We start from the raw sequence: 288358 nt of genomic DNA, 5'->3' as shown, positions 1-288358 counted from the left end.
TAACAGAATGGCGATTAGAAATGCTGGATAATCAAGGGTGTCGCATTCATACATTGTGTTCCTCCCTTCATGAAGTTTATGTTCTCTATTAACAAATGGCCATTACATTAGCTGATTTGTTGTTTTGATTTTCAGGTTGTGGTTGTAGCATGGTGTATCTGGCAAACAATGTCAACGTTACCTTGGCGTTCCGTGACCCTAGGGCCAAGGCCTTTGCATTAGCATTAATGACGTCATCAGGTGGTCTTGGGTCCATGATCTTCCCCACCATCTTGCAGGAACTCAAGCGGGAGTTTGGCTGGAGAGGAGCACTGCTTATAATGAGCGGTATTTACCTAAATGTTGCTCTATCAGGTCTCCTAGTTACGTCATCACTTGGTGTATCGCCTACATCTCGGTTGAAAAACAATACAAATATCGAGGCCACATCTAAATTTCGTCGACTGTTGAATCCCTTATATGGTGCTTACTTGTTGTGTGGCTTAATAGGATTTGGTTCCATCACAGCGACTGTCTTGACTGCAGTTGACTTTGGTGTCTCAAAGGGTCTGTCTGCAGAAACGGGAATAATGATTATGCTGTTAATAAATGGGACAAGCACTGGAATGCGTCTTATGGCGGGTTTCATACAGATGATCCCAGGAGTGAAGACCTACCATGTGTTCTGTACATCAGTGTTGGTGTCCAGTACCGCTCTGATAGTGATATCGTGGGCGGATTCCTATGGCATGATAATGGCCTGCTTCTCAGTTTACGGATTGGCTGCAGGCGGGATGGTGTCCACCTTTGCTATTGGTGAGTTATAAAGATGCGGGGTTTATAGTGCAAGCCAATATATCCTCATAATGCTGAGTGCCATGCAGGGTAGCAACAAGTACCATCTTTCAACATATTTGGGTATGACCAGACAAGAATCGAACCACCGACCTTCCGCTCTCAAGTCAGACACTCTATCCTCTAGACCAAGGATGTTATTTCAATGTTGATGTCCGCAGGTGGAGGTTGTGACCTGTTCTATTTAATTTGCACAAATATTAAACGCACATTGTATTAGGATCTAATGTGACACGGGAAGCTAGAAAGTCTACTTCTGATTAAGCCTATACTAATCTAACCCAAATGTTTCCTTGCAGTTGTCTTCCAAGTGGTGGGGGAAGACATGTATGCTGTGTCCATGGGATTAGGCGGGGCAGTCACTGGAGCCTCAAACACAACGCTGGGGATACTAATGGGTAATAGACGACCATTTGATTTTCTGATTTTTAATGTTTAGGAGCTCCATTATTTTCAATCCATTATTTTCAACACATAGCAATTGAACTTTATTCTTTAAACAAGCATGCCTTTGTTTGTTAGCAAGTTCCTCTCACCTCTCGTAGTCCAGTGACCTCAAGTGCTGTTTGCAGATGTATTTTAAGGCGAACTTGTTAACAGGACACGATTCAGTGTTGTTCTGTCCGCAATGTGACGGACATGGTCGAGGCAGTGAAGTCGGTGCTGTTGGTGAAGGTCATTCCAGCTAATTCTGAGGATGCGCTCAGACTGCGCGTATGGAAGGCGTTGAGTTTCTGTTCTTGTCTAGAAGAGACGTTTCAAGACTCACTTCCATGCAGCAATGAGCTGAAGATGCAGAATTTGTCGACAACAACCATGTAGCATGGTGATATCCACTTGCAGTCTTCCGAGTTCACATTGTTGATAACAGCAGTCATGCGTACATCATTCATCTCCCAGAGGTCGGCTGACGGTCAGGTCGTCAGGGTGCAGACATTCCAGCATCAAAACTCTTCTTGAGTTTCTTTCTTTCTTCTTTGCTTGTCTTATCTGGGGCAAAGTTTACAGTCTGCATGCAAGGCTGGTCAGAGCACAATGCATTGATCCTTCCCACCATCTGAAGCAACTTCTGATGCTACATTCTATGCCAGTCAAGCTAAGCTTTCCACTGGTAGACTCCTGCTTCCCCGGTTGTCCTGTCACTGTGAGGTGATGCTGGAGTTACCTCTGTCCTAGGCAGCTTGATCTGGAGTGCCAACTAAAGCACCTGCATGAGTTCCCGCCTCTCCACGTCTCACTGATAGATACAAGGGTGGTAAAAATAATAACTACAGATTTATATAGCGCTGGTATCCAGTTCGAAGAACTGCTCAAACGCGCTTCATTTGAGTCTACACAAAGAAGAGACATTACACAGCTAGGAAAACACAAAGCCTCAATACTCTAAGAAAGATTTTGTGAAATGATTTTTGAGTCTTGATCGGAACAAAGTAGGACTGTCAATGTTCCTGATATCCAATGGCAGCCTATTCCATAGCTCAGGGGCAACTTTGGCGAAACTCCGACCTCCAAAAGTCGCCGTTCTAACACTGGGCACAGAGAGTAGGGACTGGCAGCTTGATCTGAGAGATCTCCCAGGCACGTACTCTTCAAGAAGCTCGATGATATAAGTTGGTTTTTGATTGTGTCTCGCATTGAACACAATCAGCATCACTTTATACTGGATTCTCTCATAGTAAGGCAAAATCCAATACTGTTTGGTATCAGCGACAGGGCAAGAGGTGACTGAGGGGTTTTGAATATAAAGGCATACTGCCTTAGGGCCTCTTACTCTGGATTTCGCTCAGCTATTCCCATGGATTGGTACAGCCACAAGGCAGCAGTGGTTTGGAATGAAGGTTTACCTTCACCTAGAAGAGCAACCAGCCATGGCTGACGAGATCATTTGTCCGAAGCATCTGGTTTTGAGGTGTCCGAAGCATCTGGTTTTGAGGAGTCCGAAGCATCTGGTTTAGAGGTGTCCGACTTCTCAATATCTAAATACACACTGTCTGCAAGAAAAATGTACATTATTTTTTTCCTACAGTACGAGGCATATGTAAGTTATTTCAGTAAACCAAAGTATATTTTCAGAAAAAATCCCGACCCTGTGAACTCACGTATCCATGGTAAAATTGTTCTTTCATCACTGTCAAAATGGCACATCCACAGCAAATATTGATTTGTGTAATTGAATGGTATTACCTGGGAAAATGTATGGCAAAAATGATGTCAAACATCCACCTTTTATAACAGAAAACACATCACCTCAGCACCACAATTCACTTGGGGAATCTTTTGAGTCATTAAACTGAAACAAATATTATATACTCTTAAAAAAAAAGAAACTTGACACTGACTTTCAAAATGTAATATAATGCGATTGTTTCAAAATAGGACACAGAAACCATAATTGAAACACTGTTTGAAGATCAATGTACACAATGTTCAAAACATTAATCGTGTCACCTAGACAGACACACGTACACGATACAGTTAATGTCAAAGGGCACAGAAAATGTCAGTATCGGTTGTGCCCACCACGTGCATCAATCACCGCTTGACACCGACGACCCATAGATGCAATCAAGTTGTCAATAACACGCTGTTGGATGTGCTGCCATTCATGTTGAAGTGCATCAAGAAGCGCCGGAAGTGTTTGGGGCGGTGGATTCCTTCTGCGAACGCGTCTATCCAACTCGTCCCACAGATGCTCAATCGGGGACAAATCTGGTGACCGGGCTGGCCAAGGTAATGTCTGGATGTTGTTGTGATGTAAGAAGTCCTGACAAACACGTGCAATATGCGGTCGAGCGTTGTCCTGCTGGAACTGTCCGCCATGAACGTTGACGTGAGGAAGAACGTAAGGCTGTAGGAGCAAGTCTCTGTAACGCACACCTGCACGAGAGGCGTCCTACCACCATGATGAATTCCGGCCCATACCATGAAACTCCCGCCGCCAAATGGGACAACCTGCTGCACACAGTTGGGGGCGTAACGTTCACCCCGACGTCTGTAGACACGTGCGCGCCCATCAGCACGTGTGAGTAGGAAACGGGACTCGTCAGTAAACAGTACATTTCTCCACCTTGCACGTGCCCATCTAACCCTCTGTTGGCACCAAAGCAGACGGTCCGCCAGATGACGTGGGGTCAATACATGACGTCGAACAGGTCTTCGTGCAAAAAGTCCAGCCTCCCTCAGTCTGTTGCGTACCGTTTGATCTGATATTCTGCGTACCCCAGGGATCTGTGTGGTTGTAGACGTGGTTGTGGCAGTGCGGTCTCGGAGGTGTCGCAGCCGGATGTATCGATCTTGTGCTTGGGTTGTCATCCTTGGTCTTCCTGACCTTGGTCTGTCGTCAACTCTGTTGGTGTTGTTGTAATGGGTCCACAGTGAGGAGATCGTCTGTCTGGATACGCCAAAGTGCCTGGCAACTTCTTGCTGAGTTGCTCCAGCTTGTAATCTCCCAATGGCGTTGTTTCGTTGAGCTGCATTCAGTCTTGGCATTCTGTCACCGCCTCTACTACCGTTATAAGGACTGTATGAACAGCCGTTGATGCGGATTTTTATACCCATTCAGCAGGGGGGCCTGTAAGCCTAAATGCAGGATCCTGTGCTGCACGTTTTTTACAGGCGGTTGCGTTTGGATGAAGCTGTAAAATTGATCCCCAAACGCTACGTTTATGTGCTTTGCATGTGTTTTCGCGAATTATAGAACAATCATCTTTCTGTTTGACTTATTTGGTTCTCATTTAACGTAATTATTTTAGATATTTGGCAGAAAGTGGTTTAACATCTATGTCAAGTTTCGTTTTTTGAAGAGTATATAATTATTACATTATAACATAAATATAAATCCTTCTTTTTGCTGCTTGAGATTATGAACAATGACACACTAAACGGATAATAAAATGTGACTGAGATAAACTATGAACTACCAATTTCAGTTGTGTTTTATTATGTTCAAAATGTACTTTCCCTTAAGGTAAGAACGATGCAGACAATTAGGTGGAAGTGCCCTTTAGTTAGCCCTATATTCGAGAGTTTACGGCACTGCGTATTACATGTTTCTTTTTAAACCCCTCTAAAATGTAGCGTTAGTCTCTAACCCATGTGTTATGCAAGAACTATAATAACGTCAAGCAGTCGGAGGCAAGGGTCCTCGTGCTTTAACTATATTAGTACAGGGCAAAACTGTTCTATATTACACAACACATGTGGGGTAGATCAAACTTTATTTCTCAAGCATATGGCCTTGGCAACTGAAGCTAATTTGTTGTTTACCGGTTTTCGGTTTGTGGTAATCATATTTGGTAACGTATGTTTCTTCTTCAATTACAGGGAAACTGTATGACTTGACTGGGTCGTATGATCTGCCTTTCCTGATATTCGGCAGTATGGGTGTGAGTGTCGCCTTTTTGCCAGTGATCATTCAGTGTCTGAAATCCATTGGCACTCACAAATCTGTCACTATTTCACACCAGTGAGGTTCCATATTCATTGATGTCAAAGTTACAAACAGCAAACAGCGGAATACCCAGCTAGTTCCTGTGAAAAGATTTGGGACACATTTAATGTTAATTCATAAACTGTTTTTGCTGCAAAAAATAAGATTAAAAGCAAGGTATCAACATGTAATAATCACTATCTGCACAAACGGAGGACAAGCAACCCCTACCCAGTATGCCGAGTATCACACCAATGAGGTTCCACATTCATTAAAGGCAAGGTCACAAAGAGCCAAGAGCGAAATACCCAGCTAGTTCTTGTGGAAAGAATGTGACTCAAGGACATATTTAAGTTACAACTATTACAGTTTGTTAAAACGAAACTAAAATTACAGAAAAGGAAACCAGTTCATTAAAAGGAGAAAGAGCAAAACCTACTCAGTATACCCGCAGTACACATGCTGCAGAGACTCGTTCCATTCAGAAATCATTTTTACAAAGTTTTACAATTTTGTCTACCAACATTTCAATTAAATTTATCACTCGTTGCGTGAAAGCTGAACAAACATTGCGGGGTTGGGTAATTGGAAGTTTTGTCATGAAATTCAATCTAAACTGCCGACATCAAGCCAATTTCACACTAAAGATGTTAGCCAAGGGATTGTGATCGGTTGCTGGTCAGAGTAACCACATTTCGATGTTTGTTGCTTTTAGGAGATGCGTCTTGAAGGTCATCATGTAACGGGTGCAAAAATATACATTAAGATTTACGTCAATGGCCCGTACTTAATTGAGCACATGCGAATTGTTCCCACAATTGCACATACAGGGGCATATGTACAGTACTGTAGGAAGGCATGCCTCGAAGCGGATGTAGCAGATGCATTTGTAAACTGACAGTGCAAATTCGCTTCTGAAATCTGAAACATTCGAACGAGAACACACAATCACTGTGTCGGATTTCCTCTCTACGGTTCAGGCTTCCATTACAGTATTGCCCTTGATGAATGATTAATAGCACGTCTTATACATGTACAGGTGGGATAGACAACACAGTTCAGTTGAATCCATGTAAAATTGGATTGGTTGAGCAGGGTCTGCATATTTCACGGACATGCTGAAACGCTTAATTTGTAATTGGACGGCTGGGGATATCAAAAGTACAATAGCAACCTTTCACACGACAGGCACTGTTCCCACTTCAGAGTATTACGGTATATTTGAATAGCCCCGGTGACCCCGTGATATCTCAATATAACTGTAACTATACAAGGTCCATTTCAGAATTATTCGTTCAAATATGCATGTACTGTGCTCTGAGTCATTGTGCAGAGTGAGAACAGTTTTTGATTTTTGCAGAATTGTTCAGATGGGAATAAATGTTTGCAACCACTTGGATGACTTGTTCTGTTGTTCAAAATGAGAAAATATCGTTACAAAACAGACCCAAGCAACTCACTCGTTGATGACAAGATACGTCATTGACTGTTTTGTAATACTTTGACTGGGTTTTTATTTATTTTGCCTCTCGAAGAAGAGGGCATAACACGCTCACTGGGGGTGGCCCAGTCGTCTGAGGCGCAGCAATTCGTCGTGCAGGCTTTTGTCCCTACGGGGCCCCAAAAACCTATGATCGTTGGTTTTAATCCCGCTTCACCCTAATCATGTTTCTTGGTTTGTCAGTACCGTGGGTTTCACCAAAGTGGTAAACGTCTGAGTCCTGCATCACTCTGGGCTTCGTCCCACATTAAGCTGAAACGCCGTGATATAACTGGAATATTCTAAAAGCGGCGTTAAACCCAACTTACTCACTCACCCATTGCTTCAAGGCAAACAAGGAGCCGAAATATTTTAGTCTTTTTATTATTGTTTCATTTGTGTTTTTCCTTTACAGGGGTTGGTCCTTTAGAATTATTAAATGCCCCAGGTTTAAATCCAAACCTCCTAAATCAGTTACAGCGACATTTGGGGCTTCCGGGAATAAAAGATTCCCATCTTTGTCGTAGACAAATGGGTATCGGGTAGTTATAGTGTGTGACCTGACACTGTTGTTAGTGATTGTGGTTAGAGCAGATTAAAATGGTGAACCTGACTTTTGTGGGTATCAGTTACCAAGAAGTTGATCATGCTATCAACCACTGTTTTGCCTGGTCCAGAATCGGTTATTTAGAGGCAACCGTTTTATGACTGGAATATTGTTGACTGCGGTTTAAAACAACAGTGTTCTGGTGCCCTAGATCGTTGCTGATGCCGTCAATCACTGATTTCTGCTGGCCAACATTATTAACAGACTAGCGTGATATTGTTTGGATGGTGCTTGCAATGGCGTGACAAATATTTACTCACTCACTCAATGGAGGGATAGTGGGCCCAGTGGTTAAAGCGTTGGCTCGTCACGCCAAGGACCGGGTTCGATTCCTGACATGGGTACAATGTGTGAAGCCTTGGTGTCCCCCGCCGCGATATTGCTGGAAAATTGATAAAAGTGGCGTAAAACTATAATAACTCACTCACTCACTCACTCACTCACTCACTCACTCACCGAAGGCTAGGGTTCGATTAACCTGTCACTTATTCCTAACACGTATGTATCGTCATACAACACTTTGGCAATAAATCGTATCAGAGAAAGAATGCATACAGGGATGTATCGTGACTTCATGACGAGACACAACCCCGATCAACAGACCAGACATATTGATGGTTCTGACTCCAAATTGATCATGTAGCGATTAAACAAATTAAAAAAGACTTCCGATTTTAAAACGATAAAATCCAAACATATTATTGCGCTTGAAGTACATTTCGCAGTACATTTATCACATGTTTTATCAATATATTCATCGACACGCAGTAACATGTATGAAGATATGACAGTGTATTAATATAAAAATATTTGCTTCCGCTAAACATTGTCATTTTGAAATGTTATCTATTTGTTTTGTTAAATTGCATATGGCTTTATCCTGCTTGTTGGGCTGGGTCCATAATTACAATATATGATTACATGACCGTGCTCCTTAGAGCTTTCCATTTTCATGCCAGACCTAGAGTTGATGTATTTTGTTGAGTTGTTTTCATATCATTGCACTCATTATCTCTAAACAAAACCGGGTAATGTCTTCCTTTTTCGTCATCAAGTGCGAGTGAAGAATAGCTGCATGGCATTCAGAGTGACATGTCATTTGATTCAGGTCAATGTGATGCAACCAAATCCTATTTATAAACATATATCTCATATTCAGCATCACTCTAGCCTGCTACTAACGCCATGATTAGCTTCTTTACCTGGTAAACTCGTGTACCAAGGCGCTAACGAGAATATATTGTTTGGGCTTCCTCATAAAAATATCCGTATTCAGCATTATCATTACTCGTTAAATGAATATAGTGATATGATTAGCTAGACGATGTCTGCATAAGAGCTGACTGGCCTTGTGAGCCAAGAGATAAGGAATAATTGCGCCCAAACTTTCAGAGGTGTGTCTGACTTGTACCCTACTTTCTGCATTGCCTGTATCAGTCTGTGTCACATACCTATTTTGCATGTGCGATAGAGCCAACACATACGGGCATAACCAGATCCTTATTCGGCCCGCTTCGTGGTTGATACGGCTTTGTCAATGCATTTTGATTGGGCGAACGATATCAGCCCGCGTGGTAAAACATTGGAGTTACGTCCCTTATTGCGTCGTCTGCTCGTCCTCTCGACTTGCTTTCCCGTGACAATGTCTTCCAAAAGAAAGGTGAAAATGGATGCATTTTACAATTTTATGTTATGTTTTATGATAAAAAGGTTATTGTAAGGCAGTTTGCCATATCAACCCGCGACCACCCCACACCCCACCCTTGTAATATTAACATGGTACCCAATTCAGTTAATGCTCATGATATCAATCACTGGATTGTCTGGTCCAGACTCGATTATTTACAGACCGCCGTCATATATAGCTGGAATATTGCTGAGTGCGGCGTTAAACTACAAACCAACCAACCCAATTCAGTTAACTTTGTCTTATGTACATAGCACCTATTTGTAAAAGTTATATTACGTTATTGCCATGCCATGTAATGATGTTAATGCTGACTCTTCAATCTCCTAATGGCCAATACGGCTAGACGCTAATCCCTATATGAACTTGCTTTGTTAATCTGTATTTGCATTGTCTTCTATCTTTAGTCTCAGCCACCAAGAACATACTTGGCAAATGTTATTGTGTTTTTAGGCGTGTTTATGTTTATGATTTAATCCTGGTATTGAGACTTTGACTATATAAGCGTTGGTTCAGAGTTATAGAGAGATGTAATTGAGGCTCACTCTTAGCCCAGCGCACCACTGCTACTAGCATGTGCTGACCTGACACATTGTTGTCACACTATATAATTGTTTAATGTGGAATTGTATTTTGTAATTTCATTCTATAGTAAGTTAAAAATCAGCGCTCGAATAAAATTGACTTTGGTAGGCACTTTGATATAGAGTGATTTCCCTTTAGGTTATTCAAACTCCGCCCCAGCGCTTAACATCTTGGTTACCTTCCCGGTATGGAGAACTCTGATGTGAGATATTATTCAAGACGGTTCGAGGCAGTATTTTCATGACGGGTGGCTGTATATATAGATCTATTGTTTGAAATGAATAAGGGAACACTAAGTTTTAGAGACAGTAAAATGATATGCTATCATGGGTTACTAGCCTTGTCCGCCAACTTCGGGTTGGAAAGCACTCAAACACATCTCAACATTTGATTCTGAGATGTGTTGAATTTGTATGCGCGTTATTTCAAATGAACTGACAGAAAGCTTAAATTAAATTATTTATCAGTATATATAAGAGCAATGTTTCCAACACTGCGCATGTGTTCGCGTTACATTTTTGTGAGGGAGTGAGTGAGTATGGTGCTGACCTAGAAACACAATCGAGGCAAACCGGGATTCGAACCCAAAATCATGACGTGCCCAAGGGACGCAACTTACCATTCGTTGGCCTTAGACGACTTAGCGTCATGTGTCCCCGCACATTTTTGTGACCACTGATGATTCCTCGATTCAAGAACGGAGGTCGTGCCTCATACAAGATATTCATTCGTGCGTGCATTGACTTTTGAAATAGAGCCAATTAATGAGTTCATCATTGTATCATATATTTGGCCCATTGTGTAACATGTGTAACTTGTTGATCGTCCATTGATCTTGCGTGGTTATGTACTGATTTCACAACTATCTCGGTTAACGTTCACGTTTCAGTTAGGTGAGGTGAAATGGGGTTTAACGTCGCGTCCAAGATTATTGCACTTATATAGCGACGTGCATGCACGTGTGTGTGTGTGTGTGTGTGTGTGTGTGTGTGTGTGTGTGGCTGCTTGTACTAGACCGGACTGATGCCGATTTATAGTGCTAGCTCACTGAGATACCATGCCGCAGTTTAACATGAATACCCTACTCAGACACAATATACTGACTCCGAGCCGACCAGTCCTTGTTTTAGCCCCTTAATGCCGAGCGCCAGACAGGGTAACAACAAGTACTATCTTTTAACGTCTTTTGGTATGACGCGGCCGGGTATGGAACCCTAGACCTTCCGCTCTCCGGGCGGACGTTCTACCACTAGGCCACGGAGGCAGTCGTTTCAGTTAGGGAATCAACACGTACCAGTAAGTAAAACTCCGCCCTTGTAATCTGCTTTGTTGTTGTCTCTTGTTGTCTGCGACATTTAGCTGTGAAGTACAAAGCAAACAATAATAATATTGCACAGGTTAACATGGTCTCTCTCTCTCTCTCTCTCTCTCTCTCTTTCTCTCTCTCTCTCTCGCTCTCTCTCTCACTCTCTCATATAGCCCGCGTTTTAAACAGTTGTAAATAATATTTCTATGCCCAAATATGTCTGCAAATTTGTCTTTAAACAAAATTTGTATTCATGACACTTGTGTATATATCAACTAGTTCTCGTCACAATACAATGCCGATGCGGCGTTGAATTTAAACTCACTCTCTATTATTATGTTAACCCCATACGTGAGACCCGGAATTAGAATACATCCCCAGCAACCTATGCCTGGCGCACATGGCAACCAAATTGGACCTGATGGTCAGACTCGATGGCCTGGTTGATTGCGTGTCACCCACAGGGGCTTGTAACGCAAAAGTTAGCAGCAAGATATATACGGTCACTAACGGCGTCATAGTACTACATAAAAGGATTATCCGTATTATCAAATTTGCGTTACAAGCCCCATGTGGTGTCACCGAACCCCGACGACGTGAAATGGAGCTCATAATGTCAGCCACTAGTTTGTCTGGCCCAGCTTCCCTTGTGTTCAACCTATGGTGACATTCGTGACCAACTCGTGTTATTCCGGGACAAGCCGAATAGCGAGTATACCTAAAACAATTGTCAACTCGTTGCGTAATGGTTCACATATATTTCCTCATATATTTCCTCGTTTTATATATATTTCACATGCAATTTAAAGCACATCTGGACATGCGGAATTATACAGTATGATTGAACACATTTAACTGTGTCTTGGGTTTATTTTTAGATGCAAGACATATGTAAAATATAAAAATTAATAATTTCTGAGGGATTCTTTGACGAAGAACTTGAAATCATACGCGCATTCTGATTGGTTTGTCCTATTTTCGCACATAACATTCATCGATAGGGGGACGAGTCTTCTTGCAGGTTACGGAAAGGGGCGAGTGGTGACGAATGCTATGGTGATAGAGCAGATGTACGGCCTCGGTGTAGCGCCAGCGCAGCATACCCAGGTAACCAGGCTGGCAGAAGTGGTGCTGTCTGTGGGTAAAACCCAATATTATCGCGCGTGCATCACTACAGACCACGAAGTGACAGCCGTACCACGCAATCGTCACCACTCGCATGTCTCCATAACCTACAACAAGGCCCGTCACCCTCTCTAAGGCCGTCATGCGTTGAACGGCGCAAATATCCCTTTGTATATTATACCAAGAAGTTAAAAATGTATTAAAGTAATTAACTAATCACAGATTTCAAAACAAATTATTCATGTACCTGTCAAACTCACATTTGATATTGATATTGGCCACTGGCGATTTTTTTCAAATTTGATTGTAACAGACCAAGGTAGCCAAATGCTGCAGTAAAGCCCTATGAAAACAAAAGTAACTTTTATGCCGATTAATAAAATACATGTTGTACTGAAATATTAGAATTTGTGAAGTGGACATGTTACTATACACAAAGAACAAATTAAAACACACCCCTATTTCTGAACCATGACAAATGGCAAAAATCATGACATGGGATGACTGACCACAGGAGCTGGGCGATATCATACCAATGTCATCGGTTAGAACAAACATTTGACAGCAAATAAAGAAGATATTGGTGAGTTGTGATTGACATTTACTGACAAAAACATCATGGTAACCCAGGTACTGTTTTTGCCTTAGACAATACCTAAAAAAAGTATGGAGCTGCAGGATTAAGTACACTAGTTACGTTTTATGTTTCATGTGAAAATGTTCCTTAAAGTCTCTACTTGACATGTCAAGTGAAACAGATCAGTAGCGGGTATAACCGCCACGTTCCCGGATGACGCATTCCACCCTACGTTTCATGCCTCCAGTTGGATCTGTTGATGGGTCAACAACAACTCCTGATGCAATGCTGCTTCCAAATGGCGTAAATCTTGTACAGGAGGATCTCGTGCCTGTATGCGCCGCCCCAGAATATCTCAAACATATTCAAGGGGGTTCAAATCTGGGCTCATTGCTGGCCAGGGTAGAGTCGTTATTGCATTGGCCCTCATATAATCCATGACTGCATGCGAACGATGAGGCCTGGTATTGTCATCCATGTCCTGGGGTCGAGTAGAAAGAGGGTGGTTGTCAAAATGAGGAACGACGACTGGCCTCAAAACGTTCCGGATGTACTGAGCCCCTGTTAAGTTACCCCTTATGGTGACAACCTGTAATCATGAGAGATACACCCCCGTTACTGAGGCCCCGCCGTATGCAACGGCCGGTTTAATGCTCCTGGGGGTGTAGGCCGTGTTCATTTGCCTCCAAACTCTCGTTCTTCCATCAGTGACGTGGAGCAGAAAGCGACTTTCGTCTGAACAATGGCTCCGTCTCCAAGTTCTCAGATTCCAGTTCTGTCGCGCAATACACCATGCTAAATGAGCAGCATTGTGGTGATCTCTCAACAAGGGACGCTTTATGACTCGTATAGCCCTCAGTCCTGCTGCTTTCAGACGGTTCCTGGCGGTTCTGGTGCTGAAACGACGATTGGGCAACAACAGCTGTTTTAGACGAGTACTTGTTAAAAAGGGTTTTCTGCGTATGAGACGGAGAAGGTCCCTGTCTTCGCGATATGTCGTCACAGGAGGTCTTCCGGATCAGGGACGGTCCTGTACATCACCGGTCTGAGCATGTTTCTCGACTAAACGGCTTACAGCAGTGTGATGATACCCCAAATTCCGACCAATGGCATTTCAAGACATTCCTGCGTTATGCATGCCGATTATTTGCCATCTTGTGGCGTTTGATAACAGCCTTCGTGCCATGGTCACACAATGTCATGGAATAACTGTTTAAAACCGAGCTTAAGAAAGCAATTTTAACGTTTGGATACACTGCTTTTAGAGATACTCGAGGGTAGCATGCTGCACGGGCATACCATGCATGGCGCGTGAGCTTTCGTCACGCATGACTGATTACATCATCTCGAGAAAACATAATACTTCCCGTAATTATATCTTTCATGACTGTTACAAATACTGGGATCAAACAATAATGAATTATATTAGGGTGTGCTTAACTTTTTTCTTTGTGTATATAGAGATTTGTAGTATCCATGTCGAAAGTATTTAACCGAAGTATTATGACGTGTAGGTTGGAAGAATGAACTTCATGGGAGCGTTCGTGGGATTTATTCTGTCTGTAGTTCAATCGGGGATATAAAGATCCTAACACAAAAAAATTGCAGAAATGATGATATACCCTGAAACATAAAATAGTAAGGTTAAAGTAACGGTTTACAATTACAAGAATCTATAACTAAATCAGCACTTTGCATTTTCTGTATAGCATAAGCATCACTTTATCTAAGCATATATTGCAAAGTACAATCATGCATTGTAGTTATTAGGCCAGAACATAATTAGTCCATGCCAGCTTATCTGATTTTAGACATGTGTTCTACATGTATCTATAAAAATGACTTTGTCAGATGTTGCTCTGGGATATAGATTTAATGTACAGCTAGCACTGACATATAATGAGGCAATCCACATCTATAACTAGTGCTTTAACAATGGTGTTTATCTTCGCTTTATTATACATTGACGATTGGATTTGAGTAGATGGGTTATACAATTAGAGCAGTGGTAATAAATTTAAAACGGATATTATTGCAATAAATATATATTTGAGTGATTATCTGGTTGTACATGATACACCTTCACACAACACACAGATCCGCATCACATACTTTCATTACATTAACAAGAGATAACTAAAACAATACTTGTTGCTAGAAAAAAACGATTCCTCAATAAATATCCACAACTACAGTAAACTACGGTTATAACGAACACGCTTATAACGAACTGACGGATATAACGAACTACTTTTTTGGTCCCGATAATTAGCTGTATTATGCTGTATATATGCTTATAACGAACTACGGTTATAACGAACTAAAATTAGTAGTCCCTTTGAGTTCGTTATAACCGTACTTTACTGTATGTGATCTTTTGTATAGCACAAATCATAAACGCAAAGATGTATGAGATTCGAACAAATTGTTTCGAAATTTGTAAAAGAAAACCTTCAATGAAGGGAAGCTATTGTAAAAAGATCAGAAATTGTTAATGAAAAACTTAATGTAAATATTATGGGTTTTTTAAATGACCCTAAAGACGTACATATAGTCTGGTTTATTAAACCTGTATGGGACTAGTATGATGCTAGACACAATCTAATCAGTTAAATACACAGATATTTACTTGTTTTATATCCAGGACACATATTGTTTGTTGTAACGCCGCACTCAGCAATATTCCAGCTATATGACGGCGATCTGTAAATAATCGAGTCTTGACAATACAGTGTCCGACATCATGAGCATCGATCCACGCAAATGGGATACGATGACATGCATCAACCAGGTCAGCGAGCCTGACCACCCGATCCCGTTAGTCGCCTCTTACGACAAGCATAGTCGCCTTTTAAGGCAAGCATGGGTTGCTGGAGACCTATTCTACCCCGGATCTTCACGGGTCAGGACATATATTGTACTCAGCTACACGTTTCTACATTAGTTAAAAATATTGTGTTCTTTCTTTTTCTCTTAACACCCTAAAAGTGAACGAGCTTTGAATACAGAAGTTTATTAAGGGCACACATGATCTTTTTCAGGCGGCACCCCATCACATACCTAGTTTTCCTCTACAAGGAAGAACCAGACCAAAATCATCAAGATGGCCAGCGAACGATTTTCTTTTTAATAATTTGTCCAAGTTTTGGAGGCCATATTATTTTCAGTGGATGATAGTTCTAATACCTTCCTATAAGGTGTATGGGGATTCGCCAACTGGCGACTGTTTTTACCGCTGGGTGCAGATAAACTGCCAGGTACGCTTGTCACAGACTGAGATTTCCACTGCACAAAAATCAATAAAATCCCAAGCAAATAATAATTTTCTATTTCTACGGCATATTAATCGACCGAGAGAGCGGCAAAACAACTCACTTCAATAATGGAGGCATGGAGTAATTGCGAAATGGAACATGATCAATTACGTGTGAGCATTTTAGCCTATGATTCCGTCTACTATATAACCATTAATCGATACAGAATGCATTGTTCAAACTGTGATTCAGGGGAGACCGTTTGATGAGAATTGCTACCTAAGTAGGTATTTTTGCCACGATACATTACCACATCAATATGTTTGCCATACAGATTGAACTTCTCATTACTTTCGATGTAAACGCTAAATTGGATGCATTGTTTTAATTGGTGTGTTAAGAAAATTGCATGCAATTTGACGTATATTTATTTATGTATTATCATATTTTTCCATGGAAACTATTTCGACTTAGACTATTTCGAGAGTAGGGTTCGTTTCCGGGCCATAACCATCTTCCCAAGGCAAGGGAGTTACCCGACTATCAAAGGCCAGTGGGAACTGGACTTTTACAGTCACTTAACTCTCTTGCCATAACTTGACAACGGTGCCTTTTGATATTTCAATATTTTTAACATTCTTTTGTTATTTCCATGAAAACTTTTGATTTAGTCTCAAATGAGGCTAGGGTTTGTTTTAAGGTCATAACTTAAAAACCTTTCAATATTGTTCAACGAAACTTGGCACATGCATTGCACATCGACCTAACTGGTGTCTTTTGCTATTTTAATAAAAATAAATAAAATTTAGTATTTTATGTTTCCATGAAAACAATTTCGACTTAGTCTCAAACAACTCTGAGCTTAGTTTCCGCGTCAGAACTAATGAATATTGTTTTCATGAAACTAGACACGTGCAATGACCACATGCTCAACTATTGCCTATTCAATGTATATATTGTTTAATGTCTTGTGTTGGAAATAGAAATTCTTAAGATTCTTTCTACTGAACACAATACTACTGATTATTCATGGGTACTACATCTACTTGCGGGGGCACGGGTGGCCCAGTCGTCTAAGGCGCCGCGATTCGCTGTGCAGTTGCGTCCCTGCTTAATTAAACGTAATTTTTCGGATTTGCAAGCACATTTACAGCAACAACCAACTCGAACTAATGTATCAGAAAAAGGGGACATATGTTTTTATGAGTAAAAACACATTCTAGTTCACCAATGTAGCTGTTTCTGGTTGGTTTATGTTATGACAATGTTCAGTGCAACAATAGGTCGGTGTGATAGTTGAAATATTTACCCGTGTGTGCGCGCGTAAGTGGCTGCGTGCATGTCTTAAATGTCATTCAGCATATAATATACGCGTGATTGCTTGCGTATCTTAACTATTACCACTTGTTTATCACGAGTGCTTTCGTGCGTATATAAAATATTGAGTGAGTCTGATTTTACGCCGCTTTTAGCAATTTTCCAGCAATATCACGGCGGGGGTCACCAGAAATAGGCTTCACACATTGTACCCATCTCGGGAATCGAACCCGGGTCTTCGGCGTAACGAGCGAACCCTTTAACCACTAGGCTACCCGACCGCCCCTATATAATATTTTGTCACGTGTGGATGATATGTGCTTGAATCGAAGGGTGCGTGTCTAAAATGTTATCACGCGTACAATATGTGCATGCGTGGTGGCGCGGGTACCAGAAATATTACTCCTTGTGCTTGCGTGCTTATATGAAATATTATCACCTGTGCTTTGAATCAAAGGGTGCGTGTCTGAATGAGAACGTGCATGCAACTGTATTTTCACACACGTGTGTGAAAGCCAAGGAATCATTTCATGCTGTATGTTAACCTGAGCTGTCCGTATTCTTTATATTCGCAATTACTCCATGCCTCCATTATCGAAGTGAGTTGTTTTGCCGCTCTCTCGGTCGATTAATATGCTGTAATGGAAAATTATTATTTGCTTGGGATGATTTAGGTGCGGTGGTGAGGTAAAATGGGGTTTAACGTCGCGTCCAAGATTATTGCACATGTACGTGTGTGTGTTTGTGTGGCTGCTTGTACTAGTCCGGACTGATGCCGATTTATAGTGCTAGCTCACTATGATACCATGCCGCAGTTTAACATGAATATCCCACTCAGACACAGCATACTGACTCCGAGCCGACCAGTCTTTGTTTTAGCCCCTTAATGCCGACAGGGTAACAACAAGTACCATCTTTTAACGTCTTTTGGTATGACGCGGCCGGGGATGGAACCCCGGACCTTCCGCTCTCCGGGCGGACGCTCTACCACTAGACCACAGAGGCGGTCGGATGATTTAGGACCTTAAATTGGCTCATTAAGCGTTGATATAGATTATTATACGAGCGTGCGTGTCATACTGATTTTGTAGAATCAGTATGACACGCACGCTCGTATAATAATCTATATAAACGCTAAATGAGCCAATTCTTTTATTTCCCGAGCGAGAGCGAGTATGACACACATGCAAGTGTAATAATTACTTTATTACTCATTATTTCTGTATTCCTTTGAGTCCCTCTTTCAGAAAATTGATATAACAAAAGCCGTCTAAATCGCAATTGTCGTATGACGTCAACAATCTTCAGCTATGACGTCGGTTCTGTTGTGACGTCATTCCGACCTTACGTCATAATACGATTCGAATGCGGTCGATAATGGCGTCCGGATGACGTAAACAATACACTGGTGCGCGTGAAGTGATATTTGCCCAAGTGCAGTACGCTTTTTAAAAAACTTGTTATTTTTAACCCTATGCATGGGTATTATTAATTAATACTGAACAACGTTCAGAGTAAACACTTCTTTTGAGGTTATTGAGTGTATTTTAAACAAAGAATTTGATCTAACGCAACTGTCTCCAATAAACCCGTTGTACAGTGACATCATAAATATTGTACTCTATATCACAGTGTATGATGCTGTAGTTGATTTTGACCGCCTGTGTCACTAATTCAAACGTTTAAATATATATTGTATTGTGACTATAGGAGCTATACTATAGTATTCTGGTAAAACTGGCAATTATTAGTGTTGGCAGTGTATAAAATACGCATCTCATCATTGAATTCCACATACACAATTGTATTCTGAGTAGCTTTATCAAAACAAGTTGATAAGCATGAATACTATAATGAAAACGTGTGGCGTCAGTCTCTGACAAATCACAAAAAAAATCATTTTTGTAAAACACCATCTGTGGTTTAACAATAGAAAATGAATGAAAGCTGAAATGAAAGGCCTTAGCATGTTAATGTAGGTCACAGTGTTTCCAGATTCACTGTATTATTTGCTAAGTAGCGCTTGTTTCGTTTTAATATTCCGTAATCCGAATTTAGAGTAACCCACTGTCCCAGTCGGCGTGCGGGAGGTGGTCACGTGAATGTCATGTGATCGTGGTTTACGATGGTTTCGCCAGTTGTTTTCGTGATATCAGCGGTATTTTGCTGTATTGTTTTGCCGGGACCTGCATCATGTGTGGACCCACAGCGCATACAGCAACAAATACTCTCATATCAGAGTGTTGCAGATCAAATTATTCAAAGATCGGTGTACGGAAAATCACAAAATCAGTCGTATGAAAGATTAGCTACATTTGTTGACAAATACGGAAGTAGGTTGGTTGGCTCCCAGAATCTCGAGAACTCGATAGACTATATGTTGAATGTGTTGAAGGGAGATGGCCTAGAAAATGTTCACGGAGAAGAAGTGACGGTCCCCCACTGGGTCAGAGGTAACGAGTCCGCGACAATGCTACAGCCCCGGGTACATCCCATGGCTATTCTTGGCCTCGGAAGCAGCATAGCGACACCTCCAGAAGGGATAACGGCAGAGGTTCTTGTCGTGAAAACATTTGACGAGCTTCGTAAGAAAGCAGGTTTGGCTAAAGGGAAGATTATTGTTTACAATCAAGACTGGGTAGAATATGGAATTACTGTTGCATATCGAGAGAACGGCGCAGTGGAAGCTGCTAAGGTTGGTGGCTTGGCGTCATTAATACGAAGCGTGGCGTCATTTTCCATCTACAGTCCCCACACAGGGATACAGGAATATAACGACAATGTTACTAAGATCCCCACAGCCTGCATCACAGTTGAAGATGCAGAAATGATGTACAGGATGTCTCAAAGAGGGGAAAAGATTATCGTTAATTTGAAAATGGAGGCTAAAAATCTGCCTCCGGTTAAATCCCGTAACACAGTCGCAGAAATCAAGGGCAGCACGTACCCTGAACAGGTTGTATTGGTGAGTGGGCATTTGGATAGCTGGGATGTCGGACAGGGAGCGATGGATGACGGGGGCGGGGCATTCATCTCGTGGCAAGCTCTGTCACTCATCCGTCAGCTCGGACTCCGCCCTAAACGCACAATGAGGATGGTAATGTGGACGGCAGAAGAACCCGGCCACGTTGGTGCAATACAGTACTGGCAGAGACACAAGAGCAACGTCAGCAACTACGATCTTGTGATGGAGTCGGATGGGGGTACCTTCACCCCCACGGGACTGGGGTTCACTGGTAACAAGGCTGCGACGGTTATAATGCAGGGTGTGCTGAATCTTCTGAAGTCTATCAATGCTAGCAAGATGACAACGCCAGCTGATGGCGGGGATGTTGCCAACTTCATCACAGCCGGCGTCCCAGGGGCCAATCTCAACAATATGAATGACAAGTACTTTTATTTCCACCACAGCAACGCTGACACAATGACCGTTCAGGACCCACACGCAATGGACTTGTGTTCTGCATTGTGGGCAGTTGTAAGCTACGTGGTAGCTGATATGGATCAAATGCTGCCTAGAGACAATGCTGTTTAACAATAGGCTAATACGTGTGTGTGTGAGTGAGTGAATGTTTCAAGCATGCAAGGGCCATCCGAGTGATATCTTTTATTGTAAACAATGGGAAACCATGTTGACTAAACTTTATTACTCTACTTTCTGGGGAATAATTTCATCATTTGAAACCAACTTTTCTTCAAAATTCATGAATTTGCTTTCTGAAGGAAATGTTTCAACTGAAAAAAGTCATCCGGATATACGTATTACATAATCACTCTAAAACGCTACATGATATTATTGACCTTTTTCTTTATCATAGAACACTCGGGTATTGCCTTCTTTGTAAATACACAGAATACCTTACTCTACTCTATACATTCGTTTCAATTTTGGAATTTCATTCCGTTGTAGGTTATATTTTGATAGATATTTAGTAGACTCCACATATTTACCATTGACTTTTTATTTATTATTATTATTATTTTAAAATCCAGTTTACACTGTAGCCTTTCATTGCCACTAGCTGCTTACATGGAATGGGAACTTAATATAAACAGGCTGTTGTGTGTGTCATGGTGTGACACATCCTATTTTGGTTCAGTTATTCCAAACCTTAGTTTAATTGGTTTATCAATTGGGTTTGTGCCAACTTTAAAATATCGATCGACTGTATTTCTTTCTCAAGTGGTCGTTTTAATGTACATGTCACATAATTTAATAGCTATGGTCATTATTGGCCCAGTCGTCACGGTCGTAAACCTGTACCCAGCGATTAAAATTGTCAATTCATTGGACGAGCTCCTGTGATGTTTATGCCAATGTATGGATATGTCAATATACCATCATACATATGTAAATATATATTTAAGATTAAAATAAATTCTATTTATGTAAACATGTGTTGTGTACATGTAACAGTTTAGTACAAATTCATGCATTCCCGAGGCAAGGGGGTTAACTGACAATACAAGTCCAGTTCCCAGTCAGTTAAATTAACTCCCTTGCCTCGGAGAAATCATTCCTTCCCAGCAACAGGCATGTTTGTCGTAAGAGGCGACCTAAAATGGTTGATTGTATGAGGGTAACCCGAACTGATCCAGGACCGGTTATTTAAAGGCCGGCGTCATGTAAGTGGAATATTTCTTAATGCGGCAGGCGTCATGTAAGTGGAATATTTCTTATGCGGCCGGCGTCATGTAAGTGGAATATTTCTTAATGCGGCGTGATGAAGATTCCGGGGTAGAATAGGTCTTCAGCAAACCATGCTAGCTTGCCGTAAAAGGTGACTATGCTTGTCGTAAAAGGCGACTAACGGGATCGGGTGGTCAGGCTCGCTGACTTGGTTGATGCATGTCATCGATCCCAATTGCGTGGATCGATGCTCATGATATTAATCACTGGATTGTCTGGTCCAGACTTGATTATTTACAGACAGCCGTCATATAGCTGGAATATTGCTTAGTGCGGCGTAAAACAACAAACCAACCAACCAACTAATGCGGCGTGAAACACACACACACACACACACACACACACACACACACACACACACTACAAGCGTTGTTGGACAGATAGCCTGTAGAAAGAAAGTGACTCGTGGCATGGATGTTCACTGGTGCAACCGATCCAATGAGTCGCCTCTTTCCGACAAGGTTAGGTTGCAGAGGAACTCATCTTTTATCCGGAATCCCTCAAAGAAGTATGGAGGAAAGATCAAGTGGTGTAATGGGGGATGGGAGGTTATAGAAAAAAGTTTTATTTGAATCAAGTTGGGGACAAGTGATACTTAAAAAATAATTGTACAAATATTTGAACGGGCGCGGGTTGAATGGCATACAGGGTATATATCTACCAACAATATACTGTATACCAACAACAATAAACAATATTCCAACTGTAAACTATTCAGTATTTGAGATGCACATTATGCGTGGTCTAATTGCAAAAAAAAAAAAGAATCTTAGAATTTGCTTACTTGGGGTGATCAGCAAAAGACCAGCAACTTAATTGGTGTGCACAGAACAATATATCGACACTGAAAATAATAGCAGTTTGAGTCTTTGTGAAATACAGACTTCAAAACTATCGTTATTCATAAATACTCAAGATCTGTAAAAAGACATTAACGCAGTTCATTCTCAATATTAATTCACTATCAGTAAATCTTATCGACAGACCATTCTCAACAATTCGGCTGACAAGAGCCCTTCTTCATTATTAGAAAAAAACAATTTCTCCCTTTCCATCGTATACAATAAGCCCTCCCTCAAGTTCTTTCTTACCTCGCCGCTTACATCACTAAAAATCCAAAAGCATTATTTCTGTGTACGACTATTAGGGAAAAGTTTAACATTATTATGATACATTTGGATTTTTTCATCTTATCAATAGACAATCATCGTAACAAACGTACTGGCGAAACACAAACTAATGTTGAGCGTTATAAGCGACAAAACAAAAATTCAACATGGGGGCAATGTTCTCAAACCCCCACAGGGAGACGGGTGTCCTGAGCGAGAATATGGGGGGAGGGCCAATGGGACTTGGTATGGCTGTTTTCTATTTGACCACATGTACATAGTTAATGCACTGCCTGGACATTACACGGATGTTTTTTTAGTCTTCTACCGCAAAGACAGCGGCCTTTTTACGTATTAGGAATGATGAAACATGAAAGATTGACCATAACCAGAGACCGTATGTAACCAACATGAATGAACATTGACAGTTACCTGCAGAGAGACATAACGAAGGATTCAAAGTCAAATTGTTGAACCAGTTACCTGCTTTAAAATTCTTATACAGCGTTGGTGTGTTACTATGATAATGAAACTTAAAATTTCAACAAGATATTTAACGTGTCGGCAAAGTTCTCCAAACTCAAGGGAGTGATGGTGTCAACCTTGAATATAGCTATCAAAGCCTTAATACATAACCTGAGGATGTCACAATACCCATTTCTCCATATGCTACCAGCGTATATACGTTCAATGCTTGATTGAACATAGCTCACAAAACAAACCATCTTATGAAAAAATAGCATGAAATATCCTGTTTCTATGTTACACAAGCCCACTATGGGCGATCATTCAGTTAAAAAATACAAAGTTGAAATAAATGAGAAAAGTACGCAAAATTAGTCAAATGTTAAGAATAATGAATGAAGGTTACAAATGAAGGTCATTGTTTACATACAAATAATGAATTCAAAATACAAAACAACATGTAGTTACTTTATCTGTCCCATACATTGTAATTATTACCAATGATTAGAAATTAGTTGCCATTGATCACACATTTCATGTGCTACATCTTCCCAATAAGAGGCTGACCATTTGTTTTGCTGTATATCACCATATGCAAACTGAGCTTCTCTGCAGGTGACCCTGAAGATCAGTCACTGCGGAAAGCTGAGAGAGAAATTGTCATCCCCCAGAAGATGAAGGCCAAGGCAAAGAAGGGGCAGTGTGCTGAACAAGTCAAAGGTACCGGTAGTTCTAATTCCTTATCTAGGGACTTACCAAACAGACGACTAACGGGATCAGGTGGTCAGGCTCGCTGACTTGGTTGATGCATGTCATCGTATCCCAATTGCGTGAATAGATGCTCATGATGTCAATCACTGGATTGTCTGGTCCAGACTTGATTATTTACAGCCCGCAGTCATATAGCTGGAATATTGCTTTTTGGGGGCATGACCGAAAGCTACCGGTGCAGCAGTGCATGACAAATATTTTCATTGGCTGATATGTATATACTTGTGATGCTAAGAAGCTGTCCATTGACTCTGGAAGCGACCAAGCAAAAAGTGTTGCTATATCGGTTAAACCTACAAAATTAACATTTGCACAAATTGTTGAGTGTGTGAAACAACCTTTGACATACGATATTCGTCATAATAAGCTCCCAGGGCGCTCTCAAAATTAGAAATAGGGGGCTCTTATTAGAATATTATTTTGGTAAAAAACAACAGGGTTAAAAGATCGTAAATTTCGTGGTTTATGCCGACAGCCTGATATGTTTATATATACGACAGATGTATTTATCCAGAATCTAATTTCCCACAATTAAGGATGCATATAACACACGTATTATACACAAATAAATAAGTCTTGTGTATATTGATCAATCGGAAGGGGTGCTAATTGGGATTGTTCACTAGCCAATATATTAGCAAATATCACCGTGGGCGCTTATTAGAGCGGGGCACTTATTACGTCGAATACGGTAGTCAAAAATTAAAATAACAATAAATGTCTGTAACAGGCTTTGTACGACTAACATCCTGTTTGGGGGACCATTAAACAGGGCTTTCTACTTGTCCAACAGCTGGCCAAGGAATAATCCATATCGTGTTTGTTTAAGCAATATATACCCATTCTTCCAGCATTCATTTACTTTAAGGCCTGTGAAGATCCGGGGTAGAATAGGTCTTCAGTAACCCATGCGTGCCATAAAAGGCGGCTATGCTTTTCGTAAGAGGCGATTAACGGGATCAGGTGGTCAGACTTGGTTGATGTATGTCATCGTATCTCAATTGCATGGAATCGATGCTCATGATGTCAATCACTAGATTATCTGGTCCAGACGCGATTACTTACAGACCGCTGTCATATAGCTTGCATATTGCTGAGTGCATCGTAAAATAACAAACAAAACATTTCCTTTAAAATATGAAATAAACAATTGATAAAAAGAATGAGCACTGTATAAAATATTGTCTTATTTGTCAAATTCACATTTAACATTTCCATCATTCACAGTCCAACTAGATGCGAAACAGCATTGTGATAATCGTTCACTGGTTTCTGGTGGGCAAGAGGTTGTCTCTTGCCCTCTCAAGGGCATTTGCAATACTTTGTCTTCTCCTTGGGTGTCAGTAAACTACCTGGACTGTGATCACAGTATTATCCTGCTCAACCTGCAGTATCTCAGTGAATTTGTACAGATTTGCATGTGACCCCTCAAGATTATGTGTTTTGTCATCTCACTGCTCAGTGACATAGAATTGTATCCGGTAAGAACCAAGTGCGCATTTGCCTCAGTGGGATGCTGTTTCTTGTCTGTATTCCTTTTTTGTGGGGAAAGTAGTACTAAATGATTCACATTCACTCACTCATTGATATATATTTTAAAAGTTTTCACTCAGTACAGTATAGTGAATAAAGTTCACCAATTAGTTGTGTCATAAGTGAAATGCCCCCTTGATCCCCTATTGTCCTACCAATCCCCATGCTCAGGTGAATTTGTACTGATAACAAAAGGTGCTGGACAAGTCGGAAGTTCCCCAATAAACCACCAGGCAAACCGGGCGCCGGCCCAATCCTTGAAATTGTGCAGCACATCAAACACCGGTCACCTGTTTTAAGCCCAGTAAGGGGAATCCCCAGTGTGGCGGAATCTTTCATTTGGGAGACGATTTTGTCTGGCGTTTCTTATTATCTGTTTTACAGTATTTCGCTGTTTGAAATTTAACTTCTGGCAAGCATTTGTGATAAAGTATGCCCTAAAGTATTAAAATCTGCAAAGTTGCTATTTTTTACTTTACTTTCACTTTAAGTAATGAAGAAAAACCTTTAGAATCTCAACCATTCTGAAAAACTGTGTTGTTCAGATGGCCCATTGTTAGCATTTTGTGTCATTATGAACAATGATTGACACCATATGGTGTTCTAAACAATGGCGCAATGTGATGTCACATCACTCCAACATTGAGAATCATTCTTCCCTTATTGGAAATATATGTAAAACAGTACATTTCTCTCCTGGATGATGTATATTTATATTTATTATATAATTATTCCATCCTGAATTATACATTTGTTATGGTTCAACTGTAATATAATGCATCCCAGTTCTAAAAAGGTGACTATGCTTGTCGTAAAAGGCGACTAACGGGATCGGGTGGTCAGGCTCGCTGACTTGGTTGATGCATGTCATCGATCCCAATTGCGTGGATCGATGCTCATGATATTAATCACTGGATTGTCTGGTCCAGACTTGATTATTTACAGACAGCCGTCATATAGCTGGAATATTGCTGAGTGCGGAGTTAAACAACAAGCCAAATCTTAACAATTTCTTTATTGCAGAGTTTGGAATCTGTGCCAAGGAAGCAGGTCTGCTGCTGCCGTTCAAATGCAGAAAACAAGCCAAAGAAATGCACATCTGTCTGACAGCAGCGTAAGTTGATGAGGAAACAGTAATATTGCTAGTGATGATTTGTACTTTTTTTCATAAGCCAATTTTCTGTCATAAATGGGAATTAATCATCAATACAAATGCCTCATATGTTTCCGTACATTTGACTTGTTAAAAAAATGTTAATTTGCTTGTATTGTGTTATTGTTTCAGTACGTGGTGTTGTTAAATGGTCTGCCCATGACAGAGTTCAACTGGGTTTTATTTTCATAATTTATTATCCCCTGTCCGTCAGTCCTTCCATCCATCTCGTTTCATTTCCGGAGAAGAGCTAAAGAGAGAGAACTAAACTTGTCACAAAGATAGACATAGTTGTGAACTGGTGCCTTTTGATGGTGTGGGATTTTTAAAAAATGGTTGTCTAATCACCCACATATCAGGAAAGCCTGTATCAAACTAATGGGTAACATAAGTCAATAGCTAACTGAGCAAGCAGACACTGAGTCAATGTTTGGACATTAGAAGTAGTTCCTGCTTGTTGGCCTCATATGCATATTTATTGGATCGTGATACCAAGTTTACAGTAATGGTTTATCACATCCTTACACTATCCTTTATATGATAAGGCCTGTTATAATCTTGCAGATATGCAGATCAGGCTTTCATTGACGAGTGTACGGCGGAGTATCTGAAGGAGAGGTCGGAGTACCGCCGAACTGGAGTCAAACAGAAGATGAAGAAGTCAGAGGGAGTCATGATTTAAGCCAGTGAATTGCAGAATCAAAGTGAATATCTCAAACTTTGAAAGAAGATAGATAAACCTGAAGAATGAAATCAACCGTGGTCTGATCATTGTGTTTGGAAGTTCTGCAAACTTCTTGTTAGGGGAAATTAAGATTTCGCCCAGAGGACTTATTTTTCAGGGTGTTTATAAATCTAAAGGGAGGTAGTGCTTCTTGCATGGTGCTTCCTATGGCTGTGTGTGAAGCCAGTGATGCAGCAGTCCTAATAGTGGTAACACCTTAAAGTAACACTGTCACCATGACATTAGAAGACTGGATCCAGCACCCCCCTCCCCCTTTTGTTGACGCACGCTAAGCATTAGATCACTTGGTAGACAAGTTATTACCATATTACAGAACTACAGGTAAATCATTACCATATTACAGAACTACAGGTAAATCATTACCGTATTACAGAACTACAGGTAAATCATTACCGTATTACAGAACTACAGGTAAATCATTACCGTATTACAGAACTAGAGGTAAATCATTACCCAATTACAGAACTACAGGTAAATCATTACCCAATTACAGAACTACAGGTAAATCATTACCGTATTACAGAACTACAGGTAAATCATTACCGTATTACAGAACTACAGGTAAATCATTACCCAATTACAGAACTACAGGTAAATCATTACCCAATTACAGAACTACAGGTAAATCATTACCCAATTACAGAACTACAGGTAAATCATTACCGTATTACAGAACTACAGGCAAATCATTACCGTATTACAGAACTACAGGTAAATCATTACCCAATTACAGAACTACAGGTAAATCATTACCCAATTACAGAACTACAGGTAAATCATTACCGTATTACAGAACTACAGGTACATCATGACCGTATTACAGAACTACAGGTAAATCCTGACCATATTACAAACCTACAGGTAAATCATTGCTGATATATAAATCTTTGAACATAACAGGACAACCAGACACCTTTTTGTGAGCTATTGGCATTCATTTTGCATCACTACCCTGTTTTTTGTTAGCATGGCAAGCATGAAATATTCACAAATGGTAGAAGCGGCTCTTGACAATGAATTCTTATAAGAGAATCTGTGTAAATAGACCAAATTATCATGTATACAAGTTGTGGAGAATGAATGTGTGAGTAAGAAAATTAAGACTGTTACCATGGTTACTGTTGTATCCCTAATTCTAATATAAAGCGCTTTTCTATCAGTTTTGCTGATAGTGAGCTAAGTGATAGAGAGAGTGAGCTATGTTGCAGTGCACTTAGATGAGAATGTATCTTGAAAAGAGATGTGTTGGTGGTACAGCACTAGGGTCATGATGTGGAGTGGGTCTGATGCTGCGACTATCGTTCAACAGATGGGAAGGGTTTGTTTTGTAAGAGCATTTATAAGTGATTTGTAATTGTGACTGTGTTGCAAATGTATTATGATAAGAGAATGTTTATTTGAAATAAAATATCAAGGAAATCCATGTGTGTTATGTTTCCACCGAGTGTGGTAGAGTTTACAAGTTTGTGTGGTTCCCTTCTTGGCCACATGGATGAAACGACAGTTTGCTGGAGTTATTGACACTGAATCATTTTATGTACAGTATAAATATCAGAATTGTTTAAGTCAAATTTTTATTGCAATGGAGAAGTAAGCCTGGAAAAGGTAGAGCACCCATCCTGTATTTTCATATATCCCGAACTTAAATGGTTGTTTTTATTGACTTTCACTTTCTATGAGTTCATTGGAGTATGAACCTTCATAGAGTAAGGGTCAAACATTGTATGAATGTAGTCGTAAGCTCAGACGTTGATACAGTTTGGCATTCACTCTATGAAGGTTCATACTCCAATGAGTCCAGTTATGTTTCACAAAGTGAAAGTAAATTCCTATGATATTTTATATCACTATTTTTTACCTCAAAGCATGTAGCGCTAGCTAGATCTATGCGTGTAACTTCATGCTTACACTGACAGCCATACAACAACCAGAGGTATCGGGGAATATAAAATAGTTACTCACAAAGAGAGGTGACATGAGCGTATGTGTGCTCAACTTGCTTTACGGAAATGTCTGTTGTAGTTTGTTTATAACAAATGTATTCACATCATATCATTGGATGGGAATGGTCTGTTGAGAACTTCCTCAGTAAGTCGGTCACGATGACTGCACGTTGTAGTACATTTACATCCACTACAAGACGTAAAAATGGCCGACACGCTGAATCATGTGACGGGAGAGATTTCTGAAGTTGTTGGTGAAACAGGTCACTGAAAGGTGATTATAAAGATGTGTCAAACAGTCGTAAGTCAGTGTGAAACTATTGGAGTTGTGATTGTCTTAGCCCTAAGATGGCTTTATGCAAGTGGGTTGTGGTCACTGCTGAAGGTGAGTTCTTTATCACGTTTATGGTAACCAGCCATTGTGAGTTAAAGTTCCAATATTCAAAGTGTATCACAGCAGTCTGTAAATGATCAAATCTCGGCCAAGCAATCCAGTGCTTGAGCCACAATCTACACACGACGACACCATGGTTCATACTGTTATGGAACATTCAAGGCCTTTTCAAGTGTCATTCTCAAGGCTTTTTCAGTAACATCAGTCTGACCTAAAAAGCAGTATGAACATCACAAATTTTCAAACAAGATCCATTTTCACAACCAACAAATAAAATAAATTAAATCTGTCATGAATTCTTCAAGGTGTTTGGGAAAGTGTCAAATCTATCACTGTGATAAATCACACTTAAACATCCATGGTATGTAACTGTTAGTTTTGTGTGCTTTAATACACGACTATTGGAAGCCTATGTAAAAGTATGGGAGTTACGATCATCTTAGCGCTAAGATCGCTTTGTGCAAGTTGGCCCTGGTTATCTGGACAAGCATGGTTTACTGAGGATCTATTTTCTGTGAATATTTAGACAGCCACCAATTAGGTCCCCATTTTAGTCAGCTCTTGTGACAAACTTGAGGTACTGGGGATGTTTTAAGCTCAAGAATCCCCCCAGTCAAAAGAGATTATATAGCTCCTGGAGGGTCTTTCCTGTACACCTGGACATGGTGTGCGTGGAACAGCTGGATCAGATCCTGATATATCAGTAGTAGAATTGTACACAAAAGCAAACAAACATGTTTCAATATCAATTTTAATGTTTCAATACTTGCCATTAGCACAAGTAAGCCATAAACATTATTATTTCATATTTGCAAACAATACGAAATCAGTTTGTATCTTGATGTTATATACAACATGCAATTATCCTCCAACATGACCGTAAGACTGGTTGCAGATCACCTGAGTGATATATTGTACACACTATACAGAAACAGCCCTGTGGAGGGGGGGCCCCCATGGGACGGCTGCATGTCTTTGGGGTACATGCTCTTCAGGATGCCATCCTTGTAACTGCTAAAATCACACAATATTTCAAATATCTAATTTGGATGTTCATATATGCAAATTTCAGATGTGTAATGAATTTTATTTGTAATAGAGTAGTAAAACCTCCCAAACTTAAAAAAGGTGACCTCGATAGGATCACCAAGACTTGGTATCATGCATTTGGTGTAAGGCTGGGACTGTGTGTGATGGATGAGTGAGTGAGTATGGTTTTACGCCGCTTTTAGCAATGTTCCAGCAATATCACGGCGGGGGACACCAGAAATGGGCTTCACACATTGTACCCATGTACAGGCTCCATGTCTTGGTTGATTGATCATGCTGTCAGCCACTAGAGACCCTTGACCAGACTTTGTTATTTACAGTCTGTAAGGCAATAGATAACAAGCAATGTGTTTGGTAGTAGATTACGAACTTGTCATGCTTACAGTGAGGGAGTATGGTTTTACGCCGCTTTTAGCAATATTCCAGCAATATCACGGCAGGGGACACCAGAAATGTGCTTCACACGTTCTGTGTGTGATGAGAAAATCCTTAGACATCATCACAATACTCAATGTGGGATAACACTGTATATACTGAGCAAAGCTTGGGATCATGAACATCTTTTGAACTGAAGACTGATCACACAATTTCATAAACATTACCCAATCATGATCTCTAACTTATTTGGTTCAGTATAGATCACTTTATTTAAGGAATGTCCTTGTATCTGTGCATTATATCACTTTGAAAAATTATAGATTCTCCCACGCTTACAATTGCAGAATAGGCAGGATTATTTCCTTCAGAAGTGTGACATTGGTACCCAGTTTCAGTGCTCTGAAGGTATCTTGCACGGATGTGTTCTACTGCATTAACAAAGATGCCAACTGCACATCAACGACATAAGGAGCACGGTATGCTACTGTGCAGAAAATAGGAGAATAACTCATAAAAAGATGAACTATTTCACAATAAGTGATCCTCCTTGTTAAAATAGGAAAATGGGATCTCATGCGTGGAATCTGGAGGGATCGCTTACTGATTGTGCTCCTTCTCACCTTGACCTGTGCCTTTTGCTGCAGGACATTATCAGAGAATGACGAAATATTTGGACTAAATATTGCGCTCGTGAGCTGGATTTGACACCTTAGTGAAACAATGTTGGGAGATTAATTACATACACTAGCCATGTGGGGAAGCAAACCTAGGCCATGAAGCATGACAAGCCGACACTTTAACAACTGGACTACAGGATCCTCCTGTCTATCTGCATGATGAAATTGTTCATGTCAAGTGACTTTGAACACCCAATTAATGTTTCTGGCTACCGTATTCGACATAATAAGCGCCCAGGGCGCTCTCAAAAATACAAATAGGGGCCTCTTATTAGAATATTATTTTGGTGAAAAAAACAGAGTTGAAAGATAAATTTCATGGTTATGTTGATGGCCTGAACTGTTTATATACGACAGATATATATTTCCTCAATTCAATTGCCCATAATTAAGGGTGTACATAACACACAGGTGCACATTATACACGAACAAATAAGTCTTGTGTACAATGATCAATCGGAAGGGGTGCTAATTGGGATTGTTCACTTGCCAATATATTAGCAAATATCGCCGTGGGCGCTTATTAGAGCGGGGCGCTTATTACGTCGAATATGGTACCTGTAGATTCGAATAACGTTAAGTACTTCCAGTAACAAATTGTCATGCGGGTTGTTTGGGATCCAACAAGAGGCTCCATAACATGAGGCAATTGTCTCACCAAAGTGAGGAAACCAATGTCAATGTACAAATGAATCCATGTATATAATATTACAACATATCATAAACGAATATGTACACACAGAATGATTTTCACCTCTACTCAGCATTGTCTAAAATCAAACTACAAACGGTAGCTCTGTTTCCCTTGTCTAGACACATTAGGAACAGGAGAAACGTGGCAGTGGTTTCGACATTAAACATTCAAGACATGAACAGCTCAAAGAGGTAGGAACTATGTTATAACTTAATTCTACACAAGAGGAAGTTGTTTCCAAGGCTTCAAAGTACAGCAGATGGAGAACCGATACGAGACAACAGTGCTGAGAAGGGGTCTGGAGGACAAAAAGATGCATTGTCTTGAACATTATATCAAGTTATGTTCATCGTTTCTTCAGGTTGTTATTCTTTGTATACCCCACACATGCAGGGGCCAGGGTTGGACCATTCGATTTAGACGAGGGGAGACCACCTCAGTTCACATTTATTTCATTATCGAGCAAAGCCCATCACGTTTGAAGTCCACATGGTATAAGATAAGATGAGTAGCGCCTTCCTCAATGCACTACAAAGCTCTCAGCCGACGCCTCGAGTGCTGGGATTCTAATCACCCTTGAAGAGGGCACTAACCCATATGTAATGGTGTCTGAGTTAATGAAGGTTCCCTATTTCTTAGACTAGCGGTATAATGGTGAATCAACACATTCTGGATCATTACTGACTAACATACAAAGTTAATGAAGTACCGTATTTGACGTAATAAGCGCCCAGGGCGCGCCCAAAATTAGAAATAGGGAGCTCTTATTGGAGTATAAGTTTGGTGAGAGAAAAAAGAGAGTTTTAAGATCGTTAATTTCGTGGTTTATGCTGACAGCCTGAAACGATACAGAAGAAAAGTCTGTGCGTATTATACACGACAGATATATTTTTCAAAATTTAATTGCCCATAATTAAGGGTACACATAACACACGAGTGTGTATTATACACGAATAAAAAAGTCTTGTGTACAATGATCAATTGGAAGGGATGTTAACTGGGATTGTTCACTAGCCAATATATCAGCAAATATCGCTGTGGGCGCTTATTAAGACGGGGCGCTTATTACGTCGAATACGGTACCTCTGAAATGATACTTGATAACATCCTTCTCATTTCCATCAGCAGGGATTTTCCTGAACCTCTCTAACATCTTGTGCAACAGTACTAAGCATGCGTTGTTCAGACAAAAACTGCAAAATAATTTCCAATGAAAATGAATCTTAACTCTTTGCTGTTATTTGTCATACACTCATCTCTCCAAAGTTCAAAGTGATCTTCAACATATGATGTGGTATCCTTTTGATAGGTTAACATTTTTCTAAAGGCTCCACTATGACGGGTATCATGTCCTCTAACAAGGAATTTAAGACGGGTTTATGTATTAATCAGAATAATTCCCAAAGAGTTTTCTAATTGTGTGAATAGTAAATAATGAGAACACATGGCAGGGGAATGAGGGCTCAAAACATGTTGTGTTACACCAGTCAAAATAATCACTGGCTTGCAAAGAAGTTGGCTACGACCAAGCAGCCTATTATTATACTTCGAGAGTAACACCAAGAGATCAGATTATTTTTAGAAATTTAATGTTTGCAATGCGAGATGTTTCTTGAGTATTTCAAGAATACATCATTTCGGTGTAATGGTCATCACGCCCCGTACATGATTGTATAAGTGTGTCACATTTACCTCTACATTGTCACACTCATTCAAAGGCAGGGTCAGCGATGGAACAGATGGGTGATGGTGCAGATGGATAAGCAATCTCATTAAAATAATATCTCCGTGCTCGCTACTGCCACACAAAGATCTGATGACATCCCATTACAGGTCACGTCAGAACGACCTTTCGAAAACTTTGACCAACCAATAAAATGACTACCAACAAATCGACATAAACCAATCAGAAAGCACCTTTCTGAAACTACTTTCAAACTGTCCATTCCAGACTATCGATTCCAAATTTGAAAACTGAACACAAGAAAATTCTCAAATGTCTAACAGATGGCTGAGATTGTATGGCAGTACTTCCCATGGGCTATGGAAAGTCTTTTCCATTTCAAATGTTTATCTCTTTGAAGCGAGAGATGGACAATGCTATTGACGGAATTAGTTGTACAGGCTGTAACTGTTGTTCTGAATACCTCGTGTGTTCTGAATACCTCGTGTGTTCTATATATCTTGTGTGTTCTGAATACCTCGTGTGTTCTGAATACCTCGTGTGTTCTGAATACCTCGTGTGTTCTGAATACCTCGTGTGTTCTGAATATCTCGTGTGTTCTGAATATCTCGTGTGTTCTGAATACCTCGTGTGTTCTGAAAACCTCGTGTGTTCTGAATATCTCGTGTGTTCTGAATACCTCGTGTGTTCTGAATATCTCGTGTGTTCTGAATACCTCGTGATAACCTTTTCGAGGTTGAATGATAAGAAAACACATGCCCACTGTAACTGTCCAGATCAAGTAAACGATGCTCTGATGTGACGGATTAAAAGTTGTTCTGATGTGAGCCGTAATGGGATGTCCTCAGATCTGTGTTGAGCGGTAACGTGAACTAAGCTCTGATTTTAATGACATTGGATGGTGAAGGTAGAGAGGTAAGTGCAGCAAACTAATCAGTGGCTTGGACTCGCACGCAATATTCAAGCATATAAACAACATAAGAAAAGTCCATGGTCAAGGAACTAGAGCTGTTGTAATGACTGCTTGATGTACAACTGCATCCTTTTGCAACATGTTGGCCAGTTGTAATAACAACCCTTGTAATGAGAGGCATCAACATTCACAGAAAACCATTGGGAAAACGGGCCATGAAGTGTCACTATGTCTACCACTGAAAACAGCTGTCTCTTTCTCTCCATTAGATTCCTAGCATAATGTTCATCATTTATGTTTCGATGTCATGGATGATTCGACAACACCAACACTTCAGTTCAACTTCCTCCAAAAAGTTAGTCTCCATCAGCACTGTTACGATTTAACTCAATTGTAAGTCATGATCATGGCCTGAGTATCAAGGGATGTATCATTCATCATGACTTAGTGGATCAGTGCAGGTTTGGAGGGAATCTATCCCCCCACTGATGACTGTCAGATTAACCCTTATTGTCAGTAATGGAGCCTAGATGCCTTAGTGAATCATTACAGGCCGAAAGGAAACCAAACTAGTTCTCAATACTGATGACTGTTTGTCTAAGTCTTATCGTCATGATCGTCAGTAACGGAGCCTAGATGACTTAGTGTATTACTACAGGCCTATAGGGATCCCAGTAGTTCCCTACTGATGACTGTCGGATTAACCCTTTTTGTCAGTAATGGAGCCTAGATGACTTAGTGTATTATTACAGGCCTGAAGTTTCCCTGAAGTTTCCTGACTGATGACGGCCTGAATTACCCCTAATGTGGCCATTGTGAGTATCAAGAGCCTAGACGACTCGGTCGACACACTGCTGCTATTTTCCCATTCTGCTGGTCCTCCAGTCACTACCATGTCCTTGTTGTTGGGGATGTCATCACTGAACGGGACTGCACAAGCTGTGGTTGCTGCGGGATATGTCAGCATGGCCCAAACTCCCACCATCACCTGTTGTGACGGTCACACTCCACTGAAGTGATTCACCGGTTTACAATCACTGCTTCTAAATGACACGGTCAACACACGTCCATCAATCTGGATAGGAAACACAGTCACTATCAGTGTCTGGGCATCTTGGCAGGAGGGGGCATCAAGTCTCTGTCTGAGGAGTGGCCGAACTCGGAGCGGTTTGACCCTGGGGGTGTCCACCTCTCTCTTTCTATTGTGTGCATCAGGATGTCTTTTGTCACGGGCTTACGAATACTTTCACAGACACCTGCAGAGAACACAAATGTCAGGACATGTGTAGATACCAAATCGTTTACAACTTTAAGACAGTACAAACATTGAAATGTCAATCAACAGAATGGCCATATGCATCAATTGTATGTTCGCAAGATTGCATAAATAACTCTTCATTATTACTCCAAAGAAAGAAGAAAACAGTTTTTCGCATAAAAGAATTTGGCACCTAAAATTTCATATGAATTATGTTTCATTCAGAATAATGAAACAATTTTCTGAAGTTTAAATCAAATTACATATCAATTAGCCCAATAGAAGAATACAATCTCAAGTTGAATTTTGTAAAAGGAATTAATTAAAACAAGAGTTTAACACTAACGTGGCTATATCCCCCGCCCCTGTTGCAGAATTGATGACATAATTAAATCTAAACAAACCCTAACTTTTTTTTAACCGAGGTGGAACTTGTCATGGAAATTGTAAAAAAAAACCGAACCCTACCCTCACAGAACCTAAGTCCATCTTGTTGCCATGGAAACGTAAAAAATAGATATTTCTAAAATTTCTAAATATCAAAAGGCACCAGTTCAGCATGTACCTGACAGACCTGCAAAGTTTGATGAAAAAATATTGAACGGTTTATGAGTTATGCTCCGGAAACGAAACGTGACGGACGGACGGACGGACGGACGGACGAACGAACAGAGCCCCGTTTCTATATCCCCCGCCAACTTCATTGGGCGGGGGATAAAAAACCAGTTGGGGTGACTTGTTTATGATTCCACATTCCTGGAGGTGGGGGAGGTGGGGGAGGTTGGGGAGGCTGTGGATGAAGTCTCCCCCTGCAGCAGTGTGACAAACTCACTCACCCATGGCTGTGCTGTATGCGTTAGGGAAAGACTTGTCTGTCCTCTGCCGCATGAACTTCCACTCTCTTCCATCCCAGGAACACTCTATGATTTTGTTGTCTAAACTTTTCAGTTCTTTGTTCAGCTGAAAAAATATTGAAAATACGAATGTTCATGTGAGCATGAATCTGATTGGTTGCAACTCATTGCTAAGTGGTATCTTAAAAGACTTATCATTGCGTATTTCTTCTTGGAAAACTTCTCTTGGCACCTATTCTATTTCCTCAGCCTAAAAATTGAAAACGTGACATTCAGCATGCTGACATGAATATCTTGCCTATATAAATGTATTCTGAATTTAATTAATACTTATCTGCTTATCAGAAAGATATCACTTTGTAACAGAAACATTTGTTAATTTGTTTGTTGTTTAACGCTGCTCTCGGCAGTTTTCAAGCTATATGTCAGCGGCCTGTAAATAATCTAATCTTGACCAGACAATCTAGTGATTGACATCATGAGCATTGATCCATTGGGATACGGTGACATGCATCAACCATGTCAGCGAGCCTGACCACCCGATCCCGTTACTTACAACAAGCATAGTCATAGCTTTATGACAAGCATGGGTTGCTGAAGACGTATTCTACCCCGATCTTCACGGGTTAAATGTTAAACACATAATGTTGCAAGTCAGCAATTCTTGGGTCCACCTGGCACTGTGAGTGGGATGCTTGACTCTCACCTTCATGGCTGAGAATGGCTGATCTAAGCTGCCCACGTACAGGTAGCCTTTAGTTTCTGGCAACATTCTGAAGAAGGGAAGTTCACAATTGTTGACATAGCAACACAACTTTTAAAATGTTCACTATTTTTATCCTACTTTTGATAGATATATGACTGAAAGTAATACATAAGTATAATAATTCCTATTAAATGAAGGCCTGCTACAGTTTACCAAAGATTTTATACAAGGGAGGTCATTCTTAATGACTACAAGTCAATTTGAATAAGCAATTTTATAAACCTACCCTGGTCTGTTCTCTTTGACTATTTTCAACCTAAAATCAACAGAATTCATGCTTGGGGGTTTCCACTTGAGAACATCATGACATCTCCCTGGATTGTAAGGCTGAAATACATCATATAGATAATTAATATCCTTACATTTTATTCAAACTCAATACTGAGCCATCAGAGAGTCTCTGATCACATATATTCATTACAAATGTACTAGGGCTGGGACAGATTTACTACCCGGGTACCCACACCCCTATTACTCGACCCTACCTGGGTACCTGCTATTGCTGTCAAGAGACAAAATGTCCAATTGAGAATAGTTTGACAGTAGCCCTTGCAAAAAGTATTTAAATACACATATAAAACGATGTGGTCATGCATACACTGAAGTTGACTGAAGTTTTAGGTTTGTTCAAACATATATAACTCAGAAGGAACGTGTTCATAGTCATGACGAAATGCGAACATTAGAGACTTAAAATTGTTGGGTAACCATGCAGTTATATAGTGAATTTTTGTCATGAAACAGTGTATAATGTGACTAACCACGGCTCCGGATAGTCCTGTGGGTACCTGGGTCCTACTCAGTACCCACCCGACCCAAGTACCCGAGTTGCCCGCCCAAGCCCTATCAAGTACCCATTCACATTTCAAAATACTGCATAAAAATTGTTCACTGAAGCAGATGACATGGAGAAGATGATGGACACAGTCAGAGATGGACACAGAGAGGGAGATCGACACAAATGGACACAGAGAAGGAGATGGACACAGATGGACACAGAGAAGGTGATGGGCACAGATGGACACAGAGAAGGTGATGGGCACAGAGAAGAAGATGGACACGGAGAAGAGGACAGACACAGAGATGAAGACAGACACAGAGAAGGAGATGGACACAGATGGACACAGAGAAGGAGATGGACACAGAGAAGGAGATGACACTGAGAAGGAGATGGACACAGAGAAGGATATGGACACAGAGAAGGTGATGGACACAGAGAAGGAGATGGACACAGAGAAGGTGATGGACACAGAGGAGATGGACACAGATGGACACAGAGAAGGAGATGGACACAGATGGACACAGAGAAGGAGATGACACAGAGGAGGTGATGGACACAGAGAAGGAAATGGACACAGAGAAGGAGATGGACACAGAGAAGGTGATGGACACAGAGAAGGTGATGGACACAGAGAAGGTGATGGACACAGAGAAGGTGATGGACACAGAGGAGATGACACGGAGAAGGTGATGGACACAGAAAATGAAATGGACACAGAGAAGGTGGTGGACACAGAGAAGGAGATGACACAGAGAATAAGATGGACAGAGAACAAGATGGACATGGAGAAGAAGAGGGACACAGAGAAGAAGATGGTCATGGAGAAGGTGATGGACGGAGATGGACACAGAGGAGATGACACAGAGAAGGAGATGGACACAGAGAAGGAGATGGACACAGAGAAGGTGGTGGACACAGAGAAGGAGATGACACAGAGAATTAGATGGACAGAAAACAAGATGGACATGGAGAAGAAGAGGGACACAGAGAAGAAGATGGTCACAGAGAAAGTGATGGACATAGATGGACACAGAGAAGGAGATGGACACGGATGGACACAGAGAAGGAGATGGACACAAAGAAGAAGATGGGCAAGGAGAAGAAGATGGGCAAGGAGAAGGAGATGGACACGGATGGACACAGAGAAGGAGATGGACACAGAGAAGGAACTGGACACAGAGAAGGAGATGGACACAGAGAAGGAGATGGACACAGAGAAGGTGATGGACACAGAGAAGGAAATGGACACAGAGAAGGAGATGGACACAGATGGACACAGAGAAGGAGATGACACAGAGGAGGTGATGGACACAGAGAAGGAGATGGACACAGAGAAGGAGATGGACACAGTGAAGGAGATGACACAGAGAAGGTGATGGACACAGAGTAGGAAATGGACACAGAGAAGGAGATGGACACAGAGAAGGTGATGGACACAGAAAATGAAATGGACACAGAGAAGGTGGTGGACACAGAGAAGGAGATGACACAGAGAATTAGATGGACAGAGAACAAGATGGACATGGAGAAGAAGAAGGACGCAGAGAAGAAGATGGTCACGGAGAAAGTGATGGATGGAGATGGACACAGAGGAGATGACACAGAGAAGGAGATGGACACAGAGAAGGAGATGGACACAGAGAAGGTGGTGGACACAGAGAAGGAGATGACACAGAGAATTAGATGGACAGAAAACAAGATGGACATGGAGAAGAAGAGGGACACAGAGAAGAAGATGGTCACGGAGAAAGTGATGGACATAGATGGACACAGAGAAGGAGATGGACACGGATGGACACAGAGAAGGAGATGGACACAAAGAAGAAGATGGGCAAGGAGAAGGAGATGGACATGGAGAAGGAGATGGGCAAGGAGAAGGAGATGGACATGGAGAAGGAGATGCACATGGAGAAGGAGATGGACACAGTGAAGGAGATGCACATGGAGATGATGGACACTAAAAAGGAGAAGAAGATGAACCTAACACGAACACTCAACAGGATACTGACTCAGAGCTGACCAGTCTTTGTTTTAGCCGCTTAATGCTGAGCGCGAGAAGATCGAACCCCGGACCTTCCCCTCTCTGGGTGGACTCTCTTCCACTAGACCAAGGAGGTGGTAGAGAAGGAGATGGACAGAGAGAGGGGAGAGAAAAAGGGGAAGATGAATGGAAAAAAAAAAGGAGGAGAAAAATGAGGAAGAGGAGAAGAGTGATAAAGAGGCTGAGGGGTCGATAGAGGAGAAAAATGAGAAGAAGAAGTGAAATATTCATCGCCAATAAAGGACTCCTATGTACATGATGTGACCATGTGAACATCAACTCACATCAGATCCAGGTTGGAACACCAAACCATCCACCTCATGGCTCACTTCCTTGGTAAACTTCCCATCCAGGAGCTGCAAATGAGGTATGACTTCATAAAGACTTTATTTAAGAAATAATCAACAAGTGAGAGTTGTTTATCGCACAATAAAACACTGCAGGGAGAATAAACCACGGGGCTCGCAGACGAAATACACTTGCAATGAACTACTCAAACAATGTACTACACTGACTAGTTCACTTTGTTATGGCCCATAGTTGAAAGTTAAACTCTTTGACCAGCCCTTGTACGAGGGGGTATCATACATAGAACTGCATAGCCTTCATTTCATCCAATAGCATTCTAGGAACTCATGGAGTGTGACGGGCCTATTGTTCAGTACCAGGTTGTGGACAGCATCAATGGATTTTTGTGTGCTGTTGGTGACTAGTGGAGATTATCTGCCAAATTCTCTCCCCCCACATAGAAATCATCTGCCAAATTCAAATCATCTGCCAATTTCCCTCCCCAAATTGAAATTCCTTCACCCTATGTGACCAATGATGGGTCAGCCTCCCCATAAACAGCATGTACCCATTCATCAATACTGACTGACCCTAGGGGAAAAAATATTATGACTGCACTATACTAAATTTTTTCCATTTCAATGCCAAGGAGTGGGATAGCTTAGAATCAAAGTCAGTTATGAGTGAGTATGGTTTTACGCCGCTTTTAGCAATATTCCAGCAATATCACAACGGAGGACAGCACAAATGGGCCTATGTCGGGAATCGAACCCGGGCAAACGCTTTAACCACTTGGCTACCCGACCACCCCTCCTCAAATATGAACAAGTTACTGGACTGAAGTATGCATAATTGTGAAAGATGACTCAACAAACACAGGTCAATAATAGTATATGTCACACTCAGCATAACAACAACTAAGACATGCCAGTCTCCAAACTTTCTGATACCTCTTTGTACGTATGTCTTTACCAGTAACATCTGAACATCCCCTCATTCAGTGCATTACCTTCGCACACATGGTGACATCCCAAAAGGGCTTGGCTCTCACACTAAATGGCTCTTTAGTCTTGTCCAGCATGCCCTGTTGTATCTTTGCATATCGTGGGCCAATTATTTCCTTCTGTATGCATAACAATCGCCGGTCAAAATCTGTCTTCCCAACATCTTGACCCTGACAAGAAACAGATTCTCTGTATACATAAGTTCACACTGAGCAATATAAAGGTTTCAATAGCATAATATCAAGAGTGAGCGAGTTAAATTTTTTAAAATTTAACTTCGCATCGGCATTATTCCAGCCATATAGCGACCATAATATTAAGAAGTTGAAGGACACCCGATTCTTTCATATTACTATAGTCAACCTGTCATGACAGATTTAACTTCTTCTGAGTGGCATATTTTAAAGCAGCTTGTGAAATGGCTGTAGAAGTCTGACCAGTCAACTCACCTCAAATTTAATGATATCATATACAAGATATCGTGGTACCGTTTTGTCCTCTACCTTGTCTAGAATCATCTCCTGCAACACAACCCATACCCACATCTTTAACACTATCGGCCATCATGTCAATTTACACATTGAAATCATGTAAACTATGACTCAATTTGTGCTTGCACTTTGATTTATTCCTGGAAAGAGTGAATGAGTGAGTGAGTTGGGTTTAACACCGCTTTTAACAGTATTCCAGTTATAATGATGCAGGTCTCAGACGTTTACCACTTCGGTGAAACCCACGAGCCCAGGTATGGTGCTGACAAACCAAGAAACTTAATCGGGGCGAACTGGGATTCGAACCCACAATAATAGGTTTCTGGCGTGCCCATGGGACGCACCTCTGCACAGCGAATGGCAGCGCCTTAAACAACTAGGCCACCCGTGCCCCCTCCTGGAATGTCAGTGAGAAGCAAGGAAATATGTTTTCCCATGGAGCATGTAATGAAATATCTGATATCAATCAATAATATTTAAGGTATATTACGCTGGTCTGTAAATAATAGTCTGGTTGTTCTTGAATGCAGAAAACTGTTTCTTCACCATACGCATCCAATGACTCTCACATGGGCATTATCACTTACAGTTCCACTTTCCCCTCCAATACCGCTCCATGATTATGATGACTGTCTCATCATGGACTCTACAACGACTAGCATGATGTTACTGCGACCTACCCCGTCTAGTAACGTTTCCCTTAAGTGTGAGTTAAGATCCTTTCTCTTGGGGAACTGTAAGTGAGGCACATGAAACACTGCGTTGTCTCGATCCACCATAAACACTTCATCCATACCATCAATGAACATCATGTACCTGAAACACACAGCGGTACACATGTACCAGGATCTCCACGGGCTGCTGGTGTGAGTGGGGTAGACACAGAAATGTAACCTATCCGCGAACAACTCTGTACTGTGACAATTGAATATGATTGAAATTCTTGTTAGTGACAGACTATCTTGCTTCAATATTTGAGGACATCCAGCACAAAAACAGCACCCCCCCCCAATATGTGAGTTTCTTAATATTACATAACTGAAGCACATGCGCCTGTACAAAGCTTAATACTCAGATTTGGTGTAAATTAGGGACTTGTCTTACGTCATGTTTGTTTGTTGTTTAACGCAGCACTCAACAATATTCCAGCTATATGGCGCTGGTTTGTAAATAATCGAGTCTAGACCAGACAATCCAGAGATTGCCATCATGAGCATCGATCCACGCAATTGGGATAGGATGACATGCATCAACCAAGTCAGTGAGCCTGACCACCCAATCCCATTAGTCGCCTCTTAAAACAAGCATAGTCGCCTCTTACAACAAGCATGGGTTGCTGAAGACCTATTTTAACCAGGATCTTCACGGGTCCGCAGCGCTATGAAGCAATGAAGCAATGAAGCCGCCCCAATAGTTGTATCTGTTTAAGAAACTACTTGACTGATCAGTCCCTAACTGACACTGTTACTCAGTACACACAAAACATCCACAACACTCCGTTACCTTGTTCCGTCTGCCTTCCAGCTGACCTTATACGGTTTCTTCCTGAGGAAGTCGAGGTTGTTGATGTCCATTGACACGGGCTGGGATCCAGGGAAGCCATTACTGCAACACACACTCACAGCTCAGACAACCCTAAAGCACTGGGAACACACTGGGATCATCCCACTAGGCATGAGATACATACACAACCTGAAGAACATAACAAAGTGGTCGTAGTGTCTTACCCGGACCAGTCACACATCCTCTGGACACACTGCTGGATCTGTGACAGCCGGGGCTGCACCGACACTTGTAACACCCCCGACACACCCTCCATGAACTTGGCATCCTGCAATGAGACATTTACGGTTTTATCTTGACCTACAAAACCGGCGGTCAAGGGAACCCCATAAACAAACTTTAAGGGTCCGTACAGGAAATATGAGGGTCCTGTGACATAATGAAATGGTGTACCGTACTGTAAGATTTGATAATTACTTTAATTACAGGATCTTTATAATATCATTGATCTTTCTTGTGTGTGCGTGTGTGTGTGTCACAGCCTTAGACTTCTTGTTCTTTATAAGACTAGTGAGTGAGTATGGTTTTACGCCGCTTTTATCAATATTCCAGCAATATCATGGCAGAAATGGGCTTCCCATTGTACCCATGTCAGGAATCGAACCCGGGTCTTCGGCGTGACGAGCGAACGGTTAAACCACCAGGCTACCCGACCACCCTTTTATTAAGACTAGTCCAGAGGAGTAGTTTAAACCTTATTTCACTAGTCCTCCGAGTCTGTAGGTCTCAGACTGTGAGAGGACTATCATCATTGTATTTTCACTTGTTCTCAGCAAAACTTAGTAGTCTAGGGCTAGCGAACTAGCATGGATTTTGAAGGATGATGTCATACAACAATGATTGATGACAGTCACCTTTGCTGAACCACATACCCCGGCTTGTCCAGATGCCGTCATTGACACGCTATCAAGTGTTTTGGTAAACGCTTCCCATGACAGTGTTTCTGTTATTTTAAGATTGTAAATTTACAAAATGTGAAGCTTGTAACAGTATTATCTAAGATAAACCTTTGTAACTTGTATTAATAAATCTTAAAAAACATGTGTTACAAGTAAGTTGTTCTTGAGCCAATTAACAATCAAATTACTAAGGAAGGGACACCTACTTCTTGAGGTTGACAATCTACAAGGATTTTAACTCACCTTTTTGTTGAATTCCCGTTTCCGTTTGCTGGAACCATTCTGTTTAGAGGCTTCTGACTGATTGTTCATACTATTCCCATCATCATCAACACTGTCGTCATATTCTGAGAAGTAAGGTGAAAACATCAAGTTACCGTCTGTCTACAGCCTCAAACACATTGCCATCACATCAGACATTACCGTGGTGAGTATGGTTTTACGCCCCTTTTAGCAATATTCCAGTAATATCACTGTGGGGGACACCAGAAATGGGTCTTTGTCGTGACGAGCGAACACTTAACTACTAGGCTACCCGACCACCCCTGCTAGCTCACTGAGATACCATGCCGCAGTTTAACATGAATACCCCACTCAGACACAGTATACTGACTCCGAGCCAACCAGTCCTTGTTTTAGCCCCTCAGGGCCGAGCGCCGACAGGGTAACAACAAGTACCATCTTTTAACAACTTTTGGTATGACGCGGTCGGGGACCTTCCGCTCTCCTGGCGAACGCTCTACCACTAGACAATGGAGGCAGTCTATGGAAACACAGAACATAAGATCCTGTTAAGTGACAGTAGTCTTTTATGTTCATCACCTTGGTGAAACTCATGAGCACTGGTATGGTGCAGATAAACTTTAACACATCATCAAGAAGAATCTGGAAATCAAACCCATTATCATAGGTTTCTGGCACACTTACATGACCAGGAAGCAACTCTGGACAGTGAATTGCAGTATCTCAGACAGCGAGGTCACACATGCCAAATACGGAGCAGCCATGATGTGTATCTGAAATGTTCCACCTCAATGACAAACTCACACCACTCACCTAAACACCAGTCAGGGAGGGGTGGGGCAGGGGGCGTGTCCTCCTTGTCTCCGTACCGCTCAAACAGCTCATTCAAGTAGTCTTGCTTGTAGATGCCAGGGGGCCGTGCCTACAAGTTTGGCATATGAACTATCAGGATGTTCAAGGTTTGGATTGTTTGCAGAAGCAGAGTAGGTTACAAGACATAACTTTAAAAAAAGAAAAACCTTTTGGAATGGAACAGATTGCAATATTGAGTTTCACTGGTTTTCACAACTTCAGATACACATTTCCCATTTTCAATTATTTCAGAGGTGAAATGAGAAAAATTATGAATTCGAAATTTTTGCTATCCAGTTCCCCAGAATCTACATCACATATATTTCACCAAGCCTCACCTGTGCAAAAGCTCGAACAGCTGCCTCTACACTGGAAGTAAAAAAACATTGTCACCATCCTTAAACAATATCACAGCACACAAACAGGCATCATTCATTATAGACTTCTAATCAGCTAAACTATAGCTTACACATCGGTGGTAACAATATGGTTCATACATTAGAAATACATTACAATCAATCAGGGGGACTATACATGACTATAGGGGACATTTCTCCTATTGCAATAGCATTGCTGTTATTAAAATCAATAATAGTATTGAAATAGGTTATATCTCTAAGATACTGCATTGTATTTTTCCTTGCATAATTTGACATAATGACAAAGTCACTCACATTCACCAAGTCTTAGATTCAACAACAGACTGTTCTTAAAACATGGATAATTAATACAACTTTTGGAGCACTTCTTGAATACCTTACAGCCCCTTAAGCAAGGTACATATTTCAAAAATAAAATCATTAATAAAAACAACCCAATAAATTGACAGAAAGATTTTCACACCAAAATCTTTCTATCGCCAGCACATGGAACAAATTATTAAAATGCATTGTGCAAATTGAAATGTGTCTTGAAATTAGATGCATGATATAATGTAGTAACTCCCTAGGAAGGTAACTGTATAATAAGGCCAAACTAATTCCCGAATTGCTGCACATTTTTTTGTACAAAATAATCATGAACTATCATATGCTCCAGTACACCACTAAACCTATCTATGTACCAAGTTTGCTGAAGAAATGTTGTACAGTTTTCAAAATCTGCTCCAGAAACAAGCACTACTGCCATTTCCAGACTAAGGGAAAGTCGTTGCCTTGGAAACAAGAAAAATATTTTTTTCAAAATTTCCAAACTATTAAAAGGCACTAGTTCACCAACAACTGTATCTATGTACCACATTTGGTGAAGAAATATTGCACGGTTTTCAAGATCAGCTCTGGAAACAACGCAAGGACGGAAGGTGTCCAATTTAATACACCCCGCAAAACGTTTGGCGGTAGATAACTATTTTGTCAACAGTGTATCACGGCATTGACATTCGATATCTTACCAAGACATCAAGGTATTGCATCAGACAATGACCCATATCACCCTTACTAAAATCTATGCTAACTGCATTTTCTCTGATAGTGGTGTAATTATCCTCGCAAACCTAATGTCCTGTCTACGTTCTTTAAATCGATCTTCGTGCTAAGTTGACAGTAACATTGATATCATAAAACTGACCTACAACAGCTATAGTTCTCAGATTGCCTTGTGGAACAGGGCCAGGCATACAAAATTATTCCTTATGATTCATGAATTGTGTGAATGAGGTACACTGCTTTAAGAAACATTCCGGCCACATCACAGCAGGAAATTGAACCTTGACCTTCTTCTCCTTACCCCATCAACCCTTTGTGAATAAGGGACAGTATGAAAACATACACAGAGCTCCAGATAAGCTTTTGGTGTTGTGGGTATTTTACCCATGCATTTTAAAATCATTGGGTATCAGTAGTTCTATCTGGGTATTCAAATTTCTGTTACCCACTAGTTTTTACACATGTGGGTATTTAAGTTAAATATTTAAAACACTATTTATCTAGTCCCTGCAAACTGGTGTCATGTGGGTTCGAGAGCTTTATAGGACTCAAAAATACCACGATACTTCCACAAGAAAGTGTGATGGCAAATGATCATGATGTAACTGTCATCATGGAGTTTGGCAAGGTTGACGGAATGCCCCTTTATAATTTCAAAATAAGTTGCTGATTTGCTAATCAATTACGCAGGGTTACTTCACAATATTTTGATGATACGCACAAGTTTTATTTTGTAGCGTAGCTGTAATGTTTGTTGCGTATTTGATACGCTTGGATTTTATTTTACTGTGTATTTCTGCATTTCTGATGCGTTTTTTACGCAGATACGCAGCTTATCTGGAGCTCTGATACACTTGTAGAAACATCCAGTCAATGATGCTGTGAAAGTGTCGGATCTCACCTCCAGGACATCTTCTCCACCAGATAAGCCACCATCATGAAGCCAGTCCTGTTGAAGCCATGAGTACAGTGGACGCCTGTATGGAGCACATGGACATGAGTCAGATTGAGTAGTGCTTAGGTGATTGATAAATGCGCTGAGCTGATCCAAAATGAATGGTATACTTAACCCGGGTCATGCATTTCATCACCCGAGTCTGCAAAGAGCGATGTGCATGTGTGAAAGGTGCAGGTACGTAACATGCATTACATAGGGGCAACTCACAGTGTTCTCACAGTTGAGCATATAGTTCCTGAATATCTTTCAAAATACCTTTAACAAACAATGTTTTTTAAGCATTTTAGGTGCTACAAACGTTGGACATGGTTTAAGCAGGTTAGAGTGAGTGAAAGAGTGAGTATGGTTTTACGCCGCTTTTAGCAATATTGCAGCAATATCACGGCGGGGGACACCAGAAATGGGCTTCACATATTGTACCCATGTCGGGAATCGAACCCGGGTCTTCGGCGTGACGAGCAAACGCTTTAACCACTAGGCTAAGCAGGTTAGAGCACTCGGACCACGGTGTCTAATCATTGAAGTGGTTAGCTAAGCGCTCCACACCCCAGACTCTGACTAACCATTTCAAAGACTGGACACCAGGTCCGAGTGCTCCTACCTACACTTACTCACAAAGTGTTACAAAGCCACACTGTCACAATCCAATTTTGTATTGAAAACAATGAAGAGCCAGATGAACTAGAATCTGAGATATTGGTTACATTGATTAATTAATATATAACGTGTTAATCATATCAACTGAAACCGCACTTTGCATGATCTGACACAAAATTACAGAAGAAAAGCATTCTTACCAATAATTTCCAGAGGTTTCTGTGTTAAAAATCTGTGACACACTTCAAGAAAAGCTTGTGTTTGCTCCACAGTGGGAGTCTCAGATCGACTGAAACACACAACATAGAACACACTCTCAACAATGGCAGTTAGAGCATATCATACCACCATGACCATATCTGACAACTCTTACCAAATTCGCCATAAAAACATCCCATGCACTAAGAAAATTTTCAAAGGGGGCATTTGTTAAATTCTTACAAAAGGTAAATTTGTTTTCAGAGATCAAGCAGTAGTGATCAAACTTAGTCCAAACATCGCTGAAACTGAAAGGTTTTCACTTATGCACCCATTCTTACTGTTTCTGTCATATGCACAAGAAAATATTGACTGTCATATCATTTTTCGGTCTTTGTAGGGAGCGCTTTATAAAGATTATTTACAGATAAGTCTAGACTTTGATTTGGGGCACTTATTGGAGCAGGCGAATATGATAAATGCCTTGAGTGTTGGGCTAGTGATACTCAAACATAGTTTGTGTTTTTCACTAGACACCTGGCTAGAAGATTGTGTTTTTCACTAGACATCTGGCTAGTAGATTGTTTTTCACTAGACATCTGGCTAGAAGATTGTGTTTTTCACTAGACACCTAGCTAGAAGATTGTGTTTTTCACTAGACATCTGGCTAGTAGATTGTTTTTCACTAGACATCTGGCTAGTAGATTTTTTTTCACTAGACATCTGGCTAGAAGATTGTGTTTTTCACTAGACACCTAGCTAGAGGATTGTGTTTTTCACTAGACATCTGGCTAGTAGATTGTTTTTCACTAGACATCTGGCTAGAAGATTGTGTTTTTCACTAGACATCTGGCTAGAAGATTGTGTTTTTCAATAGACATCTGGCTAGAAGATTGTGTTTTTCACTAGACACCTGGCTAGAAGATTGTGTTTTTCACTAGACACCTGGCTAGAAGATTGCGTTTTTCACTAGACACCTGGCTAGAAGATTGTGTTTTTCACTAGACATCTGGCTAGAAGATTGCGTTTTTCACTAGACACCTAGCTAGAAGATTGTATTTTTCACTAGACATCTGGCTAGAAGATTGCGTTTTTCACTAGACATCTGGCTAGAAGATTGTTTTTCACTAGACGTCTGGCTAGAAGATTGTATTTTTCACTAGACATCTGGCTAGAAGATTGTGTTTTTCACTAGACACCTGGCTAGAAGATTGTTTTTCACTAGACACCTGGCTTGTTTCTACTTTCTATAAATGTCCAGCCCTGCTCACCCTTTACATTGTAGCTTGAGATATTTACAGTCCTGGCCGTCAACTTCCTTATTGTCATAGAACCTGGTTGTGTTGGTCAGGTCGATCAGCAGGCCCATCTTGGTCTGAAACAAATAAAGATGAGTAGTTAACATGGCTTACAAAGCTTGAAGACCTTAAAAAACACATGGCCTTAGAAACGTCACATTGGAACTACCCTTCTGTAAACATCTTCGGTCGAACATATTGATTAAACATATCTCGCAAAACAATTAGTTTACACTGCCTTGTGTTATGCTTACACAGAGCCTACATTTAAGCTATTAATGGTTAGACGGTCCACAGACTAGACACAGACACTGATCTACTTGTACAAGACCAAGACCGTAGACCAAGACAGTAGTTAATCTCATAGTCAAATTCATGCTATTGAACTGTTGTTTTCAGAGCTAATGCTCACACAGACAGTCCAATCCCTGAGCAGTTGTCATGTTAAGATTCATTTCCCGCCTCTTACAAGACACCTACAGCACTTGGTGTTGTTATCATCCAAACCAATACTGTAAACTCCAGCTTCATCATCTGATATACGGTACTGACAATAAACTGCCCCCAATGAAGATGATGTAACGACTCTGTCCTCACCATCAACGCAGAGTGCAGGCACTAGATCATGGAGAGAATGTAACGACTCTGTCCTCACCATCGACGCAGAGTGCAGACACTACATCATGGAGATGATGTAACGACTCTGTCCTCACCATCGACGCAGAGTGCAGACACTTCATCATGGAGATGATGTAACGACTGTCCTCACCATCGACGCAGAGTGCAGACACTACATCATGGAGATGATGTAACGACTGTCCTCACCATCGACGCAGAGTGCAGACACTACATCATGGAGATGATGTAACGACTGTCCTCACCATCAACGCAGAGTGCAGGCACTAGATCATGGAGAGAATGTAACGACTCTGTCCTCACCATCGACGCAGAGTGCAGACACTACATCATGGAGATGATGTAACGACTCTGTCCTCACCATCGACGCAGAGTGCAGACACTTCATCATGGAGATGATGTAACGACTGTCCTCACCATCGACGCAGAGTGCAGACACTACATCATGGAGATGATGTAACGACTGTCCTCACCATCGACGCAGAGTGCAGACACTACATCATGGAGATGATGTAACGACTGTCCTCACCATCGACGCAGAGTGCAGACACTACATCATGGAGATGATGTAACGACTGTCCTCACCATCGACGCAGAGTGCAGACACTACATCATGGAGATGATGTAACGACTGTCCTCACCATCAACGCAGAGTGCAGACACTACATCATGGAGATGATGTAATGACTGTCCTCACCATCGACGCAGAGTGCAGACACTACATCATGGAGATGATGTAACGACTGTCCTCACCATCGACGCAGAGTGCAGACACTACATCATGGAGATGATGTAACGACTCTGTCCTCACCATCGACGCAGAGTGCAGACACTACATCATGGAGATGATGTAACGACTGTCCTCACCATTGACGCAGAGTGCAGACACTACATCATGGAGGTGATGAGGAGTCTTGAGACACAAGCCAATCCACAAGTTCGGGCTTTAGTTGGTTGTTTGTTCGTTAGTTTGTTGTTTTACGCCGCACTCAGCAATATTCCAGCTATATGACGGCGGTCTGTAAATAATCGAGTCTGGACCAGACAATCCGGTGATTAATTTCATGAGCCTTGATCCACGCAATTGGGATTGATGGCATGCATCAACCAAGTCAGCGAGTCTGACCACCCGATCCCGTTAGTCGCCTTTTACGACAAGCATAGTCGCCTTTTACGACAAGCATGGGTTGCTGAAGACCTATTCTACCCCGGATCTTCGTGGTCTCTTAGGGCTTTGGAGTAGCGGTCATACAATTATGGACTGGCTATAGGCAGACTTATGTTAAAGACTTTTAAAAAAACATAAACTTGACCACAATTCACCCGAACACATCCCAAGCATCACCATGGTCACTGCCCAAGAAAATGGGTCACGCACTGTAAACCCGTGCATAGCGACCTACACAACATGATCACATGACTACCTTGCCAGATCATTCTCTTTCTTCGAGCTAACAGGCTAGAACAGCTGAGATGCGGGGATAGTCGGAAGGGATATAGCATGTGAGATAGGATAAGTATATAAATTTAAAAAAATTTAAACTTAACCTATCTCATTCCATGCATTTATCCCACGGTTGGACGGAGAGGTGCAGATACCCTTGTCTGTATAGATTACAACCATGAGACGTGAGACACATACGAGGAAGCTGGTGCTAAACAGTGATACAAATAAAATAATCTAGAACACTGCCTAATGTCATAAAGACAAGAACTCGTGCGGGGGAAGACACACCAAAATAAGTGATGTGATCCCTATATGTTAGGCGGACGTAACATCATGAAATCGGGTATGACAGGTGTTACCTGTTTTTACGTATGACATCGTTTCATGAATGATCATGTAGTATTCATCATACAACTCATAATTGATCCAGAAGGGACTCCAGTCAATCGATTCTACAAGACAGACTCCACTATCTCCGATGGACAATAGGGTAAGCCAGCTCAGCATCTCTTTTAACCCTTAGTCAAAGCTATCAATCATGCCCAAGGGATTGAAGCATGCTAAGACGCAAAGAGAAATGATCGACAATATCCATAAGAGGATCTTCGAACCAATACTGATACACCACATGCACAAGGGAGAGGTGAGCAGGTAAGGGCTCAGGACACCGCCGAAACGGCCACACCTTGCGGTGACTTCGATGTTGAAGACTGGAGTCTACAGGGGTGGAGCCTCACCATCAAATGGGTACACAGTCTGGAACCTGAATAATAAAGACAATAAACACAGGTGCGATAGTTCCAAGATTTATTCTGTATCTACAAGATAAGGAGTACTGAGTAGCAGGAGTGGGTACCCGTATCGTCTATCTGCGCTGGTGTGCAGATGTCATCTGTAGTGCAGATGGAGGCCCTGAACGTCGGGGACGGAGATTTCATGTAGATAATGGGAAGGGAAAACAGTACCAGACTTCCAAAAGCATCCCTCCATAATGGTGGACAGGTGCAATTACTGTGCAAGGCCATGGTCGAGGCGACGGTCCAAGTATCATGTGGAGTTGGATGTCACAGGTTGAAGCAATCCAGTGAAGGCAAAGACTTGCCTGAAAGCAAGATGACTGATCAGCCAAGTTGTAAGACCAAATGAAGGACTTTAACTCAGCAACCGTAGAGATCTTTGATCCTGTTGTAGTGGCAATGACGGAGTTGATCGCATCGAGATAGGTAGCCAAAGCTTGGACCCTTTAAGCTTCCAAGTAGATCGCAAATGTTGGAGATATTCAGCAACCTGTTGAGAAGAAGCAGTGGATGGCTTGTTGATGTCACAAGCTCGACAGTAGGCTTCAAACACTTTCCATTTGTGGCCATATGGGGTCTTAGTAGAGGTATTTGAGCCTCAGTGTTGGTCTTGGCTACTCTCCTTGCATACCCTTTGGTGACAAATGACTTCTGGAGATGAGCCAGATGGAGCGTTTTGGGCGACACATGTAGCAGGTGGGAGAGAGGCTGGAGAAAATCATCCTGCAGTGGCAGATGGTGGAACTTTCTTCCTATGAGTTGTACCAGCATTGAACCAACCCCAAGTTGGCCAATATAGCGTGACCAAAAGCAGTGAAAGGTGGTTGCTGCCTTCTGAATGACCTGAGGTAGAATGCCGTTGGGAGGAAAGGCCTAGGCATTGATGTCCTCCCAAGAGAGAGCGTCATGGTCCCATGCCTGAGGATCAGTATCTGAACGTTGAACCTGCTTGTGAAGAGGTCAACATCTGGGCTTGGATTAAGTTGGCAGAGCGACTGCAATATCATTGGGTGGAAACGCCTTGTTTGATGTGCCCGGGAATGTGCCCCACTCAGACCTTAGTTAATCAGCTGGCAAAAAGTCGATCGACAGTGACAGGAGCAACTTCAGGTTGGTGGAGCCCATCTTGTTTAAATACCAGACAACTGATAGATTGTCCCACTGGATCATGAGGTGTGATGCACGAAGGAGCTCTGCCCAGTGGGACACTACCAGAATGAATGCCTAGAATTCGGGGTTGTTGATATTGAGTCGCTTCGCTTCGGCAGACCAGTGCCCTGCCACCTGTAGGATGAAAGTGAGCTCCCCAGCCCACATTCGATGCGTCGACAAAGATGTGTTGGGTCGGGACAACAGCTGCAAAGAGACTCCGGCACAATATTCGATATCACCAATCAACACTGAAGATACGGACGCAGAGAGATCGGCAGCGAGATCTGGACCTGGCAATTGTCGCCCTGAAGGAGGGGCTTCAAGAAGTACCGAATCTGAGTGAGAGGGCTTGTGCTGAGGTCAGACGTCCGAGCAACTTCTGGATCTGCGTGGGCCTGAATGCAATCATCAATGTATGACTTGAAGACTATCCCTCAAATGTGCCGGAACTTTGTGATGGGCTTGGTAATATGGGTAAATAGCCACGGGTAAAAAGGGCCATAGAAATTACAAAAGGGAGCACCTTCCATTGGTAGTGTTGGCCTTGAAAAATGACACGTAGGAAATGGCAATGCTCCCAATGGTTGGGTACATATAGATACCTGTTCTGGAGGTTGAGACTGACCATTTGGTCGCCGGGTCGGCTGATTGTTCAAAGGAGTGCGAGAGATGTCATGCTGAAATGTGTCTTCTAGATACAACGCATTGAATGTCTTTATATCGAAGATCATCCGGAACCTCATGCTGTCTTTCTTCAGGGACCAGGAGGATCGGGGAGTTAATCCCTGGGTACCGGGGTCTGGACCTAGACATTCTATAGCTTGTTTTGAAAGCAACATACCGATGGTTTCTTTTAGCAACAGAAGCTTACTGGCCGCATAGACTCACTGAAGGGGTGTGGACGTCGGCGGAAGAATTCTGATTAGCAGCAGCCTGTAACCGTTCTCCAGGAGAACCGTGACGAAAGCATCGGCCAGGATGGACCAGTTTGCTGCATATAGACTGAGTCTTCTGCCTACGGGAGTCTCTACAAAGGGTACAAGTAAGGCGTAATTTCCCACAGCTTGGGGGACGTGTCGCTGTGCTTGGCAGGCTCGCCCATATCCCTGGAAGCGGTGAATGACACAGAGCGCCCGGAGGACTTTGAGCCCGATGTCCTTGATGGCCACGCCCTCGGCCACAAAAGGAACTAGTCTTCGCTCCCTGAACTTCACGGAGGTGGTTGTGTTTGACATCGATTCCTCTTCTGTTGCTCCTCCAGATGCTGCTTTTGAAGTCGGAAAAGGTCCATTGATACCTGGAGATGGGTGTTAGATTACCGACGGTATGGTAGAAATCAGTGTCAATTCCCCGATCATCGATTCTTGGCATTTGCGTAGGTCGATTTATCCGTGAGATGAGAACACTAGGAATATCTTTTGTCTTTGCTAAAAAGGCCATGACAATCACAACAGAGATTGTGAGAATCCGAAGTGGAAAAGGATTGTCTGCACTCAAGATATGCCGGGCGATTGTCATGTCCGGAATCCATCCTCTATCAGGTTAAAATGTAAAGTTAATGAATACTGATACTGGAGGGAAATCTGCAAAAACATGAAGAAAATGTATTCTCTAAGAACTCAGTACATGTATCCTGTGTGGCAATAATAAAGGGAATGATGTGGCAGGGGCATTCATGTGATCATGTCCTGTAGGTCACTATGCACGGGATTACAGTGTGTGACCCATTTGTTTGGGTGGTGACCATGGCGATGCGGACATGTGTTCAGGTGAATTGTTTTTAAAAGCTCAAAACTTTGTCAAGCATGTTTCCACAGAATAATCGAAAGAAGAAGGGAGAAATGCATAGTGTGAGAAAGGACAAGTTCAAAAATGTATATTTTTATCTCTAAAACTGCAAAATATTAACTACTACCCACCTAAAAACACACACACAAAATAACAACAAAAAAACCAACTATTTCCTGATCGTGTCAAATTATCTAAGCCATATTGTAAAATACAAAATGATAAACATGAGATTTTGAGAAATAAAGAGTAGATTAGATAATTAGATATGAGGTTTGACAGCATAAACTTGGTTTCTCCATTATGGAAGAATGTAGTGTCATGGTGGAAACTGCATACCTTGAAAGTTTTGAGAGAAAGGAAGAGCATCTGGATGTTGAAAATATTTTCATCAGGGATTTGATCATCATACTTTGAGTCCAGTGGTGTCTTGAATGGGAGAAACTTGCCTGTGGAAAGAATGACTCCCATACTGAGCAAACATCAACATTTATAATCACTGTTGTCAAGCATCATTAATCTGATGCCAAACATAGTGGCAATGTAATGAAGAGAGTTCTATTTACACATGTCGGTTATGCATGTTATGCTCATTTCATCAGCAACAGGAACAGTTCAAGGTGTAAAATAGTATAACAATGTTGTCATTCACCTCCAACAGTCAGCTTTTGAAGACTTTATGAAACTAATCATGCCCATAAGAAAAGCTATCAATGATATGTTACAACACATTACTTTGTGGTTCCAACATCATGATTTAGCTTGGCCTTGTGCTTTCTAAGAATGTGGTGGTGAGGTGAAATTGGGTTTAACGTCGCGTCCAAGATTATTGCACTTATTTAGCGACGTGCATGTATGTGTATGTGTTTGTGTGGCTGCTTGTACTAGTCCGGACTGATGCCGATTTATAGTGCTAGCTCACTGAGATACCATGACAATGTTTAACATGAATACCCCACTCACACACAGTATACTGACTCCGAGCCGACCAGTCCTTGTTTTAGCCCCTTAATGCCAAGCGCCAGACAGGGTAACAACAAGTACCATCTTTTAACGTCTTTTGGTATGACACGGCAGGGGATCGAACCCTTTCCTTGTGAACATTTCCTTGTAGTGTTCATTACTTTTCAATTTATAAAAATGAAGTAAGAAATGGAACAGGAACATTTGAAGACTTTTTATTGTCATCCTGGTTAATGACATTTATGTTTCAATGATTTTTTCTGATTTTAATTATTTTCAAGTGCCGCAAAAACAATGAACAATAGGATCTGAAGTATTTGAAAAGACTTTCACTTCCGTATTTGTAAAAACATGCAAAGTCTCAACTTCATCTGGATGTACATTTCACAGGAGAAATATTTACAGATGGCAAGCATGTATAACAAATGACGAACAGACCATGACACAAGCTCACCTGCAACAGGCTGACCCTTCCGTGGGCAGTGGAGCCATCGAGGAGGCAACTCCCACCGTCTCTGACTCATGATGGAGATTCTACTAGTTTAACGCTGAAAAATGTTTCAAGTTTACTGTTATATATCACAGACTTTCAAGCAATCATCAGTTAGGCTACACAAAAAAGGTTTATCAGGCAATTTTTTCTCAAAAGCGAAAAGCAAGGTAGGAGTACTAGGACATTTTTTATATTGCCCAACATTAATATTGATATGTTGGTTTTTTTCCTTCCCTTATATACTAGTGATATCCAAATAAAAAGACTAGTGTCTGTCTTTTGGCATTTATGGATTCTTATTTTTTTAATTGTTTGTATTATTTTTGTTCTTATTTTTTTACAATTCTTAATCACTGGGAAAGCTTGACACACTTTGAATTAAGGGAAATAATTACAGTGATAAGAAATATTTAATGTAACCTACAATTTGTATTAGACATTGACATATTTTTCAGGAAGTTCATGCATTGAATTCGATTGGTTGAATGAAGGTCATGTAGATGACCTTCTCTAACAGGTATCCATGGTTACAGAACATCAAACAGCATCAAATATCAAATGTGCATACATACAATATAGGTTTAGAGGGGATATTTCCTAAATCAGTGAAAACAGCCCTGAGGAATCAAATTCAATACAATTACCAGTGTGTATGTTGAGAATAAAGATAATGCACCAAGGAATGTAAATAATAGTGTCAACTGTATGTGGTCACTATAATATCAGGCAGAACAGGATTTGACTCAAGACTTCACGCAAGTAACAATTAAGGTATTTTAGCGGAGAACCTCTGCCATTTTGGTAAAGATGTGCACAAGCTCCTTCCCAAGTAATTGTTTCTAAGTTTTTCAGATGCCATATTGAGCCTCCATGCTAAAATAATAGGGTGATTGGGGAGGGAGCTTACCCAACACAATGATGGCTTGAGATAAAAGCTTTCACAAGTTAATGTAAGTTTTACTAACATAAGTTAATGAAAAATACTATGTATTTGTTGAAATGTAGCTCTGAGGAATGTGACTGATGAGGTTGCCACATGCCTTTATCATGATCATGGAACATCTATTTTTTAGTAATTTTTCAATATTGAGGTCCAATTATTTAAGTTATGAATTGCTTTGAAATTCTTTTGTAGGTTTAATTAAATTAAACCACACAAATGCAAGCAGTCATTTATTTTTTTCAGCATCATCGCCTTATTTCTCAATGAGTGACGCTGTTGTATGTGGCTAGATTAATAGCATCAAACAATCATGGTGACTAGATTTCTGGTAACATCTCTGTAAACCACTGGGATGTCTTGATTTTTCTACGTAATGTCTCAAGCATGTTGTGTTCCTAAAAAGTGTACTTTGCTGTTTTTATGTTTTTGTTCTTACTTCTCAATTTTAACTTTCAAGAAGTTTTGATTTGGGTCTGATTTTACATTAATTGCATATACTGTTTCTAAAGAAACTGATCCAAAGTTAGTGGTGTCCATTCAAGAGAACAATGTGAAAGAACTGATGCTCAGAAAGACGAGTAAAAAGTGAATGCAACGGATCGAGCTGATATATGCTTCCCTCCATATTCACACAGATTGTATCCCACAGATAGGACGTAAGGGGAATTTTTTCTTACATTATCAAAAACGATGCTTACATCTATGTTACAGTTTACTCCTAAGTGTCATCATTATTGCGATATGGGTCTAAGTAATCAGTTTTTCACAAGCCGAAATGCGTGACTCGTCCACATCGGCGCCATGACAGACTCGTTTTGGTTCGTAAATTTATTACTTCCTGTTTACTACAATTAGAGTGACATCCCCTTGACCTGAAGACGCAAGTACAAATATTTCTTATTCGTTTCATACGAAGGGAGACAACTTGTTGTTAAGTAAAAATAGCACGCACGTGTTCATGCCTTGAAGTGTTGTTAAAATGGCAAGACCTAAACAGGGTCGAAACAAGAAGAAATATAAGCCAAAGAATAGAAAACAACATAATCAGAAAGGAAAGGTGGAAGTTAAAGCGTCGAAATCTCCTGATGAGGAAGTTGACAGTGATCAGGAATCCGATGATTTAGAAGTGGTCACCACCAACAGAAATGTCAAACATAAGGTAGTTTACGGAATATATATATATCTATTATCTGCATTTTTCTAACTTGTTTATTCGTGTCTTGCTAAGTGTTGCTGTTTGTGTTCTTCAGGCTAAGGAATTCACTTTGGCTATACCGTAGGGAATTAATCCAGTTATTAATTCACTTGTAGTTTATAGATCTAGTTGTGTAAAATCAGACTGTCTAGCTGGTGTCGAAGTTTCTTTTAAATTGCTTTTCATTATTATATTGTCGGAAACCAAGGAAAGATATGAAGGGGAGTGAACAGCAAATATCTCTTCTGAAACCTTTTTGTGATATGTGATAAACTTGATAAGAAGAATGTGATAGACATGATGGAAAATGTGTTGGTATATAAAGATATTAATATTCGCAGTCAACTGGATTTGTGAATAATAAGAAAAAGGATTATGATCAAATTTAGTATGTATATATAGAGGATATTGTATGAGTGTTTATGTCATACTATGTTTATGATACGTGTGTCTACGATACAATAGGCACGAGTGTCGTAAACAAAGTGTGACATGAAGTTGAACACGAATATGATGTTCTATTAATCCGAAGAAGATATCTACATACAGAGACGAAGTTTAGTGTTTACCTATAAGGACAGTAAGTCACAACCATGACAACAGCAGCGGAACCACGATTTGTCGTCAATAATCTTCAGCTATGGAGTCGTTTCTAGTGAGACTTCATTACGACCTCACGTCACAATAAGATTCAATTGACATATCAAGCCATCGAGATGACGGAAACAATTATACACTGTTGTCTCATGACCTGATATGACCCTAGGGCACATATGATATTTATGAACCCCGATATGTTTGACCTCGTAGGTAATAAATGGTTATATGTCACACCTTCAGCATGCATGGCATGTTGAGACAAGTGAAAGGGAGTTTGAAAGGTGGTTAAATTACCCCTACCTACATTCAAAATTGGTTAGAAATGAATCCACTGGTTGGAAGATGTCCCTTGACCCAACATTGGTGGTATGAATACTGATTATGCATAATCCAAAACAGGAAGTTATGTAAACCACATAATCCACATGTATCACACCACAAAAAATAGTGATCCCGCAATAATTTAGAGTTGTCTGCCTTTGAGTCGTTAATGACAGATACATGTACAAGGTACCAGTTTACCGAACTCAGTAAAGAAAATCAGCATAGATCAATCCTAATTGAAGTGTCATTAAGTTGAATAAAGAACAAGAAACATTTTGCGTATGACATATTTGATATGTTGGTAAGCATTCGCCATTATAATCTATTATAAATTAACTATCGTAATAATATAGCATACCATGCTATTGCTAAAACAGCACCTCAGCAAAAGAGCACCAATAATAAAAATTGACCCACAGCCAAATGGTTACTATAGCAAGGCAAGAACGGTGCCTTATTTTTATTTTTAAATTTTTTACCCCTTGTTTAAAAACAAGAAATAAATTAAATTAAACTTACAGGTCAACATGCAAACACAAGTAACTGGAAAATGTTAATTACCTACAACATGTTTTCATTGGAAATTAGAAATAAACTCACCGACACTGATTGGGATGCGCAAGTAAACTCATTGTGAAAACAACAAATACTTTGAAGTTTTAAGTACCTTTATTCAATTAAACTCATAGTCAGTGACAAAAAGAGAATCAATAGAAGACCATGTTATTAGTGGTATGTGGAAATATCGTGACAAAAAGAGAATCAATAGAAGACCATGTTATTAGTGGTATGTGGAAATATCGTGACAAAAAGAGAATCAATAGAAGACCATGTTATTAGTGGTATGTGGAAATATCGTGACACAAAGAGAATCAATAGAAGACCATGTTATTAGTGGTATGTGGAAATATCGTGACACAAAAAGAATCAATAGAAGACCATGTTATTAGTTCTATGTGGAAATATCGTGACAAAAAGAGAATCAATAGAAGACCATGTTATTAGTGGTATGTGGAAATATCGTGACAAAAAGAGAATCAATAGAAGACCATGTTATTAGTGGTATGTGGAAATATCGTGACAAAAAGAGAATCAATAGAAGACCATGTTATTAGTGGTATGTGGAAATATCGTGACAAAAAGAGAATCAATAGAAGACCATGTTATTAGTGGTGTGTTGAAATATCGTGACTAAAAGAGAATCAATAGAAGACCTTGGTATTAGTGGTATGTGGAAATATTGTGACAAAAAGAGAATCAATAGAAGACCATGTTATTAGTGGTATGGGAAATATCGTGACAAAAAGAGAATCAACATGATCAATCATTTTACTAAATTGGTGATGTTTTGCTAAGGTGCCATTTCCACCTGCACCCGTTGAATATTACACATGCAGACTAGTGATGGTGATGGGAAGACTGACATGTATGGTTGAATATTGTAGAATAGCGATGAGGAGTCTGATATGGACTCAGATGAGGAGATGGCACAGACACGGAAACTCGTAACGCAACAAAACAGGAAGAAGAAAAAGTCTGGTGGCTTCCAAGTTATGGGTAAATACTGATTCATCATTTTAGTCCGAGCTCTAGTCAGCCAGAGACTGATGAAAATCTAGAGAGACTGATTGTTTTCTTCCAAAATCGATCTATTTTACATGATCCATTCATCCAATACGAGCTGTGAATTAGTTGGGTAAAACTGATGGTGTCTACCCTGTAATAGCTACCATCACCGACCAATCAATCAGTGAATTTTCAAAGTCAATTTTGCTTGCCTCATTGAGTCATTGCCTAGATTATTGTAGATAAGTGTGAGCAGTGAGGTGGTTAGGGAAGTGCACTTCATCACAACACCATGTATATCTCCATAGTAGGGCCTGATGTGATACACAATATGATACATAGAATAAGCTTGCCAATTGTCATGTCAAGTAGACATACTATCTTCAAGGGAATGGCTAGAGGCCCATGCAAACAGGTTTTTTACTCTTAGGTTCGAGTTATAAGAACAATAGTGCCTTGAGAACTCACATATAAACAGTCAGAATGTAGTACTTTGCAATTCTTTTTCCTACCATTTCACATAGCCTTTGCACTTCCTGTACTTTTATCGTTTTTTAACAAGATTAAATAGTCTCATGATACAATACTTGTATCAGCATGATCAAGGCGCATTTTTTCATGATACATGTTACTTTTAGTGTAGAACTGTAGAATGTTGTTTTGCAGAGCCAAAATCAAAAGTTACTATTCATTTGGGGTGGTCGGGTAGCCTAGTGGTTAAAGCGCTTACTCGTCACGCCGAAGACCCGGGTTCAATTCCCAACATGGGTATAATGTGTGAAGCCCATGATATTGCTGGAATATTGTTAAAAGCGGCGTAAAACCATACTCACGCACTCACTACTATTCATGCTACTTTTAATTTGGAAACAAATTTCTTCCTGAAAGCTATATTGTAGTGTACCCCATTCCACAAAGCAATCTTAGCTCTAAGATGATTGTATCTCCCATATTTTAACATAGACTTACAACAATTGTAGTGCTATGGTGATCATAACTGTCATACTTTAACTTTGACTTACAACAATCATAGCGCTAAGGTGATCACAACAGCCATACTTTAACAAAGACTTACAAAAATCATAGGGCTATGGTGTATGTAACTGCCATACTTTAACATAGACTTACGACAACTGTAGCGCTAAGATTGCTTTGTGGATTGAGACCCTGGTAGAATGGGTCTGCTCCAGGCATTATTGAGCGTCTTGCTGCTGCAGATGCTTCCAAGCTGACAACTACTCCTCACATGTCACTGGGGACACGGGTGGCCCAGTCGTCTAAGGCGCCGTGATTCACTGTGCAGAGTTGCGTCCGTTGGGCATGCCAGATACCTATGATAGTGGGTTCGAACCCCGGTTCGCCCTTTTATGTTTCTAAGTTTGTCAGCACCATACCCATGCTCATGGGTTTTACCGAAGTGCTAAACGCCCGAGACCTGCATAACTTTGAGCTTTCCTCCCACATTAAGGTGACACTCCGTGATGTAACTGGAATACTGTTAAAAGCGGCGTTAAACCCAACTCACTCACTCACGTGTCACTACACTGCTAGTAGAATGAAAGGATTCCACACACAAACATGTTAACATGGTTAGCTTTAGATTGTGTAAGGTGTTTAAAAAATCATAACCAGTAGTTATGGTTAATTTAATGTTTTCGCATGTTTGATTTTCCACAAAAGACAAGGTATGATAAGGGTCCTTTTACCCAAAGGATTTTCATTGTAAAAGATATGAGCAGAACTTGTTTTTGAAAAGCAAGCCTTTGATCCAACCTCATTTTCATAGGAGTCGTAGGTAAACTTATAGTAACACAATCCTTTTGATCATAGGCTTGACCACAGTTTGATATTCTGTTGATGTTACTTTTTACACATTTTAGCAACATGAGCAATATGTATTTAATCATGTCATTTGTCCAAAACTTTCAAGTGTCAGAAGGCAAAATATTGCTAAATGTCAATCATACGAACAGGTGTCCAATAATTTACATAACAATATATCAGTGGGCCTAAAAAGGCCCTTGTCCAAATAATTAGGATGAAAATCAAAATGCTACTTGACAACATAGTGACAAATGATCAGAGCTACAGATAGGCTGCGTATCTGCATAAATTACGCATCAGAAATGCAGAAATACGCAGTAAAATAAAATCAAAGCGTATCAAATACGCAACGAACATTACAGATACTCTACAAAAATAAAACTTGTGCGTATCATCAAAATATGGTGAAGCAACCCTGCATTTTCGATTAGCGAAACAGCAACTTATTTTGAAATTATAAACGGGTATTCCTTCAACCTTGCCAAACTCCACGATGACAGTAACATCATGATCATTTGCCATCACACTTTCTTGTGGAAGTATCGTGGTATTATTGAGTCCTATAAAGCTCTCTAACCCACATGAAACTAGTTTGTTGTTAAATATTTAACTTAAATTCCCACATGTGTAAAAACTAGTGGGTAACAGAAATTTGAATACCCAGATAGAATTACTGATACCCAATGATTTTAAATGCATGCGTAAAATACCCACAACACCAAAAGCTTATCTGGAGCTCTGAATGATCCGTGTAAATACTGCTACTTTATGAAGGAGTGACTTGACATCCCTGCTTTGTGATGTTTGTTTCAGGGCTGTCCTACCCTGTGTACAAGGGCATCACAAGGAAGGGCTACAAGATCCCCACACCCATACAGAGGAAGGTACGTGTAGTGGCACTTGAGGGCAGAGTGTGGATTATTGCTAATGAGTGACACAGTATCTGATGCACTTGTCATACTTGTGGATGTCAAGTATGTTTATAAGCACTGGTAGCCATGTGTTCCGTGATGCTGCATTGGAAGATTGGGATATTTGCTTTTATCTATAACCTTCCTCCTACTGCAGATCTTGTGTAAGTGTGAAAAGGTTTCTTTCAAAAGAATTTACCTGCATCAATCTATTTATGAGGCCAGGAGACTCTTCGAAATAATTTGGGTGTCCCAAGGCATGAATATAATGCTCCCATGCTGGCCAGGTTCCAAGATCTTTGCTGATGTCATATCATTGCACAGGTGCCGAAGCCTGTTGTAGAGGGGCAGTTTATTGTTAAGATGTAAGATTAAACATTTTGAAGAAAATAAACCATTGATACTCCGAAATTTGAGTGTATTTTTCTTTGCAGGATGGAAATGTCAGTTACATGTAACATATGCCACTTTGATTTGTTTGTAATGATTCAACTGCAGCTCCAGGACTCAAAATGTAAATTATTTGTATCCATTCTCAGTTAGTATGTGTAAAACCATGTTTCCAAGTACCGGTATGTGGAATAAATTTCTGTATGGCTAAAGTAATCTTATTTGAGGGCCATTCATAACCTACCGTATATGACCGCGTATAAGCTGAATTTTGAGGATCAGAAAAAAGATTCTGTAGAAAGGGGTCGGCTTATCCACGGGATACACTTTCATGATAGTATTTTTCAGATCGTGATCTGTCAGAAACATCGCCTGAATGACGGTCCGATAGATTACAACTTCCCGAAAGTTTGGAAGTTGCCACGACTAGAATCATTATTGTTATAAATTATCAATAAAGTTATTATTATACACCAATGTTGTCATTATTAAAAAAATGTTATGCATGTTACTACTTCCGATAATAAGTTTTCAATTGAATGTTCAAAGTTTATCGTTCTTCATAAACTCCACAATCTTTACATGTGTATGTAATTCACAGCTATAATATATAATCCCCAGATGCAATCGCCAATAGCTATTACATACGTTTTGCAAAGTGCATAAATTGATAGTGAACAAGTGTCTACTTTTATTGAAAGAGGCATATATAAAACTGTATCGGCGAGTTATTCCGTTCGCCATTTGCAAAAACATGTGATCAGCTGTTTCCTGTGACGTCACAAACGGTGACCACCGTGATTGCTTCCTGTTGTTTAAAAAGCAACAAGGTACACAAGGAAATGAGCACTGATTATAACGGGCCGATTGGTATTGTCATGTTGTTTACACAAACATTTTCAAGTTGTGGGTGCTTAGCGATCGTGTTGGGAGTAGGGGCTTAATTCCTTTGTTTTCGAGAGATTAGTTTCATAAACTGGAGAAGCCTGTGAGTAAGTGATGGTCATTTAATGTGTTCATAGTATGATAGTTTATTTAATTCAATTGGATTAACATACAATAGTGGTGTAAAGGGGGTTATAAAAGTTGGTATATTTTTACTGACTGACATTCTCATTATGGGTTTGAAACGAAAACGCCATGCTTACGATGCTGAATTAAAACTGCGAGTCTTCGCTCTAGCTGATATATTTTCTCACGGGTTCATAATTCTATATACACCGATTCACAAAATGGCGCTTCGTTGTTGATGGCAACATATAACGATCATTATGAGATTAAAAAAAGACAAGAGAAACAGCTTCCCACATTATGAAAGTGGATGACTGGTTTGTTAAATCTTTTTTAGAAATAATAATGACTTTTTCAATATAATTACAATGTTTTTCATCTTATATTTTTGAATATCTGCGAGTACCGGCACATGTCTTGCAGTCCGACTTTGCAGTGTTTTTTGCCTTTCAATTCCTGGTTCGGCTTATCTGCGGGTCATATCATTTTCTTTCGTATTTCAATGGTCAAGTTAACACCTCGGCTTATCTGCGGGGTCGGCTTATCCGCGGTCATATACGGTAATGGTTTGGCATGATGTAACAATTATCAGTAAAACTAGGAGAATTGAGTAAGTAGTGTATTTGTGTATAACTATAAGGATATATCTCTCAACAGACAGTGCCACTCATCATGGATGGTAAGGACGTGGTTGCCATGGCCAGGACAGGAAGTGGTAAGACTGCAGCGTTCCTGATTCCAATGTTTGAGAAGCTGAAAGCCCATTCCTCTAAGGGAGCCAGGGCCATGATAATGTCCCCAACCAGGGAACTGGCGCTACAGACGCTCAAGTTCACAAAGGAGGTGAGACTGTGCTGTGTTTAACCATGCTGTGCCTTCTGTCATTCACACACAATCATGCACATTGGAACAAATCATCAGAAGCACTGTATACATTGGTTGCAATTGTGAATGATGTAGGATCACCAGTTCTGATTTTGATGCTTGTTTCAGTGGCAGGCAAAACTTGGACAAAGGGCATCATTACTGATTTCTATTTTGACCAAAATCTAATTATGATTATTTAGGTTCTATTTTCTGAGATTCAGAAGTGGGAACAGGGTGACGTTGTACAAAGCGATCTTAGCGCTAAGGTGATCGTAACTCCCATACCTTAACATAGACTTACGACAGTCGTAGCGCTAAGGTTGTTTTGTACAACGGCACCCAGGTGGCCCAGTTGTCTAAGGTGATGTGTTTCGCTGTGCAGAGTTGTGTCCCTTGGGCACGCCAGAAACCTATGATTGTGGGTTCGAATCCCGGTTTCTAGGTTTGTCAGCACCATACCCGTGCACATGGGTTTCACCTAAGTGGTAAACGTCTGAGACCACTTCGGGCTTCCCTCCCACATTAATCTGACATGCCTTGATATAACTGGAATACTGTTAAAAGCGGCATTAAAGCCAACTCACTCACTTGGATTCACTTAAGTATTCTGTACCTATCACTTTTGTTCCAGCTGGGAAAGTTCACTGGTCTGAAGGCTGCAGTTATCCTCGGTGGAGACAGGTTAGAAATAGATGCTTTTGTTTTGTTTGTTTTGTGGTCTAGTGAATAGAGCATCTGCCCGGAGAGCGGAAGGTTGTGGGTTCAATCCCCGGACGTGTCATACCAAAAGACATTAAATGATGGTACTTGTTGTTACCCTGCATGGTGCTCGGCATTAAGGGGCCAAAACAAGGACTGGTCGGCTCGGAGTCAGTATCCTGTGTCTGAGTGGGGTATTCATGTTAAACTCCGGCATGGTATCACAGTGGGCTAGCACTATAAACTTGGCATTGGTCCGGACTAGTACAAGCAGCCACACGTACATGCACGTCGCAATATAAGTGCAATAATCTTGGACGCGACGTTAAACCCCATTTCACCTCACCTCCTTACTGGAAAAAGGTTATCAGTACAAGGACTGAGTCTGGTAACATAAGTGGCATGTTTCTGACTACATCTTATCTGATCAAAGTCCATACGTTAGACTACAATTTACCGAAATATGATTATGCTGAAACACTTGTCCAGGGTGCCGTTGTACAAAGCAATCTTAGCGTAGCACTAAGGTAATCGTAACACCCATACCTTAACATAGGCTTATTACAGTTGTAGGTTGTTTTGTACAATGACAACCTGGATAGTAGATTTATGAAGTTTGGGCACTGAATGAGTTGGTACCAATAGCATGTGTTAGTTGACATGAGGTGTGCACTATGTCATTGCTTTTACAGAATGGAGAACCAATTTGCTGCCTTACATGAAAATCCAGATATGTAAGTAGCCACAGACATTTGCCCTGATGATCTCATTGTCTTCCATCATAGTTACTTGCTTCCTAGATGTTTTGTATGTTAGAAATAGATACTGTATATAATTTCATTATTCATAACCTTTTTTGTATATGCATGCAGGAATGCTTCTTAGCACTAGTCCTTTTGTATAATGTTCAGGGTATCCTAAGGGTAGGGGAGGTGGGGTAGTCCAGTGTTTAAAGCATTTCTCGTCACGCCAAAGACCTGGGTTTTATTCCCCATATTGGTACAACGTGTGAAGCCCATTTCTGGTGTTCCCGGCCGTGATATTGTTGAAATATAGCTAAAGGTGTTGTAAAACCACAGACACACGCACTCACTCACTCACTCGCTCGCTCACTCACTCACTCACTCACTCACTCACTCACTCACTCACTCACTCACTCACTCACTCACTCACTCACACACAAACTCACTCACTCACTCACTCACACTCAAACTCACTCACTCACACACACACAAACTCACTCACTCTCTCTCTCACACACACACACTCTCACTCACTCACTCACTCACTCACAAGGGCTAGTATAATTTCAGGCTATTTATGGGGTGTCGCTATATGCTGTCACTATTCCAGCAAGTAAATTCAGTTGCATCCCTGTGCTCCTTTACTTTACCTATTAGTTAATCAGCATCTATCAGTTCCGATTACATCATGGAACCTGTGTGGAACTTGATTGTTTCAGCATCATAGCAACGCCCGGACGTTTCCTCCATGTCGTCGTGGAGATGGACATGAAGCTCAAGTCTGTGGAGTATATTGTGTTTGACGAGGCTGACAGGTAGGTTTCTGGGCCCGGTTACCTTAGGAGGAAACATTCTATGTAACTGTATGAGAATTCCCAGGAAGAAAAGATTGTCCATCTCGACTATGCTTGGATAAACCAACGTAAATTGTGCAGCCACGATTGCTATGGAGTGTTAATACTGGTAGTATATTGATGTTTAATGAAGGGCTACATTCTTTGTTTGTGGGACTGTTAGGCTTAAAAAAATAATAGTCTTTGTTCTCAGGCACTGCCCACATCATCATAAAGTTCATTGCACATTTCGTTTTTGTTTCCATTTTCAATTTTTTTGTGCATAGTGTTATTAGGATTTATATAGTTTTTGAAAATGGCAATAAAAACAAAACATATGGCAGACTTTATGATGATGCAGGGGGTGTCTGAGAACCAAGACTATCATTTCTTTTGGCTTAAAAGACATTTCACATTGGTGAAAATAGCAAATTTCTTGAAATGAGGAGTTGGTGGTTTGATTGCAGGAGATGAAGTTGCAGTGTTTGAAGTTACGAGGTATATTATCTGAGATTTGATACCTCTTGGTTTTCTATATGTCACCATGGTCACCATAGCTCATGCCAAGATCATATCGATGGTACTTGGTTATTGTAACATGTGATTGACTCTTCAAGTCCAAGTCCTCTAAGCCGCTGCAGCAATTCGTTGTGCAGAGCTGTGTCCCTTGGGAATGCCAGAAACCTATGGTCATGGGTTTCAATCCCGGTTCCCCGCGATAATGTTTCCAGATTTATCAGCACCATACCCATGCTTGTGGGTTTCACTAAAGTGGTAAATGTCTAACTTCAGGCTTTCCTCCCACATCAAGCTGACTTGCTTTGATATAACTGGAAATCTGTTCAAAGCGGTGTTAAACCCAATTCACTCACTCAAAACGAGATCAAGATTTTGACCATCATTTGTGTGACCATCCTGCAGTAAACTGCCTATTGGCAACAGGAAATGGATAGCAGAGTAATCTGCCCACTCTCCTATCCAGAGTTCCATGCGGCCAGCAGCCAGCTAGCATAGTACCTCTGCCACAGGCCAGCGCCATGTGACGATTCGTCACATCTTTCACAGTCCATTCAAGATATTGCATATGCTTTTCATCTGTTTCATGTTTGACAAGTCTACACATTTTCATAAACAAATGTCAAAGAATGGTTAACTTTCATTGAGAAAGTATGCAAATACGTAAAAATCTACTTGTTTTTGCGTAGTTATCCTATGTTTACATTGGTTGTACGGCTCCACGTGCTGTCATAGAAGCCCAACAGAGAGCTAGCGACACGGTCACTTTGATGCATAAATATATATTGTCATGCAACTCACTGTCACAGTTGTAGTAGCATATCTATATAGTTATGCAAAACAATATGTAAAGCGCCTCCAAATACTTGCATTAGTTCGTTCTATACTGATTTCTGAAAAAGCGCATTTGTTTACAAACAAGAGAAAAGTCCGGTCACGTGATATGCAAATTAGCCTGTGGCAGTGGTGTTATGCTGAGTCACCACTGCGCCGGAGTGTGTAATCTGCCATGTAACCTGAACTGTCTCATGTTTTGTTAAGTAGGGATGACACTGGTACTGGAGTGGCGATTAATGCCTTGTGATTTAAGTGTTTACTAGTCACACAAAAGATCCAGGTTTGATTCCCCATATGTGTCAAACCCATTTCTGGTGTCCCCTGCTATGCTGTTGCTGGAGTATTGCTAAAAGCAGTGTAAAACCATACTGACTCACTCAAGTATGATTTAAGTATAGACTATCTATCACTAGCCACACAAAAGATCCAGGTTTGACTCTCCACATGTGTCAAACCCATTTCTGGTGTCCCCTGCTATGCTGTTGCTGTAGAATTGCTAAAAGCAGTGTAAAACCATACTGACTCACTCAAGTATGATTTAAGTATAGACTAGCGTTCGCAAGTCAGGCAAAAGATCCAGGTTTCATTCCCCGCATGTGTCAAGCCCATTTCTGGTGTCCCCTGTCATGCTGTTGCTAGAGTATTGCAAAAAGCAGTGTAAAACCATACTGACTCTCTCAGTATGATTTAAGTAAAGACATTAGCAAACTAGTAGTCATATGCCCTTCCTAATGCTATTCTCTGAGTACAGTGTCCACATGTCCACAAGCCATGCTGACATTTTGTTGTGTGATGCAGGCTGTTTGAGATGGGCCGACATTTTGTTGTGTGGTTGCAGGCTGTTTGAGATGGGCTGACATTTTGTTGTGTGTTGCAGGCTGTTTGAGATGGGCTGACATCTTGTTGTGTGATGCAGGCTGTTTGAGATGGGCTGACATTTTGTTGTGTCCTTGCAGGCTGTTTGAGGTGGGCCGACATTTTGTTGCGTGCTTGCAGGCTGTTTGAGGTGGGCTGACATTTTGTTGCGTGCTTGCAGGCTGTTTGAGATGGGCTGACATTTTGTTGTGTGATGCAGGCTGTTTGAGATGGGCTGACATCTTGTTGTGTGCTTGCAGGCTGTTTGAGATGGGCTGACATTTTGTTGTGTGCTTGCAGGCTGTTTGAGATGGGCTGACATTTTGTTGTGTGCTTGCAGGCTGTTTGAGATGGGCTGACATCTTGTTGTGTGCTTGCAGGCTGTTTGAGATGGGCCGACATCTTGTTGCGTGCTTGCAGGCTGTTTGAGATGGGCCGACATCTTGTTGTGTGCTTGCAGGCTGTTTGAGATGGGCTGACATCTTGTTGCGTGCTTGCAGGCTGTTTGAGATGGGCTGACTCTTGTTGTGTGCTTGCAGGCTGTTTGAGATGGGCCGACATCTTGTTGCGTGCTTGCAGGCTGTTTGAGATGGGCTGACATCTTGTTGTGTGCTTGCAGGCTGTTTGAGATGGGCTGACATCTTGTTGCGTGCTTGCAGGCTGTTTGAGATGGGCTGACATTTTGTTGTGTGCTTGCAGGCTGTTTGAGATGGGCTGACATCTTGTTGTGTGTTGCAGGCTGTTTGAGATGGGCTGACATTTTGTTGTGTAGTTGCAGGCTGTTTGAGATGGGCTGGCTGTTTGAGATGGGCTGACATTTTGTTGCGTGGTTGCAGGCTGTTTGAGATGGGCTGACATTTTGTTGTGTGATGCAGGCTGTTTGAGATGGGCTGACATTTTGTTGTGTGGTTGCAGGCTGTTTGAGATGGGCTGACATCTTGTTGTGTGATGCAGGCTGTTTGAGATGGGCTGACATTTTGTTGTGTGATGCAGGCTGTTTGAGATGGGCTGACATTTTGTTGTGTGATGCAGGCTGTTTGAGGTGGGCCGACATTTTGTTGTGTGATGCAGGCTGTTTGAGATGGGCCGACATTTTGTTGTGTGTTGCAGGCTGTTTGAGATGGGCTGACATCTTGTTGTGTGGTTGCAGGCTGTTTGAGATGGGCTGACATTTTGTTGTGTGCTTGCAGGCTGTTTGAGATGGGCCGACATTTTGTTGTGTGGTTGCAGGCTGTTTGAGATGGGCTGACATTTTGTTGTGTGATGCAGGCTGTTTGAGATGGGCTGACATCTTGTTGTGTGCTTGCAGGCTGTTTGAGATGGGCCGACATCTTGTTGCGTGCTTGCAGGCAGTTTGAGATGGGCTGACATCTTGTTGTGTGCTTGCAGGCTGTTTGAGATGGGCCGACATCTTGTTGTGTGGTTGCAGGCTGTTTGAGATGGGCCGACATTTTGTTGTGTGTTGCAGGCTGTTTGAGATGGGCTGACATCTTGTTGTGTGTTGCAGGCTGTTTGAGGTGGGCCGACATCTTCTTGGGTGTTGCAGGCTGTTTGAGATGGGCCGACATTTTGTTGTGTGGTTGCAGGCTGTTTGAGATGGGCTGACATCTTGTTGTGTGTTGCAGGCTGTTTGAGGTGGGCCGACATTTTGTTGTGTGTTGCAGGCTGTTTGAGATGGGCTGACATCTTGTTGTGTGTTGCAGGCTGTTTGAGGTGGGCCGACATTTTGTTGTGTGGTTGCAGGCTGTTTGAGATGGGCTGACATCTTGTTGTGTGTTGCAGGCTGTTTGAGGTGGGCCGACATTTTGTTGTGTGTTGCAGGCTGTTTGAGATGGGCTGACATTTTGTTGTGTGCTTGCAGGCTGTTTGAGATGGGCTGACATCTTCTTGGGTGTTGCAGGCTGTTTGAGATGGGCCGACATTTTGTTGTGTGGTTGCAGGCTGTTTGAGATGGGCTGACATCTTGTTGTGTGTTGCAGGCTGTTTGAGGTGGGCCGACATTTTGTTGTGTGTTGCAGGCTGTTTGAGATGGGCCGACATTTTGTTGTGTGATGCAGGCTGTTTGAGATGGGCCGACATTTTGTTGTGTGATGCAGGCTGTTTGAGATGGGCCGACATTTTGTTGTGTGCTTGCAGGCTGTTTGAGGTGGGCCGACATTTTGTTGTGTGATGCAGGCTGTTTGAGATGGGCTGACATTTTGTTGTGTGCTTGCAGGCTGTTTGAGATGGGCTGACATTTTGTTGTGTGCTTGCAGGCTGTTTGAGATGGGCTGACATTTTGTTGTGTGATGCAGGCTGTTTGAGATGGGCTGACATTTTGTTGCGTGGTTGCAGGCTGTTTGAGATGGGCCGACATTTTGATGTGTGCTTGCAGGCTGTTTGAGGTGGGCTGACATTTTGTTGTGTGATGCAGGCTGTTTGAGATGGGCTGACATTTTGTTGTGTGCTTGCAGGCTGTTTGAGGTGGGCTGACATTTTGTTGTGTGCTTGCAGGCTGTTTGAGATGGGCTGACATTTTGTTGTGTGCTTGCAGGCTGTTTGAGATGGGCTGACATTTTGTTGTGTGATGCAGGCTGTTTGAGATGGGCTGACATTTTGTTGTGTGCTTGCAGGCTGTTTGAGGTGGGCTGACATTTTGTTGTGTGATGCAGGCTGTTTGAGATGGGCTGACATTTTGTTGTGTGTTGCAGGCTGTTTGAGGTGGGCTGACATTTTGTTGTGTGATGCAGGCTGTTTGAGATGGGCTGACATTTTGTTGTGTGATGCAGGCTGTTTGAGATGGGCTGACATTTTGTTGTGTGTTGCAGGCTGTTTGAGGTGGGCTGACATTTTGTTGTGTGATGCAGGCTGTTTGAGATGGGCCGACATTTTGTTGTGTGCTTGCAGGCTGTTTGAGGTGGGCTGACATTTTGTTGTGTGATGCAGGCTGTTTGAGATGGGCCGACATTTTGTTGTGTGATGCAGGCTGTTTGAGATGGGCTGACATTTTGTTGTGTGCTTGCAGGCTGTTTGAGATGGGCTGACATCTTGTTGTGTGCTTGCAGGCTGTTTGAGATGGGCTGACATCTTGTTGTGTGCTTGCAGGCTGTTTGAGATGGGCCGACATTTTGTTGTGTGCTTGCAGGCTGTTTGAGATGGGCTGACATCTTGTTGTGTGCTTGCAGGCTGTTTGAGGTGGGCCGACATTTTGTTGTGTGCTTGCAGGCTGTTTGAGATGGGCCGACATTTTGTTGTGTGTTGCAGGCTGTTTGAGATGGGCCGACATTTTGTTGTGTGCTTGCAGGCTGTTTGAGATTGGCCGACATTTTGTTGTGTGTTGCAGGCTGTTTGAGATGGGCCGACATTTTGTTGTGTGCTTGCAGGCTGTTTGAGATGGGCCGACATTTTGTTGTGTGTTGCAGGCTGTTTGAGGTGGGCCGACATTTTGTTGTGTGCTTGCAGGCTGTTTGAGGTGGGCCGACATTTTGTTGTGTGGTTGCAGGCTGTTTGAGATGGGCCGACATTTTGTTGTGTGATGCAGGCTGTTTGAGATGGGCTGACATTTTGTTGTGTGATGCAGGCTGTTTGAGATGGGCCGACATTTTGTTGTGTGATGCAGGCTGTTTGAGATGGGCCGACATTTTGTTGTGTGTTGCAGGCTGTTTGAGATGGGCCGACATTTTGTTGTGTGATGCAGGCTGTTTGAGATGGGCTGACATTTTGTTGTGTGTTGCAGGCTGTTTGAGATGGGCTGACATTTTGTTGTGTGTTGCAGGCTGTTTGAGATGGGCCGACATTTTGTTACGTGCTTGCAGGCTGTTTGAGATGGGCCGACATTTTGTTGTGTGTTGCAGGCTGTTTGAGGTGGGCTGACATTTTGTTGTGTGATGCAGGCTGTTTGAGATGGGCTGACATTTTGTTGTGTGATGCAGGCTGTTTGAGATGGGCCGACATTTTGTTGTGTGATGCAGGCTGTTTGAGATGGGCTGACATTTTGTTGTGTGATGCAGGCTGTTTGAGATGGGCTGACATTTTGTTGTGTGATGCAGGCTGTTTGAGATGGGCCGACATTTTGTTGTGTGATGCAGGCTGTTTGAGATGGGCCGACATTTTGTTGTGTGATGCAGGCTGTTTGAGATGGGCCGACATTTTGTTGTGTGATGCAGGCTGTTTGAGATGGGCTGACATTTTGTTGTGTGATGCAGGCTGTTTGAGATGGGCCGACATTTTGTTGTGTGATGCAGGCTGTTTGAGATGGGCCGACATTTTGTTGTGTGCTTGCAGGCTGTTTGAGGTGGGCCGACATTTTGTTACGTGCTTGCAGGCTGTTTGAGATGGGCCGACATTTTGTTGTGTATTGCAGGCTGTTTGAGATGGGCCGACATTTTGTTGTGTGATGCAGGCTGTTTGAGGTGGGCCGACATTTTGTTGTGTGATGCAGGCTGTTTGAGGTGGGCCGACATTTTGTTGTGTGATGCAGGCTGTTTGAGATGGGCCGACATTTTGTTGTGTGATGCAGGCTGTTTGAGATGGGCCGACATTTTGTTGTGTGTTGCAGGCTGTTTGAGGTGGGCCGACATTTTGTTGTGTGATGCAGGCTGTTTGAGGTGGGCCGACATTTTGTTGTGGTTGCAGGTTGTTTGAGGTGGGCTGACATTTTGTTGTGTGTTGCAGGCTGTTTGAGGTGGGCTGACATTTTGTTGTGTGTTGCAGGCTGTTTGAGATGGGCGACATTTTGTTGTGTGTTGCAGGCTGTTTGAGATGGGCTGACATTTTGTTGTGTGTTGCAGGCTGTTTGAGGTGGGCTGACATTTTGTTGTGTGTTGCAGGCTGTTTGAGGTGGGCTGACATTTTGTTGTGTGTTGCAGGCTGTTTGAGATGGGCCGACATTTTGTTGTGTGTTGCAGGTTGTTTGAGGTGGGCCGACATTTTGTTGTGGTTGCAGGTTGTTTGAGGTGGGCCGACATTTTGTTGTGTGTTGCAGGCTGTTTGAGATGGGCCGACATTTTGTTGTGTGTTGAAGGCTGTTTGAGATGGGCCGACATTTTGTTGTGTGTTGCAGGCTGTTTGAGATGGGCCGACATTTTGTTGTGTGTTGCAGGCTGTTTGAGATGGGCCGACATTTTGTTGTGTGTTGAAGGCTGTTTGAGATGGGCCGACATTTTGTTGTGTGATGCAGGCTGTTTGAGATGGGCTGACATTTTGTTGTGCTTGCAGGTTGTTTGAGGTGGGCCGACATCTTGTTGTGTGTTGCAGGCTGTTTGAGATGGGCCGACATTTTGTTGTGTGTTGCAGGCTGTTTGAGATGGGCCGACATTTTGTTGTGTGTTGCAGGCTGTTTGAGATGGGCCGACATTTTGTTGTGGTTGCAGGCTGTTTGAGATGGGCCGACATCTTGTTGTGTGCTTGCAGGCTGTTTGAGATGGGCTGACATTTTGTTGCGTAGTTGCAGGCTGTTTGAGATGGGCTGACATCTTGTTGTGTGCTTGCAGGCTGTTTGAGATGGGCTGACATTTTGTTGTGTGTTGCAGGCTATTTGAGATGGGCTGACATTTTGTTGCGTAGTTGCAGGCTGTTTGAGATGGGCTGACATCTTGTTGTGTGCTTGCAGGCTGTTTGAGATGGGCTGACATTTTGTTGTGTGTTGCAGGCTGTTTGAGATGGGCTGACATCTTGTTGTGTGCTTGCAGGCTGTTTGAGATGGGCTGACATTTTGTTGTGTGTTGCAGGCTGTTTGAGATGGGCCGACATTTTGTTGTGTGGTTGCAGGCTGTTTGAGATGGGCCGACATTTTGTTGTGTGCTTGCAGGCTGTTTGAGATGGGCTGACATTTTGTTGTGTGTTGCAGGCTGTTTGAGATGGGCTGACATTTTGTTGTGTGATGCAGGCTGTTTGAGATGGGCTGACATCTTGTTGTGTGTTGCAGGCTGTTTGAGATGGGCTGACATCTTGTTGTGTGCTTGCAGGCTGTTTGAGATGGGCTTCCAGGAGCAGCTCCATGAGATCATCAACCGACTGCCCGAGTCACGCCAAACTCTGCTGTTCTCAGCCACGCTGCCAAAACTCCTGGTGGAGTTTGCTAAAGCAGGGCTGACTGACCCCACTCTCATCAGACTCGATGTTGACAGCAAGCTCAGTGAAAACCTCAAGGTAAGGTGCATGATCCGTGTTGTGCGAATCCATCTTTTCCTCCACTGTTGGATAATGGTCCATGTGCTTCACTGGCATTGGAATCCCATTGCTCACTGGTTCCCAGTGACTGATGCTAAGATCTTTTGGTAACAATGTGTGACCTGGGCCCACTTGCACAAAGCGATCTTAGCGCTAAGATGAACGTAACTCCCATACTTTAACATAGGCTTACAATAGTCGTAGCACTAAGATCGCTTTGTGCAAGTGGGCCCTGGTGATTGTGTGTCATACCCTGATGGCCTGGATGTACTTAGGACATATGTGGTGTACTGGGGATGTATGTGTATTTTTAGTCAAATAATGAGGCCATGCATAACTTGAGCTTGACTATGTGCCTGACGTCTGTGTAAAAAATATTTCACCCACCACCCCACCCCCCAATTTGTCTGCCACATTTGGAATCACAGATAAATTCCCATTAAAACATGTCACTGTCTGTCCCTGTTGTCTGAGTGGAGTGTTGTCAAATCTCATAAATCTGCATTTTTGCTCCGATATGATAACTCTCTACATGGAGATCTGAGGATACCTTCAGGGAAGGTCGGGGCAGGGGAACTTTCTAGTCAGCTAATCAACATCAAGGCTCCTAAATTCTTCGTTACAAATGAGAGAAGCATTCAGACCAGCATGTCTGATTTCTGCATCTCGAAAATGAGTGAGTGAGTGAGTGAGTATGGTTTTACACCGCTTTTAGCATGATTCCAGCAATATCAGTGCGAGGGACACCAGAAATGGGCTTCATACATTGTACCTATGTAGGGAATCGAACCCAGGTCTTAAGTGTGACGAACGAACGCTTTAACGACTAGGTTACCCCAACGCCCTGACTCAAAGATGAAGTGAGCTGGCTTGTTCAGGATGTATTAGGTGTCCTCAGATATTCACTTAGAGGGGTATCATTTCACAGAGACCCGTGAAGATTCCGGGGTAGAATAGGTCTTCAGCAACCCATGTTTGTCGTAAGAGGCAACGGGATCGGGTTGTCAGGCTTTCTGACTTGCTTGAAGCATGTCATTGATCCAAATTGCGTGGATCGATGTTCATGATATCAATCACTGAATTGTCTGGTCCAGACTTGATTATTTACAGACCGCTCTCATATAGCTGGAATAATGCTGAGTGTGGCGTTAAACAACACAACAACAAAAAACACACACAGTAGAAGGTCTGATTTTAATGACAATGATAGTTTGTTGTGTGTCTGCCTGCCTCCAGCTCTCCTTCTTGGCCTGTCGAGCTGTAGACAAGCTGCCTCTCCTCATCTACCTGCTGCAGTCTGTTGTCAAGGCCAAGCAGCAGACGGTCGTGTTTGCCGCCACCAAACATCATGTGGAATATCTAAACATGGTAAGCACAGGCTACCAAAAGGTTAAGCAGGAGGTAACCAAACATGCAACAGAGTTTAAGCTTTGTTGGTTAGAGAGGCGGCCCAAAGGTCCCTCCGCATATTAAAATGTTCCCGATGAGAGATGTGATTCAGTATCATCACTGGAATCTACTGTCATAACCGGACTATACCAGAATATATGTCCCGGTTTTGAGGTTCTTTGTATCATATTCAAGTCATTGTTTCCCTGACTGTGAAGTTTCTGGATAGAACAGCACAAAATCCTGCTTACTGATGCACTCCTGGTACCTTGTTTGTATGTAGATATATTTACATAACTCTTATTTTATGTCTTCTCTGTTCAAAGGACATTGTTTTGTACTCTAGGTCTTGTGGTTAATGAATAGATGTTTCAAAAAGAGATGATTAAATGACAAGACTGTTTTGTAGGTATGAAAATTGTTTTAAATATAAGCAACATTATTGACTCTTTTGGTGCAGTTCTGTGTTTCCTCCTCAAGGTCCTTGTGGCAGAATAGGTCCCCAGTACAACATGTCTTACTCGGGGGATTCCAAGGCCGAATAGATGCCTCGTACCCCATGCTTGTCTCACCTGAGCATTCTGGGACAGAATAGGTCCCCAGTAACACATGCTTGTCTCACCTGGGTTTTATTTGGCAGAATAGGTCCCCAGTACCCCATGCTTGTCTCACTTGGGCATTCTGGGTCAAGAAAGGTCCCAAGTACCCCATGCTTGTCTCACATGGGTATTCTCGGGCAGAATAGATCCCCAGTACCCCATGCTTGTCTCACCTGGGTATTCCGGGGCAGAATAGGTCCCCAGTACCCCATGCTTATCTCACCTGGGTATTCTGGGGCAGAATAGATCCCCAGTACCCCATGCTTGTCTCACCTGGGTATTCTGGGGCAGAACTGGTCCCCAGTACCCCATGCTTGTCTCACCTGGGTATTCCGGGGCAGAATAGGTCCCCAGTACCCCATGCTTGTCTCACCTGGGTATTCTGGGGCAGAATAGATCCCCAGTACCCCATGCTTGTCTCACCTGGGTATTCTGGGGCAGAACAGGTCCCCAGTACCCCATGCTTGTCTCACCTGGGTATTCTCGGGCAGAATAGATCCCCAGTACCCCATGCTTGTCTCACCTGGGTATTCCGGGGCAGAATAGATCCCCAGTACCCCATGCTTGTCTCACCTGGGTATTCTGGGGCAGAAGAGATCCCCAGTACCCCATGCTTGTCTCACCTGGGTATTCTGGGGCAGAACAGGTCCCCAGTACCCCATGCTTGTCTCACCTGGGTATTCTGGGGCAGAACAGGCCCCCTGTACCCCATGCTTGTCTCACCTGGGTATTCTGGGGCAGAATAGATCCCCAGTACCCCATGCTTGTCTCACCTGGGTATTCCGGGGCAGAATAGGTCCCCAGTACCCCATGCTTGTCTCACCTGGGTATTCCGGGGAAGAATAGGTCCCCAGTACCCCCTGCTTGTCTCACCTGGGTATTCCGGGGAAGAACAGGTCCCCAGTACCCCATGCTTGTCTCACTAGAATACTAGTGTATTCTGGGACGGGATAGGTCTTCTGGGGCAGTTTGAGTCATGCTTGAATAAAATCAAGATTGGATGGTAACAATGTGTTAACTGACTGTATGTCATCTTCCCATGACCAGGATTGAATGTTACTCAAGCTATTAACCACTGGTTTTCCTGTATCAGAGTTTATTTTTTTAAGGTTTGCTTTGATATCTCTAAACATGTGGAGTATTTTGCTTATTGCGCATACATGAACATTAACTCACTCGTCCCTCCGGCAGGTCCTGTCCAAGGCCGGGATCCCCTCCTGCTACATCTACAGCTCCCTGGACCAGACGTACCGCAAGATCAGCGTGGCCAAGTTCCAGCACAGGAAGGTCAATGTGATGATAGTAACGGATCTGGCAGCCAGGGGCATTGACATCCCAATGCTGGACAATGTCATCAATTTCAACTTCCCAGCCAAGTCCAAGCTTTTTGTACATAGAGTTGGTAGGTTGGGTCTTTGTCATCTGCAGTTTCCATCGCAACCCATTAAATGAATTTTAGATATCCTTCCTCACATATTGTTCTCATATTGTTCCATTTCACCAAGTGAAGTAATGCTACGGCTGCTGTAAGTCTATGTTAGACTGTGGGAGTTACTACAGTAGCATCGCAACAATCCCTTTGTGAAACAGGACCCAGGTCCTAAGGATACGTAGCCTGGTGAAAGGTGTGTTGACAGTTCACACTCAAAGCAATATGTGAGGCATTTGACGGGAACAAAATTCAAACTATCGGCAAAGATTGTACACATCACTAATATGTCTAATACACCTCACCTTTTTGTTGGAATATTGGCGTCATGTTTCACCGATATGTCAATGAATCACAAGTTTACACCTGACAATATGACACACCACAAACTTGCTCATGTAACAAATGATGTTTTCATACAGTGTCAGTTTAAGAAGGGTAATATGTGCAAATTTTGCAATAACTTAGCCGGGTAACTTCTAAAGCAAGCTTAACCTTGCTGCTTTTTATGAAAATATAAAGCTAAATCGGATTGGATAATACAGTTATCATCCTAAAGTTATCAGTTGACAGCCACAACCTCTTATTAACTGGGCTCCAATTAACATGGAGAGTTTCACACAGAACCAACCGATACATAGTGTCAAGTATCACAATATGTGAGGTAGGAGCGACGTGAGCGTGTACTTCCAAGTGTTTGGTTGTTTCAGGTCGTGTTGCTAGAGCGGGACGTAGTGGCACGGCCTATAGCCTGATAGCCCCCGAGGAGGTGCCCTACCTGTATGACCTTCATGTGTTTCTGGGGAGGGCTGTCAGGACTGTGCCCACAGGCAAGAAAATCACAGGTACGACGCTTTACATCCAGGTGTAGTCTGGGATCGGACCAACTCCATAGTTGGAATGATTGAGTTAACAGCTGACGTGTTTAAGTCTGGACATTTATATCTTATTATCTTTCTGTGTCAGAATGTGCTGAGGACATTGTACAGATGGAATTGACTTTTACTGATGACAGCCATCTTGCAGTTGGTGACAGAAAGCTATCACTGTGAATGAAAATAAGCTTGGGAGCAAGTCGGTGGAACATCTCGGAGTTATTTCATTGTAATTTATAGTTGCATTTGTTATAGAAGATCTTTCCTGTTCTGTTCTATAACCTGGCGATGTTTGTTGTTAAGAAGTTACAAACCGTGCCTGGTTGTGTGTTCAGATGATGGCTGGTGGTTCGGTGAGGCTCCGCAGCGCGTGATAGACGGTGAGGCCGAGATGGTGAGGCAGCTACATGACGAGTCTGTGGACCTGGTGAGTTGTGCAGAACACGCTGTGTAGGAATACTAAAACCTTGCATCACTGTTCACTGTCCTTCCTGACTATTGCAAGTACCAATAAATGAAATCTTTTGACACTTTTTGCAGTGTTTTGAGAGAATTTATTTATTTATATACATTTGTTATCATACTTGTGTTAGAGACTATTTTTGTGTGTTGCTAATACGTTACTATATTGTGTCACTTTTTCCTGTTACTATTACATGTCACTAAAATAAGATACTTTGGTAATTTGAAAGTAATGCAAAGCCACAGTCTGGAGATGCATCCACTTGTGAAGTGTGTATTGCTGCATTATCCTGAAGCAGTACGCCACCTGAATGATTCTCCCTGAAAGGGTGTCTCAATGACATACTTCTGTGGCACAGTATTGCCCAATCATTGTGTGACCCTGACTCAGATAGTTGTACATGATTATCCACTTACTGGACAGTAGGGCGGTCGGGTAGCCTAGTGGTTAAAGCGTTCGCTCGTCACGCCGAAGACCCAGGTTTGATTCCCGACATGGGTACAATGTGTGAAGCCCATTTCTGGTGTCCCCCGCCGTGATATTGCTGGAATATTGCTAAAAGCGGCGTAAAACCATACTCACTCACTACTGGACAGTAAGTGGATAATCACGTAAGTGGATAATCATGACAAACTAGCTGAATCTTGACCAAAATGCAAATGTCCGATTTGCAAAAAAATACTTCCGGATCCCTGGTGTTATTGTAAGTTGTCAACTCATCTCGAGGGGATACGGTGTGATGTACCCTGTGTGTGAGCCTATGTACCCCGAGCCATCAGATACATCACACCATATGCCCCGAGGGATCAGTTGACAATGAATTTATCTCACAACATTCATTCATACAGACTTGGAATATATGTCTGAAGTTTCACCGAGTAAAACGCTTTGATTCAGCCAGTTTGACAGTAGCAGATGACGCAAGCCGAATTACTTCCCTTTACCCATTGCATTCAGATAAACATCAACTCATTTTAGCTCAACAATACTTATACAAGATAAGCAAGTTACCTAACGTGTCTTCCAATTGATTTCTCAGCGGGCTGCATGAGCGGAGTACATGGAAAATAATTGCCTGCTCCTTAACCAATCAGAAGCTAGTATTATAATGTAAGGGAGATAAAGTAATTTTTTACTTATCCTGCATTACTCCTTAATGCATTCACTGCTTACTTACGACAACTAGAAGGACAGCGCTGCGAAGGTCCTGGGTGAAGAAATAAAGTTGTTGATCTCAAGTCCCAATCAGTGGCCTTCCGTCGCTGTCCTGTGACCTTGATGACACCTAAGGTCATCTTCACATCACTGCTTGTCGCAGCACAGATAGGACGTGTCCAAGCGGAGCTCTCCTTTTGGATTAATTTTAGACCTTCAGTTTGTCTACAATCTTAAAAATTGATCTGCGATGGGTGATGTATTCTTTTCATATTACTTTCACCATGTTGTGTAGTTTTATGTGATTATAATTAGGCGTGAAAAGACTCTTGTCTTTTTTCCCGCCAAAATTTTGTTGTTCGCCGCCATTTTGAATTGTGTTACAATCGTTTGCCTGCCAAGGTAGTCATATTGTTTACAATTCTCAGCTACGTATGTATAACATAGTCTTATGTTCTTAAATACTACTAGCTTTGGCGTAACAGTGAGTTGCGTATACTAAAATTATTGTATACTTTTTCAACTCGTTAAAAATATGGTTGCCGATAGATTAATATCAAATCTACGCCTTTCTTCCAGTCCCGCTTCATCAACAATTCTTTTATTGCGTACCTATGTTTATGCGATTAAATAGTTTTTTGTTGGTATTTTTGGTTTTACATTGAGTTGCGTATATGAACTATTGTATACTCTTGCAACTCGTAGTTTTTGCCGATAGATTATTGTTCAATTCTATGGCATTCTTCCAGTACCGCCTCATCAACAATGGCGTAATTGTGTTTGTTTTAAACATATTTTATTGACATATATGGTCAACGGGATTGGGCAAAAGTTATCCAACTTAGGTGGCCCTTTCCCTACTCTATATGTACAGACATTGATTATACATATATATATATATATATATATATTGATTATACATTATACATATATAACTTATGATTGAGCGTGGTATTAATTGTCGTGGGAAAAATCTTACAAAGATTATCATCCACGTTGTTTGGTTTGCGCGCAGATGTGCTCTCCAAACCCTAAATGAAAATATAAATACCCTTGGTTTACATTGGGTTGCGCATACAAAAATATTGTATACCCTTGCAACTCATAAATTTGCCGATAGATTGTTCAAATTCTTCGGCACTCTTCCAGTATTATCTCATCAACAAGGGTTTCATTGCGTAACATACCTTTGAGCATTTTACTAATTGTCGTGGAAAAAACCTTACAAGATTATCATCCACGATTGGTTGGTTTGCGCGCAGATGTGCTCTCCAATCTCTAAATGTAAATAGCCTTGGTTTACATTGAATTGCGTATATAAAAATATTGTATACCCTTGCAATTCGTATTTTTGCCGATAGATTACTGTTCAATTCTACGGCATTCTTCCAGTACCATTTATTCAATGGTTTAATTGCGTAACATAATTATGTTTGCTCGGTGTACATATTGTCGTGGAATAATCGCCCAAAGCTCTTTATCCACGGTCATAGGCATGCACGTAGATGTGCTCGCCAAAATTCAAAATGTAATTTTTATGTAATTCTCTAATCCAACGAGTTTACTATATAAAAGCAGATTACTCACAATCATATTTTGCAGTTATTCCGTCGTGAGACGAGAGGAATGTCACTCGCAGAATAGCGAATGACATATGGTTCTGTCATTACCACCCAACCGTTATTATCGGCAGGTATTATGACACCTGTGCTTGCAGAAGTACACCATCCACCGAAATCAACAATACCGGAGGATTTTGTGAGTATCGTAACTGCTCCTATTTTTTCAGCCGCCGGACACTTCCAGATACATGTATGATAATCTGTGACGTCGGCGACAGCACCAGCACCAGCGTATCGAGATGCTATGATGGGGGTAGATTAGACGCAAGCCTTGATCCAGTCAATACTTTTGAGCTTTGTCTGATTTATCTGCGCCGAGCGCAGCACTTGACTACAACCCAAGCACTTCTATTACACAAGCGGCGCACGATCAGCTTAGCGCTGTTCCAACATATCCAGCATAGGCCTGCGCCGAGCGCAGCGTCTGACTGATACCCAAGCGCTCCTATCACGCAAGTGACGCACGATCAGCTTAGCGCTGTGCCAACATATCCAGCATAGGCCTGCGCCGAGCGCAGCGTCTGACTGATACCCAAGCGCTACTATCACGCAAGTGACGCACGATCAGCTTAGCGCTGTTCCAACATTCCAGACATGCGCTGAGTGCAGCGTCTGCGTATCAATCAAGGTCTCTACAATGACGTTAGCCCAAGGCTTACAGTGTACTCGGTTACGTAACCGGCACATGATCAGCTTAGCACATGTACCCGATTGGGAAGCAGACCATCTCGTGTCAGTAACGCCCTCCCCTGATAACAGGGTAAATAAGAGGGACACCACGAGGTCATTGGAGGAAGCCTTCTCCAAAACTCACATTTGATCCGTGATTTAAGCGACCAATATCGTCAATGTTTGCAGTGGATCAGAATCTATTAGAGGATAACCCTATCTGATTAGATCACTTCCAAACTATGGTGTTTTTCCTACAGCGTCAGTTTGACCACAGGAAAATTCATCTTGAGACCGTTCTGACGGTGATTACCGTTACACCCAAGACTTTATAGCGTTTCCAACTGAGATGCTGGTTTCAAGGGCAGTCTATTACGTCAACCTTGATCATCTACTCCCCTGTTCAACGAACAGATCGCAGACACGCACGTCAAGTTCCCAAAAAGCTTGGAAAGTCCAAGTCAGGGAATTATAAGCCTAGACGCGCGTTTCTCAGGGAAGACCAGCATTCCCTTACTGAGAAAGGGAGTGGCAGAGACAAGTCCCAAGGACGATTTCGTACTTATCGCACTATATCATGGTGTCCGTATAAGGGTAGAGTTAACCCCACCGTTGACCACAGTTTGATTGGGAAAATCCAACATAGACATACTGTTGGTAAGAAGAGCTGTAGAGTGGGTTCACAACCCAGTCTTTACTCCGGGGTTTTATCTTCACACCTACCTGGTACTCATGAAGAACCCAGACAAGATGAGAATGATCCACAATCTCTGTGTTCAACGAACGTTTGATTCTTCATCAGTCTCGACTATCCATCCCAACCGTAGACTTTTCAGGTCCAGTTCATTGGGGTTCACTACCAATGGTAGTATTTCCCATTTGACATGTCAGTGACACTTATGGCTATTTACAGGAGTAATGAAGCCAATAACTATCTACACGTGACGAACACTTGGTTCGAGTCGTAGATGGAGGGCGATCTACTGTATCATCAACACATGTCAATAACTGGGATAGACAATCAACGAGGCGAATTCGGGAGTATTCTCCTTCCTATTGACTTTAGTTCATAGGAGACCTGTTTAAGACAGACCAGGATATCCTATCTGTACCGAGGGACAGATGGCACAAGTTTCTACTTCTTTTGTCATCTACTCTTCACCAACCACACACACTTCGCCAGTGGCAAGTGTTGCTAGGGTTAATCACCTCGGCACAGGAGTTAACTAGCATGGGCCGCTTACAACTGCGACCAATTCAATTTTTTCCTGAACCCTTACATCAGGAGTCAGGATCCACTCAAGGCCATCACTCTACCGACTAAGCTAGAGCTTTGCCTCAATTTGTGGCGCTGAATGTCTGCGGAGTCTGTTTATTCGGGTTTTCCCCGAATACACACCTGTTTGTGGACGTCCCCTTTCAGGGGTCGAGTCTTCACTTACAAGACCAGATAAGCTCAGGGCTATGGCCCGGCGCACAATGGAAGTGGCACATAAACAACTTGGAGTTGGAAGCTTTAATTCTGGCTATATCACATTGGCAGAATCAACTACAGTTAGCCCGACTCGCTATATCCACAGACAACAGCACTGCGGTGTGGTGCCTGTGCAATCGGGGAACAACACACTCCCACTGTCCACTTCTAAGGACATTCAGATTTCTTCCATCTAGTGGATCGGCTGTGACTAAGGTTCATAGTTCAGCACATCCCCGGATGTAGAAACATACTGGCCGATACTTTATCACGTCCAGACAGGGTGGCTCCCACTGAGTGGAAATTTCTCACAGAAGCATTCCAGTTACTGCTTCAGGAATTCAGGCAACCAAACATTGACTTGTTTTTTACTTGCCTAGGCCACCAACTCATGACGTATATCTCCCCGTTGCCGGATCCGCAGACTTGGGCGGTGGACGAGTTCAGTATCACTTGGGAAGGGCAAAGAACTAACACTCTTCTGCCACCACTTTTACTTCCCAAGGTGCTACAGGGGATCAAGGAGACAAGGTATCTCGATCTCTCCTTTGGTCGCACCATGGTAACCGGCGAGAGGGTAGTTCGTCAAGCTCGGAAAAATCTAAAACGATTCACTTCCCCTCTCACAGTGGTCCAACCTACTCATCCACCCTCAACAGAAAATTGCCTCACCCAACGTCTGCACGCATGGTTCGTCTTTAAAAGGCGTTTAAGTGCGAAGGGTTATTTCGACACGGGAAGCAAAGCTATAGCTTTAGTTCATCGTTACTCTCCCAGAGACGACGATGACAAGTGGGGATCACTTGAGACTTTTTACAGGGAAGAAAAGAATCAAGACCCTACGATTGCGTCACAATTCCTAGAGGAATACCTCCTACATTGCGTACCCAAAAACACTTGGAAGGTAGCACCATTACTACGTAATTGGCTGCAATTATCTTAGTGTTGGCCGTTTCCGGAAAATCACAGTGTGATTAAGGTCACGGAACTACAGGCCATATTATGCTCATTCAGGTTTGAGGATCAGACGGCCAAGTTCCAGCCACCTGATTGGGACTTGAACGTGGTACTTCGAGGTTTGCGAGGGCCCCCTTCGAGCCCCTCATTGCATCCTCATTTTCAAGCTCCTTCCCAGCGCGTGACACCTTCGTTACACTCTCGGTATAGTATAGAGAGCTCCGCGAACGGGCTATCGCTGTGAGGAGCTTGGACATCACCAAGGAAACAATGGTTTCTCTTGGCATTAGCAATGGCGGTACGGGTGAGCGAACTACAGGTGATCGACTCAACCCGGATCCGTTTTGAGCATGGGACGCACGGAACGGGACATCTAGGGTTATGCTGGGATTTTATTGCTAAAATCTACTACCAGGCCAACCCGACCGTTCTTCACCATCCCACCGATATCGACTATTGTGGGAATCGTACATGGTGAAGTTCTCCTGGGCTCGGTGCGAGCAGTTCGAGTATTCATTCGACGCTCCAAGACTAGGCGTGGTTCGTCCACGACAGAAGTTAGTCGCATAATCGCAAACACCATATCTCTATGGTTACGCGCAGTAATCCTTCAGGCCTACGAGATCATCAAACGGAACTCGCCGAGAGCGAATTACCCTCAAGATCTCAAGGTGTCAGCCTTACCAGGGCTCAACACGGCAATTGTGGTTTTGGAATAATCACGGAAGGATATTTCTGGAGATTCGACACATATTTTCGTTAGTCATAACCTTCGCGTTGGGGCTCTCGAGGATGTCGAAGACGTTCGAAGTTTGGCCCTCTGGTTGTTATCCTTGCAGATTGCCAACCCCTGACGCAAATAAGAATTCGCCCTATACAGAGCCAGTCAACTTCCATGTGCAGTCACTCAGTCGCCACCAGTGGAAGAATATTAGACAATCTTGTTTGTCAGCGACGGCTCTATGACGCAGTAAGTAAAGAATTAGATGAATAGCTGTTATTTTCTTTATTACTAAGCGTGTATAGGGAATTTCTCTTTAATTCCTATGTTCAACCTTTTTGATTTTTGAACAACCCTACCGTAATGGCGTTTTTGTCTGAACGTTTCCGCTTCACGGTTTATCGACCAAATGGTGTCGTATTGCAGGGTGTGAATTATTGAGGTTTCTGTATTCTGAAGGTTTACCCACCTCCAAACCGTCCGATACAGATGCATTAAGGAGTAATGCAGGATAAGTAAAAAATTTAGTAAAATCTAAATATTTTTTACATTTGTATACTTATCCTGCATTACTACGTTTAAGGCCCACCCGTCGTTAGACTTGCCTCCCCACTTTGGCTTCAGAAACCTCAAAAGTATGTTTTTCTAAGAGCTTGGGCGACAGGCAGTGATGTGAAGATGACCTTAGGTGTCATCAAGGTCACAGGACAGCGACGGAAGGCCACTGATTGGGACTTGAGATCAACAACTTTATTTCTTCACCCAGGACCTTCGCAGCGCTGTCCTTCTAGTTGTCGTAAGTAAGCAGTGAATGCATTAAGGAGTAATGCAGGATAAGTATACAAATGTAAAAAATATTTAGATTTTACTAAGATTATCCTTCCTCTTCAGCAAAACTTGAAGCGTGTAAGTGAGAACGCCTACAAGCACTACGTGAAGTCTCGACCGCTGCCAGCCCAAGAGTCCGTGAAGCGAGTCAAGGACGTGGACAAGTCAGGGGCGAAGCTGGGCCCTCATCCCTATTTTGGTGAGTACCGGTATGTGCTTCCTGTGTTGACGTGAATGTGCTCTTATATCCAATGTTGCTGGCATAGTTGCAGAGACGGTTTTACACAGACATGGCAACAGATTTCCACATTGTGCAGGACACATGCTAAGTTTATCATTTTGTAGCAGTGACAGCACTAGCACTGCTTAAACTGAATACAGTCAAAACCACTGAACAGAAAAGAAATGTTTGTACTAAAAAAATAAATTGGTAGAAACAATCTGTTTCAGATTATTTCTGAAAGCAAAGAAAATAATGTGAAATGTCTTCATTTATTCCTACCTGCTGGTATCAACCAGGATTTTTCACAGAAATAAAAACATTTAATAAGGAATTTTCACAAAAAGGAAATAAGAAAAAGTCATAATTTATTAAGAGTGCTTGTAACTGCTTGAAGGTGTGTGCGAGATGTGTATTTTCTTAACTTTGACTAAGTTCAACACTAGGCAGGGCATGAGAAAAGAAGATGTAGGTTGTGTTAATATTGGGGTACTCTTCTCCTCCCACAGCCAATGTCAAGACAGGAGACGAGTCGGAGAGGCTGAACCTGTTGGATGCTCTCCGTAGCTACAAGTCAAACACAGTGAGTATTTACCTGGTCATCAATATCTGCCCCCTCCTTCAGTGGGGGATCAATTCCTGTTGCACCCTGAGGGGACCCAGGGAAGAATGTCTCCCCAGTACCCCATTGCTAGTTGTAAGAGGCGACAAGATTGGGAAGTCTTTTGAGATTTCCGTGTTAGAACTGGCCCCCAGTAACCTGTGCTGGTCAAAAGAGGCGACAAGATTGGGAAGCCTTTGAGATTTCCGTGTTAGAACTGGCCCCCAGTAACCTGTGCTGGTCAAAAGAGGCGACAAGATTGGGAAGCCTTTGAGATTTCCGTGTTAGAACTGGCCCCCAGTAACCTGTGCTGGTCAAAAGAGGCGACAAGATTGGGAAGCCTTTGAGATTTCCGTGTTAGAACTGGCCCCCAGTAACCTGTGCTGGTCAAAAGAGGCGACAAGATTGGGAAGCCTTTGAGATTTCCGTGTTAGAACTGGCCCCCAGTAATCTGTGCTGGTCAAAAGAGGCGACTTGATGGAGCAGGTGGTCAGGGTCATCACTTTGTTGATTGTGTACGCTGATGGCGTGGATCATTATTCATAATGTCAATCACTGGATCGTCCGATCCAGACTCAGTTATTTACAGGCCACCAGCATATAGCAGAAACTATGCTGAGTGCAGTGTTAAATAACAAACAGACACTGTCACACCCACCCAGCAGTAGAACCTCAGGGCTCTTGTGATGAAGGACTGACAGATTTCTACATTTTCTTTGGGCTCCAACTTGTCCATTTATTGTGTGACCTTTTCCAGTGTTAAGAAAGCTCTGAAGGTGTAACATTAGGACAAGATTGATAGCTTGCAAAGTACAAAGATGGGTAACTTGCCCCCATCAATGTCAACATACTCAATAAAACTTTATAGAGACGCAGACGTCTTCTTCATACACTAGGGCTGCAACGGTTCGGTTCGGTGCACTGAGAACCGGTACTTGTCGTCTCGATTCGATCTTCGATCCACAATGTCTAGATTTCGATTCGGTTCATTCAAATTTTTGTAATAAATTTAAAATTAACAAAAATAACCTACCTCGTTGGCGAAAAAAATTAAAAGACTTGCGTTCATATCGACGAAGAATCTAAGGTTTGGGCTCAAGTATGGCTAGTGAGAGGGTCTTTTCAACAGCCGGGGATGTTGTGACAATGTGGACATGCTTGTGTTTTTATCCAAAAACATGATCATCCCTGATGACCTGATTGACCTCACAGTCTGAGGTGATGAGTTTGTCCTGTTGGTGCACAGTGTTGCACTGTTCAATAAAAAAGTTAAAGTAAATACACTTTTTTTTACTTATTTATGCATCTTATACCTGAATCATTGTATATTATTAGACTAATGAATCGAATCGAAAATAATCGAATCGAATGGAAATAATCGAGCATCAAACAAAATCGAAGTATTGGTGAACCGTTGCAGCCCTATCATACACGTTACTTAAGCAAAACATTTCCAATGATAGATGTACAATATAATGAAATCCTGCTTGTCTGGACCTATCAAACCTGAGCCTTCAGAACAAGTACTGCTGTACAGGGCTGCAAATATAAGGTGATCATAACTCCCATGCTTTAACATTGACTTACGATAGTCGTAGCTAAGATCACTTAGTGGAAAGGGGCCCTGGACATTACTCCATGTACATCAGTTGGTTTGGAATTTTGAAAATGCAGACATTTCATCGAAAACAGTAAATCTTGATTATGACATAACATTGGTTTCACACATTTGTTTTGAGCTTGGTACAATACGTATTGTATATGTGATATAAGCTGACAAACTTGCCAACAGATTTCAGTTGTAACAGCAATTATGTCATGATTGGCCCAGTCGTCTGAAGCACCACAATGTGCCAAACAGAGTTGGGTCCGCTGAGCGTGCACAAGCTTATTCCTTAGTAATGGTTTATAAGTTTTTCAGACACCATTTTTGTCACCTCGCTAATAAAACGGGGTTTGGGGGGGCTTGCCCCCTTCTCAACAGTTTGAATTAAATGCTTTGGTAAGTAAAAGAAATGTTTAATTTGCAAAGTAGATACAAAATACAGTGTGTTTGCTGAAATGTGGCGCCGACGGATGTCACTGATAAGGTTGTTGCAAGCCATGATGGAACTTCTATTTTTGAGTACCGGGGTACTTTGATGTTGATGTCCAATTTTTGACATTTATGCATTGCTTTGATATTCAATTTCAAGGTTTAATCACATTAAACCATACAAATGCAAGCAGGGTAATTTTTTCTGCTTATTTTTAGCTCTCTCACCCAATTTTTCAAATGGCAAATAGCAGCTTTATTAGCATCAATCAAATATAGCGGATTGGTGTCCGGTATAATGCATGTTCCACATTTAGCGGACACACTATATCACTGAAATAGTCACCTAATATTCACTGCAAGAGCAATTCAATTTACAGACAGTATTTGAGGTGAATTCCACCAACAAGAATCCATCATTTGATGTGATGAAGAACAAGCGGACATGGCATGAGAGGGTGATCTGCAGCAGCCGACTGAGGGAGGCCACCAAGCGGGACGCGGACGCGGACGTGGAGGGGGAGGAGGAGCGGGAGGGGCAGGAGGCAGCCAATCAGGAGGACGTTCAGGTGAGTGTCATGGTGCAGGTCAGTTGCAGTGTACTGGATTCCTAGGACTCCTGCAGTATCAGAGGCACTGGTGGCCCAGTGGTCTAAGCTGTGACTATTCACTTTACAGAGTTGCGTATCTTGACCATGACAGGATCCACTGGTTGTTGGTTTGAATCCTCGATCTGCCTTCATATGTTCCAGTGATCTATTGCTAAATGAATTCCATGGGTGTCACTTCAGATTTCCTGCTGACATTGATACGATTGATGTACTGTTCAAAGTGGCATTAAGACTCTCACTCACTCTGTTACTCATTCACACTCACTCACTCTCGGAGGCACTACTATCCAGTTGTTTGACAGCAGCTGTGGAACTCTTACCTTTTGTTGGAGTGTTTTCTTGCATTGTGGACTTGTCGCTTTATGGCTGAAATAATGCTGATGTGACGTTAAATTTTTATCCCCCCAGCATATAATGCGGGGGGATATAGCGATCAGCCAGTCTGTCCGTCCGTGCGTCTGTCCATCCGTAATCATTTCCTTTTCCGGGGCAGAATTCCAAAACCATTCAGTGTATTTGATTGAAACTTGGCAAATCTATCAGGCACATACTGAAGTGGTGCCTTTTGATATTTTGGGATTTTTCTAATTTTTATTTTTTTAAATTTTTATGGAATGAAGTTGGACATAGACTCAATTGGGGATGGGGTTCGTTTCCGGGGCAGAATTCGAAAACCATTCAGTGTATTTGATCGAAACTTGGCAAAGCTATCAGGCACATACTGAAGTAGTGCTTTTTGATATATTGGGATTTTTCTAATTTATATTTTTTTTAAATTTTATGGAATGAAGTTGGACATAGACTCAATTGGGGATGGGGTTTGTTTCCGGGGCAGAATTCGAAAACCATTTAGTGTATTTGATCGAAACTTGGCAAAGCTATCAGGCACATACTGAAGTGGTGCCTTTTGATATTATTTTTTTTACGAATTTTTATTTTTTACAATTTTTATGGAAGGAAGTTGGACCTAGACTCCATTGGAGAACGGGTTCATTTCCGGGCCAGAATTCGAAAACCATTCAGTGGGTAAACATTGTATGCTTCTTAAAGAACATTCAACTGTTGACTCATTACATAGAGAATTGCACATTTACTAGTGGTTACTTTACAGACAGCTGCCGGGGGGATATGTCGTCTTTCTGATGACTCATTTTACTCACTCACTCTTGCATTCCGGTAGCTTATATTTATTGTTCAAATTTCCTAATAATATTTTAGTTTGAATTCTTACTTTTGGCTTGTCATGAGATCCAACTCTTTCATAAACGAAGTTCAACTTGATGTCAAAGTTTACTGTATGTAGCTCCTTCGTGGTCAGCTGTCGATGTAGAAATGTCATTCCTCTGTCTTCAGAACGTGTTCAGCACTGTGATAGCACCCAGCAAACATCACTCCGGCAGGGATACATCCCAGAGGAGGAAAGGGAAGAAACGGAAACACGTAGACATCAAAGATGAAGAGAACTATCTCCACTACCGCCCTGCTGACTACCAGAGCGAGAAAGGGTCAGTCACAACTACAGTTGGATTAGCTACCAGTGGCTTTAAAAAAATAAAATGTTTTAATAAGTAACCATATGAAGGGGAATGAATGTTGCTGGAAAGGTCTGTTGTCATTGAGATATACAGACTGTGCATGAAGACAGTGTTATCATATACATTTAATGGACAGTTATCATATACCTGTAATGGATAGTGTTATCATTTTCATGCAATGGATAATGTTATCATATACATTTAATGGACAGTGTTATCATATACATGTAATGGACAGTGTTATCATATACATGCAATGGATAGTGTTATCATATACATGCAATGGATGGTGTTATATACATGTAATGGATAGTGTTATCATTTACATGCAATGGATAGTGTTATCATATACATGTAATGGATAGTGTTATCATTTACATGCAATGGATAGTGTTATCATATACATGTAGTGTTATATACATTTAATGGATAGTGTTATCATTTACATGCAATGGATAGTGTTATCATATACATGTAATGGATAGTGTTATCATTTACATGCAATGGATAGTGTTATCATATACATGTAGTGTTATATACATTTAATGGATAGTGTTATCATATACATTTAATGGATAGTGTTCTACACTAAGCCAATCCTGTAAGCTTGATATCATGACCTGATAAATATGCAAATATGGTCACCAAACAAGAACTACTTTTAGTCTCCATACATCCATTAAATGTCTCCCTGCTCGATAAAGTGTTGACTTCCATTTCCAAGAACTTTAGGTAGAGGTTTTCCGATGTGTGGTTGATAATTAGGAGATAAACATACTGTGTTTTCAATGTAGAGCTAGGTTACCTGTAGATTTAACCCCGCTAAATTGAATTTGGAACCGAACGCGCAGCTAAATAAAGCCCATGAATAAATAAAATGCGAACTCTTTGGTGTTAGCAAATATACTGAGTGAAGCGTCATGGGTTGAGTTCAGTGTTTTGAGTGCGTTATCGATCTGAATTTTGGAATCACCGAAAAAAAATATGGTGCTGTATATCCTCAAGCAGTTTGTTTATACCGTAATACTTCAGTCGAACATATGACAGGCATTGGAAGCATATAAGCACGGCAACTTGGTAAGCAAACATGAGGTGGGCATCCGTAAAGAAAACAAAGCAAGCTTTGCAAGGCTTTCGCTCTACATCGAACGTCACCATTATGACGTCATGCCGCTCATTGTGACGCAAAAGATATGGCGTCACAGTCATATATAGAAAAGCACCAAAATTCCAAGCTCTCTGTTGTCTCCAAAACGTAAATACATTCCCTTTGTTGATTTCTGTCGTGTTTTCCTTTGTATATTGTATTAACCGCATCTGTGCATTTTGTAACCTGTAATTGCAGATATAATTATTTAAATACGCCTACCGACAATGACTGAAAATAGTACCATTCTACGAATATTAGCTTCCGCGGTGAAGCGGCCATCAAACCAGCTGTTTCAATCAGAGGGGGTTTATTGTGATTAATAGCCTCTGATTGACCAATCAGAATCGAGTAAATTCCAAATTCATGGTAGAATGTAGATTAACATAGCTCATATGATAAATGGAACAGTTCACTCAAACATATCAAACATTATTCATCTACTACCCGTACATCACTTAGTGACATTAATAATTGAAACAATGATATTATATGATATATAGATGATGTGTGTTTCTGAAGTTCAGGCTTAAAAAAATAAAAGAATTGGTCCTCAGGCAGTGCGGGCGGGCGGTGTGTTTTGTTTTTTGGCGGGGGGGGGGGGGGGGGGGGGGGTTGTTGTTCAAACTATGTAACCAATAAACCAATAAACAATTGTGTACAATCAACCTGGGAAAGGGCCTCATAAATGTATTCCTTGATGAGTAAAATACTGGTATTTAACCAAGGCTTATTTTTTTCAAACCTTAAAGATGAAATATAGATATAAAGAAATATCGCCAAAGACACACATAATACAATTTGTTTTCCTAAAATATGATATTTATGATACCAAATCACACTCGGGTATTAATTTAATTCCTTTATGAACTTGACAGTGTTTAGATCCTGTAAAGTTACGTCTGATCCCATGTGGAAAGGCCATTACAATTACTGAATGAGGTTCCACGAGTCAGTCTCTAGAACCTTTCTCAAGTCTCGTGTACACATTCTCTGCAACTGGTTATGTTACTGAGTGTTTCTTTCAGCCTGAGTGTCAGCAGTACATTTGAGCAGCAGGCCTCCAGTGCTGTTCTGGATCTCACCGGCGATGACGACACCGGGATCAAGAAGAAAAACAATCAGCTCAAATGGTGAGTTGTCTCCCTTCAGTTAACTTTACATCACAAAGACTTTTGTAGTGAAACACTGGATGAACCAAAGTTCACTCTTGTCCCACACCATGCTTAGTAATGTTGGTGGATATAACAGACTAATTCTACATCCATACCTAATGAATCTTTACATTTTGTGTCTCACCTCGCCACTAAAATATCCGGGGTCGTCTAAGGTGCCACGATTCGCTGTGCATAGTTGCGTCCCTTGGGGACGCCAGAAACCTATGATTGTAGGTTCGAATCCTGGTTCGCCCCGATTATGTTTCTAGGTTTGTCAGCACCATACCCGTGCTCGTGGGTTTCACCAAAGTTGTAAACGTCTGAGACCTGCATCACTTTGAGCTTTCCTCCCACATTATGCTGACATGCCGTGATATAACTGGAATACTGTTAAAAGTGGCGTCACAGCCAACTCACTCACTCACTCACTAAAAGATCCCACTTCTTTTCATCTTATTGGCCCTAAGTACCTACAGTTGAAACTGGCTACCTGTCCCTGTCTCCCTTTACTTGATAAAATATACCATACATAGTCCTACCATCTGAGAGCGCCTCCGTGGTCTAGAGGTAGAGCGTCCGCCCGGAGAGCGGAAGGTCCGGGGTTCGATCCCCGACCGCGTCATACCTAAAGACGTTAAAAGATGGTACTTGTTGTTACCCTGTCTGGCGCTCGGCATTAAGGGGCTAAAACAAGGACTGGTCGGCTCGGAGTCAGTATACTGTGTCTGAGTGGGGTATTCATGTTAAACTGCGGCATGGTATCTCAGTGAGCTAGCACTATAAATCGGCATCAGTCCGGACTAGTACAAGCAGCCACACAAACACACACACGTACATGCACGTCGCTATATAAGTGCAATAATCTTGGACGCGACGTTAAACCCCATTTCACCTCACCTCACTTACCATCTGAAGACATCCTTTAATAGTGGATCTTGTTTTAAAAGACACAAACATGAAATGAAGTGCCTGCCACCTCACGTATTTGACAAATTTGGATGAAAATCTAATAATTATTGTATTGTAGCCTAATGATCCTAAATATTTGTTTATCCAACGTTTATTAGGTTCATTACCATGATTACATAAAAGAGCAATTAATTCTTGGTAACTGTGAAAGTTTACTTAAGGGACCAGTTCAAAAGTTTGATGTCAGATATAAATCTTTCATTCTTTAAGTTTAGATGTAGGCAGGTATGGGTCCTTCAAGTTTTCCTGCGGACAAAATCAACTTGCCTGATTATCCCCCGCCGCGCGAAAGCGCGAAGCGGGGGATATAGTATTCACGACCGTCCGTACGTACGTCCGTACGTACGTCCGTACGTCCCACCTGTTTGTTGCCGCGATATCTCAAGAACTAAACACTGGATTGTCTTCATATTTGGAACTATGGTGTATATACAGACTCCGCAGACACCAGTCGGTTTTGGTGACCTTGATCCCATTTTCAAGGTCACAGCAGGCAAATCTGCTTTTGGAGTTAGAAAACGGTGTTGCCGCGATATCTCAAGAACTAAACACTGGATTGTCTTCATATTTGGAACTATGGTGTATATACAGACACCGCAGACACCAGTCGGTTTTGGTGACCTTGACCCCATTGTCAAGGTCACAGCAGGCAAATCTGCTTTTGGAGTTAGAAAACGGTGTTGCCGCGATATCTCACGAACTAAACACTGGATTGTCTTCATATTTGGAACTATGGTGTATATACAGACACCGCAGACACCAGTCGGTTTTGGTGACCTTGACCCCATTGTCAAGGTCACAGCAGGCAAATCTGCTTTTGGAGTTAGAAAACGGTGTTGCCACGATATCTCAAGAACTAATCGCTGGATTGTCTTCTAATTTGGAACTATAGTGTATATACAGACACCGCATACACCTGTCAGATTTGGTGACCTTGACCCCATTTTCAAGGTCACAGCAGGCAAATCTGTTTTTGGAGTTGGAAAACGGTGTTGCCACAATATCTCAAGAACTAATCGCTGGATTGTCTTCATATTTGGTACTATGGTGTACAGGCGGGGGATATTTCGTCACTCTGTGACAAATACTTGTTTCTCAATGTTTTATGAAATAACTAAACTAAGCAAAAACTCTGATCCTGTTTCACGAACCTATTTTACCATGATATTGTTATCACTGTCAGGGCAAGTTGAGAGAAAAAGCACTTTACTCTTCCTGCAAGCTCTTAGCACCACTGGTAATGTAAACAGTATCGCAACAGTATTTGCCAGGCATTGTTGTTATATACATTTGGTCATTCCACAACGTTGAACTGTTTAACTGGTCCCTAAACCCATCTGATTCACTGGTTTGGCATATATGTGTGCATCCCTTGTTTTACTTCAAACATCCAGCTGAAATCTTTGAGATTTATGTCCATGAAGCTGTATTAATGACTTTTTGTCAAAAGGGACAGAAAGAAGAAGAAGTTTATCCGGGAAGAACAGGACCCAAAGAAGAAGAAGATAAAGACGGAGAGCGGCACCTGGATCTCGGCCTCCTACAAGTCTAATGCATATCCTTTGCTTTCCTACCCTGGCTCCCTGTGGTATTCCGGGTGTGAGTTGCTCCACACTCAACCATGCTAATGACGAGGTGACCTATTGAATCAGGAAGTCAGGCATGGTGACTGGGAGTTATCTTCTCCTGATGATGTGGGACATTGTTCATATCAATCAATGGTTTGTCTGGTCAAGATTTCACTATCCGCCTTCATAAAGCTGGAATATTGCTGAGTGCGGCATTGAACATCAAACAAGTCCTACTCTAGCAACACAAGCTATTAAACATGTTAAATATATACTTGGCCATTCCACTTCATATATGTTACAGTCAATGTAAAATGACTGAAATCTTTACTTATGCAATTTACAAAAATGCCAGGGGCGGTCGGGTAGCCTGGTGGTTAAAGCGTTCGCTCATAAGCCGAAGCCGGGTTCGATTCCTGATACGGGTACAATGTGTGAAACCCATTTCTGGTGTCCCCCGCCGTAATATTGCTGGAAAATTGCTAAAAGCGGCGTAAAATCAAACTCACTCACTCACTACGAAATGCCAAAATATTTTACAATTATTTTGCTGTCAGATTGACTAAAAGTTATTGAGAAGTTTAAAAGGTCCTCAAAACATCACAGTGGACTTATTATGCTAGGATTAGAAGCCAAAAATGTTTTAAAATATACATTGACCTTCATTTTCTTTTAATCCTATCATTTTCTGTCACTTGGTGATTAAATAGAGCTTAAAAATGTTTGGAATTCATCATTGTATGATTAAAAGAAAAATAATTGTAAAACATTTTTGGCGTTTTGTCAATTGTGTAAGTGATAATTTCAGTTGTTTTATACACTGACTGATTTTACACATTGTCTGTAAGATATATACACTCACAGATACTAGTGGGGATTGCAGGCTAGGATCTAAGCAAGCTACACTTGCAGGAGGAGACTAAATGGATAAGCTCAGCGATGTGGCTGATATCTTGTCATCTTACTGTGCCATTGTGGATCGTTGCTTACAGTGTCAATCACTGGTTTGTCTGGTCCAGACTTGATAAGTTGCAGGGTTCAGTCACAAAACTGAAATATTGCTGAATGCTACATTAAACAACAAACACATCAATGAACAGTTTTTCCATTCCATTATTTTTCTTAATGTTTTCACTTACCGTGACTGGCGAGACCGACACAAGATTGACTCCAACCCAGGCGACAGTGATGATGAAGGTCAAAAGTCAAGGTCATTTGGACCAGGTCGGCTGGTGGTAATGGGCTCCAAGGGACGACTATGTGAGTTCATGGCGTACAACACACAAGCTACAGGCGCACAACTCTCTTTTCTTAGTGCTAGTTTGGGTTGCCTAACACTTTGGGTACCCATTATCTTTCTCACAGGTAGAGCATGCCACAGACATTGTTTGATATGAAAAAAGAATAAGTGTCTGTTAAGAAAATGTTCAGATTTTACTGATTTCTGGGTTTCAGATTTCTAGGTCTGATAGATTCCCGGTATCTTGTTCTTATCATACACATTTCTGGTGTCCCCGCCATGATATTGCTGGAATATTGCTAAAAGCGGCATAAAACCATACTCATTCTTGTCATACTACAGCTGACTAATGAGGTTCTGGTGGTTACTAAGTGTCACCTATCTGATCGATTGATTGTCATGACCTGACAACGTTGATTGCGGCACATGCTATCAATGACTGTCAGCCTGGCCCATACTCTATAATCTCCAGGTCGCTGTAACAGCCGAAATATGCTAAATCTTGTGTTAAACATATACATGTACTATGTTCTTCCTTTTCGTTATCTGCATTGTGTGGGTGGTGTGTTGACTCAACATCACTGCTGTTATTGCAGGGCACACCAAGGGATCAGAAGAAGCTTCAGGACCAAAGAAGAAGAAACAGTTTAAGGAACTGAAGTCAATGGATCAAATAGTCAAGAATAGAAAACAAAAAAGTAAAATCCAGAATTTCCAGAAACACAGAAGGGAAGAGAAGAGTAAGAGGAGAACATTTAAAAATCAGAAGATGAAAAAACAAAAATAGAGTTCGAGAGTTGTTAAAACTTCAAGATGTTCAGTCAGTCCCTGAGTTCAGTCATCATGTTTACACTGTAAGTAATATGTGGTATACATCAAGCATACTGACAGTTTGGTTGTGGGTCAGTCAGTAACATGAAGTGTCCTTGAATGACGGATTGAATGGAGGTTCAGAAGTATGAAAACCTGTTGCGATTGAGTACTTTTAACAACCCTAATGACTGTAGATTTGTTAGATAAGAAGAGGAGTTTGGCTAAAACTGAAGAGTAACCTCAAGTATTGGTGACTAGGTTCGAGCTGGAGGGCTCTCATCAGACTGTTTGACAAGTCTCAAATGTCCATGAGGTACATGAGGCTGGTTGGAGAGGTCTGAATCAGATTTAGGTTTTGTAAAATTCCGGAAGAAGATAATGTTCAACGTCATAAACTTGTTTTGTTTGTTGGTTTAGTTTTGACTTACCATTAAACATATACAGTCAAACACCGTTGTGTCGAACTTTGATGTGTCAAACTTGTAGTTGCCTTGAAGTAAATATTTGGTCCCTGCGTATTCTTTCTTAAGCCGTATTTTTAATTTGTGGAGACAGAAAAACTGAGGCTGCCGTACGGCCTTTGAAGTGATGATGAGCGGTCACCTTGGGGCAGCCGTGGAACCGCTCTATGGCATGGCTACGGCGTGTCTAATTGCTACGGCGAACGTAGAAATTAAAAAAGTTATAAATCCGCGCTATATTCCCACGGCGACCTATACGGCCTGTAAAAGATAGGGATACTCCCTAGGGCGACCCTGAGGCCACCGCAGATTCTCTTCAGACGCCGCAAGTAATCCCTCGATTTTCGGGGCTTCAAACGCCGTATCCTAGCCGTAGAGCACATGTGACTGAGGCATTATTCATCATTTTCAGTTGTGTCGAACCTCGGATAACTTGAAGTATTTATGTAGGTCCCTTCAACATCGACACAACGGTGTTTGACTGTATACCTATTCATCCTGCAGTATAGACAAACTGTTTTGATGCTTCACCCATACAGATGTTGCTGTACCAGAGATGAGAACTGAATCACATTCAGGTTACTGCAAGTTATGTCTGTGTATGTAAAGTTGTAAACATTGTGCAGCATTTGTGAATAAAATATTCCATGCACAACTGTCCACATTTTTTGTATACAGTGCCTTTCTCACTATATCCCACATATGGTGGTGGTTGGTGGTTGGTGGTTGGTGGTTGTAGCTTATTGTGTTTTATTACCTCCGAGGGCAAACATGTCGGGATTCATAAAAATGTATGTGCCTAGGGTCATATCACGTCACGAGACAACCGTGTATTGTTTCCGTTATCATTGTGACGTCAGGTTCAAACAGCTGAAGATTATTGACGTCATTCGACAAATTGTGGTTCCACTGCTGTTGCGACTTGCAGTCCTTATAGGTAAACACTAAAATTTGTATTATGTGGACATCTTCTTTGGTAATAAATAGAGCATCATAATCATGTTCATATCATGCTAAGTTTACCACGGGCCTAAATTCCAGTATTAAGACACTCGTGTCATAAACATAGTATGACATGAACACTCAGATAATATCCTCCATTTATTTCCAACACCATGTCCTGGTACCTCCTGACCTTGATGGAGTGCAGTGGAACAGTAGGTATTTGGGTTGCCATGAGAAATACTAGGTGATCTGACGTCTGTGTTCAATATGTGGACAGAACATTGGGATCAAGGTTACCAAGTACTACCATATGGTACAAGTACATACCCTGCTTAAATGTGGGTTAGTCCCGTGAAGATCTGGGGTAGAATTGGACTTCAGAAACCCATGCTTGTTGAAAGAGGCGACTAACAGGATCGGGTGGTCAGGCTTGCTGACTTGGTTGATGCATGTCATCGTATCCTAATTGCTCACGATGTCAATCACTGGATTGTCTGGTCCAGACTCAATTATTTGCAGACCGTCGTCATACAGCTGGAATATTGCTGAGTGCAACGTTTAAACAACAAACAAGGAAGTAAATGTGGGTTATTTTTTTAATTATTTTCTCATGTCATTAGCATAATGAAATATAATAAAACTTCTTTTTCGTCATATATTTTGAAGTGTTGATTAGGTGATAGTTCTATCAAACCATCATTTACTACCTGGGTAATAAGACCTTTGCAATGAATTAAATTCTGCATTTTAAAGGATGCATTACTTTGAATTAATACATCATTGTTTGTGTTAAAAGAAAAAAAATACATTAGTCAGTGTACATATTTGCATTGTGCCATATCTACACCCATGAGCATGGACATTGTGTGACATTGGACCCCGCTCCATTTATGCCTTGATTACTGCGTAGAGATTTAAGATATTATAAAATCAGGGAAATGAAAGAAAACTCAATGGCATGTGTATGTTGGTGTAAAGTTTATTACATTGACAATAAATCAAGCTAACAGGCATCAAGTGAATATACTAAGAGAGTAAATACCACAGCATAGGAAGTTCTGCAAAAACAAATGTGTGAAATATATACACAAAGAAAACAAGTTCATCATGGGTATGTGCTTTTCTTCATGTTGGAACACAGCAAAATTCTGTTTAGTTTATTATCTTCAAAACAATAAGTGCTCTTTAGACAAGTTTAAATTATGACTTTTTTACCACAGAAATGGTATAATGAAACTGAAACACTAAGTCTTGTGTTATTAATATCAACTCTTGACACAAGAACTTCAATGTGTCAAATGTTCAAAATCAATGTAACATCAGTGTGACTGAACTACGGTGTGACCGCCTGCAAGTTGTGAACATCTTTTAAACTCTTTACTTGGGGACCAACCATTTTTGTTAGAGACAGGATATTATTTCAATTACTGCTTCAAGATGTACATTTTATTTTCCAAAACATTTCCTTTTCCAGGACATAGACATTCTTTTTGTAGAACAGTAGTAGATGTACATATCATAATTATTTGAAGCCACACCTTATACGTTTTGTATATAACGTTCTGCCAATTATATTTGTAATTTCAGTGTTGTTTAATTGCAGCAATATAGAGTCTGTTCAGTGTAGGACGTATGTTTTTATTAGTTTAATAGTTACTAAACAGGAGCATGCATTCTCCATTAGGAGTGTTGCATGGATAACAGGTGAGTTGACATAGGCTTACTGATTTCATTTCTATGAGACCCGTGTTCCTTGACAAACAGAAGAACAAAAGATGAGATCCTATACTGAAACCACATTGAATAAAAGTGGTGCAGGCAGAAAGACAGGTACGTAATTTGGACATATTAAGCCATTTATTGATTACATAAAATTGATAAAATGTCTCTAACATTTTGGACACTTTGAACTATTCAGAATATAACTAGCAGAAATAAACCGGAAATATTGCTTACTAAAAACTTTCAAAATAAATTGAATGACATTTTAAATCAATATGGAAACTATACACGCTTGAATGGTGTTCAGAATAGAATAGTCAACAAAATCTGTGAGGCCATAGCATGTTATGAAATCTTTGGGTAGGGAGATCCATTTGGCTATAATTTTCATGAGAGTGTTTCTGCATTATTAAGCTCCTCAATCTGTTTGCATTTTCAAAATATTTTGCACAAAATGAAACAAAATAAAGTTGTTTTGGTAAAAGTGATTACCGGAACATTAATATTTATGAGTCGTAAATATTTAACTGATTAAATAATAAAGTTATTAATTAATCATGTGTAGCATGTTGCAAACAAACATCCACAATAAAAACACAGAAACTTGTCTTGGGAAGTATGTACATAAAAAACGTGCAAATGAAAAGATACATTGCGTGATGGATAAAAAACAACTTAAAGCATAACATCTAATTTGCATGTGCTAAACACCAACCAGATTAAATGAAAGTCCTGAGCTGGGATTATTAAAAGGTTAGCTTAAGAGTCCATTTTGAAGCCAATTTAGTTCCTCTTTTACTTCAGGGTAAACCGGGATTACTTTTTTCCCTTTTGTCATAAAACTAAGGATGTTTATATTTAACAGAATGATGAGATGGTGTCTTCTAATCAAGATAAATATATATTCATTTTGGAATCACTTCAGACTAACAATACCCCAATCATGACAAAATTGTCTTTACAAGCTCATAGATGTTTTAAAAACAGTGCCAGAGCACTGTAGCTCACATGGATATATAGTCAACAGTTTAATCTGCCATTAAGACAGACACTCAACAAATTAACAAAAGTTCCTGCCAGTATTGCTATTCAGATATTTTCTGCATAGATAAGGAGGACAAAATCACTAACAACTATGAAACAAGTGATCAACTAAACATAAGGTAAGAATGACTGCTATTTTAGAACATTGCTGCAATGAAAAACCATTACATTTACAGACAGTTTCTAAGGAGAATATGGTATTTCCTGATCCAAATGATTGAATTATATAAAATGTCATCATAAGGAGAAACACACATGCCAAAGTACACCTTAATCAGTCTGGCAATTTGAGAAGATGTTTACAGAGTCAAAAATGCATTTTCAGATAATTTAACAGCATTACAGTACATTTTGAGCAGAGCTGTAGCCATACATCTGTTTTCAATGTTGTTACAGACAGCAATGCTGAGGACATGGTACAAGAAAGCCATGATATAAGCCCACAAGACTTTCAGTCAGCTGAGCTAAAAATAAAGCTAAAGTAAATGGTATGCTGAGTTATATAACATTATTCACTTATTGAAGAAATTACTTTTAAGTGTAAAAAATAGACAAAGGTCATGTAGCTCACCTGATGTGCTACATATATTGCTGGTCTCCTTGATATCTGTGCACATTCAGGACGTCATGTTAACACACAGGCCTCTATAGGTGGGCTATGGCACGGAGTTCATGTCTTTAAGAATCACAAGTGCTTGAAAACACATTCAAGAAATTTGTCTTGATTTCTGACTACATGTGTATCTATTTAGAAACTAGGAAAATGACAAAGCATGGACACTGACACTAAGTTTCACTTTTACAACAGTTTCCACAATTTGTTTAAAGGACATTTGAATCCATTTCATTAACTATTCGGCCTTTTGGGTGACAATGGACCTCGATTACATACAAGTTCATTAATATTTTATATGTAAAAGAGTTTTTTGATTTCAAAGGGAGCAGGAACAAATTTCAACACTTCGATTTAAGGAATTTTTACTTGGTGGATACAAGAAATGTCGGATGAGTCCAGATATTAGCCAAACAAGTAATTTTACACACATTTTGCAATAAATGATTTGTTTCCCAATTGCCATGGTTGAACAAATAAAATTACTATCTTTGCTCATCATTCCACCTGTAACATTTTAAGACAACTGGGATTTTGAGTTCTTGGGAATATTACATTTCAGAAAATCAAAGATAGCTTCCAAAGTAAACTTTTTGAATTTGATTCCATGAAAATGGCATCCCCTACATGGATGAGGATTCAGCTCAATCGAGACCAAGAAGTGATTCATGATAAAAATGAGGAAAGATAATGGATGTAGATGATTTCTCAGTTTGAGCCAGATGAACTAACAGACTACAACACAAGCACTAGCGACATTATGCACATATGCTAAAGGTCATAAGTTGTATACAACTTTCATCAAAACAGCAAAAACACCTTCAAAACACAAAAGAAACAACTAAGAAATAGATGTCGCTTTGTTAAATTGCAGCAGATATTTAGAGTAGCTTTCCTTTCAATATCCATGGCACCAGCAGTTTTGCATTCATCTCGAATTATAGCAAAACAGAAAGGTTGTTATGCTTGTATTAATTAAGAACTGTTATTGATATTTTCCACAATCTGCATGCCATTACCAGTGATTTCAAGAGATATGTTCACTTGACGACCACCCTTTGCAAAAACATAACAGGTAAATACAATTACAATCGAAATAGGTGTTTCTTGGAGATACTGTCACGTTCCAATTTATCTACTTTGGATATTTGGTTCAATGTACAACATAATTCAGAAATATTCATAAATAACGACATCCTCATAAAGAGGAAATGGGATAACATAGCTGGTAATGTTATGACTGTTTAATTAATAAATATAGATTCTTTGGGGGCTCTCGGTTGCTAACCTCATTTGGGCGTCATAAGCCACTCCATACTCAGAGCATGGAAGGCTTGTGGCCCCCAAAGAACTTACGCTCAGCACGACCAGTACTAGCTTAACTCTAGGGATCGTCCGGGTCATCGGACCCCAGGACCGGCATATCCCTCTCACAGCTACACAGTCCGGGTCCATAAGACCCCAGGACATTGTCATCTTACCCGGGTCTCCATGACCCCAGGGCGTCAACCCGGGTCACTTCGACCTCAGGGTCTCTTAGGCAACCGAGGCAGCCCCCATGTTGAGCCAAATGTTTATGTAAATATCTGTATGTAATAAAACTTCCTGCAATGTAATACATTTCATGTTGTTTGTGGCACAAAATATAGATTAATGAAAAATGATTGACACAAAATGACATCTAAAGCACGGTCCTTTTAAACTAACAAGACAATGTTAATTACAACACATTGTCTTATTGATTTTGGAACCTTTTTCAAACGCATGTAATTACTAAATCGTAATCAAGCAGAAATCATATCACTGACACGTTGGTCCTATGTCATCAATTACTATTATTATTATTATTATTCAACATATGTACCGAGCGAGTGATTTGGGTTTAACGCCACTTTTAACAGTATTCCAGTTATATCACGGCGTGTCAGCATAATGTGGGAGGAAATCCCGGAGTGATGCAGGTCTCAGACGTTTACCAATTCGGTGAAACCGAAGAGCACGGGTAAGGTGCATACAAACCTAGAAACATAATCGGGGTGAACTGGGATTCGAACCCACAATCATAGGTTTCTGGCGTGCCCAAGGGTCGTAACTCTGCACAGCGAATTGCAACGCCTTAGACGACTGGGCCACATATGCCCCTGTCTAGCCATGAAATATTGAGGCTGACAAGTCATGTTCATTTCAAATATTCTTGTATACAGTCAGTTTCAGGACATACTGCATATCCCAAGAACAAGCATTTCATACACAAGTACAAGTAATCTGACAAGTTCTATAGCATTGGTCATTTTGATGAGGTCATGGGCAATTAACACCAAAGAAAACTATAACTGAATACATACACAGCACACTAGATCCTTACAAAATGAAAACCATTCTTCAATGAAACAGAAACTATGTGCACAGAATGTATACACTTCATCATTTCTTACTAATAGCTTATCTCCAACATCTTAAAAGAATGTAATAAAATCAACATCAACTTTCATAATATGATGTTCATAGTTATTTACAACATAAATAATATTTACACTCACATTTCATGATTATGTACAACAATATTGTTTCCAATTTCAGAATTTGTTATGTAAGTAATAACAAGATACAGTGGACACATGGTTATCATGTCTAGTAGAACATAAGTATTATTTTTTAATGTTGTTACCATATTTGTCATTATATTCATTTCCCAAAACTATTTACACAATTTACAAAACTTTTTAACATTTGTTTATCATTGTATGAAAAAGATCCAGAATAAAAGACATCAAGTTCTAACATTTTATGATATCTACCCGATAGTTTAGCACAATGTTCATAGCTATCTACAACATAAGATACCAATCTACTATATATCATTCACATTTTGAGACAAGGTTCTTTGAAAAAAAATGTCAAATGTTTTGTCACTGTATTTATCCTATAGTTCATGTACCACAAATATTTACAAATGTCTTCAACAGTCCATGCTTATAAAATGATTTAGTCACAGACAGAGTTTTGTATTGATACACCAGTCACTGAACTAAATGGTATTGTGCATTCTTTGGTTGTGTGCATGCTCATTTACAAGTGATCAGTCAGCATTGATACATCTGTCACTATCCTTATATGACATTGTACATTTACATTAACATTTACAAACCGTTTAACACTTTGTATCAGGTTATTGACATATCTAGAACTAAAGTCAAATGTCCATTCCAGTTTTATAGATATTAACATCAATAATAATTACACTCAAATTTCATAGCTATGTACAAGATATAAAAACGTTGTTTCCAATCTTAGAGTTTGCTAGGAAAGAAATAACAAGTTACAATGGGCACATGGTTATCATGCCCAGTAGAATAAAAGCATTTTTTTCAATATATTTTGTTTCTATATTTGCAAGAAATTCATTTGTCATCACTATTTACAAAGTTACAAAAGTGTCCAACATTTGTTTTATCATTGCTTGAAAATGATCTAGAAAATAAGACCAGATCAAAATCTAATGTTAAGGAATATCTATCCAATAGTGTCACAATTGCTCATAGTTATTTACAACAAGAGATACCAAACAACTATCAATAATACAGATTTTGTTCCATGATTCATTGCATGAAATAAGTAAACAAAATGTTAAATGTTTTGTTACTATATCCATCATATAGTTCATGTATTACAAATATTTACAAAATGTCTTAAACAGTCCATGATTATGAAATGATTTAGACAAAAAAAGAGTTTTGTTTTGTTGATACACTAGTCACTAAATACATGGACAGTATACATTTATACAGTATACATTTATACTTGAAATATTTGTGTTATCATTGCTTGAAAATGATCTAGAATATGAGACAAGATCAAAATATAATGTTGAGGGATATCTATCTGATTGTGTTACAACTGTTCATAGTTATTTACAACATGAAATACCAAACAACTATTAATAATACAGATTTTGTTCAATGATTTATTGCATGAAATAAGTAAACACAATTTTAAATGTTTTGTTACTATATCTATCCTATAGTTAATGTATTACAAATATTTACAAAATGTCTTAAACAGTCCATGATTATTAAATGATTTAGACAAAAAAGAGTTTTGTTTTGTTGATACACTAGTCACAAAATACATTGGCATTGGCATTGTACATTTATACATTTTACATTTATACTTGAAAATATTTGTGTTATCATTGCTTGAAAATGATCTAGAATATAAGACCAGATTATAAGGGATATCTATTCGATTGTGTTACAATTGTTCATAATTATTTACAACATGATAAAGCAAACAACTATTAATAATACAGATTTTGTTATATAGTTCAATGAATGAAATAAGTAAACAATAATGATACAGTTCATGTAGTACAAATATTTACAAAATGCAATGTATAGTCCATGGTCATGAAATTATTTTGTCACAAAGTCGTGTCCTCTTATGTATTTGCATGCCTGTTTACATTTGTCCAAAAAAGACATTGTAGATTTGCATTAACATTTACAAACCGTTTAACACTTTGTATCAGGTTATTGACATATCTAGAACTAAAGTCAAATGTCCATTCCAGTTTTATAGATATTAACATCAATAATAATTACACTCAAATTTCATAGCTATGTACAAGATATAAAAACGTTGTTTCCAATCTTAGAGTTTGCTAGGAAAGAAATAACAAGTTACAATGGGCACATGGTTATCATGCCCAGTAGAATAAAAGCATTTTTTTCAATATATTTTGTTTCTATATTTGCAAGAAATTCATTTGTCATCACTATTTACAAAGTTACAAAAGTGTCCAACATTTATTTTATCATTGCTTGAAAATGATCTAGAAAATAAGACCAGATCAAAATCTAATGTTAAGAAATATCTATCCAATAGTGTCACAATTGCTCATAGTTATTTACAACAAGAGATACCAAACAACTATCAATAATACAGATTTTGTTCCATGATTCATTGCATGAAATAAGTAAACAAAATGTTAAATGTTTTGTTACTATATCCATCATATAGTTCATGTATTAAAAATATTTACAAAATGTCTTCTACAGTCCACAATTATGAAATGATTTAGAGAAAAAGAGTTTTGTTTTGTTTATACACTAGTCACTAAATACATGGACAGCTTTATGGGGTATTCTCAGCCAGCTGTGTCATGGTATTTTATTTTATCCACATCTGGCTCGAATTGTGGCCTTACTATCCTCCTCAAATTGCTGGGATAGTTCCCCCTAAAGTTCAATAATCCAAATCCAACTTGTAGGCTACTTGTATGCTCATTTATCGCACCATTTTGTACCGTTCTGTGTAGTCACTCGCTGTGCTCTGATGCTCAGAACTATAGCCAGCGTTTGATCCCAATGCTTGGGCATGACCGATGCTCGATCATGTACACACTTAGTGCCAACGATTTGGCCATGTCATGTTATTATTTGCAAGTGGCCAAATCGTTTCCAATGCTTGGCATGATTGATGCTCAATCATGGGCACCCGCAATCAAACCTGAGAATTCCCCATACGCCCATTTATACTTGAAAGTATTTGTTATCATTGCTTGAAAATGATCTAGAATATAAGACCAGATTATAAGGGCTATCTATCTGATTGTGTTACAATTGTTCATAGTTATTTACAACATGATATACCAAACAACTATTAATAATACAGATTTTGTTACATAGTTCAATGAATTAAATAAGTAAACAATGATGATTTAGTTCATGTAGTACAAATATTTACAAAATGCAATGTATAGTCCATGGTCATGAATTATTTAGTCACAAAGTCGTGTCCTCTTATGTATTTGCATGCCTGTTTACATTGATGAAAGAGTTTTGTTGATACACATGTCACTAACTTAATTGGTATTGTATATTGATACTTGAAGATATATTACAAAACGATCCAACATCTATTTGAGCATAATATCCAGTTCCTGGTTATTTACAACATAAGATATGAGACATGCCATATAACCTACTACTTATTAGTTAGATTTTTCTTTCATGTTTCAAAACAAGAAATAAGTATACAATTGTTTTAAATGTTTTGTTCTATTTTTGTCTTATTGTTCATGTACTACAAATATTTACAAAACGTTCCAACATACCTTTTATCAAAGCTTTAACACAATCTAGAATAAAATACAATCAAAGTTTAAAATATGTTTATGTCTACATGTTAATCCAACACAAAGCTTTACACTTATTTACAACATGACATAACAACCTGCTATTCACCATTCACGTTTTGGTAAATGGTTCACAAAAGGAGGCAATAAACAGCTTGGACATATAGTCTGTATTGTCTAGGATCATGGACTGATTCAGTCACATATTCCAATCTTTGGTTGTGTGCATGCTTATTTATAAGTGATCTGTCAGCTTTGATACATCAGTAACTACCTTGATATGACATTATTATTTATTTTTGAATGTTTTTATAAACTTGTTTAACAATCTGAATCAGGTTATTGACACATCCAGAACTAAAGCCAAATAACCATTCAAGTTTTATTGATATTAACATATATAATATTTACACACACATTTCATGACTATGTACAAGATATGAAAACAATATTGTTTCCAATTACAGAATTTGTTATGTAAGTAATAACAAGATACAGTGGACACATGGTTATCATGTCTAGTAGAATAAAAGCATTATTTTCCTATGTTGTTGCCATATTTGTCATTAAATTCATTTACCAAAACTATTTACACAATTTATAAAACTGTCCAACATTCTGTGATATCTACCTGATAGTTTAACACAATGTTCATAGCTATTTACAACATAAGATACCAACCTACTATATGTCATTCACATTTTGTGACATGGTTCTTTGACAAAATGGGTTAACAAAATGTTAAATGTTTTGTTTCTGTATTTATCATATGGTTCATGTACCACAAATATTTACAAATGTCTTCAACAGTCCATGCTTATTAAATGATTTAGTCACAGACAGAGTTTTGTATAGAAACACCAGTCACTGAACTAAATGGTATTGTGCATTCTTTGGTTGTGTGCATGCTCATTTACAAGTGATCAGTCAGCATTGATACATCTGTCACTATCCTTATATGACATTGTACATTTACATTAACATTTACAAACCGTTTAACACTTTGTATCAGGTTATTGACATATCTAGAACTAAAGTCAAATGTCCATTCCAGTTTTATAGATATTAACATCAATAATAATTACACTCAAATTTCATAGCTATGTACAAGATATAAAAACGTTGTTTCCAATCTTAGAGTTTGCTAGGAAAGAAATAACAAGTTACAATGGGCACATGGTTATCATGCCCAGTAGAATAAAAGCATTTTTTTCAATATATTTTGTTTCTATATTTGCAAGAAATTCATTTGTCATCACTATTTACAAAGTTACAAAAGTGTCCAACATTAGTTTTATCATTGCTTGAAAATGATCTAGAAAATAAGACCAGATCAAAATCTAATGTTAAGGAATATCTATCCAATAGTGTCACAATTGCTCATAGTTATTTACAACAAGAGATACCAAACAACTATCAATAATACAGATTTTGTTCCATGATTCATTGCATGAAATAAGTAAACAAAATGTTAAATGTTTTGTTACTATATCCATCATATAGTTCATGTATTAAAAATATTTACAAAATGTCTTCTACAGTCCACAATTATGAAATGATTTAGACAAAAAGAGTTTTGTTTTGTTTATACACTAGTCACTAAATACATTGGCATTGGCATTGTACATTTATACATTATACATTTATACTTGAAAGTATTTGTGTTATCATTGCTTGAAAATGATCTAGAATATAAGACCAGATTATAAGGGCTATCTATCTGATTGTGTTACAATTGTTCATAGTTATTTACAACATGATATACCAAACAACTATTAATAATACAGATTTTGTTACATAGTTCAAAGAATGAAATAAGTAAACAATAATGATAAAGTTCATGTAGTACAAATATTTACAAAATGCAATGTATAGTCCATGGTCATGAATTATTTAGTCACAAAGTCGTGTCCTCTTATGTATTTGCATGCCTGTTTACATTTGTCAAAGAGTTTTGTTGATACACATGTCACTAACTTAATTGGTATTGTATATTGATACTTGAAGATATTACAAAACGATCCAACATCTATTTGAGCATAATATCCAGTTCCTGGTTATTTACAACATAAGATATGAGACATGCCATATAACCTACTACCTATTAGTTAGGTTTTTCTTTCATGTTTCAAAACAAGAAATAAGTATACAATTGCTTTAAATGTTTTGTTCTATTTTTGTCTTATTGTTCATGCACTACAAATATTTACAAAAAGTTCCAACATACCTTTTATCAAAGCTTTAACACAATCTAGAATAAAATACAATCAAAGTTTAAAATATGTATATGTCTACATGTTTATCCAACACAAAGCTTTACACTTATTTACAACATGACATAACAACCTGCTATTCAGCATTCACGTTTTGGTAAATGGTTCACAAAAGGAGGCAATAAACAGCTTGGACATATGGTCTGTATTGTCAAGGATCATGGACTGATTCAGTCAAATATTCCAATCTTTGCTTGTGTGAATGTTTATTTATAAGTGATCTGTCAGCATTGATACATCTGTAACTACCTTGATATGACATTTATTATTTATATTTGAATGTTTTCTAAACTTGTTTAACAATCTGAATCAGGTTATTGACACATCCAGAACTAAAGCCAAATAACCATTCAAGTTTTATTGATATTAACATAAATAATATTTACACACACATTTCATGACTATATACAAGATATGAAAACAATATTGTTTCCAATTTCAGAATTTGTTATGTAAGTAATAACAAGATACAGTAGACACATGGTTATCATGACTAGTAGAATAAAAGCATTTGTATCCTATGTTGTTGCCATGTTTGTCATTAAGTTCATTTAACAAAACTATTTACACATGGTTCTTTGACAAAATAAGTAAACAAAATGTTAAATGTTTTGTTTCTGTATTTATCATATAGTTCATGTACCACAAATATTTACAAATGTCTTCAACAGTCCATGCTTATAAAATTATTTAGTCACAGACAGTTTTGTATTGATATACCAGTCACTGAACTAAATGGTATTGTGCATTCTTTGCTTGTGTGCATGCACATTTACAAGTGATCAGTCAGCACTGATACATCTGTCACTACCCTTATATGACATTGTAGATTTGCATTAACATTGACAAACCGTTTAACACTTTGTATCAGGTTATTGACATATCTAGAACTAAAGTCAAATGTTCATTCCAGTTTTATAGATATTAACATCCATAATAATTACACTCAAATTTCATAGCTATGTACAAGATATAAAAACATTGTTTCCAATCTTAGAGTTTTCTAGGAAAGAAATAACAAGATACAATGGGCACATGGTTATCATGCCCAGTACAATAAAAGCATTTTTTTCAATATATTTTGTTTCTATATTTGCAAGAAATTCATTTGTCATCACTATTTACAAAGTTACAAAAGTGTCCAACATTTGTTTTATCATTGCTTGAAAATGATCTAGAAAATAAGACCAGATCAAAATCTAATGTTAAGAAATATCTATCCAATAGTGTCACAATTGCTCAGTTATTTACAACAAGAGATACCAAACAACTATCAATAATACAGATTTTGTTCAATGATTCATTGCATGAAATAAGTAAACAAAATGTCAAATGTTTTGTTACTATATCTATCATACAGTTAATGTATTACAAATATTTACAAAATGTCTTCTACAGTCCACAATTATGAAATGATTTAGACAAAAAGAGTTTTGTTTTGTTTATACACAAGTCACTAAATACATGGACAGTGTACATTTATACATTATACATTTATACTTGAAAATATTTGTGTTATTGCTTGAACATGATCTAGAATATAAGACCAGATTATAAGGGATATTTATCTGATTGTGTTACAATTGTTCATAGTTATTTACAACATGATATACCAAACAACTATTAATAATACAGATTTTGTTACATAGTATCAAAATATTTATGATATAGTTCATGTAGTACAAATATTTACAAAATGCAATGTATAGTCCATGGTCATGAAATTATTTAGTCACAAAGTTGTGTCCTCTTATGTATTTGCATGCCTGTTTACATTGATGAAAGAGTTTTGTCGATAAACATGTCACTAACTTAATTGGTATTGTATATTGATACTTGAAGATATTACAAAACGATCCAACATCTATTTCAGCATAATATCCAGTTCCTGGTTATTTACAACATAAGATATGAGAATGCCATATAACCTACTATTTATTAGTTATTTTTTTCTTTCATGTTTCAAAACAAGAAATAAGTATACAATTGCTTTAAATGTTTTGTTCTATTTTTGTCTTATTGTTCATGTACTACAAATATTTACAAAATGTTCCAACATACCTTTTATCAAAGCGTTAACACAATCCAGAATAAAATACAATCAAAGTTTAAAATATGTATATGTCTACATGTTTATCCAACTCAAAGCTTTACACTTATTTACAACATGACAAAACAACCTGCTATTCAGCATTCACGTTTTGGTAAATGGTTCACAAAAGGAGGCAATAAACAGCTTGGACATATGGTCTGTATTGTCTAGGATCATGGACTGATTCAGTCACATATTCCAATCTTTGCTTGTGTGAATGTTTATTTATAACTAAGTGATCTGTCAGCTTTGATACATCTGTAACTACCTTGATATGACATTTATTATTTATATTTGAATGTTTTCATAAACTTGTTTAACAATCTGAATCAGGTTATTGACACATCCAGAACTAAAGCCAAATAACCATTCAAGTTTTATTGATATTAACATAAATAATATTTACACACACATTTCATGACTGTGTACAAGATATGAAAACAATATTGTTTCCAATTTCAGAATTTGTTATGTAAGTAATAACAAGATACAGTAGACATATGGTTATTATGACTAGTAGAATAAAAGCATTTTTATCCTATGTTGTTGCCATGTTTGTCATTAAGTTCATTTAACAAAACTATTTACACATGGTTCTTTGACAAAATAAGTAAACAAAATGTTAAATGTTTTGTTTCTGTATTTATCATATAGTTCATGTACCACAAATATTTACAAATGTCTTCAACAGTCCATGCTTATAAAATTATTTAGTCACAGACAGTTTGGTATTGATATACCAGTCACTGAACTAAATGGTATTGTGTATTCTTTGCTTGTGTGCATGCACATTTACAAGTGATCAGTCAGCACTGATACATCTGTCACTACCCTTATATGACATTGTAGATTTGCATTAACATTGACAAACCGTTTAACACTTTGTATCAGGTTATTGACATATCTAGAACTAAAGTCAAATGTCCATTCCAGTTTTATAGATATTAACATCCATAATAATTACACTCAAATTTCATAGCTATGTACAAGATATAAAAACATTGTTTCCAATCTTAGAGTTTTCTAGGAAAGAAATAACAAGATACAATGGGCACATGGTTATCATGCCCAGTACAATAAAAGCATTTTTTTCAATATATTTTGTTTCTATATTTGCAAGAAATTCATTTGTCATCACTATTTACAAAGTTACAAAAGTGTCCAACATTTTTTTTATCATTGCTTGAAAATGATCTAGAAAATAAGACCAGATCAAAATCTAATGTTAAGAAATATCTATCCAATAGTGTCACAATTGCTCAGTTATTTACAACAAGAGATACCAAACAACTATCAATAATACAGATTTTGTTCCATGATTCATTGCATGAAATAAGTAAACAAAATGTCAAATGTTTTGTTACTATATCTATCATACAGTTAATGTATTACAAATATTTACAAAATGTCTTCTACAGTCCACAATTATGAAATGATTTAGACAAAAAGAGTTTTGTTTTGTTTATACACAAGTCACTAAATACATGGACAGTGTACATTTATACATTATACATTTATACTTGAAAATATTTGTGTTATTGCTTGAACATGATCTAGAATATAAGAACAGATTATAAGGGATATTTATCTGATTGTGTTACAATTGTTCATAGTTATTTACAACATGATATACCAAACAACTATTAATAATACAGATTTTGTTACATAGTATCAAAATATTTATGATATAGTTCATGTAGTACAAATATTTACAAAATGCAATGTATAGTCCATGGTCATGAAATTATTTAGTCACAAAGTTGTGTCCTCTTATATATTTGCATGCCTGTTTACATTGATGAAAGAGTTTTGTCGATAAACATGTCACTAACTTAATTGGTATTGTATATTGATACTTGAAGATATTACAAAACGATCCAACATCTATTTCAGCATAATATCCAGTTCCTGGTTATTTACAACATAAGATATGAGAATGCCATATAACCTACTATTTATTAGTTATTTTTTTCTTTCATGTTTCAAAACAAGAAAAAGGTATACAATTGCTTTAAATGTTTTGTTCTATTTTTGTCTTATTGTTCATGTACTACAAATATTTACAAAATGTTCCAACATACCTTTTATCAAAGCGTTAACACAATCCAGAATAAAATACAATCAAAGTTTAAAATATGTATATGTCTACATGTTTATCCAACACAAAGCTTTACACTTATTTACAACATGACATAACAACCTGCTATTCAGCATTCACGTTTTGGTAAATGGTTCACAAAAGGAGGCAATAAACAGCTTGGACATATGGTCTGTATTGTCTAGGATCATGGACTGATTCAGTCACATATTCCAATCTTTGCTTGTGTGAATGTTTATTTATAACTAAGTGATCTGTCAGCTTTGATACATCTGTAACTACCTTGATATGACATTTATTATTTATATTTGAATGTTTTCATAAACTTGTTTAACAATCTGAATCAGGTTATTGACACATCCAGAACTAAAGCCAAATAACCATTCAAGTTTTATTGATATTAACATAAATAATATTTACACACACATTTCATGACTATGTACAAGATATGAAAACAATATTGTTTCCAATTTCAGAATTTGTTATGTAAGTAATAACAAGATACAGTAGACACATGGTTATCATGACTAGTAGAATAAAAGCATTTTTATCCTATGTTGTTGCCATGTTTGTCATTAAGTTCATTTAACAAAACTATTTACACATGGTTCTTTGACAAAATAAGTAAACAAAATGTTAAATGTTTTGTTTCTGTATTTATCATATAGTTCATGTACCACAAATATTTACAAATGTCTTCAACAGTCCATGCTTATAAAATTATTTAGTCACAGACAGTTTGGTATTGATATACCAGTCACTGAACTAAATGGTATTGTGCATTCTTTGGTTGTGTGCATGCACATTTACAAGTGATCAGTCAGCACTGATACATCTGTCACTACCCTTATATGACATTGTAGATTTGCATTAACATTGACAAACCGTTTAACACTTTGTATCAGGTTATTGACATATCTAGAACTAAAGCCAAATGTCCATTCCAGTTTTATAGATATTAAAATCAATAATAATTACACTCAAATTTCATAGCTATGTACAAGATTTAAAAACATTGTTTCCAATCTTAGAGTTTTCTAGGAAAGAAATAACAAGATACAATGGGCACATGGTTATCATGCCCAGTACAATAAAAGCATTTTTTTCAATATATTGTGTTTCTATATTTGCAAGAAATTCAATTTTCTTCACTATTTACAAAGTACAAAAGTGTCCAACATTTGTTTTATCATTGCTTGAAAATGATCTAGAAAATAAGACCAGATCAAAATCTAATGTTAAGAAATATCTATCCAATAGTGTCACAATTGCTCAGTTATTTACAACAAGAGATACCAAACAAAATGTCTTCAACAGTCCACGATTTTAGACAAAAAAAGAGAGTTTTGATTTGATGATACACTTGTCACTAAATACATTGGTAGTGTACATTTATACATTATACATTCATACATTTGTGTTATCATTGCTTGAAAATGAATAGTTATTTACAATATGAGATATGCCAACCTACTTTAATACATCAGATTTTGTTACATAGTTCATTAAATGAAATAAATATGTAATGATTTATTCAATAGATTTGTGATATAGTTCATGTACTACTTATATCGACAAAATGAAACTTATAGTCTGTGGTCATGACATTAATTAGTCACAAAGTCGTGTCCTCTGATGTATTTGTATGCCTGTTTACATTTATCAGAGAATAGTTTTGATACATATATCACTAACTTAATTGGGATTGTATATTCATACTTGAATATATGTGTGATGTCAATGTACATTCAGTTGGTCACATTCAGGACAACCTCATCAAATTGACCAAGACTAGATATGACAAAGAAAAAAGCCAAGGACAAGATGACACTCAGTGAGTCGGTAGATGGCTGTATCTGTACAGAGAGAAAGAAACACAAAGATATATGTACATTTATATACCAACTACATTCACTACATCACTATGCATACTTATCATCTCTTTTCATACTTAACACATGCATACGTATGCATACCAATTTGAGTTTGTCATTCTTAACAAAAGACAATTTTAAAAAGGAAGGAATATATGCAAAAACAGAAACAGCTCCACCCCCACCATTTCCTGAATACCCCAAAACGTTCCCATCAGAGACATGTATCATGAACCCTTTTGACTGATGATCTCACACAAAATACCGATGCCGTAATAACAAAGTTGTGAGCATACATATGGTATGGGAAAAACACATGCCAAATGCAATTCAATTTTTGAAACAGAAAGTTAACTGATCAAGATATTGTGTAAATACAAGCTTTTTGAGACAAGAACATTATTTGTTGCAAACTATGGTTATGTTATAAATATGAAGTCTCCATACCATACTAACAGTACTTCATGAGTTAATAAGCTTCAAATTGATCTTGACAATTTACAAAATCATGTTGATGTTAGCCGTTGAGTTAGTTACTTAGAATTTATCCTGATTGCAAAAACCTGTGATTGTTTAATCTTCATTATATTTTAACCATGTTTCATAATTTGACCTTGACCTTATAAGTAGGTCATTCAAAGTTAATGCGACAGAGACCACACCTGAGAGATGCATACTAAGTTTCATCAATTTCAATTCATAAATACTCAATTTATAGTGTACACAAGTTTTTTTTAGGCCTAGAACATACTCAGTCACCTTGGTCTTCAAGGTCACCGAATCATGTCAGAAAATAATCCCTGTGGTACATATGAGGTATCTGTCACAAGCGTGTGTTTGAGAAAAACAATTGTGCCAGCTGCAGAGGTGAAGCTCAAATTTGAGCAAACACTTTAAGCAGTATCTATTACAGGGGAATGCTTAACACCAGACTGAACAGGGGATTTTTAAAGGTGATGAGGAAAAGTGAAATACTTACACTTCACTGTTTAGTGTTTCCATTTCTTTGATTTGACAGCCTTTGTCTGCTTCTGCTTGTGCCGAACATCACCACATACTGCCTTTCTTTCCTCTTTCTGTAATATGACATGATAAGGATTTGGCCTTTGATAACAATCACTTTGAATGAAAAATTATATCATTGAATTTATTATGGACACATAAAAGCAATATGTTCCAAATATACAAATATCACGTTGATGTTCATAAGTGTATGAACAAGGCATTTTGACGTTCAAACATTTTTCATGATACTGTATTCTTGAAACGATGTAGAAACTGATGCACTGCTTTCACATTCCCGGTCAAATGCCTGGGAAATCCCTTGCACCAATAAATACAGAAGTGTTGTTTCTGATCCTTTTGACCCTTTAATCTTGAACTTAGCGTTTCATCATCTTTTGGGATAAATCAGAGTTCTTGAATATCCCAGCTACGACCAATCGTAGTGAACAAATCTAGGAAATGCACATCAAAACTGTGGACTTGTTCAGCGTTTAGACTGACAAGTCTACAGCAATTTATACATTTACCTCAGTATCTCTTTTCAATGATTGGCAAATTGATCAATGATGCCTAACACTTGTAATCGCCACAGGTTCATGAACAACTTCAGAAATCTCTCCTATCATGTTTATCGTGTCGGGCATTTTGACATCCTGTATTTGATGTAAATGTATTTACAACACAACGTTACAGTGACTTACTGAGGCTGTTCGAAAGACACATACATGCGCTTAAGTCACCTCTCCTTTTGATGAACTATTGTATTCCGTGTTACAGCTAGTTGTTGTATGGCTGTCAGTGTAAACACAGACACACGTACTAAGTGAATTTACGTAATACATCCCTCTAGGTGTAAAAAAGTGACATATATTGAGTGAGTGAGTGATTTGGGTTTAACGTCGCACTTAACAGTATTCCAGTTATATCGCAGCGTGTCAGCTTCATGTGGATGAGGTAAGCCCGAAGTGATGCAGGTCTCAGATGTTTACCACTTCGGTGAAACCCACAAGCACAGGTATGATTCTGACAAACCTAGAAAAATCGGGGCGAACCGGGATTCGAACCCACAATCATAGGTTTCTGGCGTGCCCAAGGGACGCAACTCTGCACAGCGAATCACGGGGCCTTAGACGACTGGGCCACCCATGCCCCCTTGACATATATTGAAAAACAGGTCAGTTACAAAACCTACCTTAATTTCCTGCCTGTAGTACATGACGACATGGAAGATATGTTCAGCACATATGCTTGGTGGTAAAAGGCCAACCTCCTTCTCCTCGTCATTTTCAACTGCATAGAGTCTTTCTATTAAACCTTTAGGCCACAAAGAAGGGTTTTTAAGCTGATCAGAAAGTTGTTGCTCTGGATCTGCATCTTGTGTCTGCAAGTATCTGTAAGCATACTTTGAAAGAGCTATCACCAAATTTTGAAGGAAGGAAGGATTACCAAAAATTACAACTTGACTGACTGCGGCCAGTGCTTCTCTTGGAATCTCTTTTCTGAATTTGTCTTCCAATGAGTCCACAACATCAGAGGCCATGTGTTTTTCCACAGCTTCATACAGTGCAACAATATTGTAGAGATTTATATTTGAGCAAAAACCATGAATAGTCTCGACCCTGTATGGAAACAGATACTGCCACGAATCAAGGAAATCAGTGAGGAAACGTTTCCTGTCTTTTGGAGATACTGGTGTTCTCTTTATCAGGCAGAAAGTCATCTCTAAGTAGTTCATAAGTACTTTACGGTCAGCTGGGTCCATTTTGTCCACCAAGTGTTCCATCTCTGGACTCAATGGTTCTTGTTCTAGGAGTTGTTCAATCTCCTGAAGAAGGGAAGCTGTTGTGTGTTGGATTTCACCAGAGAACGAAATAGTTGGGAAACTTTCTCCAATAGTAATGTATGCTTTGTTTAAAAGACACTGGATCGCTACCTCCTTCTCTATCTGAAAAAAGTCATATGTCACTTCTCTTCCATGTCCACATTTAGTGTTGCACTGTGAGAATTTCAACAGCTCATCAAATTCAGGACCTTTCATAATGTGTTGCTCTTTAATATCTTCTACTTTTACTATTGGCACTGTAGCACACGTACTTGATCTCATAAGAAAACTACTTGACAACACATCTTGCAGAACTGTTACAGTCATTGCCTCATCTAAGATTCGATTTTGCATTCTTAAGAGAACTTCTAAAACTTTGTATATTTGAGATTCTTCATTCACAACAATGCACTTTTCCAGTTCAGTATTTGGATGGATAATATCTAACTGCCCCAGATCATCATCATACATGTCTAAGAGAGACTTCATCTTTGCGATCTCTATCCATGACTGCAAAAAGTCATCTAAGGTTTGTTTTACTTCTTCACCAGTGTGTTCACTTCCATTAAGAGAATGTCTAAAGTCTGCAAGTGTTTTCTTGCTGCACTCTCTTTTCTTGTATCTGTAACTGATGTGTTTCACTGTACAAATATGCCATTGTATAACATTCCAAATATGCTTTGTGAGGTTTAATTCTTGCTCATTATACAGAATTAGTGAGAGCAAAGGAAACATTTTATTTGAACTTGTCAAAATAAATTGCATTTTCAAATTTTCAGGATTTGGTCGAGTGACTTCCCTCCACAAGTGTGGTAATGATTCATATCTTTTTCCTTCCTCAAAAACCTCACAAACTGAATCTTGCAGACACCAATCTTCCATGTCATATATATGTTTGAACTTTTCAACATCTTCCTTGATAATTTCATATCGTCTTTGCACAAGGGGAGAAATAGTTTCAGAAAAATACATTTCAAACTCATGTCTTTCCTCTTTTGTGCCAACATGCCACTTTACATCTGTCAAGAACACACGAGATTGCCTTAAAACAATATGCATAAATCGATTGAGCTGTTCATCTCCCATGCTTAAAAGGGTTTTGAGGCATTCCCAGTGGCATAACAGTCTGTCATTAAAGTGATTTGTCACATCTGAATCCTTGTCCAGGCATAGAAGCGTACGTAAGTCTTCATCATTTGCATATCGCAAGGCTAATGCACCAGTTAAGCAGCTGAAATATATGAACTGGAGTACCCTGAACACGACCTGTGGCATGCCACGAACTGTCTGCCAGCACGTCAGTTTCTTGCAAGCATAATAATCATCTGATACTTTTGTAACAAGTGGGTCAGCCATGACTTCAACTTGATCAAGTTCCCTTGAGCAGTTTGGACAGTTGCTGTCCACACTGAACACGTTTCTGTAACCACACTCGCAATCTAAGAAGTGTATAGATGACCTCCCATGCATGATATCACAATCACTGTGTGTACTGACTGCATCAGTTTCATCTGAACATCCTGGGATAGACCTCCTGACATCCCCGCATGGGTTGCATATGCACTCCAAGAAAACATGCAGACTTGCTTTGGAGTCCAAACTGGGTACAGCAGAAATTACTGTAGATAATATGTCTATGATTGGAGATACCATATGGTAATCAGTAACAGTAGATGGAACCTGGAGAAAGAAAACTCCAAATGCTTCTTGCTGACAAAGCCTTGAAAAGAGCCTCATCTGATGATCAGGCATGTGCTGATTTTTTGCCTCTTCTATAAGCTTACTTGATGCGTCTTCTTCTGATCTGTTTTGAGTTCTCCCAATGGAAGCAAGATAAAATTGTTTCAGGGTGTATGCAAAAAGGCTGTAAGTTACATCCGCACTTTTCTCCTGCAGCAGAGTTTGTAATGGATTCACATCACCCTCAGTTAGGCAATTTGCTGCCTTTTGTATTTCAAGGAACACACTTGTGCAAGACATTACCATTGGATTTTGTTCTAGAAATGTCATTGTCTTGTCTGAAGCAGGCTTAATAGTTGTCATGTATTCTATGAAATTGGACCAATTTATTTTCATGTTCATGCATGCTTTGAAACCTCCTCCCTTCGTCAGGCATTTGAGGAAATATGTTTGCATTCCTTGCATTCTGCTTGTTGTATGAAGCATTCCACCTTCAAAAAGTTGATTTATTTTTTGCCAAGTGTTATCTTTAAGGCTGTTTGTTTCAATTAAATTAACTAGGCTTTGCAGTGCTGATTTTAGATATGCTACAAGAACCAGCAACTTAAATGTCACTTGCAGGGAACCAATGTATTGTCTCTTTAGCTCGAGAAGTTTGTCAAGAAACTCAGATTGTCCTTTTTGTAGTTGTTCACTTACGTTTCCAAATATGTGGTTTTGTAAGAGATCAGCAATAATACAGGCTAGTGGAGAATCATCAACTTGCACTTGACTTCTTTTCAACCATTCGTCGAGTACTTTGAAAAACTCATTCTCTAATAGGCTATCTGTCATCATTTCTTCTGGATTATGATCAAATTGCAAGTAGATTGAGTGGTGGAGAACCGAACCCAGGAAGGCAACATCACTTCCTTCCTCCCCACAATCATAATAAATGCCAGACAATCTTGCAACAAAATCTGTTTCTGCGTTAGCCATGAGACAGCAACTTGCATATGATGAAAGAAAATGTTTCAAATCTTTTGAAGGTACATCACAACTAACCTTTCTGATTAAGTCTTGGAGTACAAGCTCAGAATGTTCAGAATCTAAGGTGTCAGTTGAAAGTTTACTGCCTACATCCCAGAAATGTGTTTCACTTACTCCATGAGGCAGAATGATGAGAGAGGCCATATCACTGCATACTCGAAGTGTTTGTAATACCATAGGCTCAACACTGACATCTGAAGTAAGTGAAAGAACTAAATTGACCAAACTCTGCCATGTTTTAACACTTTGCACCTTCCTTAGTTCCTGTGATGGTATAAGATATTGGCATGCCAGATCCACAAGGTGTGCTGCAGCAGTTTCGTCTGGATCTGAATCAGTGACATGTTCTAAGCTTTCACCTGAGTTTCTCAATGACCTATCATCTGGTTCATCGCTTCCACTAATTTTAACAGTTTCAAATCTCTTATCGATACCACCATCAGACATATCAGATTGTTCCGCAACAGGTTGAATTACTTCTGGATCTGTTTGCAGGATCTTCAGATCCTCACCATTAGATTTCTCTACACATGTGTCGTTATCTTCAATCTTTTCATGGACACATATGACTTGTTGGCAACTTGCAGTTGTAGCTTCTTCCCAATTCTGTGTTTCATCACGTTTCTCGTCCTCTCCATCATGATCAAGTCGACCACAAGCATCATTGTCACCATCATCATCACCACCATCATCGTCATCACATATGCGCAATTCTATTTGGTCTACACATCTTTCTTCAGTACATGTTGTGTCCTTGCTGTATGTAGGCGTTAGTTCTGCTCTGTCATGATGATCTCCTTTTAAGTCTTCATTTCTGTTAATGTCGTCCTCATCTAACACTGTTCTTTCACTTCCAACATGATCGTGATCTGTAACTTCAGTACATGTTGTGTCTTCACTGTATGTAGGCGTTAGTTCTGTTCTGTCATGATGGTCTCCTTTTACATTCTCTTTTTTGTTAATGTCTTCCTCATCCAACACTGTCCGTTCATATTTTGCATGATCGTGATCTGTGACATCCAATGCACTGTCACCTTCTCCTTCATGATACACATTTGATTTGATTTGCTCAATTTTCTTAACCTTTTTTCTCAACTGATATGTATGTTTCAGTATGTCATCAAGAGATATGTTGAGCTGTGAGAGACAGGTATCCACAAGTACTAGTTCAGATTGCAACTGATACTTGAACATCCATGCTGTTACATGCAGTTTAGTCACAAACATGTCAAATGAGTCTCTATCAAGACAGGTACGACTCCTAATTGCATGACCAGTCACTTCAATCATTTGATTTTCTGACATACTCAGTGGCAGTTTTGCTGTAAACCACAGACAGAAATCATGAAAGTAGTCACCAAACTGTTCTTCTCCATAGCTGTATTCAAACATATCTGTGGCAACAGTATTTACATGTCTTCTGAATGATTCAGTCAGTAATTCTCTGGCAGTCTTGTCCATACTGTCATTTTCCTCAGTTTGTCTGGCCCGCCATATATCCAAGAATATACTTTCTAGATTTTCAATAGCATGAATGAAGTACATGCTGAAAGGGAATTTTGTGGAAAAGTTTGACATTTTACATGGGAGACATTCTGGACCCTTTGGTTCTGCAACACCTGATATGTCAACAACACATGTATTCAGGACAAGACGACTCCACAGCGCCATTTTTTCCTGTGTCATTGTATCATGTGCTTCTGTACATAGACAATCCCACCCATGGAATCTTTCAATGGTAAACACTAAAGCAGCTAGTGGATGCAGCAGTGTTGATTTTATTTCTTCCAAAAGTGCAGTTTGAAATGTCATATAGTTTTTCAATTTGACAACATTGCATGCAGTTTCTAGTTGCCAGTTCCTATCTTCTCTGATGGACTCTGTTTCTTTGATCCATTCCTCAATTCGTTCAAGTAAGACATCAACAACTCTATCAAGATTGATCATTGATTTAATACTGTCTATTGAACGTGACTTTTCAGTGTATCGAATGCAGGCAAAAGCTTCAAACAGATTTTGAAAAGTGATCCCCCTCTTTTTCAGTAGTCTTTGAGCCATGTCTGCCAGGGTTCCTTCAAGTAAGTCTTTCAGTGGAAAAATATGAGGTTCCAGACAATCAACATTTGCCATGTCCCACCCATTTAAAAAGTTCATGAGGCCTATTTGGCTGCCTTGTGTAGTCCTGTCTACATGGATGATGACAACAACATGTTTAACATATGCTGCAGAAGTTGTTGTTGATAAATATCGTTTCTGTTCCAATTCCAGGATGGATTTTAACAGAAAGAAATGTTGTTGATCGGTGTGTGACACTTGTATAAACAGCCAGTCATGAGTGTCAGACCAAAACTGTTGTATGCTACTTGACAGCTGCTTTTCAGATTTGAATGACCCCAGCTTTTCATGCTGGGCATGCTTGGTAATGCTTTGGGTAATGGCTGGAAGGTCAACATATATGTTGCTGTGTGTAAATACCATTGCAGATATTCCATGGCTACAACACTCTAACATGTGTTGCAAATATATCTCCAAACCATCATGTATTGGCAATGAAAAGTATTGTTCTCTTATTGATTCTACAAGACTCTTTTCTTTTGTTATCAAGGCAGACTTTTCAGCACGAATTATGCCTTCAGGAGTACAGAGTTTGATAATCTTCTGCAAACATACGTTTTGAAAATCTTCCCTGTCATCAAGTTCAGTCTTGTATTCACTGTGTACCAATGATGGGATCAGATCTGAACTAAATATTGGAAGGAGCTCTGTTGGACTCATGGATTCAAAATCTGATACTTTAGAAATGTCTTTAATCCATGATTGCAATTGTTCAACGATCTGCTTTGTCTCAGGAACAAGCACATCATTTATAATGAGTCTTTGTTTTTCAAAGCGATTTAGGAATGGAGGATCCGACAAGTCTACTTTCTGTTCTTCCACCAGAACAATGCACCTAAAGCTATCATCCACTTGACACAATGGGTTGCTGTATGCACCAAGTGCTATTCTGCAGTTCTTTTTGCTCCCGACTGTTGTGTAGTTCTGATTGAGCATATCATACAGACTTCCATAGATGTTCTCCAGATCTTTCAAAATAAGTGTGATTCCTTGTTCCATACATAAGATGATTTTACTGAGGATTCTGTAGCTGTAGTGGTCTGTCTGATCTTCATCAAAACAACTGCCCAAGATAGTGATATATTGTCGCTTGTTTGATCGCAGAAGATCTTCAACAATGCCTAGAGATGAATCCCCCCTTGATATTAGCATCAAATGTCTAGCTGATGTATCCTTGATGTTGTCATCAATCAGCTTCAATAATGATGGAAAACATTCATCTGTTAGATCTTGGGGTTGTCGTTTTGTCATTTGTTTTAAGTGTTTGTTGAATGTATGAATCACAAATTTGATTTCTGATTCCAAACCACTGAAGTTACGCAGAAGTCCTTTCAAAACAACTTGAAACTTATTCCTTGGGCCAGCTGACTGAGAATTAGCTTCCCGGGAAATAAATTTAACCAGGGAGTAGAAGTCTCTCAAACCATGAAAATTCTTAATGTTTTGATTTTTAACATATTCAAAATAGGCATATGCAAGAGCTTCCAAAACACTGTCATCTTCTCTTGACAGATCTGAAGATATGGTACTGTCTATAGATTTTGATTTGTTTGCTTCACTGCTAAATTCAGCAATAGACACTGCTGTGGAATGCAACTCCTTAACATCCATGTCTGGCCGTGAGAGATATACTGCACGGTTCATTTTGGCTGCATCTAAAGCCCAGTTTGATATTCCAACTACTGCAACATCAGGGAACTCTTTCCTCTCTGGCTCCAACAAGCTATGCAGGACTTTCAGTGGGTTATATGCAGATACTTCTGCAAGACCTATCTCATCAAGTATTACAACAGGTAATACATCTTCTTCTTTGTTATGTTCACGGTATTTCTGTGCTTTTTCAAAAACCTTTATGATTCCATCTGATGTAGAAGACCCTGAACCTTGATAAGACACATAATACAGCTGAGGTAGCTTTCGGAAGTAGTCATTTTTGGAATCTTTCCCTCGAAGATTGCCCTTAAGTAGCTGTAGTGATAATGACTTACTGCACCCAGGCTTACCAACAACGAATATTGGTATATGTTTCAGGATGCACACCAGTATGACAAACACATTCTCCTGGAGTGCTGTGTTTCTGGCTATGCCATCAGGAAGTTCCATCTGGTCAAGGACTGCCTTCTGATTTTTTGCTATTGTTTTCAAGACAAATTCCTCATCAACATGTAAACCATGGTCTCGTAAAAGGCCAACTACACTTTGTCTATACTCTTCCCTATTTTTGCTTTCATTCAGTCTTGAATGATACGAGTGTGCCAAAGCCATTATCATAGCCTCTGTTTCCCTCTCATCTGTGTTGTCACCACTATCAGAGATTTCTGCTAGCATATCATCTCTAAACCAGGACACCAAGAGCCTACATCTATTTACATCTCTCAAACTTACACAGTAGGGATGATTTTCAACACGCCTAATGAATTTCTGTGACATTACCAACAGATCTACAAGTAACTCACATGGCAAAGCATCCAATGTTTTGGCAACCATACTGCTAATATATGCCTTTTCATCTGATTCTGTCAAGCTGCCATAATCCCACACATAGTCTACCATTCTTTCTGGCAAAGGGTGAACACGGTAGACTAGCTTGGACTGGTCATCACTTTTCACTTTAGTGACAAGTCCTGCTGTTAAAATGTTACATTCTTTTCGTATCTTGTAAGGGTTGCAAGCTGCCATTATTGAAAGGTTTGGTGGGAGCTTCTGTCCCTTGAATTTGTGGTGACAAAGAAGCTCATTCAAAATTCCTAAATGATCACAGGTGTTTATTTCGTCAAAAAAGAGCCACACATGTTTTTCCAACTTTTCTTTGCACAACTTCATTGCATCTAATACACACTCAGTCACATCTTCTTCCTCTATGCCTGCATGCATGTTCTTGGCAATGAAATGAATGCCACATACACTTGCAAGGTATCTAAGTAAACTGGTCTTTCCACATCCAGTTTCTCCCATAATTATTACAGGGATGTGTGCTTTGATCCTCATTACAATTAGGATCATTTTTAGCAGGTTGTCTGGAGTCATTGCATAAGACTCGGGTACTTGTGACAGTGGTTCATCAGTTGATCCAGCAATATGTTTCAACTTATCCTTCAATTCTGAATCAGTCAGCACTGAGAAATCAGGTAGGTCCTTATTCATCTGTGTCTCAAAGAGAGTTTTGACATGGTCTGGAATTCTTTTCAAGTCTCTATATAAGGCTGAAAATGTTTGGATATTTTGAGAGTGGAAAGCTATGATCAAGTGATTACTATCCTCCCACTGTATCATGCCCTGCACTCTATCGGCCATTGTTGTAGCTGTTGCCATGTCACTACTGCCACTGGGGACACCCCCTTCTCTTTTTGACCATACAACAGTCTGCTTCTGTTCCTGCCTACATGGCCCAACTGACCTAGTAGCAAACTCAGTTGATGATGATATCAAAGTCTCTAGGAGCGAACTCTTAACTGTGTTGTCACCAACCATGGAATACAAACTTGATGTTCTCAAAAACAAACTGCAGGACATTTTCTTTAACTGATCTGCAAGTACATTCACCAAAATGTTTAGTACCGAAAATGACAGATCTCCAATTGTAGAAAAATGTTCTCTGAGTAGGTTTCTGCACCAATCTTCAGGCAGTGGTTCTTCAATATTCTCACCAGAAAAATACATATCTGTTGAATCTACTGCACTGTCTTTCATCTTCTGTAGATAGTGACAAACAACTTGAACTGCACTGCCAACTTCCTGACTAACTCTAAGATTTGTAAAATTTAGCCAAGGCAGGTTTTTCTTTTCAAAAAAAAAACTGGTTGGCAAATCATTTTCCAAAGTGTGATTGATTGTGTTGGCTATCTCAATACGCACGTGTCCAGTTGTACAGGGAAATATGCTAGCACCACAAGACATGAACCCGAGAATGCAAAGTTTGAAGATGAAAATGTCAATTTCTTCTGCACTTGACACAATTCCTATATTGATATGTAAAAGACTGTCCCTTTCCAGTGAAATCTCCTTCAACTTTAACATGAATATTACATCAGTAATATTGCCACTTACATCTAGGGGCACAATGTCGAGCCCTTTTCTGAAAGCATCACACTGAACCTGTTCACTCTTTCCTTGACCTGGAAGATCAGATGTAACAACAACTACATCAGGCCACAATTGCTTAATGCTGTTCGAGAGTGCGATGTTTAACATAGGTCTTAGTTTATGGATATTCTCAGAAAAATGATTCACAAGAGGGTGGTTGATGTTTCCTCTACATATGACTGCCAGATATTGTATCTTATCTCCAAGTTCTTTTAGTTTGTATACAAATTGAAACTGCACTTCATTTCTCAATTTCTCTGCATGAACAACACAGTAAAGTTGCTTTTTAAATCCTTTGTATTTGCCTCCAACTGACCTATTAAGCAACAGCTGTATACTTTCCCATGTTGTATGTTCAGTACAGAAGAGGACTTGATGATGACATGGTATGAGCCCTGTAGTGTTCCTGTACAGAGTTATCAGTGTTGGGATGACATACGCACTGTTTTCGTTCCAGTTAAGGACATACAGTTGCCCCTCTTGCACCCTCTCCAAAGGACGTACCTGAGAAGGATCAAACTCTTCATCTTCTGGGAACTCTTGACCATTAACAATGTTATCTCCCAGAATGTCATCTAATGTGGCCCCAATAGCATTTAAGTTGAACTCATCCAAATCTGATATCCTTAGTTTATGCTGTGAATACAACTCTTGTGCAGTATCTAAATTGCCAGGTGTACATCCAGCACTTTGAAACAATGACGAAATTGCATCCTTGTTCAACCCATCCACAAGGAAACCTTTGACTTGGGAAACTTGCTCTGGATAGAAATGATTTAACCAATACCATTGCTCCCTTGCCTTTTCCAGAGCTTTTTTCCATTCAGATAAAGCTTTTCTGAGTCGTTGTTCCTCACCTGCAAGGTGATTTTTCTGCTCAGACATGGCATGTCCAACATGATAACAGGGATGCCCAGTTGAAACTAACTGTTCATACAATCCTGCTATTGCTACAGCACAATCAACCAACTCGGTGAATTTACTCAGTTCAGATTGAAGACTTACGTCTTGTTCTTTCGATTCTGTGTTAACTAAGAGTAAAGCTCTGCTTCTGTAATCATTCAGTTCATTTGAATTCAATAGTTTCTCTCCCTTGCCTGATCTGTACTTTAGTACAATATGTACCTTACTACTGCTCAGTATTTTAAATGAAAAGCTTGCCTCATCATCACTAATTAATGCTTTTACAATACCCTTGGTCACTTCACCTCTGTTGGCTACATTGTGGTAGAGAGAACGTAAGCCATGCAGATTAGTATTACACTCCTTCAGTTTGCTGTCTAATTTCGTCAGTTCATTTTCTTCAATTGACTTTTGCACAGTCTGTAAAAATGCCAGAACTGAATCTTCTAAGGAACCTTCAATTAATGGTCTAAGGAACCTCCGTACATCAATGAGAGATGAAACTGTTACTTCCTGCACTGACTGTTCAGAGTGTTCTTCAACTGCATCAATTAGATTCCGGAGATCTTCATGTTTTATTTCTTCAATGAAATTAAGGAGGTGTGTTGATTCTGAAAACTCTTTGAGAACATCAACAATGTGCCGGTCCATCAGTTTGTCTATTTCTTGGAAAGTTTCACTTGCAGTAATAAGTGAATGCATGGTGTCCTTGTGCGTTTCAATTGCACTAAATGCTGATACTGCTGTGGTAAACTTGATATCCTTTGTAGCATCAAGGTCAAGTACCTTCAGGGCACGTTTCAAAATGGCAGTCTTATGAATGTACATTCTGTAGTCACAGGCTAATTGAAGTGCATTCTTCACAGACTGAGGGACAAACTTGTCCATTACTTTCTCAGCAGTTTGTATTTCACATTCAAGATCCTTAATGGAGATCATGTGAATATCTGCGATTGGTGTGTATCTGTCACTGGTTAATCTTTCCCAGTATGTTTGGAATGTCCCTTTTGTCTTTTCCATCAGATCACATACGCCTGTTATTAACAATGAACCGTCGCCATGAAGACTTGAGTCACCAGTAAGACAGTTTCTATACATTTTCAAAAAGACTTTTGATTCCCAAAGATATCTGTTCATTTTGCATATTTTCAACATGCTTTTGAATTCCCCAAAGAAAGACCTGTCCACAATGCATTTTATGGTAATATCTAGTCCAATGTCGAAGTCCTTTGCCTTCCCTTGCATTGTTTTCATCAATTGTTGTAGAGGAGGTGCATTCTCTCTCATTATAAGGAGAACGTCTAACACACATTTCACTTCAATATCAGTTTCTTCTATTTCACCTAGATATTGCTTCATGCTTCCAACAATCCTGTTTTGCTTCTCCCAAGGTTCAACATGTGAAAGAAATGAAAGTGCAATGTAATCATCTTTTTTGCACAACTCTTTGAGCTTCCTGATAACATGGAGTTCTATGTGACGATCTTGGAACTGTCTCTGGTATTTTTCTCTACATTTCAAAATACATTTTAAAGATTTATTGTTTCTAAACAGATGATTTGTAGAGTGCTTGAGAGCACAACTGCACAGTCTCCAATGTTGTAGGATGACATTCAACATATCCTCAGAGTTTTCGGGCATTATCCGTCCAAGTGTATCGACTCCAATTTGAATTGTCCTCATTCTGCAAACATGAATAAATAATTACAATAATATCTTGATCCACATACAGTAGCTACCAGCAAAACATGTTTCCAGAGCAAAAGATATTGAATTGCTGCCTGAAGTAAATATGACAAAAGACAAACAGACTATGGATAACATTGCTTCCGCATTAGTCAGTAAAACATGTTTCCTTTTATACATGATTATATATCAGGACAGTGTTGTGTAAAATCCTCACTAGTGGCTACATTAAACCCCGATGGTTTATAAAAATCTAAATAATTCTTGTGAATACCCTACCTCTATTACATCATAGCTATATATTCCTGTTTATGCTGAGAACCACACTACAAATTTTAATAAATTTTCAACAGACATCCTCTTCACTGCCAACATATCTAATAGTTGTGAGGGAAACCCTATCCCTCTCAAGAGACACCACTGTGCATGCCCAAGGCGGGCAACACCTCACTTCTTTCCTGTGTGTCCAGATACATCTGTACACGTGATTGCTGTTCAACACTTACAAGCCACACTAGATCATCACAAGCTCAAATAAAGACAAGCCTTGAGCAGTTCTACAAGCAGAGAACAAGGGGGTATAAGAAGGCAGAAGTCTCTAGTAAGTAATTAGTTAGAAAAAGGGTTGTGGGATTGAGGACTTCATCCCCAAATTAGACACCGGTCCGTTCAGGTCGCACAGGGACGCCGTCTCTCCTTCTGAGGAGTGATCTCGTCGCTCATCCCACTCTCCCAATATAGTTAAGGAACCAATGTATTTTAACGTAACCAGTGACATACATTCGGAAGCATCTGGTAAGGTGGATAATCTAGGCTTGGAAGAAGCAACCGATCTCCCCTCTATGCCACGTTTCCCTTTAACATAAATGAGTTCACGGAAATGATAACCAATTCCATGCCTGTAATGATTGACAAACGTATGCATTCAATGTCTCATGAAACCTCACATCTAAAGAATCCGTCGCACAACACGAGATTCACAAGAGATCTAAGGCTGAATATGACGGGGCATCCTCACACAGTAGACACTCACGCAGTCAAGCTGAGTCAGCTTATTATGAGGACAGTAGGAGAGATAAAAAGGACATTGAGAATCTCATAGATCCCCTCCCTAACACACACATCATAAGGTAGATTGTGAATCAGGACATCGCATCGCAGTGAGCACAGAAATACACACCAGTCCCATCCAACCACTATGATAGATGAGTTGACAACAAAACTCGTGCACATCATGATAAATTTACCAAGCGTGCTCCATACCATACACAGTACCGTTATACGGGCGGGGAAAGCGAAGTTTATGTTACGTCACAATCATACAGTTATAGAACGCTGATTCCCGCTCCGCTAGCCACAGATCAGATGACCGGTTTCATTGTTAACACTGTTTCTTCATGCAATTGGGACTCCACTGCGGGGGATAATTACAAACCAAACAAATATTCCATTAAAGTCATCATTGCAGAACTTTATAATCTGATGCCGGGGTTAAAATTAGGTAGCAAAGATAACCGGCTACCAAACCCTTGTTAGAACGTGCTGGGTATGAAGAACCTGTCAGTAAATTTGAAGAATTGCATACCCACTCCTGTTCGTCATACTTTTATGACATCATGAAGAAAATCGAAACATCCTTGAAAGCTTTGTCAGCGCATAATATCAGACTTGGTATGCCTGCTATTAATAAAAGTGGTTACAAGACACATGATGTTCCCTTCGCACAACAGCCTACTATTGATGAAGAATTTTATGACCTTGTTAAGAAACCTAACATCAGGATGCACGTTGACATGGCCAAAAATCAGGGACTTTGACAACATCCAAGATCTGACCTACAGAGGCAGACTGCAGCTAATACCCCTGCAAAACTGGATGAATACCACCAAAATCCTAGAGCTAGAAACACTAATTCAATCCCCACCAGTTAGAATCTCAGAACTGCATTGGTGGCTAACTTGCCAGAACGTCATGCCCGGTATTCGACTCTCATATTCCCCCCTCCCCTCTACATCAACTCTACACAGACACGTCAGGAGAGGATTGGGGTGCCCATGTGGATGATATTACAGTACAGGGAAAATGGTCCACCAAGAAAGGTTACACATCAACTGCCTAGAAAAAATGAGAGGGATGTATGATATATGTCATATATCTAGCTCTAGAAGCATGGCTGCTTACATACAGCACCAGAGGGGCACAAAGTATCAGCCTTTGTTGTAGGAGGCTACGAGTTTTTTGTTTTTTTGCCTTGGTAGACTCAGTGAGTTGCAGGATCAAAGCAAGACACATACTGGGCAAGTTGAATATCCTAGCAGATTACCTATCCCGGGAAAACAAGATCATACCCACAGAATGGTCACTACATCCTGAGATATTCAAGTGGATAACCTCCCTATAGGATACTCCAAACTCACCACATGTCTCAACAACAAACTGGGGGCGGTTGGGTAGCCTAGTGGTTCAAGCGTTCACTCGTCATGCCGAAGACCCGGGCTCGTTTCCCGACATGGGTACAATGTGTGAAGCCAATTTCTGGTGCCCCTCGCCGTGATACTGCTGGAGTTTTGCTGAAAGCGGCATAAATAACCTCTCTTACTCAACAACAAACTACCAGTATACGTCAGCCCTGTACCAGACACTCTAGCTCTCCAGGTAGACGCTCTCTCAATGGACTGGGAGGGAATGTTTGCTTATGCATTTCCCCCATGGGCTCTTCTAGACAGAGTTCTGAAGAAAATAGAAGAGACAGACTGCATCATAATTCTTATAGCCCCAGCAAAGCCAAACAGGGCTTGGTTCCAAGGTTACTACCCCTCCTAATGGAAAAAGCTCTGAAAACTCCCGATAAGTCACGATTTAATCTGACAACCGAAATAGGCCGCCTCATCAAATCTCCACCTTCACGCTTGGAAGTTATCTAGAATAAATTGCAAGCCGCCAGTTACTCTAAATCGGCCGCATAAAGAGTGGCAAGCTCATGGAGACCAACATCGTCTGCCCTATACAATAAAGATGGGACAAGTTCGTCGAGTGGAGAAGGAGAAATTCTTTAGATGGGGAGATAAAGATACCTATAGTTGTCGAATTCTTGCTATACGTCAGAAACGACAAGAAATTTCGACAAGCATTATCGAAGGCTATAGATCCGTCCTGACATCAGTATTATCTATAGGTACACACCCAGTACTGAATTGCCTGAAAATCCTTTGCACTGGAAGACATTAAAACACCACGTATATTTCCAAAATGGGATCAATCTATAGTATTGTCAGCATTGATGAATCCATCTTATGAGCCCATGAGTAGTACGACATTACTATTAGTTTCCAGGAAAACTGTTTTTCTCCTAGCCATGGCCACTGGGGCTCGTGTATCAGAATTACACGCTATCTGACAGGTCCACCGTAACTCAAACCCAAACATGGAAATCAGAGTCATTCAGATCACTTCCGGATTTTATTGCCCAAAACCAGTCATCGACCTTCGACCCACTCAGAGCCAAGCAATATACGATACCAGCCTTAAGTAAAAGTGTGGACTATCCGGACAGATTACTTTGTCCCATAAGAGGCTTGAGATACCTCATTACAGATACTTAACCCCACAGAAAGCAGAGAAAACGCCTTTTTATCTCTTGCAAACCTTCGTCAGAAAAGGACATAAGCAAGGGTACTTTTGCAGGTGGCTGAGATCGGCGATTGTCGATAGTTTCAAACTGGTACGTCTCCACACCAACTTGGGGAAGCTGCAGACCTCACGAGATCAAAGCTCTTGCAACAAGTCTAGCCACATGGAATACAGTCTCCACTGAACAAGTTGTAGCTAGCTGCCAGTGGAAGTCCCATAACACGTTGTCAAACTTTACCTCATGAGACATACAGACCGATCTGGATGCACTATACACACTGAGACCCTGGTGGCAGCCCAGGTGATAGTCTCCAAGTAGCCTTGCAACCCCTTCTTCTCTCAGGAAGATTTCAGAAAGCCTCATGAACTCAGGGTAAGTTGACCTTTGTACTTAGTTTGCTATCGGATAGTAGGCAGGTTAAGTGGCAACACTGAAATCATAGATGGAAGGGATACAAAGTGATATACGGTTTCTACATGATAATCTAGGATGTATGATGTACTACCACCAGAAGTGACGTCATGGGAGACTTCACGTCCAGACTAACGTCAATATACGTTAAATATCACTGTTCTAAAGGGCACAGCGGAAATAACATCATAAGAAGTGATATGATGTCATGTGATACATATAAACACAAACAAGGTCATAGAAATGACAACCAGAAGTGACGTCATAATATGTTTAAGTATCACATTGATGGCTCAATATATGTATATAATATTAGTGATATGATGTCATCTATGTCTAGCCTTGAAGTTAGGCTATTAGACATATTCCGTTTTGGTCCCTTTTGTATACAATTCATATAGTCCCACTTCACAAAAGCCAACTATGTAAGGGATACTAGATTCCAGATCCCTACGGTCCCTCTGGTGTATACTGGCTATGATGTAATAGAGGTAAGGTATTCACAAGAATTATCTAACAATAGTTATCATTGTGTATAATTCTGAGAATACTACCTCTATTACATCAGGAATTAATCCCTCCCACCTCACCAAATATCTGCATCTAGTTAATGAAGGTTATGGGTTGAAAGAAGTGAGGTGTTGCTCGCCTTGCGCATGTGCAGTGGCGTCTCTTGCGAGCGATAGGGTTCCCCTCACAACTATTAGATACGTTCGCAGTGAAGAGGATATCTGTTGAAAAGTTATTAAAATTTGTAGTGTGGTTCTCAGGATAAACAGGAACGTATGGCTATGATGTAATAGAGGTAGTATTCTTAGAATTATACACCATGATAACTATTGTTAGATATTGCAAATTTACTAATAATAGTACAAATTTTACAATGCTTTATCTGTCAACAGTCAACTTTTCTACATGGAAACTAGTTTCACTGGTGTCTATTTGACACAAGCCATAATTTCATATCCAATTGTGCTTTGACCACATCTGTGTAAAGATTATTTATGAATTACTTACCCAGGATACGTGTAATATGATGTGGTCAGTAGCTCATGAAGTTTCAACACAAAATAGCGTCCTCTGTTTAGATCATCTGTTATTTGCTCAAGATGAGTAAAAAAGAGGTCATCAACCCTAAATCCCTTTTGAAGACACTTCTTTAAAACAAGTTCCACATCCATTGCAGACACCGTTTGGAAGACCTTTTCTTTAAGTTTGCTAGATAGACTCTGATCTTGACTGATTTTCTTCACCCTTAAAAGCTCACAAAGTCTCACATACATGTCTGTCAAATAATCTACCGGTGTTTCATAGTTTGTATTTTTACTTAAACGTTTTATTACGTTTTCCAACCACACACACATGCTTTCAGATATCACTGATTGGGCGATATTCCAGTTCTCAACTATTTCCAGATAATAACCATGCAATTGTTCACATTGGGATCTGCTGACGATTGTTATCAATGTCTCTTTTTCATGTCTCTGTACAAAGAGAGCTTTAGACATTAGGATCTTCTTCAGTGTGTCACCAGGTAGTGGTGTGTGGCCACCCAAAGACCTCATCATACCAAATGTAATTTCTGTAAGATCTGCTGAATATATGTCTACAAGACTTGGATGTTTGGATACCACCTCACACACTTCTCTCAGTTTATTCCAGTTACGGTTGGATTTGATTCCTTTGAGCTCAATCTTAACTGAATTTGATATCAACCTCTGGATCCTCTCTATCAGATTTGGGTATTTTTCAAGCGGAAATTTCAGAATATGAAAAACGTTGGTATATTCTATAAACAAATCAAACAGATGAAATGAGGACTCGGAATCTGCATTCTCCTGTGAAACAACACATGCCAGTTTGTGAAATAGTTCTTCGTGCAAGTTAAAATCTGTATCAGTGTCCCGAGAAGAAAATGTGAATTTGTTCTCCTTCTGTAGGCGTATGAAATACGAACAGGGGAACAAATGTAAACAGTACTTCATCAGAAGAAGGACACAAGCAGTTTCTTGAAATGCAGCCTTAACCACTTTCGGTGCAGAACATTGCAAAACCTTAAGCTGTTGTCTTGACAATACATCTGGTCTGAATATCATAAAACTGGTAAGTACCTCTAAAGGAGACACCGAACATGTAATAAGTGTCTGATGATGTATGTCCCACTTACCTATCAAGTAAGCAAGAATAGCTAATACCTTTGACTGTTTCAAAGGTTTTTCCAACAGAGATGTAAATCTTGTGAATATGCCATTCTTTTTATCCAGATCTAAGTTTGCAAGTTTACATAAGTTGTCAACTTCAATCAAATTTCCTCCTATCGATACACAGGATCTCCCCGAGGCAATGTGATGCAAGTGATGTGTGCAACCTTCTTCATATGAAGATCCCTTTAATGTCCTTATAACTGAAGTCAAGTGTGGACATCTGGTAAAGTCTTTGTCAGAGTGTGAAGGGTATATCACAGCAAATCTTTTGAAAATATCAAAAGCATAAGAAAATGTTGTATCCAATGGACATTGAATTTTCTCAGAAAACCACAACTTTGATTCCTTGTCATATTCCATCTTCACTACGGTTCCCTTTTTGTTTCCACTAAATGCATATTTCATTTTGACACTCCATGCAGAATACTCTTCAGGCACATAGAGTATGACTTTTGTAGATGATACCTATAAGATCAATATAAACTTGAATCACGGGCAAAATACATTAACGATGATATCAACACTCAACAGAAAAATAGTACTGCACTGTAGCTCACCAGACAGACTCTTAACAGACTACTATCAATATAAAGAAATATTTTTAAAATAATAAGTTTGTCATAGCTTGAAAGTTTGTCGTTTTTAGAATTTCGGTTCACAAAGGTTACAAGAAGATGCTTTTCAACTGCAAATCTGGTTTTAGTTACTTAGGTGATTAACATGTTGTGGGACACATTATCTCCTCCATCAACATGTATGGGGTGAGGGTATCTCAAGTGTAGTGTAATTATCTTCAGATTGGAAGCTGAGAAAGAAAAAGAAGAGAGAGAATTTCAACTTAAGGACTTTGAAGCTGAAATAGAGAGAATTTCAGATTAAACTATTGGAAGCTGATATGGAAATTAGCTGAAACAGCTTGAATTGCAGAATGATCTCAGTACCTCAACAGGTGATTGTGCGATCTTTACAAGCAGATTAGACTTGTTCCGCCCTTCACTGAGCGTGATGTTAAAAAGTTTTTCTTACATTTTGAAAAGGTTGCTATCAGTTTAAAATGGCCACAGGATCATTGGAACATCTTGTTGCAAATTGTGTTCAGGGAAAAAGCTTAAAAAGTTTATTCTGCCTCACCTATATGCTCTTCTCTCACGATCCACTAAAAATTCAAAACGAGGCTAAGTATACACTTGCAGGAATATGACGCTGCTCGAGTGATAGCTGTAAACGATGCCCTTCCAGTACATTAAAAAAGGGAAGAAGTTTGGAAACAGTCTCCCCACAACGTACAAAGGCAAAAAGGCAGTACAAAAGGCTGCTTTGAGCATGATGTCCATGTATGGCAAAAACATGTTATGATCAGTACTATGTGTTGTACCACCATAATTGTCACTGGAAAGCATATTTTGTTTTTGGCACTGGGTGTCTTCTTTGCAGACCTCATGATAGTCTTTAAATGCAACAGGGTACCGCAACACCAAGGATTGTCTACCCCATGACGTAGATAGGCAAATCTGACCTCACTAAGATATTCTCTGATTGTAGAGTATGTCAGTCAATTTTAACAATATTTGTTCTGTGAGCTGAGGTAGAACGTGAGGGAACCACGCCACACCTGACATACTCATGAATATCAGAAAGGTTCTTAACCCTCAGTTGTACACTGTTCTTGTGTGCATGGAGATCACTTGTGAACAGAGGCGATCTAAACAGTCTAAATCAGAGACATCGTTAGATCTTTAATTTGCAGGGAGTAGGATGTTCTTGAGCCTTTGGAGCTAGCTGACGGAACTTCTGTATCTGTAAACGAGACAAAGCATCTGCTGTAAGATTGTCTCTACCTGGCATATGTATAGCACCGAACACAAACTTGTGTGTTGCTGCCGTAAGCACTTATTTCCGAAGGAAGAGCATGATAACCGGAATCTTTGATCTACCTTATTGACACTGTTGATTGCACAAAACATATGCTCCTTGAAGTCCAAAGGTGACCCCACAATGATGATGCCATAACAATGGGGTAAAGATCCAATAAAACTATTGACATGTCATCCCCTGCTAAGTCGAACAGCACTTGTGGCCACCTGTCTGCACACCATTTTCCTTGAAAGTAGGCACCAAAGCCAACAGCGGCAGCAAAGAAGTTGAAGAGCAGTATCCTGTCCTTCAAGAAAAAGAATTTACAATTCCATTGGCTGAGGAAAGTTCTTTGGGTCAACACAACATTCCTTGGTCAGAGAGATATGATGATGTAGTTCAGGAACAGAATGGGCTAGTTTGAGTAGGTAACTGACAAAAGAGCATCCTGGACGAATTATTTGAACACTGAGAAGCTTTTGTTTGGTGATTTTTTACTTTGCCATCAATCCATTCCATTATCTGCAGAATTCTAACCACTTTGTCTTTTGGTAGAAGGGCTTCCATGTTCTCTGAATCTAGCAAAATGCCCAACTACTCTAGGCACTGAGTTGGGCCAACTGTTTTGTGCATGGACAATGGAATATTTAGATCAGCGAACAGGTTCATCATTTTTTGCATTGTGCCAGCTCCAGAGTTATTAATAGAATCATCAATTGTGAGAAAGTCTAATAGAATCATCAATCAACAGGTGGAGTATATGGGTCACATTGTACACATGCTCTGCATTCCAGCAAATTTATTCAGACAGTTGGTCAAACAGTTTGGGATCCAAAGACTAACCTTGTGTGGTAATAGAAGTATTCATCCCATTGAATTCTGTGAAGATGTCACATAGAAGGGTGAATGGGAGTTAGTTTAATGGAATTTGCGATGTCGAATACGCACATGTGCGCCCTGGGTCCAATACTTTTAATGATCTCAATAGCATCATCTACTTTCACATATGTAAGTAAATGGTCTTCCTTGCTGATTGTGAGTTAAGAATAGGATGTTGGTCATCATTGTATGGTGATGAAAGGTCCAGGATCAACAGCTTCTTTCTGGAACATTCCCCTTCCACCAAGCCAATTGGGTTGACTATGAGGGAGGAAAATGGCGAGGGCTGAAATGGTTTCTATCAGAAACCCTTTGTTGAGTTCTTTCTGTAAAAGCATATCTACCACCTCTGGATTGTTTTGAGGTGATAGTAAATTCTGGCATATCTTGGTGTGTGTTACTGGATTTACAATATCCGCTAGAAAACTATGAGTCAGTCCAGGAATGAGTGTGTTGACTGCTTGAACATTGTCACATGAACTGTTTCTCAGCTAATACCTTGACATTGATTGGGAATGGAGTGGATTGGAGTCATTGGTCACGCTTGGCTCTCGGGCGATGGTCTTGACATCTATTTTGTTCTGAGACGGTGTCCCGATAACACTTGAACTGGGGGTGTGACTTGTGATATGTAAGACAGATGTGCCTGAATTTGCAGCTGACATGCACAAATCAATCAGCATTGTAATTGTTACGTAGGGGTACTCCCTGGTGGATGACAAATGTCCTCTTCACTGTCAATCAAACACAATTAGTTGTTCCTGAATAGAATCGTAACCACTCAATATAAGATGTATGCAATGGCCGGAACCTCACTTCTTTCCCACATCTAATTACAAGAGGTAGATGAATTGGGCAGGTGCGTGGGGAGTACTTCCAATGTAATAGAGGTAGTATTCTTAGACTTATTAACAACAATAACTACTGTTTGATAATTCTTGCGATTCCTCTACCTCTATCTTTGCCAGAATATACCAGAGGCACCCGGTAGGATCTGCCTCTAGTAACTCCCTGTGTAATTGACAGTAATCTCCCCTGGAAACCTTTTTTTCTGATTCTAATCCTAACTTGAGATAATTTCCTCTGAATTTCCCCCTGAGGACTTGAAAATCAGAATGTCTCAAGAATCAGTCAAATATATGATACCTTCACTAGAATTACCGTTATATTTGCTGATCTTGTTAGTAATAATGAAGTTATTTCTTGTCTATTTCTACCCAATGACATCATTTCTTGTTAAATTTGGATTTGTGACACTAATACTGGTGATGGAGTCACTTCCAGTTTGTTACTTCCCTTTTATTGGATAATGACGTCTCTCAAGGTCTATTTCTACCAAAGACGTCATTTCCTGATTAGATGGATCTTGTGCTGCTATTTCCGGTGCTAACGTCACTTCCGGTGATGACGTTACTTCCAGCAGTTAATACTCAAGGTGCTCCTAATCCATCCTACACCTAACAGACAGGATAATCAAGGGTTCACTCATCCTCTGATGCTGCTGGTGTCGGGTCCTAACAAACCAGTTGATATAAGTGCCAATGTCCATTGAATATCTGGATACCGAGGACAGATCCTTAATCCGTCAAGCAGGAAACTTGACATTAGTACTAGGGTTGCGTACTAGCTTAATAAAATTCTTCGTCCAAACTTTGATGATCCGGAAGTGGAGCATTGTGTGTTCTATACAACTTCCTCTTCAATGGAGGTAAGAGTAGTCATTCATCATGTCTGAGCTTGAGTAGACTTTAAGACATCAGGTCTTTTACCTTGCCTGCATAACTCAGCCAAGGCAATGTCTGGTGGATGTGTTGAGATGATGTAGGAGCATGACCTCCCCCATATTCCGGCATCTTAGGCTGCAAATATTGTCATAGGAGGTTGGAGTACAGGCATGAGGTGATTTAACTCCTCGATGAGTTCAACAAACGTATATCCCTCTGTATAATCCCGCTGGGGTAAGTCATCAGCCTGATAAGTCTCTTCATAACATTCCGCTTTCACCTCCCGAGTGACTGTGGGTAGCTCCCAGTGTGGGTGGGTGGGTGTGTGGGGGATATTCGTATACCCGCCACATATTCCCAGTGCGATTCATCATCTGCTGGTGTCCAGGATTCAGTTGTGATTAAAGTCCATGTGGAGCCTGTACGTTAATCCTCATCTCTGTCGGCAGACCAGTCCGTGCTGTGACCATATGGTGTCTTAACGGTTGGCCTGATGGTCGGCTGGGTTGCCTTGGAGTACGGTGTCTTAGCTGGGGAGTCGGGTCTTGCGGTAACCTGCTGGGACCTAAGCAAGGATTTAGCTGACCATGTATCACAGTAGGGAAAAAGCTTGGAAACTTATACCCGGGCGACTGGACGGTTGGTCAGACAGCTGATGTAGGCTCCAGTACAGCTGATCGGTTGGTTGGACAGCTGGCTGGCTGAATGTGAATGTGGATGGTTGGCTGGTCGGTATGGTCGGCTGGGGGTAGGCCATACGGCCATACAGATAGCTGTCCCCCATGCCGTCTCTTGACCTGGGGACTCTTCTTAGCCAGAACTGTCTATCTATTCTTAATCATCTCCATTTCTTAGTTTGAGGGTGAGAACCGAGTCATAAACATGGCCTTCATCATCTCCTGCTATTGCTTGAAAAGTTGTTGTATCATACTCATTGAGAGTGCAGGAGATGGTTGTTCTGCTGGAGTAGGAGTAGGAGTAGGAGCTGCTGGGGTAGAAGCTGGGGCCTGAACAGTGTCCGCTGCCGTGATGACTTTAACTTTTTTCTTGGCTGCTTCCGCCTCTTAGCCATAGTTATAGCCTCAGCTAACTTTTGGAAGGCTTTCTTCGATGTTTTGGCGCACTGCTCATATCTTGCCTCCTCTGTGCATGTAGTCCCTCTGCACCTCACGCAGATCTCCCGTGATCATAAACCAACCACACTTCTTGCAACCGGGAGCAGAGGGAGACTACATTACGACCTCACAACAACACCTCACACCAGCTTATACTCATGTGCATGTAATTGTCACTCCAGTTAGCAGCTATTAACATACTGTGTCTGTCTTATAGAAAACTATTAGAATAAACTTAAATCAATGTGACTACTACCAAGTGGTAGATCATTACAACTATAACATACAATTTGAACAAAAATTGCTATATCCCTTCTTATAAATGGCTCGTTGAATCCTAGTCCAGGTAGCAGCAATGGCCTGTGTGACATATTTTTAGCAGACTGTGAATCCGGAACGGGATCATGTATATCGAGCCTAGTTCTCACTTATAATGGCCGCTGCGTTAAAAAGGAGTATTGATTTGAATTCTGATTATCAGCCTGTTAAGGTTGCAGTTTTGAAGGCTTATGAATAGGTCATAACCATAGAGGCGAAAATTTAGGATGAGAAAAGGGATGGTTCCACTTCTGTTGAGTTTGCGAGGGAGAAGAAGACGTTTAAAAGGTGGTGTACTTCTAAAGAGATCAATGGGGACTTTGATAGTTTGAGGCAGTTGGTTTTGCTGTAGTATTTTGAGCAGTGTGTGTCAACAAACATTCGTACATATCTTTATAAGCAGAAAGTGGATCAGTTACACAATGATTATTTGCTAACTCATAGATTTGGTTTTAGGCAGTCAGTGTTTTCAGGCATGAGTTCGCAGGGTTACAAATCAGGAAAGGATAGTTCATCCCATCTAAGATCAAGTTCTAAGTCTGGTTCTGAGTTTGTTGACAAAGGAGTGAGAAAGGAGTACTTACCTTTTGTTAGTAAAGGTTTTGTGTCAGCTAAAGGCAACAGTTCCAATTATAAGCCCATTACCATTTTGAGGGATACTGGTGCTCTCTAAACTCTGCTTTTGGATGGTATTTTGCCACTCTCTGAGGAGTTATCAGCTATCTCTGAAGTTTTGTCTCCACTTTGTCAATTTGAAGACACATTTGGTGTCTGGGTTGGTCAAGGTGGGGTTGTTAAAGGTGTAGACTTGCTTATTAGGAATGATTTGGCAAGGCAGAAATACTTGGCAGATTCTGTTGTTTGTCATGAGCCTAGCACTTCAAAAAGTACTGAAAATCTTTAAAAAGAAATTCCAGGTATTTTTTCTTTGTAGTTGTCATTCTCTTGACCTGTCTCACTTTTAAGGGAGGGTACTTAAATTCTGACAACTAGGCTATTGAGGGACTAGTTCTGGGTAGGGAGGAGTTGGTTAAGTTACAGGGGGGGAAGACCCAGAACTCAAAAGGCTTGCCAATAGGGCACTCACTTTAGAAGCAGCTGACAAGGTCCTGTTTGCTATTATTTCAAGGTTAGCATAAAGGAAATGAAGGTTGATAATGTACCTGCTGAATTTACCTAATGAATGGAAGGCTTTCCATCGAAAACATGTTTGAGTTTGGCATATGTCATTTGGGTGTAAACAAAACTGGTGACAAGTTTTGTCCCATTTGTTTTGACCTAATTCGCAGTATGATGTGACTACATTTTGCAAAACCTTATGGCTCAGGTTATTATCAAGGCTTTGGTCAAGTTCTTCATTATGGTTGGTTTGCCTGGGACTATTCAGTCAGATCAGGACTCTAATTCCATGTCAGGTGTTTTCCAACAGGCTATGCACCAGTCAGTCATAAATCAGATTAAATCTAGTGCATATCATCCTGAAAATCAATGAGCTTTAGAGATGTTTCATCAGATTCGGGAAGAATATTATGAAGACTTACTGTTTTGAGATTGAGATGAAAGGGATGAAAGCATTCATTTGTTGTTGTTTACTGTGAGTGAGTCAGTTCAGCAGTCCCTAGTATTTAGTCCTTTTGACATTGTCTCTCACTTTATTTATCGACCTTTATTCACTTGAAGTAGCATTGGATGAATGATAGGTGTGACAATAGTTTGTTGGAGTTTGTTTCCTCATTTCGAGCTAGGGTTTCTAAAGCTTGTGAAGTTTTTAGTGATAATTTGAAAGAATCCCAGCACAAGTTGAAAGTAAATTATGACAAAAAGTCTCAAGAGAGAAATTTCAGTCCTGGCGATAAGTTTTTAGTGTTTTTTCCAATCCCTGGTCAACCATTTTTTGCTAGGTACCATGGTACCTGGCTAGGTACTATGTTACTGATTATAGGAAAGTTAGTGATACTGACTACTTTGTACAAACACCAGGCCTTCGTAAAAAGACACAGCTATGTCATGTCAATGAGGATTAGAAAATAATACCATGAAAGATTGACAATGTACCTACTCAGTGTGTTTCCACTGTTTCTCCTGAAGATACGTATCAGAATGTGATATTGATGAAAATTGTGACTTTGTGAGGTTTCATGGCATTGCTGTCTCTGTTAGCCCTAAGTTAAACAATTCTGAAGTTTTAGCTAACTCAGATGTTAAGCTAGGTCATTTGTCATCTGAGCAAAAAGCTCAAGTGTCAAGAGTTAATTCAAGACTTTGTTCACTTGTTTACAGTTGTACCTGGTTATACAAATTAAAGTGATGCTGCGCCTGTGAAACAACATCCCTTCCAGATTAATCCAATCAAGCTTGAAGCCCTAATGAAGGAAGTTCAATACATGATGGACAATGCCATTATTGAACCAGGTCATAGGGATTGGAGTTCTTGTGCCAAAGCCCAATGGTAGTTGTAGATGTGATACAGACATGAAACCGGTGAACGTTGTTTCTTAAACTGACTCTTACCCCAAACCAAGAATTGATGACTGCTTCAATAGAATCGGTGAAGCCAAGTGTGTCAGCAAGTTTGACCTATGGAAGGGGTATTGGGAGATTCTACTGACTGAGCTTGCCAAGCGGGTCTCAGCTTTAGTGACTCAAGGTGGACTTTATCAATACAAAGATATGACCCTTGGGCTCAAGAACGCTTAGCCATCTTCCAGCATCTCATCAATGACATTACAGCCAATCTTGACTGTGCTGAAGCCTACACCAAAGATGTCATCTCTCATGCCATGGAGTGAGATGAACACCTGAAGAGATATGTGCCTTCTTTCGAGAGAGGCCAAGTTGACTGTAAAATTTGTGAAATGTGAATTTGCACAGGCACATATATTATGTTTAGGTCATGTTGTAGACCAAGGTCAGGTTCAGCCTGTTCAAGCAAATTTGGAAGCTATTTGAAAAAAAAATAAAATAAAAAGGAACTTATGAGATTTGTGGGTATGGCTGGTTATGACCGTCCATTTTGTAAAACGATCACACATGTGGTAATCCCTATCTCTAACTTGCTGGGCAAAAGGGTGAATGTGTTTGGGACAGCAATTGTTAGGCTGCTTTTGATAAAATTAAAACTATTTTCATGAAATCTCCTGTTTCCCAACCACCAAATTTTGACAAGACTTTCAGATTGGCAGTTGATGCTAGTGACATTGGTGCTGGAGCTGTCCTGTTGGAAGAAGATACACCGGGCTTTGATCATCCTATTTGTTATTATTCAAGAAAAATTGGACAAACATCATAGTAGATTTTCCACCATTAAAAAAGAAATTCTTGCTCTATTGTACAGAGGAGTCAAAATGCAAGCAGTGTGCTTCACTTGCACTTGAAGACTATGCACAGTCGAGGCAGTGGGAACCTTCCTGGTGGCCATGTAAGGGAGAAGTAAGTATCAAGGCCAGGTTATTCGTATCTGATGTAGTTAACTTGGATCCACCTCACCCAGAATATGATGAATGGCCAGATGGTCTCAGTCCAACAAGATGACGACTGCTAACTGTCGGATCCACAATGAATTCAAAGTCTACCCACCATGAGCACAGGACTTCAAGCACGATCATCACATGTCGCCGTTTCACACTGCTGCAATGGGACCTCCAACTGTGATTACCATCGACAATACAGCCGCAAAAAGTACCAGAAAGTGCCACGATTACCCTTACGTATATCATGCTTAGCTGGAATCCAGACCCACTGTTCGTCCACCCAGAGACTCAGGGCGGGAAGCCTCCGGATTTGTGTCACAATTGACCAAAACAATGCACAGTTTGCAGGACGATCTTCCTGAGCCAGCATTCAGATCCTACAATTCACTTGCTGTCCATGTCACACATTCTCAGAGTTAATTAAGGAAATATAATGCCAGTCAGCAAGCCACTTGGGAAACCAGGGAGTGAGGAAAAACTGCCACTTCTACCATCAGGCCTGGGGATCGGATGATCAGCTTTGACCTCTAGGATGCATACCTGTATGTGCCAATTCACCCTGGATCCAGGACATATCTCAATGTATCAGTCAACATCGGCCAGATCGAATTCCTATTCCTTCCGTTTTGCATATCCATTGTACCTTGGCTTTTCACCCAGGTTACAGCACTGATCATCAGTTTTGCTCACATCCATCTAGTGCGCGTCCATGGATATATTGATGGCATCAGGCAATCAGGAGAAGACCCAGATTCATCAGATCACCATCTTCCTGATCCAATTACAAGTATATCAATTACACTGGCGCCAGATTGTCCACTAGAGGATCATAATGTCAAGATGGTGTGGATAGTTCTCCAATACGGTACTCTCATGGTACTTCAGTCTAGAGCCAGATCCCCAAGCTCTGCAAGTGGATGTGTTGTCCATGGATTGTACAGGGGTTCTTCGCATACGCTTTTCCCCTTGTTCTCTTCAAGAGTACTTCTGAAGTTTGTCGACACCGACTGCACTACCATTCTCAAAGTGCCAGTATGCTTGGCCAAGACAAGGTTCCTCAAGACTGTTTGCGTTATTCCTTGACGAACACCTCCGACTCCCGGAATGCCATGATTTCCTTCTCCAACCCAGATCAGACATCATATATGGAAGCCTATACTCCCTTCACCCACACTCAAAAAGATTTCTGGCTTCCCCAATTCTGCTTCAGTGGCAGATACTTGATCATGGAGACCATCCTCGTCTGTATGACAGATGGAGCAAGTTCTACCAGTGGTGCTGATGTGGGATCTGGCGGATTTCCTCCTATATCTTTCACAGAATGCCTCCTCTCATTGCAGGATACCGCTTGACAGCTGTTGCCGCTGGGTGAATATATATCATTATTCACTGACTTTTGCTATCACCACTATATTTTTGTATTTGATACTGACCATTGCCATCATATTATACATTGCTATTGAATATTGTACTACCACTCAAATGTGTACTGCCATTGTAATTGCAGTAATTATTTGTATTGATTTGTAAACCTAGTTCATTTTTAATACATTTGTTGGTTGGTTGTTGGTTTCACACCAAGTTCTTTTACGAACATATTTCAAGGTTAAAATGTTGTTTCAATTTGAGAATCGACACATAACACTATGGGTATTATTGAAAGTCAAAACCCACCCATCCCACTGTGTTATTCTGGCACTGATGTAACAGAAGTTATGTATTCGTAAGAATTATCAAACAATAGTTATCATTGTTAATATTTCACTACTACTACCTCTACATTAGGACTAATCCCACCCACTTCACCAAAATTCTGTGTTTAGGTTGCTGATGTTAGAAAGAAAAGCAGACTTCCTGCCTGCTTATGTGTAGAGATTTAGGAAGGGAGATAGTTTGAGTATATCAAATGGTTATGGATTGAAGACAGTGAAGCGGACTTTAGACTAAGATTCTATAGTGTGATGACTGCCGAAATAAAGGATTTCTGGTACTGTTGAAATTGAGGTAGTATTCCTTGAACTTGTAACAATAATAGCTATCACGGAAAGGATCACCAAAAGAAAATGGCTGAGTAATAGATACCCAAAAAGATCAGCTTTTAGTGTGGTCGAAGTGCAAAGGTCAAATCAAGATCAAAATTGACAATATCGTGAGAAATGGAACATATAGGCTGAACAAATTCCATTACATTTTGATCACAAAAGTAATGAGTAATGTCCATAGAGAGGCTTTCCAAAATGTCTACCGTTTTCAAACGTCTTGTACATATTATGGTGTCATCATTGGTGGGAACAATTAGGGGAAATTGGTGGGGACAAGTTTTAGCTTAACTAGTACAGTTGTTTCTGAAGAGAACATATTTACAATGCATGAAGAACGGCAGACATACAGGCCATGACATAAGCTCACTAGACGTTGAGTCAGGTGAGCTAAAACTGAAGATAAAGTCATTCTGCATTTAGGCGACACTTTTTTTATTTCTTGGTTTACGGATTTCAAACTCATTTCAAAAGTGAGGTAGGCCAATTTATATAAAAAAAAAGCCTCAGAGATTATTTTTTTCTTGAATTTTGTAAAAAAAAAAGTTAGGTAGGTATAAACAAAAAATTCCAGAGTAACAAATGTAAAACAACTAAATTTTTCAAGAGCATTTTATTATATCCCTTGCAGTCAGCTTGTGCACAAATGGCAATATAACAATATTCATGTCATTGGTGGAAATGCATGAAAGACGCCGCTATTTTGGCAGCATTAACGCTTTCAACACCAGCCAACCAGAAGGTTACTACTGCTGTGACACCAAGTTCCCAGAGACTCTTGTGTGATAGATGAAGCCAACATTTATCAAGAAAATTATCTGCTTGTAAAACATCTTTGCTACTACATGTTTGGCTATACACTATTTGAAATGACTAATTAATCCTATTGTTTATAAAATATGAAAGTTATGTGTATCACATTATCTAAATAATTCATTTACAACTTAATTAAGTTTGTTTTAAATTAAAATCATGTAAGCTAAAACATTCATAAAGTCCAGACTAAGGACCAATGAAACGAAAATTTGACGATTTTCGGCAAATATAAGATTTCATAAAATCCACATTCCTATTTCTTTTTTATTTTCATAGTATCTGTCATCAACCATTTCCCATTGATAGTGGCTGTCCGCTCACTAACATGAGGAAATACCTCCGTTTTCGAAGCTTCATATGAATAACACATACATCGAAGGCTGACATGTCAGTATCTATTAAAAAAACTTATATTGTTTCACGGACATAATCTGCTACAAGGTTTGTGATTGGTCAAGTTTAAGCATTGACCCGAGGCAACCAATCAAATTACAGCAATGGTACCCCGTGTATGATAATTTTCAGATTTTGATGAAAGGTTTGGGTTAAATCATGTTATTCTGAACGTTTTTTTAAACATGAGATCGCAATCTATGTTAAAAATATGGAACTCCATGGATGTATAGTGCTTGGTTACGAGCTGGGACAAAGATTTCTATTGCAAATATTTTGGCATTAAAGATATCGTATCCGAGCAGAGAAATCAAGGCAACGAAAGCCAAGATGTTATTTGACTTACATTACACGTGATCACACGAAAAGATAGAAATAATAACTTAGATGTCAGTTTGGCAACTTTCAGATATATTTTTGTTGATTTTATTACCTTGTATAATATATTTAAAGATACTCATAAAAATGAGATGACAACATCTTTATTGTGAACGGACACAATGTTGCAAAGAAAATTCAAATTCTTCCGTCTGATAGATGACCTTAAACATCATAACTTGCCCGTCTGGCAAAATCAATTTCAAGGAAAAGACTAATGTATTCAAGAGACATGTTATTTATCTCTACGAAATGATGAAAGGAAAATGTTACCTTTGATTTATATAAATGTAAATGTATGTAAATATATGCATAGGTAAACCTAGACAAGTGTATGGATGCATTTGATCAAGTAGAGAGCGATTGGAGTCGCACAATAACATTATTAGCCCTGTCATCCACCATCGGCTACTTGTTCTCCAAGTCTGTTATCAAAACTGTTTTCACATTTGTTGTTAAATTAATCATATATTTTTTGCACTATCAATATATGAGCCCAATGTCATTGATGTTTGTTTGATAGATGCATCTGAACTCGAAATCCTTTATTGTTGCGATGTTTACATAAGATACAATTGTTCAGACATATAATTCAGTAAGCACCAGGCTTATATTTTGTATCCATTTCATACAATCTTTGAAAGCATGACTAAAGATATGATTTTGGCTTTCAATTTGAGAGTGCAATGGTCCATTTTGGCCAGAGAATGGGCCCTTATGACCAAATCAGCTGGCCCATTTTGACTGGCACCTGAGCGATTCTAAGGATGTTGAAAGCATTACCTCTTTTGTTTAAAATACACTAAAGCATGACAATATTTGTTAACTTTTATAACCTTTTCATTCTATTTCATGAAATGCCAGGGATTGATATATTTTCATTATTTTAATCATTATGGTATACAATAGATTTGATTCAATATACCTTTGATTGCTCCCTTCCAGAAATAGTTGTTTGTCCACCACAAACATCAAAATCAACCGAAGAACTGTCAGCTACATCAGGCAGGGGTGGGGTGGTCATTTTATGACTATCTGTTTCAGTGGAGTAAGGCTGAAATGGTAGAAAAAGGAATAGAGTATCAAAGATACAGAACAATTCACCCATGACTAAAGAGTGGCTAATCCTTCATGTTGCTATCAGATCTACCTACTTCAATATATATGTTGGGCTTCAGTCACTCGTTCGCTGTTCACTTGCTTTAAGAGTGTGATGGCATGCAAATGAAAACCCAACGTTTATATAGCCCAACAAGTAATTGCACGTGTTTACACTAAATTTCTGCAGTACATCATTCTTTCCACACAAATAAATCCCAATCCGTTTCATTTTTGGTATATATTTTTGGTACGGATGTCGGCAACACTCTGTCAGATATTTACGATATTTTCTACTTTTGCGGTTCTGTTTTTAAGTATATATGATTAACCTTAACATGTACATACACTGACAGAGGCTGTTGGTGCCACATCAAATAATCAGAATACTCTGATATTTCTATACAATAAAATAAGAAAAATCTAAAATATATAAACTAGAAAGGTGGCATAATTTATAAGAAACGTATTACAAACCATTTTGACTTTACAAAACATCAAGTGACAGTTCATTCACACATGCTTTCACAACTTTTAAACAGAAAACTCCTCGAAGCTTCTTTAATAACAAAGTTCTGAGCACTACTGGTTTAATAACATCAACTAAGGAAAACACACAGCCAATGCAGTACAACTTTGAAACAGAAAGTCCAATGTATTTAGCTACCATAAATAACAAAGTTATAAGTACTTCTTGTGTAATAACCTTGCCTTTAACTCTCTGTCACAACTAGCAAGAGATCGTTAAATTCCAATCATAAATGCTTGAGCATTTTGGGACGAAAATACTTCACACCAATTGACCGATTCTTCCAAACCCTACAATCACATGCAAAAAAATACTTTTCGCAAACTAGGGGTGTGTCAAAAATACCATAACTTACTTAATATGCTTCCTAAATGAACCTAGTTATTTCATGTGGGAATGACCTTCGAAGCGACCTTGACATTTGACACAATTATAACATATTATAGTTGTTAAGTTAGTAACATAACACTTCACCTTAACATATTGCAAAAAAAACATCGATATTTTCAGGAAGTAACACAACAATTCCTGAAGTTATTTCATGTGAGGACCTTCCAAGTGACCTTGACAGATGACAGACATTGTGTTAACAACTGAGATCCTGTCATACGTGATTGGGCTATATAGGAAGTATATCAGGCATGAAGTCTTTGGCATCTGTTATTCGCATGTGGTTGAGAAAAACAGAAATACTTATGTGCAGCATTCACATATAATATATACAATACATGTATATATATATATGTATATATACATGGTAGTGTTATATGTTACAAGAATGAGGTGGTGAGATAAAATTGGGGTTCAACATTGCCTTTAAGATTATTGCATTTATATAGCGGTGTTCATTGCATTTATACGCATTATTGGGTTTTAACGTTCCGTTCAAGATTATTGCTCTTATATAGTGGATGCAGCGCCAGGCAGGGTATCAACAAGTCTTCTGACGTCTTTTGGTATCACGCAGCCTGGCTTCAGACCCTCGACCTTCTGCTCTCCAGGCAGATGCTCTACCAGTAGACCACAGAGGCGGTACATCCATGTATGAACAACTGTTAAAAATACTAGGTTGAAAAAGAAAATCTTCTTTGAATATTCGGAGATAAACAGAACTGTCACAATAAATGTGCATCAAACCTTCTATTAAGTTCAAAGTAGTAATACAAGGACGCTGTCTAACCTGTGACCTACAAATATTGAAGAGAAGACACTTTTGACAAACTGTGAACCCATATTTAGCTGATATGAGGTGATAAAAAGGAGTGAGCATGCTGTTTGTATGAAAAAATGTTATTGTGTGTATTTGTTGATGCTTCCCATTTAGATGAGATATTACAGCAAACGAAACTATTCTAGATAACAGTTACTGGGGGTTAAGGTTACTTGTCTGTCTAGCACTGGATAGTCTGGAGAATTGAAGCTCGAAGACTGCATTGTCGTTGGATTTACAAGTTGACCCGAGAATACCGCTGACATAATGCCGTCGATCAGAAGAAATACCAGTCTATGAATTCCATCTGCAATGACTGCTGATGTCTTATTTGCTTCAGTATTCCCTTGCATTCCTCAGCAATGTGCACCTTTCTTGTTCCATGTGGTCTAGCTTTGTCTTGACTGAGACATAATTCCTGTTATCTGGGGTACTTGAGGCTGTGAAGCTTGAGTCTCAATGAGCAAAATATCCGACAGAGTAACCAAGGTTACGGTATCCATCGCAGTCAATGTTTTTGTCTGCTTCCTGGGGTTCTGCCATTCACCTGGAGAGCTAGACACAGGACTCTTCCTCATAGGTAGTTTCTGCTTTGCCCAAATGTTATTATCATAGCTAAAGGGATTAATTTTTAATCATTATATATAAACTATGCAGCGTTAGAAATCCGCACTAGTCCTGTTGTCCTTGCCAAAGTGCCCAATAGTTAAGTTATCATAAGGACAAGTAGAATTTTGCCATTTTTAAGGGTTTTGCTATACGTTATCATTATAAGGACTAGTGGACTAAAAATGTTAGTTTCTACTGCAGTGATGTTGAAGTTTAAAGATTTAGAAATGGACTAGTATAATATTATTTGTTTGTTTGTTCATTTGTTGATTAACGCCATACTCAGCAATATTCCAGTTTTATAACAGCAGTCTGTAAATAATCAATCCTGGGACAGTGATTGACATCATGAGCATCGATCCACCCAATTGGGATACAATGAGATGATTCAAACAAGAGTCATCAGAAAGATGACATATCCCCCCGGCAGCTGTCTGTAAAGTAACCACTAGTAAATGTGCAATTCTGTATTTAATGAGTCAACTGTTGAATGTTCTTTAAGAAGCATACATTGTTTACCCACTGAATGGTTTTCGAATTCTGGCCCGGAAATGAACCCGTTCACCAATGGAGTCTAGGTCCAACTTCTTTCCATAAAAATTGTAAAAAATAAAAATTCGTAAAAAAAGGCACCACTTCAGTAAAAATTTTAAAAAATAAAAAATAGAAAAATCCCAAAATATCAAAAGGCACCACTTCAGTATGTGCCTGATAGCCTTGCCAAGTTTCGATCAAATACACTGAATGGTTTTCGAATTCTGACCCGGAAACGAACCCCATCCCCAATTGAGTCTATGTCCAACTTCATTCCATAAAAATTTAAAAAAATAAAAAATAGAAAAATCCCAAAATATCAAAAGGCACCACTTCAGTATGTGCCTGATAGCTTTGCCAAGTTTCGATCAAATACACTGAATGGTTTTCGGATTCTGACCCGGAAACGAACCCCATCCCCAATTGAGTCTATGTCCAACTTCATTCCATAAAAATTAAAAAAATTAAAAATTAGTAAAATCCCAAAATATCAAAAAGCACCACTTCAGTATGTGCCTGATAGATTTGCCAAGTTTCGATCAAATACACTGAATGGTTTTCGAATTCTGCCCCGGAAAAGGAAATGATTACAGACAGACAGACAGACAGACGGACGGACGGACGGACGGACGGACAGACAGACTGGCTGATCGCTATATTCCCCCGCATTATATGCCAGGGGGATAACAAGTCAGCGAGCTTGACCACCTGATCCCGTTAGTCGCCTCTTACGACAAGCATAGTCGCTTTTTACGCAAGCATGGGTTGCTGAAGACCTATTCTACCCCGGATCTATGTGGCAGTAGTTTTGTTATAACCCAAAATGTTGATTTAAGTGGCAGCAATTTGATTGAGGTACTCCTACAATATATATTTAACAATGGCCTTGACCTTATAATTCAAACTCCATTGCAGCGATTGACAACTTCATTACCCTCCCTGATAATAGGGAGTTTTGATGTATGGAGTTGGTTAAATTCATCAATTTCTGGAAAACTACGTATCAGCGATTGACAACTTCATTCATTCATTGCTTCGATGTGTGGAGTTTGTTAAATTCATCAATTTCTGGAAATCGATTATTGATCTTGTGTGGTTATTTACTGATTTCCCAAATTCTGCAATCAAAGATTTCTGGGTGAACCTTCGTGTTTAAGTATGGTATTCAATACATAACATTTATTTTATTATTATTATTATTATTAGTTTTGATACAATATATACAGTATTATGTAATAAAAGAACATTAAGAATAATTTTTGTAGGCATTTGAAAAATATTATGTAATTGTAAATCTTTTAGGAAATAAACAATTAAATGATATTGTTTAACCACATCTACTATTTCTCCCCTGAATTGTTATGATATACCGGTAATTAAAATACTGTTCAGATGTGGCATTAAACAAAACTCCCACACCTGCTCACTTGCAACAGTCTCACTGTAATATATAACTCTATCACGCTAGCTTTCTTGCTATTGGTCTGTTACAATCTTACACAGGTTGAAGGTAAATCCACACCCTTCTTATCTTAAGTTCCTCCTCGTCGATCATATGTTCTTCTTATCACCATGAACAACAAGCTAAAACTTACCAACTTTGCTTCTGTTTCTTTGCAGATGTTACCAGGCTTTAATGCTTTCATATCCACCTTTGCTTGGGTTGTAGTTGGTAATGAGTCATCATGGCAAAGCTGTGTGTTGGTCTGAACATATACAAAATGAATATCAATTTGCTTCAATAACCCACAATCATAAGTTTCTGGCATTCCCAAGGGATGCAATTCTGCACTTTGAATTGCAGCGCCTTAGTCGACTGGGCCACTCATGCCTCGTATCACCATATAAGGCATTCTAGTTCTGTTTATGTGACATAGGTTATTTTATCTCAAAATATTTAGTAGTTGTGGAAACTTCTTTTAGAAGATCATCACTTTGTCTGACACAATGATTTCCCTGAAATTATCATGGCTAAATGTAACACTTACAGCAAGTACATACTTGTCAGGTCCACCAGAATGAGCTCCCGAAACGTCAGAAAGTTCTGGGTCCGGTATTGAAGAAGAGGATTCTTGATTGGGGACTATGGCTGTTACCTAAAGGCGAAGAGAATGATGTAAACAGTTGGAAACTTTGTCTTCGCAGTGACCAATTTTGATGCTACTTATTACAACATTTAGACCTAGGATTGAAATAGACACTATACCATAAATTAAATAGAACCCCTTTAACTTATTGTCTCTGCCTATAATAAATAAAGGCCCATAATCACTTTCACCATTGTGTTTAAGGCAGGATAATTTGTGTTCTTAAGTCAACGATATTGCTTTCGATTCATTCAACATAGGTTTAGGCTTCCTTGGCACACAGTAAATCAGCTGATCTGACCAGCAAAGAGGCTAACACTAACGTCTTAGTCAACTCTGCAACCTGTGCAGCAGGATTCAGTATACTAGTACCTCACTATGTGCAGGAGTTCCTGGTGTCTTAGTTACAGTTGTTAAGGGCTTTGACAGTGCAAGATTCAAAGATGGCTCTCCATTGGGTCCTTTTGCAAGAGATGATCTGTGGCATAGCCATGTTGTAATCATAAAATGAAACATAAATAGACTGAAGCATCAAGACACCAAAATAAGCAGAAGGGTTTTAACAGGTTCACATTAATCATTGACCATTCATGTCTAATTTGATGTCTGACACTGAAATATGATATCATACATCCTTGTTATTATCACCACAATATCATGTCTCTTAACTGTTTGCATTCTGTCAGAGTAAAAGTTTATGCTTCATCATTTTAAACAATATATTTTTCTGTTTTCAAAACATAACAGACCATAAAGACATCATGGACCTTAACATCTTCATCAAATGTTATATATCTGGGCATTCTGTTTTCAAGAAATTAATCTTATTGGCATGAAGAAAATTGAATCCCATTCTGCTGCTACATATCACATACATGTTTCAGATCCAAAGGTGTGGTTGTGTCTCAGAAAAAGAATCTTAAAGATTTTTCAAAAAAATTTTTTATCATTCTTTGAAGAAAACCATGAACACATCAAGATCTCTTTACACCCTCTCAAACTTCAGTCGGATCAGAGGAGAAGTCTAATGTTTACAGACTGACAGACGACACAAAACGTGCAATGCCACAAAAACAATAGAACCATGAGGCTCTGTGGTTTGTCTGAAGTTTTGTTTATTTTAATATTTCCATATTTATTTTTTTTTTATAAAGGTAATTTAACATGATAATCAAGAACATGATGATGTATTATTTTGGTTTGAATCAAAATGTCAAGTGCATGTTATGCTATATGCCTGATAAACGTGCTATATGTGCTTAATAGGGGATAGTTACCAACAGAGAGAAGGGCAGTCGGAAGGACAAATGACAGACAACAACAGAATCTTACTTGAACCTTCAGTTCAACTGAGTTAAAGATTGATTATGGACAAATTTATGTCATTATTGTATGGAACACAGACATGCAAAGTTCCAGATCCAATTTGCTGTTGGATTCACTAGGTAATGTTAATCCAACATACGGCAGATGATCCAACAAAATGACATTCAATAATGTGATCCGATACATTTACCAGTACAATGTAATTGTTTAAAGTGTTTCCATAAAACAATTTCCTTCTGAATAAAACATGTGCATTTTGATCACCATAATATAACTGTAGAAACGAATCATAACTGTATTATTTGTTTGTTTGCTGTTTAACACCACACTCAGCTATCATGAATGTTTTAAAACCTCTTAACCCTTTTATTGTATTCCTGTTCTTTTCAAATGTTGAAATACATGATGCATGATGTAGATCTCTGGCAGGTTATCCTTAAGATGTTCATAGTTATATGACCTCATTTAGATAGTGACATCATTCAGATTTTACGTCCAGTCCACAGTGATGTCACTAGGCCACTATATACAAAGGTATTGCAGTGTTTCTAGGGGATACTTATGGTTATACAGGCTAAGCAGTCAAACAGAAGTTTACCCGTTAGAAGAGTATGAGATGTCCAATCAAATCGACACAGATAGTAACTGAAAATTATATAACATTGCAGGACTTCTATTATTTTCACTGCTTATTAAATGTGTTTCATCGACCTTGGGGGCTTTAGTGACACAATAAAAGAATCTGCACTGAGACATTACATATCATACAGCAATCTTCCATGAATGAGACAAACTGTCCTCATCTGAATCAAAACATGGATCCCATACACATCTCATAAAATAGAGTAGCTCATTACATCACTTACAAGTATGTCTATGCTAAAAGGTTTAGGCCCCAGCAATAATACATGATCAGCAGCATACCTAACTTCTTGAAAATGTTTCTTTGCCTTTATTTTTAATTCCCTTGCATCAGGAGAAACTATGTCAAAGTCAAGACGATATCCAGTTTGAAGATTGAGCCTTTTCACAAGTCCTGTGTTCACTGCAAATTCTGTGAGTAGGTTCGATAGTTTCCTGATTGTCTCAAACCATTTGGTTAAGGTTTTTTGTGAAGACACCCTCCATGCTATCTGCTCTTGGGTCACAGAAACAACTTCGATGTTTTGGGGCAACAACTGATTCAGCTCCTTAACATCTCTGAAGCATTCTAGGATAGGCCCGTAGTCCTTAACTTCTGTCTCATCTTCTTCCTCATCCTCATTCACAACGTAAACATTCAGCTTTGAAGAAAAACCTGTAAGAATTCAAGAAAACACATGAAAGAGCGATTTATTTGCCTTTTCTTGCAAAAGTCTTGTGATATGTCATATAACTAAGACATTGTGAATAAGCTTTTATGATTGAAGCATGAGAAGAATAAATCAGCACATACCAAAATGTTCAAGTTGATGTTGCTGGTTGATATCCATACCACCACTTTGGCAAGACATGCTTCAGTAAATGAAGGCAACCTAAACAAAAACAATATCACTAAAACAAATATACTAATCTACATCATGTACATCACAAGAATAATTGGTTTACATTTATCTTTTTTACTTTCCTTCTCTGTAGATTATCAAAGATTTTTTGTGTGCTTTATTGTATGTATAGAACATCATCTGATCCATATGGGTTGAACTGACTAATTTTAGACATAGTACCTTAACCTTTTTGTCTCCAATGTCCAAAGTTGAGTGCTGATGATGGTGCCTAAATGAAACGTGCCTTATCAAAATGATTATTAAACTCTGTCAGTATTTATAGTTTTTCGTATTTTGTGAATACTGGTACACATCATACTCAAGGTTATGGTTTCAATGTACCCACTGATGCTTCCACAGTAGTTTTACTACAAGTACATTTGAATGATGCTTAAATAGTAGAGATCTTTACTGTGAGGAAAATGAAAATGAAATTATTTCAATCGCTGGCAGTCCTACCCACTGTCATTTAGCAGAACCTGATCGCTACCGGTATATTAGAAATGCTCCTGCTCAAAACAAAGAAAGCAAGACTGCAACTGTCACCCCAGACATTATCATACAGGATATGTTTTCGACCTGCGTCATGTTTGGCTTTTCTTACACATTAAGTTGAAGTGTGATAAAAATGAAATACAGTTAAAACCAACGTCAAATTCCACACCACTCATACACTGTTGATCAACACATTTGCTAACCGGTCTGAGACGCATAAAATTTACTTTTCTTCAAGTATAGCAGTGTAAAAAACAAATACGAGGACAGAGGTACTAAATCAAGGCATGCAGATAATAAGCAACATTCCAGCAGCTCACTTCAGTGAGCAGGTGAGATTACTGAGGGAGAATCTCTTATCCGTCTGGGGTTGAAATAGATCTTTTCAAATTTACTAAATTACACTTATCAAAAGTTAGATAATATGTGATCAAGCTGAATATTATCAGTACTAGAAATCGTTGGTAAACGTTGGCAAATGTCAGTTTTAGATACCGTATTTGACGTAATAAGCACCCCGCTCTAATAAGCGCCCACGGCGATATTTGCTAATATATTGGCTAGTGAACAATCCCAATTTGCACCCTTTGTGTGTTATATGCACCCTTAATTACGGGAAATTAAATTCTGGGAAAATATATCTGGCGTGTCGAATACTTTTCTTTTGTATCATTTCAGGCTGTCAGCCTAAACCACAAAATTTACGATCTTTCAACTCTTTTACCAAAATTATATTCTAATAAGAGCCCCCTCTTTCTAATTTTGAGAGCACACTGGGCGCTTATTACGTCGAATACGGTATATTTATTTGGTTCAATCCAGGGAAAACTAAATCACTGCATGTGCTAAAATACATGTATGATCCTGTATTAAAGGGATATTCTGCACTAAAATTGTGATTAACGTCATTGGTGTCAGTATTCGATTCACCATGTGGAATCTGGTTCGTTCGGATTTTGTGCATACTGCAGTTGTGTGTTAATTTCGTACACACACTTTATTAAACCAAACAAGCTCATCACACTCATCAAATTCCCTTTGCATTCTATATTAGTTATGCAAAGACTATGATAGAGCTACTACTGACCTTATATAATCGAGCTAGATCTATATCCATATGCAAAGTACGTCTACCGATAGATCGAGGGTCCCTATAAGAATGATGAACCAAACACTTTCGTGACTTTAAATTGTTACGTTACGTCGTTTTTGGACGAACTTCACGAAGGTGTGCAGTTTTCACAACATCACTCGCCAATAAACTCGGCACAGCGTTAGGCGTACTACTCAGGCTATTTTTAGGTGGCCGCCAGAGGGTGAAGGTGAAGGTAAAAGGTGAATCGTGGTGAAATGAAGTCGGTATAAACTATCTGGACAGATATCTAAGACCTACTATGGATCCTTAGGTTGTGCCATCAGTGTCCCATTCGAAGTGTACTTTTTATGACATTGCTTCCGAAGGTGTTTGTTCATGAATGAGCATACAGGACTGCAAGACCAGGCCAGATCACTCAAAGTGAACAGTTCTGATACAACACATTTGAAAACTCTGTAGAAGTGTGCCTGACTTCTGTTTTTGTGGCCCAAGCATCCTAAATGTTAAAATAACATTGCTTTTTTATCTCTAGCGTAAAATGCAGAGTTGAAGTCTAGATCACGGTTGTCTTTTCTTATTCCGATGGTGACCTTGGCCTTCGTTCGAAGCTGTCACTGACATGTAAGCAGACTTGAGTTGAAGTGCAGGGTCATACAGTAATCATAAACGTCTTTGGCGAGCACTCTGATTTATCTCTTCCAAAATGGTAAAGACAGGATATAAATTCCGCTGATATATAGAGAATCTCACCCGAGTGTCTTTTGATATCAAATATATTAACACGAGTTGATAAAAGTGGAAAAAGTCTGAGGCTTGCCGAGGATTTTTGCCACTTTTATCAACGAGTCTTGATATATTTGATATCAAAAGACACTCCGGTGAGATTTTATTTATCATCAAACATCATTCTTTCAACTTTTCCAATTTGTAGACAGTAATTAGGAGTGTCTTCAGTAGCAGAGCCAGCCATTAGTGATGTCATTTGATTGTGACGTCATGGTAACCAGTGACGTCACAATGGTCTGCAAAGCATTGTGATGTAATTTCATTGCAGCGATATCTACACTGTAGATATCGCTTGATCTCATCCCAGCGATATCTCCTGTGGGAGCCAGTTTTGGATGATAAATCAAGGTAACCGAACCCTTTTGATTGCACAGCCGGGAACCCGTCGGTGCGAAGGAACGAGTTTGGTCCGAGATTCAAAGCGCTGCGCTAATTGACTTTTTCAGTGTTCTTACAGCTGTCATGCGTACTAGGCTAACAACAATGCGCTTGACTTACCATAAGTTGAATCAATTCTTAAAATAAGATCTTGAGCGTTGATGCTGTCATGTTTGCACACACAGCGGCTAGAACATGTTGTTAATACGTATGCATAGAAATGTCAGCAATGCCCATATTTGGGCATATATCAATATTCATGCACAACCAGATTTGCAACCGGGTTCAGTGTTGGTGTGTTCACGAACGAAAGTTGTTATGTTTACTTACACTTAAATACATAGATCCACTTTACGTGGGTAAACTCGCTTTCGCTCGGCCAGATACAATAGAAAGTCCACTCGTTTCGTAAAAATGGTATCTAGATCGAACGAGAATGAGTGTAGTAGTGTCGATCTATATTTTGGTATGATCCCTTGGCAACGTCATAAATATCAATAACATGATAGTTTTAATGAAATAGAAATTCAAATTTAGAAAGAAAGCAATTTATCAGCGGTAACTGTATTCGGCGTCACGACAATCGTCACTTGTTTGTAAACATAACGGTCATTCGGTTGCGAGTTCAACTCCAAGCATGGTTGGGACACCTATCACAGTGGGGAGTTATGCTGAGTCACCACTCAGCCGGAGTGTGGGGTGCGCTTCCACCGAAAGGTCAACTGACCAATCAGAATTGCCCGCTTACTTTGGGCCGTATGCTGTTTGAAATAATTGGTGACATCTCTCTCTCTCTCTCTCTCTCTCTCTCTCTCTCTCTCTGTTTTAGGTATGTATACATTAATATTGGTCGAAATAAGGCCGTCTTGTATCACATATTGTAGATAACAATGCAAGGAAATAGGTGGTAGGTATTCTGTCGGAGGTAGCATCGTATATTTGTTGTGTTTTCGACTTATCGACCCGTGCAGAAACCTCGTGGTTAGCGTTAGAGGTTCCGTCATCGACAGATTGTGTTTCACAGGCTTTTTGACTGTTAAAGGTATGTGATTCCCATTTAAGGTATCTATGGGTATAGTATTCTTATAGTTTGGGTTCAGGAATAGAATAGTTGTTTTGATATTTAAACATGATAAATATTAACTCTGATTGTCACCTATTTTCGGGGGTCACGTGACCGCATTAACTAGATTCAGGGGAAGTAACCCTCATCTTGTTACGTTCCTGAAGCACATGTCCTCATCATTGAGGAACATGTTTGTTATTGGGAGCACATTTAGAATACAGTACCACAACTTCTCGTGAGGACGGTCTCTGCCGTAGGTCACATGTCTCAAAGACAAGAAACCAGTTTTTGTGAGAATCCGTCGGACGCGAACTCTTTACCTTCGGATTGTTTAGCCCGACAGCTAACCGACTGAGCTACGTCCACACTGTGAAACAATGTGCAAATGTACCAAGTCATGGCTACGACGTTACGGAACTGAACGAAAAGGGTCGAATAGGTGACATGAACATGCCAAACATGAACATGCCAAAATGTCAATTTACAAATTAATGGCGTTTGTGTCCACAACTGGTTGCGATGCAAGCAACACATCTTCGTCTCATGGAATGGACCAGGCTTGGCACAAAGTGCTGTGGGATATCAGTCCATATCTGCTGGAGCATGTTTCGAAGTTCCTGGAGTGTCTGTGAAACACGTGGTTGACGTCGAAGGCGCCGATCCATCTCATCCCACATGTGCTCGATTGGTGAGAGATCAGGGGAACGAGCCGGCCAGGGGATGACATTCGCTTTGTTTTGTTGTAGAGAATCCTGAACAAGTCGAGCAATATGAGGCCGAGCGTTGTCATGTTGTAAGGTACTACCTAGGCCATGGCGACGCAAAAACGGTAGAACAACAGGGCCGATAATCTCGTCGCGGTAGCGCTGTCCATTGAGATTTCCCTCTACCACTATCAAACGGGTCGTCTGTCTTGCTGTAATCCCACCCCATATCATAACGCTGCCGCCCCCGAACCGATCTTCTAGACGCAACGATTGACGTAACGTTCACCTCGACGTCTGTACACTCGAATCCGTCCATCGCTGTGGCTGAGGTGAAAACGAAACTCACTAAATAGAACTTGTCCCCACTGCATGGCCGTCCAGCGTAGACGCTGTCTGCACCACTGTAGACGTGCTTGACGGTCAAAATTGGACGTCTGGTGGGTCTTCTGGCTACAACCCCTGCACATCTGAGGCGGCGACGTACGGTTTGTGAAGATATTCGTCGAAGGCCAGGGCTGCTTTTTGAAGTCACTGTTGCTGGCTGGAATCGATTTCGTAGGTGTGTTGTTCGAATCCAGTTGTCTTGTCGATTATTGGTTACGCGTGGCCTGCCACTCCGAGGATGGTCTCTGACTACATTCGTCTGTTGCCAACGTTGCCATAAACACCAAATGGTGTTTCTGTGGACGTTAAATTGTCTTGCAACACCACGTTGACTCGATCCTGCTTCAAGCATACCAATGGCTCGCAGACGCTCATTTTCGGACAGGCGTGGCATTTCGTAATGTTGAATAATTGCGTAATTTTGTTGTTTTTCTGAGTGGTTGTTGTCAGCACGATGCTAAACAATGCATATGGAATCCCGTTAACGCACGTGTTTTTATACCCATTCTTGGGTAGTGAAATGCACGGGGCTTGCATAAAAGTCAATTTTTGCATGGAATGCATGCTTTTCTGTAGCAGTTGCGTTTTTGTGACTTGATTCCATATATGTATTACAATATTGAAAACCAAACTTTACTTGTTTGAAAAATACACTAAAACATTTGTGTCACAGGAACTTATGTTGTTGAGTATATATATGGTTAGTAGTTTTATAACAAGGGACACAACTCATGTCCTACACGGGGTGGCGCCAAGATCCAGCCAAGACAAGTAGGCATGAAGTTGTTGGTTGGTTGGTTGGTTGGTTGGTTTATAACGCGGCACTCAGCAATATTCCAGCTATGACGGAGGTCTGTAAATAATCGAGTCTGGACCAGACAATCCAGTGATTAATATCACGAGCATCGATCCACGCAATTGGGATCGATGACATGCATCAACCAAGTCAGCCAGCCTGACCACCCGATCCCGTTAGTCGCCTTTTACGACAAGCATAGTCGCCTTTTACGTTAAGTATGGGTTGCTGAAGACCTATTCTACCCAGGAATCTTCACGGGTCCATAACATGTATGTAAAATTTGGGTTTCGACGTGTGGGCAAGACGTAGACATCCCCATGGGCATCAATCGTGCTCCCCTTCTTGCTGATCGGTTTCTTTAGGCATATGTATCGGAATTTCTGCTCCGATTGGCAAGATCAAAACAAGGCAATTTGTCCTACACGTCTATTTTATTTCTAGTTCGGGTGTAGACATACGGACGAATATGCCGTAAGCTCACTTTGCCAGTGTCCGGATGAACAAAACGTGTAGTATCTGTGCCTTAGCAAAGCCGGTAATAGAAGGGACGCAACTGCGGTTGTCTTCCTTGTTGATCAATGAAACTGCTTCTAATCTTACCGACATGACATGCACTGCTAACACAGAAAACCGACTTGTTAACCATGTCCTATGTGGCCTACTTCACGAGGCTTTCATAACAGGAGTCACGTGGTTTAAGGATCACCACACGTTACTACAGTGCACTGTTAGGTCATGTTGTCCTGGACGCATATCTTTGCGGAGAAAAGTAGGGACAATTTTGTTCTAAGAACCACATTGTACACAGAAAGCAACACCGCATTTACTACGTAGATATACAGTATTCATCACTGACATAGTGTCATACTCTCTACGGGGTGGGGCGGTCGGGTAGTCGGGTAGTGGTTGAAGCGCTCGCTCGTCACGCCGAAGACCCGGGTTCGATTCCCGACATGGGTACAATGTGTGAAGCCCATTTCTGGTGTCCCCCGCTGTGATATTGTTGGAATATCGCTAAAAGCGGCGTAAAAGCATACTCACTCACTCACTTTAAGGGGTAATTGTGAGTGGTATACTATAAAGCTGTCATATTTGTGGTTACGAATTTGAATAGATCACAATAGGTCTAGGACGGATAACTCGGGTACTCGGTTCAGGTGGGTCCTGAGTAGGACTCGGGTACCCACAGGGCTACCCGGACCCGTGGTTAGTCACGTGATATATTGTTTCATGACAAAAATTATCTAAAACTCTATGGTTACGCTACAAGTCACTAACGTTCCCATTTCCTTCTGACTTTTATATGTTTGAATAAAGATAAAACTCCATGCAGTAAACTTCATTGTATGCATGACCAGATCGTTTTACACATGTATCTAAATACATTTTGCCAAGGCTACGGTCAAACTTTTCCAAATCGGACAGTATCTATCTCTAAATATCTATAACGGGTACCCGGGTAGGGTCGGGTATATATAGGGTGGATGGTACCCAAGTAGTTCATTTGGACTCGTCCCAACCCTAGATCCCAAGATCCCATATTGCTAGCAGCAAAGGCCGACTCGAAATGGACACGAAATGGATCAAGTGGACTCATCGCTCATTATTTCACTGGTTTGCGTGATTCAGACTCGATTATTTACAAACAGCTGTGATAAAGCTGACATATATATCTGATTTTGACCTAAAACAACAAACTCATCAAACTACATTAATTGCAGGTCCTGCGGCCATATCTACAAAATACACAAAAAATGAAATTACCATTGTGTTCATTCTGTTAGATATGAACCAGCTTGAGATGATAGATTTATATGAAATGATTTAACTGACAGGTCACTGATTTAAGGACCAATGTTTCAAGACTGTTCATTTCCTACAATATATTCAATATGTCAGTTGTGATGTGTCCGGCTTCGGGTTCGGTTTTTAACGTATGTAAAAGGGTATCAGAACATTTTGAATTAATTTGTGAGTATTGTTCAACTCATTGCATTTGATGTTAATATTTCAAATTCAAGTCTTATTGCAGGAATACTGAAAGGTCACGGGCTCATAGTACAAATCTGTGTGGATAGTAGATAGACAGTAGACAGAAATAATGTTTAAATGTTTATGTCACAAGTCTTATCATTTCTTAACTGGAACTAGGTCTGTACAACGTAGACTTTGATAGAATGGACATATGGGAACAAAGTGGTTATCGTCTTCTATAAACTGCAAATACACATTTTACTCAGTCTATATTCCTTTGGGGTTTTGCCATATCTTACCGTATCAATATTTAATGCAAGCGATGGGCATTTAAATCTGGAAACTACATTTCTATATTTATACAAAACGTGATTTCAAAAGATAATCTTCTGTTATATACTCTGTTTTCTCCTGGGTGCAACTGCATGTCACGTTTACACTCATAGTCTATTTCCTTTGTCAGTTCGTTAATAAAGAAACTAAATAAGAAAGGACTTAGTATACACCCTTGCCTAAGACCTTCAGATAGCCTCGAAAATAATTTCAATATTTCTCAGCTTATTCCTCTAGACCTAAGAAGTGCCCAGAGTTTGTCATAGTTTACAGAGTCAAAGGCTTTGCTAAATTGCATAAATTATTCTACCTGAGGTGAATTTCACCACCACATCAAGCCAATGACCCATTGCTTTAAAGTGACATTTTCATCACGCTTCACTCTATTCTAAAATATCTATTTCACTCGGGTAACCTGAATATGTTTCGCGACACTACTGAATCTTTTTTTATTCAACAATATTTCACAATACTGTTAAATCTTCCTATACTTTCTTCTGTGGTGATACCCTAATTGCTTCCAGCAGTGTTTATTGCTACTTGGGCCTTTGTCTGAATGAATGAGCTTATGAACATGCATGCAACTGTTAATGAGATGTTTAGGTAAACCAGTAGAAACCTATCTATCAGTCTTGTACACTATATTTATCTGTGCTGATAGGATGTCATATTATTTATTTGCCATGTTGTATAAACCTGTATTGTTGTATGGTGCCAGTATTTAGAGTATGAATAAGTATGACAAAGTAATACATGATCTAAAAGTAAAATAGAGTAGTAGGGACTTTAGGCTGTTATCACAGTCCAGTTGTGAATTTCTTGTAGACTGTGTGGGGAGCTATACGTTGTGCAGACTATGTTAAATAATTAAGTGTGATATTGATAACTGGCTGCCTCTGTGTACTATTTGGGGGAAAATACATGTAAAAAACTGCGCACATGTAGAAAATATAACGTAACTCCAACAAAACATATGTTTGATTCAATTACCTATTTTGACTACCTATATCTTTGACTATATTACCTATATCTCCAACCCCATCTGCTAAGCAAACACTTAGCCATGATTTTGTCGTTGTTGCGATATCAGAGGTGAAGTTATACGACTTGGTGATGAACGTTTCGTCTTCTGGGGGTGGCCCCTGTACTCAACAATTGCAAACTGATCACTTCTCCCACCCGTACAGACATTTGATCAATTATTTGATCAATTATACTATGTCAGAAGTTGTCTCTGGCATAACCAAAATACGAGCCCATGCTGCCGAGGTCTAAAAAGGACATAATTATTTTAAAAAATCGAAACACCGATATGGTTGTTACACCATTATTCGCGATGCCTATTGTGTGTCAGAAAATCAATGTCTACACGTTCTAGAAACGCGTCTGTTGAACAGTATATTATCCAATAATCCCTGGTTCTCGGAAGCACTACGCAAAAAGTTAGTTGATTCGTGATGCCTATTGTGTGTCAGAAAATCAATGTCTACACGTTCTAGAAACGCGTCTGTTGAACAGTATATTCTCCAATAGTCCCTGGTTCTCGGAAGCACGACGCAAAAAGTTAGTTTCGTTTTGGTATTACCGTATTCAACATACTATAAATGCATGATAAGGGACCAACAATTTAATATTCTGCGGGTGATAGGGGGCGCATAGTTTTAAAATGAAAAATATTTCACAATACTGTCTATGATATCTAACTATAAGAGCCGAACATATTTCACCTGGACACAATCGCTGGAAGTAACAATTCATTTTACAATTATTGAAACTTTAATACACATCTTAGTCGTCTATGTATGTCCATCAGGACGTCATACTTCCCAACACAAAATTATGTTTGCAAGAAATGCTATAGAAAGCTTTTCCTCTTGTGAGATATATAATTATATTGTCAACACCTTATTCTGTGTTCATTTATCACCATATTATATTTTCTTATACTGCTTTCCCGGTGACGTTTTACTTCAATAGTTAACGAGTGTGAAACATTCAGTCTTTATAAATACATAGTGCAATACAAGCCAAGCGCCCCATGAAGGTCCGGGTGAGAATTGGTCTTAAAAGTTGACTGATCTCTGATAATTCACGGGGACGGGTTCTTGCCTTTCTTTTTGTTTCTATCCCGTGGATATCCGGATGATATCCCAGAAATATCAGTTTGCTTCATATCCTGCGCCAACCATATGCGCAAATGTCGCTTTTATTGATAATGTAAGGGCTTGTCGTCACATTGATCAACAAAATGAAATAGTTTTGTTTTGGAATTAATAAGGAAATGTAGGTATCTTTGGTGGTGGCTTCGGTAATGGTGGCGAAGTTTTGATAAGTCCCTGCTAGGTATTGTGCGATTTTCGTTTACAATATTTAACACAAACTAAATATTTCATATCAGCATTGCTTATTTTATCGTGTTACAGTCAATGTGTAAAATGAATAACGTTTCACATAGGCAAATTTATTAAACGCCTAAATATTTAGTTATTTTACAAATGGACTGAAAAATATGTCAAAGATAATCTTATCCTAGCATAATTAGTCAGTTGTGATACTTTTAAGCCCTTTTGAATTTCTTAATAGTTTGTAGTCAGTATTTTAAATAAATGGACAGATTTTCAGTCAATTTGTAAAATGACATAAATATTTAGACGTTTTATGAATACTTAATTGAATCACATTTTACACATTGGTTTAACATATACACGCCTACAAACGAAAAGGCTTGTAAAAACAAAGACTTGGCATCGAAGAGCTTCTCAACGATAACCTAGAGGAACAAGAATGATTCTGTGCAATGCTACAGCAAATGAATGAATACAAAATGCAAATATCGTAATTACAAAAGACCAAAGTTACATGTGTAATATTAGGCAGTTACCTTGTTCGATGAATGTATCCGTGAATATCCACATAAAGGAACAATATCCCATTCATCTGCAGCTATCTGCACGTGTCTTTGTAACAATATATTTTTAATATATATGTAGCTTTTCGGGATATTATTACTCGTGTTCATTTCTCAACTATAATCACGTCAGTTTGTTACAGGTGTTTTCACAGGTGTCAAGTCGTATTGGTCGCCTGGGATAGCACACGTGACAACTATTTTCAAGATGTCCACCGTTCTTGAAATAAATCCATTTGATAACAACGAGAAATCAATCAACGTATTATCGGCTAATCATTGGAACAAAGTGTGTTGTGTTTACATAGGCAGTTTAAGCCTAGATATGGGTATACTCTGTCCGCTTTAGTAAAACTACATATATTAACAGTTACTTTTGATGAATGAACTGAGCAAGATAACAGTGATTATTCAACCAACGTATTTACGGTTAATCCTTTGATGGATGGCTGTTGTTTTTTCGCAACACATCTCATCATTCCTCGATTTTTCCCAAAACCCCTACATGCCAAAACCTCTACACTTCGTTAAAACAACAAAGGGAATTAAGAAAACGTCCAACTTTATGAATAAACAACTTCCGGTTTATTACATATAGCGACGTTTCGATGTAGATTCTCACACCGTTATCAAGCTGGAGTGACAACAACCAAGTGATGAGAGGTCTATATGCGTGATATGTTGTGATAAGCAGCAGATTAACATTGACAACAACAGGTAATAGATAACAAGTAAAACACAGATAATGGGCGATCTTTTTATTCCAAAGGGCAAAAACTCTCCTTTTGAAATGATATAAGCGACGGTCCAAACTGTCGCTTCCGGTCTGGTTCCCGGATCAATGCGCGCTGCGACAACTACTGACATGTAGAGACGGAGCCAAGCTAAAGAGTTATCCTGTTGCACCTTCGTTCAAAAACGGTCGTTTACAACTGAATATTTTTAACTAGCACATGTTTTGTAGTGATTATAAGTTTATAATATCAACATTTGTTGAGTCTTCAACTACAAGACGAATTGTCACTATGGAATATAGCGGGAAAAACGTCATGAAAAATTGTATATTGCCACGGTATTTTCTACGTCAGAAAACAGCGAGGCATTCTGTCAGTCTGGGCTAACATATTGCATCGATGAAATAATGCAAACTCATATTTGTTATCAGCCTTTGTGTTATTTCCCACAACAATTCAAGCATTCAAATCACAACAAATACTACCATGGAGTTCAATTTAATAGAATTAGTGATACGCCAACATTTGCAACACACAGACATCTTTGACAGGCCTTTACCAATGATCTATATAGATCTAGTAAGTATACATCCGTGCCTTTACAAATATTTTAAGAAGAAATAACGTTCAAAATAATGAAACAACTGATGTTACTTTTTATATCAAAATTAAAGTTGCATCTGAATATTTAAATTTATATTATTATTTTTTAGAAATAGGCCAAATGAACATCTACCATGCATCTATTAAGCATTCAGTTACTCAGTTGCAATATACATACTAGTCATCATACTTTGAAATAAGATATTTACACCTATAAATCTGCCCCTTATAACATGTGTCCCATGTTAAATCATTGATCCATCATTTCTTACAGAATTCTGATACTCATGCTCTTAAAACAGTAGTAAATTACAGAGATTTGTCCCAACAAACAACAAATCATACTGACTACCCCACAAAATGTGTATGATGCATAAGTAGATCTAAATCATAGTTTTAGCTTCTTGTTTTAGTAACATTATATTTATTTTAATGTTGACAAATTATTTCCCATACAAACCAACACACTACCCTGCTGTATCTAAGTATCCTGATTTTCATTCAACACTACTTCAAGACACCTGTAGTAAAGTATATTTTGTAGATATTATTATCATATAGCAAATATGAATTTAGAAAGTTTATCATCAAATCTTCTGATGGTTAAATAAATACTAATTGAACCCCACAGTCATTCCATGTAGATAAATGGATTTATTTATGTTATTTGTTTGTGCATCTAACAGATTATACTTACATCAGTGTCAGTGTCTATAATCAAGCCCAAAATGGATTTTGACTGAAAATTTCAGTCAATATGCATATTGACTGATTCACTCAGGCAAGGTATATTTTTTCTTAAATCTTCATTCATTTATTATTGCCTGAAAAATAGGACCGGATTTTAGACAGACTGGCTGAAATGAATACGACTGCATAACTTAATCTCCTCAATTTAATTTTGATCTATTTTGATCTTATCAAGATCAAAGTTACTTATGTAAGAAATTATAAATGTTTTCACAATGAATTGATTGATTCTCCAAACCTGAAAGAATACCAGAGTCCCTTTTTAAGTTACTTATCTTTATTGGCATAATATTCAGTTCAAAAACAGATGACTGCTAAAAAGTCATGCATGTGTAATCAAATACTAGTACACATGCACAAGTGTGCCAAGATATTAAATTAAATAATAAGAGTCATTGTGCAATGCAGATATCTTTTGGTGTGAAGAGAAAAAAGAATAACATTAATAATTTATTTATGTTGGAATTTGAAACGTCAGTTTAGAACAGGGAAACATAAAAAGCAAGGCCTAATGAAGTTAAGAATCAGCTTTATCTGTGTCACAATCATATGATTATTGTCAATGCAAACTGGTTGTAGACACTGCATTGATATTACAATCAACATTATAGAGTTTGACTATTAGTATGAATATATTGTTTTATTTTATAAAAATTGTAGTTGGTACAAATACTCTTGAAAAAGTATTTTAACTAATATATAGGGTCCTCTGTGTCTGAAATGTTTTTTCTTTGTAAAATCCCAAAAAGGCCAAAATAATATATATCTTTCATTGATCATATTGAAATATAATCATGGTAGTATTTGGCAACAAACAGCTACCATTCATATACATAAAATCCTTTTATACAACATGCACCATTAACCCTTGAATATCAAAACAGATTTCAGTGATTTCCATTTCTTTTATTTTGAACATTGTATCATGATATCTAGTTGATGACGTAATTTTACAGTGCCTGTTACTCTTACAATTTCTTGAGAACATTTCTCATTGCTCTCTGTTATATATCTGACAAATACTTACAGGTGTGTCTGTCACAACATTAAGCTAGGCTACGGGCAACGTTGCATGAGACCTTCACATTTCGCGTACCGTATCGCCTCACCGCTGTACATACTGAAATGCATGCATATGATGTAGCCTGCTCGGCGATGCTACACAACATAGATATAGGAACGTATACAAAATCTACTTAATTTTTAAAAGTGTGATATTCATACATCAAGGGCACCACTTTCAGTCATATGGGGAAGGCTCATGCCACTGATCGGCACATGTGCCAGTAAAAAGTGCCAGTGAGCTGACCCACATCTCTGTGTTATTGTTTATATCCCCTTTCAGCAACAGCTGTGTTGTGGCGAGACTGTCCCTTATCTGATAGAACCCGGGGTCAGGAGACATAGACTTACACAGGCTTTTCCCAAAGCATTGATAACATTTTTGTGTCTTATTATAGTACTTATTCACATATCTTATACTTATTCACATGTTACATTATTTGTCTAGTGCATACTAGGTAGTATATAACACCCTGTTCATATAATATTCTTGTTTCGAAAGTAAATACCGTGAAAGGAGTTTGACCAAGAAAGTCTATACTGTGGGGGTTTATAGTTAAATTGAACTCTTTTAAAATATTGTCCAAACAGTTAAGAGCTCCTGAATAATGTTTCCTTTAATTTCCCCACCACCAACCAGGGTATGACACTCCCAAAAATTTCAGCCAGACCACAGGACTGGCTAGCAGAAATACTTGCCAGCCCTTACCAAAACCTGCCTGCCCGCTATAATCATATGTTTCTCAGGATAGTTTAATTAAAAATATGAAAACTGATTGCTTGTAGCATAAGCGCATCGCTAAATGTTAGGTTGGCTAAAAGCTAACGGGGTTTCTTTTTGGTTACATTTTATCATTCATCTTTACATGTGAATTAATGCTTATCATCGGGAATTATTTAGAATATTTTCACCTATAAAATATAACCCGACCGTCGGGCAGGGGGATTCGAAAATCTCACAGCCCGAGTTAAAATCAACCCGTCTCGGACGGTCGGGCAGGCAGGTATTTCGAACGCTGCACCAACCCCTCCAGCCACCTATATTTAGGTACATTTTAGTTCACTGTTCTGTTTCAGCATGCATGTTCCAGTGTTTTTCTATTGAATTCAATTATGCGTTTTTATTCTATTTCTCCAGTCTGGGTCATCTTAAATAAGAACCCCTCTCCGCCGGCTGCTCAACGCCATTCTCCCGTCAACACGTCAAGGCCAAATGATGACAGCACTTTTGTAATCTGATACGACATCTCCAAATAAACTGCAGCGCGGCCCCGGAACAAATCCCTTCAGTGAAGGTTCACATGAACAAATCTCCCACCTCCTAACTGATAAAGACGAGGACGGCTGGATAATTAATCTGCAAGCTGTCTGTAACAGACGACACGTTCTTTACTTCCGGCTGGGAATGCATTTATATTATACAACATCATCTTCAATTAGTTCCAACTATTTTATCATCAAGCGTGTCAAATAGGTAAAGTTGCCATATAGATAGTAAAGATATATATCAGTATGTTCTTGTGTTATAATGCATTTGTTTCTCATCAAATAATCTTATAAACCAACTGAGCATACATCGCGTGAAGCTACTATATATAATATGATTCATATGATCAGTAGTTTGACCTTTGTGTAGTTCTTTTGTATGCCCATCCTTTGCAAATGTTATGTAATGTTACCAATGATCAAAGTTTCATCGGAAACGAAATAAGAAACATGGCTGCAACATTACCATAAAATCTAAGTTAAATACAACACATTGGTAAAGAAAGGGTAAACTAGATTATCTTAGTAGTAAAGTCAAGAGAATTACAATCACTTCATATGCTTCTTCTGCATAACTCCCAACCTGTAAAATTGTTGGTAAATCATTTCGATCTACAACCTCTCTCGTTAACTTTTAACTCACTCACTCGGGAACTATATGTCTTCCCTTTAACATAGGGTTTTCTCTATCAAAACGTCACAATGGAAATAGCCTGAAAATTTCGTAGCACATCTGGGAGCCTCGCATGAATCGCATGGAAATAGTTTAAAATACGGGTTTGAAATATTATTATCTTTTTACTTAAACATTTAGGCATAAAATGAAGTAAAAGGAGTAGCTATATATCCTGTCTCGGAAACTATATAGCTTCCCTTTAACACAGGGGGTCGTCTATACAAACGTCCCATTGGAAAAAAAACATGAAAACTTAGTGGCACATCTGGGAGCCTCGCATGTTTCGCATGGAAATAGTTTTAAATACTTGTTTGAAATATTATTATCTCTTTCCTTAACAATTTAGGCATAAAATACCTTTAAAACAGTCGCTCTATACCCCCTTTTGGAAACTATATTGCTTCCCCTTACCACTAGGGGTTGTCTATGGAAACGTCCCTATGGAAATAGCCTGAAAACTAAGTGGCACATCTGGGAGCCTCGCATGTTTTGCATGGAAATAGAGTAAAATACGTGTTTGAAATATCATTATCTCTTTCCTGAACCATTTAGGCATACAATAACTTTAAAACAGTCGCTCTATATCCTTTCTTGGAAACTATATCGCTTCCCTTTACTACAAGGGGTTGTCTATACAAACGTCCCTATGGATATAGCCTGAAAACTTAGTGGCACATCTGGGAGCCTCGCATTTTTCGCATGGAAATAGAGTAAAATACGGGTTTGAAATACTATTATCTCTTTCCTGAACCATTTAGGCATACAATAACTTTAAAACAGTCGCTCTATATCCCCTTTTGGAAACTTTATAGCTTCCCTTTAACACAGAGGGTCGTCTATACAAACGTCCCTATGGAAATAGTCTGAAAACTTAGTGGCACATCTGGGAGCCTCGCATGTTTCGCATGGAAATAGAGTAAAATACGGGTTTGAAATACTATTATCTATTTCCTAAACCATTTAGGCATACAATAACTTTAAAACAGTCGCTCTATATCCCCTTTTGGAAACTTTATACCTTACCTTTAACACAGAGGGTCGTCTATACAAAACGTCCCTATGGAAATAGCCTGAAAACTTAGTGGCACATCTGGGAGCCTCGCATGTTTCGCATGGAAATAGTTTGAAATACGTGTTTGAAATATTATTTTCTCTTTTCTGAACCACTGATGCATAAAATAACTCTAAAACAGACCCTCTATACCCCCATTTGGAAACAATATTGCTTCACTTTAACACAGGGCGTTGTCTATACAAACGTCCCTATTGAAAAAGCCCGAAAACTTAGTGGCACATCTGGGAGCCTCGAATGTTTCGCATGGAAATAGTTTAAAATACGGGTTTGAAATATTATTATATCTTTACTTCACCATTTAGGCATAAAATGAAGTAAAAGGTGTAGCTCTATATCCTGTCTCGGAAACTATATCGCTTCTCTTTAACACAGGGGGTTGTCTATACAAACGTCCCCATGGAAAAAGCCTGAAAACTTAGTGGCACATCTGGGAGCCTCGCATGTTTCGCATGGAAATAGTTATAAATACGGGTTTGAAATATTATTATCTCTTTCCTTAAGAATTTAGGCATTAAATAACTTTAAAACAGTCGCTCTATACCACCTGGTGAAAACTATATAGCTTCCCTTTACCACGGGGGGTTGTCTATACAAACGTCCCTATGGAAAAAGCCTGAAAACTTAGTGGCACATCTGGGAGCCTCGCATTTTTCGCATGGAAATAGTTTAAAATACGGGTTTGAAATATCATTATCTCTTTCCTTAACCATTTAGGCATTAAATAACTTTAAAACAGTCGCTCTATATCCCCTTTTGGAAACTTTATACCTTCCCTTTAACACAGGGGGTCGTCTATACAAAACGTCCCTATGGAAATAGCCTGAAAACTTAGTGGCACATCTGGGAGCCTCGCATGTTTCGCATGGAAATAGAGTAAAATACTTGTTTGAAATACTATTATCTCTTTCCTTAACCATTTAGGCATACAATAACTTTAAAACAGTCGCTCTATATCCCCTTTTGGAAACTTTATACCTTACCTTTAACACAGAGGGTCGTCTATACAAACGTCCGAATGGAAATAGCCTGAAAACTTAGTGGCACATCTGGGAGCCTCGCATTTTTCGCATGGAAATAGAGTAAAATACGTGTGTGAAATACTATTATCTCTTTCCTTAACCATTTAGGCATACAATAACTTTAAAACAGTCGCTCTATATCCTTTCTTGGAAACTATATCGCTTCCCTTTACTACAAGGGGGTCGTCTATACAAACGTCCGAATGGAAATAGTCTGAAAACTTAGTGGCACATCTGGGAGCCTCGCATTTTTCGCATGAAAATAGTTTGAAATACGGGTTTGAAATATTATTTTCTCTTTTCTGAACCACTGAGGCATAAACTAACTCTAAAACAGACCCTCTATACCCCCATTGGGAAACAATATAGCTTCTCTTTAATACAGGGGGTTGCCTATGCAAACGTCCCTATGGAAATAGCCTGAAAACTTAGTGGCACATCTGGGAGCCTCGCATGTTTCGGAATGAAATAGAGTAAAATACGGGTTTGAAATACTATTATCTCTTTCCTGAACCATTTAGGCATACAATAACTTTAAAACAGTCGCTCTATATCCTTTCTTGGAAACTATATCGCTTCCCTTTACTACAAGGGGTTGTCTATACAAACGTCCCTATGGATATAGCCTGAAAACTTAGTGGCACATCTGGGAGCCTCGCATTTTTCGCATGGAAATAGTTTAAAATACGGGTTGGAAATATTATTATCTCTTTCCTTAACCATTTAGGCATTAAATAACTTTAAAACAGTCGCTCTATACCACCTGGTGAAAACTATATAGCTTCCCTTTACCACGGGGGGTTGTCTATACAAACGTCCGAATGGAAAAAGCCTGAAAACTTAGTGGCACATCTGGGAGCCTCGCATTTTTCGCATGGAAATAGTTTAAAATACGGGTTTGAAATATTATTATCTCTTTCCTTAACCATTTAGGCATTAAATAACTTTAAAACAGTCGCTCTATATCCTTTCTTGGAAACTATATAGCTTCCCTTTACTACAAGGGGTCGTCTATACAAACGTCCCTATGGATATAGCCTGAAAACTTAGTGGCACATCTGGGAGCCTCGCATTTTTCGCATGGAAATAGTTTAAAATACGGGTTTGAAATATTATTATCTCTTTCCTTAACCATTTAGGCATTAAATAACTTTAAAACAGTCGCTCTATACCACCTGGTGAAAACTATATAGCTTCCCTTTACCACGGGGGGTTGTCTATACAAACGTCCGAATGGAAATAGTCTGAAAACTTAGTGGCACATCTGGGAGCCTCGCATGTTTCGCAATGAAATAGAGTAAAATACGTGTTTGAAATACTATTATCTCTTTCCTGAACCATTTAGGCATACAATAACTTTAAAACAGTCGCTCTATATCCTTTCTTGGAAACTATATCGCTTCCCTTTACTACAAGTGGTTGTCTATACAAACATCCCTATGGATATAGCCTGAAAACATAGTGGCACATCTGGGAGCCTCGCATTTTTCGCATGGAAATAGAGTAAAATACGTGTTTGAAATACTATTATATTTTTTCTGAACCATTTAGGCATTAAATAATTTTAAAACAGTCGCTCTATATCCTTTCTTGGAAACTATATCGCTTCCCTTTACTACAAGGGGTTGTCTATACAAACGTCCCTATGGATATAGCCTGAAAACTTAGTGGCACATCTGGGAGCCTCGCATTTTTCGCATGGAAATAGTTTAAAATACGGGTTTGAAATATTATTATCTCTTTCCTTAACCATTTAGGCATTAAATAACTTTAAAACAGTCGCTCTATATCCTTTCTTGGAAACTATATAGCTTCCCTTTACTACAAGGGGTCGTCTATACAAACGTCCCTATGGATATAGCCTGAAAACTTAGTGGCACATCTGGGAGCCTCGCATTTTTCGCATGGAAATAGTTTAAAATACGGGTTGGAAATATTATTATCTCTTTCCTTAACCATTTAGGCATTAAATAACTTTAAAACAGTCGCTCTATACCACCTGGTGAAAACTATATAGCTTCCCTTTACCAAGGGGGGTTGTCTATACAAACGTCCGAATGGAAATAGCCTGAAAACTTAGTGGCACATCTGGGAGCCTCGCATTTTTCGCATGGAAATAGTTTAAAATACGGGTTTGAAATATTATTATCCCTTTCCTTAACCATTTAGGCATTAAATAACTTTAAAACAGTCGCTCTATATCCTTTCTTGGAAACTATATAGCTTCCCTTTACTACAAGGGGTCGTCTATACAAACGTCCGAATGGATATAGCCTGAAAACTTAGTGGCACATCTGGGAGCCTCGCATTTTTCGCATGGAAATAGTTTAAAATACGGGTTGGAAATATTATTATCTCTTTCCTTAACCATTTAGGCATTAAATAACTTTAAAACAGTCGCTCTATATCCTTTCTTGGAAACTATATAGCTTCCCTTTACTACAAGGGGTCGTCTATACAAACGTCCCTATGGATATAGCCTGAAAACTTAGTGGCACATCTGGGAGCCTCGCATTTTTCGCATGGAAATAGTTTAAAATACGGGTTCGAAATATTATTATCTCTTTCCGTAACCATTTAGGCATTAAATAACTTTAAAACAGTCGCTCTATACCCCCTGGTGAAAACAATATAGCTTCCCTTTACCACGGGGGGTTGTCTATACAAACGTCCGAATGGAAATAGTCTGAAAACTTAGTGGCACATCTGGGAGCCTCGCATGTTTCGCAATGAAATAGAGTAAAATACGGGTTTGAAATACTATTATCTCTTTCCTGAACCATTTAGGCATACAATAACTTTAAAACAGTCGCTCTATATCCTTTCTTGGAAACTATATCGCTTCCCTTTACTACAAGGGGTTGTCTATACAAACGTCCCTATGGATATAGCCTGAAAACTTAGTGGCACATCTGGGAGCCTCGCATTTTTCGCATGGAAATAGTTTAAAATACGGGTTTGAAATATTATTATCTCTTTCCTTAACCATTTAGGCATTAAATAACTTTAAAACAGTCGCTCTATATCCTTTCTTGGAAACTATATTGCTTCCCTTAACTACAAGTGGTTGTCTATACAAACATCCCTATGGATATAGCCTGAAAACATAGTGGCACATCTGGGAGCCTCGCATTTTTCGCATGGAAATAGAGTAAAATACGTGTTTGAAATACTATTATATTTTTTCTGAACCATTTAGGCATTAAATAATTTTAAAACAGTCGCTCTATATACTTTCTTGGAAACTATATCGCTTCCCTTTACTACAAGGGGTTGTCTATACAAACGTCCCTATGGATATAGCCTGAAAACTTAGTGGCACATCTGGGAGCCTCGCATTTTTCGCATGGAAATAGTTTAAAATACGGGTTTGAAATATTATTATCTCTTTCCTTAACCATTTAGGCATTAAATAACTTTAAAACAGTCGCTCTATATCCTTTCTTGGAAACTATATAGCTTCCCTTTACTACAAGGGGTCGTCTATACAAACGTCCCTATGGATATAGCCTGAAAACTTAGTGGCACATCTGGGAGCCTCGCATTTTTCGCATGGAAATAGTTTAAAATACGGGTTGGAAATATTATTATCTCTTTCCTTAACCATTTAGGCATTAAATAACTTTAAAACAGTCGCTCTATACCACCTGGTGAAAACTATATAGCTTCCCTTTACCAAGGGGGGTTGTCTATACAAACGTCCGAATGGAAATAGCCTGAAAACTTAGTGGCACATCTGGGAGCCTCGCATTTTTCGCATGGAAATAGTTTAAAATACGGGTTTGAAATATTATTATCTCTTTCCTTAACCATTTAGGCATTAAATAACTTTAAAACAGTCGCTCTATATCCTTTCTTGGAAACTATATAGCTTCCCTTTACTACAAGGGGTCGTCTATACAAACGTCCGAATGGATATAGCCTGAAAACTTAGTGGCACATCTGGGAGCCTCGCATTTTTCGCATGGAAATAGTTTAAAATACGGGTTGGAAATATTATTATCTCTTTCCTTAACCATTTAGGCATTAAATAACTTTAAAACAGTCACTCTATATCCTTTCTTGGAAACTATATAGCTTCCCTTTACTACAAGGGGTCGTCTATACAAACGTCCCTATGGATATAGCCTGAAAACTTAGTGGCACATCTGGGAGCCTCGCATTTTTCGCATGGAAATAGTTTAAAATACGGGTTCGAAATATTATTATCTCTTTCCTTAACCATTTAGGCATTAAATAACTTTAAAACAGTCGCTCTATACCCCCTGGTGAAAACAATATAGCTTCCCTTTACCACGGGGGGTTGTCTATACAAACGTCCGAATGGAAATAGTCTGAAAACTTAGTGGCACATCTGGGAGCCTCGCATGTTTCGCAATGAAATAGAGTAAAATACGGGTTTGAAATACTATTATCTCTTTCCTGAACCATTTAGGCATACAATAACTTTAAAACAGTCGCTCTATATCCTTTCTTGGAAACTATATCGCTTCCCTTTACTACAAGGGGTTGTCTATACAAACGTCCCTATGGATATAGCCTGAAAACTTAGTGGCACATCTGGGAGCCTCGCATTTTTCGCATGGAAATAGTTTAAAATACGGGTTTGAAATATTATTATCTCTTTCCTTAACCATTTAGGCATTAAATAACTTTAAAACAGTCGCTCTATATCCTTTCTTGGAAACTATATAGCTTCCCTTTACTACAAGGGGTTGTCTATACAAACGTCCCTATGGATATAGCCTGAAAACTTAGTGGCACATCTGGGAGCCTCGCATTTTTCGCATGGAAATAGTTTAAAATACGGGTTGGAAATATTATTATCTCTTTCCTTAACCATTTAGGCATTAAATAACTTTAAAACAGTCGCTCTATACCACCTGGTGAAAACTATATAGCTTCCCTTTACCACTGGGGGTTGTCTATGCAAACGTCCGAATGGAAATAGCCTGAAAACTTAGTGGCACATCTGGGAGCCTCGCATTTTTCGCATGGAAATAGTTTAAAATACGGGTTTGAAATATTATTATCTCTTTCCTGAACCATATAGGCATTAAATAACTTTAAAACAGTCGCTCTTTATCCTTTCTTGGAAACTATATAGCTTCCCTTTACTACAAGGTGTCGTCTATACAAACGTCCCTATGGATATAGCCTGAAAACTTAGTGGCACATCTGGGAGCCTCGCATTTTTCGCATGGAAATAGTTTAAAATACGGGTTTGAAATATTATTATCTCTTTCCTTAACCATTTAGGCATACAATAACTTTAAAACAGTCGCTCTATACCCCCTGGTGAAAACAATATAGCTTCCCTTTACCACGGGGGGTTGTCTATACAAACGTCCGAATGGAAATAGTCTGAAAACTTAGTGGCACATCTGGGAGCCTCGCATGTTTCGCAATGAAATAGAGTAAAATACGGGTTTGAAATACTATTATCTCTTTCCTGAACCATTTAGGCATACAATAACTTTAAAACAGTCGCTCTATATCCTTTCTTGGAAACTATATCGCTTCCCTTTACTACAAGGGGTTGTCTATACAAACGTCCGAATGGATATAGCCTGAAAACTTAGTGGCACATCTGGGAGCCTCGCATTTTTCGCATGGAAATAGTTTAAAATACGGGTTGGAAATATTATTATCTCTTTCCTTAACCATTTAGGCATTAAATAACTTTAAAACAGTCGCTCTATACCACCTGGTGAAAACTATATAGCTTCCCTTTACCAAGGGGGGTTGTCTATACAAACGTCCGAATGGAAATAGCCTGAAAACTTAGTGGCACATCTGGGAGCCTCGCATTTTTCGCATGGAAATAGTTTAATATACGGGTTTAAAATATTATTATATCTTTACCTCACCATTTAGGCATAAAATGAAGTAAAAGGTGTAGCTCTATATCCTGTCTCGGAAACTATATCGTTTCTCTTTAACACAGGGGGTCGTCTATACAAACGTCCCTATGGAAAAAACCTGAAAACTTAGTGGCACATCTGGGAGCCTCGCATTTTTCGCATGGAAATAGTTTAAAATACGGGTTTGAAATATTATTATCTCTTTCCTTAACCATTTAGGCATTAAATAACTTTAAAAACAGTCGCTCTATACCACCTGGTGAAAACTATATAGCTTCCCTTTACCACGGGGGGTTGTCTATACAAACGTCCGAATGGAAATAGCCTGAAAACTTAGTGGCACATCTGGGAGCCTCGCATTTTTAGCATGAAAATAGTTTGAAATAAGTGTTTGAAATATTATTTTCTCTTTTCTGAACCACTGAGGCATAAAATAACTCTAAAAGAGACCCTCTATACCCCCATTTGGAAACAATATTGCTTCACTTTAACACAGGGCGTTGTCTATGCAAACGTCCCTATGGAAAAAGCCTGAAAACTTAGTGGCACATCTGGGAGCCTCGCATTTTTCGCATGGAAATAGTTTAATATACGGGTTTAAAATATTATTATATCTTTACCTCACCATTTAGGCATAAAATAAAGTAAAAGGTGTAGCTCTATATCCTGTCTCGGAAACTATATCGTTTCTCTTTAACACAGGGGGTCGTCTATACAAACGTCCCTATGGAAAAAGCCTGAAAACTTAGTGGCACATCTGGGAGCCTCGCATTTTTCGCATGGAAATAGTTTAAAATACGGGTTTGAAATATTATTATCTCTTTCCTTAACCATTTAGGCATTAAATAACTTTAAAAACAGTCGCTCTATACCACCTGGTGAAAACTATATAGCTTCCCTTTACCACGGGGGGTTGTCTATACAAACGTCCGAATGGAAATAGCCTGAAAACTTAGTGGCACATCTGGGAGCCTCGCATTTTTAGCATGAAAATAGTTTGAAATAAGTGTTTGAAATATTATTTTCTCTTTTCTGAACCACTGAGGCATAAAATAACTCTAAAAGAGACCCTCTATACCCCCATTTGGAAACAATATTGCTTCACTTTAACACAGGGCGTTGTCTATGCAAACGTCCCTATGGAAAAAGCCTGAAAACTTAGTGGCACATCTGGGAGCCTCGCATTTTTCGCATGGAAATAGTTTAATATACGGGTTTAAAATATTATTATATCTTTACCTCACCATTTAGGCATAAAATGAAGTAAAAGGTGTAACTCTATATCCTGTCTCGGAAACTATATCGTTTCTCTTTAACACAGGGGGTCGTCTATACAAACGTCCCTATGGAAATAGCCTGAAAACTTAGTGGCACATCTGGGAGCCTCGCATTTTTCGCATGGAAATAGTTTAAAATACGGGTTTGAAATATTATTATCTCTTTCCTTAACCATTTAGGCATTAAATAACTTTAAAAACAGTCGCTCTATACCACCTGGTGAAAACTATATAGCTTCCCTTTACCACGGGGGGTTGTCTATACAAACGTCCGAATGGAAATAGCCTGAAAACTTAGTGGCACATCTGGGAGCCTCGCATTTTTCGCATGAAAATAGTTTGAAATACGGGTTTGAAATATTATTTTCTCTTTTCTGAACCACTGAGGCATAAAATAACTCTAAAACAGACCCTCTATACCCCCATTTGGAAACAATATAGCTTCTCTTTGATACAGGGGGTTGTCTATGCAAACGTCCCTATGGAAAAAGCCTGAAAACTTAGTGGCACATCTGGGAGCCTCGCATTTTTCGCATGGAAATAGTTTAAAATACGGGTTTGAAATATTATTATCTCTTTCCTTAACCATATAGGCATTAAATAACTTTAAAACCGTCGCTCTATACGTTTTTATTAGAAGTACTAAGACAGAGACATTTCTTCTGACTGCAAAGTTTTCAAAGAGCAGGACATCGAAAATGTTCTTCACATAACGTGTCCCGACCATGTCTAGGTGAGGCAACTTGAGTGGACAATACTTTAAGCCAACTTGTGAATGTTCCTATTAATTTTTAACCAGAAATGCCAACCAATTAAACAACTAAAACAAATACAAAGGTTGTATATGTCACCAGGTCTCCAATGTCATCACACATGTCTGGCCAGAGCTCGAGTGGCAGGGGGAAGAGCAGGAGCAGGAGGTCTTGGTGTGGTGTCACTAATGCCAGCCGGAGATTAACTGATGATTACAAGGCCTGTGAATTCAGCAGATTTGTACAGACCCTGATACTGCAGTAATCTAGACTTGCCAAATATCATAGGCTTGGAAGGGACTGTAATGGATATATTTGTTTCATGATCTGTATGACAGCATAGGTACAATAGGATTATGACTGATTTATTTGTATCTGGAAAGGATATTTATTGCAGAAAACATTCCATTCCCGAAAAAAACACATCATAATTCATACATACACATATACAGACAGACATACATACCTGAAAACACAAAGAAATAATTTAATGCATAGAAAATATCAACAGTACAGATTTGATGATATTATACATAAAATGTCATAGGTTGATCCACGGGAATCTATTGCTTGACATCATCCATTTGAAACATATGCAATTGATGTTGATGGCTCAATATTTGAGAGGATGTGGTGAAATAATATGTTTTCATTATTGTGGACATTTACATTTTGTGTGGATACTTTTCCAAAGAGTATATTTCTTTCTTTCGTGTGTTTGATACAATAAAGTAGGTAGTGTCTTTCCTCATCAATGGTTGAACATGTAGAGCATAGTTTCTGATGTAGTGGGGTGGGTGGCTTTGTATGTCTTCCAAGTTCTATAGTTAATTTATGGTTACTTACTCCTAGTTTAGAAAAGTGCACTCGATATTTTCTTATTTTACAGTGACTGAAATATGATTCTAATTTTATTTCATTTTTAACTGTCCTGAATGTCCTCAGTTTTTTCTTGCACCTTTTGGGGCACGGTTGGCCGAGTCGTCTGAGGCGCAGCAATTCGCTGTGCAGAAAAGCGCGTCCCTTGGGCACGCCAGAAATCTATGATCGTGGGTTCGAATCCCGGTTCGCCCCGATTATGTTTCTAGATTTGGTCAGTACGACAACCGTGCTCGTGGGTTTCACCGAAGTGGTTAACGTCTGACACCTGCAACACTTCGGGCTTTCCTATCACATGGAACGGGGCGGTCGGGGAGCCTAGTGGGTAAAGCAGAATTTCACTATGTTGAAGAACCATCATAGTGATAGCAATTCGTAATTTATATTAGTACTGTGTACATAAGAGTATAGAATCCTAGTTCTGCTCGCCTTGCCCAATTGTGTGTTGTTTTGTTGACACCTAACATGGATATACAACATCGGCGCCGCAGTTTCTCGGGGATTAATTAATCAAAGTTGTTCAGACTAGGGGTGTTGCGTCTATACCCCAGATTTGGGTAGATTATTGGTAGACTGAAGCTTATGGTAGTACCTAGGCCCTATTTCAAGGGAGGTTTGGCGCTATTATTAAGTTTATCATTTGCTTCAAATGTTATTCATAAATAATTATATCTATCCATAACTAGAATTTTTGCACCAACCAAGGTCCAAGTATTCGTTTCTTCTATTTTACTTGATTTGCCAAACACTGCAACATTTGTTTTTTCACCTTTAATCTTTAGGTTATTTGTTACACGAAATACTCTTAGACCATCAAATAACTCGTGCAGAATTTTTGGAAGTGGCAAAAAGTACAAAGTCATCGGCAAACAACAAATGACAAATGTTTAAAACATTAAGTGTTATTTTGTTATTTTCTTGTTTGATATGTGGTGGACGATCATTGTGGAATATATTAAATAATCTGGGAGACAAAATGCACCCATGTCTTATGCCGATGTTGGATTTAAAGGGTTGTGAAATGCCCCGTCAATTTTCACTTCATAAGAACTATTTCCTGACATTTTATTTGAAATAGCTTTGTTAGGGGTAGTGCTCTGTCAACTGAATCAGAGGCCTTTTGAAAGTCTACAAAGGAAGTGTATACATTTTTCTTTTTACTTTTTGTTAAAACTATTAAATAAATATTTTATGAACAAATACATTACTTGATGTTCGGTAGCCCTTTCTTAATCCAGAATGAATATGTTCATTTTTGGAAACAAGAAGTCTAGACACTCTAGACTCTTTCCTTTTAGGGTCTGTTAGGGGACTTGTTTGTTAATTGTGACGTGATACATTCTGTGGCAAGTTCCAGATCCCAGAGGAGTTTCTAGGGAGTTAGAGATGTCACAGCAATAACTGGATAACACATTTAGTGCTTCTGTGAGATCCTAAAAGATAAGCACATACTACCTGAAACCCAGAATGGGGCATGCGGTTGACATTCTGTAAGAATGAGGTTCATGAAGTTGACAGGGCTAACTGATACATATAAACAAGGAACATCCTGCCTCATGATAAAAGTGCTAACACCAGCTAGCTACAGATTTTTGAAACTTAGGCCGTGGTCAGCCTTTAACATACCCAGGGCATCTCACAACAGACTCTCAATAAGACTCAGATATTTACAGAGCGCTGAGAACTCACAAACAGGGCTATGTAACTTTCAAGACTGGATCATGTCCAAAAAAATATTTCTTGCAAGGTACGTACTATTTTTTTAAATTTTCGTGCAACGTGGAAAGGAAGCAGGATTTGCTTTCAAAATGCCACTTTGGGAAACATGTACATTATCACGTGTTAGTTTTTAGTAATTTATTAAAATAGAGGCGTTTCTTTTCTCCATGTTTGCGGGTATAATATGTCCAGAGTTTTGTTTAATGGGTTTCAAATGGTTTTCGATTAGTATGTGCTCGCATGTGAAACGTAAAATATTAAAATTTCATAAAGAAGAGCACTCCACGTATCTTTCATGTCGGGGACAATACGTATTGAATGACGGTAGGGTGAAGGGCGTTTAGGTTTGACTTTATCATATGCGCAGTGGAAATGAGTATCTATTGTTCTTTTTATGTAAAATACATTCATTTGAATATTACTTTTTCTCATGTTATGTTTACATAATGTTATGTTATGTTATGTTATGTTATGTTATGTTATGTTATGTTATGTTATGTTATGTTATGTCATTAAACATTCTTATGGAAGGAAGGAGATAATAATGCTGCATACCCGCATTTGAAACTATTTCCATGCTCCTGGATTTGCCACTAAGTTTTCAGGCTATTTCCAAAGGGATGTTGTGTAGATAATCTCCCCCGTGTTAAAGGAAAGCCATATAGTGTTCCAAAGGGGGTATTGAGAGACTCCTTTTACGTTTGTTTATACCTAAATAGTTAAGGAAGGAGAAAATAGTATTTCAAATATAGTTTTCCAAACGGGGCACAGAACGATTCCGTTTACTTTTTTTTATGCCTAACTAGTTAAGGAAGGTGAACATTGTATTTCAAACACGTATTGTAAACTATTTGCATGCAAGAAATGCGAGGCTCCCAGATGTGCCACTACGTTTTCAGGCCATTTCCAAAGGGACATTTGCATAGACAGCCCCTCGTGTTGGTTGGGTTGGTTGGTTGTTTGGTTGTTTAACGCTGCACTCAGCAATATTCGAGCTATTTGACGGCGGTCTGTAAATAATCGAGTCTGGACCAGACAATCCAGTAATTAATATGATGCGCATCTCTTCACGCAATCGGGATCGATGATCGTGTCAAAGCGAAGCTATATATCTTCCCAAAGTGCGTTTTTAAACAACTCTTTTTAAGTTATTTGATGCCTAAATGAATGTGAAAAGAACTAATACTATTTTAAACCCGTATTTTAGCGTTCCAAACGGGGTGTAGAGCGAATACATTTACGTTATTTATGCCTAAACAGTTAAGGAAGGAGAAAATAGTATTTCAAATATTTAAACTACTTCGATGCGAAAAATGCGAGGCTCCCAGATGTGCCACTCAGTTTTCAGGCTATTTCCATAAGAACGTTTGCATAGACAACCCCATGTAGTAAAGGGAAGCAATATAGTTTCTAAAAGGGGGTATAGAGCGACTGTTTTAAAGTTATTTTATGCCTAAATGGTAAAGGAAAGAGATAATAATATTTATAATATTTCAAACCCGTATATTAAACCTTTTCGATGCGAAACATGTGAGCCTCACAGATGTGCCACTAAGTTTTCAGGCTATTTCAATTGGGACGTTTGCATAGACACACACACGTACACACGAACACACGAACGTACGCACTCATTCACTCACTAACACACAAATAAGAAAATTAAAGTAATGGTATATGTTAACTATATTGTTCGTACTATATATGGTTATAGAAAGAGATGGCTGAAACTCGTTAATGGAATTGTGATATACATAAACCAAGAGCATATATTCCTAGTTATAAAGACATTGGTTCTAGTTGAAACTGCCTACACCTTGTGCTAAAAACTGGTAACAGTGTTAACATAAATTTAAGAATTCTAATGGTTGTACACATTTCTTCAAATGTTTATATATTGTCATTATTTTATTTCTTCCAGGCATGGACGTTGTGAAACAAACGTGAGTATTATTATCTACAGTGGCCATGTAACCTAGACATTGTAGCACCCTACCTTCAGTTGGTTACAGGTTTTCATAAATGCACGGCGAAGATAATGGATATCGACGCGTTATGTTTCATTTAGTACTCATAAATGTAAGTGGCTTTACACCACTCAGTGTCCTGGAGTCTCAAGCAATAGAAAAATAGGACTTCTTTTGAAAACTTGTTGATTTTACACTTTCTACCTTTGTCTACAGAATGAAGACATATGGCACACAAAAGAGCTCGGCACATGTAAGAGTTTACTGGCTAAAGTTGATGGAATATTCCAGTGCAAACTGTGTCCAGAATCAACGTCACGGCGGTACAATATCAAGGAAGGACACATAAACAAGCACACACAACATGACGTCAAAGTTGGGGGTATGTATAAATTGGTGTTTGTTATTAATCTAATATTGCGTGGTATGTACCTAGCGTATACGTGGCATTACGCATACGTGTAAAACGGTGTCCATTACACAACCTCACAAGCCCAATGCACCATTTTATCTGGTATAATAGTGAGGTGAGGTGAGGTAAAATGGGGTTTAACGTCGCCTCGAAGATTATTGCACTATTTAGTGACGTGCATGCACGTGTTTGTGTGAGTGGCTGCTTGTACTGGTCCGGACTGATGCCGTTTTAAAGTGCTAGCTCACTAAGATACCATGCCTCAGTTTAACATGAATACCCCACACAGAGACAGCATACTGACTCCGAGCCGACCAGTCCTTGTTTTAGCACCTTAATGCCGAGCGCCAGACATGTTAACAACAAGTACCATCTTTTGGTATGACGCGGCCGGGGATCGAACCCCGGACCTTCCGCTCACCGGGCGGACGTTCTACCACTAGACCACGGAGGCGGTCCGGTATAATAATCCGTATTTGTGTCCTTGCAGATTTATGGGTGTTAAGCTGCTTTTTGGATTGTACTCCGAAACAAGACCGGTGCCATTACCACTGCCCGTGTGGTAAACTCTTTCGGAGAAAGTTCACATTTGTCCGACACACGACCACGGTTTGCCCTTTTGTTCTGACAACAAACCAGACAGCTTCTGAGGAAAGAACTTCAGCAGAGTCCCCTAACATCCAAAAAGTGAAGAGAGAGCAAGTTCCGAAAGAGACATGTTTTGTCTGCAATGCAATGATCTCTAAGAAAAACATTAAAAGACATATTGAGACACACAATGCACGGGATGAAGTGAAAACCAAGTCATACCAACGTGGAATATGCGTTGATAAACACCGCGGTCTCTACATGATCAGCAAGTCCAGTATCGCTCCAGATTACCCACTTCATGTACAAATGAACACTGTCACACAGCAGATACAATGTGAACATGAAAATTGCAATTTAGCTTTGGGTGTTGCAGCAAGGGGCAATGTAGGTATTTATCAGTGCCCCCATTTGCAATCAGTTATGTTTGCAAGTGAATGCCCGAAAGAAGTACACCTCCAGTCAGAACATGCTGAAAATCTTTGTCAACAGAAGGTAATACATTCTACTAACATGCAGGTTGCCCAGAAGCTTGTAGGCACTGCAGAACAAAGCAAAATACCTGTCGTCGTTTTATGGGAGCAGAAGCACTCTGTAAACAGCGTTTATTTCTCCGTGTATGATGGAACGAAGGAATACTGGGCTAAACTCGGTCGCGCTGTAGTCACATTCTTCAAGGACAAAGGACAGCTGAATTGCGTTTGCTGTAAAACCACCAAATCTTGCGTACACAAGACTCTTGTCAAATGGTATTTGGCACAGGAACACCCAGAGTTGCTGCACATTAGCTCCAAGGGAAGCGGTTACATCTGTAGTGAGAATGAAGGGGTATCAGTTGGACATTATCGTAGCGAGGAACCAACAACATCGGTCACCTTTGAAACCCGAACCTTACAAGATTCCGGAAGCAGCTTCTGTAAGACATACCCACCATCCGGACAAGGTGCACGTTTAATGGCCAATTATCTAATGTCCAGGAAGAAAATACCACCAGATTTTAAAGTTCCGGAAAATGCCCAATTAGGACATCTAGAAAACCTGTCGCCTATCGAAACACATTGTGTAATGTGTGCAGATGGAGGAGAACTTGACCAGTACCTGGTAACCAGAAAGGGGAAGATATACGATAAAGGTCATGTGTATACAGGTATGTATGGTGACCGTAAATACCTTACAACAATTTATGCAAACAAATGAAAATTACTTCCTAGCAAATGAGAGCCAATTTATGAATGTGGACTGTAATTTGTAATCCGACAGGTGATATTGCTTGGGTGAGATGATGCGATATTACCTAGGACATATTGCTTCAATGAAACTGCATCATAATGCTTTCCAGACTATTGTGACGTCATAAGTTGTCACAACATAACTATCTAATGGCATAACTAATCTGTCTACCATCGAAACTGGGCAAGCTATGGCGATTTAAACTGTTATTGAACCGTGTTGATATAGTTGGCATAAAAAACACAAGGGTGCGATTGTCTGTATAGTGTATCATAATAGTATGATTTTGAATATGACTTTTCTCTACAATGTTTTAATTACATTATTTCATTGTCAGATATAGCTGTTTTCATAAAGAAGTGCAAAGCGTGCGGTCACTTCTACAGGTACCAAGAGCACAGGGATGGTATACACAATTTTGACGACCACGTGTTCCTGTCAGTTCGCCTGTGCCACTGGTTCAGAGTTAACTTGAAGGTACATTATACCTAATTTAGTTAGTTTATGGACGACTCCCTTCTCCAAAACAACACTTTGCATATTTATGTGATCGTGATATCTGATTGTTGTATGGCGCATTGTTTGTTGATATATGCACTTGATGTGGGCCGGTGACATTCGGACTTTAAACACTTTTGACTGTTAACTTAGGATTAGTTTAAAATATCGGCATAATGAATGTGATCAATTTCGCCTGCTTAATGGTTTCAGAATCATACAGCCGTAGGAAGGGCTGCCGACATCTTATCAGAAGATTCCGGCTTACATTTTCCCGGAGACAAAATGTTACAGGGATATCTGCACTTTGAGGCAATGTGCGATCACAAGTACAACTTTACCTGTGACATCTGTGGCCGTTTTCCATGTTGCCTGGTGACAGATGCAAATAGGAAATGTGCATTTCCATTAGCATGTAAGTCTATTTTATAACTTCCAGTGTCTAAGAAATGTATAAGCGCATTAACGATGTAGTTTCAAAATATAAAAATGGAAAGCAAAAATGTAAGGTCCATTATCTCATGGTTGGTCACAAACAATATCCCATAATGATGTTTCCTTATCCCTGTTCTCTCGTCTGTTATGGTAAACATGTATTGCTTACAGTGTCACAAGTACCAGGGACAGAAACAGCTACAGATGGAATCAACATGGATGTGTTTTGGAGCCAAACGGTGGAGGCGTCTATTTTACTTCGAGGTTTTGGAAAAGGTGCAAATCCTCATATTGTATTATAAATGACTCATCTTGTCTGTGTGTGTGTGTGTGTGAGAGAGAGAGAGAGAGAGTGAGTGAGTGAGTGAGTGAGTGAGTGAGTGAGTGAGTGAGAGAGAGAGAGAGAGAGAGAGAGAGAGAGGGGGGGGGGGACTAAAATTAAACTTACTGTAAGGATATTGTTTATATACACTATAATGTATTTATCATTTCATTCCCTGGCAGAAGCAGCCAACGTCGGGCGTGTTACACCTAGTTATGACAACTGGGCTCCTTTCATTGGATTAGCCAGAAAAGATGAAAATGCTTTCAACACTGAAGCTGAAAAAGTACGATCTCTCAGAACCCATCTTCAAGATACAGATTTTGATACAGGGGATAAGGAACTGACTGAAGATTTCCTGATCCAAATGTTATGTGAAAAGAAGGTAAATATGACATAATCGAAAGGCCTTATTGATATCAACTAGGCACATTTGTATAATTCTTGCAATCTTGATATGCGTAGGTAGTAATATTACAAATTGAGATATGATATGATATGATATGATAAGCATAGTCACTCATGTTTTCGACATTTTCTATATCATATCATGTAGGTTCTGGATGTACGGCACTGGTGTACAAAGATGGAAGTAGACGCCAAAGGGACCAAATTAGAGATGATCAACAGCTTGAAGGAAAAGTTGAAAAGCAAATCAACCTTCAACAAGTTATTTTCAAGCATATGGGGCCATTCTGGTAATTATGCCTACTATTGCATTTAAAATGATGAATAAAACATATTATTAATATAAACATGCAATTTAGGGTATTGTTCAATGTATGTGTACGCTGTGTGTGTTCCCACATTCAAGTGCCAGACCAAATGATGCAAAATAACTACTTACTTTGTAACACAGTGGCTTTTGCTTGGTAATATTATTTTCGTTAAATGTCTTCAAGATAAGCCATCCCCAGCCCCCTCTGCATAAGAACCAGCACTGAGTCTGTTAATGGAATGTCATTTTGTAACTTGAAACTCCACAATCTCTGCTCGGATCCGAGCACATTCTGACTACTGGAGGATATAGTATACTATTAAAAGCAAGGTTAAACCAAATGTGTCCCATCACTATGTTAATGTTCATTCAGGTGGATGGGTATCAGCGTCCTGCCCCCATAGAATAGTGTACGCGTTCAAAGCTATTCTGAGGCCTGAAAGTGTCAGAGACCATGTCGACATAATTCTATCTATGTCAAGACAACCGCCAGTCATCATTAGTGACGTAGCCCCAATGATGTCACGCCATGGTAACAAGCGGCGGAAGAACATGCCCAACGAAGGACGCTTGGGTGAAGCGACTGCAGACAACATAAAAAAAGCTAAGGAGGGGGTATTTTCAAAGAGTATACCTTGCATGAAGGAATGGGTGACAGTAGCACCAGTCTCCGACAATGATTTGCCAACCTCAAATGAAACGTTCTGTTTGCTGGATAGGTTTCATGAAGGGAATACAAAATCAGATGAGGAACTCCTAAGGCGTATAACGTTTGTTCCCGAAATGAAGGGCTCAATAAATTCACAAGTTGAAGAGCAGCTGCACAGGGAAATGAACCGGAACAACTACTTTCTAGATTCGATGTCGCCGGGTAACTACATGTTTGTCCTGCGATTGCTTCTACATTTTCACAATGAACATACAAACAGGAAAATGACAGAAGCAATCAAAGGAAAACTGAACACAGACATTTCGTATGGTGAAATACGTCATGACAAGTTTGGCCGCCTGCATCTTTCAGGTAAGAACTTATAAGTGGCATTCTATGACATGATCATATATGACGTTTATTGGGAAGCGAGTGAGTGAGTATGGTTTTACGCCGCTTTCATCAATATTCCAGCAATATTGCGGCGAGGGACACCAGAAATAGGCTTCACATGTGGGAATCGAACCCGGGTCTTCAGCGTGACCAGCAAGCGTTTTAACCACTAGTGTACTCCACCGTCCATATGAAGAAATTGAATACAATATAATAGGTTGACATTATTTTGACGATATACGCCAATCAGCACGCACAAGCGTCGTATTTCATTTCCAAAGTGACATTTTACCTTCCAGATTTGGACAATGCAGCAGAAAAAGAAGGTAAATTGATACAATTTATTTCTAACATGTTGACATACATGTACCTAAACATGCAGCATGATTTAGCATCCATTAAGTGCCATGTCTAATTATAAGTTAGATGACAAGAAATAATAAAGGCTCTTGTTGTATTTTATTTGAACTTTTACAATGGCATGTTAAACTTTATCTGTTGTTTTTCAGTGATCCATTCATATAATTTTCAAGGCTATTGTTCCTTTTACAACCAATGGAATCTGCTTCGTTGGATAATCGAGATAATCGTTCTGGTGTTGACCTTTCATATTTACAGAGAAAACAGACCTTTGGACGAGGACTGAAGACGCACAGAAGCACAAGAAAATATCGCTCAAATGTAAGTAACATTTATGTATCTGTTGGGCAGTGTGGTACCCTAGAGGTCGGTGTTCTTCCCGATGGTCAATGTCCGATTTCACACGTGGGAAATGCATGAAGCAAATGTCTTATGTCCCTGTATGGGATATTGCTAGAATAGTGCTAACAGCGGCATCAAATATTAGTCATTTCACTGATGAATCTGTTGACCTGCATGTATTTTTTAACACATTAATATAATGTTTTAATGTGAAGTTCACATGTCATGAAGTCACATATCATGTCAAGAGGCCGGTCACATGACCACGAAACTGACGTTTATAAGCGTATGAACAACACACATTGAAATTTAGATGCATGTCTTCATGAGACTGTATTTCAGAAATTGTCGTAAACAATGGCGGACTTCTTCCACATCCCCATGGGAAACTCCTGGGAATTCTCTATCACGAAGAATTGAGAAGTGTCAGTATTGATCATTTGGGCATTTTCATCTTGAACTTAGGGTTTCTGCATACAAGTGTTTGACTGTATGGCAGTGATGGAATATCCTCGTTACGACTCATCCTAGTGAACATAATATTTAAAGATATGCACACACAGACTATAGACTCGATCCGTGCCTAGATTGATACATGTGCACACACACACACACACACACACACACACACACACACACACACACACACACACACACACACACACACACACACACACCACACACACACGCACACGCACACACACACACACACACACACACGCACATATATATATATATATATACACACACACATATTGCCTACTTTTTATTGTACGTTTGTATGATACAGATCACAAAGTTACCTTGAAACAACTGCAAGAAGCACTGCAGAAGGCTAGTCCATCAAACGTGACAACGTTTTGCCAAGGGACATCAGAACGACTTCTGGCCTCGGTAACCGAACACGGGCTGCGTTTTAGAGGGAGAACTCCCGGAGATGGCAACTGTTTTTTCCACGCAGTTGTAGATCAGCTTCAACGCCTCGATACCAGATCAGTGTTTGACCACAGGGGACTAAGGATGGCAGTAGTTGACAGCCTACGGAGGTATCCTTATGTAAGTGCACACCGGACCATATATTTGTGCATATGTTACGTGTTATTGGTCTGGTGAGGGTACTGGGGTTGCCCTTCGGGTGCAGATACACTCGATAAGTGAATACAGATGATACAGGATGTCTGCGCACATCATTCAAATTCATAACACAGGTATTCAGTGGGGTTCAGGTGGAGGTACGAAATTTCGCTGGACAAGGCAGTTCCACGACTGGCATAAAACATGCCGACTAAAGTGGAGGATAAGGTCAGTTCTATAGCTGTGTACATGGTCGGTATTTTCTAACATGGTTAATGGACGTAACTCTGCACAGCGAATAGATGACAGCTCCTTGTTCCTCGCCCCATTCAACCTCACCTCGCTATGATTAGAGTTTAAGGCGCATGTAGGTGTTTAATTTCAGAGAGTGATCGTGGTTTTAGCTGGTCAATGGAACCGTTGATGACCTCAGAAATTAGATCCATAGATGGTACTCATGTGGGAAATGTAACAATGGCTTGCGGCGTGACAAGCAAACGTTTCAGCCACAATACTACACCCACACCCTAAGTGTGCCTAAAATTGATATATGATGAATTACTAATTAAAATGCTACCAAACCTGCTTGTGTAACGTCAATTATATATACTTGTTTTCTATAGGAAGGAGGCACACACCTATCCAATTTTGTCGATGTGCAACGGCACAAAACCTGGAACCTTTACTTGGAGGCCATGTCTACACCGGGTGAATACGTTGATCACCTTGTAGTACAGAGAACATCGCAGTTTCTCAAAAAGGACATTGCCGTTTTCACAAGTTCCGAAGATGGAACCGCGTCCGACAGCAATGTTGTAATGATATGTGGTGGACCAGGAGCGGCTATTATGTTAGGTCACTATCATGAAGCACATTATCAAAGTCTAGATTTCCAACGTGCTGGTAAGTATTCTATATTCAATATTTTCATTCATACGGGTTTCATGTATAAGTAACTAAAAGATCAAATATGAAATAAGTACCCACTTTTGCCACACATTTGCTTTCACCAACAGTTCTTCTATATCAATTCTTCTAATTCAAGAACCTGGGCCAGTGGTTGGCATAATAAGTGTTATCATCCGATACATTTTAGTCGTCTCTTAAGACAAGCGCTGGCGACTTATTCTAAATAAATACAAAGTATAGAATCTAATACAACCGCATACAACGCGGAATATTTCCTTTAACTATCACCACTATTGAGCCTTTTACGCCCAGTGGAATCTGTTTCGTCAGATTATCGAGACTGGTTAATCGCTGTCGTTGACGTGTTACATTTAAGAATTAACTTCAATATATATCTTTTGCTTTTATGTTGGTATAAAGGTAAAAACCGGTTTGCACACTGTGTACATAAGCATAAATAAGTACGTCAACGATAGTAACTTCACAGACTGTTCATTAAACACACAACTGTAGCCAACATTTCGAGCTAAAACAGCGCACACACTTCATAAGCCAATCATAACACAGTTAGTGACCTAAATATTTTTCGGTAATTGTTTCCGCCTAAAATTCCTTGGTTAGTCAATGAAATGCCATGGAATCACTTGCAATGTATATAAGTACAAGTAATAAAAAAAGTATACATGACGTATATGTCATTTTAGCAAGCTGTTGCCGAAACAATCCGTCATTGTTATTTTAGGACAAGTGGAATGTTCCACCGCGCAAGCAGATTCATCACCATTGCCGGCGGAGGATGTGGTGAGTGTGATGAAACATATTGATATTTTCGTCTTTACAAATATGCTTACGATACAGGACGAACTGCCTTAAGGTAGAGAGTCATGTAATAATGTTTGTTATTACAGGGCGGTTTAACTTTAACTGTTACTTGTAACCTATAACTAAGTACACTTACAATATATAAAGGAAATATAAACTTGGCGGATACAATGATATCTTTGATATATAGATATAATTTGTTGTATGTTTTTCAGTTTCAAGATATCTGTAATGATGACAGAAGATTGGACGAAATAGTAGTGACGATAGGTCCCTACCGAATATCAAAATTGGATATTCTGACAATAGCACCAATACTTCCGAAAGAAACAGAAGACCAGCTGAGAGTGAAAATTGACAAAGAGACCAGATGGACTGTGGGCTGGTTAAATGATCAGGTATGTGTACACCACTGTATACACATGAAGTACATTTATTAAACGGTGATAAAGTGGAACAATAACGTTAATAATATTATGTTTCTTTGCAGATAATAAACGTCTTCTTGTATGTGCTGTGTCAAAGGCGGGGGGTAAGTGACAGGATATTCAACATACCGTGATATATACATATGATATGTACAAAATGATATGTAGATATGTTTACAAGATGCCATGTCATTCATTAATAGATTAATCAACTTTGTTACAAATTGTGATAATGTGTGCAAATGCCAAAACAATATTCGTCCTTGAATATATCACTTGCTATTTTAGAATATGTTATTTGTTTCGGGGTAAGCAGAGAAACGCAGCTTTATCAAGCCAAGTTATAGAGGGATGGCAACATTTCAAGTCCAAAAGGAGACGCCGGGCGCCACTTGTTCAAAAGGTCAGAATTGCTTTTTAGAAATATCTGCAGTTACAATTTTAAACTGAAGACAAAATATGCCAAGGGAATATATAGTTTTTTTATTCGCCCGTAAAGAGATCACCCGTTTAATAAACATACAGCTGTATAACACGTTGTATAATACCAAAGCGCGTGCTTATATACTGCGGGAACAAGTTTCAGTAACAAATATTGAAAACTCCCAACATCCCTGGGCTTATTCAACGACATTGCGTGTAGTGACGATAGATCACTGAGAGGGTATGCACACGCAATGACCCTCTCAACCCTGATGCTATGCTGACGTCACATGACATTGTTTCGTGGTTGGATCTTGTAACAATATTCTACATATTACGTCAGAGGGTATTGTGACGTGTTGTAATCTTTTTGATGCAGCATCCTGTTCCACAAGTCGATAGTAGAGCAACGACAGACGTAAGTTTATGTTACTATAAGGGTAAATCTATTTTTCAGTGCATTATCATTTGCAGAAGCCCGAGGTCTTCCATTAAGACCGAGGGTTTCTGCAAATGATAATACCCTGAAAAATAGCGTTACCGTTATAATAGCTAAAAAGGATGGAATTTGTTATCAAATAAAAAGAATCAACGATATCGGTTTTGAAACATTTACTGCAATCAACACGAATGTCACTGACCCGCTTTTACAAATATGGAAACGCCATAGAACAAACCAGATGACGTCACTATTGAACATGACGTCACCTATCCCTATCCGAACAAATAGTCAAAACCCAAGTATGACATCATCTGGTTTGTTCTATGACATTTCCATATTTGTAATAGTGGGTCAGTAACATATTTAGAAAAGTTATAAACGGCAAGTAATAAATAAATTACTAAGCTCGCTCCTGTTTAATAACATTTTTATGAAACTCGTGAATAGTTTCTTGTATCGGACTCCCTTTCGATCGTGAGATACCAGAACTATTCACTCGTTTCATACGATAAGTATTACAAAGGAGCTCGTTTAGTATTCTCTATTTGTCATAAAGTGGGAATGGGTAAAGAGAAGAATATTTCGAAGATGACGTTGAGGAAAAGATATCATTCACTGTCGGTTGGTGAATAAGAATCGCCTAGCCTTGCAAGGCTTGTCATTATTGAGAAAAGAAAATTAAATCTTCAAGAAAAAGCGTTTTCTGAAATTGACAGTATCATAAGTGAGATAAGATGCACTGGAAGAGTTTCTGAACCGCCGAAAGACGCCGACATATTGAGGAAATGAATTGAATGAATTGAATAAAGTTGATGAAGACAAACATTCCCTTAATGTAGCAACAGGTAACTGGATACATGTCAAGTCTAATCGTTGCACATATATGAAACCTTAAGACGGGATATTATGTTGTTTGTTGTTGTAATGCCACAATAAACAATAGTCTAGGTATATGGCGACGTTTTAATCATGTACATGCTACTGTTGGAACTACTTCTAGATTAACAATATGATATGAGGTACGGTATGAAACAAAAGGTATGTTTTCAAGATGGATGCATGTTGTTATACTGTCTTCAGTTGTCAGATATATATGGGCAGTGAATGTCATAAGAAACGTTTTAATAGAAGATAGATGCAGTTCTTTTGATGGTTAATGTTTTAACATAATGACATGGAAACGAACTATGTACATGAGATGAACATAAATATAATTTACCAGTGATATTTTATTCAATTAAATATTTTATGGCTAACTGAAAATTGCCACAACACAACAACATAGGCTACTGTGAAAGACTCGCTACACTAATAAAGAAAACAAAATTTAATGTCCTCAATAATATATGTGAACAACCGATTGCCTGTTAATACATATGATACCAGAGATGTTCAAGGGACGACATGAGATACCGTTTGTAGGCTGAGATTAAGTACACAATGCCGTGAGACAGCACAACCTTAGTCCTGTACTGTAGATTGTAGGTATTTGAGTATTGTTCCGAATGTAAAGGACCATGTTCGTTGTATTTCAGGAAAAACTCTCGGAAGCAGAGAAAGTGTTTATACCGATTCACAGACATGGAAGCCATTGGACATTGCTGGTAAGTTGTATTTCCTAGGTATTTGAGACAGAAATTGACCACACATGAATGGTGCCTATCGTATGTGTGTAGTTGTGTGACTCACGTCGAAGTGTGTGGGCGTGTGTTGGATTTCAATCGTGTGACTGAATTTCGGGTCGATCACTTGATCCTCAGATTTGTGTACAGGCCCACGTCGGATGGCAACAAATACATACCTTTTTGTGCAAATTGTGTGAATGGCAGTTGCTTCCATTTGGGGAGACATGCTTACCCCTTTCGTAAAAACCTGGCGTCGTCTTTGATTTTCAGTTTACCTTTATGTGAAGGTCACATATAGACGTACAACAGTTACTGTCACTCCTTATTTCTGACGCAGGTGTTGGATGTACAAGCCAAACGAATGCGCTTCTATGACCCCTTGAACCGGAGATTAGACGAAGAAGTGGTCAACACAACAAGGTAGGGTTGCTGAATAAGTAAATGCCCTATATCGCCACATCTATATTAATAAATGAAGTAGTTTTATAGCCTTACAAGTACATGGCTGCTTACGTTATTACTATGAACTGCTGCGTTGCCTGTCGGTCCAAACTCATTGCATTTGCACTTTTCTTCAAAGGGAGTACATGGAATACAGACTTCAGAATGTACCAGATGATGCAATTGACCTATCAAACTTCAACGTAGAGGTCAGTCATGAGTACACCACACAGACGGATGCTACAAGCTGTGGTGTTTGCATATGCATAGTGAGTACAGCAAGGTCTTAGAAAGAGTTGTTCAAAACTGAATAATAACGATTAAATATTTTCTCGCCACTGATTACACTTTGACTTATTCACGGTTACTATGAAGAAAATATTTTTTTTAAATTTATGTAAATGAAAGAATACCTGGAATAGTGAGTGATTTAATGGTCACATTGAATATGATTTCGTGTTTCAGTATGCGTGGAACGAATGCAGCAAGGACAAGAAGGTACGACCGTTTTTGTGGTGTATTGAAGTTCTAATGTATAGCAGTTATATTACAGACGATATGTATCAATGATTATTTTTAAAATAAAAACATGACATATTTTGCAGTGTGACCCGAGCAGTTACCGTTCTTTCATAGCCAAAGAAATTTTGAATGCAGTGAAGGATGTGGAACCAAAGGTACTTTATTTGTGCACTGTGAATAATTGTGACAGTAATGGGCATATACGCTACTGTTTATTGTTCGTAAGCTAACCAAAGGTATGTGTCACAAATATATCCCCGTATTTCGAATATTCAATAAGTAATTCACATGCAATTCTATTCTACTTATAAAATATGTGCTACTTGGAACATCGTTCCATTTCAGAATACAACAAAGGAAATACGAAGCAAATACGGACTGCGGGAGCAAGTTCCAGTGGTAAAACATAATGAGGTTTCACTGATACATCTAGATGGTCGATTCCATTTCATGTAGTACTGAAAATACATTTAGTATACATGCGACCCGTGAAGATCCGGGTAGAATAGGTCTTCAGCAACCCATGCTTGCCGTAAAAGGCGACTATGCTTGTCGTAAAAGGCGACTAACGGGATTGGGGGGTCAAGCTCCCTGACTTGGTTGATGCATGTCATCTATCCCAATTGCGTGGATCGATGCTCATGATATTAATCACTGGATTGTCTGGTCCAGTGGTCCAGACTCGATTATTTACAGACAGCCGTCATATAACTGGAATATTGCTGAATGCGGCGTTAAACAACAAACCAACCAACCAACTAGTACACATGCATGTGTTATGCACATAATGCATTAAGTACCCATGACAACAAACTGTTATGATTCATACCTAAAATACACCCGTGAAGATCCGGGTCAGAAAAGGGTCTTCAACAACCCATGCTTTTCGGAAAAACGGGGTCTGTGCTTGCCGACTTTTATTCAGTGAATTTATCTCCATAAGTTTGCATGGAAGTGATGCGACCCTATATACATGTTGTATTCACGTGCACTTTCTGGTTTCATAAGGTAATATAGAATTGACGTAATTTAATTCGTACTATAATTCATTAAACATAATAACTAGTAATAATGGTACACTGTTTCAAAATTTCATATAAAATTTATTCGCTCCTGAAATTCTGTTACTACACTCAGGACACAAATACATTTCTATATGTTTCTGAATCAGAAGAGATTTTCGGATTCGTGGTGTGCTGACCAACCTCTGCCATTGAAACGAATACGAAGACCTGAATATGCGGCATTGAAGATCCAAACACAGGTACAGAAAGTAAAATCTGATTCATGAAATAACTGAATGTTCTGTTCTTGCTCCATCACAAGAAGACTTACGAGAGTGTTGTACAGTTCGTATCTTAGGTTGATAAATAGTATACATTTGTTAAAAATTGGTTTGTGAATGACCATAGAATTGTTTGTATTTCATTTAGAAACCGAATCCTGAGGTGCAGCTTAAAAGGTATGATACTTTTGACAATAATATATGAAAACATTTTAATAATCATAATAAATCTTTGCTTGAAACATGATACGATTAAGACGATATCATAAGTTTGTGAATAATAAATTTCTATACTTGTGTCGCTTGATACACATCGACTAGTCACATAAGTTTGCAGGCAGTTATCATACAGCAATTAAAATATATTGGAGAAAGAATAATTACTAATTGCATTTACTGTTGCGAAAGAGGGAATACTAGAGATAATTATTAATTTACTACATATTATTGCAGCACAAAATGTGTCGAAAAGACGACAGTGACAAGAAAAGCCATGCGTGAGTATTTGTTTAGAAACCAACCTCATATAAGAATTAAGACACACATGCACGCACGCACGCACACGCACGCACACACATGCACACACAGACAAACACACAGAGAGAAAAAGATGCCCATGGTATAAACTCAAAGTATGAATATGTTTGTTTAATACAAATAGCGGTTCCTGCAGTAGACATGAAGGAATATGGTGACCAACAAGTGAACATACTTGCTGATGATCTCGAGGAGCTGAGGACTGTGGAACGATCAGAATTCCGAAATGTGGTATGAACATTCATATATATTGACCTACAGTTTCAGTTGTAAATATTATATTGGCATAACAACTTGTGAGTTTCAATATAGATAGATAGATAGATAGATAGATAGATAATTAGATAGATAGATAGATAGATAGATAGATAGTGTTAATTTCCAATCTCTAGACTGTAGTAAATGTGTCACGAATAACAATATGAAAACGTATTTTTGATGACGTTTTTATTCCATTGGATTTGTAACTTTATAAATATGTTTCTGTGTACACTTGATGAACGGTATAACTAGGAATGTTTTGTTCCTTTAGTTGGAAAAGATAATTGATGAAGATGTACCCAGGCTGTACCGGTACCCAACAAATGATACAGAAGAAGTACCTGAAGAGTTCAGGAGACATGTGCTTTATTTTCAACGAAAGAAGCTGGAGAGGAGCAGGGCCATGTCCCACCTCAATGCTGTTGTAAATATTACTCTAATTTGACTTCACGAATGTTGAAAACGCCTATTAATTTGCCAGTGTTTGGAAATACTGATAACCATCTCAACACAGAAATACTGAGTTACATATTAAATTTGCTTACAGATAAACGGTATGTTCATACTACAGTGACATTTGTCTAACCGGCCTCTGTCTAAAGCGGATATGCCCATATATGAAGATATTTTCGATCCAAACTTTTACACGTAAATTTATACTGAGAGTACATGACATGACTTAATGATAGAATGACTGCTTTCAGGGATATGCCATACTGATGCAGTCCATGGAGACACATTTGGTGACGAGGACAAGAGGTCCAAGGTAAGTATAGGATAAAATAAACTTAAGGAACATATTTAATTTTCCATCAAGAAGCTTCTGTTTGTTTGTCATCACTATATAAGAATCAAGCGCGTATTAAGAACGAATAAGCTTTGTTTCCACAACTGACCGATAGTTTTACGCTATACACTACCAACAAATATACAGAAATGATGTAGTGATTTATTTAATTTGCATTTTCAGACTTTATGACATCACAAAAAGAAATCTGATACTACCCGATGTTGTACTACAATTTGGACGTCCAAGGTATGTGACTGATGATTGTAAGTTGTAATACATAGTTCTGTCCTAATGGTTGTACGGGTGACAGAAACATGAGGCTTCAGCCATCACAAAAATTGCTGTCACTCGATTCATATATTTTTCAGGAACGACTATTTCCTCAAAGTGGTGGAAGATTTCATTTTCTACCATGCCAGAAAGCATTTCGAAACAAGGCACACAGGTATGTAATTCTTGAGTGGGTGAGTGAGTAAGTGAGTGTGATGTTCGTGGATATGAGTATACCAATAATAAATGAAAGGATTTGTCAGCATATTAAAGAGGAGAGAAAATGCCGAGGTCATGCAGGTCGAAGTCATGTAGGTCGAAGTCATGTAATCCTTAAATGACTGTCACTTCGTTGAAACCATTTTGTGTAAATATACTACTTTTGCATTTTCAACATGTATACTCGAACCGTGTTTTATCGAATGTACCGATATGTCGAACCTTGTCTGTGGTCGCGACCGCCTATACAAATACATATAAATTTACCCGCATCTGTCTAATTAGACACGATATAACATATCGTTATCTCGAAATTTGACTTAAATATTTAATGCTTGCCACGTTAACAGTTTTGAGAAGCGCAAATAAACATCTCGCATAGTTGTGAGCAATTCTCCTACATACATGCATGTATAGGCCTATTTGTAGTATATTTCTTCTCACATCTAACAATGCTGTAAATGGATTTTGAACCAATTGTTCATACACGTATGTAGTTACAATTTTGTCCAGTTGTCATGTATGTAACTTTTAGTTCGTTATTTTGTTTCAGATTCATGACAGATTGGATATGCGCTTATTTAAGAGAAAGCGTTATGAGTACATAAGAGTATATCTATTACAAAAAATGAGGACCGGGTTGATATAAGAGTGAGTGAAAGGTTGATACTGGAGTGAATGAGTGAGTGACATTAAGAAGATATGTTGTTTGAATATTGAATATTTGATGTTTGTGCTTAGTGGAAGGCCACAGAAAACTTGTTTAATAGAAATTAGCGTAAAGCAATTGACAAATTATCCACTTATTACAAGGCTGGATAAGTGAAAGAGAGCTAAATATTCCAATGAACAAATACGCGAAATTGCAGCAAATTAAGAACATGTAGTGTGCAATTCATGGGACTAAATTAAATATAAAAGTCGTGTATGAACCCTATTTACTACTAGATTGTAATCAATACATTATAAATATGGGAACACTGCCCACTTCCTGGAATGTACAAGCAAAACAACCGAAACTAAACAACACATTAAAACACAAATGTTATTTCAGAAAGTGGTCATATGTAACAAGTGTCATATTTGGGACAACACTTTCTTAGTAAAGTACAAATTCTCGCACTTTGTTTGGTTGAGTCCCTATCTAATTACCCACTCAGCCACCGAGGCTTACGCAAAAATGGAAGTACGACTACTGGTAGTCTAGATCACGTACTTTGTGTACCGTTCTGACAAGTGTAAATTGGCACAGCTCCCATGGCCGAAAGCTATGAACTTTACTAAGAAAGTGTCATCCAAAATATAACATTTGTTACATATGACCACTTTCTAAAATGACATTTGTGTGTTCATAAACTTAGCACTTTTGTCTCCAAAATTACTATAAAGAATAAGAAGGCCTCACTGCACACTTTGGATAGCAGAAATACCAACCTGAATATAAATACAATACAAAGAACTATATATTGCACCTTACGGTTTATTAAGCAGCAGCAGCTGTGACAAGTTTATAACAATGTCATTCAAAGAAAAGAACTTACACAAAAGGCATCCGGTGAGTTATCACTGTTGGGGACAAGAGATCTACTCACGCACCGGGTGGCAAACTGGGCATCATTGAGCTGAGTACTCAAGCAGTCCAGACAGACACAACCCATGCACTGTGTCAAAGGCCGACAAACTTATTCTCAGATCTGACGTTTACAGAACACCCCTAATACATGAATCACTTCACTTAAAGTCAAAGGCTCTTCACTTAGTTTACTCTTTTCCATATTTTCAATTTTGTAGATATATGTTTGTACATCTAGTCTAATACCACCATTAGCCATCAAATGTATATAAAGTTCAGTTCAGTGTCGTCTGAAGGAACTTCCATACGTATGTGTAATGGACAGAAGTGACAGTCGCTAGGGCAACGTGAATGAGTGAACTGTTCATTTGAATAATTGTGTCATTTGTACTACTTGCTCTGTGTTTATATCTAATACTCTCTTAATTATGTAATCACGACCCCAAGAACGCGAGGGTTAGTACATGTACTGGTCTTCAGCAACCCATGCTTGTAGTAAAAGACGACTAACGGGATGCATATCATCGTATACCATTTGCGTGATCGATGCTCACGATGTCAATCACTGGATTGTCTGGTGTAGACTCGATTATTTACAGACCCGTGGTCATTAGCTGGAATATTGCTGAGTGCGGCGTTGAATAACAAATATAAATGTATTAATGGCCTTAAATGTTGATGTGACCCTATGGGGAGTCCTAAAGAAGTAGGCGTTGCCTCAAGTAACCTGTGCTTGTCGTAAGCGGCGACTTACGTGGACTGGGTGGTCGGACTCGGTGACTCGGTTGATTGAGTGTCACAGTATCCCGAGTGTGTTAATATTTGCTGGTGAAGCTATTTGAAGCAGGTATACCTAACACACCTTTTTTATTACAATGGATATATTATATGTGTTTATTATTCTGTTATGAATAAATGTCTTTGTTATCATGTACCCCAAAGTTTGAGTTCATTGTGTGCACTTAATGCATGTGTATGGTGTTATAGGCTTCAACGGCTACATCACGGCGTCGGGGGGCTGCAGGAATGGGCTTCAAACGAAACATTACCCCGATGTAAGGAATCGAACTCGACAGTTTAGGCGTTGATTGAGACACTGAGCTACCCTATCGCTAATATGGACATATTTTCTTCACACCTATTACATTTACAAATATTACCGTGCACAGTGGAATCTGTCGGGACAGGACTTTAACTAATCAGCATTTGTAATACAAGGCGATATCAATGGTGCCGAATATACTATGATTCATAATAATACTTCTATAATATTCCTAACACAGGCCTCTGTAAAAATCAGACTAACTTTCGGCCCCACAATAAGTAAAACGTTCATTTCACCTGGATGTCAAAACAATGACGCAATGAAGTCCGAAGCAGATATTCCACTGTACTACACAATACACATTGAACGTCAAAAGCCCATTGGATGAATGTGCAATTGCAATGCTGATGCGATAGGGTAATTCTCTCAAATGTTGGAGGCAAAGGGAATTCCAAAGCTTTGTACACATAGATTGCGGTGTTCTCAGCATTCCAGAGAATCCTGCGCTCGTCCTTACGGTAGACTTCACCAAATGCATGGTGATAAATGATGATTTGTTTGTTGTTTAACGCCGCACTCAGCAGTATTCTAGCTATATGACGGCGTCTGTAAATAATCGAACCTGCACCAGACAATCCAGTGATTGACATCATGAGCATCTATCTACGCAATTGGAATAAGATGACATACATCAACTAAGTCAGCGAGCCTGACAACCCGATCCTGTTAATCGCCTTTTACGACATGCATGGGTTGCTGACGACCGATTCTAATCAGGAGCATAAACGGCGTCTCACCTACCATGGGAGGTATTTACAGGTTGTTACAATCAGCAATCCCCATTATTTGAATCGGCCAGATGTTGTATTTTTAGTAATTTATTGTGTATTGTTCGTCATACATGATGCGACACACTAATGCAATATTTTCGCCTTTGTTAACGGTACCAAAACACTACAGAGATGTAATGATGATTTCCCCTGATATTGTGCAGTCTGGATCAATTAGAATTGACTGAAGGGTTTGGCAATAACACTATGGTCATATAAATTCGTCTACCGTAAATAAACCAGAATTGATTAAGTAAACTATGTAACTAACTTTTCTGACAAACACTATATTTATATTAAAAAGTGCAGAACATTGAAAAAATATTTTAATTATCTCAAGAAGTCGGCGTGAGAGTTCTGGAGACGGATGTGAGTTAGGGGCGTCCCGTATTTCTACAGCCTCGTAATAAAGGATCTGGCGAGGGAGACTTGCCGCCAGTCTATGTAACTTAACTCTCCCCTGGGTTCACGCTTACTGGCACTTCCTTGTGGCTCCCGGCACACGGCACATAGGAGCCTTCCCCTACTCTATTTTCTACGTCAGAAAACAGCGAGGCATTCTGTCAGTCTGGGCTAACATATTGCATCGATGAAATAATGCAAACTCATTTTATTTATCAGCCTTTGTGTTATTTCCCACAACAATTCAAGCATTCAAATCACAACAAATACTACCATGGAGTTCAATTTAATAGAATTAGTGATACGCCAACATTTGCAACACACAGACATCTTTGACAGGCCTTTACCAATGATCTATATATAGATCTAGTAAGTATACATCCGTGCCTTTACAAATATTTTAAGAAGAAATAACGTTCAAAATAATGAAACAACTGATGTTACTTTTTATATCAAAATTAAAGTTGCATCTGAATATTTAAATTTATATTATTATTTTTTAGAAATAGGCCAAATGAACATCTACCATGCATCTATTAAGCATTCAGTTACTCAGTTGCAATATACATACTAGTCATCATACTTTGAAATAAGATATTTACACATATAAATCTGCCCCTTATAACATGTGTCCCATGTTAAATCATTGATCCATCATTTCTTACAGAATTCTGATACTCATGCTCTTAAAACAGTAGTAAATTACAGAGATTTGTCCCAACAAACAACAAATCATACTGACTACCCCACAAAATGTGTATGATGCATAAATAGATCTAAATCATAGTTTTAGCTTCTTGTTTTAGTAACATTATATTTATTTTAATGTTGACAAATTATTTCCCATACAAACCAACACACTATCCTGCTGTATCTAATTAAGTATCCTGATTTTCATTCAACACTACTTCAAGACACCTGTAGTAAAGTATATTTTGTAGATATTATTATCATATAGCAAATATGAATTTAGAAAGTTTATCATCAAATCTTCTGATGGTTAAATAAATACTAATTGAACCCCACAGTCATTCCATGTAGATAAATGGATTTATTTATGTTATTTGTTTGTGCATCTAACAGATTATACTTACATCAGTGTCAGTGTCTATAATCAAGCCCAAAATGTATTTTGACTGAAAATTTCAGTCAATATGCATATTGACTGATTCACTCAGGCAAGGTATATTTTTTCTTAAATCTTCATTCATTTATTATTGCCTGAAAAATAGGACCGGATTTTAGACAGACTGGCTGAAATGAATACGACTGCATAACTTAATCACCTCAATTTAATTTTGATCTATTTTGATCTTATCAAGATCAAAGTTACTTATGTAAGAAATTAAAAATGTTTTCACAATGAATTGATTGATTCTCCAAACCTGAAAGAATACCAGAGTTCCTTTTTAAGTTACTTATCTTTATTGGCATAATATTCAGTTCAAAAACAGATGACTGCTAAAAAGTCATGCATGTGTAATCAAATACTAGTACACATGCACAAGTGTGCCAAGATATTAAATTAAATAATAAGAGTCATTGTGCAATGCAGATATATTTTGGTGTGAAGAGAAAAAAGAATAACATTAATAATTTATTTATGTTGGAATTTGAAACATCAGTTTAGAACAAGGAAACATAAAAAGCAAGTCCTAATGAAGTTAAGAATCAGCTTTATCTGTGTCACAATCATATGATTATTGTCAATGCAAACTGGATGTAGACACTGCATTGATATTACAATCAACATTATAGAGTTTGACAATTAGTATGAATATATTGTTTTATTTTATAAAAATTGTAGTTGGTACAAATACTCTTGAAAAAGTATTTTAACTAATATATAGGGTCCTCTGTGTCTGAAATGTTTTTTCTTTGTAAAATCCCAAAAAGGCCAAAATAATATATATCTTTCATTGATCATATTGAAATATAATCATGGTAGTATTTGGCAACAAACAGCTACCATTCATATACATAAAATCCTTTTATACAACATGCACCATTAACCCTTGAATATCAAAACAGATTTCAGTGATTTCCATTTCTTTTATTTTGAACATTGTATCATGATATCTAGTTGATGACGTAATTTTACAGTGCCTGTTACTCTTACAATTTCTTGAGAACATTTCTCATTGCTCTCTGTTATATATCTGACAAGTACTTACAGGTGTGTCTGTCACAACATTAAGGCTACGGGCAACGTTGCATGAGACCTTCACATTTCGCGTACCGTATCGCCTCACCGCTGTACATACTGAAATGCATGCATATGATGTAGCCTGCTCGGCGATGCTACACAACATAGATATAGGAACGTATACAAAATCTACTTAATTTTTAAAAGTGTGATATTCATACATCAAGGGCACCACTTTCAGTACCGACTGCAAAACGTCAACAAAGCGACCTGGGATGAACGATCAGCTGATCTCACCGCATCGCTTCGAACGCCTATCTAGTGGTTAACTATACAATATAATCAGTCGTGGTCATCCCTGATGTATCATTAAATCAAGGAACATTTATTTCCGGACATGGCAATAGATAAATCATTGTTTAGGCGAAAAGATATACTGTCCACACACAAGCGTGACCGTTGCCGACAGAGGTGAAGGTTATACTAGTTAACTGTCTATAGGCGTCATAGTAACATGTAGTGCTCGTATCGCGCATACCACATGCGCCGTCAGTTTAAGGTTGGACCGTCCGGGTCAGCGCACCTAGCGGGTTAGTGAAGGGAAGATAAATTGAAAAAGATCGCCCATTGGATGAAGCCAAACGTACAGTAAGAATAACAAATAGCACACAGGCAATGAAGCACACGGGTGATGAAGCCAAACGTACAGTAAGAATAACAAATAGCACACAGGCAATGAAGCACACGGGTGATGAAGCCAAACGTACAGTAAGAATAACAAATAGCACACAGGCAATGAAGCACACGGGTGATGAAGCCAAACGTACAGTAAGAATAACAAATAGCACACAGGCAATGAAGCACACGGGTGATGAAGCCAAACGTACAGTAAGAATAACAAATAGCACACAGGCAATGAAGCACACGGGTGATGAAGCCAAACGTACAGTAAGAATAATAAATAGCACACAGGCAATGAAGCACACGGGTGATGAAGCCAAACGTACAGTAAGAATAACAAATAGCACACAGGCAATGAAGCACACGGGTGATGAAGCCAAACGTACAGTAAGAATAACAAATAGCACACAGGTAATGAAGCCAGATGCACAGTAAGGATACATCTCTGACTTTTGCTGTCACCACTGTGTTTGTGTATTTGATCAAGTTTCAAGTTGAACTCAGGTTCAAAACAAGGTTACAATTTGCGGTTTAATGTCAATTATATTCACAAACCTTTTTGGGGGTATAATGAGGTTTATCACATATACTTTGTTTGATTTATGTTCATATGTAACAGGGCAGGGGATATTGATGACTTTATCTTCTTGTTCGGTTTATATCCGTATATAGTATGCAATAGGTATATGCAATGACAAAATGGGGTTTCTTTTACGGCCTCATACTTTTAAAAAAAATAATAATATTATATTCTATTGACATAACATGATTAAATATCAAACATAGATATAGGATCCAAATTAATGTCAGTCACACTCAGTTGCTTTAGCCAGCAAATCGATTCACGGCAGCTGGTTAGCCCTAGAGGGCAGTATTAGACAACCAGGTAGAAGGGCGATCAGTCCCCCTTCAAGCAACCCATGCTTGGCATAAGGGGCGACTATAATTGGATCGGGAGGTCAGGCTCGCTGACTTGGTTGATGCATGTCATCATATCTCAATTGCGTAGATCGATGCATATGGTGTCAGTCACTAGCTTGTCTGGCCCAGACATGAATATTTTCAGACCGCCGTCATATAACTGGAATATTGCCGAGTGCGTCTGTAAACAACAAACAATAGAACAATCCATGAACTAATTGAGGCATCTCTTCCAAGAAGATGCTTGAGTTTACTTGAGTCTTATGCCTTTTTTAACTGTTTTGTTACAGTATTACTGGATTATACACTTTGGTCTAAAGATATCCAAGATGGCTAATTTCATGCAAACTTGGTTCTTTTGGAAGTAACAACCACATAGGTGTATACTGACTCATCATATTCCACACAATAACAAAATATTAGTAATTGAATTAGACCTTTTCAGCAGGGAAACATATTTCGGTTTTAGCATTGAGCTGTCATGGAGCAGTTCCTCTTCATTCGAGTAAGACTGTATTAGTCCGGCTAGTGGGCTACGTGGGCTACGTGGGCGTACACCATGACTGATACAACCCTATGTCCCTTGTTGGATTTTGAAATGTCCCAAAAGTCAGTGCTAGTTAAAGTGCCTATATCTTGAAGACATAAATATACATAATAATATACAAAACAATATCATGGAAATAGAATAACCCTCAAAGTGGAGAGTAGAACATTGTACACGAATGCATGGTTCCAGTTCAACAAGGGCAGTGGGGTAGCCTGGTGGTAAAAGCTCTCACGCCGATGACCCGGGTTCGATTCCCCACATGGCCGTGACATTGCTGGAATATTGCTAAAATCGGCGTAAAACCATACTTACTCACCCGCTCCATGGAAATTAACAAATTGATCACAAGAGGTTTTATTTACGTGCTTATTAAATGAGAAGTCACATAATTTCATAACTTTAGTGGCGCAATCATTCTTTACATTCCACATATGTATGATGTAAAGCATGAAAGACAGTTTGTATATGTGTAACATTTGATAATACAAATGGCTATGCTATATTGTCACTTTTTACACAGTCGACCAACCAGACATGAATATACAAGATGAGAATACACAGCAGAGACCATATTATATGGTCTCTGTACACAGTAAATAATACTTGATTTTTTTGTCTGCATATCAATCCTCAAACAGTGCTTTGTTCCTCATCTTGGACTTCTGTACCATTCTCTGGACTTGGGCGTAATCAATCTCACTCTCCTCCACGTCAAACACGTCACCCACAGCAGCACTGGCAACGGATGCAGGGCGAACATATCTAAGATCTGTTCTCCTGTACTCTGCTAAATCCGCCATCTGTGCGATGGCCTTGGCCTTGTCACTCACATCTCCCAAACTGGCCTTATTTCGTCTCAACTTCTTCGTTGTGATACCCTTCCTGGCCATTTCTGCAGAGAGGTGTAGCTCCATTAAATCATCGTCAAATTCAACACCTGAGTCTTGTAACTGTTTGATGGCTGCACCAACTTCTGTCTTCATCAGATATTCCAGTGACATCTCCTCCTCCGCGCCACATACAATGATGGTGGCGAGGTTGTCAGAGGATGCAAGAGGCACGTATTGCCCCCCAGTAACATAGGCTAAACCTGTAAAGAAGTTCTTGTAGGCTGACACACTTGGTTCACAGCCGGCAACATACAGCACAACTTCCTTTGTTGCTAATCGGTTTACAGTTTTCAGAGGGTCGTAGCCCCGTGGACAACCTTTAGGGTAGTTATCACCATCACCCCCAAGTCCATGAGGTGGCGCATCACAAACCAAAACTGCAATTTTTGTTGCATCCTTTCTCCAAGTAAGGTTTGTTAACTCATGCAGGCCGTCTGCAACAGCTTCAGGCGCGTCGATGATGTTTCCCTCTGTCACAGCTTTACATACATCCAGCCATGATTTCATTGTCAGTACACTGGATGTGAAGTCCCTAACCCTCACAGTATCGAATTCTCTCCATGGGGAGAAATGGTCACGATACTGTATAAGTGCCAAACGAACGTCTCGCTTTTCACTTGCCACGATTTTATCAACAATGCGCTTGATGTTAGCTTTTGCTGCGTCGATATATTTCTTCATACTTACTGTGCAATCCAAGACGAAAGCAAGGTCGAGTTGCGCCATGACGGCGGTTTACACAGAGAAATGCAAATGGCGAACACAAACGTGCTCATTTGCATGTTAGTTGCTCACGCACACCTTGCATGGTAGCTTGTGGTGAATGACGGCCCATTTAAGGACATACGCCTCCTTATTTCCAAGAAATCCAATATGGCGGACTCAGGGAGATACCAATATATCTATATAATGTATACGAGCTTGTTTACATGCAAGGCATTGTTCACTTAGTACTTATCTCATCCCAGTTATTGGTATGTACAAATATGACAGATGTATATGTAACATTGTATCACTGTTTGAAAGGGATACTTGAACAAAATATACTACTCTTCTGGTAGGGCAGGGTCGGATAGGCGTGGCCTTCTTACACATGACGTCACAAACACAACTGAAACTGCAAATCTGCCTAAAGAGGACATACAAAACACAGGGAGCCTAATTATACGAACAACGGAAAAACTCATTGGAAAGTATGACACTATTGTATTTAAAAAATGTGTCTTTGCTGTAAGTCAGTAGTTTGAACGTGTGAACAAATGTTTCCTCGAATATAACCTTGGACACACAAAAGCATACCGCATTTCCCACAGTGAGCCAAAGCTATTGTCACTTTTTAACAGATTATGTCGATGAGATTCGTCTTAAGATTTTTTAAAATTTTATATTTACAAAGTACAGAATAATGGCTTATAAAATCATGTTGGGGCATACATGTTTAATGTGTACCGTATATCGCTGTGTTTAAAGCGACCCCACGTCGCTAATAGCCAGACAGGTGAATCAGTGATATATCTCAGCTAGAGAACAAGGAGCATGTCGAGCAAGCTGTCGACTTCTGATAGAACCAGTCATCAGAAATCTGAGTATGCCCTGATTATAAAGCAATTACATCATTAGTGATGTTTAGCTATCCATATTCATTAAAGAAATACCTTCTAATTCCAAGAATAGCATTTGATATCGGAATTGTGCTCTTCGGGGAATAACAAAACATTTCATAATTGATTATTACAACTGGTTTGCATGTACATTGGATGACAAGATACACTTGATTCAATACCCAGTACAAGGGCAGGTTATTCTGTAAGAAACCTACCTTCCAGGCGTGAATAGTGTACTGTACACACTTGACCGCGTTGTGAAGGGATCGCTTCAACACTGGGAATGAAGAACCTACCTCGCTTATGAGGTGTACGGACGAGTCCATATGCGTAAAGGGGCTGCTGTTCCGGGTCGTCGTTGAACTGAAAGGAGATTGGCAGCCAAGCTTTGGGTGTCCGGGTCTAGAACAGTAGTTTTGAAGGTGAGATTGGTTATAGATTGGTATGTAAAATTCACTCCACATATCACAGAGTGGATGTCACAATGTAATGGGAAGTACAAACTAAATCAACTGCTTGAAGCTTATGTGTTTGAAAGCAGTTTTGATTACCGTATTATACTTAAAGAGATGCACACAATAATGTCATAAGTGAAGGCATATTCAAATGCTAGATAAAACTGTATAAGCGTTTCTCCAGTAGATAGACAACGTATGATAGATTAGAGAGATACATGATATATTCATATCACAGTGCACACACAGATTTCCTTACAAACATTACATGATATATAAACGTAGCCTGTGTGTTCTCCAATATGCAGAAATCATCTGGTTGCAGCATGTTGTATCATTTTCAGCATTTTTGGATAAATGCTTAAGATACAACCGATTCTTGATGAAAGATGATAAATGTCACTGCATTATCGGTTTTAGTTTCTGTATTTCAGTACGAGAATGTCACAAAAAATATATGTATTTAGTCAGTAAACAGTTGAAGGTTTTTTTATTAAATGCTATATGGGAATACAATATGGAATAGGAAATGTATATATTTTAGTTGGAGGTCCTTCGTTATGTTCCATATGTATTCTTATTTAGAAATGCCTGCACAACTTTTCTCTTCTAAAAATGTTCTCACAGAAAGTTTAATCAATTGCTGTAGGACATCAGGTCAGTACATTAATATCAGGCTTGTTCGGTCCGCTGTCAGGTCGAATGTAAAACTGCGTGGTACTGCGTAGAATATGAGTGTAACCTGTGAAACGGTGTGACTCTGTGTGGTATTGTGTGGAATGGAGTGATTCTGTGTGGTATTATGTGGAATGGAGTGATTCTGTGTGGTATTATGTGGAATGGACAAAGACAAAGTATTAATTCGTTAAAATCTGTGGGACTCAACAGTTCTGAGCTACATCCAGCTACCAGTGTAAAAATCTGGTTAAGAATGATATTAAAAACAAGTTTTTACGGCTGCGAACTGCTCCTTGATATTAAGGGTCAAAACATTAATGTCATTGAACATACTCAACGCTATTTCGCGCGAACTGTACAAGGACTTGATAAAAGATCTCCATCAGAATCCACTATTGCTAATCTTGGGCTTTGGACAATGATCGGCTATATCGATAACTGTAAACTTCAGCTGCTTGGCCGCTTATGTAACTTAACCTGTAACAGTCTTGTTAAACATCTTTTTTTGCGCATACATTGCAAATCCAACTAATCCTAAATCTGTATGTGGAGATTTATTATCAGTTCTTAACAAGTATAACCTACGAAACAACCTTTGTACATATGTAAGCTGTGGTGTATTTCCTACAAAGAGAAACTGGAAGCAACTGGTAAATAAAACCATTCATGAATATGAAGAAAATATGTGGCGCAGAAAAGTTTCTGTCAATACAGGTCTTTCACGCTTCATGCTAATACACACAAAGCTTACTCACCATATATTATGGCAACTAGCATATCAGTACCCAGAACAGAGGTCAAGTTTAACATTTTGTGTTAGAGTTTCATCACGTAACAAAACTTCCAGGGACTGTTTATTGTGTAACAAGCATGCCTTTGATTATGATAATCACATCATATTACATTGTGAAGCTCTACTGCAGGAAAGAAATGAACTGTTTTCAACCTTTATTGATCTGCTTGATGTTGAAACCTATGTCCAGTTGGAATTACAAGATGAAGAAGATATGTTGTCATTTTTCTTTGGTGCTGATACTCACTTCTCACAATGTATTGATATAGTTACATGGGAATCTGTTATACTGATATTTTCTGCTTATGTACTTACACTAAAGCCTTACCTTGATTATGTCATCTGATCTAACCTTTTGTACTGTGTGAATGGCATGACACTGGTGCTACTGTCTTTTATTGTATATATGTACAGGTAATATGAGTTTGTGTGAATACGTTTGATTAATTATGTATAATCTTCGGATTAACTTCTGGAGGAAATAAAGAATCTCTCTCTCTCTCTCTCTGGTTGCAGCATGTTGTATCATTTTCAGCATTTTTGGATAAATGCTTAAGATACAACCGATTCTTGATGAAAGATGATAAATGTCACTGCATTATCGGTTTTAGTTTCTGTATTTCAGTACGAGAATGTCACAAAAAATATATGTATTTAGTCAGTAAACAGTTGAAGGTTTTTTTTATTAAATGCTATATGGGAATACAATATGGAATAGGAAATGTATATATTTTAGTTGGAGGTCCTTCGTTATGTTCCATATGTATTCTTATTTAGAAATGCCTGCACAACTTTTCTCTTCTAAAAATGTTCTCACAGAAAGTTTAATCAATTGCTGTAGGACATCAGGTCAGTACATTAATATCAGGCTTGTTCGGTCCGCTGTCAGGTCGAATGTAAAACTGTGTGGTACTGCGTAGAATATGAGTGTAACCTGTGAAACGGTGTGACTCTGTGTGGTATTGTGTGGAATGGAGTGATTCTGTGTGGTATTATGTGGAATGGAGTGATTCTGTGTGGTATTATGTGGAGTGGAGTGATTCTGTGTGGTATTGTCTGGAATGGAGTGATTCTGTGTGGTATTATGTGGAATGGAGTGATTCTGTGTGATTAATTATGTATAATCTTCGGATTAACTTCTGGAGGAAATAAAGAATCTCTCTCTCTGGTTGCAGCATGTTGTATCATTTTCAGCATTTTTGGATAAATGCTTAAGATACAACCGATTCTTGATGAAAGATGATAAATGTCACTGCATTATCGGTATTGTGTGGAATGGAGTGATTCTGTGTGGTATTATGTGGAATGGAGTGATTCTGTGTGGTATTGTGTGGAATGGAGTGATTCTGTGTGGTATTATGTGGAATGAAGTGATTCTGTGTGGTATTATGTGGAATGGAGTGATTCTGTGTGGTTTAATGTGGAATGGAGTGATTCTGTGTGGTATTATGTGGAATGGAGTGATTCTGTGTGGTATAATGTGGAATGGAGTGAGTGTGTGTGGTATTATGTGGAATGGAGTGATTCTGTGTGGTATTATGTGGAATGGAGTGATTCTGTGTGGTATTATGTGGAATGGAGTGATTCTTTGTGGTATTATGTGGAATGAAGTGATTCTGTGTGGTAATATGTGGAATGGAGTGATTCTGTGTGGTATAATGTGGAATGGAGTGATTCTGTGTGGTATTATGTGGAATGGAGTGATTCTGTGTGGTATTATGTGGAATGGAGTGATTCTGTGTGGTATTATGTGGAATGGAGTGATTCTGTGTGGTTTTATGTGGAATGGAGTGATTCTGTGTGGTATTATGTGGAATGGAGTGATTCTGTGTGGTATAATGTGGAATGGAGTGAGTGTGTGTGGTTTTATGTGGAATGGAGTGATTCTGTGTGGTATTATGTGGAATGGAGTGATTCTGTGTGATATTATGTGGAATGGAGTGATTCTGTGTGGTATTTTGTGGAATGGAGTGATTCTGTGTGGTATTATGTGGAATGGAGTGATTCTTTGTGGTATTTATGTGGAATGAAGTGATTCTGTGTGGTATTATGTGGAATGGAGTGATTCTGTGTGGTATAATGTGGAATGGAGTGATTCTGTGTGGTATTATGTGGATTGGAGTGATTCTTTGTGGTATTATGTGGAATGGAGTGATTCTGTGTGGTATTGTTTGGAACGGTGTGATTCCGTGTGGTATTGTATGGAATGGTGTGTTTATGTGTGGTATTGTGTGGAATGGTGTGATTCTGTGTGGTATTGTATGGAATGGTATGATTCTGTTTGGTATTGTGTGGAATGGAGTGATTCTGTGTGGTATTGTGTTGAATGGGGTGATTCTGTGTGGTATTGTGTGGAATGGTTTGATTCTGTGTGGTATTGTTTGGAACGGTGTGATTCCATGTGGTATTGTTTGGAATGGTGTGTTTATGTGTGGTATTGTGTGGAATGGTGTGTTTATGTGTGGTATTGTGTGGAATGGTGTGGTATTGTGTGGAATGGTTTGATTCTGTGTAGTTTTGTATGGAATTGTGTGTTTATGTGTGGTATTGTGTAGAATGGTGTGGTATTGTGTGGAAGGTTTGGTTCTGTGTAGTATTGTGTGGAATGGTGTGTTTATATGTGGTATTGTGTGGAATGGTGTGGTATTGTGTGGAATGGTTTGATTCTGTGTAATATTGTGTGGAATGGTGTGTTTATATGTGGTATTGTGTGGAATGGTGTGATTCCGTGTGGTATTGTGTGGAATGGTTTGATTCTGTGTAGTATTGTGTGGAATGGTGTGTTTATATGTGGTATTGTGTGGAATTGTGTGGAATGGTTTGTTTCAGTGTAGTATTGTGTGGAACGGTGTGGTATTTTGTGGAATGGTTTGATTCTGTGTAGTATTGTGTGGAATGGTGTGGTATTGTGTGGAGTGGTTTGGTTCTGTGTAGTATTGTGTGGAATGGTTTGTTTATATGTGGTATTGTGTGGAATGGTGTGGTATTTTGTGGAATGGTGTGATTCTGTGTGGTATTGTGTGGAATGGTGTGATTCTGTGTAGTATTGAGTGGAGCGGTGTTGTATTTTGTGGAATGTTTGATTCTGTGTAGTATTGTGTGGAATGGTGTGTTTATGTGTGGTATTGTGTGGAATGGTGTGCTAATGTGTGGAAGGTTTGGTTCTGTGTAGTATTGTGTGGAATGGTGTGTTTATATGTGGTATTGTGTGGAATGGTGTGGTATTGTGTGGAATGGTTTGATTCTGTGTGGTTTTGTGTGGAATGGTGTGTTTGTATGTGGTATTGTGTGGAATGGTGTGGTATTGTGTGGAATGGTGTGATTCCGTGTGGTATTGTGTGGAATGGTTTGATTCTGTGTGGTATTGTGTGGGACGGTGTGTTTATGTGTGGTATTGTGTGGAATGGTGTGGTATTGTGTGGAATGGTTTGGTTCTGTGTAGTATTGTGTGGAATGGTGTGTTTATATGTGGTATTGTGTGGAATGGTTTGATTCTGTGTAGTATTGTGTGGAACGGTGTGGTATTTTGTGGAATGGTTTGATTCTGTGTAGTATTGTGTGGAATGGTGTGTTTATATGTGTTATTGTGTGGAATGGTGTGGTATTTTGTGGAATGGTTTGGTTCTGTGTAGTATTGTTTGGAATGGTGTGTTTATATGTGGTATTGTGTGGAATGGTGTGGTATTGTGTGGAATGGTTTGATTCTGTGTAGTATTGTGTGGAATGGTGTGTTTATATGTGTTATTGTGTGGAATGGTGTGGTATTGTGTGGAATGGTGTGATTCCGTGTGGTATTGTGTGGAATGGAGTGATTCTGTGTAGTATTGAGTGGAACGGTGTTGTATTTTGTGGAATGTTTGATTTTGTGTAGTATTGTGTGGAATGGTGTGTTTATATGTGGTATTGTGTGGAATGGTGTGGTATTGTGTGGAATGGTGTGATTCCGTGTGGTATTGTGTGGAATGGAGTGATTCTGTGTAGTATTGTGTGGAACGGTGTGGTATTTTGTGGAATGTTTGATTCTGTTTAGTATTGTGTGGAATGGTGTGTTTATATGTGGTATTGTGTGGAATGGTGTGATTCCGTGTGGTATTGTGTGGAATGGAGTGATTCTGTGTAGTATTGTGTGGGATGGTGTGTTTATATGTGGTTTTGTGTGGAATGGTGTGGTATTGTGTGGAATGGTGTGGTAGTTTGTGGAATGGTTTGATTCTGTGTAGTATTGTGTGGAATGGTGTGTTTATATGTGGTTTTGTGTGGAATGGTGTGGTATTGTGTGGAATGGTGTGATTCTGTGTGGTATTGTGTGGAATGGAGTGATTCTGTGTAGTATTGTGTGGAACGGTGTGTTTATGTGTGGTATTGTGTGGAATGGTGTGGTATTTTGTGGAATAGTTTGATTCTGTTTAGTATTGTGTGGAATGGTTTGTTTATATGTGTTATTGTGTGGAATGGTGTGATTCCGTGTGGTATTGTGTGGAACGGTGTGTTTATGTGTGGTATTGTGTGGAATGGTGTGGTATTTTGTGGAATAGTTTGATTCTGTTTAGTATTGTGTGGAATGGTTTGTTTATATGTGTTATTGTGTGGAATGGTGTGGAATGGTGTGATTCCGTGTGGTATTGTGTGGAACGGTGTGTTTATGTGTGGTATTGTGTGGAGTGATGAGGTATTGTGTGATTCTGTGTGGAATGGTGTGATTCAGTGTGGTTTTGTGTGAAACGGTGTGATTCCTTGTGCTATTGTGTGAAACGGTGTGATTCTATGTGCTATTGTGTGAGACGGTGTGATTCCGAGTTGCCAGTTGCCTCTTATTTCCCGGTACGTTACATTATCCCCAAAAGCGTACTTTCGATTTGCTTTCCAAGTATCAAGTGTCACAAAGTGTATGTGTCAGATACGTTAACAAATTGCCATATCCAAGCACCAATAAAAAAGAGTTACACATTATATCGCACTGACATCTCATAAACGTTTTGGAGACCTGTCAACTAGCTACATATAAGGACAATGATGTAGGTCAGTGCAACTCCCGTCACAGGTACACGTTGATCGCCTATGGGTCAGTTGGTAGCTCTTTCCGAGAAAAGCGTGACGTGAAACACGTAACACAAGTGTCGTCACTGATTTTCAGTGATCCAATTTATTTTTTTATGATATAATATTCAATGCTATTTTTGCCATTTGATTCTAGAAGATCGAGACTGGTTATTCTCTAGCATTGATGTTTTACATTCATGGAATATAACTTACTGGTATGTTTAGATGTGCATAATATAATAATATGAAGGTAAATTAAAGTGACATTTAACGTCGGATCGGTATTGTTTCAGCCATACAGTAACCCTTTTACAAAACATTCATGCAGAAGCATAAACTATAATACAAATAGTATTATCAGTGATATATTGAGCATCACATACATTTTTATGCTTTCTAGGTGGTTAACATGGAGTGCTATGGGTGTGGCATTGAAAAACTCTCTAACGAGTATCCTTCCATGAAACTCACGACAGAGTGCAGACATCCACGATTTTTCTGCATGAGGGTAAGATGGCAATTCTTTATGCGGCAGTCAGTAATATTTCAGATATATTATGGCGTGTGATAGTAATATGGAATGTTATTTTGATTCTTTTCCACTTAAAGGATGCGACATTTGTCAGTGTTGGAGGAGGCACAAGATGATTTTGAATTCATTATTTTAAAACAGTCTGTATACAGAAAAATATTTGCAAGTGTTCAAATAAATACCAGGTTAGATCTATTTGTCTGTTCTTGGTATAGAAAGGGTGGGTCAGTTTTAAGTCTGTGTAGTTTTAGCCAGCACCCAAAACGATCACATGTAAATCCCAGAGATGAGTTGGAAACGAGGACGATTGAAAAGTTTCAATAGATTTTGTCCATGTCATTCATATATGTAGCCATTTAAGAATGTTATGTGAAATGATGACTGATATATTCTTAAATATATCGACCAGCAATGCCGTTTTAACTCTACAGTTCACCCGATTTCAGTGGTTAATACCTGTAGCTCATGCAATCAACTACTGGTTTCTGTTCCAGGCCTGTCGTACGAGGCGACTAACGGGATCGGGTGGTCAGGCTCGATGACTTGGCTGATGATTGACATCGTATCCAAAATTGGTAGATCGATGCTCATCATGTCAATCACTGGATGGTCTGGTTCAGACTATTATTTACAGACCACCGTCATATAGCTGGAATATTGCGGCTTTAGAAATGAACAAACAAATATCGGCGGCGATTTTTTTAGATCAAATGAATTTTCAGTTATTCATTTCATTAAAGACAAGATATACTCTGCAAAAAAGAAATGTCAAAGTGATTTTATGTGTATTCATATATCATATAAATAATCAACAGATTGTTTAAAGTCGGCACACATCATTCCCATTGACCCAGGTTCCATATGGCAACATGGAACAGTAGATTTTTCAAGGGACAAGGCCATCTGTTCTCAATATCTTGTATGGACACCATTAGAGTCCAAAACTGACTAACGTCGTCGTCCCATGGAAGCAGTCAGATACCGAATTGTGGTCTGGGGAATGTTGATCCGCTCTGCCGTCAATGCTTGTGCCAATTGTCGGATGTTCTGTGGTTGTTGCTTACGTACTCGAAGTCGTTGATCCAGTGCATCCCATAAATGTTCGATTGGGTTTAAATTTGGAGATCTGGAGGCCCATGGCAGGACCTGAAGGTTGTGATTCTGAAAAAGTCTGTATTCCGTCTTGCCGTGAGAGGTCGAGGGTTGTTGTATTGGAAAATGACGTTCGCTGAATGCATAATGGGACGTGTGGCCGAAGAATATCATCCGTGTAACGTTGTGCCGTTAAATTCCCCAGAAAATGCACCAAGCATGTTCTACCGGTGTAGGAGATGGCTGCCCACATCATCACACTACCACCGCCAAATCTGTCCACTTCCTGTATGCAGTTTTGTGCATAACGTTCCCCACGACGCCTGTAAACGACTACCACCCACAAATGTGACAAATGTGGCAAATGTGGCCACACTCTGTGACCTTGACACCATTGACGTCGCAGCCAACGATACAGGTCCGTCAAAATGACACCCCGAACTGGTCGTCTTGCACAATATACCTTCAGCAAATAAACGGTTCCTCGCGGTCTGGGCTGACATCCCACGCCATCCTGGTATTGCAGTAGTTGTAGAGGTGCCATAGTGGTTCTTTCACATAGCCCTATGAATGTCCTGTGCTTTAATAGTGACACGTGGTCGACCGGATCTGGGAAGGCCTGTTGTCCCCTGTTTTCCAGTCTTGTAATGGTCATTGGTGCTACGTGGAAAAACCTGGCTGCAGCTGAAAATGATTCTCCTGTTTGCAGTCGGCCGATGGCTTTGTTGCGATTGGCTTCCGTCAATCGTGGCATGTTTTCACTGTGAACTTGCTGTGAAGATTATAATGACATGCAAATGAAAACCAAATTACCAAATTTCAGCAGTACCTCATTATTTCCACACTAATCAATCCCAATCCATGTACAAAATTACTATTTCATTTTTGGTATTAATTTTGTATGGATTCGTCAGATATTTATGATTTTACTACATTTGCGTTTCTTTTTTGGCAGAGTATATTTTATGAATGACTTCTTCATTCTATTATGATGTTTTGGTATAGAGCCTTATACTGTTGTCGAGCACGAGTGAATACGAGTAAAAAGTCATATACATCTAATAAGGATTAACAAAAACAACATGAGAGTACACATGACAGGGATTAACAACAAAGCATAATGGTTGATTGATATAGTAACACAGAGAAGCTAATTGGCATTTTTTCGAAAATGATAAGTAACAGTAAAGACAAGATATTTTATGTATACTCTCATGTTGTTTTGGTTTATCCTTATTAGATGCATATAAGCCTATACTGTGCTGTCTTTACTCTTGCTTGACAGCACTATAAGGATCTATACGGAAACCTCGCATCATAATAGAATAAAGAAGTTGTCATCCATTAAATACCTTTTCTTACTGTTACCAACTTCTAAGCAATGCCAATCAAACAGTTAATTCAGTTCCAGCAAATAGTTTAATACCGATGTATGTCCTACTGACTGCAGTGTGTGATCAAGCATGTAGCAGACAACAAGCACTGCCCTTTTAAGGAGTGTGGCGTTGAAGTAGACCCTGACAGCAAGGTGATGAAGATTCTTGAGGCTACACTGAGGGAGATGTTCCGGGAGTACACCTGTGAATACACTCCACCTATGTCACTAGGCGGAGATGTGGTCAAAGTCACCATCTTAACTGGAGATGCAGTGGTCCTGCCCTACAGTGCAGACCTCACAATCCTTCAACTGTAAGACGCCATCAAGAAAAGGTTCAAACATGATCACAGCAAGCAAAAACTTGTGTACAATGAAAAAGTACTGGAGGTAATTGATTTGACTTCTTTTAGGGAAAAGAATAATTAGAAGGTAGTGGCACGAGCAGCTGATCTTGGAGGTGAATCCCAAATTCAGTCTGATCTTTGGTTTGCCAACACTAGATATTATAAGTTGTAGCAGGATCACGAGAGGTACGTGTCCCTCGTTAGGTTTTATACCACAAGCCGGATAAAACCCCATGTACCCCGTGTGATCCTGCTACAACAAATTTATCTAACTTACATATTTTAATGTGACATTGTAAGAGTTAAGAAAAATTCTAAATTATGTTCGATTGAGCGGAGCTTAACTTGTACTATGTCACATGACTTCCATTGACCTGGGTATAAATTAGTTATTCTGCTTCTCAGATATTCCCTCTTGGCGGGGTATGATATTTATTCACCCGCTCTAGAAATTTATTACCCTCTACACAGCATTTTATTAAGATCACATAGATCAATCAATTCTCATCATTCTGACATGGATGTATAAGTGCTCTTGTGTTCCAAGTTCACGATATACAACAAACTGGAATAATGTTAAACTCAGCTCACCTGTTCAGGATATGGAAAACAAAATAAATATTCCGCACACAAAGTGATTTTAAGACAAATGATTACTTTAAAATGAAAATAGTGCTTTTAACATATGTAGGGGGTCACGTTTAGATTATTCATGGTTGATAATGAAAAAGACAATGTCACCATTTATTATTATAACCATAATATTACAGAATATATCATATAGTATGATCACATATATACACATATCTATCTGCAAGAATGCCTACAGAAATGTGTATTTTGCCTCTGCGTTGTATTACAGGTCTATGGCAGATCTCATAAAGAGATGACACTAGCCGACTATGGCATAGAAGCAAATGTCACAATCCATCTGCTTGTCCTTCTGTATGCAATCCCAGATGACCTTGACCATGTCATCTTTGACCTCCACTGGGGCTATCCCGCCAGCGCTGGGGAAGACAATGTGGACTATCTCGATGCGTCATGCTTTGCTTTCAAGAAGAACATCTACGCCTCTGTTTGCGACTTCATGAATGAATCAGAAGAGTCATCTGCAAAAAAAACTCGTTTCAATCTCATGCGCCATGTGAGAACAGATAACGGATGCAGTGCTGCCATCATACACTCTGGTGATCGTATGGATGATACTAATAAACGTGGCCACCACACCATTGAAGTTCACATGAAGAAGATCCCCGAGTCGGTGTCACATCTTATCTTCACCCTGAGCGCCTTCAAGGCCCCCACTGTCTCCAAGTTCCCGAATCCAACACTTCAGTTCTATGAAGCCTCCAATACTAATGCTGACCTTTGCTCTACATCATTTGACAGAGCAATCCACAGTCGAGCTATCATCATGTGCTGTGTGGCTAAAGACCATGCTGGGAAATGGCAGATCTACGACTGTGGAGCAGAGTCCGATGGGTGCGCAGCAGGGTACCTCAAACTGGTGGCTACCATCAAGAAGCTCATGAAAACAGGCATCCTCTAGTTCAGGACACTGAAAGGACCATATCTGCGGGAAAAAATGCCTGAATCCAAACATCAATACACTGCAACTGAATTTATCCATCCTGCACTGCTGTATGTGTGAGATAGTATAGTTTTATGCCACTTTTAGCAATATTCCAGCAATATCACGGTAAGCGACACCAGAAAATATTCAATTCATTCTTAAGAGGGAACATGTGTTTAGTCATGTCTTTGTTTATTCATGTTCACATGAAATGACGTAAAATTTTCACACATTTAAGAAGCACCTTGTTCAATAAAGCAAGCTTTGTACATGCATCCCAATTACCATGTTTTAGTCCCAACTAACCTGAAAAAAATGAGGTGTTCAGGTAATGACCCCGCTTTCATCCTTTTCCTTGTTTGCGTGTTAGATTTTTCTTGTGTTTGTCATGCAGAAAACTGAGTGAGAACATTTGTCTGTGGTAGTTGTTCTTGTGCTCCAGGCGCTTCCAGTGTCAGGATGTTCATCCCCTGGGTACACTGACAATCCAAGACATGGGATATATAAAATAACTTGATTGTTGTTTTGTTTGTTTGTTAATTATTGCTGCACTCAGCAGTATTCCAGCTATATGACAGCGGTCTGTAAATAATCGAGTCTGGACCAGACAATCCAGTGATTGACATCAACTGCATCCACGCAATTTAAATACGATGACATGCACCAACTAAGTCAGCGAGCTTGACCACCCGATCCTGTTAGTCGCCTTTTACGGCAAGCATAGTTGCCTTTTACGGCAAGCATGGGTTGCTGAAGACTCATTCTACCCCGGATCTTCACAGGTAACTTGATTGTGGTAGATATATGGTCATATATATGGACCTGGCACTTCTGGTCCAGCCTTGATGAACACACAGAGTGGATACTGGTTGTTATTTCCATCTTGTTTAAGGGTAATGATCAGCAGTTCAAATTAAACCAGTCTATAATACTTGTGTTTGAAGCGAGCTAATATCACTAAACCTGGAGGTATTGTTATGAAACGGTTGGTTGCAAACAAAACACCCTGAGTGAGTGAAGGTTGGTTTATTGCAGACAGTAGTGTCACAGTTATATCACATTGATCTGAAAGACAAGATTTTTTTCTAATTCTTGGTTTGTAGAGTTTTTGCAAAAAGTCACCTGAGTATGTTCACCAGATTAAAGCTTGTCTCATCAGTCTTGCAGTTGAAATTCATTAAATGTGGCCATGTCATTTGAAGCTAAATGTCAATATTTATTATGACCATTTGAGCTTATAACATTGTTTGTTTGTTTGTTGTTTAACACCACACTCAGCAATATTCCAGCTATATGACGGCGGTCTGTAAATAATCAAGTCTGGACCACACATCCAGTGATTGACATCATGAGCATTGATCCACCTAAATGGGATACGATGACATGCATGAACCAAGTCAGCGAGCCTGACCACCTGATCCTGTTAGTCGCCTCCTACGACAAGCATAGTCGCCTTTTATGTTTAGCATGGGTTGCTGAAGACCTATTCTTGTAACAGTGTAGAATTATCACAATCATTGATAACAGGTATTTTGCAAATAAAGTAATGCATTCAAACTCAAAAATACCACACAAAACAAAGATCACAACCATTAAAGGCTTATTTCATCTGGTCAGTGAGGTGAACAAAACTTGATCCTCAAACCATGCAAACAATGACTTCTGACAAAATAACAATCAGAAATAAATAACGTTCGTATTGTAGCGACCTACATGCAGCCAATTATATATAATTGTTGGCCTAACTATGTTAGCATGGTTAGTGTATCAAAGTCTATTCACAATTTCAAACGCATGTAAAGATAATAAATTATACTGAAATGTAATTTTGAAAACTTCAGTATTCCATATATATGTATATCTATATTTCATCATAAATGGCTGACAATAGTGAATGCTTATAACAAAATATTACCAAATATTTGACATTATTTCCTGAGAAATAATTACTTCCTACAGTTACATTCTGCTGCAAATTTGTATGACATAAAAGAGAAGCTGCAGAAGAGTGCTGATCGACCTTGTCACTTCTGTGTATCTGTCTGGGAGTCCTCCTCCTCCTCTTCCCCTCGAGACTTGAACCGTTTGGTCAGCTTCCGGCGCCGTCGATACCCAGGCTTCTGTTTTGAAGGCGACTCCACCCGGATATAACCTAAAAAATATATAAAAAATTCATTTCCCTCATACTTGAAACAAACAGGACATGTAAGTCCAGTCACATTGAAAGAAGATATTACCAACTAGTTTAATCTATTTGTATTACCTCGGATTTGTCATACGTTATTGAAAAAGTTATACCCCCCAATGCAGCATCTTCATTTCTTCATTGAAGTTTGCATTGGCAATCATCTACTTGAATATAACTCATCCTTTATCCCAGTACAAATGTATATAAAGAAGTGAAGTTTTGTTCAGATATGACACTGAACATTGTTTTCTATTTTCTGATACGAATTATAGTGAGGTGAGGTGAAATGGAGTTTGATGGCCGTTCAAGATTATTGCGACATGCATGCTGTGTGTTGCTGTTTGTACTAGTCTGGACCATAACACAGTTTAACACAGTTTCACATAGATGAAACACTCAGACATATATGAGTCGATCAGTCCTTGTTTATTCAATGCCAAGCACCAGGCAGGGTAACAAGTACCATCTTTGAAGGTCTCTTGGTATGACATGGTCACTGGTCAGGGGATCAAACCACAGACCTTCCGCTCTCGGAGCAGACGCTCTATCTGCTATACCATGGAGGCAGTTGATACAATATAAGCTAACAGTGCAAACATGCTGGTCCTGGGGCTGTAGATCCCCATCAAAAATGTCATTTAAGTTCAACAAATAGTATGTATGTCTTTTCATTATTTGCAAATCGTAAAATAGTCCATGCAGTAATCATGGTAATGTCACATATATGCTTCTCAAAAAATACTATATGAGTTTGGGCGATTTTATTATTAGCAGGTGTTCTTTTGATAAAGGCAATGCAGCATTCTAATGCAAAAACCTCCATTGTCTAGGGGCGATAACTCTAGGCCTCATTTTGTAAACAACACATGGTCAAGGTCCATTTTCACACAAAGATATTAATAGCTTTAGGAATGCTGTACACTTAGAGTAACAATAGATAAGGGTTACAAAAGACAAGCACCAACATGAACAATTTGTGACAATGGGCCATACTTGGCCATGGGTATAGTGAAGGGATATTCATGCAGTAGCCATTACCTCAAACATGTTTACAAAGAACAGGCATCACCTTTCCCTACAGACTAAAAGGTATGTGTTGTAAATGTGCAGCTATTACACTCAGCCACTGGTCCAAGAGAGTTAACTCTAGACAAAACTGACTCGGAAATTTTGTGATATGGAGCAACTGCAGATATCCCAGATGAACAGAATAGAATAGAAGAGTAGGGATGGAAATTAGCCAAAAACATCAAGCATAGCATACAGCAATACCTCAAAAATGTTTGAAATTCTACCAGCCCTAAGAAATGTAAACATGTAACCAATTAAAACTAACAAAAACTTGTGAAGCATTTTGTCAATTGTAAGGTGCAGTGTCTGGCATATGTATGTTGGTGTAAAATCTATTACAGTAAACTACGGTTATAACGAACACGCTTATAACGAACTGACGGATATAACGATCTAACTTTTTAGTCCCGACTATTTGCTGTAGTTATGCTGTATATATGCTTATAACGAATTACGGTTATAACCCACTAAAAAAGTAGTCCCTTTGAGTTCGTTATAACCGTAGTTTACTGTACATTGATAAATAAATCAAGCTAACGGGCAGTGAGATAATATGCTAAGAGAGTAAATACGACAGCATAGGAAGTTCTGCAAAAACAAATGTGTGAAATATGTACCGAGTACACAAAGAAGAAAGTGAAGTGTTTTTCTACATGTTTGAAACAGGAAAAATTCTGTTTAATTTAACCAATATGTGTGCTCTTTAGACTGGTTGAAATTATTTACATTAAGTACGCGCTTGGTTACGTAACCATTTTGTGGTGAAGTTAAACATCACTGCTTCTTGAACTACGTCACTGTCTCACAGGCTTTCATCAAGCCTCACATCGCATTATCACCTATTACTCTGGATCTTTCTTTCTTTCTTTGTTGTTTAATCGATCCACACAATTGGGATACGATGACATTCACCAACCAAGTCAGCGAGCCTGACTACCCGATCCCGTTAGTCGCCTCTTACCACAAAGAGTATGAGTTGCTGAAGACCTATTCTACCCCGGATCTTCAAGGATCTGGAGGCACGGGTGGCCCAGTCGTCTGAGGCGCCGCAATTCGCTGTGCAGAGTTTCCCACGCCAGAAACCTATGCTTGTGGGTTCGAATCCCGGTTCGCCCCGATTACGTTTCTAGGTTTGTCAGCACCATACCCGTACTCGTGGGTTTCATCGAAGTGGTAAACGTCTGAGACCTGCATCACTTCGGGCTTTCCCCCCACATTAAGCTGACACGCCCCGATATTAAATGCAGCGTTAAACATAACTCACTCGCTCAAGGATCTACTCTGGATCTGTTATAGGTAGACACCAACAATCTCCTGCAGATCGTTACTGGCACAATGCACGCGACCCAGTAAGGTGGAAGAGAATCGATCCATAAGCTGAACAGGCGGCTAGCAATCATGGCGTGCATCTGCGGCGTGGGGTGTCGGGTAGCACTTTTGTGCGAAGTGGCGCGGTTCTTTTGGGCTACCTCCTATATCATCATAATTTATATGAGTAAATGTACTAATTAGGGTTTCCGATTATCTGCTTTCCAGCAGCAACCCAGACTGGGTTACCTTCTTGCTAGGTGGAACCCAGTCTTCCCTTGGTTTTCACTCGGAAATCTAGTGACAATAAAAATTTAGCAACGCAATTTGCTACATAGTTGGGCCTGGCGGCGTTAGCTCCCAATTTAGACACGCAGCGTTGTTCGGGCAGCGACGTCATTTGGGCGTTAGCATTAAGTATATATTAACAATTATGTTTGGAGACGCAAGTCGCCACATAGTTAAATTTGGCCTGGCATGGTTATGCCATTTAGGCCTTTACTAGTCATTCTTTCAACATAGCCCCCCTTCCTCAGGTAGGTGGGCTCTCGCTGTAATATCATGCAATAAATCTTGTAGGTGTTTGTGTTTTTTTATAGCTGGTGTTTTAGAATCTTGTATTAGTGGGCGTATGACTTGATGTTTTATTATTCTTAAATATCACAGTAATATCTATACTATAAACAGGCTTTACAAATATAGTTGTATGTATATGAGATTATTCAAAGTGTGTGTGATTAAACGACCAAACTTGAAGAGTGAGTGATCATATTAACACCAGTTATCAGTAATCTTGACAGGATTCCAATGTGAGAGAAATGATGCTGTAGTGCGATCATGTAATGTTTATATATAGAAAAGAGATTTATATTTTGGTTTGGTGTGGTTGCTTGTACTAGTCGAAGCTAAAGCCGGTACTATACCATGCGCAGTTTAACATGGATACACCACCCAGACACAGTATATTAACCTAATTTATAATCACGCTAGACAAGGACGGGCTCAGTTTAAAGGTTCCCTTTTCAGAAGGGACGCAACTCCGTTGTCCTTATTGGTCGATGAACCGGTTTCATGTTTCCAGGACATGTTCACATGGGTGGGAGTTGTACGGGTAAGGCTTTGAGTTCAGTTTAGATTAAGGCCGTTGTAAAAGATGTAATGTACTGATTCAGCTTGTTATACTAGCATAGGAGCATAGGTCATGGTAACCTACTTAGCCCTTGCACATTTAACTAAGGTATCTCCACTCAACCAATGAGGTGAATGGACGAGTCGACAAATGAAGGGGGTTGGGCGGGCTTTCTGTCACTGTGGCTGAAGGTAAACAACGATAACTGAACAGTGGGCGTCGGGATCAAGACTAGTCACTGGCTGTGTAAGTTTTCACAGATTCGAATACATAACCCTGCATATGCATTGTCAGCCTTAGACCATGTCTTGATTAACATCTAAATAACGTGCTAACTCTGACTTCCGGGAACCTACTTTCGGTTCTGAATACAGATGCTTGTCGTGAGAGGCGACTGGCGGGATCGTGTGGTCAGGCTCGCTGACTTGTTTGATGCATGTCGTCGATCCCAATTGCGTGGATCGATACTCATGTTGTCAATCACTGGAGTGTGTGGTCCAGACTCGATTACTTACAGACCGCCGTCATATAACCGGAATATTACTGAGTGCGGCTTTAAACAACATGAAACAAACGAATACTGAATTAGTTCAACAGAATGCGTTAAAAAAAATGCTTTGAGTAATCTCGTTTTTCATACATCGCTAATCTATTTATGAGTACTGTTAAATCATGGATGTCTGAATGGTCAAAGTGAGCTAACGATTTCATTCCAGAAGTTGCAAATACCTCATTCTCAATTCATGGTAGTAACTTGTTTCAAATGTGTCCTTTAAGACTTCGATTGATAAAGCAAATCAAGAATGAAAAATATCTGCTTTTAAATGGGACAGTTGCACTTATGAATGCACCTATCATACATTCCACAGCTATGACACACCAGCCCCTTTACTCGGAAAAGGGCAGATCTCGTCTTTCGATTTGTGTTCCAGGTATCGAAGGTCAGATAAGGCCGCGTCAATAGGGCTGTACGAGGGCTGGTCCAAACGTTTTAAGCCTAACAAACAAAACCAACAATTGTGAAAGTGTTTTAAAAGTTATTTTTCAACATAATCTCCCTGCTTTTCAATACACTTCTCATATCGATAGTGAAGCTTTTCAATTCCAGTCAGGAAGAAGTTATCTTCAGCCACCCTGAAAAAACCATTCACGACAGCTTTGCCGTCATAGTGCTTTCCACGAAGGTGTTCTTACAGTTTAGGAAACAGGTGGAAATATCTTGGGGCCAGGTCTGGCGAGTATGTGTGTGTGTGTGTGTGTGTGTGTGTGTGTGTGAGGGGGGAGTGGAGGTAGCTCATCGAACACACATTGTCGCACAGGAAACCCACATTGTCGCACATGAGCCTTATTCATCTGTAAATGTTCATGACTACAGTTTCAATGAATAGTTTCAATGGATCCATGGCTTAGACCTGTGTCTTCCTCAAGTTCAACAGTGGAAATACGTCTATCTGACAGTATAAGTTCTCCTTGATTGAATCTTCATTGATGGAAGTTGAGGGGCGTTCTCCCAGCCTTAAACATAGCTTAACAACATTTAACATTGGAATAGCTAGGGCTCTTATCCCCACACACTTGTGACATGCGGTCATGAATTTATAGGGGAGTACTTTTTCCTAAAGTCCAAAACTTGTTGACTGCTCAGTACTCGTTATTTTTCTATGTATGTGTCCATTTATACACCAATCACGTTCAACTGGCTGTCACCAATATACAAACGGCCTCAACAGACCAAATACACTTGCAATGAACTACACAAACAATGTACTACATTGACTAGTTCACTTTGTTAAGTCCCATAGTTGAAAGTTAGTCAAGCTTAGAACTTTTTGACCAGCCCTCGTAGAACAATAATCAGCATAATGGTACAAAATCGCATGACAAGTTGACATTTTCACTCGTGATAACACCACCCATGAAAATACCAACGTCGTGTGGCACTCGATGGCATGTGTTTGTCAAGAAAATACAAATATTTTCTACAGGAATTGAAGCTTACATGACTTACGTTACACAAGTTTTAGACCAAATGAGACAAAACGACATTTGAATACATATTAATTATGAATAAGGGGTGACCTTGTAAAACACTTTTCGCTGGTTATTTACACACGCACGCACGCACGCACGCACGCACGCACGCACGCACACATACACACACACACACACACTCACACATATACACTCACTCGCAAACACACACCTCAGCGCATCCTTTGTAATCCCAATAACGTATCGGTAACAAATTTGACATCACCAGCAAATAGTATCAGACTACTGTTGTCAATGTTCTCATCAACAAAATGCCTCGAGGGCTGCTTTCAGTCCATTCTTGCACTAATTCATTACCCAAATATATAAATAGTATTGGAATTTTGCCTTATTCCACGGTTTGTGGAGAATCGATTCTGATAAGGGTGGAAGCAGATACCGTTTGGTATATATATTGTATAACAAATGCCATTAACGTACAAATGCATAATATTTCTTAGGAATGCTCTTGAAATGGAAGGTACTACGTACTGAGTTACGTATATATTAATTTTTTGCAGGTGATACACCATGGAGTGTTATGGATGTGGCATTGGGAAACTTTCAAACGAGTATCCCTCAATGAATCTGACGGAGCAGTGCAAACATCCACGATTCTTCTGTATGAGGGTAAGATCGTCGATGGCTGTCAGCGATCTCCGGAATTAGTGTACATATCAATTTAATATCTGGATATCTCACTACTGGGCCATCCGGAACTGTAATGTGTTCTCGATGACAGATTATAATAATGATCCATACTAAATGTCTTTGAAATCATCTTGTGATATTGCAATTACTTCAAAGCAGGAGGGGGCGGTGGGGATAGCCTAGTGGTTAAAACCATTTCTGGTGTCCCCCGCCGTGATATCGCTGGTATATTGCTAAAAACGGCGTAAAACCATACTCACTCACTCAAAGCAGGAGGACTGCTGAGCGGCTTTAGGCAATTAACACTTTTTATGCAAAGTGTGTCAGTGGCCGGTGCTACCGGCAAGTCAGAACATGCGTACGCTTTTCGCGAACACATGGTGTCATCATCGATGTTTAGTTATCTATTCATGTTTTCACCGATATTTTGATTTTTGCACCGGGTGGAATCTGTTTCCGTGGGTGATCGGTTCAGATAGATAGATAGATAGATAGATAGATAGATGTGTGTTTTTGTTAAATAATCAAGTGTGGGCAAGACAAACCATTGATTGATATTCTGAGCAAAGTCCAACGTACGCCGTCAGGGCACCGTGACAGGCACTTCACGAAGTCACCCAGCCTCACCTCCCGATCCACAATCAGTGGTCACCGGGGATCTATTCTAATCCGGAATCCCCTCGTTCTCTTTTTGCAACGACGTGCAACTATTACAGTGATATAGTTTATAATGATATATCAAATTACGAATCCCGAATCACTCAAATATTTGCCAGGTGTTATAAGTGTTGTTATTGCATGTTTAATTATAAATTTGAAAATATTCTGCTTTAACAAAGCTCTGCGTGTTTCTTCAGTGTCGGTGTATTATTAGTATTAACGCTGGACAGAGAAACGGATAGAAGTAACAAAGGAAGCTACCATGTTTGTTTTGCTTGTTTGCTTGTTTAACGCCGCACTCAGTAAATGAGCTTAATATAATGATATAGGGGTTGGGTGGGACCTGGAGTTGTTGCTTCCAGTCATCACTTCAGGACATACAATTGTTTTCTCTGAAAGGAGGTACCACATAATATTTATAAAATTTCTAGCATGTTCAGTATACAATTTTACTTAAGTTTGTAAAACCTTAAGAGAAAATATTTTTGTCCAGTATTTCGGGGAACAGAATATCAAATAGCCGGCCTGCTAGAACATTGGCAATTTTATTACACGAAGACTTCAGAAATTGTATTGGTGTGGATAAGTGGTTCCAGGGTTAGAAAAAAATCCGACAAAAACATATATTTCTCGCCTGCTGGTTTTATTGACATCATTGTATCAACAATCTTCACAATATGAACAGATTACACCTGTAGACATGGTCCTTTTCTACCTGCAGATTCATATTCAATATTTGTTACAGCCAGCAGGTACACTTAAATAATTTAATTTAATCACAGTGGGTTGGTGTGTTTACTAAAACAACCAATAGAGAAAAAAGGTCACAATATGAGTTATTATTTACAAAACACAATTACAACACTGACGACGTTCGAATATAAAAATTTACAGCATTTTCATGTTCAAAACATCAGCAATGAAAAAATAGTTTATCAAGTTATACCCAAAACTTAAACTTGTTCCCTGGACACACCGGACGTCCTGAAAAAGAAAGTCTTGTGAAAAGAAAGATCCCAGTCCTCCAACAGAGTGTGTGTATTAATCCTCAAACAGTGCTTTGTTCCTCATCTTCGACTTCTGCACCATTCTCTGGACCTGGGCGTAATCTACCTCACTCTCCTCCACGTCAAACACGTCACCTACTGCAGCACTGGCTATAGCAGCAGGCCGGATACTACTAAGGTCTCTTGACCTATACTCTTTCAAATCTCCCATCTGAGAAATAGCTTTAGCCTTTTCACTAACACCTCCCATTCTGGCATTGTTCCGTCTCAACTTTTTTGTTGTGATACCTTTCTTTGCCATTTCTGCTGAGAGATGTAGCTCAATAAGGTCATCGTCAAATTCGACCCCCGAGTCCTTTAAATGTTTAATGGCTGCACCAACTTCGGTCTTCATGAGGCTTTCCAGTGACATCTCCTCCTCCGCGCCACATACAATGATGGTGGCGAGGTTGTTGGCAGACGCAAGAGGAACGTACTGACCCCCTGTAATGTACGCCAATCCAGTGAAAAAATCCTTGTAGGGTGATAAACTTGGCTCGCATCCAACTACGTAAAGCGTGATTTCTCGAGAGGCCAGGTTATTTGTAACTTTAAAGGGGTCGTGTCCTAGAGGACAGCCTAATGGAAATCCGTCCCGTCCCATTCCAAGTCCGTGGCGGTGCATCAGCAATCAGCACGGCTATCTTAGTTGCACTTCTTCTCCAGGAGAAATTCAAGAGCGCTTGCAGTCCATCTACCACAGCTTCAGGAGTATCCCCTCCTCCTCTGGCAGAACAGACGCTCAACCACGATTTCATAATGGTGACGTCGAAGGTAAAATCATGTTGCCGGGTGACAAAGGTGCGATCTTGTGGGGCATGGTCCCTATACTCAACAAGTGCAAACTTCACACTTCTACCACCAGTCGAGGATATTTGATCGATAATGCGTTTGATATTTGTTCTAGCAGACTCAATATACGACCCCATGCTGCTTGTGCAGTCCATAACAAAAGCGAGATCTAACAAGGACATCTCTCTGAAAAGGTGTACATCTATATCTTACAATACCGTGTGGCGTTGCACCTCTTCACCTTACCATGGTCTGTGACAAAATGCAATCTTCGTGTAACGTCTATATATTTAGACAGGCGTGTTTTCCAGCTTGGGAGATGATAATCATGCTACTTTCGTTTCATGATCAGCCTCGGTTTCGTCTAGAATCAGTTATATTTGCATGTGTAAAATGTCATTCACTGAGTTTCACTCTTCTTTTGAATGTTCTACCCTATTTAACGTATGCTGCTAGGTCTCAGTGTATATTTAGTTCACATTTTGTACTGATAATGTACCCGTGAAAGTCCGGGTTAGAATTGATCTTCAGCAACCCATGCTTGTCGTAAAGGCGACTAACGAGATCAGTCGGTCAGTCTCACTGACTTGGTTGATGCATATCATCGTATCGTAATTACATGGATCGATGCTCATGATGTCAAACACTGGCTTGACTCGATTATTTCCAGACCGCCGTCGTATGGCTGCTAAACAAAAAAAACAAACTGAATATACTATCATACTTGGGACCCAAAATTATTTTTATTTTTAATAAGTGATTAGTAAGTTAAACTACTGTATATCAATTCAAAACTACAATTGGCACGTTTATCGTTGTTTGAGAATGATATATCATATTTTGTATTGGCTTCTAAGGTATTACCTATTGCTGTTCATAATGATAAACAAATCTGAAGGCAATCAGACCTGTCAAACTCCTAATTTATTCATGATAATAATGATTAAGATATCTGGACTTGATACACAAAGCAAAAGTGACACCACTGTGTGCTTTCAATATTTGCTGTTGTCAAGTGCAAACCTCAGTCATGTAGTATTTAGCAGATACTACCTACAGTTGTACCATAAGGCAGTGAACAGTATTCCGGCTGCCTGACAGAATGACAATATCTCGATCTTTGTGTGTGCGGGCGTTTTGTATAACGGGGCACTCCGGAATATCCCAGGTGTTACTTATATTATGGGACCCGTGAAGACCCGGGTTAGAATTTATCTCAAACGACCCCTGCTTGTTGTAAGTCGACTGGTCATGTTCAGTGATGGTTTTGCCACAAATGGACACAGAGTAATATCGCCTTAAAAATTATTACTTATTATAAATATTTAGGCTTGACGCTATAATCAAAGCTATCATGGTCAGTGCGTGCGGACAATTCGCATCGCAAGCATTGGTTAATGCATGTCATCGTAGATCGATTTCACTATTCTCATGATGTTAATCACTGGCTTGTCTGGTCTAGACTCATTTATTAACAGACCGCCGTCATACAGATGGAATACTGCCGAATAGGGTGTTAAACCACAAACAAACGAAACTAATATATGCTATGGGCATGGAAACGTCTAGCTTCGAAGATACTATGAACGAAGTCACCCAGACCGGGTGCAGGAGTATCCCCATGCGAAAATGGCGCCAGACAATTTGGAGAAAAAAGGCCCCACATTTGAGTGAAAATGGCCACAATTTTGGAGAAAATGGACTCAAATATTGGAAAAACAAAACTAACATAAATCTGCAGTGTCGTAGAATATTTATTGTTTAGACGTTAAGTTTTCTTCTTGAAAGGAATTTATGGAATGTGACATGGTCGCCGACTGGTAGCCATAGGATCTTCTATACACAGACACAGCAAGTGAAGGGAAATCCCTCTTCTTGCTGTGTGAGCTCCTTGTACTCAGTGACAGTACCTCCAGGTCCACATACTCTGTGAATCCATCCCTGACAAGAGACAGGATAAAGCTGGCCAGTTTCACCACACCGTCTTCTTATGATTGTTGCAATGAACAGTTGTTTTGAATTTATCTGTGGTCATTGTTGTTGCTTTAGTGTTTAAGAGCTCGCCTTCTGCCTCAGCAATTTCGGCTGACCTGTCCCTCTTTGGGACTCATGTGTGTGAGTAGGGTACATATATCTATTGTGAGTTTTAGTATTGATAACGTTTCTGTTTTTGTATTGATAAGATTTTTATTTTCATATTGGTATGATGGTTTTTAGAAATTGACAGAATTTTGTTTGGTTGCTCGGTTTATATAGTTCGAGTAGCTGACCATCTCTCAGAAATAGAGTTAGTTTGGCCTTCGCTATTACATCTCTTGGCTTTAGGAGACCTATGACCGGATCTAACTGCAATTCTTGTTTTAACCCAGTCCAGGCTGGGGCATGGTCTTGACATTCCAGTAACAAGTGGGCAATGGATTCAGGTTGATTGTAAGATGGACATACCTTGTAATGGTTCTTTTTATGACCGAATCTGAGGCATGAGATGGCTACTTCAACTTTCCGTTCATTTGAGTATGAATATGGCTTTTTGGTGGATCTTGGGTTGATTCTTGTATCATGTGTATAGCCATCTGCCATCTAGTTATCAAAGTGGTAGTATTACAAGCGAGAGTCACCCTACTTCATTATTTTAAACCGACAGATGGGAGTTCAAGTAAATCAGCAGGGTAACAGGTCAAAGATCATAACTGGTTGAAACTAGTTATTTTTGCTTAAAACCTTATTGTATACTGTAGTATTATATGAATTACATGAATGTCCTTGCAGTGTGTGATCAAGCATGTGGAGGCCAATAACGCATGTCCTCATAAGGAGTGTGGCGTTGAAGTAGACCCTGACAGCAAGGTGATGAAGATTCTTGAAGCTACACTGAGGGAGATGTTCCGGGAGTACAGCTGTGAATACACTCCACCTATGTCACTAGGCGGAGATGTGGTCAAAGTCACCATCTTAACTGGAGATGCAGTGGTCCTGCCCTACAGTGCAGACCTCACAATCCTTCAACTGAAAGACGCCATCAAGAAAAGGTTCAAACATGATCACAGCAAGCAAAAACTTGTGTACAATGAAAAAGTACTGGAGGTAATTGTTTTATCTTATTTGGGGAACAAATGACTCATGTGGAGGTAAATTCATTTTGGTTATAAATCACACACGTTTTTAGAGGACACGAGGAAACAGGCAGGCCAGCAGATGCACTCATTATTAGTGGTGGGAGCAGCTGATCTTGGGTTCAAATCCCAAACTCAGTCTAATCTTTGGTTTGTCAACACCATACTTGTGTTCCTCCCAAATTGACTACAAACTTAAAGTGTTCAAAAATGGGTAAAACACAGGTCACCTGTTACGGATATGGAAAACAAATTAATATTCAGCTCACAAATAGTGTTTTGAAGACAAATGATAACTTTACAAACATGCAGTGCTTTTAGAATGTGCAGGGAGTCACTCATGTAAATTTATTTTTGTAATTAAAACGCAAAATAACCATTTTGTTTTTTTACGATAACAACATTACAGAATCTATCTGCAAGTTTGCCTACGGAGATGTGTATATTGCCTCTGTTGTATTACCGGTACAGGTCTTTGGCAGATCACATAAAAAGATGACACTAGCCGACTATGGCATAGAAGCAAATGCCACAATCCATCTGCTTGTCCTTCTGTATGCAATCCCAGATGACCTTGACCACGTTGTCTTTGACCTCCACTGGGGCTATCCCGCCAGCGCTGGGGAAGACAATGTGGACTATCTCGATGCGTCATGCTTTGCTTTCAAGAAGAACATCTACGCCTCTGTTTGCGACTTCATGAATGAATCAGAAGAGTCATCTGCGAAAAAAACTCGTTTCAATCTCATGCGCCATGTGAGAACAGATAACGGATGCAGTGCTGCCATCAAACACTCCGGTGATCGTATGGATGATACTAATAAACGTGGGCACCACACCATTGAAGTTCACATGAAGAAGATCCCAGAGTCGGTGTCACATCTTATCTTCACCCTGAGCGCCTTCAAGGCCCCCACTGTCTCCAAGTTTCCCAACCCAACACTTCAGTTCTATGAAGCCTCCAATACTAATGCTGACCTTTGCTCTACATCATTTGACAGAGCAATCCACAGCCGAGCTATCATCATGTGCTGTGTGGCTAAAGACCATGCTGGGAAATGGCAGATCTACGACTGTGGAGCTGAGTCCGATGGGTGCGCAGCAGGGTACCTCAAACTGGTGGCTACCATCAAGAAACTCATGAAAACAGGAATCCTCTAGTTCAGGACACTGAAGGAACGATATCTGCGGAAAAAGTCCCTGAATCCAAACATGAATACCCTGCAACTGAATTTATCCATCCTGCACTGCTGTATGTGTGAGATAGTAAAGTTTTATGCCACTTTTAGCAATATTCCAGCAATATCACGGTAAGCAACACCAGAAAATATTCAATTCATTCTTAAGAGGGAACATGTGTTTAGTCATGTCTTTGTTTATTCATGTTCACATGAAATGACGTAAAATTTTCACACATTTAAGAAGCACCTTGTTCAATAAAGCAAGCTTTGTACATGCATCCCAATTACCATGTTTTAGTCCCAACTAACCTGAAAAAAATAAGGTGTTCAGGTAATGACCCCGCTTTCATCCTTTTCCTTGTTTGCGTGTTAGATTTTTCTTGTGTTTGTCATGCAGAAAACTGAGTGAGAACATTTGTCTGTGGTAGTTGTTCTTGTGCTCCAGGCGCTTCCAGTGTCAGGATGTTCATCACCTGGGTACACTGACAATCCAAGACATGGGATATATAAAATAACTTGATTGTTGTTTTGTTTGTTTGTTAATTATTGCTGCACTCAGCAGTATTCCAGCTATATGACGGCGGTCTGTAAATAATCGAGTCTGGACCAGACAATCCAGTGATTGACATCAACTGCATCCACGCAATTTAAATACGATGACATGCATCAACTAAGTCAGCGAGCTTGACCACCCGATCCTGTTAGTCGCCTTTTACGGCAAGCATAGTTGCCTTTTACGGCAAGCATGGGTTGCTGAAGACTCATTCTACCCCGGATCTTCACAGGTAACTTGATTGTGGTAGATATATCGTCATATATATGGACCTTGCACTTCTGGTCCAGCCTTGATGAACACACAGAGTGGATACTGGTTGTTATTTCCATCTTGTTTAAGGGTAATGATCAGCAGTTCAAATTAAACCAGTCTATAATACTTGTGTTTGAAGCAAGCTAATATCACTAAACCTGGAGGTATTGTTATGAAACAGTTGGTTGCAAACAAAACACCCTGAGTGAGTGAAGGTTGGTTTATTGCAGACAGTAGTGTCACAGTTATATCACATTGATCTGAAAGACAAGATTTTTTTCTAATTCTTGGTTTGTAGAGTTTTTGCAAAAAGTCACCTGAGTATGTTCACCAGATTAAAGCTTGTCTCATCAGTCTTGCAGTTGAAATTCATTAAATGTGGCCATGTCATTTGAAGCTAAATGTCAATATTTATTATGACCATTTGAGCTTATAACATTGTTTGTTTGTTTGTTGTTTAACGCCACACTCCAGCTATATGACGGCGGTCTGTAAATAATCAAGTCTGGACCACACATCCAGTGATTGACATCATGAGCATTGATCCACCTAAATGGGATACGATGACATGCATGAACCAAGTCAGCGAGCCTGACCACCTGATCCTGTTAGTCGCCTCCTACGACAAGCATAGTCGCCTTTTATGTTTAGCATGGGTTGCTGAAGACCTATTCTTGTAACAGTGTAGAATTATCACAATCATTGATAACAGGTATTTTGCAAATAAAGTAATGCATTCAAACTAAAAAAATCACACAAAACAAAGATCACTACCATTAAAGGCTTATTTCATCTGGTCAGTGAGGTGCACAAAACTTGATTGATCCTCAAACCATGCAAACAATGGCTTCTGACAAAATAACAATCAGAAATAAATAACGTTCGTGTTATAGTGACCTACAGGCAGCCGATTATATATAATTGTTGGCCTAACTATGTTAGCATGGTTAGTGTATCAAAGTCTATTCACAATTTCAAACACATGTAAAGATAATAAATTATACTGAAACGCAATTTTGAAAACTTTAGTATTCCATATATATATACGTATATTTATATTTCATCATAAATGGCTTACAATAGTGAATGCTTATAACAAAATATAACCAAATATCACCAAATATTTGACATTATTCCTGAGAAATAATTACTTCCTACAGTTACATTCTTCTGCAAATTTGTATGACATGGGAGAAGAGAAGCTGCAGAAGGGTGCTGATCGACCTTGTCACTTCTGTGTATCTGTCTGGGAGTCCTCCTCCTCTTCCCCTCGAGACTTGAACCGTTTGGTCAGCTTCCGTCGCCGTCGATACCCAGGCTTCTGTTTTGAAGGTGACTCCACCCGGATATAACCTAAAAAATAATAATTCATTTTCCTCATACTTGAAACAAGCAGTACATGTAAGTCCAGTCACATTGTAAGAAGATATTACCAACTAGTGTAATCTATTTGTATTAACTCAGATTTGTCATACGTTATTGAAAAGTTATACCTCCCAATGGAGCATCTTCATTTCTTCATTGAAGTTTGCATTGGCAATCATCTACTTGAAAATAACTCATCCTTTATCCCAGTACAAATGTATATATAAAGAAGTGAAGTTTTGTTCAGATATGACACTGAACATTGTTTTGTATTTTCTGATACGAATTATAGTGAGGTGAGGTGAAATGGAGTTTGATGGTTGTTCAAGATTATTGCGACATGCATGCTGTGTGTTGCTGTTTGTACTAGTCTGGACCATAACACAGTTTAACACAGTTTCACATAGATGAAACACTCAGACATATATGAGCCGATCAGTCCTTGTTTATTCAATGCCAAGCATCAGGCAGGGTAACAAGTACCATCTTTGAAGGTCTCTTGGTATGACATGGTCACTGGTCAGGGGATCAAACCACAGACCTTCCGCTCTCGGAGCAGACGCTCTATCTGCTATACCATGGAGGCAGTTGATACAATATAAGCTAACAGTGCAAACATGCTTATGGTCTTGGGCTGTAGAACCCCATTAAAATGTCATTTAAGTTCCACAAATAGTATGTATGTCTTTTCATTATTTGCAAATCGTAAAATAGTCCATGCAGTAATCATGGTAATGTCACATATATGCTTCTCAAAAAATACTATATGAGTTTGGGGGATTTTATTATTAGCGGGTATTCTTTTGATAAAGGCAATGCCGCATTCTAATGCAAAAACCTCCATTGTCTAGGGGAGATAACTCTAGGCCTCATTTTGTAAACAACACATGGTTAAGGTCCATTTGCACACAAAGATATTACCGTATTTGACGGAATAAGCGCCCAGGGCGCTCTCAAAATTAGAAATAGGGGGCTCTTATTAGAATATTATTTTGGTTGAAAAAACAGAGTTGAAAGATAAATTTCGTGGTTTATGCTGACAGTCTGAACTGTTTATTAGACAGATATATTTTTTCCAGAATTTAATTGCCCATAATTAAGGATGCATATAACACACTAGTGTGTATTATACACGAATAAATAAGTCTTGTGTACATCGATCAAACGGAAGGGATGCTAATTAGGATTGTTCACTTGCCATATATTAGCAAATATCGCCGTGGGCGCTTATTAGAGCAGCCCGCTTATTACGTCGAATACGGTAATAGCTTTAGGAATGCTGTACACTTAGAGTAACAATAGATAAGGGTTACAAAAGACAAGCACCAACATGAACAATTTGTGACAATGGGCCATACTTGGCCATGGGTTTAGTGAAGGGATATTCATGCAGTAGCCATTACCTCTAACATGTTATCACATAACCCTAAAGTGTGTGATATCTGTAACAAGCGAACATTTGGTTGAAAGTGTGGGCATTAATATCTGATATGTGAGCACTATTTTAGTCACTTCTTAAAAGGATGGGTTACCACCGCATGGTCCATTTGTACAAACAGATGTTAGCACTACAAAGATCATAACTCCAATACCTTAACATAGAATAGGCATAGAGCTGAGTTCAATTTGTGCAAGTGGGTCAAAAACTCCTGCCTGGAGACTTAGGACAGGCATCACCTTTCCCTACAGACTAAAAGGTATGTGTTGTAAATGTGCAGCTATTACACTCAGCCACTGGTCCAAGGGAGTTAACTCTACACAAAACTGACTCGGAAATTTTGTGATATGGAGCAACTGCAGATATCCCAGATGAACAGAATAGAATAGGGAGAGTAGGGATAGAAATTAGCCAAAAACATCAACTAACCCAAATAGTGATAACACACAGCAATACCTCCCAAAATGTTTGAAATTCTACCAGCCCTAAGATATGTAAACATGCATACCTCCAAGTTGTAACCAATTAAAACTAACAAATACTTGTGAAGCATTTTGGCAATTGTAAGGTGCAGCGTCTGGCCTTAACATTAACAATACTGCTCCGGGCTGGCGGGCTCGTGCTAATTTCCATCCCTGGTAGAAGAGCAAACCAGTGAGTCACCTCTCTCCTCACACTCCTGTGTATCAGGGAATCCGATGGACCAGAAGTGTTCAGGCGTGGAGGGCGGCAGGTAGCGGGCGCGGTGTCGGGAGCAGTCCTGGATCTGCTGCTGGATTTCCTCCTCTGAGCAGCCTTTACTCTTGTAATACTGCAGAGGGAACACAAGCTCAATGTATAAACACTGTTTGTTTGTTTGTTTGTTTGTTTGGTCTTTAATGCTGCAATCTGCAACATTCCAGCAAAATGATGGTGGCCTGAATACAGTCAAGTCTCGTTAATCCGACACTCGTTAATCCGACAATCGGCTTTATCCGACACTAATGATGGGAACCGATAAAATCAGTGCTATTTAGACCCGTTAATCCGACACTCCGACTCTGACGAATTACGGAATTATCAGTCTCGTTAATCCGACACAGTGATCAGCGTACTCCGTGGTCATCTGCCCACGAGTTCTCAGCCAGTGTTTTGATGCGAGACGAATCGGCTGGTAGCTGCATATTACAACGGATGCAGAGATAAACTTGCTTAACAATAAACAATTAATGCTTTAAATACAGGATTAATCACATACTTAGATTACCTCATTCTCATTAAAATCAGATACAAGTTCTCGCTATCGCCCAGGACATCCCGTTACAGGTCACAACAGAACAATATTTCACGAACTATGACCGACCAATGAAATGCCTGACAGGAAGTCAACGTTGGCCACTAAGAAAGCAGCTTTCTCAAGCTTTGCGGTACCAGTTTCAAACTGGCGACTTCCATTCCAGACTATCCTTTTTAATTTTTTTTGAATAAGTCATACAGTCTGTAACAGTTATTTTGTGCTTAGCTTTAAAGGTTGCATGATTAGAAAACATATTCCGCTAACAATGTAATAAAACAATATGAATATTTCATTTTTCATTTTTTATTACTTGTTTGTATCGTTACCTATTGTGTAGTCTGATTTTCGATCACGAACGTTGATACTACATAATTCCGTTTATCCGACATTCTCGTTCATCCGACATAATCATATGCAACCAACGATGTCGGATTTACGGGACTTGACTGTATAATGCTTTTTTGTTATTGAACCCCGCACTCAGCAATAACCTAGTAATATGATTAGTCTGTAAATGATCGACCAGTGACTGATATCATGACTGAAAATAATGAGCCTGGCGCAGACAAACAAGTGGTTGATGTTATGAGCAACGGTCCACGCTGTCAGGGTATTTGTGACACACTATCCACTAAATCACGGATCCTGTTCCGTTTGCGTTAAACAATAAACAAACAAACTTCTAGCTTGTACACATTTGTATCAGTCTGCAAACCACGTGTGCCCACCTCATAACACTCCTGACAGCTGGAGGCCTTTAGCTGTTGTCTCTCCACCTTCTTCCTCACCACGTCCACATAGGCGAACTCAGCCTGCTGTTTCCGCGGCACTCTGGAAGGAGATGGAATAACAACAGTTTGGTAAGGAAAGGCAGGGATTTATCTGAGCCCACTCAGAGGCCATCATTAATGTCAGTTTAAGTTCCCAAATTGAATTTAAACTTTCCCAAATCATGCTGATATGGTTATAATTAATGTGATGGTTTGGTCGAGGTGATTTGCATTTCACTCTTGGACGTGCATGCACATGTGTATGTGTGGCTGCTTGTGCTATTCTGGACTAAAGCCGACCTTTTGTGCTAGCCCACTGAGATACCATATCGCAGTAATTCTTTTACATGATTACCCCACTCAGACACAGTATACTGACTTCGAGGTGACCAGTCTTTGAGCCCCTTAATGCTGAGCACCACGCTGAGTTACAAGTACCAACATTAAACATCTTTTGGTATGATCGAACCCCAAACCTTCCCCTCTCCAGGCAGACTCTCTACAACTAGGCGGTCTAAAGACCCCAATGACAACGCTTAAGTTCAAAACAGCACACTGTACCACTGTCAGTGAAACCAGTGTGTATCCGAGTGTTGTGCTACCCATGTGTCCCAGTGTTCCACAGCACACGGCACCTTAATCATTGTTAATTACTCACAGAGGGCTCATCAGTGTCAAAAAACATGAGAAGGGCGGTTTTCACACTTTCTGTTAAGTTCATATACAAATCAGTGTTTACAATATTTGTCAGATTAATTAGATCGCAGCTTCAACAGTTTCTGACCTGTCAAAGCTGTCACTCAAGGACTCCCTCCTGTGACCCCGCCCATCGGGAGTAATCGTGTGTTCTTCCTCCTCCAAGTCATCTACATCACCACCTGCAAGGATACGACAGAGACAGATGAGTAAAATGTTACATTTTTAATTTCCAAATTAACAGATGACGATGAAATGTATTATTTTTATACTTATCCTATCTCACACACATTTCTTCTTTTATCCTATATGGAATCGTGCTTGAACAGAGTTTTCAGCTTCGAAAAAACAATATCCACCTGAACACACACCAGCATCACCCTGGTACCCTCCCAAACGAATGGGTCGTGATCCCGTGCATAGAGACCTACACAACCTGATCATGTGCCTCCTTTGTCACTTCATTCTCTTTCTCATCGTCACGTGGTGACGTGTCTGACAATTTGTTTTGCCCCAACGATTCCCCAACACTTAGTGCAGACGTTTTTATACCACGTTAAGGGGAGTGCAAAAGAAAAAGGAAAAAGCGGTAGATAATCTGCATCTTGCTTGTTCGTAATGTCGACATACCTACTATACCTTTGACCCACATCAAAAGTGTTGTGATTGTCACAGACAGTGCAGCCTTGAATGATGCAGTACAGAATGCAAACACCTCCGGAGGCTGCATTCTCCATTTATCTCCCCAAATGTCATCAGTGGGAAATTGATCGCCACTCCAAATCCCATGACTCGGACAAGAAGTCTTAAGATGAATCCATAAATGTCCACTGTCACTCATCAATGTACAGCAAGCCTTCTTCTGCCACCGTGTCTACTTCTGTCCCCTTAGCCTCCTCATTACCTGTACTATATATGTGGCCAATGAAGGAGTGTCTGACAGCTTTATAACTGAAGATATTGCCGATCAGCCTGGGTCATCATCTCTGACAACAGCACTGGTCACTCCAGATACCATAGTGGTCTTTGCCACCACTCCCTCAGGTGCTAATTCATCTATGATGGTTGTCTCCCTTTCGACTACTCCATCGCCTGTGGCATCCCGTTCAGACAAACATTCCATCTCCACTAATGCTGTTGGCAACCCTAGACCATTGTATCCACTCCTATCGATCCCCAAGGCCCAACGTCTCCAAGGAAGGATCAGGTTCAATTGCCCTCTTCACCTACGGCTTACAGTCCATAAGTGGCTTGTTCAAATATTCACCACTCTCCTGAACACTCTCCAAGGGATCGCAGTTCTAAGGTTCCATGAACAGACTACCCGATCCCAGGATCGACGTTCTTCTGATCACTGCTCCCACAGCATTCAGTCTCGAATGGCTTGGATCAACGCTCTCGCTTTGACAAGTGACGTTCCAGATCAGGTGACAACAGGATCTAACCACAGGACTTCGTAGCGGAATTCATGCTTGGCCTTCAGCCTCGTATCGTATGTGGGTGAATCTTTTTACAACAATCAACATAAATTCAAACTTTCAAAAGAATGTTCTTCTGATTATTAGGATTGTGTACTGCCTCGAATTTTGTATTTCAATATATTTTTATTCTTAGGTTCGTATTGTGATACATACTCCAATTTCATGTCATAACACACTGCTGTGTTTTCTTCCACTTTCAAACTGCACTTCATATTGTTGGGAATGAGCTCAAGATCAAGAGGCTTGACCAACATTTTTAACTGTAGTAATGCTTAATCATGGGAGGTAACACAGTGACAAATAGTAGTGCTTCCTAGAAATATTAATAGAATGAGACCAGCTGTACCAGGAAGATTACAATTTATTTCATTATTGATAAACCCAAGGAAAGCACTTATCATGCTTATTAATATATTTTCTCAATATATCGACCAATTTATCGTAAAACACATTGTTGATGGCTTGCATCCCAGTGTACAGGTATACCGGTAATACCATGCACTGCTACTGATTATGCTTATCAACATGTCAAATATAGTATGCTCAAATATGTTTTACAGCTTGTTTTTTAACCAAACTTTGCATTAATGACTAAATTGTAAATATATTAACTTTGTCTCGTCGCTATATGGCTGCGATAATGCCGATGCGATGTTAAATTTTAACTCAGTCACTCACTATCAACATGACATCAATGGCAGTGTCATGTCTACATGCTTATAGCATGGACAGGACTTAAGCCAAATGTGTCTGGAAAGATTTTCAACCTTGATGTGAAATTACAATAAATCGGACCTCACCTATCACTGCTTCTTTTCCTTGAGAATCCCCAGATTTGGAAGATTTGGAAGAACCAAACTTGAAACTGCGTGAGCTGAGTGGAATACTGTCAGAATCTGTCTGCACACTATCAACATCCATCTGTGCCTGGAACATGTGAGCTTTCATGAACTTGGGGTCAAGGGTTACATCAGCTTCATTCTCCTCGTCCTCTGTGTGTAGAGATGGACCCATACTCTCTGCACTAGAACTGGGCTTGCTAGCTCCACTCTCTACACTAGCACTGGGCTTGCTGGCTCCATTGTCAGCAAGGTAGTCATCATGGTCCAGAGAGACTCCTTCATTGAAGGAGTCAAAACTCGGGACACTAGTCTTTTTCGTCCTTAACATGCTTAACCTGTCTTTCATGTCTTCATTACCAGATTCAGCAGTTGAGGCTCTACCATCCTTATTCTTCTTGCTAAATCTAGATTGAGCCTCACCGGAAGCAGGGTCTGCATGTGTTCTGCTGCCAAGCACCTTGTGAATCCCACCCTTTGTTCTGTAACAGGTGCCCTCCCCTACATCCAGCGAGGCTCCCTGTGACCCCTGACTGTGACTGGCTGACCTGGGGCCTGGGTCTCTCCTCGGCTCTCTCCTCGAGCTTCTTCTCAAGCCTGGCCTCTGTGACAGGAGTTCTGTGTCAGAACAGTACTGAGTCAGGCTTACATCGGGGTCCAGGCTCTCGTTCAAGACATTCACTGGAAACTTCCGTATCTGATCCACACCGTGTCCTTTATCAGAAAATGTCTCCAAGGATGCTGAGTCTGGAGCTACAGTTTCATCTAAGTCTATCACATCCACATGGTCATTCTGTGTTCTGGAATGTCGGTCTGATTTCTGTTTCGGTGGAGATTTCTTGTTTGGAGACCTCTTGGATGGAGACCTCTTGGATGGAGACCTCAGTGACTTTGGTGAGGGTGGCTTCTTAAAGACAGGGGGAACATTCTCAGCACTAGTAGCATCATCGGGTTTGTGTTTAGATCTCACAAACAGAGTCTTCTTTGTCCTGACCCCCTCTGTGTTGTCATGTATCTCCTGCAGTGACAGTCTGATAGCCTTATCAATAGCAGCCCTTTCCTCGGGTTTAGTGGGAGAGACAGGCAGGCCAGGTGGACTCGGGGTGAAAGCCTGGCTCAGAGTCGTCTGCTTCAGCTTCTCAGCTTTTCTCAAGTTTCTAGCATGAACAGTCCTCTGCAGCCTTTCCTGAGAAGTCCTCCCAGCTTGCAAATACTCGGAGTCGGTGTGATTTCGTTCCTGTGTTCTCACAGAGACATCTGTACTTCTTGGTGCCTCCTTGAGAGCCGGACTCTGTCCACATTCACTGCTGCGGGTTACAACTGCCTCTACTGGCCTCAGCAACAGAGGCGACTCCTGGTCTGACATCACCCCACTCATGTTGACACTCCTCCTGCTGGACGACCTGCTGCTGCCTGGTCTGTCCTCCTCAAACAAGAAGGGAGACTCGATACTCTGCCGTGATCCCTTCACACCAGAAAATACTGGAGATGATGGTTTCGGGGACATATCCTTGCCATTCATATTGTCTAATTCTATTTTTTTCACTACCACACTATCACTTAATCTTTCACCCTTTTTATGATGATCCGAGGTACTTTTATCACATCTGCTTTCATCTTTTCTTGATGCAGAATTCTCTTCCGGCTGTGTCCTATCAATGACAGTTCTACTCCTCCTGTTCAAAATCCTGTTGACCTTCTCCATCTTGTCTTCCACATCTGATGGAGAGGTCACAAGCGCATCATCTGGACTGCCATCCACAGACTTGGCCCTGATCGTGTCCTGTGTGTCTATGTCGGACTCTGACTCACTCTCACTGCTTGTCAGTCCCATGCCAAGGGTCTCAGGGACTACACCGAACTCAGTATTGTTGCGCTCTGCTATCAAGGACCTCCTGCTTCTCTGTAGCTTCTCTGGTGAGCCATCTGAACTCATGGAGGCTGTCCTGTCCGTGTCTGGGTCACACGTCTCCTGAACCAAGATGTGAGACGGATGTGGGTGGTAGGAGCGGTGTTGCTGATGAGGTGGCCGGGGGGCAGGAGGTCCATCAGACTCATCCGACGTGTTGTGAACATGGGAATTGTCAAACTTGTGTTTCTTGTTCTCCTGCACTGCATCCTTAAATAAAGAAATCAACAATCAATACAAAATAGACATTGCCCCTAAATATATAATGCAACGAGTCGATTGGTGCGGACAATATTTCAGTTTATATTAATATACGGGGGTGAGTAATCATCTAAACACCACAGTCAGCAATATACCAGCTACATCATGGCAGTCTGTAAACAACTGACAGACAAGTCAGTTGTCATGAGCAACGTTCCACAGCGTCGGGGTGATGACACTCAATCAACCAAGTCATCGATGACCCCAACATCAACCTAGGTTACGAGGGACCAATGCTGCCTCAGATTCCCCACAGAGCAAATATCCTAAGCTTTCGATGCATTCAAGTAGTATCCAATACACTTTCTTGTCTTCACATCGACTCGGCAAATTCAGTACCTCGGTGTATCTGCTTCTCTTCCCTGGCTTCCTGCCCAGACGCAACTTCCTCAGTCTGGCGGACTCCGGACTCTCTCTGTCACTGGACCCGTCAGACCGACACCCCTCCTCTTCCATGGGTGTTGTCTCTCCACCGCCGCTGCTAATCTCCTTCCTCCCAGTGTTGCTGCGCAGTGTATCCAAGGCAGTGTCTCTCACAGCACAATGATTGACATTGGGTCTGGTGTGTGATGTCTTTGCAATACCACCATTCGAATGTTTCTGATCAGATGTTCTCGGGTTATATACCTTCCCCGAATCAACTTCATCAAAGCATTCACTTCTCTTGAGATTAGCGGCCCTTCTATTACATGATCTCTGATTTGCCTTACCCGCTGACAGATCATCGCTGCTTTCTGTACAGTGTCTTTGTGTGACAGCCTTCATTGTTCTGGAACTAACAGTTGATGCCGAGTCCCCATTTTTGTCTCTAATTGCAGACGCTGGACTCCTTCCAGGTACACTATCTGCTCCATCAAAGGACTTGTTTGGGGTCAGAAGATTGGACAAGCTGGAAAAGCAATATACAGCATATCTTACGGAGCAGTCCATTTTGGTTTTGTTTGTTTGTTTGTTTGTTGTTTAACGCCACACTTCGCAATATACCAGCAATACGACGGCAGTCTGAAAAAATAATAGAGTCTGGACCAGATAATTCAGTGATTGACATCATGATCATCGATCCACGCAATTGGGATTGATGACATGCATCAACCAAGTCAGCGAGCCTGACCACCCGATCCCGTTAGTCGCCTCTTATGACAAGCATTGTCGCCTCATTTTGGTTTGGAACAAAATACAGGCGAGGTGAGGACAAATAGGGTTTAACTTCGCATTCAAGATTATTGTACTTGCGATATGTGTGCATGTATGCATGAGAGTACCAGCTTGTACTAGTCTGGACTAATGCCAGCCTCATAGTGCTATACTGACTCCGTGACAACCAGTCATTGTTATACCCCTTGATGCTGAGTGCCAGGCAGGTTAAGTACCATTTTCTGGGCATGTTACGTTGGACACTCTATCCACTAGACCACTAAGGCGGTCAAACAAAATACAGCGAAACCATCATTCTGGCAAATAAAAATTCCAGACTATCCAATCAGATAAATGCATGTCAATTACTCATATCATAAATTCAGCTGTAAATTGTCGTGTAAATGGAGCAATCTGGCCTGCACAGCAACTGATCAGTGAACTTTGATGAGTAACATTTAATATTACACCAGCATTGTTTCAGTCATTGAACTGTAGTAATGTGGCCACCATGAACAGCTGATCAGCTTGGGTTGTATACATCCCAGGGAGCTGAGAATGAAAATTGAGTGCACACCAGGTTAATAACGTTAGCACTTTGAATTTTTGCACCGAATGTATGGAGGCTTGCACAATATAAGCACATACATTATCCTAATAATCAAAGGTAAAGTTCCCTCAAACGCATTGTTCTTGATGTCTATTGTGTTTACTGTTCAAATTGGGGAACTAAACAATATAGGGAATCAGAGTATTCCCCTTATTTATATACTGATCCCTCCACAACAGTATGCAATATTCCCAGAGACAGGTGACAAGTGGATCCAAACGTGAGTGCGGGATCGGGTGGTCAGGCTCACTGACTTGGTTGATACATGTCATCGATCCCAATTGCGTGGATCGATGCTCATGATGTCAATCACTGGATTGTCTGGTCCAGACTCGATTATTTTACAGACCGCCGTCATATAGCTGGAATATTGCTGAGTGCGGCATTAAACAACAAACCAACCAACCAACCAAACGTGAGTGAGTGTGTGAGAATTGATTTACGCTGCATTTAGCAATATTCCAGCAATATCATGGAGGGGGACACCAGATATGGGCTTCACACATTGTACCCATGTCGGGAGTCGAACCCGGGTCTTCGGCGTGACAAGCGAACGCTTTAATCACTAGGCTACTCGACCGCCCCTCCAAAGGGCTAAAGAAGGGGAATACTCTGATTCTCTATATTTTTTAACTTATCCCTCCACAACAGTATACAATTATCCCACAGTAGGACAGCGGGTTGGATCACCTGCATATTCCCATTTGCAATTAAGTGGTCGTGCCAGACTAGACTGCCACTTAGTCTTCAACCCAGGGTGTGGTCAACTTCACTAGTCCCTTAATACATCACTGCCATGCCTGGTTACAGGCGAGGCTGGGTCAGAAATTGCACTGCAACTGGAGGTACTTGAAATATTGGGAACCGTAGTTACCCTCTCCATATGTACTCCCCTCGGTACAAAGTTTAAAGCAATCATTCCGTAGAAAGAAAGAACAAAGAGATGGGAGTACATCAACGCAGATGGGGAGGGGGAACAAGTTGCTTTGTGAAGACGAGAGGCCAGTTCTGGTGGACTCCCTCGACATCCTCAACGGACAGATTCTGGAGGAAGAATTTGGCAAAAGTAGAGTAGATGTGGATGGGCATCTGTCTGAACAATGGTGGAAAGTAACCAAAACAACTGGGTAGTCTTGGAGATATTCCTGCAACCTTTCTCGGTGGTAGGGAGGAAAAGGCATTTGCGTTGATGCCGAAAACAATAAGTGATGTCCTTATAGTGACGTAAAGCACGAACAGGATAAAGGAAAATGTCCTCTGTGTCACCAAACCCAACAATGTCAGTCAGCGGGGCAATAGCGAAAGTGCGATCCGCGAGACCAGGCAATAGTCACACATTAAGCCTCCGCACCTCAACCTTGTCAGCCACGGTCAAACTTGATTTGGGAGACGTCGAGAGCATGGAGTTCACTGACACTTAGGGCATCAGCAAGAATGTTGGAAACGCCCGGGATGAGCTCTTTCACCTCCAACGAGATATAACATTAACTTGAGGTCCAGGAGACTCTGTGAGTGAGTGATCCCCGGCGGTTGATGTCATGAGAAGCCGACAAGTTGTCCATCGCTATGACAAGAAAAATTCCCAACAGTATCGTCCGCCACATCTGAATAGGAAGTATGCCTGCTTGAAACTCCAGACAGTTGATGTGCCAGTGGAGATGGGGCAGTTCACAATCCTGAAACCCGGAGGTCCTTAAATGGGACCCCACCCTTCATTTGATGCATCCACAAACAGGTGGTGAGCGGGAACTAAGTCGGTCAAAGAGACCCCGTCGAAGATGTTCAACTCGAGGGTCCACCAATGGAGGTAAGGTCAAAGAGAGGCTGGGAGAGATACAACCTGGTCTGGCGTGTCCCGATCGAACCACAGTTGAAGAAAAATCTGCAGAGGGTGAAACTGCAAGCGTCTGGGGTTTGGCGAATCCTGCGCTGATGTGATAAGTTGGTACCAGGAAAATAGGGCTGTAAAATCCTGGAGTAAGATTCGTTGGAGATAGGTGTTCTAAAGCCCCCTTGTCAAACAGGATCCGCATGTTGTCCTGTAACGTTATGGTAGGAGGGACAAACGAATGTCAGAATCAACAGACATAAAGGATCTATGATCCATCTTGAGGTGCAAGGACATAGAACAACCCAAAGTTATAGCATCATCTCCATCAAGGGGAGGCGCCAAAGTTGGAAATGAAATCCCATGCAATTTTTAATGCAGGACCCGATAGCGGGTTTGGGAAGCGAACCCTTAAGGGCTTCCTTATCCAAAGCCTGCTGCAACAGACTGGAGTAGGGGGGTACCTGAGGAGACGAGAGTGGTAACTGTAGTACCGAACTGACGTCCCTGAGCATATGAGCATCCTGAGACGGTGGAGGTGACAGCTGCATGCTTACAATAGGGGTTCAAAGTCGGAAAACAAAATGGAGCTTTCACGTGCCAAGAGTTATGTTAACAATGGCGGGGAAAGAAATGTGTGAGGAAGGTAAGTAGCCGTTTTTTAAATATTTTTTTATAAGGAATGGCTAAGGACCCGTAGATAAATGTACGGAGATATTCAATTCAAACCGAAATGACAAACAAATCCAATCGTAAATGTGGAGTGGAAGCTAACACGTCCGTTCACTACGGGCGATGAAGGAAAAAGTGACGAGTAGTACAGGAGCATGCTGGGAGCGAGGTGGTCGGACGGTGTTTTCCGCTGATTGTTGTTTTCACAATGTTCAACACTGTTATATAATCGAAGCAAGAAGGAATATTGCATACTGTTGTAGGGGGATAAGTTAAAAAATATGTGTATTACTGTACGACAAGTTACAACAATCCCACTTACTTCAGATCAGGCTGCGGAACTTGCTTGGTCTCAGATAATCTCTCTTCTGCAAAATAACATTAAGACTGCATTCTACACATGAGTTAACTTTACTTGATTAACTTGTTTGGTTAATTTTTCTTTACTGTTATCATTATTTTCTGTCAATAATAATCATTATCCAGTTTTCAGACTAGTGGGGCTTAATTATATCCATCAGCTCTTTTCCAGAAGTAAACTATTCTAATATGCATTTATTAGTTTACCCACACAATAAACCTAAAGTGAAAGTGAGAATTGTTGTTTAAGACTAGATTGAAGTACGATATTGATTCTAACATATTGTAGCATCATTGGTTCCCCATAAGCGCCAGCATGCATGTTGTCCCGTTTCACTTTCCCATTTCAGTTTCCACTACTTCCCTTCCCACGACCCATTTCAGTTACACTGGCTCAGGTTCCCAGTTCCAGTTTCCTCTGATATATTTTTTCCTGCTTCAGACCCCCTACCAGTTTCCTAGTTAAGGTTTCCCTATGCTATGGCTTCCCTTTTCAGTTTCCCCTGCTTCAGTTCCACATTTCAGTTTCTCCTGCCGCAGTTTCCACTGCTGCACTTTCTCCCTCCGGTTTCAGTTACCCCTGCTTCAGTTTCCACTGCTTCACTTTTCCAGTCTCATCTTATCTTCCCCTGCTTCAATTTCGCAGTTTCAGTTTCCCCTACTTAAGTTTCTCAGTTTCAGTTTCCCCTGCTTTAGTTCCCGAAGTTTCGGTTTCTCAGTTTCAGTTTCCCCTACTTCAGTTTCCCTGCTTCAGTTTCCCCTACTTCCATTTCCCCTGCTTCAGTTTCCCTGCTTTAGTTCCCGAAGTTTCAGTTCCCATACTTCCGTTTCCCCTGCTTGAGGTTCCCCTACTTCAGTTTCCCCTGCTTCAGGTCACACTGCTTCACCTTCCCGCTGTCAGTTCTCATATTTGTTTCCCCTGCTTCAGTTTTCTTCAGTTTACCGAGATAGTGGATCATCTTCTCCTTCTCCTCCAGGCTGTGCTTGTACGCCTCCTGTATGGCCGACACCGAACTCTGAAGGTGCTCACACGTCCGACACTTCCCACTGCCCCGACCATCCCTATTGTCAGGCACATGTTTGAGGTAAAACAGGAATACAAACAACTATAATAGGTTTGCTGCTGAGGTCAGCTGCTGTAGTATTTGAATGTAGATAACCTCTTAATCTTTTTTTTTTAACTAACATGGTTTAATTTCGTAAATTTCAAAATTTGAATTTTCTTCAACAATTAATATACCAAAGAACTAGAGTGAGTGAGTGAGTATGGTTTTACGCCGCTTTTATCAATATTCCAGCAATATCACGGCGGGGGACACCAGAAATGGGCTTCACACATTGTACCCATGTTGGGAATCGAACCCGGGTCTTCGGCGTGACGAGCAAACGCTTTAACCACTAGGCTACCCTACCGCCCCCCAAAAGAACTAGAGCATTCATGTATATGATAGGGTTTGTTTCCAGCTACATCTGTCAGCCTTACTGAGCTCTGATGTCCTCCAGGAGGTTCCGGAGACGAGTGTTTTCACTGTACAGGATCTCATTCTGGTCCAGCAGACCCTGCACTTTCTCTACCAGTCTGAAGTATAACAAGACATGTAACATCATACAATATCAACAGAAAAGTAAGACCTAGCTACATCAATATGAAATTCCTACGCACACATCACCAGAACATCTTCATTGAATGCATCTCACAAAATAAACAATTTATTCTATCAAGTAAACATTGCAGTTTTTGCAACATAAAGGTTACAGCCAGGCTATTCATGAAAGTGAGTGAGTGAGTTGGGTTTAACGCCGCTTTTAACAGTATTCCATTTATATCGCGGCGTGTCAGCTTAATGTGGGAGGAAAGCCTGAAGTGATGCAGGTCTCAGACATTTACCACTTCGGTGAAACCCACGAGCATGGGTATGGGTGCTGACAAACCTAGAAACATAATCGGAGCGAACCGGGATTCGAACCCACAATCATAGGTTTCTGGTGTGCCCAAGGGATGCAACTCTGCAATCCCGGCGAATCCCGGCGAATCCCGGCGAATCGCGGCGCCTTAGACGACTGGGCCACCCATGCCCCCCTATTCATGAAAGGAGCGTCCGTTAGCTTACCGGTAACAAGTTCAGTTTGGTTGAAATCCATCACGATCAATGTTTGATAATTTTGATAAAATTCTCAAACTGATTTGGCATTTGTATGTGTAAATAATTGAATCTAGATCAGACAAACCAGTGGTTGATAGAAGGATCAATGATTCACATCATCACCAGCTGACTCTAAGGACTAAAGGCTCATTCTGCCTGGACTCCTCACCAGGGGTCCGGAAACCGTCATATGCGCCGGACATGTCCGATTGGGAATCTCAAATGTCCGGTTTAAAATATTGCTTACCAGACATTTAATTTTTTCTGTCCAGACATTTTAAAAAGTATTGTCCGGACATTCTTAAATTTTGACCGGATATGATCAACAGTTAGGACTGAGCAGTTTCTGTCTGCAGTTGTAACACAATGAAGATTATCTACAAGCTTTGTTTGTTTTGATTGCTGTAAATACATCGTACCTACAGTGATAGTCCAATCGGTCAATCACTGTAATAGGCAATAAACTGAGTTGACACTGATTAATCGAGGATTAATTACTGAGAACATCTTGTTAATTTGAGTAAAATGTGTTTACAACTGTACATAAATACCTTGCATCATCGATGTACCTCATTATCCTCACAATGCTACGATACGTAACCTCAGAAAAAGAAGTGAAAGCATGACGACAGCCAGTCGACCGATGCAGATCAGTCGAGCGGTTCTGCCAAACCCTCAAAGTCTGAATGATCATTTTGTTGATCATTATTGAATCTTTATTGACCGCCATTTTGCTTTCTGTGACGATCGATATCAATTTTTTATATGGTCAATAATTAAGTACAGATGAAAAAGTATTCAAATAACTGTTGCTATCAACGATAGTTTAGGATTTATGATTATATTATCGGTCTTGTTTTTAAATAATCTTTAGTTTAAAAAAAATATTTCCCGTGAGGTCACGTGATAACCAAATATGGGATAATAGTCTCGATCCAAATGTTACAACGCGTACACTTGAGCAGACTCATGAATATTAATTAGACCGTTCACAACGTTGACAGATCGTTATTATAACAGAAAGAAACGTATGTTTTCCATATATATCTAAAATGATATTATTTGTTATTAATTGTCCGGTGAATTAAACAATTTAAATTGAAACAATTCATAATTCATCATATTATGAATACGTAACAACTTCTAATTTGTGTGTAAAAAGTCGTACTAAAACACGCTGTTTGGAGGGGGCGTGGCATAAATGTAAATGTCCGATTGGGATTTTAAATTTTCCGGACCCCTGCTCCTCACAGAGCTGAACTTTTACCCAGAGTTTTACTTCAGCTACCCATGTTATTCCAGGCTCATTACCTTGTTTTGTGTTGGCCAAGGTGATCATAGCCCTTTTTATATTTATCTTTTTCATCTGTTAATTCTAAAAGAAAAAGAAAAAGAGTTGTAAGTTAAAACAGTTTACTATTCAAATTATCATAGAAATATGCCTATGTGTAAATCTGATAACATTTACCTCAAACACATAGCTATGTACAGCTCCACATTCACTTTCCAAATATCTACTGGTCAATAACACACAGTTATAAATCCTCTATTGTAAATCAGGTAACTTTTACTGCATACTCATAGCTATGTACAGCTCCACTTTCCCTTTCCAAATATCTACTGGTCAATAACACACAGTTATAAATCCTCTATTGTAAATCAGGTAACTTTTACTGCAAACTCATAGCTATGTACAGCTCCACTTTCACTTTCCAAATATCTACTGGTCAATAACACACAGTTATAAATCCTCTATTGTAAATCAGGTAACTTTTACTGCAAACTCATAGCTATGTACAGCTCCACTTTCACTTTCCAAACATCTTCTGGTCAATAACACAGTTATAAATCCCTTTTACAGTACCAACCTACCATTCTATTAGAGTCTGATGCTGATTTTGAACCAGGTTTCACTATTAACAAGCTCTTTTGAGTGCTGCACATCAAAAGATATCATGGAAATATTTGGGCACCTAAAGCCACCAAGTTCCAAAACAATTGACCTTTTAGTAGACCAAATATCATGTATATAGCTTGTGAAGGCCAGTTTAACATCAGCATCAGACTATAGGACTGTTACAGCAGGAGGGATTCATAGCTTAGCTAGAACATGAAATCAGTTCCAAGTGGATATTGTCAGCCCCATTGGATATTGTCAGTCCCAGTGGATATTGTCAGAAAACGTAGCTACAATTTTGCAGCAATCAAAGGTGTATTTCTAGTAACACAAACCAAAAATATATGTATTATTTCAATGGGCAGTCTTTTTGTCCCAAAGGGCAATAACTCTTCTTTTGAAATGACATAAGCGACAGTCCAACCTGTTGCTTCCGCACTGGTTCCCTGCTCAATGTGTGCTGCGAAAACTTGCGAAAACTTGCGACAACTTGTGACATGTAGAGACAGAGCCAAGCTAAAACGTTTCATTGTTTCACCTTCATTCAAAAATGGTCGTTTAGCACTGAATATCTTAACTAGCACATGACTTGTAGAGAGACTGCAACTAAAACACGAATTGACACGATGGAAGGTAAGGGGCAAAAAGCCATGAAAAACTGTATTATCTCGACATTTTCTACATCAGAAAATTACAAGGCATTCTGTCAGTCTGAGGTAATGCTGCATCAATGAAATAATCCAAACTCAACTATCAGCCATCGTGTTATTTCCCACAAGTTCTTGATTAATGCAACATTCAAATCTAACAAATTAATAGTTTTCATGGACTTAATTGACTTCAATGTAATCAAGTTGGAGATCGGCCTAAATCTGCAGCACACAGGCAACCTTTCATAGGCCTCGACAAAACGATAGTTTTTTATTCATATGAACATTATGAAAAGGCTGGATTACATAAACTAACACATTGCTTATGTTTCAAAATTCCTTTCTGCATGTAGGCCATGTCAGCAGCACAATTTAAAGCTGACACTCAATGACTACCTTTCAGCACCTGAAAACTTACCTCTGATCTTCTCCTTGTGTAGTGAGTAGACCTTCTTGAGGGCAAGTTGTAGGGGATCTAACTGAGATGGTAGCTCTGTTCCTGTCGACTTCTCACTCATCCTGTTACTGCGGACAGACTTCATTCATTAGTCCATGAAGGATGAACTGATTCCAGATCCCAGAAATATACCCTCATTCAGAGTAATACTATCATTATCTCCACTACGCTTTGTTTTTTGTTTAAAGCCACATTTAGCAATATTCCAGCTATATGACAGCAGTCTGTACTTTATAATCGAGTCAGGACCAGACATTCCAGTGATTGACATCATTAGCATCGATCTACGCAATTGGGATATGATGACATACATCAACCAAGTCAGCAAGCCTGACCACCCGATCCTGTAAGTCACCTCTTACAACAAGCATGGGTTGCTGAAGTCCTATTCTCAGAACTTCACGGTTACTCTACTATGCATTGATATCACTCGGAACATAGGCCTAGTTGAGATATGATAGTATGCTAATGACTGAATCGTGTCTATCTAGTGCATTGAATGCAATAAAAGGGGTGTTTTGTAATTTTCCCCACAGAGAATTGATGCTTATAACCACAATGTGACTAATATTCTGCGATGTGTTTGGTAGGACTAGGCCTAGTAGCCCGAGCAGACTACAACCCATTGAGCATGACTGACCGTATGTCTACATGACTATGTACAACAACAATAATTACGTAAATAATCTTACTGCTGATTGCAGAATACAAATCAGTCTATATTAAGCTTTTTAATAGGTGTGTGTGTCTTTTGTTACCTCCTGCATTGTCCATTCAAGTTCGTGAATCCAGGCTGTCAACATATCATGAACTCGTGCCAGTGCACGAAAATCGTATGTCTACTGGTCAGCCGTAACGAAGTCTGGGCGTTATTTTGTACCAATATGAACATACCTGTCTACATTGAAATCACACCATCCCCTAGTGCCATCAAGATAAATCAAAACGAGTCTAAGTTTGGGTAAATGAAATGAGGGTGTGAATTACAATCATTCTTCGATGTTGTAACTCGCGCCACTTTCCCGTTTCAGTCAGTTCGATTGGATAAACTGGTACACGATATGTTTACGCGAAAGTAATTTTTAAAGCGGCAGTAAAATCTCTCCTTAATGTTATACATCGGGCAGTTTTGACCTGCTCCCACGCAAGTGATACGAAAGAGTCTATATAAAACTGTGTGCAACACTGTTATAACACATTATGTTTTATTCGCATGATTCTTTTGCCAAGTGTCGGGACTAGAACAAAGCTGACATACTCGAGTTTCCACTTTGTTGGTTTTTATATATCGATCTATTGTGATAAAACAAATAGAATAGAGAAATAATACAGTGGTTAATCGAGGATGAGCTGAGGAATACTCCTCCCTTTTTCATATGACAACACATTACTCCGTGAAGGGGATACGCTCCACAGTCTGTTGAATATCTTCTGTCAAAGTACCAGAAGTGAACGCACAGACCGTCACCGTGCATTATATAAACGTGGGGTGGTGTCTGGTGCCAGATTAAAACTTGCCCGGACATTGCCGTGTGTAATAATGCATAATAAGGAACCTCAATTAATCTACAACATAAAACTTCAGTTATCAAACAAACAAATGCTGCTTCTATAATTTGCAGGACTGTAATTTTCCCTCTATGTTCATAATTCAGTCAAAACGGACCTGCGCCAAATTGGTCGAAACTGACCAGTGAAATACCACATGAAAACAAAAAGAAGCTGGTCACTTTTAGAGTTTTAAACTCCTATCATGTCTTTTGATATCATATATATTTGGCTTACAAACTCGACCACATTCATGCTGATACACTACATTTAGTCACACACTATTTGGGCCTATATTATAGAGGAACACATGCACGTGTGTATATACCTACGTCTAGATGCTCATAACAACATACGTCTTGGATGAGTTCATCGCCGGAAGGTTGGTTGGTTGGTTTGTTGCTTAACGCCGCACTCAGCAATATTCCAGCTATATGACGGCGGTCTTTAAATAATCGAGTCTGGACCAGAGAATCCAGTGATTGACATCATGAGCATCGATCCACGCAATTGGGATCAATGACATGCATCAACCAAGTCAGCAAGCCTGACCACCCGATCCCGTTAGTCGCCTTTTACGACAAGCATAGTCACCTTTTACGGCAAGCATGGGTTACTGAAGATCTATTCTACCCCGGAATCTTCAAGGGTCTCGCCGGAAGGGTACAATGTTAGCAGTACTATACAGAGAGTGCCAACCCCCTCTTGGTACGCAGGCTGCCGAGCCTTATGTGGTACCGCGGATGCCGCAGTGCAGGAAACTATACGTGGTCGCCATGAAACGTTTATCTGGTACGCGGGAGCCAATGTTTCAATGTTCAAATTTAATTATTTTAAAAGAGTGAGTGAGAATAGTTGTACGCCGCTTTTGGCAATATCACCGCGGGGGACACCAGAAATGGGCTTCACACATTGTACCACTTAGGGGAATCGAACCCGGGTCTTCGGCTTGACGAGCGAACGCTTTCTCCACTAGACTATCCCACCGCCCTTCTTTAGCGTGAGAGATAAAATAAATATTTAACCCTAAGGTTATGAGCACCATGGTCATGCATTCCACGTGAAAACCCCAGTCTAATTTACTTGTACCAACTGTGTACACTGATATGGCTCAAGAGTTTTTAAACTGGATGTCAAGACGAATTTAGTGGTATGTCCGATGCCTATAGCAGGGGTTAATGGCACCCTCTATCTCACGCCTTCTTGATTCAAACTGTGTACATGATATGGCTCAAGAGTTTTTAAACTGGATGTAAAGACGAATTTAGTGGTATGTCCGATACCCATAGCAGGGTAGAATAGGTCTTCAGCAACCCATGCTTGTCGTAAGAGGCGACTAACGGGATCGGGTGGTCAGGCTCGCTCACTTGGTTGATGCATGTCATCGATCCCAATTGCGTAGATCGATGCTCATGATGTCAATCACTGGATTGTTTGGTTCAGACTCGATTATTTACAGACCGCCGTCATATAGCTGGAATATTGCTGAGTGCGGCGTTAAACAACAAACAAACAATCTCCTTTTTGGAATCCTGCTGCAATCTGTTAAGAACACACTGCTAGTATCTGTCAAAACGCTCGTGTCAACAAACAATTGACAAAAAGCAGGATTAGTGTCAATGAGTGATCGAGTTGGTAGATTTCAATGGACAATATCTGTGCACCATGCAGCAAGACCTATAAGTATGTAGGATTAGTTAATTATAGGTCTATTCAATTATTTACTTATTATTGAATGGTAACACTTGATTGTGTGTTGAGTTACTGATGTTCTTGTGCCTCAGCTTCCACACTTGTCACACTGTCGACACAGACATATAAGATAAGATGTGAAACAGACATATAAGATAAGATGTGAAACAGACATATAAGATAAGATGTTGCACATTCTGAATCCGGAGTTGTTATGAACGACAGACTAGTCTTTTTGTTATGTATATGCCTTAATGAGCGCTTCCGTTGTATCTGATTTCTAACTGGACAGTATATACACATCGAGACATACTATCATATAATGATGAAACTATTTGTTTTATGGGTTTCCATTATTCGTCGAAAATCTTTTCTTAAGAAAACATTCTTCAGACTATAAACACAAAAACACCACTAGAGCTCATCAGTAAAGAGAAATTTAGCAAAAACAACATCTGATTGGTGTTCTCTATTGCTATTTCGTCATTTTAATTTCACCATGAAAAGACACTCGTTTATTTATTGTCAAGACATTTATTTATATTATTTATTGTTAAATTTCCAAAAAAAACAAAAAACAACCACAGACATTTTTTAACTAAAAGTATGAGCCCAAATTTCTTTCTTTTGTTTCCACAGTCATACACATAAATATATTTTTTTTAAACGCCCCACACCCCCGAATACAAACAATCTTCCCGTTCGTCTAATCGAATTTACACGATTGTCGTTATTCCCCGTTGTGTTATTTTGTCGTTCATATACATATGTATATACTAAAATAAACATTTATGGCATTGAATCAATTAATACATATTGTATAACATAAAATACAGTAACTTCTGTCACATAAACTGTTGTGCATATTTACGACTTACCAACAATCAGAATACAGGAAGTAAACAAATTTCAGCTTGGAGAAGCGTTTCCAAACATAACGTTTTTGTGTTAGCGTCACACAAGTGCTGTCGAACGCGTCGTTTATTATTGCATTTTGTTTTTTGTAATAACCATAAACACAGGTAAATGCTTCCTCTTTACATTAGATTTGTTGATTTAGGAATTTCAACATATGACAGGTGCGCGCAAATGTGAACAGTGAACACTTGAGTCCCTATTCGTTTCTAATCCATGACAAGAATATATGCTTATCATCGGATCATGGGCTGCAGGGCAGTGTGTATTTCTTTTCTTGGCACATTGGTCTTTGCGCATTTTTGATCAAACGGGTCGAGTTATTTGATACGTCATCACTTTTTTACATTTGAATTCCTTGACATATTGACTGGTTACCACGATTTAGTACCCATGCTGACCCAGGACTGTGATACGCATAGGTTGTACATGAAGTAAGGAGATCCAGATCCCACTGATAATAGAGACAAGAAATCACATGGTTTTGGCGAATATTTAAGCTTTCCAGTTTTGCCATTTTAATGTTTGTCATTCGTTGCATTCTGAGAGAAGCATCAAGCCTGTCATGAAATATAATTGTGGAATAATTTAAAATCTGTCAATCTTAAAAAAATTGGAAAATTAATTCTTTTCACTTTTACTAGCTATGCCACATGAAAATGTGTAATACCTCTTTGTAATAATGGTCACGCCGAAGCCCCGGGTTCGATGCCCGACATGGGTACAATGTGTGAAGGACACTTCTGGTGTCCCCGCAGTGATATTGCTGGAATATTGCTAAAAGCGGCGGAAAACCAAACTCACTCACTGTAATAATGGTTATCCTCTTTCAATGGTTAAAGCAAATATGAAAGAACTGGGAGTACTGATTACAATTTGTATCATTAAAGTTGGTGAATCAGCTCCACTTTTCTATAGGAAAATGTTACCTTGCAGTGGAAGTCTGAGCATGCCTTTGTGTAAAGGCACCCAAGGCACTGTTTTCTAGTGAAAAATATTATTGTCACTTTCAGTATTTTTATTTTGTTTCATTCATTTACTGTAGGACTGAAAATAATTGTTCTAGTTCCTTTAGGTGATCTTGGTGAATTATTTTTACGTGAGACAGGCAATTTGTTCTCATTGTTTACTGATTTGTTTACATTCATAGACATGTGAACACACCATACTAATACAAAGGTGAAATCAGTAGTATGTGTTACAAGTCAAAATATAGTAAAACAAAAATTTCAGGAGCCACAGAATGCTCATCAAACTTTTTTATTTTCGAAAGTTTATTTTAGTTTTCTTCATGTGAATGTGTCTTAAGTACTTCACCAATATTTCTTCTTACTCATGCTGGCATCGACTGTACATGATACAGCTTTATTATCATGATTATGTTTATAACACCCAGGGTGCTCATTGCACAACACGCAAAATATAACCCAAAATGAAAAAGACAGTCCATCCTAAGCACTTTGAGTCTAGTGATCCTTTTGTACTATGAGAAGAACACAAATACATGTACCGTATTCGACGTAATAAGCACCCTGCTCTAATAAGCGCCCATGGCGACATTTGCTAATATATTGGATAGTGAACAATCCCAATTAGCACCCCTTCCGATTGATCAATGTACACAAAACTTATTTATTCGCGTATAATACGCACTCGTGTGTTATATGCACCCTTAATTATGGGCAATTCAATTCTGGAAAAATATATCTGTCGTACACAAATTCTTCAGGCTGTCAGCATAAACCACGAAATTTATCTTTCAACTCTGTTTTTTCACCAAAATAATATTCTAATAAGAGCCCCCTATTTCTAATTTTGAGAGCGCCCTGAGCGCTTATTACGTCAAATACGGTATTGTGATATGCAGCAGCTCCTGATTCTACCCTGTTCACAGAGCCCAAACCCAGAAAGCACAGTATCAAGTCAGCATTGGTTGTTATTTTTAGAAAGCAATATGAAAGTGAGCAGCGAGTCTCATTTTGTGTGTCTCTTTTTGTGTTATCTGAATCATAACTCTTACAGTCTTAACATTATAACAAAATGCATTTTCATTTATAACTGTTTCAGTGTTAACCCCAAAATGAGTGCAAATCGTGGTGGCGAGGGTGGACGTCAGACCGGTGATGACGAGGGGTTTGCTGATGATGAAAGTGTGGAAGAGGAAGCCATGGAGGTTGTACCTACAGTTGCTGACAATGAAGGTAAGATGTGTATAATGATTGCTGAAAAATGAAAAATACCAGAATGTATGTTACTATGATTGGACATGTTTCCTCATCATTAGCAAATAACATGTTCAACACTTATGAAGACTTTTAGATACCTTACATATTTAGAATTTTGGTTAAGACGACTGGAGAATTAAGGCTAGTGCCAGTTTTCATGATTGTTGGTCTGATTCTCTGAATCCTGCTATAATGTATGATTGTAAAATGAATGGGAGCGTGTGCTGCAATCTGATTGGTTGAAAAAACATTATTATAGAGATTCAAAACTAAAAAAGTTCCTGGACAAGTCACTGCTCATGAATAAGTAGAGTGGGTGGGGCAGTACTCGGACACTTAACATTCTTAACGGCATGCAAGTTGAACCAAAGTACCCATTGACTTTCTTTCCTTGTATATGTGAAGGGAGGTAACTGCTGTGGTGATTATAGTCGGTAGTGGTCAGTGTTCGTGCGCTTGTTTCAGCAAATTCTTAGGATATTTCCACGATGACTACTTCGGTAGTAATCGGACGCCTGCGGTTGAAGTCGGACACCTTTGCGTCAGTACCTGGACAATTTAAGAATTTGAAAAAAATGTCTTACCCGAATATAACCATAATTACAATTGTGATTTTCTGATTGTATCAATGAGAACATCAAAATAATAGCAACATAAATACAACTCCATTGGTTTGTCTCTCTCATTTTGGTATCACTATACACAGATACATGTGTTTTCTTATACTGTTAGTTTTCTTCTCAGTCACTAAACCCAAACGCTGTCACCATCGAATCCTGTTTCATTCAGTCTTTCTAATATTTTGAATAAAGTAGGACGTTGTGGCTTGATACGCAATAAATAAAAACAGTCTAGTTTTGGGCCCCCACCCCTAACAGGCCCACTGTGAGTCATTTTACCAGTAAAGAATGGTGTCACATTTAAAATGCAACCTTCCGTCATCAAAGGAGTGATTACTCCTTATAGTTTTAAGGGAACTCTGCCAACTCCAGTGCCAGCTATGTTTCGCAAAACCTGTCTGTTGGGTGGGGGGCGGACTTCCAGATCTAAACTATGGAAATGTATGTCAGCTTCATCAGGAATACTAATTTTGAGAGCGTTTACGTCATAGATGTTTTCTGGTTCCTGATTCATCTTCAGTGCCATAAATGGTAACAGCTTCACATGATACATGTGATAACTATGAAGAAATAAATTATGATATGACAAGTGACAACAGTCGGATGTCATCCGTGTCATTTCCCATGTTTCCAGGCTGCTTTCTCTTCTTCTCGTTTAAGCTTCGTCTCCTCTCTCATTTGCTTTCTGCTTTCTTTCATCTGTTTCTCTTCCTCTGTCTTTCTTTTCTTTGCTAGGATGAAAGTTCCCTGATGTCTTCTCATGAGGCAGATTTGGGCAACACTGTAGGCTTACATTTTTGGGAACGGCTCGGCACTTTGGGAAGAACCAAATATTTGTCAAATGTGTTACTGGAAGATGTCAGGGCTGTGGCTACAGTTGATGAAGAATGTACGGAGGGGTGTGAAGTGTCTGTTTGAGGTGTTGAGATGTGTGCAGTTTGAGATTGTACTGGGGCATAAGGGCTTGTAGGAGGTGATGGCAGAGTGAGTGAGTGAGTTGGGTTTTACGCCGCTTTTAACAGTATTCCAGTTATATCACGGCGTGTCAGCTTAATGTGGAAGGAAAGCCCGAAGTGATGCAGGTCTCAGACATTTACCACTTCGGTGAAACCCATGAGCACGGGTATGTTGCTGACAAACCTAGAAACATAATCGGGACGAACCGGGATTCGAACCCATAATCATAGGTTTCTGGTGTGCCCAAGGGACGCAACTCTGCACAACGAATCGCGGCTCCTTAGACGACTGGGTCGCCCGTGCCCCCAGATGATGGCAGAGTTGTTTGTACGACTGGTGAAGTGCTTGTATGTGGGGCAGGAGCTGAGGATGCATATTCTGGTGATGTTACTATAGTCGAAGGTTGGGATGAGCTTTCCTGACTTAACCGAGTCTGCTTGGGGTGCAAATGTGAATGTTCTGACTGTGGATGGGGTTACACAGGTTGACTGAAGGACTGGTTTGTCAGTGATGTAGGTTGTGAAGGTATCAAACCAATCAGCAATTTTTTGTTGTGATACCATAGCACGTTCTTTTGAAAGGTGTGTGGGTGTTCTTATTGATATTGTAGGGTTTCGTTTTAAGAAAGTGCTAAACCAATCCCTACCAGGTCTGTCATCAGTAAAAGGATTTTCCCTACTATCTAATTTGATTATTTTCTGGACTGTGTCTTACAGTTCTTCCCTTGTCCGGCCGTACCCTATACTCGACATGTGTATAGCCCAATCTGAAAGATGTCTTTCCTCATCCTGTGATAAAACTGGTGAAGGATCTTTGCGGTAAACAAGAGGTACTTTATTGGAGAGTGTCATGAAGAGTACTTTTGGGTATTCCGAATGCGACTGCAGCTTTGTGTGCTGACATCTGTTTGGCGTTAACACCATCCATAGCCCGCTTTAAGTTTTCAATTGAATAAGCAGGTTTTCCTCCTTGAACACCCATTTTAGCAATTCTACACAGATGGTCCTACAATATAATTAGAACTAATCAATTGAACTATCATATTCTATATAATGAAGAATAACGGGAATGTTACTGGTACTTAATATGTTATATTATTGGATTAGAATGAATGAGGGTCCTGATGAGTGTCACTGCTGACTGTAAACATAAAAAACGTTCAGTTTCTTCGCAAGAGTAAAATGTGAAATGATATTGCTTATCGAAAACACAGCGTGTATGTTATCTTATGATTGAAAAAATGACACTGAGATAACATCTTTGTTTAAGAGATGGACAGTTACTGAATATTTACACTAAAAACATGCAACCGACATATTGTACTAATCCCCAGCATAACACCTCCAAAGACAAAGTCACGTGCACCACCCCACCCCCAATCAGAACCCTCTTAAAATATGTCATTTTGCATTTTCTTAATCACTTATTTTTCAGTGATCTTTATTTATATTATTTCTAAAAGTAGTTCCAAATTTCATTTGTCGACTGTCCGAGTACTGCCCTCCCACGTAATTTCTCTGAGGTAGTAGTTGGACACAGCTAAATTAGGTCATTTTTAGAATTTTTGCACCAATGTTTCCCTGTTGGCGGGGTCGATTCACTAGAAGTCGTCAAAAACAGACCAAAAAATAGTCGTGTGGAAGCTATAAGCTTATGATCAGAAACTGCAATGCATTGCCAAAACACAACAAAATGCATGGGCGGCATGGTCATGAGGGAAAACATGTACTCGACCTATTTATAGTGAGTGTTACCAGTAGCAGACCAATCTTTGCTGACATCAGAGAGGAAGAGGAAGAAGCCTGCATCAGTACGTTTGCTTCTGGTGTACACATGTTAATTTGCTGGGTGTCCAGGTACTGCCACTGTCCAAATACTGCCCCACCAGCTCTATATTTGTTCTCTCAATCCCAAATTGGAGACCTGTGAAGATCCGGGGTAGAATAGATCTTCAGCAACCCATGCTTGCCGTAAAAGGCGACTATGCTTGTTGTAAAAGGCAACTAACGGGATCGGTTTTTTTCATGAGACATGATTGGAATATCAAAGCTTGTCTCAGTACTACTAATAAAGTAAATAGATGGACTAACAGTGGCATACGTTCACCATGTATATACATGCCATATTGGTAAATGTTAGTTCCTGAGTGCCAAGATAACATCATGTTGTCTGTGTTGTGGCAGTTGATGAGGTCCTGAATGGTCCGAAGGCCACAGTGTATTATGCTGTACAAGTTCCCCCCAACACGGACCTGGCTGCCCAGCAGGGGAAAGACTACACTCGTGACGAGATCGAGGAACTCATGCAGTCGGAGGCCTACCAGAGGAAGATCTCAACCTGTCACCTGTGAGTGTGACTCTCAACCTGTGTATATTGTCAAACTCTTTGTAGACATGGTATTACCTAATAGGTGCTTGCAATGCATTTTCTCAGATTTTGGTAAACAAAAACTAGTTCCCTGTTTGGTATGGCCTGCATACTGATAACGAAAGGGAAACTGTTGTAAGTAATAAATGTCTACTTGACCGATGTGTACCTTTAAATGGGTCCAATTCCTGTTAGATCTGCCAGTCATCATGGTCATAGGGATTAGCTGAAGAAGACAATACTGAATATTATACTACTTTGCCAGTTTCCATTAAATCAAAATAATATATTACACAGCAACTAAATCTTTTTAACCTGTTGAATTTGTGTAACCTGTGTTTGAGGGGCCAGACTAACTTGACTGACTCCTGGATCTATTGTTGCCATGAACACTCTCAGATTTATCACCAACTCTTTGTTTCTGATTGTTCACATCCTTGTCAAGTAGAGGCTAGAGTACATGCTCTCAAGGGGGCACAGATGGCCCAGTCATCGAAGGCGACACAGTTCACTGTACAGAGTTGCGTCCGTTGGGCACGCCAGAAACCTATGATTGTGTGTTTGAATCACTGATTATGTTTCTAGGTTTGTCAGCACCACACCCATGCTCGTGGGTTTCATGAAAGTGATAAACATCTGAGACTTGCATCACTTCAGGCTTTCCTCCCACAATTATCTGGTCCAGTGAAGACTTAGGGCTAGAATAGGTCTTCAGCAACCCATGCTTGTCGTGAGAGGCGACTGATGTGATCAGGTGGTCAGGCTCGGTGACTTGTGTAGATCACTGGATTGTCTGGTCCGGATTATTTACAAACCGATGTCATATAGCATGAATATTTAACAACAAAACAGACAAACCCACAATAATCTGACACACCATAATATAACTCACTCATGCACTCACATGCCCTCAAATCATGTCGCACATTGCCAAGTCTGAAAATGGCAGCTTTTAGGAGTACCAATGGAGTAACAAAGATCATTTAAAGTAAACATCGATCAGACTGCTCATTCAAAAGAGTAAACATCAGTCAGACAGCATGTTCAAAGTAGTAAACAATATCAGGAGTCACCAAGGTATGGTTTTTTGAGATTGTCCTCTAAATTTGATTTTGTGTCTTCCTTGGTAATCAGCTGGTGATTCTAATCTTCATAAAGGATATATAGGAGATATTTATTGAAAGTTGCTATGTTTTCAGGTGTGGCAAAGTCTGGTTTGACAATGTATTCACAGCCAACTGTAAAGAGTGTGGGAACTTTGCCATGACCCGACCTTGCCCTATCTGCAAAGGTCAGTGTGGGAGAGTGTGGAACAGGAACCTCAAGATGGTGAGACTTTATGACAACAAGATGACCCACACTATAAAATAGCTACCAGTTTCATGTTTTTACACTGAAACTTTTATCATAATTCAAGATTTACTTTAGCGGAACAAGATCGATCTAATTGTCACACACAGTATTTCACTGACATGATTCTTTGTAACTTGCAATGATAAATGAATTTCCTGTGTAACAAAAGCGGGGTGTACAAGACCTTACAAGCTGAACAGTTTTGTACATCCTCAGCCATCATTCTCATGGTATACAACAACCCCATTCAGTTCATAATAATCCTCTCCACCCTGCTGTTGACATCTGGAGCTCACTGACAATAGCCCCAGCACTGATGTGAAGCTGCTGACAGTGGTACCCAACATATGTAATGTCGGTTCTTTTCTCAACAGTCACATGCGTACCACAAAGACTACTGGGAAGGGGACTGTGGCACCCAGTTCGAGGCAGCGGCATCTGCATCAGCATTCAGCATTCCATCTCTGAGTGACTCCACAGAAGACACCACAACGCTGACAGAGGGCTTGCAGGATCTGTCCACTAGCTAGTGCATCACAGCCACTGATTAGAAGACGCTCACATTCTCATGGAATCCATACAGAGCGTGTGCAAGATATGTGTGTGAAAGAGTTATTTACCAATACATTATGATATTGTACGCAATATCCTAACACTGCTGAGTATTGAAATGTTCCTGTTGCTTCTGAGAATTGGTTGTAGTCTCCATGGCCAGAATCCTACATTGAATTGTATGGGATGAAACCACAATCTCTGCATGGTCCTTTTGTCTATGGTTGAAAGGTCTGTGGTTTTGTTTTGCCAGCTTCTGATGTATGACCTGTGTGTGAAGATCAAGATTTGAAGACCTGGGACAGTTCCCATGAACATTTGTTTAGGTTTTGTCACAGGTTATGTGAGAATGTTCACAGTGTCTATGATCAACCTTAAAGTTTGCAACGACCATAGTTTTAGGTTTTGCAAAGTTCTGTTGTGTGAGTTTAAATGATCTGTCACCTGACGGAGCAGTGGACACGTTTTGAACTTGTTGGAGCTCACTTTCTTCTAAAACATGTGTTCTCAAGGTTTGTGCGTGAACAAGGCAGATATGAATATACTTTGTGCTCATTTTCATCTCAGTTTCTTTGATATTCAAGGATCAGCATGCCTGGCACGAAACATTGACTTGCATACGACCAAGTGGAACAATTCCTGGCTTTCTTTACAAATAGTGTCTGTGTTGACATGCATGAAGACTTAGCTTGTCGTCAGCTCCAACATGGCTTGTGTGTCTGCTCAAGTCCAACCATCGAGTAATGCCACAGTTATTGAATTGTTTTCTGAACATTCCATTTTTCACACCAATGAAAATGTAGACGCCTACTCTGTTAGCTTTTCAGTGAACTCTGGTAAGATCTGAACGATTTTAAGACTTACTTTAGTCACAATTAATCAATGAGATTATGTCATGTCGTGACAACAAAAACGGAACTATTGTTTTTGAGATTGATGCATGTTACAGTATTACAGCTTTAAGCATGTTGACTTGACCTTGACAAGGTCCTAGACTTGTAAATACATCAGGCACCTGTCGGGGGGCACATTTCTTCACCCAAAATGCTAGGGACCAACCAACTCTTGGGGAATATTTTATGTCACTACTACAAGATATATTTTTACAGTACCCTGAAAGTGAAATGTTTTTTTTCACCATCAACATAGTAACAAAAAGTTATTTAATTCAGAAATCCCAACCCACCCACCCAAAAAAAAGAAATAGAAAAGAAACGAAATTTGACCGGTCCCTTATACATGTACATTATATATATACTTACAATTTGTTACATCAGTTACATGTAGTTCACATATCTTTACAAGGTATGCACTGATGTGCATTCTGTATACACTGATCATCAGGTAAACATATGTGATGTACCAGGGTAGATACACTTAAATGTATCTGCCAGCTCTATCCATGCATCATACATTTCACATAGTAGACCAGCTAGCACCAACAGTCCCTCTTCTCCCTTGGGGTTTCAGAAAATCCACAGCATTTCTATGATATATTACGAGCCCAAACTGTTTTTGTTTTCACTCTCTCAGTGTAAATATATGTATACATGTGCATGTTTGCCCTTATTCATTGTGGTCTGCCTCATGTCATTGTCAAAGTCTTCAAATCCATCATGTCCATCATAACAACTGAAGTGGAGCCAGATCTGAGAGGTCAAATACACTTCTGCATCAGACAATGTAATGTTTCATTTTTTTAGAAGGCGGGAAACTAATTGAAGCATCTGTGGCAGCAAAGTTCAGTCAAGGAAAGATAACTTTTCTGTCAAAATTCGGACAGTCTCTACTTTATAGAACTGATATCACAATCTAAATCGTTCACTTGACTGAATCCAAAAGTGTTTATCATCTTTATCAGAATGTCAGAATAAATTTTAACTATCTGTGACTGACCAGCAGAAAAGAAAACTTTTCATGGACTCAAACCTAGTTGATATTAAGAGAAGTCTAGGTTGTACAATTAAAACTTACATATGTTGAAGCACAGGAGTAGAGGCGGCAGTTGAAATGATTGATGCAGCGATGCTAATATTATGTGCTATCACATTTGTATGCTTTATAATGTACATTTAAAGTGTTAACCACATACACATAATAACTTATATTACAGCATCCATCAATAGCCTTGTTGTAGAGTTAATTATGCAAACACAATGTCTACATTCTTTTTGTGTACATTAACCTTTAGCCTGCTAAATTTTCAGCAGCCATGTATGGCCATCCAGGATCAAGTTCAGTGTTAGTTGTGGGAGACAGGGATCTTGGTAAACAGCTATTGACACTATTAGTTGGCAGTATCCTTACGTCACAGCTGAGAATGTCACTGTTGAATGTGTTCAATTCACATGCTAGGCTTATAATAACCCTGTTGAATGGATTGACAGTAGCGCTAAGAGATTTAATACAAATGCTACTACGGTTATAACATCTCTGTTATGCTGTATATGTGTTAGCCATATGTTCCTGGCATCCCAAGGAATTTCTGATCAAATCATGTTAGTTATATGAAAAGTTATATGAAATGTGTTGACATAATGTGTTCAGGGATTATCTAGACCTGCTCAGAGGCCTATATTTGGCCCTAAGTAAACATTCCCTAATTGGAATTAATACTTTTCCAACTCATAATATTCAACTCATGTCATGGCTTTGTAGAGGTAACTTGCATTTCACAGTGATAACAGAATCAGTAATGGTACATGCTTTTTTACTTTGTTATACATCACTACTTTGAATGCAGTGTTAGAACATTTCAGGAAATAAGAATTGAAAAAGCAATCCCAATTGTGAACAGAACAATCTTTTCCCAATATGCCTGCCATGGGCACCGTTTAAAATCCTAGAAAATTCCCTGGTATTGCAATGTCGCTGCCTGAGGATTTGAACTTCACAGTGTATATGTCGGGGTGCCTTGTAATATCAATCCAGAGTTGTACGGTCAGTTCATCATCTGGATACAGACAAGACAAGTCTGGGAGCCATGCGTACACAAAGGCTTTCCTCCCACATTAAGCTGTTACACCATTATATTCCCTACCTGAAGTTTTGTAAAATAAACAGTTCAACAGAGTCAAGAATAAGATCAACTTACTTGCCATGTTTATGGCAGTACATTGCTCCGTGTCAAAGTAATTGTCACTTATGATCCCTCCTTTTTGTTTTATGTCCAATTTTTGACTTGTTACAGTCACTGTTAAATAGACACATGGTGACATGGAAGAGTTACTTCCCTTTGTGTAATAACCCAGAGAATTCTTCAATCTCAATTTATATGGTGTTTTAACCACATTGAATTATTTAAAAACATAAGGTGATCTATGAATGAAATGATTGAATCCTGAGGTAGTGTAGCTTATTGAATTTTTGCAGTAAGGAAGGAAAATAAACACACTCATGTTTTAGCATATATATATGGTACACTTATTGTCTGTCAAGTTACAGGATGAACATAGCAGCCATGGTGGTCATACTTCCAATTGGATCAGAATTCTGTGACAGGTCTGTTCAAGATACTATTGCAGTCATCATCGTTGCAATATTGAGTTGGACTGATGTAGTGGTAGGCATTAGGAAGAAGGAACTTGCCCTGTCAATGAAATGTGTCCCTTGAGAATGATGGTAATGAAACTTGTACAGGGCAATCCATCGTTTGATAAATGTTTGTCTGTACCAGTGTTTGAACTCAAATCCAAATTGGATTTTAGTTACTATGGTTAAGAGTCATTTGAACACAACTGTAAATCATTATTATCGATTCTTTATTATGTTAATTGAGCTAAAGCAATGCCTCCTCTGTGTTTGTTGGGATGGACCAGTGGTTAACATGGTCAAAGCGCTCACCATACAGAATTTCCAGGTTCTATTTCCCACATGTGTACCATGTGCAAAGCCAATTCTTGGTGTTTTCTTGGCATGTTCTCAATTAACATATGAAAGTATCAACATGACTAGACAGACCTAGTTCTGTTAGTCATCTGACCTTTGATGCAGTCAGAATTATTCTTTAAAAGAATTTATGTGTGTTGCATTAGAACAACCTGTTCTGACATCATTCATTTATTGACCATGTTGACTAGAAATATTTCAAAACTTCATACACAAGAAAACGTTTTTAGACTATGCCTGAAGATTTGGCTTGTTATCAGGGTTATGTTCAGTGGTCGCAATACAGTGCAACCTTGTTTGACCAGAAACCCTGTTGGGTTTGGGAATTTCAGTCCTTGTTAGTCTGGCTTCCAGAGAGTTTTGATGGGAATTTCTGTATATATCCAAAGAAAAATTACCCCATTCCCATGATTCATTGATCCAGACTATTTACTGGTACATGAAAATGGGACTGTCTGGATTAACGAGGCCCCACTGTCGATGAAAACAATGTGAACAAGATGATGATCTGTGGAATTGTGTGGCTGATGCCTGTATGTGTATATATGTACTTTACCTGTGATCAGATGTAGTCTGGGTGGTAATGTACCAGTAGACAAAGAATGGTGTTCCAACACATATTTGTGAACACTGATTCATGGTCATTTGCTTGTTATCAGTGAATGTTACTGTAATTGTTCACTATGAAATTCAGTGTTTATTGAAAAGTCATTGAATCAGTGAACATATGCTGTTGTAACATGTAACAAGAACATAGAAAATTCATAAAAGTTTTCAGAATTAAAATGATCTCTCCGGTGACAGAAATGTGTGCACAATATTACCATGGTTTGTCTTCTGCAAAGGCATCAATGCAGAGTGAAAACATTTGGAAAAATGCATGATATTTATTTTTGAAAACATTGTGTCTCAAACCAACTGTCCATTTCAAAACATAATCAACTTTTCATCTTGTGATGTGCATTGATATCAGGTACCAAAAGTATCTGTTTCGACTTAACATTTGTGATAAGAGTCGTGATATGAATTGTATTGTGGGTAAATACCAAATATATCATGATCCAAATAACCTAATGTACCCCATACCCAGTGAAATACCTTATTTGCTATATTAAGCACCCCGCTCCAAGAAGCATCTCGTGATCAACTTCTAGATCAAAATGTAAGCTAAATAAATATCCCATACAAAGTCTGAAAATTAACATGACATTCCATTTTCTCGTACATATATTATAGATTTTGTTTTCCATGTAGAAGGGTAGATAACTGCCCAATGACTATCATCAAAAAAAGTTCCATCAAAGTATGACTGAGCTCAATCTCTGACAACAAATTTGAGATAATTTTAATAAGCACCTTCCTTTGTGGATTTCCTAAGTACCCGGGGCACTAATTATGGCAAATACAGTATACATGTCTTCACACCTCCTGAAAAGCATCATAATATATGGAGGTACATGTATGTTGAAGTTACCTCATTAAAGTGCTGTCAGTAACCTGTATGTTTTCCCTAGATCTTGCAAACACCAACAATGTTTTGTAATATAATACCAGCAATCGTGTTCCATTTTCATATCACATTATACACACAAAGTATTTTTGAGATGAGCATATGAATATGAATTAAGGAGATCGTTTCACCACATGAAGTCCCCTGTTCATTTATCAAATTGACTACATATAGTTTGCTATGTTTGTTTTTTATACCTTTCTTCTTTATTTAATGTAGCATTTGACACATTTCGAGAATACAAGGTATGTCAGGTATTTTGGTTATTAGTTGTTTTTAGCCAGTATTGGTTTTCTTGTATGTTTTATGTACATGCACAAAGAAAATATTGTCTGCTACAGTCATGACGTCGTTGATATTCTTGGCCATATTGCAGAATTTTCTGGCCACCATGTGGAATAAACTGATACTTGTATAATGGACGTTTTGTTGTCATTAGCAAATGTTTGACTCTTGGATAACAAACATACATCCCACATGTTGCCTAAGACTGTTTGGCCCATGTTCAACATCCCTGAAACAAGATGAACATTGTAACTCTTAATACTGTACAGGGAATGTATGTCTGTGATGTTCAAACATAGTTGGATCTGTGAGTATGTTGATAGTTTAAGTTCTTATGATGTTAGACCTTTGAATAGTGATTCTGCATTTCTGACATCTCTACAGTGTTAATTACTCTGTTATCATGTTTGTGTGGTTACAGCAAATGTGTCATTGAGAGTTGTTTCAGGAATTCAAAGACAACATGTCATGATACAATATGCACTTTGATAACAAGCTTGTGATACACTACTCACATTTGACAAATAGAATTGTAAAGATGCTGTATTCAATCACCAATGGCATTTAATAGAGATAATAATAACTCGATAATACAGTATTCTCTTCACAATGTAACTCACTACATTGAGAGTCATTGATATATGGTTGTTTAATTTACCTACAGTGAGGGGATATAGATAATTAGGGGATAACAATTATTGTCATTAACTGTCTTTGATCAAAATATGCTAAAAACAAGATAAAGTTTAAAACCCAGGATGAAACTTGATGTTTGCAAATCCTTCCACTAAAATGTCTTGAGGTTTTTGTGAAATGTGGTTCTGTCTTGTATTGCCAGCTACTGTTTCAATCTGACCGTGGTTGTTGTAAATAACGTTGAGTTGTGCAATCAACCGATCACTTCACACACGATTTCGCCGAAATGAATGTAAACAAAAAATATTGAATGAAATTTTGAATAAAATCAATAAAAGAGATTACAAACATAACTTTAGAGATACAGTGAACACTTTTTATAACCAGACAGTGTAATTACATGAATAATTTCAGTACGGATTTGTTTGAATGGTATTTCCGGTGTTACACATTCAAAGTACTGTCTTCATGGTCTTTGTGTTGGGGGAAAAAACATCAAAAGTCTTCAACCCTGTGTATAAGATGACCCCCCTGACAGCCCCCTAATTCTAGGTATGAATCAGTTGCCTTATACACAGCGATATACGGTACTTCTATTATCCTGATACTTGGTAGTTTTTGCATCTGAAGAAGTTGCCTTGACTATAAAGTGTCTGCATTTTTTGGGCAAGTACTTGCAAACTCTAACCA

The 288358-nt window shown here is 39.5% G+C and overlaps 12 protein-coding genes across 22 annotated transcripts in view; 8 read left to right on the top strand and 4 right to left on the bottom strand.

Moving 5' to 3' along the window:
• LOC124148445 (monocarboxylate transporter 11-like) overlaps nucleotides 1–6657 on the top strand; it is a 10051-nt gene extending 3394 nt beyond the window's left edge. Inside the window, exons 5-7 of one of the 2 annotated variants that reach the window (XM_046519552.2) lie at nucleotides 136–327; nucleotides 1134–1232; nucleotides 5158–6657. In XM_046519552.2, coding sequence (XP_046375508.1) covers nucleotides 136–327; nucleotides 1134–1232; nucleotides 5158–5303 — 437 coding nt within the window. In that variant the 3' untranslated portion in view covers nucleotides 5304–6657. Of the gene's footprint in view, nucleotides 1–135; nucleotides 796–1133; nucleotides 1233–5157 lie in introns of both variants that reach the window. The other variant, XM_046519544.2, reaches the window with a different exon arrangement.
• Nucleotides 6658–19272: 12615 nt separating this feature from the next.
• Nucleotides 19273–21592, top strand: LOC124148436 (carboxypeptidase Q-like). Its single transcript, XM_046519535.2, has one exon. The coding sequence runs from the start codon at nucleotides 19327–19329 to the stop codon at nucleotides 20734–20736; it is 1410 nt and encodes a 469-aa protein (XP_046375491.2). The 5' UTR covers nucleotides 19273–19326; the 3' UTR covers nucleotides 20737–21592.
• Nucleotides 21593–23136: 1544 nt separating this feature from the next.
• LOC124148427 (COX assembly mitochondrial protein homolog) lies at nucleotides 23137–29088 on the top strand. 2 transcript variants are annotated; one of them, XR_007218848.1, is made up of 5 exons: nucleotides 23154–23246; nucleotides 24081–24185; nucleotides 26793–26883; nucleotides 27487–27988; nucleotides 28049–29088. XR_007218848.1 is itself a non-coding variant. In XM_046519516.2 (4 exons), the coding sequence occupies exons 1-4, from the start codon at nucleotides 23168–23170 to the stop codon at nucleotides 27602–27604; spliced, it is 393 nt and encodes a 130-aa protein (XP_046375472.2). In that variant the 5' UTR covers nucleotides 23137–23167; the 3' UTR covers nucleotides 27605–29088. The 2 variants fall into 2 exon arrangements, 1 of the variants encoding a protein (XP_046375472.2); XM_046519516.2 differs by having other exon boundaries at nucleotides 23137–23246; nucleotides 27487–29088.
• Nucleotides 29089–33767: 4679 nt separating this feature from the next.
• On the bottom strand, nucleotides 33768–59935 carry LOC124148416 (mRNA-capping enzyme-like). Of its 3 annotated transcripts, none has more exons than XR_007218833.1 (20): nucleotides 59833–59935; nucleotides 58153–58246; nucleotides 57075–57184; nucleotides 50889–50992; nucleotides 49620–49708; nucleotides 48766–48841; nucleotides 46779–46809; nucleotides 46402–46510; nucleotides 45589–45692; nucleotides 44611–44714; nucleotides 44387–44488; nucleotides 43564–43699; nucleotides 42842–42913; nucleotides 42398–42562; nucleotides 41385–41456; nucleotides 38505–38605; nucleotides 38219–38285; nucleotides 37495–37618; nucleotides 35203–36656; nucleotides 33768–35166 (listed from the first exon to the last, which is right to left on the bottom strand). XR_007218833.1 is itself a non-coding variant. In XM_046519501.2 (19 exons), exons 2-19 carry the CDS (start codon nucleotides 58220–58222, stop codon nucleotides 36499–36501), a joined length of 1794 nt encoding a protein of 597 aa, XP_046375457.1. In that variant the 5' UTR covers nucleotides 58223–58246; nucleotides 59833–59935; the 3' UTR covers nucleotides 33768–36498. The 3 variants fall into 3 exon arrangements, 1 of the variants encoding a protein (XP_046375457.1); XR_006862963.2 differs by having other exon boundaries at nucleotides 33768–34968; XM_046519501.2 differs by having other exon boundaries at nucleotides 33768–36656.
• Nucleotides 59936–60060: 125 nt separating this feature from the next.
• Nucleotides 60061–103653, top strand: LOC124148407 (ATP-dependent RNA helicase DDX54-like). Its single transcript, XM_046519489.2, has 20 exons — nucleotides 60061–60293; nucleotides 62699–62810; nucleotides 65457–65527; nucleotides 67613–67798; nucleotides 68454–68503; nucleotides 69214–69255; nucleotides 69984–70079; nucleotides 78251–78434; nucleotides 79692–79823; nucleotides 81635–81845; nucleotides 82583–82717; nucleotides 83083–83174; nucleotides 90700–90835; nucleotides 91366–91439; nucleotides 93873–94061; nucleotides 95457–95608; nucleotides 97814–97918; nucleotides 100362–100466; nucleotides 101615–101739; nucleotides 102316–103653. The coding sequence occupies exons 1-20, from the start codon at nucleotides 60114–60116 to the stop codon at nucleotides 102504–102506; spliced, it is 2568 nt and encodes an 855-aa protein (XP_046375445.2). The 5' UTR covers nucleotides 60061–60113; the 3' UTR covers nucleotides 102507–103653.
• Nucleotides 103654–112053: 8400 nt separating this feature from the next.
• Nucleotides 112054–221794, bottom strand: LOC124148338. The gene is made up of 11 exons (XM_048386731.1): nucleotides 221683–221794; nucleotides 164174–164252; nucleotides 163663–164035; nucleotides 161785–161890; nucleotides 161314–161421; nucleotides 160921–161031; nucleotides 156271–156399; nucleotides 141173–142824; nucleotides 123988–136111; nucleotides 122770–122866; nucleotides 112054–121772 (listed from the first exon to the last, which is right to left on the bottom strand). Exons 2-10 carry the CDS (start codon nucleotides 164229–164231, stop codon nucleotides 122780–122782), a joined length of 14748 nt encoding a protein of 4915 aa, XP_048242688.1. The 5' UTR covers nucleotides 164232–164252; nucleotides 221683–221794; the 3' UTR covers nucleotides 112054–121772; nucleotides 122770–122779.
• LOC124144277 lies at nucleotides 179699–212750 on the top strand. Its single transcript, XM_048386737.1, has 32 exons — nucleotides 179699–179813; nucleotides 194785–194806; nucleotides 195047–195212; nucleotides 195733–196977; nucleotides 197398–197537; nucleotides 197772–197973; nucleotides 198165–198269; nucleotides 198498–198700; nucleotides 198872–199013; nucleotides 199407–200054; nucleotides 200375–200401; nucleotides 200694–200756; nucleotides 201568–201833; nucleotides 202475–202754; nucleotides 203503–203561; nucleotides 203798–203980; nucleotides 204073–204114; nucleotides 204327–204413; nucleotides 206411–206479; nucleotides 206838–206920; nucleotides 207081–207150; nucleotides 207547–207618; nucleotides 207809–207862; nucleotides 208635–208727; nucleotides 208897–208925; nucleotides 209202–209245; nucleotides 209410–209516; nucleotides 209818–209970; nucleotides 210251–210312; nucleotides 210517–210582; nucleotides 210705–210781; nucleotides 211379–212750. Exons 4-32 carry the CDS (start codon nucleotides 195978–195980, stop codon nucleotides 211384–211386), a joined length of 4434 nt encoding a protein of 1477 aa, XP_048242694.1. The 5' UTR covers nucleotides 179699–179813; nucleotides 194785–194806; nucleotides 195047–195212; nucleotides 195733–195977; the 3' UTR covers nucleotides 211387–212750.
• Nucleotides 218634–220767, bottom strand: LOC124148372. Its single transcript, XM_046519435.2, has one exon. It carries the CDS (start codon nucleotides 220587–220589, stop codon nucleotides 219597–219599), a length of 993 nt encoding a protein of 330 aa, XP_046375391.1. The 5' UTR covers nucleotides 220590–220767; the 3' UTR covers nucleotides 218634–219596.
• LOC124148384 lies at nucleotides 221754–233877 on the top strand. Of its 3 annotated transcripts, none has more exons than XM_046519470.2 (4): nucleotides 221754–221889; nucleotides 228834–228941; nucleotides 231553–231822; nucleotides 232642–233877. In XM_046519470.2, the coding sequence occupies exon 4, from the start codon at nucleotides 232666–232668 to the stop codon at nucleotides 233329–233331; it is 666 nt and encodes a 221-aa protein (XP_046375426.2). In that variant the 5' UTR covers nucleotides 221754–221889; nucleotides 228834–228941; nucleotides 231553–231822; nucleotides 232642–232665; the 3' UTR covers nucleotides 233332–233877. The 3 variants fall into 3 exon arrangements, with proteins under 3 accessions (XP_046375426.2, XP_046375417.2, XP_048242706.1); XM_046519461.2 differs by having other exon boundaries at nucleotides 231508–231822; XM_048386749.1 differs by lacking the exons at nucleotides 221754–221889; nucleotides 228834–228941 and having other exon boundaries at nucleotides 231489–231822.
• A 2608-nt stretch (nucleotides 233878–236485) lies between these two features.
• LOC124148349 lies at nucleotides 236486–249050 on the top strand. Of its 4 annotated transcripts, none has more exons than XM_046519405.2 (4): nucleotides 236486–236632; nucleotides 241604–241712; nucleotides 247001–247315; nucleotides 247816–249050. In XM_046519405.2, the coding sequence occupies exons 2-4, from the start codon at nucleotides 241614–241616 to the stop codon at nucleotides 248503–248505; spliced, it is 1104 nt and encodes a 367-aa protein (XP_046375361.2). In that variant the 5' UTR covers nucleotides 236486–236632; nucleotides 241604–241613; the 3' UTR covers nucleotides 248506–249050. The 4 variants fall into 4 exon arrangements, with proteins under 4 accessions (XP_046375361.2, XP_046375370.2, XP_046375354.2 ...); XM_046519414.2 differs by lacking the exon at nucleotides 236486–236632 and adding an exon at nucleotides 238937–239033; XM_046519398.2 differs by lacking the exon at nucleotides 236486–236632 and adding an exon at nucleotides 239084–239297.
• An 835-nt stretch (nucleotides 249051–249885) lies between these two features.
• On the bottom strand, nucleotides 249886–270151 carry LOC124148327 (serine/arginine repetitive matrix protein 2-like). Of its 2 annotated transcripts, none has more exons than XM_046519365.2 (12): nucleotides 270015–270151; nucleotides 269082–269188; nucleotides 267428–267491; nucleotides 265456–265551; nucleotides 264916–265034; nucleotides 263935–263980; nucleotides 259708–260257; nucleotides 257160–259317; nucleotides 254967–255060; nucleotides 254141–254243; nucleotides 252800–252947; nucleotides 249886–250686 (listed from the first exon to the last, which is right to left on the bottom strand). In XM_046519365.2, exons 2-12 carry the CDS (start codon nucleotides 269179–269181, stop codon nucleotides 250562–250564), a joined length of 3603 nt encoding a protein of 1200 aa, XP_046375321.2. In that variant the 5' UTR covers nucleotides 269182–269188; nucleotides 270015–270151; the 3' UTR covers nucleotides 249886–250561. The 2 variants fall into 2 exon arrangements, with proteins under 2 accessions (XP_046375321.2, XP_048242646.1); XM_048386689.1 differs by lacking the exon at nucleotides 270015–270151 and adding an exon at nucleotides 269879–269983.
• A 3098-nt stretch (nucleotides 270152–273249) lies between these two features.
• LOC124148321 (protein pinocchio-like) lies at nucleotides 273250–287162 on the top strand. Its single transcript, XM_046519353.2, has 5 exons — nucleotides 273250–273382; nucleotides 275343–275476; nucleotides 279261–279423; nucleotides 280644–280773; nucleotides 281172–287162. The coding sequence occupies exons 2-5, from the start codon at nucleotides 275356–275358 to the stop codon at nucleotides 281325–281327; spliced, it is 570 nt and encodes a 189-aa protein (XP_046375309.1). The 5' UTR covers nucleotides 273250–273382; nucleotides 275343–275355; the 3' UTR covers nucleotides 281328–287162.
• Nucleotides 287163–288358: the final 1196 nt, after the last annotated feature.

This window comes from Haliotis rufescens, unplaced genomic scaffold (assembly GCF_023055435.1).
Source record: "Haliotis rufescens isolate VD_foot unplaced genomic scaffold, xgHalRufe1.0.p SCAF_1, whole genome shotgun sequence".
In the NCBI taxonomy this organism is placed as follows: Eukaryota; Metazoa; Mollusca; class Gastropoda; order Lepetellida; family Haliotidae; genus Haliotis; species Haliotis rufescens.
The sequence above is the reverse complement of the archived record's forward strand: the minus strand, read 5'-3'. Positions and strand labels throughout refer to the sequence as shown.

Excerpts from the sequence above, each read along its gene's own strand:
- LOC124148436 (XM_046519535.2), top strand. The coding sequence starts at position 19,327 with ATGGTTTCGCCAGTTGTTTTCGTGATATCAGCGGTATTTTGCTGTATT.
- LOC124148427 (XM_046519516.2), top strand. The coding sequence starts at position 23,168 with ATGGGGGCAATGTTCTCAAACCCCCACAGGGAGACGGGTGTCCTGAGC. Across the intron at positions 23,247-24,080 it reads GGGAGGGCCAATGGGACTTG|GTGACCCTGAAGATCAGTCA; the intron begins GTATGGCTGTTT and ends GCTTCTCTGCAG. Across the intron at positions 24,186-26,792 it reads GTGTGCTGAACAAGTCAAAG|AGTTTGGAATCTGTGCCAAG; the intron begins GTACCGGTAGTT and ends TCTTTATTGCAG.
- LOC124148416 (XM_046519501.2), bottom strand. The coding sequence starts at position 58,222 with ATGAGTCAGAGACGGTGGGAGTTGCCTCCTCGATGGCTCCACTGCCCA. Across the intron at positions 43,700-44,386 it reads TGGAAGGCAGACGGAACAAG|GTACATGATGTTCATTGATG; the intron begins GTAACGGAGTGT and ends TGTGTGTTTCAG. Across the intron at positions 38,606-41,384 it reads TGTTCCAACCTGGATCTGAT|CCTTACAATCCAGGGAGATG; the intron begins GTGAGTTGATGT and ends GATGTATTTCAG.
- LOC124148407 (XM_046519489.2), top strand. The coding sequence starts at position 60,114 with ATGGCAAGACCTAAACAGGGTCGAAACAAGAAGAAATATAAGCCAAAG. Across the intron at positions 78,435-79,691 it reads AGCTCAGTGAAAACCTCAAG|CTCTCCTTCTTGGCCTGTCG; the intron begins GTAAGGTGCATG and ends GCCTGCCTCCAG. Across the intron at positions 97,919-100,361 it reads AAAAACAATCAGCTCAAATG|GGACAGAAAGAAGAAGAAGT; the intron begins GTGAGTTGTCTC and ends TTTTGTCAAAAG.
- LOC124148338 (XM_048386731.1), bottom strand. The coding sequence starts at position 164,231 with ATGTCTTGCCAAAGTGGTGGTATGGATATCAACCAGCAACATCAACTT. Across the intron at positions 156,400-160,920 it reads AAGAAACAGAAGCAAAGTTG|CCTTACTCCACTGAAACAGA; the intron begins GTAAGTTTTAGC and ends CTACCATTTCAG. Across the intron at positions 142,825-156,270 it reads CTGGAAGGGAGCAATCAAAG|GTATCATCTACAAAAGTCAT; the intron begins GTATATTGAATC and ends TTGATCTTATAG.
- LOC124144277 (XM_048386737.1), top strand. The coding sequence starts at position 195,978 with ATGATCTCTAAGAAAAACATTAAAAGACATATTGAGACACACAATGCA. Across the intron at positions 200,402-200,693 it reads CAATGCAGCAGAAAAAGAAG|AGAAAACAGACCTTTGGACG; the intron begins GTAAATTGATAC and ends TCATATTTACAG. Across the intron at positions 208,728-208,896 it reads CATTGAAGATCCAAACACAG|AAACCGAATCCTGAGGTGCA; the intron begins GTACAGAAAGTA and ends TATTTCATTTAG.
- LOC124148372 (XM_046519435.2), bottom strand. The coding sequence starts at position 220,589 with ATGGCGCAACTCGACCTTGCTTTCGTCTTGGATTGCACAGTAAGTATG.
- LOC124148384 (XM_046519470.2), top strand. The coding sequence starts at position 232,666 with ATGACACTAGCCGACTATGGCATAGAAGCAAATGTCACAATCCATCTG.
- LOC124148349 (XM_046519424.2), top strand. The coding sequence starts at position 244,022 with ATGGAAATCCGTCCCGTCCCATTCCAAGTCCGTGGCGGTGCATCAGCA. Across the intron at positions 244,214-247,000 it reads TCATAATGGTGACGTCGAAG|TGTGTGATCAAGCATGTGGA; the intron begins GTAAAATCATGT and ends ATGTCCTTGCAG. Across the intron at positions 247,316-247,815 it reads ACAATGAAAAAGTACTGGAG|GTCTTTGGCAGATCACATAA; the intron begins GTAATTGTTTTA and ends TTACCGGTACAG.
- LOC124148327 (XM_046519365.2), bottom strand. The coding sequence starts at position 269,181 with ATGAGTGAGAAGTCGACAGGAACAGAGCTACCATCTCAGTTAGATCCC. Across the intron at positions 254,244-254,966 it reads TTGAGTGACAGCTTTGACAG|AGTGCCGCGGAAACAGCAGG; the intron begins GTCAGAAACTGT and ends ATCTCCTTCCAG. Across the intron at positions 250,687-252,799 it reads ACAGGAGTGTGAGGAGAGAG|GTTATATCCGGGTGGAGTCA; the intron begins GTGACTCACTGG and ends ATTATTTTTTAG.
- LOC124148321 (XM_046519353.2), top strand. The coding sequence starts at position 275,356 with ATGAGTGCAAATCGTGGTGGCGAGGGTGGACGTCAGACCGGTGATGAC. Across the intron at positions 275,477-279,260 it reads TACAGTTGCTGACAATGAAG|TTGATGAGGTCCTGAATGGT; the intron begins GTAAGATGTGTA and ends GTGTTGTGGCAG. Across the intron at positions 279,424-280,643 it reads AAGATCTCAACCTGTCACCT|GTGTGGCAAAGTCTGGTTTG; the intron begins GTGAGTGTGACT and ends CTATGTTTTCAG.